Here is a 247,677-nt window from a genome sequence, read left to right as displayed (position 1 = left end):
TACAACTGCAGTGCCACCGTGTGGCCACCACATGACACAACTGCAGCGCCCCCATGTGGCCACCACGTGATACAACTGCAGCGCCCCCGTGTGACCACCACGTGATACAACTTCAACGCCCCCGTGTGGCCACCACGTGACACAACTGCAGCGCCACCGTGTGGCCACCACATGACACAACTGCAGCGCCCCCATGTGGCCACCACGTGACACAACTGCAGCGCCACCGTGTGGCCACTACGTGATACAACTGCAGCGCCCCCGTGTGACCACCATGTGATACAGCTGCAGTGCCACCGTGTGGCCACCACGTGATACAACTGCAGCGCCACTGTGTGGCCACCACGTGATACAACTGCAGCGCCACCGTGTGGCCACCACGTGATACAACTGCAGCGCCCCCGTGTGGCCACCACGTGATAAAACTGCAGCGCCACCGTGTGGCCACCACGTGATACACCTGCAGCGCCACCGTGGCCACCACGTGATACAACTGCAGCGCCCTCGCGTGGCCACCACGTGATACAACTGCAGCGCCACCGTGTGGCCACCACGTGATACAAGTGCAGCGCCACCGTGTGGCCACCACGTGACACAACTGCAGCGCCACCGTGTGGCCACCACGTGATACAACTGCAGCGCCGCCGTGTGGCCACTACGTGATACAACTGCAGTGCCACCGTGTGGCCACGTGACACAACTGCAGCGCCCCCGTGTGGCCACCACGTGATACAACTGCAGTGCCACCACACGGAGGCAGTGCCACCGCGTGGTGGCCATCATGCGTGTGGGTGTGTTAGAGAGTACCCACAACATTGACAGCAACACTGGTGTGCTGCACTCGTAAAGAAATTCCCATGTTTGGTTTAAGTGAGAAACCTTTATAATTGGCTGTGTCGGGTGGTGGCGGGTTCAACATTTATCTTTACGCAATATAACCCAAACATTTCTCTATTTACTGTAGTTGTGCATTTGTCCACAAGAGGGCAACACGTGACTTGTATAGCCCTGACCGTAATCTGTAATGCTCATATAACCACCCCAGCCCTATAGCTTTAATTTAATTGAATATTTGGCTTGCATGCCACAATGATTGTTATAATTCAGTTGCTATACTTTAATGAAGGGATTTTGGAATATAAATAAATCCCCCCTCGTGCTATCCTATGCTTACCTATGTTTTTAGTACAATTCTTGGATGTAGAAATTGAAAATCCTTTTGGCCACTAACTTCACGGTGGAAATATTTTTTTTATCAAACCCTCCGGACAATTTGTAGCCTACAAATGGTGCAGTCGGGAAATGTAAAAACTGATGCTGTCTCTTGGTTGCAGTGTTATTGACAAGCAAAATAAAGGCTTTATAGTAATATTTTGCTTCAGGTTTGACTTTTCCTAAGGGAAATTGTATTGATAAATTGTCAACAATGAACCTTAACATTTATTCTGAAATACATTTCGGGAATTTTTTTTTGGAAGGGGGGGGGTTAAGATTGACAATCACTGTCAGATTACACAAAATGAACTAAACGATTGTAGGGAAGTATATTTTTTAAAACCCTCGCAAAAAAAATCAATATTCAACTAGCATGGACTCGCCTAAATTACGCATAGGCTGCCGATAATCACCACGCAGGCTGCAATCTCAACACGTGTTGATGCACGATGTTAAACTTCATCCCTGTTGGGGATGTGTTACAGCCTCCTCCTCGCCTCATTACAATGAAAAACAATCCTGAGGATTTTGCGCTTAAAATAGCTTAAATGTTTTGCTTAAAAAAGCGACGGTCTACGAGTCTAGCTATTACTAACTATAAACACAAGACAGGCCTCGTAACTTTGTGTTGACAAAACATTCCACCGAATGAGCTGGTAACTCACCTTGATGAGCTGGTAATCCACATGGTCGAGCTGGTAATCCACAACACGAGCTGGTAATCCACAACACGAGCTGGTAATCCACATGAACGAGCTGGTAATCCACATGAGCTGGTAATCCACATGGTCGAGCTGGTAATCCACAACACGAGCTGGTAATCCACAACACGAGCTGGTAATCCACATGAACGAGCTGGTAATCCACATGAATGAGCTGGTAATCCACATGGTCGAGCTGGTAATCCACAACACGAGCTGGTAATCCACATGGACGAGCTGGTAATCCACATGAACGAGCTGGTAATCCACATGAATGAGCTGGTAATCCACATGGTCGAGCTGGTAATCCACAACACGAGCTGGTAATCCACAACACGAGCTGGTAATCCACAACACGAGCTGGTAATCCACAACACGAGCTGGTAATCCACATGAACAAGCTGGTAATCCACATGGTCGAGCTGGTAATCCACAACACGAGCTGGTAATCCTCATGAACGAGCTGGTAATCCACATGGTCGAGCTGGTAATCCACATTGTCGAGCTGGTAATCCACATTGTCGAGCTGTAATCCACAACACGAGCTGGTAATCCTCATGAACGAGCTGGTAATGCACATGAACGAGCTGGTAATCCACATGAACGAGCTGGTAATCCACATGGTCGAGCTGGTAATCTACATGAACGAGCTGGTAATCCACATGGTCGAGCTGGTAATCCACATGAACGAGCTGGTAATCCACATGAATGAGCTGGTAATCCACATGGTCGAGCTGGTAATCCACATGAACGAGCTGGTAATCCACATGGTCGAGCTGGTAATCCACATGAACAAGCTGGTAATGGAGCGTCTATTTAAGCTGGGATGGAGGGGGGAAGAGCGCCTTGACAAAATAATTTGCATATCAAGAGGAATTTAGCATATTTATGGGAAATGCAGATATGCGATTAGTACTACTTTTGAAAAGCGTAGGGGGTTTGGCGGGGGGTTTAAAGTCATATTATGTCCGTGCATTATGCAGGATTGGCAGCATCAAAGGGAGGGGATAGGGGTAGCATTAATAAAGGGAAGGAATGTTAATAGTATGTAGCTGCAGTAACTAAACAACCACGTCAACAACTAAAGTATAAACTACATAGTATCATCAGTATACTAAATATACTCTCCAATAAGCTGAGCTACTAACAGTAAGTAATACATTACAATTCTATGTTGCAAAAAATATAATATGCTTCCAGCTAAACTTTATTCTCTTACATCACACGGGTCTACCCCGTACTATATACTGCCATAGACAAACCCAACATTAAATTACATACTGTATTACTATACACCACCCTATACCTTCGAATATACATTGTAATATTACACTATGTATTATTCTACCCACCCTACTGTATATCCCACTGCTGTATATTCACTATACAATTATGATACTATATATTACCTTATACATTGTATTAAACATTACAATTTTATACTATTTATTATTATACAATCTACTATACACTATACCATTGACTATACACTATTACAATGTATAAGGTGGTGTATAGTAATACAGTATATAATTTAATGTTGGGTTTGTCTATGGCAGTATATAGTACGGTGTAGACCCGTGTGATGTAAGAGAATAAAGTTTAGCTGGAAGCATATTATATTTTTTGCGACGTAGAATTGTAATGTATTACTTACTGTTAGTAGCTCAGCTTATTGGAGAGTATATTTAGTATACTGATGATACTATGAAGTTTATACTTTAGTTGTTGACGTGGTTGTTTAGGTACTGCAGCTACATACTATTAACATTCCTTCCCATTATTAATGATACCCCTATCCCCTCCTGCATAATGCACGGGCATAATGACTTTAAACCCCCCGCCAAACCTCCTACGCATTTCACAAGTAGTACTAATCGCATATCTGCATTTCCCATAAATAAGCTAATTTCCTCTTGATATGCAAATTATTTTGTCAAGGCGCTCTTCCCCCCTCCATCCCAGCTTAAATAGACGCTCCAAGCCTGGGGTGTGTCATTCAGATTGTCTTCTCGACAGACCTGTTCTCCACCTGAGGACGGCTGCTTGCGTTGTGGCCGAAACGTTGTGAGAATTATTTTATTATGTTATATATTTTTTATTTTTTTATTTCCATTCTACATGACTTTACCGAAAGAACCAAGAAGATGAATCCCTGCAGTTACGAAAGCTTTAAATCGAAATCTTAACACCAGTTTTGTTGCCAGAAAAAAAGGAGAAAACCCTATTATCATATTTTGGTACTGGCAAAGGAGATCCCATGATGAATTGTGTTATGTTTTGAATTAGATAATTTTATTTCTTCATTAAAAGCTTATATCTTTTACATCTGGAAGACTTTATTGAAAAGGACATTTCACGTGAATTTTCTCTCGTCGTTAAGTAGAAGGCCTTACTGGAGGTTCGGTTCGATGTGATCGAGATAAGGCGACATGGAGCTGGCCGTGCGAGAAGACCGCCATCTGCATTTCATTAATCTCCATATATATAAAAGGCAAAGTTGTGATTATGTGTCTGTTCAAAATGTTTAGCGTACTTCCGGACATGCAACAAACTTGAAATTTGCCATGTGGGTACTTTCCAGACTATACACCGTGTAAATGTATTTAAAAAACACATGTGGAAGCGTCACGCAGTGTGCCTGCTCATGTCACGCACCCTCCCTCCAACCCTCCGCGGGTACAGTGCCATTCAAATGTGTTGCAGGTCTAAGGCGTTCTTCGCGCAGCATTGCTGCTTTATTATTTCAGTCGTTTACTGCCGGACGCACCCTGAACGTTGTGTGTCTGCAGCAGGCGCGTGTCTGTGCACCTATGGACGTGTGTGTGGGGGGGGAGCGGTAGTGTAGTGGTTAGTGCGCTGCGCTACGAACCCGGCGAACCGAGTTCGATTCCCGCTCACGGCCACCACCGGTGACGATTATTTGAAACGGTCCTGGGCCTCCCCTAGGTAGACTGGTGTGGTGTGTAGTAAACATCGCCACTGGGGAGACAAAGGCGGTCGGGCGTGGTGAATCCAAGTCCCGGGTAGTAAAGCTAGTTATCCATATAACATTGTTTTTTTACCCAAAGTGTTACACGTGAATGCAGCTGCGCTTATACAATATACCACTAGAAATAACAAAATGCCGATATATGCAAATCGTGTAATGAATAACATGACTCGGTTTCTTAAACGCAGTTTTCCGCACCGTTGGTTTAAAAAAAAAAGTTAAACTACATTAAATACAAAGATGTCAGATCTTGTCATCATCATAACAATCGCACAGATAATGAATGCAGCATATTAAGGTGCAGCAATGCATTATGTCAATTAATTTCTTTTTTGGTCTCGTCACTTATTTTCGTTAAAGTACGCATCTTTGTTTTTCTTAAAAGGCATGGCACGTGATGTGGGTGCCTTTCGTTTTTTCCTTTAAATTCATTTCCCGACTACTTCGTGCAAATAAAAAAATAGCGTCTGTTAATCCATCATATAATAGTGCCATTCGCAACTAGAGCCCCAACATCTATATATCGTACATATATTATACATATATTAAATAAACTCCTTAAAAAACGTTTTTTTTAAAACAACGCTTTTATTCACAACTTAGTTCAACTCACGGTCGAAAAGTACGCCAATGATGCGGCGCCTGCTCCCACATCAACGCTGACTTTAATTGTTTGATGACTTTATAACTGCGTCTTGAATGTCCAACTTCTGTGCTTGTGTGGAGCGATGGCGGCCGTAACTCGACCACGCGGCGTGTGTGCGCCTGAGGCACGCGGCGCCGGCTTCTTGTGCGAGCCGATTCCGCAGTTTAGGGACCGCGGCGTTTTTTGACCTGCACATAGATATATAATTAATAAGCCGTCCATACAAACATTGTTTGAAAGCAGGCATGCATTGTCTCCGGATCTGAGTACTTGTGCAACATTTGGAATTGATTGGAGAACAGGAAGTAGACTAACTTTTGATTACAAGATTTGATCACGACAAACACAAGTGAAGTTAAATAAACTCCTTAAAAAAAGTACAAAAAATACGGTTTTATTTACAACTTCGTTTAACTCACGCTCGAGAAGTATGTCAACGATGCGGCGTATACTCCCACATCAACGCTTACTTGAATAAATGTATCTTATTGGTTCTTTCGGTAAAGTAATGTAGAAGGGAGATAATAAAATAACAAAAATAAAACCTAATAAAATAAAAATTCTCACGACGAAATGTTATAAATGAATCTTCAATGTAAAACTTTTGTATGCGTGGAGCTAGGGTGCCCGTAACTCGTTGACACGGAGCGTGCGCGCCTGAGGCACGTGGCGCCTGCTTCTTGGGCGACGCGATTCGAGAGTTTAGGGACCGCGGAGTTTTTTTACCTATAAAAAAATATATATATAATAAGGCGTCCATACAAAATGTTAATTAATTCTAGATTTGAAGCTTTCGTGACTGCAAGGATTCATATTCTTAGGTTTTTTCGGTAAAGTCACGTAGGTAAAACATTAAAATTAATGAAAGTAAAATAAAATAAAAAATAAAAATCACGACGTTTCGGAGGCAACACAAGTCTCCGTCATCAGGTGGGACCGTCACAGCCAGATTTGCTGCATCAAGTGAGGCATTACATCTTGAATCATTGCCTCACTTGATGCAGCAAATCTGGCTGTGACGGTCCCACCTGATGACGGAAACTTGTGTTGCCTCCGAAACGTCGTGATTTTTTATTTTATTTTACTTTCATTAATTTTAATGTTTTACCTACGTGCCTTTACCGAAAAAACCTAAGAATATAAAATGTTAATTGCTTTAAAGTAGCGAATTATCTTCTTGGTTCTTTCGGTAAAGTCACGTAGAAGGGAAGTAATAAAATAATAAAAATAAAACATAATAAAACAATTCTCACGACGTTTCGGCCACAACGCAAGCAGCCATCCTCAGGCGAAGAATGAAACACCCCAAGCTTGGAGCGTATATTTAAGCTGGGTTAGAGGGGGGGGAGGTGGGAAGAAGAGCGCCTAAACAAAATAATTTGCATATCAAGAGGAATTCAGCATATGGAAAATGCGTAGGAGGTGGGCGGGGGGGGTTCCAAATCAATACTATGCCCGTGCATTATGCAGGATTAGCAGCATCAAAGGGGGGGGGGGGAAGGGGGGGGAGCATTAACAAAGGAAAGGAATGTTAATAGTATGTAGCTGTAGTTACTAAACAACCACGTAAAAAACTACAGTATAAACTGCATGACAAACTAAAGTATAAACTACATAGCATCATCAGTAAACTTACTATACTCTACAATAAGCTGAGTTACTAACAGTAAGTAGACAGAGGTTCTCTGCAAGCCATCTGGCTATCATGAGAGATTCGTACATGAGGCGATCCACATTTACAAACACAGAGACAATTTTAACCGAGAAGATGGATTCTGGCTTAGCAATCACTGGAAGGACGTAATAAACCATTTTGATACACATTAGGGTGGGTAGAATAATACATAGTGTTATATTAAAAATGTATAAGGTATAGGGTGGTTTATAGCAATACAGTATGTAATTTAATGTTGGTTTTGCCTATGGAAGTATATAGTACGGTATAGACGCGTGTGATGTAAGAGAATAAAGTTTAGATGGAAGCATATTATATAATTTTTTTACAACGTAGAATTTTTCATGTATTACTTACTGTTAGTAACTCAGCTTATTGTAGAGTATAGTAAGTTTACTGATGATGCTATGTAGTTTATACTTTAGTTTGTCATGCAGTTTATACTGTAGTTTTTTACGTGGTTGTTTAGTAACTACAGCTACATACTATTAACATTCCTTTCCTTTGTTAATGCTCCCCCCCTTCCCCCCCCCCCCTTTGATGCTGCTAATCCTGCATAATGCACGGGCATAGTATTGATTTGGAACCCCCCCCCGCCCACCTCCTACGCATTTTCCATATGCTGAATTCCTCTTGATATGCAAATTATTTTGTTTAGGCGCTCTTCTTCCCACCTCCCCCCCCTCTAACCCAGCTTAAATATACGCTCCAAGCTTGGGGTGTTTCATTCTTCGCCTGAGGATGGCTGCTTGCGTTGTGGCCGAAACGTCGTGAGAATTGTTTTATTATGTTTTATTTTTATTATTTTATTACTTCCCTTCTACGTGACTTTACCGAAAGAACCAAGAAGATGAATCCCTGCAGTCACGAAAGCTTTAAATCGAAAAGTAGCGAATTAATTTATTAATTGATGCCGATTTTGATACAGGCATGCATTGTCTCATTTGGAATTGATTGGACAACAGGAAGTAGACTAAATGTTGATTACAAGATGTGACCACGACACAGGAATCAAGTTAAGTAAAACCGTTAAAAACCCTCGACTGTGTACTTTAGTTGTGCATTTGTCCACACGAGGGAGAAACGTGACTTGTGTAGAACCTATAGCCCTGACCATAATCTGTAATTCTCATATAGCCACCTCAAACCCTATGGCCTTGGTTGAATTGAATATTTGGCTTGCATGCCACAATGATTGTTATAATTTCAGTTGCTATACTTCAATTATTTGAGGAAAGGGATTTTGAAAAAAAAATGTCCCCCTCCCCCTATGCTATCCGATGTTTGCCTCTGTTTTTCGTACAATTCGGGGATGTATAAATTGCAAATGCTTTTTGGGGGCTCATTTCACGATGGAAGTGTTTTTTTAAATCCCTCGGGACAATTTGTAGCCGACATATTTTTAAATCAGGAAATGATAAAACTTACTCTGTGGACCTTTAGATTGTTCAGTAGTCAATGCCCAACAATATTTGATCTGTCAATGAAAGCCTGTGAAAGAGAATGTCACTTTGAGCACAGAGCCCCCCTTTTTGGAAAACCATTCAACTCAGTGGCTCAAATGCAACTGTTTTTGACTCGGGGGGCTTCATTGAGACAAGGGGTGACTCAGGTAACATCAGTTGCAGTATATACAGATCTTCCAGACCATGTGTAAGTATGTTTTTCGTACAATTCTGGGACGCAGAAATTGCAAATGCTTTCGAAATGTTTTTCGTCAAACCCCTGGACAATTTGTAGCCTCCATATTCTGCAAGCAGGAAATGTAACAACTGGCTCTCCATGTCTATTGGTTGCAGTGTTATTGACAAGCAAAATTAAGGGCTTTTTAGCAATGTTTTGCAACAATTAGACTTTTTCCAATGGAAAATTGCATTGAAAAATGGTCAACTTTGCACCTTCATAACCCCTAAAGCTAAACCTACCCCTAATTCAATTGGATTAGTGCGTTGATTTTTTTCTCGAGAAACAATATATTTGTATAATCACCCAATTTTATTTTATATATTGCATAGTATGCCTCAAGGCATTGGATGAATGAACTTCTAATTGTAAAATGACATGTTAAAAATATGGCAATTTTTTTGCAAAAAAAACACGTAGTAAGTTTAATTTAACAGTTTTTGTTTCATACTTCACGTAGTAAGACTAAATTCAACGGAAGAATTCACAGTGGCAAGAATGTAACTACCTTTCCTAGTATACAGGAGGTCGTAGGTTCAGCCCCGTCCCTCACATCTGCTGTATATTTGTAGTTTGAATGTTCTCCCCACGGTCGTGTGGCTTTTGCCCTCCACATGCGTTTAGTGTATTTGACTGCTATGTCGATTTTTTCACGCAAAAATAATCGACATGTTAAATTCCCAAGTTTTTATTTTTTCTACAGCATTGTAAAACAAAATTAAATGGAGGAATTCACTTCTCATTGACACCTAACCCTAGCCGTTAACCATAACCATAACTAGCCTAACAGGGTATATGGATTATTTTGACAGTCCCTATTCCATTTCCGTGAGCCCCACAACCACTTCCTTGGTGTTCACATTCCCGGATGAGGAATCGGAACTCCAAGATTTGGAATTTGGGCTCCTGCTTTGGAATTAGGACTTCTTAGAGTTGCAAGTGAGATGCTTCAAATATGCCTTTAAACGCGTCTCAGAGAGATGAGTTGATGGCGCGACTCTGTCGAGTAGAGTCGAAGGGCATCCACCACTTGCTTGTGGGACTTGTGGAACCGGGGCGGCATTTTCCATTAAAGTCGATGATGGCTGTGATTGTTTACGATTTCAAGCGCACTGTTTGGGAATGCAGTGCATTTCACTATTTCAGCACCGATGTTCACCAAATATTCAACGGTGTAAACGTATGGGACAGCTTGGAATGTCAATGCAGTAGTTTGTTACTTGAAAATCCGTGAAGAAATAAAGAATTACAGAGCAAATCTGCCGAAAAGTTTCGTTTATTTTACCGGCGCTGGACGTGTTACGTGTGCCCTCTGGTGGACAAGTGCAATACCACAAGCATTCAATTCGTGGTTATGTCCGCTATGCGGTGGACATGTGCAGTGTAGGCCAACACAGTTCGCCAGCAGTTGCCGCTGTCAGACGTCACCCCGCGCATTCCCCGCAGTTGTGAGTCGCTGCTGCTGCGGCGTCCTGGCGTTAGTCCCACGCGGGTTGGCTGCGATGAAGCCGTGAAGACGCCGCACAGCGCCACTGCTGCTGTCACCGCGCCAGGCACTGCAGTGGTACCACGTGACCACACGGTGGCGATACAGCACCATGCTGGTTAAGTTATTTTAGCGAGTGTCCATGATGGTTAGGTTATTTAGCGAGTGTCCATGTTGGTGTGTATGTTTAACTTCTTTCACACCGTATATAGCTAACCATGCTCATCGGAGGTGCGGGGGAAGGACAACAAACCAAGCACAAAAAGCAGTTCTAAAGAAAATGTATTTTCAATCTAGATTTTAAAAAATGCGTAGCTCCAGTGACTTCCTAATATCAGAAGGAAAAACACTTCAGACGGCTCCAGAAGTGCATCTGAAAGCGTGCAATGCAGCGACCGTCTTTATTCGATGACTATACAAAAGCTGCTGCGAGGATGACCAGAATTTACGTGATGGTTTATACTATGTGTAGTGGTGATACGCGCTGGGGTAGGGATCGGGTGCCAGCGCGTAGTGATTGGCTGTGTGTGTGGTGACGCGCGCTGACTGTGAAGGATCAGGGGTCAGCGCGGGGTCGTGGGTTATGTGGTGCTGATTAGCTGTGTGCCGGTGACGCGCTTGAGAGGGAGTGATCGGGTGGCAGCGCGGCGTGATTGGTTGACGAGTGGAAACACGCGCTGGGGGAAAACGGATCGTAGAGATAGCGCGTCGTGATTGGTTAACTAAGGAGCGATGCTCACGTCGAGGTCCGCATCCGCTCCGTCTCCCGTGAGGAGGGACTATATAAGGTGATGCACACAGGCGTACGGGGAGAGTGTAACCAGCGAAGACTGAAGACGGAGAGGAAGAGATAGGGCCCTGCGGTACCCAGTCCCGCTGTCCTGTGGGGACCGGGACTCTGTGTAACCCAGAGGCGGAGTGCAGGGTGAGCATGCAGTGTGTGTAGCCAGAGGCATAGGGTCTACACGAGACGAGTGATGTGTGTGTAGCCAGAGGCATAGGGTCTACACGAGACGAGTGATGTGTGTGTAGCCAGAGGCATAGGGTCTACACGAGACGAGTGATGCGTGTGTAGCCAGAGGCATAGAGTCTACACGAGCTAAGTGAAGAGTGTAGCCAGAGGCATAGAGTCTACACGAGCTAAGTGAAGAGTGTAGCCAGAGGCAGAGAGTCTACACGAGCTAAGTGAAGTGTGCAGTCAGAAGAATAGAGACCACACGTTGTATCGTGACAAGTCAAGATTTAATAAAAAGTGTGTTACCCGTCAAGGAGTTTCCTGCCGTCATTTCCAATACTTCATATGTAATGAGTACAACCTTATAATGGGTGAGTTCGGCAACAGGAAGCCAATGCAGTTCGGCGAGCACTGGACAGACATGGTCGGATTTTGCAGTATCCGTCATGACGCCTGCCAAAGAATTGTGTACACGCTGCAGCTTAGTAATGTTTTTGCCAGACGTGCCGGAGAGTAGTATGCCAATTTGCTTTTTGGCCAAAAAAGGTATGCCGATTTTCTGTCTGCGAGGTGAAAATTTAATTGTGAACTTTTCAATTTTGAACGTAATATGTAGCATACTACAGCAAACACAATGGAGGAATGCATTTGTTGTTGAAAAATGAAGCTATGGAAATTTGTCTCATTTTGGTAAAAAAAACTGCAAAGGTGAGTATGCTGATTTCCTTTTTGAGACGTGAAAATGTTATCGTAAAATGTCTAACTTTTAATGTAAAATATAGCATACTAAGGCTAAACACAACCAAGAAATGCACATTTGTTGAAAAATAAAGCTGTGAAAATTTGGCTTATTTTGGCAAAAAGCGGCAGATGTTAGTATGCCGATTTGCTTTTTTTCCCTTGAACATTTACTCGTGAATTTTCCCACTTTTAATCTAATATATAGCATACTAACCCTAACCGATAACCCTAACATTAACTCTAACCCCTAACTCTAACCTCTAAACCTAACCTTTAACCCTAACCCCTAAACTTAACCCCTGACCCTAACCCCTAACCCTGACCCCTAACCATCACCCAATCCCTAACCCTAACCCCTAACCCTAACTCCTAACCCTAAACCATAACCTCTAACCCCTAACCCAAATCCCTAACCCTAACCCCTAGGCCTGACCATTAACCCTAACATCTAACCCTAACCCTTAACCCTAAACCCTAACCCCTAATCCTAAATATAACCCCTAATACTAACCCCTAATCCAAAACCTAACCGCTAACCATAACCCTTACCCTAACCCCTAACCATACCCCTAACCACTAACCCTAACCCCTAACACCTAACCCCTAAGCCTAAACCTAACCCAAAATCCTAACACTTAACCCCAAACCATGAACCCTAACCCTAACACCGAACCCTAACCTCTAACCCCTAACCATAACCTTAACCCTAACCCTTAACCCTAACCCTTAACCCTAACCCTATCCCCTAACCCCTAAAAGTAACCCCAACCCTAAACCCTAACCCCTAACCCAAACCCCTAACGCCTAACGCCTAACCCTAAACTCCTAACCCCTAAGCCATAACCCCTAACCCTAACCCTTAACCCCTAACCCTAACCGCTAACCCCTAATCCTGAGCCCTAACCCTAACTCTAACCCTAAACCCTAACCCCTGACCCCGAAACCCTAACCTCTACCCATAACCCTAAGCCTAACCCCTAACCCTTATCTCTTAACTCCTAACCCTAACCCCTAACCCTGAGCCCTAACCCCTAACGCGAACCCCTAACCCGAACCCCAACCCCTAAGCCCAACCCTTAACCTTAACCCCTACCCCTAATTTTAACTCTAACCCCTAAAACCCTAGCCCTAACCCCTAACCCCTAACCTTAAACCCACACCTTAACCCTAACCCCTATACCCCAACCGCTAACCCTAACCTCAAACCCTTAACCCTATCCCCTATCCCCTATCCCCTAACCCCTAACCCCTAACTCCTAACCCTAACCCCTAACATCTAACCCTAACCCCTTAACCATAACCACTAACCTTAACCCCTAACTCTATACCAACCACTAACCTAAACCCTAAACTGAAACCCTAACCTAAATCCTAACCCCTAACCCCTAACCTTAACTCCTAACCCTATCCCTAACCCCCAACCCTCTCCGGGCTATCCCTAACCCCTAACTCGAACCCAATTTTTGGCCAAAAACTGCATAGGTTAGTATGCCAATTTGCTTTTTGGCCAAAAAATTCATGCCAATTTTATTATTTAATCGTGAAATGTCTCAGTTTTAATGTAATATATAGCATACCAAAGCTAAATCCAACCGAGGAAAGCACTTTTTGTTGAAAAATGAAGCTGTGAACATTTGGCTTATTTTGGCTAAAAACGGCATAGGTTAGTAAGCTGATTTCTTTTTTGATGTGAACATTTCGTCGTGAAATTTCCCACTTTTAATGTAATATATAGCATACCAAAGTTAAACCTAACCAAGGAATGCACTTTTTGTTTAAAAATAAAGCTGTAAAAATTAGTCAAATTTTGGCCAAAAACGACATAGGTCAGTATACCGATTTTCGTTTTAGGACATGAAAATTTCATCGCGAAATTTCCCACGTTTATTTAATTTAATCTATATATATGTAATGCGGGCGAAAGCGACCTTCCGGATGTGACGTCACAAGGAGGCGGAGCCAGGTGACGTGGGTGAAAGGTTGGGGTCCTTAAGTGGGTAAACCGGAAAGAGAAGTCAGTCGGGTTGTGAATGGAAAAGGGTGAGGCCACGAGGGCGAACGAGAGGAGGGGGGCACCGCCGGCGAGCGGGAGCCGACCCCAGAGTACAGCCAGGAAGGCTGTGTGTTAGAGGCAGCGGTGTGGCTGCAGAGAGTCGCAGGAGCGACGAAGAGAGAGGAGAGTACAGCCAGGAAGGCTGTGTGTTAGAGGCAGCGGTGTGGCTGCAGAGAGTCGCAGGAGCGACGAAGAGAGAGAGAGACAGCACGAGGCTGTCAGCGCTACGGAGTGAGCAGCAGCGATTACAGCCAAGGGGGCTGAGAGTGAGTAACAGCAGCGGAGCTGCTGTGGGGGCTGCAAGAGCGACAAAGAACAGCAGCAGGGCTGCTGATGGTGACTGGAGTGACATCGGAACCAGCACTGAGAGAATAAGAGAGACAGCCGTGTGGGTAATACAGTACGGACCAAATAAAGGACACTGAGCCAGAGATCGTGGTCAAGTCTTTTATTACACTGGTGTCAGAAGTGAAACGGCTTGTCAAGACGGCTCGGAAGAAAGAATATTCCTGTGCCATCATCTGCTACATCATCCGACTTACGATTGAGACAGATGGCGCAGCTGGAGACCTGGAAAATCGTGCTGGAGAAACCGTGTGAGCTTACCACGCCGACGACGGCAGTGGGGAGAGCCGATGGTGGTCTGCAGGCCGACGCCTTGCCTGCGCTGCCAGCGCCATCTGCCACGCGGCACGATAACGCCATCTTGGGCGTGGCAGGGGAGAAACGGCGGGAAGCCGCCATCTTGTCTTCACCGCGGCGGGGAGACGCCGCCATCTTCAACATCGCGGCGGAGAGGCAGCCTTGCGCTGCCATCTGGAGGTGCCGCGGGGAGAGCAGCCTGCTGTGAGCTGTTGTTTTGCGAGGGGGAGCTGCGAGGAGAGGACGACGACGCTACAGCTGCTGGGGCGGGAGCTCTCCCGTCCTGGCTCGGGTGCGTGACAACGGAGCAGTCAAGTCGCCGAACGAGTTCTGCGAGACGACTCAAGTTGCCGCCCTGCCGTCCTCTTCTTGCTGCAGCCCCGGGCGGGTCGTAACGATACGCACCCGGCCTTTACACACACCTCACCCATCTTTCGAGGGCCGGGTGGGGGCGATTTTGTTTTCTCTCATGACTCGATTGTGCGGAGCGCGGTTCGGACTGTGGGTATGTGTGTGTAATAACGATGAACGCGCTATCTGCTTGTTGCTCGGTGTCAATTAAAGTGTGTACGTGTGTTGAGAATGGACGGAGAGTATGCTGTGCTTGCTGAGTGTTAAATTGTGTGTGTGCGCTGCGGTGTGGAGTTGTTATATTGATGGCGAAGTTGATTATTAACTCGGGAGCGTCGGGTATCTTGTGCTGTATCATCTCGTGGGTTACCTTGTGCGATGGGCTTAATTGCAAAATATATATTTTTTTTTTGGTGTATTGTGCTGCGAGGTGCTATGTGCGATGTGGTTGTTGCAAGAGAGAGAATATTTGTGTTGTTGCTGCAATGTTACGACTGGATTAATGGTGTGTTGGTTACCTGCAGATCGGCTTGCTATTGTGCTTAAAATGTGCGCGTGTGATCGCGATATGCTGACTGTATGCTGTTACACCGTCCTGTATGGTTATGGGGTGCGATGCATTGATTGACTATTGGGGTTGGGATGTTATTAATTGTGCGTACCTGTTTGGAAATTGGTAACAAATTCGAGGGGGACCCTATTATCTGGTCGTATGGATGTTATGTACACGCGATTTTGTGTATATTATGGGTAACGGCGCTTTGTGAGAGAGAGAGCGCGCTTTGAGGGTGCGTGATGACGCCGTTGTGGGTGTCTCAAAGGTTAATGCTAATGGGACCGTAAATTGGCGCCAAGTTGCGTCGCGTATTTGGTTGGTCGCATGCAGCCACGAGTTGCTTTGCGAGTTGGGTTGTGTAACCAATGTGGTTGGTAAAATATTGGTTAAAAATTCCCCGATATGACTGCTGCGCGCAGCAAGCTGGGGCTGTGCGTCTATCGTTGTTGGGATTGTTACAATAAGACGGGGGAAGCAATTTGTGACCCCCAGCAAAGGGAAGCTGGGGTGCACGAATGGAGAAAACTGGCCACGTGTTCGCACGTTGGGCCGCCATTTTGCGCACACGCGGGGTATGGCGTCGATGCGCTTTGCGGAAAGGGCCGCCATTTTGAGTGCGCGCGAGATATTGCGCGAACGTGCTGGGCGAAGGGGGCCGCCATTTTGAGCGCGCGGGAAAAACCTCGGTGGGGCAAATATTCCATCTGTTATGCCTGCCATTGTTGATTGGGTGATGCACGAGTGGTGGTCACGTCGGCCTATGGCTGATGGCTGACCTGACAGCCCGGAGGCGAAACCTCCGTGGTATGTCTTAAACTAATGGGCCGTGTGCTCATATGGCTCGGGGAGTCATGGTTCAGTTGTGCGGTGGCAGACTGAACCTGGTGTGCCGGGGGCTCACGGGTTTTGGGTTAGGGCGTTATTGTCTCTATAAGAGAACATTACCCCGTGGGGGGGGGTCGTTGATATCTGGCCTTGCCGAGGGATTGATCTTCCCTTGGCTATGAAGCGCATTTCAAAGATTGATGGAGCTCGTTGACGGGGTTGCAGTGGCAGACGTGTCTTATATATTTGGACGATATCATTGTCTTCAGCCGCACATTTGAGGAACATTTAACACGGCTGGAGACAGTGTTCACGAGGATGCGCTCTGCGAATTTAAAATTTAAACCAAAGAAATGCCACCTACTGCAACGGTCCGTCCGTTATCTGGGGCACATTGTGAGTGCTGAGGGGGTGTCCACAGATCCGGAAAAGACGGCGTGCGTCCGGGATTGGCCGACTCCGGCCACCGTGGGGGATGTTCGGCGGTTTTTGGGATTTGCCTCGTATTACCGAAGATTTGTGCCGGGTTTTGCGACGATTGCGAGGCCCTTGCATCTCCTTACGGGTAAAGGACGGAAATTTGTTTGGGGACAGCCGGAAGAGGCGGCCTTTCGGAGTCTGCGTGATCTATTGGCTACGGCTCCGACATTGGATTATCCCGATTTTGATCGCCCTTTCATTCTTGATACGGACGCGAGTGACACAGGTAATGGGGCGGTATTATCACAGTCTAAAGGGGGCGTAGAGCGCGTCGTGGCGTATGGTAGCCGAGTCTTGTCGCCTGCGGAAACACGCTACTGTGTCACTCGTAGAGAACTTTTGGCGGTTGGTTTTTCCTACGGCAATTTCGACCGTACCTTTACGGTCGTTCTTTTATTGTGCGTACGGATCATGCGGCCTTGCAATATGCACTTAAAATGGACCAGCCATCGGGACAGTGGGCACGTTGGTTGGACACGCTACAGGCATTTTCCTTCCAAATTCAACATCGGAAGGGAGTGCGCCATGCGAACGCTGACGCACTTTCCAGATTACCAGGGCGCGCCCCTTGTAAATGTGCGTCGGGGACGCATAGGTGTTCGCCGATTCTAAACCCCCCTCAGCCGCTTACGTTGGCCGTCGAGAAGTCGGATACTCCGATGGAACCGGGACCGACTGACGGGGTTTTGAATCTGCCGCGGTCTGTCTGGATTCGGGAACAAATGATGGATGAGTTGTTGTTGTCCATGCGGAAGCAGTCTATGAGGGACAATGGGAGTCCGAGTACGGCTGTGGGGCCGCGAACCGCTCTCCGAGATGGTCTGCTTATGTGGCGAGAAGGGTTCCAGGAAAGCTGGCGTGTGGTGCTACCAACGTCCTTGCGATTCGAGTTGATGAGAACTCTCCATTGTGACACACTATTGCATTTAGGGGTGCAGAAGACTTTGTTGACGTTGCAACGTCATTATTTTTGGCAAGGCTGGTGTGTGTCCATCGCTGATGGGATAGTAAGGGAGGAGCATGGCCGAGTGCTGCTCATCCCCGAAATGGCACTAGCTGAGAGTATGGTAAATGGATGTTGCCGTGGGTTGACGACCACGGTGAGGGTTACGGCGAATTAAACGTTACCGCTGGGGAGCGTGGCTCTCTCCACGCGAGGGTGTGCGATTAGGGGTTGTTGGTTTGTTGAGAGTTACTGTGGGTACATGCTGTGTACGTCTGAGGTCTGTGCTGGTCCTCAAGGGAGGACTGCTGGTGGGTAAGAGCAGAAATTTTTTTTTTTGTTGTTGTTGTTTTCACGTGTAAATAATATTGTTGTTAAAATGTAAATACTGGGGCGTCCATCGCGGTTATTTGGGTAATTATTGGGGTTTTCTTAAGCGGCCCGGAATTACATCATCTCCACTACCCTGGGGCCGGGTGGCTGTCGTGTACGACATGCGGATGTGCGTTGTTGTGCTTTGTGCTGTTGTTGTTCTTGTTGTTATATTACATGCTTAGTGTCCTTTAAGGGGGAAGGTCGGTTCACCGCATTACGCTTTGGTATTGTTCAGCCGAGGTCGGCTGGGTTTTTTCTATGGGGGAGGGTGGTGTAATGCGGGCGAAAGCGACCTTCCGGATGTGACGTCACAAGGAGGCGGAGCCAGGTGACGTGGGTGAAAGGTTGGGGTCCTTAAGTGGGTAAACCGGAAAGAGAAGTCAGTCGGGTTGTGAATGGAAAAGGGTGAGGCCACGAGGGCGAACGAGAGGAGGGGGGCACCGCCGGCGAGCGGGAGCCGACCCCAGAGTACAGCCAGGAAGGCTGTGTGTTAGAGGCAGCGGTGTGGCTGCAGAGAGTCGCAGGAGCGACGAAGAGAGAGGAGAGTACAGCCAGGAAGGCTGTGTGTTAGAGGCAGCGGTGTGGCTGCAGAGAGTCGCAGGAGTGACGAAGAGAGAGAGAGACAGCACGAGGCTGTCAGCGCTGCGGAGTGAGCAGCAGCGATTACAGCCAAGGGGGCTGAGAGTGAGTAACAGCAGCGGAGCTGCTGTGGGGGCTGCAAGAGCGACAAAGAACAGCAGCAGGGCTGCTGATGGTGACTGGAGTGACATCGGAACCAGCACTGAGAGAATAAGAGAGACAGCCGTGTGGGTAATACAGTACGGACCAAATAAAGGACACTGAGCCAGAGATCGTGGTCAAGTCTTTTATTACATATATAAAAGGGAAATTTGTGAATGTGTGTCTGTTCAAAATGTTTCGCATACTTTACGACATGCAACAAACTTGAAATTTGGCATATGGGTACTTTCCAGACTGTTACACCATGCAAAAATTATAAAAATAGACTTTTGTATTTTTTGGGGGGAGGGGGGGGCACAATAATGCATATATTTTGCACGGCAAGTGAGCTGTGACGTCACATCTGTCATGTCACCCGCATGTGGAAGTGTAACGCAGTGTGCCTGCTGATGTCATGCATCCCCCCCCAACCCTCTGTGAGTAAAGTGCCATACAAATGTGTTGCAGGTGTAATAAAGGTCACGGAGGCAACTTCTGGAATCAGTGTTGTTTATTAGCTTTCTTCCACAGCTCTCATCGTACGGGCTCCTCTGCTATCTGACTCCTTCACGCTGTTGGCAGACAGCGTGAGAGGGAGGGATAGAGAGTGAGAGAGATGACTGTCGCTGCCACGTGGGGCAGGCTCTGGACCCCGCGCTCCTGCGTGGCTTCCCCCTTCGTTCGTTCCAGCTCTGACCACGTGTTGCCCGTCTCCACCCCTTTTAATCCCTGGGTCACGTGGTGCCTCTCAACCAGTCCTGGGTAACCTCCCTGGAATCTTCCAGATCCCATCCTACGGTCCCAGGACCACGCCCCTAACTCGTCCCCCATTAGCTGTGGCTGAAGCCAGCAGGGCCAATCATCTCCTTCCAGGTGTCACCTTCGCATTACGTCAGGGCCACACCCCTACTCCTCTCCCCATTGGTTATGGGCCTGGACCGGTCGAGTCAATCATTATCAACGAGGTGTGACCACTCAATAACCCAGGTATACCCTCACATTACACAGGTCTAAGGCGTTCTGCCCGCAGCATTGCTTTATTATTTCAGTCGTTTACTGCTGTACGCACCCTAAAAGTTGTGTGTGTGTCTGCTGTAAGCGCGTGTATGTGTACCTATGGACGAGCGCACGTGTGTTTGGGGGGAGTGGTAGTGTAGTGGTTAGTGCGCTGCGCTACGAACCTGGTGATCCGAGTTCGATTCCCACTCACGGCCACCACCGGTAACGATAATTTTTTACTGGCAAATGAGGTACCAATGATGTTTGACGATGCCTGCCCGATTCTAGATTTGAAGCTTTCGTGACTGCAAGGATTCATACTCTTAGTTCTTTCGGTAAAGTCACGTAGGTAAAAAATGAAATTAAAATTAATAAAAAAGAAAGAAAGAAAAAAAGAAAAATCACGACGTTTCGGAGGCAACACAAGTCTCCGTCATCAGGTGGGACCGTCACAGCCAGATTTGCTGCATCAAGTGAGGCAGGGATTCAAGATGCAAGCTCTTAAATACAAGTTAAGGGGGAGGAGAGGGGGGGGAGCTTATCAGAATGTGGTAGCCAATGAATGGAATGTATCGGGAGGGGGGGGGCGGGGCTAAAAGAGGGCACGGGGTGCACGTGTACGTGGACATGCCTGTGCACAAGCACCTGTTGATGCACATGATAGAAAAGAACGAAAATGCCCATGTTTATACCAGTGTTGGCTGACAATAAAGAGAGTACTGTTAAACGCTGGGGATGTTAACACTCGGTAAAGTAAAATAGTACCTGTCAGATAAGATGGTCAAAAATGTGTAGTTAAATCTTTTTTGCATGGTTAATAACATCTTTCCAATGATTACTAAGTTTGTACCCATCATCACGGTTGAAATTATGTCTGTGTTTGTATATCTGAATGGCTTCGTGTACAAACCTTTGATGGTAGCCAGAGGGTTTGCAGAGCACCTTACTGACTTGCCTGACTTGCAATACCCTGGAGTCTATAAACTGAGTTGCAGCTATGGTGACTGTTACATTGGGGAAACGAAACGTCATATCTGATCGTGTCCGCGAGCACAAGTCAGATTTGAAACACGGCAAAATTGAGTCTTCCGCCGTTGCCGATCATTGCTACGACGACGATTTGTGGTAATTTTTACAAGGCTTTATTTCATCACGGTAAAGATCAAGTGGCAGATGCTATATTGGACAGACGTGACGTAACATCAGCGTAAGACTAAAAGAACACCAAATTAATATTAAATACTCTCAAACACAACTGTCGGCAGTTGCAGAACATGTTTGCCAAACAAGGACACGGAGTTGATTTTGATAACGTTGAAGTGTTGTGTACAACTAATTATTACTGACCAAGACTAATTCGAGAATCCATTGACATTGAGAGAAATACAAATAATTTTAACCACTCTGAAAGCTACAAGCTTAGTGCGGCTTGGAAGCGTATTATTCAGTAATTGTGATTATAAGATGAGATCAAGAGGAAAGAAAAGAGGCGGAGCGAGGACAGCGGACCGCACATAAGTGGGACAAACGCGTTGAAAAAGACATCTTACAATTCCTTAATAGAGGAAACACATACTAATTATTACAAATCTATTATACTAGCCTTTTGCTCGTCCAAGGAGGAGTGTATTGCAGTAAATCTGAAACTTGCAAGCGAAAAGCAGACTGTGACGTGATATTCATTGCATTAATGCGTGTGCAATTTGTCAGGGTGACACAGACCTATTTCATTCGACACAGACCTATTTAATTTTAAGGTTATAATCCCTTGTTCATCAAGACCTCCTTTTAACTTTGATGTCTCAACAGCGTTACGGAGATCGCGTGACGTGAGGGTTCTGCCTTTGTAGTGAGGGTTGTAATTTGACGTCGAGGATGGGGGAGGAGGCGCCTCGGCCCCCCATGTGGAGTGACGTCAGCCGGTAATTATCATGAATTGGGGGGGGTGTCCATTTGGAGGACGTCACCTTATAATGATTAATAATGAGGGGGGCTGTTCGATGTGGAGTTACGTCACCTGCTCATGATTATTAATGAGGGGGAAGGGTGCTCCATGTGGAGGGACGTCACATGCTCATGATTATTAATGAGGGGGGGGGGTCCATGTGGAGGACGTAACCTGTTCATGATTATTAATGAGGGGACTGCTCTACGTGGAGTGACGTTACTTGCTCATGATTATTAGTGAGGGGAGGTGTTGTATATGTTGAGTCTTGAAAAATTCAGAAAAAAAATGTAAATTAAATTTAACAGTGTAATTATGCTATTTATGTTAATATACATAATTATGCAAATTATATATTTTTATTTAAAGCTTTCGTGACTGCAGGGATTCATATTCATGGTTCTTTTGGTAAAGTCACGTAGAAGGGAAATAATAATATAAATATAAAACAAGATTTATCTAGAATTTGTATTATATTATTTTATTATTTCCCTTCTACGTGACTACCGAAAGAACCAAGAATATGCAAATTATGTTATGCTAATTGGAAGGTGTAATTATAGAGTTATGCATGTAATTATGCTAATGTTTTCAATTATGATCATTAGGCTCTGCCTCGTTGTCCAGGGTTGTATTATCAATATGGATAATACAATTAATTGTATAAAGTTATGCCAGTGTGATGTAAGTGTAATAAACCACTGCGACGACAATCTGTAACTCGTGTCTTCTTTATTATTTATTCATTCCTTCACAGCTGGACAGCTCCGCGCTCTTCGCTCTGACACGGCTACGCTCTCGTTCCCGCGCGGTTAGATGTTGTCACTCGCGCCAGCTCGCTCACAACCTCTCCCGCGCGCCACTGACAGGCGGCTCACAAGGAGGAAGCCTCCGGCCCACCACGTGGCCACTGGCGTTCCGGAGGCGAGCGCGACATGGTCCCACTCCTTGACTCCACACACTGACCCCGAGCTCTTCCCGGCTTTCCCTTATATCCCCTGACCTACATCACCAAGCCCCGCCTACAGCCACGCCCCCTCACGATCCTTCTAGATGGTTACTCCCCAGAGCCTTTAAGCTCCGCCCCTAACTTCAGCTCATCCCTCTGATTGGGTGATGGCCCAGGTGGCGGAGCCTATCCCACTGATCGGCGATCGTCGGTGAACTCTCGTATTACATAAGTGTAATATGAGGATGCACCCGATGAGGATAGGCTCTGCCGGCCTCAGTCCGCAGCCAATGGGACGTTGAGCCAAGGGCGTAGCCCTGGGGCTGTATAGCAACATCTAGAAGGTTCCAGGGGAGAAGCTTATGATTGGCTGCGTGGCATCACGTGAGCCAGGTGATATAAGGGGTGGAGAGAGACAGTTCGTGGTCAGTGTGAAGAGCTTCGAGGAGAGACCACGTCTGTGCCTCCGGCACGCCAGCGGCCACGTGGTAGGTCGGAGGCTGTCTCCCGAACGCCGCTAGCCAGCGGTGTGAGGGAGCGAGGAAAGCGAGCGAACGCCACACTCGAGTAACGGGAGCAACGGGAAAAAGGAACCCAGCGGTGTGAGAAAGCTGTGTAAAGGAAAAACGAATAAAGACAAGACAAGAGAATACGGTATCGTCCGGAGTGGGTTTATTACATAAGTATGCTGATTAAGCTCAGCTTTGTTATCTAGGGTTGTATTATCTATCAGGATAATACCATGATTCTCACTTTGACTTTTACTGATTGTCTTTAGTGTTTTTGTCAGGTCTCAGGAAGGGAGCGTGGGGTCAAGATTGTCCCATGAGGACGAGGTGGCGGATGGAGTCCGGGTAACCCAAACAACCCCGGACGAGTCAGAGCCCCACAATTCCAGTCAGCTTTTATCGTATTACAGCACGGGTTTGGCTCGTGTCCCTCACAGACGTGAGAGGGACTCGAGTAATGCCGTGTATTTGACCACCGTGTCTCATTACCCTGAACTACCAACCTAATTTCAATACGCACACAAACACCGCGTCCATGTTGGTCGGGTTATTTATCGGGCGTCCATCTTGGTTCGAATATTTAACGGGCGTCGGTGTCGGTCGATTATTTAGCAGACGTCCATGTTGGTTAGCTTATTTAGCGGACAGTCAGGCTTGAATAAATGTAAAGTTGCGTGGCACATTAGGATGGACCACTCTTTTAATAATTTCCTTGTGCAGCAAGGGAGTAAAGTGTGGTTCTGGGAGAGTCCTTATGTGCTGTACATCAATGCATGTGTGTGCAGCAGCATGTGATGACGGAGTTGGGCCTGTAGGTGGTTGGCAGGGTAATTGAATAACCGCACTTGTAAACCAGTCACATGGTTAATGGCGACTCGGTTGAAGATTGCTGCGTGTGACACACGTGCTGTTGCATCTTACAGATGGACCACAATGTTTGCCCTCGATCTGGAGCACCTGCCGCCCACGTCCTTCATTTCGAGTGTGCAACAGTTGTATCTGCCCAACTAGGGCACATCACCAATACTGGTGATATGCCCAACTAGGGCACATCACCAATACTGGTGATATGCCCAACTAGGGCACATCACCAATACTGGTGATATGCCCAACTAGGGTACATCACCAATACTGGTGATATGCCCAACTAGGGTACATCACCAATACTGGTGATATGCCCAACTAGGGCACATCACCAATACTGGTGATATGCCCAACTAGGGCACATCACCAATACTGGTGATATGCCCAACTAGGGCACATCACCAATACTGGTGATATGCCCAACTAGGGCACATCACCAATACTGGTGATATGCCCAACTAGGGCATATCACCAATACTGGTTACAGGATCTAGACTGTTGATGAGACAATGTTGAAACTGGTCCATTTTGCTTGCTACTGAATGCACTCCAAGGAGGCTCTGTGGCTGTTGGGATGTCCAAATGTTTTACTTATTTTTTATATGTAGAGGGACAGATCTATGATGGCGGTGTGCTGTTCATTGTCAGGCGTATTCTCCACGGCGACGCAAGCGCTCGTTTTGTAATTAAGGGAAGGATGATTTACTCCTGAACCAGTTGTTTTATTTCCCCAAATCAACAAAACATGATGCGACCCACTTACACCTGTCACTTTCCCCCCACACCACATAAAAATAACAATGGAATGAAAAGCTAAATGCCACAAGTAAAATGTGTAATATATACATATATTTGGTAACTTTTTCGTTCTCAAGTTATAACACTTTAACATTTTTTAGCAACTTTAAGCAAAAGGAATTCTCTACAAACATTCACGGATTGGCAGCGTTTGTGTGCAAATTAAAATCCCTTTCACTCTTTACTGGTAGAGGCATAAGCCCAGATCTGCATGAATATATACCCTGCATTTATTTAATTGCAGCTGCTATGTGAAAACAGCAAGCTGGCAAAGCCGGCTTGTTTCTCAAATGAGAGGACCTATGCCAGAGGGTCCTTTTCTAGAAACATCTGGCAATTCATTAGCATTGGTTCAAGCAAGTCCGAATGCTGAGACACCGAGTGTCTAAGCCAGTCCAGTGTGTGCATGTTGAACCAATGCAGCTACAACGGACTCCCTGCAGGCCGTGTGGCCGATGAGTCGAATAAAAATAAATTTAGGCAGTCCCCGGGTTACGAAAGGGTTAGGGGTGCTACAAACGATCCGTAACCTCCTATACCCGATGACGAGTTCTCCCTCAGGACTGTATCGCGCTGTCGTCCATTTTCTATCGCGACTTGTATCCTATCGCTGTACATAGGCTCTGCACTTCCCAAGATTTTTCCATTCCGTCGAATATCTACCCTAACACTACCCATAATTAAACTAAGGGAACATATACTGTATCCAATTGTTTATGAATACCACTAAACATGTTAATATTGTTAACAGAAAGTAGTCGCTTGTGAATGTTCATTTACCGTGCATGCGTCAAGGCCTAGACTTCTCCGATTGCTGTTGACCGAGACCTTAAGCAATCCAAGTGTGATTGTGTTAAATAAAGTAGTCATTATTGCAATGCAATTAAGGGAGATATTACACTGAAAGTTACGAGACGTTGTGGCGGGTATACGCACTGTAACGCTGAAACAGCTTGACAGAGTGCAGAGCTGCTATACACTGCCTTAGAGAAGATTCTGCCCCCCCTTGCGCCGCTGTATTCATCCGCAACCTCACCGAACTGCACGACTTGTGCTGACGTAATGCTAAGATTTCCGCATACTGATTTTTTAACATTAATTATGGGAGCATTTCCGTAAGGTCAGATTTCCGTAAGTCGGGTGTTCCACAACCCGGGGACTGCCTGTACTTGTATATATTTTTTATGTGGAGGTACAAATATGGGGAAGCCAATTGTTTGCTTATTGTTATTAAAGCGATTAAACTGCCAATTGTTAGATAAATGGCAATACATTTATTGACGAAAGAAACTATTCCGGCTAAATAATGTTCGTTCTAACGTCCAAGCCATTTCATGTAAAAAAATTGTAAAGTGTGTCAACTGAAATTTTGCTGTGTAAAAAGTAAAATTAATGTGAAATGTCACAAGCATTAATCCAGTTAAAAAACATTTTTATACAGATTGTAAAGTATAGAAGGTAACACCACTGCTTTCAAGTGCATTCCAGTCAGCATTTATAACTGCATATGAATTGCTTAAATAAGAACATGTGTGGGGAGAGATACATATGGGAAGTGATAAATGCATGTTTCGATTTAGTTACGTTCTTACGTTTTGCCGAGATGAAACCACAAGGTCATAGCCACCGTGCGAGTGTTGCTCGTGTCAGTACAAAAGTGATGATGCCTGATGCAGGCACGCTAGTCTTCGAACAGTACACCTTGGACCAAACTGCAACTAGATTATACGTGCATTTACATTCAATAAAAGCACGCTTGGCAACCATCAGAATCATGTATTGAACCTCGGCTTTGATTGAAAAACGTAATTTTCCCACCACACACACGGCAACATTTTATCATATCCCATCTTATGTTTGACAAGGGAATAAAACAATATTTTAAGCTACACATTGAAATAAAAGATTAACCAAATCCACAAAAAGTTCCTACTATTGTAGACATTACAATCGGTCGGGCCCTCATGAAGATTACTCCATAATACCAGCAGCAAAGCCGTGAGTGGAATGCACTTAACACTGTAGCCACCACACCCTCCACCTGGGACATGTTTTGTTGCTTGGCAAGAACCTTCATTTCATAAAGCTACATTGCCACCAACACAAAGCTAATTATTTATATTTATGCTAATTTACCGAGCACTCACCCAAAACTTACAACCTTTTTCAGGAGGGTTCTGCCAAGTTTTCACAGTTGGGGGTGCCGATTGCAATGTATAATCCCAATGAGCGATTCGTGATTTATTTTCGTGTCAGATTGCGGAAGTAAAGTGTATCAAAAACCCACAAACGTGCCAATTTATGACAGCTTCAGCACACAGCAATCCGCACACATTTAACAATTCAGTATGACATGTTTCTGGTAGTTACAACCAGTTTCATCAGGCAGTTGCTATACATCTGATTGACACTGCTGATGAAATAATGGATGTCATAACTGATAAAGTTTTCTGGAACGGAACCAATGCAGCTGAAATAATTTATTCCCAGAAGGCCTTGTGGCTGATGGGATGAGTAAAAAACACTTTTATTTGCATGTGGAGAGATACATGGGAAGAATTGTCTGCTTATTGACTGTTAAGAGACACATGGACTAGAGAGCTCTAGTTTCTTGTGAAAGCAATGTCTATGGGAGCACCTACATGTTGAGTTCTGTGCACTGCGGTTCACAGAACGGTCCGTAGCGTCCGTAGGAGTCTCGGCCTCGCACTGCAAAGTAGTAACGCTTGCCAAACCCAAACTGGGAGAGAGTGCACGCCATGGGCAAGCGCAATGCCTTGACCTCTCCCACACGCCGCCAGTGCATAGGTGGGCGCCCTGCCAACTCCTGATGGCACGCGTACAGGTAGAAGGCCTCTGCCGCCGCACAACGGTCGTCCGGGTTCCGTACATTCCAGCACAGCACGATCTGGGCGCTGGAGCGCGTCACCGTGAGTGTAGCCTTCTGTGGGGGCAGTGACTCCGCAGCCTCAGGGGGCAAAGGGCAAAGGGTGGACGGAGCGGGCGCTTCTGGGAGCGGCGGCAGCTGGGCGAGACACGGCGCTGGGGAAGTGGTGCGCTGGGTGGCTCCTGGAGTTTAACAACAGCAGCAAACTCCAGTTAAGTGAAGGTCGCAGAGGGTATTTAAAGAGAGGGGGCAACTTATCAGTCTCAATGTGTATACCTAGTGAATGTGTCAATCTAAATGTCTGTGTACCTAGATTTGGTTTTTAAATCGTTGCAGAGCAGACCAAAGAGCCTAAAATGTCAATTCGCTAGTAACAAACAGTACAATCAAAGCTGCAACACAGAAGTTAACAAGTTTGTTGAATTGCTAAAATAGGTGAAATGCCATGTTTGTGTTCATATATTGTGTTGCTTGCATTCTCCATGACGCTAAGGATTGATTACCTTACACAGTAAACCCTCTTCATTTGCAGATTTTTCTTTAACAAAACTCTCTTATCTGCGATTTTATATTTGCATACCAGTTTAACTTTCACGACTTTTCCTTTGATTTGCATCATGGGTGAAGCTACTGTAATTGCACGGTGCAGTAGTGTGCGGTGGCCCTCAAGCCAGCTGAAATTTTTACTCTTGAAAGAAAAAGTAAAAGGCAGAATAAAGGGATGAGCATCGCTGAAAAAGTAGAGTTGTTGGATAGACTTGCTTATGGTGAAAGTGTCTGATGTTGTCTGCCATTACATGGTAAACTAATCAAAAGTCGGATTTATGAAGAAAAACGAGAAGGCAATTTGGGAAAATGTAGAAGTGCACCGATGACCACCAAAAAAGTATCATCATTACACCCCCATCATCCAAGGTAAGTAATACTTGCAATTTTGCAGTATAATTTATGGATGTTTTGTATGATTTATTTGTAATATTGTACATTTTAATTAAGTGACTTGTCTATAGTATAAGATTAATGTTATGAAACTTACAATTTGTATCCTGTATCTTCAGTTAGATACAGAAACCTAACCACATTATTACAACATAAACAGTCTCTACATTCGCAAATTCTACTTTTGTGCAGATTTTCAAGAACCTAACCCTCCTGGATGTCGAGGCCAAACCGTTTCACCAAGCAGTGCTCACCTTGACCTTGTGACTCATCCTCTTCCGTGAGGTCAATGACTGCATCAGCTGACGATGAGACTATAGAGACGACCTGGAGGTCAACAATAATCTCAATCAATGAAATGACACCATGTATGCTTAATATCCCTGACAGTCACTAGCTCACATCACCAAGAGGAAAAAAAAAATGCAAGTGCCTTTGCCATTATTTTGAGCCTTCATTTGCAGTTCTCAAATGTATGTCAATAATTTCCTGTATCTTAATTCAGGAGCTTTCGTGACTGCAGGAATTATTCTTTGGTTCTTATCGGTTAAGTCACGTCTAAAAGTAAAATAAAATAATAAATTAAAATAATATTAAATTATTTTAATTTATTATTATTATAAAATAATATTAAATTATTTTAATTTATTATTTTATTTTACTTTTAGACGTGACTTAACCGAAAAGAACCAAAGAATAATTTCCTGTATTCCTTTCTATTCAATGTTATGTCATTCGAAAATCTGAGATGGCTAACATTTTCTCCACCCATTTATTTCCCGAACAAGAGCAATTGGGCTGAAGCAGGCCATGTCGCTCAAAGAAAACGGCCAGTGGTCGAGACTAACGATGGAGTGGCAAGCAAAGGAGTGGATGTATCCGAAAAGATGTCCACCACCATACAGAGACAGTGGTTAAATGACCTTGTGTGCAGGAGCTAGATGGATTGCTGCATTGAGACATCGTGAGAGCGACAGATCGTGGAGGTATTCAACCAGAAGTTGACTGATCATGGCTGATATCTTTAATAACTTGCAATTGCATACAACCATTGCTTGCAGGAACCACATTTCATTCAAACACCAGAATTATATAAAAACATAATATACAAATTGAAAACTCATTACCCAGATCTCTCTTGAGTCAATTGATCATCAGCTGGTCAGAAGATAATTAAAAGTTTAAGGTTTCTGCAGCCTTGACTACAATCCATAGTCTACCTCTATTTGGATAAGACTGCTTGTGTGAAAGCCTCAAGTACATCGACAGAATGTCAGACAATCCTTCATAAACCAGACTTACTGCTACACAGCCTGTTGCTGTACATGAGCTGCTGTGCAGCCTGTTGTCTGTTTTAAACAATTACTGATAATACACCCACAATCCCAAATAATCGAGCAGCCAGCATCAAACAGCACTCTAAATAGCTGTACTGTATTCAGTAATGTAGAGGGACAGGACATGGGGAATGAGGCAAATTGTCCTCTTATTTATTTTATACAATTCTCCAGTGACACTAAGGAATATTTTGTGTTCTGTATTAGTGGTGTATTTTGGAGAGAGGGTCCTTGCGTATTGTCTGCTATTTTACACACTTCTATTAACTCACTCTGTTGTTGTATCCTCAAATCTTGTAACTCAATTTTAACTCACTTCCCAATGTGGTATCGACTGCAAACTTGGTATACTTATTTCTAGATTTGAAGCTTTCATGACTGCAAGGATTCATATTCTTAGGTTTTTTCCGGTAAAGTCACGGAGGTAAAAAATTCAAATTAATAAAAGTAAAATAAAAATCACGACGTTTCGGAGGCAACACAAGCTTCCGTCTTCAGGTGGAACCGTCACAGCACGATAGCTGTATCAAGTGAGAGAAATTCCAAGAAACAGTATTTGTGTATATACTGGTTGAGGGTGGGAGGAGCCAAGGTAGGCCCTGAATATTATTTTTGTGAGGTTCAGTGCGGCTGAAGCACGCTGTTAGGAAAGAGCCTTTGTTGTGTAAACTAGGTGCGGATGATGTAAAGGTGCGTGTAAAAGGGACTGAGCGTTTTTATTATGTAGAGATGATGCGGCTGAAATCACTGCCAGGAAATGAGTCTTTGTTGTGTAGAATGGTTGACTGAGCCTATTATTATGTAGAGGTGGTGCGGCTTAAATCTCTGCCAGGAAATTAGTCTTTGTTGTGTAGAATGGTTGACTGAGCCTATTGTTATGTAGAGGTGGCGCGGCTCAAATCGCTGCCAGGAATGCTCCAAATGTGGTTAAATCTTTTTAGCATGGTTAATAACATCTTTCTACCATCAAAGGTTTGTACACGAGGCCATCCAAATATACAAACACAGACATAATTTCAACTGTGATGATGGGTACAAACTTAGTAATCATTGGAAAAATGTTATTAACCATGCAAAAAAGATTTAACTACACATTTGGAGCATTCCTGGCAGCGATTTCAGCCGCACCACCTCTACATAACAATAGGCTCAGTCAACCATTCTACACAACAAAGACTCATTTCCTGGCAGAGATTTCAGCCGCATCATCTCTACATAACAAAAACGCTCAGTCCCTTTTACACGCACCTTTACATCAGCCGCACCTAGTTTACACAAAAAAAGGCTCATTCCTAACAGCGTGCTTCAGCTGCACCGAACCTCACAAAATAATATTCAGGGCCTACCTTGGCTCCTCCCACCCTCAACCAGTATATATACAAATACTGTTTCTTGGAATTTCTATCACTTGATACAGCTATCGTGCTGTGACGGTTCCACCTGAAGACGGGAAGCTTGTGTTGCCTCCGAAACATCGTGATTTTAATTTTATTTTTATTTTACTTTTATTAATTTTAATTTTTTACCTACGTGACTTTACCGAAAAAACCTAAGAATATTGGTATACTTATGTCATACTGATGACAATACTATATTCTATCATAAAACAAAGATTTGTAAACAATCTTTTTTATATGTTATGTTTCGGCTTGGGTCTAATTGACCACGCTCAACTGACGTTGGCTGTAAATCGTTATGGCAAGCCTCGGGGCCACTTCCTGGAGTTCTTCCATGACTAGTAGGGTACATTTCATTAAAGCACGTTTAAAAAAAAGTTTTAAAAAATATTACTTATTAATGTGTTAGGTGCAAAAACACATTACGAACGAGCACCTCACCTGTTTGAGTTCCTGCAAATTGTCCTGCGGGTCATCATGTGGCATCTGCGTTTCTGCCACACTGCTGGACCCCCTGATTTGTGCAACAACTGAAGCGTCGGTCCTCTGCGAGGATGACACCGGGCAGTCCTTCACGTGGGCGGCCATGGCAATATCACGTGGGCCGGGCTGTTTCTCTGCCGTGGGAGCTCTTAACAGCCGCAGCAGCGGTGGTATTGCTAACGCAGCCCCCTCGGTTGCTTTGGAGTCGTGGCCAATCGCCAGCTTGCCTGGGGATCCCACGTGCCCAGGGACAACACGTCCAGATGTCTGGCTAGACTTTACGTCTGCACCGGTTGGCTCTTGGATCTGTGTGGATTGAGCCCCGGCTGGTGCGGAAGGGTCTGCGCCCACTGCCGTACGCCACGGTGAGCCACAGTCTGCGCTGCTGTTGGTTGCTGCGAGGTCAGGACGGGCGTCGCCCAATGTTGCGGGTTGGCTTGATTGCACGTTTTTGTCCTGCCGCGTGGGCGATAGTGCACGAGGTCTGCTTGAGCTTGGCACAACTGCAAGCCTCTGCGAGAGGTCCGAATGGCTTCCGGGGAGCTGCGAGGCCGCTGTGGTGGGGTTGGGCCGGCCTGCCAAAGCTGTTGAAGGAATCGGAATGAGAATTTAGAAATCCCACGCATAACGTAATTTACTATTCAGCATGTTGTTAGCCATCAATAGCAAAAACATGACACGAAATATGAATTTGCCTTGTTCTCAACAGAAGTCACTAATTAAATAAGTACACAATTTGCCTCCGCGTTTGTCTCTCCGCATGACATGTTTTTGTACAATTCACAAAAACAACTGATTTTCAAGGTTATAAGGTGCTGCATTATCTATTGTATCGCATATTAATTGCCAATTAATTTAACTCGTGGTGAAAAAAATACTTTGTGATGTAATACCATACTGTACGTGCATAGCACATAACACAAAAATTTCCCTCCACCACGTGAAGGGGATTTCCCCCGGTTTTTTCAGATGAAGAGGCAGGCGAACCTGCCCCATCGTCTGCATAACTCCACCACTGTTCATCCCAAGAGGCCTCGATCTGCAATCTCTTCAACCATCGCTGGTGAGTTTTATATAATTGTTTGAATTTATTATTAGTTCCGTGTAGGTCATCCGTTTTTCCGACGATATACACGTCTCTATAGAGGCTCCCACAAGGCGATGCAGGAGGGCGTGTGGCAGAGTTTGGCGCCAGTTATCATAGTGCGGTCATGTCGGTACAGTTGTCGGCGGTGAGTACAATGTCTCTAAAAACAATGGCGCTTTGCCTCTCTAAATAAAATGAACACTAACTGCTTGTGCGTTTCGAGATTCAGCAGTGAACGGGACACACCCTGCAACTTGCAGATGCTTCCGAAAGGGAAAGGGTTAAAATGTTTGTCTACTAAGACACATGCATTGTCACACATTTTTTTCCAGAAATGATGGCAAGGAATGCAACCCGATTTTAACATTGTCTACAGAAAATTAGTTTGCTTTACTTAATTTGGAGTGAAGTAGCATTTCCCAGGAACACATCCCTCATGTATTGCGGGGATTCCTATACTTATTTACTTTGTTAACAAAAGCAGGTGTTGCGTGGCTACAACGTAAAGGCATATATTAGTTTAAAAAGAGTAGTCACTTGATGCCGACCTGCTGTACCTGTGACTGCTGCAGCACGAATGACGCCAGCAGGAGAACCATGGCCAACGGTGACATTTGGACTTCCACTCCTCCTTTCAGAAGCAGCAGCACTTGCCATTCACACAGGCAACGCACACAAACAGGCAGCATTTTACTTATTAATTGTATCATTTCGATTTAAAGCTTTCGTGACTGCAGGGATTGATCTTCTTGGTTCTTTCGGTAAAGTCACGTAGAAGGGAAGTAATAAAATAATAAAAATAAAACATAATAAAATAATTCTCACGACGTTTCGGCCACAACGCAAGCAGCCGTCCTCAGGTGGAGAACAGGTCCGTCAAGTAGACAGAGTCTGAATGGCACGCTCCAGGCTTGGAGCGACTATTTATGCTGGGATGGAGGAGCGAAGAGCGTCTTGACGAAATAATTTGCATATCAAGAAGAATTTAGCATATTTATGGGAAATGCAGATATGCGATTAGCACTACTTGTGAAATGCGTAGGAGGTTTGGCGAGGGTTTAAAGTCATTATGCCCATGCATTATGCAGGATTAGCAGCATCAAAGGGAGGGAGTAAGGTCAGAATTAATAAAGGGAAGGAATGTTAATAATATGGCGTCGCAGCAACTAATATGCTTATTGACTATACCTTGTCATATTACACTATGTTTTATTCTACCCACTCAACTGTATAGCACACTGCTATATATTCACTATAAAATTACGATACTACAGTGATACCTCGGTTCACGAACACTTCTGTTCACGAACAACTCGGTTCACGAACAGAAAAGTTCATAAAAATATGCTCCGGTTCACGAACTCCACTTCGGTTCACGAACAGGAGCCGCGGCCATTTTAATGCTATTTCCAGGCTGTCACATGGTCGTGACTTCCTGTAGGAAGATCGTGGAGAGAAGAAGAGACGCAGAAAGAAGTACTGTGAGTACTGTGAAGACACTTTCAGTGACTTTTTGCTTTTTGGTGTGCTTTTTAGCACATACAGTACTGTACTACTGTACAATACTGTACTTACTGTATTGTACAGTTCACCCGTTTGAGTGCTTACTGAAGTCATCTCAAGCAAGGTTAGTGTTCTCTCTTTATACCTTACTATACTGTACAGTACTAATGTGTATTGTAATTTGTTTCATATTTGTGTGCTTCAAAAACCAAAAAAAAAGGTCAGAACGGATTAACCGGATTTACATTGAACCCTATGGGAAAATATGCCTCGGTTCACGACCAATTCGGTTCGCGACCAGAGTCAGTTCAAGAATTAAGTTCGTGAACCGAGGTATCACTGTATATATTACCTTATACATTGTATTAAACATTACACTTTAATAATATTTATTATATATGTTATACACTATACCATAAACCGTCACGTGAAAGGTACTAAGAGGAAGCAACGAAATATGTCAATGGGAGAATGGTGGTAGGAAGCTTGCAGCGGACCAACAAATCCATTCCCTGCAGAGTGCATATTTATAGTGATTATATAGCAGTGTGCTATACAGTTAAGTGGGTAGAATAAAACATAGTGTAATATGACAAGGTATAGTCAATAAGCATATTAGTTGCTGCGACGCCATATTATTAACATTCCTTCCCTTTATTAATTCTGACCTTACTCCCTCCCTTTGATGCTGCTAATCCTGCATAATGCATGGGCATAATGACTTTAAACCCCTCGCCAAACCTCCTACGCATTTCACAAGTAGTGCTAATCGCATATCTGCATTTCCCATAAATATGCTAAATCCCTCTTGATATGCAAATTATTTCATCAAGACGCTCTTCCGCTCCTCCATCCCAGCATAAATAGTCGCTCCAAGCCTGGAGCGTGCCATTCAGACTCTGTCTACTTGACGGACCTGTTCTCCACCTGAGGACGGCTGCTTGCGTTGTGGCCGAAACGTCGTGAGAATTATTTTATTATGTTTTATTTTTATTATTTTATTACTTCCCTTCTACGTGACTTTACCGAAAGAACCAAGAAGATGAATTGTATCATTATCATCCCAACTGTGGGGAGACATTTTTCTTACATTTGTGAATCACATTTGTTACCAAAAATGTTTAATAAAAATTCAAGCATTGACAGCACTTCTCAGCATTCTTGGTATGGCAGTCCTCCGATCGACGCAGAAAAGTTTACACTAAACCCTCGCGATTCAGACGTTTCGCACATTCCCGAGTTACTAAATGCATACTAATTCCCTATTCGCGACCTGACGGACTCCAGTATTCGACAGTGTACGTGCCAGACCACCGACACTGGGGAGGTACATGACGAATCTATGAAACTCTCTTCGAAGGTGAGACACACCCCCCACCTTGGCTGCTCGCTTTTTCGTCAGTCTTGCAGTAATCCCCTGTACCACAAATAGGTAGGTACAGTATAACCTTGCAGCTCCTTTGAGCTCGCTATTGTGCATTTACGTACTGTACTTGCTTGTTAAAAATCCCTTAATCATGGCTCCCAAGCATCAAATGAGAAAGGAAAGTGTGTCTTCACTTTCCTCTCTCATTGTATCTCCCAAGAAGTCGTCCTCCTTAATTCCTCACCATCACCACCACCATCATCATAAAATCATCATCAAAGGTGATTCAAACTTTGTTCTTTATCATTTATTTATTGTAGTAATTGTTATTAAACATTTACCATCTCTCCCCACTCATACCAGGAATGTAACCCCATTTTTAGCTTTGAACAAGGTTTCTGCATTCCTGAATTCTGCACTCGCGAGCATTTTCAATAACGTAACCTTCACGAATAGAGGGGTTTACTGTCTTCTCAAAGTAAAGCGGTCAAGTTGACTGATGATTTCACCACTCGCTCACTCACTTCAGTCAAGTTTACGGTTTAACCTATGATGATCATTGGCTCTTGGTGATGTTTAATATCAATCAGTTGCTGAACACAGGCCCATTGGCCCAAGATGTCAAGCAGCCAGGAACAAACAGTACCATTAATGTGGTAATAGATGAAAAACAAGTTTCTTGAACCGAGCAAGGTTATTGAGAACTTGGGGAAAGAGACGATGGAAGGGAATTCCCAAGGGCAGCAGTGCGAAGGAAGAAGCAGAAAGTATTAAGGACTGAAGAGTGATGGAGACACACAAAGGGAAAATTACACAAAATAATCACGTCATTGTGTAGAATAAGTAATAAAATAAATAAGCACACATATGCCTTCTTCCCATAGCTCTCCCTCCACATGAAAAATGTAATGTATTTGTTTCACACATCCCATCAGCGACATGGCTTTCCGGGAGCTAATGCTAAAACCGCTCAAGTTTTCCTGCAATGAACCCATGTTACCGAATGTGTGCACTCCCAGAAGGCCTTCTGGCTGAAAATGTGTAAGAATACTTTTAGTTTGTATGTAAAGGGAAAAATTAAGGAAGGAAGAAAATGGTCTGCCAAGTTATTTTGCTACTTATACATGTAATACATAAACATTAATGTATCACTACCCTCTATAACACATACAGGTTGGATGGGCCAGGCTGGGGTAGACGTAGTCGCTCCGAAACCTGAAAAACAGAATTAACTTTTGAAACATGTGTGCTGCTGTTACAGCAAGGCTGCATTCTACATCAATCTGCATGTGCACCACGTAATCACTCGTAGATATATATTTGTGTTTGCGTGTGATGTCTATTATATAGATGCGCAATGGATAAGTTAGAGATTTACCATGTATGTGCATGCCATCACTTGTTTGCTATGCATTCATCCACATCCTGGATATCAATCCAAACTAAAGTTCCATCGAGGGATGTTTTAACAGATACATTTTTTGACAGAAAACTTGAATGTTGCAATATATGCAGTGTAATCATTGCTTTCGTACCTGTGTATTTCCTGTTTGTCTTGTGCCTGTGTTGAGGGCATCTAGTGCTGCATTCAATTTCCATTGCAGACACTGCAAACTTGCCTGCAGTTTGACCACAAAATACATAGCACATACATTCTTATTCTTTGGGTCTTTCGGTAAAGCCACGTAGATGGATAAAATAAAAAAAAATGTACATACACAAGCAAAGTAACTAAATTATTTTCCTTGAAATACGACTAAGCTTACTATTCTCTTGTTGTTGAATGGCTTTAACCCTCCAAGAAAAACTATAGCAGCTTAATAATTATGGGTGCTATGTGCCAAACAGACAACAAGTCACCATGTTCATAGCTGGTTTCTGATTTCGGTACCGGTAACCGACTCAAGTGGAACGTGACAACGCATAGATTGGCTCACGCCGACGCGCTGACGCACAAACCACACGGCCGCCTAAGTCAACAAGTGGTTCATGTCCCACTCATTCCTCAGTTAAAAGGTGCAACCAAAAAATTGCTTTCTCACACCACTACTGCCAACAAAGGCCTCCACTACAGGGAGCTCGAGAAGGTATTTTCCAAAATAATGAAGAGGGTATTTGGTCTATTCTTCCAAGCTAACCAGACATCTTCGCACAGCCAATTGCCACAACAGCCTGTGTAGGCTACATAGGGACTTTTAGCTTGGTATGTGTGTGAGAGAGGGAAATCGTCTTTGGAGGGAGGGGGGGTATGTAAAGCATCAACTGTGACAAGATGGTTGGAGATGGTAACACCGTACACAAATGTTGGATTTTTCAAACGTCACATGCGCATGCAGTGGGTGTGCCCCCCCAGTCTTGCCTGTAAACTTGCAGTCAGACTCTCATGCCGTCTATTTCCTTTTTCCACAACCTCCAAACGCCGACTCAGCGCCTTCATTCTCTCGCCGATCACAGTGAAGTCTCGACCACCACCAAGCCTCGCGAGCAGCACTCTCTCCACCTCCTTTGCAGACCACATTTCCATAACAAATCATTTGCGTCTCATCAGCAACCAGGCTCGCTTGAATCAATGCTAGTGAACTGCCAAATGTTTATAGGCAAGAACCCTCTGTTAGTAACGGACCCCACATGGTTTTTTAATCCAAACCAACCTTCCGTGTAAGCTCTCACCTTTTCTACATCTAATTTGGGTACAGCCTTCCTTGTGCCCAGCAGAACGCACGACCCATTTGTCTCTGGGCGATCATCGTCACGCTTGACAATTTTCCCTTGTTTTTGTACAAGTTGCTCCTCAGCGGGTCTCTTTATCGACGGGTGACCACCTGGCAGTAGCAAAACCATTCAATCATTAAACAATTTATATATTTTTAACACAGTTGCTAAGCACACGTCCAAAGGCCCAAAAGATCAAGTGGCTAGCAACAAAAAGCATCAAAGTTGTACTAATTGAAGAGTTACACTTTTTATAAATCACCTACTCCCCACACTGTAGGTCACAACAACACTCATCCACACAGCAGGGCATTTTACTTCTCCATCTGCTGTATCCCCTACACAGCTCCACTTTGGAATTCCCTCCCCCATGGTCCCTTTTACCCACTCAAATCAACCTTGCTCAATTCATGACATGTGTTAACTCTTACCTATTACAACTTTGATCGTGCTGATTGTTGCTGGTCACTTGCTAGATTTGATCATCATCTTCAGGTGGTTTTCCCACCTGATGATGATTGCTTGTGTTGCAATCGAAACGTTGTGATTTAATTTCTTTTATTTTATACCTACGTGACTTTACCAAAAGAACCAAAGAGTATGGTCACTTGCTGTTTTGGGCCTTTAGGCCTGTGCCCAGCAATGGTATTGAAAAAATATAAAGATTACCGGTAACTAAGATAGTTAATACTGCATGCAGCTCTACCTGTGGTGCTGAAAGGAACTGAAGTAGATGTTGCATCGGGTGCACAATCTCTTGCTGCAACACCTTCCGATTTGTAATCCGCCGAAGCTGCATTAGTACTCCACGATGACACAAGTCCCGCAGAACAATTCTGGTGGGCCTTGCTCACTGCCACCACGTTGTCCTTCGTTGAAATTGCCTCTGTAGTACCGCCTAACCATTTAATCTCTGGAGGCGGATCGTTCTGTGTACTGTGTGCCACGGCTTGCGCAGATGGCCTTGTGCAGTCTGTGCCGTCACCCTGTGCATTCTTTTCTGTCAACATCGCAGTGCATTGTTTATTTGCACTACATTCCGGTGCACAGTCTTGCATCACACTGGCCACAGGCTCTGCAGCAGAACTTTGTTCAAAGCCACGTTCTAGAATCCCCAAAGCAATATCTTGGACCAAGCCATTGCATGCCGACCCTGCACCTCGTCCACAACCCTCATCTGCTCCTTCTCTTGGATATAATTTATCTTCTTGAACATCGGACCTGAGAGATGACACCAACTTTGTTGCCGAATTTGCCTTGTCCTCCAGCTTAGCAGCAATGTTATTGTTTTCCATTCTCACAGTTGACTTCTCATTTGACTCCTCACAGATATCCATACTCTCTGCATGGCTCAAATTCGGTTGCGCATTCACACCAGTATCTTTCTCTAGCATGGCTTGTATGTTTGTGTGTACTTGGTGCAAGTTTGCGTCCGACATGTGCAAATAGGTAACATCGCAAGGACCGCCAGTGCTGTTGTGTTCAGGTGAAACGGAACTAGTAGAGTCATGGGTCACTTTGGAAGGACGGTCCTGATTGGTTCTGGACATAGACAATTCATTATCATCCAAACCACAATTCTCCTTAAAATTGTCTAAATTAAGTTGAGCAAGTGGTGCTTCTTTTTCAAAAGGCAAATTTTCATTTTGGCCTCCCAATCCTGTCTCTTGTTTATTGATGGCAGATGAAACAGTGGAGTCACTACTGGTGGATTCCAGTCCAGCAGATATGGAACCAACACATTGATTTACTTTAACGTGGCGGTCATGAGCACCAAGTGACTGCTCAATCTTGAGTGCATCTCCTCTGGTAATATCCAGGCAGTCTCTGTCATGATCAGACATCACTTCAACATTGCTATCATCAAAGCTTAGGGTGCAACCATTCTTGCCGTTACCAACTTGAGGCTGAGCAATGCCTATTACATTGGCCTCTCCCCCATTCACATCACATTGCTCTGTTTTAGCTCTCAAGTCCAAGTCACCTTGTTGACGTTGGTATTTAATTTGATGGCCGAGGTCCAAGGAAGACACGGCTGCAGGTTTTTCTTCTGGGGTAAAACCAGTCAAAGATTTGCCTTCTGAATGACTTCCGTGGCAGGTAATCAAAAATGACTGTGTTTCCTCCAATCGGGTCCACTCCACTTTGGTTTTCAACTTTGTGTTCTCCGTTCCCAAATGGATTTCTATTCCACAAGAGATCACAGAAGCAAGGCATAAGCATATACACTTTAGCATACCGCAATTCAGAGGGGTGTAACAACACACCAATGAAATAACATCATACATTATGCTTATGCTACATACATCAGGTCACACAATTACATCCATGTTTTACGATTGCCATTCTGTAATTGGTTCATATTATTATTATTCTTTTTACAAGTGAAAATACCCCCCCACCCCGGCTGCCACCCCTCTCATCCCCACATTCACACCCCAAGGTGCCCCTCCTCTCACGTGCATGGGAGCACGTGGCAATATATGTTTGGGGGCACACCAAGCAATAGGAAGACCATTCAATAACCACAGCTCTCAAAAAGCCGCATAGCCGTCGTCACCATAACAAGTGCCGTTAGCAAGCACCTATGAAGGACGTTACCACACATGAGGGCGTGGGGTGGCAAACACCACGCCTGGCCACCTTTGTCTCCCCAGTGGTAATGTTTACAACCAGTACTTTGTTCTCATAATAAGGCTGAGTCGACCTAGGGAAAGCCCAGGACTGGTTCAGATATTCGTCACTGATGTTGCTCATGAGCAGGAATTGAACACGGGTTGCCAGGTTCGTTGTAATGCGCTAACCACTGCTCGCCAAAAAAATACACACATATCCAATACCCGCCATACGCCATTAAGTGACGGTGACGTCACCACGGTGCGTGTGCCATGCCAGGAGCACTTTGAGGCCACGTGAAGTCTCGAAGGCTCGCTGACAGGAGGTCTCAGGACAGACCCAGGTGCCAAGGTTTGGCTGAGATGACTGATAGATGCACCAGCTGTACCTGCCACTTTGCCAACTTGCTGCATTTTAGCTGCCCAGGGCTCCGCTCGTTGTTGCGAGCATCGCTCCTCTGCCCTCCATTGTGGCTGGAGGGCGACTGCCTCCAACTGCCCAGCAGCGTCCTTCACGAGCCTCCTCCATAGAGGCCGATCTTGACACCGCTGGTACCAGTCGTCGGCAAGTCCTCTCAGCTCCACATCCTCCCATACCGCATCAGTCCATCTCTTCTCCAGCCGATGTCGTGCCCGTTTAGCCCCCTCTATGCGGCCAAACAAAAGCTGCTTGGGCATGCGGTGGCTGGGCATGTGGGCTGCTAGTGCTGCTTGTTTTTGTGAGCGTCGCTCATCCATTGTTGGAGAGCAAATACCTGATTCACGTGCCCCATCCAGAGGCCGATCTTTACACCACCAGTAGCAGTCATCAGCAAGTCCACTACGCTTCACATCCTGCTGAATCACATCAGCCCATTTCTTCTCTAGCCCATGCCTCACCCGTTTAGCCCCCTCTCCCCTGCCAAACAGAAGCTGATTGGGCATGCAGTGGCTGGGCATGCAAGTGTAGGGACAGTGTGGAGAGAGAGAGAGACAGTGCGTGTGTGTAAACAACGCGGGTGCAGGGACAGTGCATGGCCAAGTCGTCATGATGGATATTACAGGAGGGAACCATCAGGGAAGTTTGGGATTGGCCAAGACAATTTGAGAAAGGGAGCGTGGACGGGGGCGGAGCGAGGCCACGCCGGGGGGATATAAGGCGGCAGGGCGAGGGTGCTCGGGGCTGCCGTGGGATTGGGATGGACTGCCTCCACGCTGTCGTTGTCTTCGGGCCGTCGCTGTCTCTGCATCGTCGCTGTCTTCGTGTCGTCGCTACTTGGGTGCTGTCCTAGCCGAGTGTGTTATCCTAGCCCAAGGACCTGTATGTTAATCCTAGCCCAAGTATTTTAGGATACGAGACCACGTTATCTGCGCGACATGTCTTAATAAATAAATAACAAAGACAATAAGTTGTCCGAGTTATTACAACTGTTGTCAGAAGATGTCGATAAACCACTTAACTGCGACCTCGGATGAAGTGGAGGCTCCTCCCCAGGCAGCCCCGGGAAAAGGGGCCCCGGTGTACGAGCCCCTAGGCACTGCGGGAGCGACAGCAAGGACGGAGGAGGAGGGGGCTGCGGGCCAGCAGCCTCGGGCCGCAGAGGGATGGCGAGAGGTGGCAGGGAGGCTGGACCTGCTCCTCGTGGCCGTCACGGGACTCTTCCCTGCTGCTGGGCTTGACGGCGGCGCCAACGGGAGCCGCGGAGGCCACGCGACGGGGATCCGTCAAGGAGACGGGGCGGACGGCGGCTGCCGTTGTTGCCGCGGCCCAGCCTGCGCATGGTCTGCCGCCATTGGACACGTGGCGGGGTCCGCGTAGGGGTGGCCGTCATCGGCCCCGCGGCCGAGGCCATGCAAGCGCCGGCCGCCGCCTTCCATGCGGCGGAGCCCGCGTAGCCACCAGCCAATAACCCCAATGCAGCGGAGCCGGCACAGTTGCTGGTCACCATATTCCACGCCGCAGAGCCCGCGCGAGCGGGGGCGGCCATCACCCACGCGGCAGAGATCGCGTGGTCACTGGCCGCCATTTTCCCGGCGGGGGAGGTGGTGCGATCAGAGGCTGCCATTTCGTTGCCAACCGCCATTTCGCTGTCAACCCAAGGGGCCGTGGCTTCGGCTCCGTCCCCGATGGTGCAGGCAGGAGCAATGAGTCGATCAAGGATTGGTGCCTCCCATCAGGGAGTTTGAGGCAGCGGGGGCCGACTGGGCCACCTTCATCCGGCGTTTTGAGGCGGCGTTCTCCTCGGTCGAGTGGACGGAAGACGAGGCCTTGCGGGCCTTACCCACAGCCCTCCATGACGATGCTCCTGCAGCATTCCGAGCCATCCTTCAAAAGCGGGCCACTCTTTGTCAGGAATACGGGGAGATGGCAGCTGTCTTCGATCCTCCATTCAACGCGCGGATGAAATTCCTGCAATGGAGGCGAGGGGAGGCCGAGACGTCCCTCGCTTACCGTAGTGCACCGATGGTGCTGGGGCAGGTGACACACCTGCGTATGAATCCGGCGGCGATTGACTAACGATGGAGAAGTTGTTGGGGCTGGCACAAGAGAAGGGGATTGTGCGGCCCGTCGTCGAAGAGGAGACACAGACGTCCCTGTGGGTGGCCAGATGCCTGCAGGCCCACGAAAATATGACCCGGCGGACCCCGGTGGTCGCGTGATCTGATTCCATCTGTGAAGGATGTCGTTCCTAACTTACAGTATCCTGGAGTCTAAAAATTGAGTTGCATTTGTGGTGATTGCTACATTGGAGAAACGAAACGTCATGTTTCTGATCGTGTCCGCGAGCACAAGTCAGATCTGAAACACGGCAGAACTGATTCTTCGGCCGTTGCCGATCATTGCTACAACTCGGTGGGCTCTCATGAAATTGTCTTTTCTGAGACCAAGGTTCTCTGCAAACCTCCTGGCTACCATCAAATGTTTGTACACGAAGCCATACAAATATACAAACACAGACATAATTTCAACCGTGATGATGGGTACAAACTTAGTAATCATTGGAAAGATGTTATCAACCACGCAAAAAAGACTTAATTACACATTTTTGGACCATCTTATCTGACAGGCACTATTTTACTTTACTTTACCGAGTGTTAACATCCCCAGTGTTTAACAGTACTCTCTTCATTGTTCAGCCAGCACTGGTATAAACATGGGCATTTTCGTTCTTTTCTATCATGTGTATCAACAGGTGCTTGTACACACACATGTCCACGTACACTTGCACCACACTCTCTTTTGGCCTCCCCCTCTCTGTCCAATGCGTTGGCGTGTGCAGCAGTAGTTGCTTGCGCACAACCACGTCCACGCAGTCGACGTGTACCACGTCGTGCATTCTTTTGGCCCCGCCCCCCCTCCCCCTCCCGATGCGTTCTACGTGGCACGTCGTGCCGTCTTTGAGCCCCGCCCCCCTCCCTCCCGATACGTTCCATTCATTGGCTACCACATTCTGATGAGCTCCGCCCCCCTCTCCTCCCCCCTCAACTTGCTTTTAAGGGATTACATCTTGAATCATTGCCTCACTTGATGCAGTAAATCTGGCTGTGACGGTCCCACCTGATGACGGAGACTTGTGTTGCCTCCGAAACGTCGTGATTTTTATTTTATTTTACTTTCATTAATTTTAATGTTTTACCTACGTGACTTTACCGAAAAAAGAATAGTCATCTATAATTTGTTGCCCTTAAGGGATCCTCGTATTTCACCGGTGGAAAATGCGTGTTGCGGCTAACGGGGGGAGTATGGGCATCGGATAGAGGCACGTGTAAGAAAAGGGGAATTAGAGGTGTCAGGGCCCGTGTTGATTTCAAAAAGGCGGTGCCTTGCCTCTTCGGAACAGCCTTTTTGGGTAGGATGCCCTTGAAAATCTTCACGGATCAACTTAAAGCTTTGGTGACTGCAGGAATCCATACTCTTAAAACAATGATCAGCCACGGCAGAGGTGTTGGTTGTACCGTGTTTCAGATCCGCCTTGTGTTTGCGAACACAGTCTGAATGTCTCAGACCGTGTTCGCAGGAACCGTCTCACATTGACATGCTAATCTATAATCTCTAGTCTCACATTGACATGCAAAATCTCTAATCTCGAGCAATACAATGGCTTCTTCAGCACCATAACTGTGGGGTTACATTAACAGTTTGACATGCTAATCTCTAGCAATACAATGGCCGAGGTATACCTAGTTCAGCGATCTTACATTTACTTGCAAATTCCATCTCTAACCCCGCCCACTTACCCTTGGGTTGTACCCATCTCAAAGCTTTATAACCTTTGGCTGCAGTAGCTCTCTCACTATATTTCTTCTTGCCTCAGCAGTCCGCCTGCTGTATTTTTTCACCTAAAGACGATTGCTTGTGTTGCGATCGAAACGTCGTGATTTTTTCTTATTTTTCTATCTACGTGACTTTACCGAAAAACCCAAAGAGTATGATAAACTGGAAACAAACTTTTCAAAACCATTTTTAATCGATTGATCAGTGTCCAGTTAAAGTGGTTTTCGGTGCACCTGAACAGCACCCGAAACCAACTGGTTCAACACCATGACGTTCACTGTATCTAAATTTTTTTTAACTGTTATTGTATTTGTAATAGCTGCAACTTCAGAAATATTACACCTCTTAAAAAGGGTATGGGATCAGGGGGGCGTAGAGTAGGTTTGTACCATTGCCATGCTTGTCCAGCAGGCGGTGCAGGGACGAAAGTTGAATGCGGTTACTGCTCTGAGTGCTCTTCCTTGCTCGAAACACGCGAGGGGCTGAAGATTGCATCTGCCCAGGAGTGGAGGAGAGTGCCGTTCCGCAGCACGAATCCGTCATCTCGAGAAGCTGCTGAAAAGCAACAGGCAACACCAGAAACAAGTACTGGCAATCAGTCAGGGATCCATCAAAGTCAAGAGCAGCGATTCCCAAACTGTATAGATCGGCACACCACTGTCAACCTTCAACAACATTCACAGGCCACACACAGTGCAGTCACAAAATATGGCGTTTTGGTAAAAAATAAATAAAATGCTATCTGCAACAGTCCCACGGACCACACCTAAACAGGCACTCCCTCGTTCAACCACACCCAAATAATAACCGCCTTTCACCACCAGTGGTGGTGACGTCACCACGGCGCCTGTACCAGGCCAGCTGCAGCCCAAGGCCACGTGAAGTGTCTCTAGGCTCACTTGCATGTGACGGGACAGACGCAGGTGCGATTGGTTGACTGTGCTCCCCACAGTGCCAACTTGCTGCATTTTAGCCACCCGGCGCTCCGTTCATTGTTGTAAGCCTCTGCCCTCTGCCCTCTGCTGTGGTTGCATCCAACTGCCCAGTAGCGTCCTTAACAAACCTCCTCCTACAGAGGCCAATCTTGACATCGCCGATACCAGTCATCAGGAAGTCCAACCAGGTCCACATACTTTTGTACTGCATCAGTCCAGGTCTTCTCTAGCCCGTGCTGTGCCCGTTTAGCCCCCTCTATCCAGCCAGACAAAAGCTGCTTCAACATGAAGTGGCTGGGCATGTGGGCTAGATGACCCTGCCAATGCAACCCCCCCAGCCAGAGCTCAGATATCTTCAGGATATGTGAGCGCCTTGCACAATCCAGTCTGGTTAGACCCAGGATGGATCGTAGGCAAGCCAGCCTGAATGTTTCAAAACGGCACAGATGTTTCTTCAAAGGGATGCACGTTTTTTCAAGCATAAAGAAGGGAGGACATAAATGTGGCTGAGGAGACCCCGAGCTCCTTATGGAGCAATAAGCCAGGTAGCTTCGACACAGTATTAACCTCACCTAGGCATCGATCAGCCTCCCAATGTATCAATACCAGATGTGAATTCCTCCGGTGTACCCATCTCGAACAAGAGCAGATGCTAAATAGTGTAGGGGCCAAAGGATATCCCTGTCCCACAGCCTTGGTGACCACAGGTCGGGAACCACTATTCTCTAACAGTTTAAACACATTTGAAACCTTCTTTGGCCAAACGTAGACCTTTATTTATTTGAATGTAACTCTTATCCATGACCCTATTATCAAAGACTCCTATTATACACAGTAGCAGGAGGGTCCACTTGAACTCCTATTATCTGGAGGCCTTATTCTTCCTATTAGCCAGGCGTACCCGAGTCACATAGAAAATAAATCCTCTTTTCCCGTAAAAAAAATGGTTAAGAAAAAATGCAGTGAATAGAGCAAGTTCACTGTACTTATTTTGTTCATGAGACAACACAAATACACTCAAAGAGACACACAAAGATAGAAAGACACACAGATATGGACAAAAGGACAGATATACACTCCCGATTAAAACGTTTTATTACAAGCTTTTATTTAACTCACTCTGTCTGTTATATCCTCAACTCTGTCTGTTGTCGTATCCTCAAATCTTGTAACTCAATTTTAACCCACTTCCCAATGTCATATCGACTGCAAACTTGGTATACGTATGTCATACCGATGACAAAACTATATTCTATCGTTAAAAATTCAAAATACATATTTTTAAACGATCTTTTTTATATGTTATGTTTCAGCTTGAGTCTAATTGTCCACGCTCAACTCACGTTGGCTGTAAATCACCATGGTCCCTTGAGTTATGGCAAGCTTCGGGGCCACTTCCTGGAGTCGTGGAGTTCTGCCATTACTCGTACGGTACATTTCATTAAAGCGTGTTTTAAAAAAAGTATTTTTAAATATTACTTATTTTACCAGGTAAGGCCCACTGAGCTATATAGCTTTTTCAGAAGCAACATGCTCACAAATGATCGCTCAACAAATTGGCTATCATATGGAAATGTATAGCAGCCAAATACTCGGTTTAGTTTGTTGTTCTTCCCCCACAACTCCGATTCACACAGCGACTACGAACGGTGCGAAAGAAATGTGTTTTTCAAGTTTGAGGAAAAAAACGGAGGACCCAGGGAAAAATCTACACGACCACGAGGAGACCATGCAAACTCCAAATATACAGGTACCAGGATCAGGATCGAACCCACGACCTCCTGTAAACCAGGCAAGGTAGCACAGACACTGAGACACACAAAGACTGGGGGACACATACAAGGAGGCAGTCACGGAGACAGACACACAGAGACAAAGTCAGAGAGACAGAAACATACCTTTCCTGTAAGAGGGCTTCGACAGGACATGAATACGTACAGTACACTCATGTACTGTAACACCCACCACACCTTTGTCTCTATCGGTGGCTCTGTACCTGTTGCTCAAATGGAGACTTGGTGCTTTCAACGACCCCCATTGCATTTTAAAAACTTGCGTTTAATTATCTGTGGTTTTTTCGCAGATAGTCGTCGTCATGATTGTTTACCCCGCAGATTAAGGTTAAAATGGCGATTTTAACCTTAATCCACAAGAGGTGTTTTTGGGTTAGATTACGTAAATGTGTCGTTAAACCCACCACCACCCGACACAGCCAATTAGTAAGGTTTCTTACGTAAACAAAACATGCCATTTAGTTACTTCAGCATACCGGTCGTCAGCAAACAAGTTTCTTGCAAAAATAAGGTTATAAAAAAAGCTTAGGAAAAGACCTGACTGGAGGGAAATACAAACGGAGTATGAAAAAAGCAGAAAGAGAAGTGGATTATATATGTATATGTTGAACTTCTTTTGCACCATACGGAGCTAACCTTGTTAATCGGTGGGGGGGGGGGGGATGACAAACTAAACACAAAAAGCAGTTCTAAAGAAGTTAGTTTCAATCTAGGCGGTGACCTGCAGTGAGGTGACGACGACATTGATAACGGATACTCAACCCCCGGCCATAGGAACGTGTCATGTTCATCACTGGTCCTGCTGGGCTGTAAACAGGGATCACCGATGCCTCGATTATCGTCATCATTCTGCCTCGAGCGAAACGCAGCACGTGACCGTCGAGGAGCAGACCAAGTGGAGGGTTTTAACACTGCACGTGGGTGGAGGCGTTCCCCCCACGCCCACGTGGTGGTGGTGCAGCGGGCCTGGTCTCCCGCCAGCCGCCGTCTCCAGGCGCACTTTCTATTTTAAGCCACTCGCACACAACATGTCGGCACCACCGCCATCTTGGTCCAGAGGCAGTTCACTGAAGGAATCAATGAGATCGGCTGCTGATGCTCACACGTTGCCTTACCAAGGGGACTCATTATAAAAAATGTAAACAATGAAATGTACAACAGATTTTCTTTCTAATAAAATCAAATATGGTGCTGCCATGGTGTTGGTTGCTGGTTCGATCTCCCGGCGCGGCAGTGGGAATAACGGTGCAAGTTTTTGACCCCCCCCCCCCGTCATCCTTCACAGTCTAAACGAGTATAGTCGATCGGGCAGGTCGCTTGTCAAGATATCTGGTCAGCATTGCAAAGTCGACACCGTCTTGAGATCCCCCCCCCCCTGTAGTGGAGTGGCCGCTGCTGCTGCACCTTGTCATTGAGGAACGAGGGAAAACGAACCACGCGGTGACTTTGGCCGCCATGCCGTTTGTACGTTCGTGCAGTGCGACCATCAACACTAAACTGTGGCCGCTTCGAGAACGGCGGCGGCGATTCTTCTTTTTCTTCTTCTTCTCTGGGTGACCACCTCCACCACGCGGTCGGCTGCAAGCGAAGGCGGCCGCCCTGGTGCTGCTGCTGGTACAACTTGCCCCTACGGCACGGAATGTGGAGTTCCCTGCCATAATCGTCTCTTCTCAAGCTATCATCATAACCCCTGCTCAGTTCAAGTGTTCACGCTTACCCGATTGCAGCATTGGTGGTGCTGTTTGTTACTGGCCGCTTAACATTTTCTACTCTTGGGCCTGTGCTCAGCAGCTGTCTACAGCAGACAACGCGCCGCGTATTGTACTCGCGGACACGAAGAGGACGCCTGAGGCAGCGATAACTCACAACAGCGATGATGGCCAGGCCGCCACGGGCCGCTGTGTAACGCCACGAGCAGCAGCAGCAGCCCCTGGCTCTGAGGGGTCGCGCTGCACGGGAAGAGGAACGAGGAGGAGGTGAGGGGGGTGATCTCACCCGAAGAGCGGCGCCGCGGCCTCCTCGCTACGCCCACAGACGACCCGCGGGGACCATTGCGCCGTCTCCTCCTCCTCCACTCGCCACTCCGTCTCCGGCTCCACGCCTAGTCCCCTCCCCCGGCGCCTCCTCGCCCCGCGGCGGCCGAGGGGAAGAAGACGCCGTGCGCCTTGCGGCTACGCACGGCGCGGCGGCCCAGGAGCCAGGGCCGATGAGCACGAAGAGTGGCGAGGAGTGATTCGTGGCCACGGCCCCGCGACACACAAAGACCTCCAAAATGGCGTCGCGAGGGAAGAAGAAGAGCGGGGAGAGAGACTCCCCCTACAGGGAGACAGCGGAGGCAGCGAAGAGGACGGAGGCCGAGGCAAGGAAGAGCGGCAGACTGAGCGGGAGGACTGCGGAGAGACGGAGAGAAGAAGCCGGCGGCGCCCTGCAGGCAGGCAGAGTGGGGGGGGGGCTCAGTCGGTGTCTCCCCCGACTGCCCACGAGCCACCGACTACAGCATCAACGTCGTTATCATTCCGCTCGTTTACCCAGCAAAGCCCGAGTCTCACTGCTTTTTTCAGGAGGGTGATGCCAAGTGTTCGCAGAAAGAGGCTACGAATGCTACGCGTTTTCAAATAAGAAATGTGTAATATTCGAATAGAGTGAATATTTACCTTAACGCTGGCGCACAATGGTCCACTCTTCTTTGAAAGACATCACGGGATATTTAACATCCACTCTGCGTGAAGTAGGCGACGCATGGTGGTGAAGTTGTGGTGAGTACACAGCAGAGATGATCAGGGCGGCCTGCGGGAGTCGAACCGCGAGGCTCCGCAACAAGCGGCTTGGGCCAGGTCCCCGCCCCTAACGATCCGATCCAGGAACCACTTAACTGAACATAACGATCCGATCCAGGAACCACTTAACTGAACATAACAATCCGATCCAAGAACCACTTAAACTGAACATAACGATCCGATCCAGGAACCACTAAACTGAACATAACGATCCGATTCACGACTTACGCTGTGGCAGCGGTGAGACGCGAGAGAATCGATTCGTGAATCTGCTTATGAGGAATCGTTACATTAATGTAAATAAACTACCTTGAAAGGACAAACTAGTACGTGACGTTTCGGGCGATGATCCTGTCCAGTGGACGAGGCGACTCGTCAGACCCTCAGCGAGGGACTATTGTAAATGGTATACTTGATAAGCATCGCCGAGCCGATGAGCCAAATAAGCGCGTCGTAAGGCCCCCCCACCCCCCGCAGAATTTCTATATCTTTCGTAGACACAATATCATAAGCGTCCAGAAGGACAATTTAAAGAAAACGATGGAGTTCGTGAGATAACGATATGAGCGTAGCAAATTACTAAGGGATAACGTCATCACCCACTTTAATCTGCCAGGAAGATAACCCCGCCGTGACGTCATCACTACCGCTGCCAGGAAACCATCAACGCGACATGACGTCATCGCTTTGTGCAGTTCAGCCAGGATTTGTTATACTGTGTCGTTTTACATAATATTTCGATACTTTGCTAGGTTATTTAATTTTAGTGTGTTTCTTTCTCCCTCTAAGCCTGCGTACTTCTCTACGCGTCTCCTCGTACTCATTGACATGTAAATTTTGTCTCTAACCCCTCCCTCTCGCTGCCTCCGCCCCCTGTCTATTTAAGGCCACCCCACAGAGACAATCACCCCTCTCTGTACCTGTGTTGCTCGCTCTATGTATCTTGGTGATATCTGTCTGCTTATATGTCTGTCTATATTCTCAGGTTTTTTCGGTAAAGTCACGTAGGTAAAAACATTAAAAGTAATGAAAGTAAAATAAAACAAAAATAAAATTCACGACGTTTCGGAGGCAACACAAGTCTCCGTCATCAGGTGGGACCGTCACAGCCGGATTAGCTGCATCAAGTGAGGCAATGATTCAAGATGTAATCCCTTAAAAGCAAGTTGAGGGGGGGAGGAGAGGGTGGGGGGAGCTCATCAGAATGTGGTAGCCAATGAATGGAACGTATCGGGAGGGAGGGGGGCAGGGCTCAAAGACGGCCCTGCCCCCCTCCCGATACGTTCCATTCATTGGCTACCACATTCTGATGAGCTCCCCCCCCCCTCTCCTCCCCCCCTCAACTTGCTTTTAAGGGATTACATCTTGAATCATAGCCTCACTTGATGCAGCTAATCCGGCTGTGACAGTCCCACCTGATGACGGAGACTTGTGTTGCCTCCGAAACGTCGTGATTTTTTATTTTATTTTTTATTAATTTTGATGTTTTACCTACGTGACTTTACCGAAAAAAACCTAAGAATATGAATCCTTGCAGTCACGAAAGCTTCAAATCTAGAATTAAAGTTTAACCTACTCACGCCGGCTTGTGCCCGCCCTCACAGTCGGGCATATTTGCGGAATATACCACGCCGCTGTTGACCCTGGCCATTGACCGAGAAACCCAACGTTCCAACCAGCTCCCTCCGCAGGAATGTGTTACTATACTGTCGTGGATGATGTTATAACTGTTGTCAAACCATTACAGGGTCAATATCAATGCAGTTGGTTGATGTTATTATCAGCTGGATTTCGTGTAACTTGGATCTTGACAATGTATTGATGTTTATTTCTATAAATCGCCGGTTCATTTCCATCTCTCAGCGAGGCATTTGAAACAATTGTCGTGGGTTCCACGGAGGCACACACTTGAACTTGTAGGCAACACGTTTATTACACGGCCCCAACAGGGCTACTACTTACACCTTACAATGGGATAACTACATAACTGGGTGAGGTAAGAGACACACCGTCTGACCCACAATGCCGAACGGGACGACCGACGATCGAGGAGATGTAGTCCGGCGGGTTGATTCCAGCAGACAGCCGCGATTGCTCTCGGGACTTCCCTTTTATGCTCCCGAGAGGCGTGGCCTCGCTCCGCCTTCGGCCACGCCCCCTTCTGGATCTTACCCGAAGGTTCTCGACCAAGCATCACGTGTCCCTCAAGCCACCCTTTGGGCCCCCTCACTACCCTGTCCCGGTCACGTGCGCTCTCGGGTTCCTCCAGACCAGGGTTCCCCAACCCCCGGGCCACGGACCGGTACCGGTCCGCGGCCTGGTAGGAACCGGGCCTCACAGCAGCAGGAGGTGAGCGGTGAGTCCGCGCGTGGCCCGCCCCCATTGTTTTATTATTCACCACTTCCGTCTGCGCCTCTTTCCCGCACTGCGCACTCGTCTCAATCACAGTGTTGGTGAGCCCACAAGCTCTAGCCCCTAGTAGCCACAGTGAGTAAAAAACAAGCATTGCTGGCGAGCTTCTTTGAAAAGGGGGAAAGACCCAATGATGAACCCCCCCCCCCCACCCCCCGGTCCGTGAAAATATTGTCTTCCACGAAACCGGTCCCTGGTGCCAAAAAGGTTGGGGACCGCTGATCCAGACTGTCAAGTCCCTACTTGCCCTCTCTCCGACCGTCACCAGAACCATGCCCCCCCGGGTCCGCTTCTATGCCATACCGACTGGTGCCAGAGAGAGCCTCAAGACGCCCAGTTCCACTCCTGTGGCAGTAGCTGGCGTGAACCCCCATTAATGTCACTACACAATGACTAAATTACTTAGATGTCCCCGTTTTTGTTCACGTCACGTGGGTGCTCAAAATAGACCGAGATGTCGCACCTGTGGTGGGGTAAAGTGTGGTTACATCATCCAGCGCGTCTGCTCAGTGTTTATGAAAGAGTAGACCAAATACCGTATCTTGTAGATTCGCTCTAGCAGAGGCCATTTCGCTGGCAGTGGCGTGAGCACGTACCTGCAGGACTGCACCCTCACCTTGTGTACTGTGTATTGTTCTACCTGCCACCGTGCCGCTTGTACCTTTCGCTTGTGCCAATACGTGTTGTTGTTTAACTTATGCTTGTTTTCCAGTCGGTACTATTAATGGGTTTTCTCGTCATATCCGGATTTGAATCAGTGGACGTGAACGATCCTGGCGTGACATACGAATAGGCCAACATAGCAACATCGGCCCCTCCTGTGAAAACGGGGCAGGATGGTCCTGATAGCGTCTCAGTCCGCACCGAAGTGACGCTTTGTTGAACACACAAGAAGATAAAAAAAATTGCTATGAGAGCGAAATTCGTCAGGTAATGGGCAAATGTTATATTTATTTTGTATTGTTCAATGCATTGGTTTGTATCTGCTATCAGACATACACGGGTAAATATGATTACAATGTGAAGTAGATGCAACCGATAACGCTCGACTATTAAGCGTTTCAGCAATTAACACCTCTGACAAAACAAGTCACATTGGATAAATAAATATTAGTCAAGTGTATATATTAAAATATATAAACAGACACTTCACCTTCTTGACATATCCGTCTCTCCACGTAAAAAGTATTCTTACACTTCTCATTTGCCACATCGTCTCATGTGAGTGCATCATTTCAGCAGCATTGCTTCACCACAAGCACACTTCAGGCCGGTTTAGACAGACAGTGTCTCATCACAGCAGTCAGGCTTGCTGAAATGAGGCAATGCATTTTGAGACGGGTCTGGTGTATTATGATATTAAACCAATGCCGCTGAAGTTATCCACTTCCAGGTGGCTGGTGGGTTGTGTAATAATTTATGTGGATGGACAGATGTGGGAAGGGGGCAAATAGTCTGCTTGTGAGTATGATGTAGAGTTGCGCGTTAGAGCCGGGTCTCGCACTGCAGGCGGACTCGGCTGTCAATCTGCCAGTATTCCGTCTCCACGTCGCTGCCCGCGGCTCCTCCGTCCGGTGGGCAGAGTCTCTCTCCCACCCCTCGCCGCTTCACATCCACAATCATCCTTTCAAACTCCTCGCGCAGCCCATGCGCGCTCGCCCTGTCGGCACACACGACGCATCACACATACCTTGCGTTTTCATTTAAAAATCCGATGTTATGCTTTCCACCATAAACAAAAGTTAAAGTGATTTACTGCTCAAATGACATGCTCATATCCTGTTTATAGCCCTAAACAAGTACTGTATTGGAAATTCCACATTCAACAGCAGGGGCAAGTCAATCATAAGACAACCACAGAAGACTTTCCCAAAACAAACTGGTACTAATTGTATTTACCGAATGAGAGCTTTCTAGATTTGGAGTTTTCGTGACTGCAAGGATCCATACTCTTTGGTTCTTTCGGTAAAGTCACGTAGAAGGGAAATAATAAAACAATAAAGATATAAAACAATATTATTTATTATTTTTATATTTATTATTAATATTTTTTTATTATTTCCCTTCTACGTGACTTTACCGAAAGAACCAAGAATATGAGAGCTGCTAGATTTATCACTGAGCCACCTGGCTGGATACATCCTGCACAAACATCTGTGCTACACTGGGTGCGTCTAATGTCGCATACGTCTACGGTAAATGTGTTTATCTGGTACTCAAGAGATCTATCTACAACAGCGCGGTAGGAGTGACAACATAATTTACAGGGTGTACTGTAGAAACCATAACAGACGTATTCTATTTAACACAGCACATGACCCATAGCTCAGAGGGCCCCTTGCCTCTAAAAATCTGGCAGTTCACCAGCATTGGTTCAAGCAAGCCTGACTGTTGATGAGACACTGAGTTTGAAACCAGTCCAAGGTTTTGATTGCACTTAACCAATGCTGTTGAAAAAATCACTCCCAGAATATGTTGTGGCTGTTGAGATGAGTTCCTTTGTTTCATTTAGTGTTGAAAAAGCCACAGGAATTTATATACTTTAGCGATTTTTTAAAAATTTAGATTCAGTGATTTGCACGCCTGTCCTATATTTTGCACTCCTATCGGTTTTTGTATCGTAGTAACGTTCTGACCTGCCCCTCCTAGACATGAGTGAAAAAGAGCTCCATAGCTCATTGGATTCCTCCAGTCTAAATAAAGATTTTTATTCTGAATAATGTTATGATTTTTTGTGTGGAGGGATTGATATGGAAAGGAGGCGATTTGCCGTATTTTTTTTTCTACCTGTCCCAAGCCAGGATAAAGGAGAAGAGTTAGCGTCTGGTGGCAACTGGCCATAAAACCCTGAAGCCAAAACATGGAAAGTGCTTGCAAACAAATGGCCCTCAGTCCCCCGCAGCCCTTGAGTGGGCAGAGGGTGCGACGAATCTCGGGACCCAATGACTGTGCCGCTGCAGGGAGCTGGCGGTGGTAGTATGTTGTTTGCGCATATCAAGATGGAGAAAACAAAATGGAAAGAGCAGAATGTTGTTCGGGAAGAAGATAAGGTTGGCCACATGGAATATTTGAACAATGACAGGAAAAGGTCAGGAATTAGTGGACTGCTTGAGGAGGAGGAAAGTCAACATCGCATACATCCAGGAAACAAAATGGAAAGGCAGCAAAGCGAGAGAGATTGGCTGTGGGTTTAAAGTGTTATACCATGGAACAACAGCAATGAGAAATGGGGTTGGAGTTGTGTTGAGTACGGAGATGAAGACAAAGGTGGTGGTAATCATACGAGTGAATGACACTGATGATAGTCAGACTGGTACTGGACAGTGGGATTGTAATTGTAGTGTGTATGCCCCGCAGATGGGCTGCAGTTGGTAAGAGAAGGATGCACTTTGGGAGAGCTTAGACCAGGAGTTTCAGAGCTTACTGGTAGATGAAGCAGTGGTGATTGGTGCAAAATTAAATGGAAGAGTGGTAAGAAATAAGGATGGATAGAAGATACGGATATAACAGTAGGAATGAGGGAGGAGTGGACATTCTTTGAATGGCCTAGACAAATGATCTTGCAGTGGTGAATACCTACTTCCAGAAGCAGGAGGGACATCTGATGACCGACCAAAGTGGAGAGGTAAAGAGCCAGATAGATTTTATTCCGATGAGCAGGAAGCACCTGAAAGGAGTGAATAACTGCAAAGTGATCTCTGGAGAGTGTGTGACTGGCCAACATAGACTACTGGTGGCAGACTGTGTAGTGAAAGGAGTTAGGAAGAGGAAGGTGAGAAAAAATAACTGTAGCAGGGTGAAGTTGTGGTGACTAAATAATGACAAAGAAAATGTCTGCAGGCAAGCTATGGAGACCTTACAAAGCACAAGGCCTAGTGGGAGAGTGAATGAAATATGGCAACATCTGGCGAGTGGAAGGAATACTGAAAGCAGCAGTACAGTGGGAGTGAGCAAAGGAAGACCGATGCAACAGAAGGAAACATGGTGGTGGAGTGATAAATTGCAAAAGGCAACAAGAGAAAAAAAGGCCAAGTTTAAGAAGTGGCAGAACACGAGAGAGAAGGGCCATCTAGATGAATAGCTGGCAGCGAGAAGAGCGGCAAAGCGAGTGGTAGCAATGGCAAAAACAACGGCATTTGCACAACTCTACCAGACGCTTTACAGCAAAGAAGGCAAGAAGATGGTCTACCGTTTGGCAACAGCCAGAGAAAGAGAGATGGAAAGAGTACTTTGAGAAGTTGCTGAATGTGGAAAACTCAAGACGCAAAATGGTCGAGGAACATGAAAGAATTGAAGTAGTTGCAGAGACTATAGCCAGAGAAAAGGTGGTGGAGGCTCTGGTGAGCATGAAACATCAAAAGGCAGCGTAGCCAGATGAGATTCAAATTGATGTTTAAATTAATGAGAAAGAAGAGTGTTGAAATAATGATGGGGCTATTTGGGAAAATCTGGATGGAGAAGAAAATGCTGGATGCGTGGAGAGAGAGTACATTGGTTCCCATCTCTAAAGGGAAAGGTGATGTACAAGAGTGTGGGAACTACAGATGAATAACAATGATGAGTGTCACACCATGAAGCTATGGGAAAGGATCATAAAAAAGGAGACTGAGGAAGCTGGTGGATATTGGCGAGAGTCAGTTTGGATTCAGACAGGGAAGGTGAACAATGGATGTAGCCTTTGCACTGAGAGTTTTTTGGTGTTTATTGATCTAGAGAAAGCGTATGACAGGGTGCCTCGAGGGCTCATTTGATGGTGTATGAGAAGAAGAGGTATTCCTGAGGTATATGTCCTGCTGATCCAGGATATGTATGAAGGAAAGAAAGTGCACGTGCGGAGCAACTGTGGGGTGTCGGAGAGCTTTCAAGTAAAAGCAGGAGTGAGGCAAGGTTCCGACCTGAGTCCCTTTCCTTGTCATCCTGGTGCTGGACACAGTGACGAGAGATATTCAGAGGGAGCCCCCTGGTGTATGCTGTTTGCAGACGATATTGTGCTATGCGGTAAAAGCAGAGGGGTAGTGGACGACGATTTGAAGATTTGGGTCCAAAAGATTGAAGAGAATGGGTTGAGGATCAGTCGGACAAAGATGGAGTACATGGTGGCACATTTCAGTAGAAATAATGCAGGAGGATTGTAAATTGGAAGTGACCAGTGAATGAAGACGAATGAGTTGAAGTACCTGGGTGTAACGATGTGGTGCTGATGAATCACTAGAGGGAGAGATGAGAACAAGAACAAGGGCTGGATGGCTGAAATGGCGAGAGATGACCGGTATGGTGTGCGATAAGACGGTCCCAGTCTGGTTGAAGAGAAAAGTGTGCAAGCCGGTGGTGAGGCAAGTGCTGTTGCATGGGGCCGAGTGCTGCTTGGGCACACGAAAAAGGGAGGTCCAAGCTATGGCAGTCACAGAGATGAGGATGTTGAGGTGGATGTTGGGTTTAATAAGGAAAGACAGGGTGAGAAATGAAGAAGTGAGAGGAAGACTCAAGGTGGTAGAAATCACTGAGAAGATGAGAGAAAAAAGGCTGGCGTGGTTTGGCCATGTGGAGAGACAACAGGAAAATTATGTGGGTCAGAAGGTGCAAGTGATGCAAGTGGAAGTAAAGAGATCAAGTAAAAGGCAGAAGTAGAGGTGGGGGGCGATGTGGAGCAATCGGACATGGTGGCCCGAGGAGCTGAAAGAGAGATGGCACAGGACAGGACAGCATGCAGAAGGTTGGCAAGGACAGCATGAGAGGGACAAACGCGTGGAAGAAGAATAGTTCATATGTGGTCTAGACGTTCGTGCACACGAGGCTTTGAAAGTGAAGTACTGCGTATGCTCCCATAGGCAATGGATAAAAGGTCAAGCAGAGGGTCGCCAGATTTCACACAGACCAAACCCAGACATGTTTCTCAGTCGGGCTAGATCGATCGATTTTGTCTGCAGGAATTCATATTCTTGGGTCTTTCAGTAAAGTCACGTGGATAGCAATCTTGATTTGAAGCTTTCGTGACTAAAGGAATCCATACTCTTTGGTTATTTCGGTAAAGTCACGTAGATAGTAATCTTGATTTGAAGCTTTCGTGACTAAAGGAATCCATACTCTGGTTATTTCGGTAAAGTCACGTGGGTAGAAATAAAATAAATCACGACGTTTCGAACGCAACACAAGCGATCGAAACGTCGTAGTTTTTAGTTATTCTTTTGTTATTTTCTTTGAACCTATCTACATGACTTTGCCGAAAGACCCAAGAATATAGATCTATCGATATTGTGCAGTTCACGGAATGAAGTTCAACACAATGGGGCTCCATGGTGGCGAGATGTTAACTTCCTCGCCATGTATGGAGAAATCCTTGGGTTCGATCCCAACCTGTGGTTGTGTGGATGTTTTTCTGGGTCCTCCAATTTTCCCTCCACATTTAGAAATATGCGTTTTCAGTATTTGACTGCTATAAATTTACACTTGATAAGCCGCTTCATACGTGTGGCAAATTCGCTTCTAAAAAAGAGCTATGTAGCTCAGTGGGCCTTACCTGATGAAATAAAAAGCATTCATAGTTTTAGTTTAATGCCACCACCAGATCTTAGTAAACATCTATTCATGCCACCCTAACACAGCAGGTGCCAAATCCCAGACCGTCTGGGTCAAACATAGACAGGCAGCAATCCCCATGCATCATGACGTGCCCGCGTCCAGTAGAATGACTGCTGCGGGTGTTGAGGAGTGCGGTACACACGCTTTGGGAGGCTCGGGCAGCTTCTTGAAGAAACCCTTTCGTCCAACCAGCCAGTAAGTGACCTCTAGCCCCCGACCCTGAAAACACAGACTCAGAACACTTTACAAAGTTGATCATGACCATGAACAGCCGTTATCTATTCATTGCTGCATAAAGGCCCGTCCCACTTTCTCATCATCCTTTGCGGTTTTGCGACGCATCTGCGCATGAGCTGACGGCTGCGTCTCCACAGTGGTCATTCTCAGGCACATGCCCTCCTTTGGCTGTCATTGCTGAATAACCACTTTCTCGAATAATAAACACAAGTATTTCCGGCACGAGTTGTTCATATTAATGCATTTATTTAGCAATCTAATTTGAAAATAATGTATAAGCTGTCAAAACACAATTAAAATAAATATCATTGCAAATGTATGTAAAGAATGTTGAACTTCTATGGCACTGTATGTAGCCAATCGTGCACTAATCGGAAGTTACGTGTCAATCATGTGTCAATCCTATAATCTCCACAACAATAGCAGTGCGGCTGCATTTTTCATTTCCTGTGCGTATAAAAAGAGTCGCCGTGTTAATGGAGCCACCGTATTAATAGGGGAGCTGTAGCACTAGTTTAACACGTAGGCTTTCGCTACCAATATCATTCATAATATATATTTTTGGGGGGTTAGATAGCGTCAATATAAATGTGTTTGTTAAACCCACCACTACCCAACAAAGCCAATTAGTAAGGTTTGTCACGGAGACAGAAGATGCCAATTCGTTACAAGTACAGCACACCGGTGTGTTGGAGAGCAAATCCACAACATTTACAATCTGAGTACGATATTTTGTCAGTAATTACAACTAGCTTCATCAGGCGACAGGCAGATTTGTGGAGAAATCCTCCTGTTTTGTTCCTTAAATAGAGGGAGAGCTGTGATGAAGTCACTAGTGAGCCCTACTTGTGGGAATGGGGGAGGGATTATAATGCATATAAATGACTATGGGTTGAGCTTAACACGTAGTAGGCTTTCGCGACCAATATCATCCATATTAGAGGTTTTTTACGGTTAGATCACGTAAATATATAAATGTGTTGTTAAACCCGCCACCACCCGACACAGCCAACTAGTAAGGGTTGTCACGTAAACAGAACGTGGCCAATTCGTCACTAGTACAGCACTAACCAGTGTGTTGGAGAGCCAAGCCACAATATTTACAATCTGAGTACGACGTTTCGCCAGGAATTACAACTAGCTCCATCAGGCGACAGCCAGATTTGTGGAGAAGTCTCACTGTTTCGTTCCTTTTATAGAGGCGTAGATGTAGTGACCACGCTTCTGCACTCTTGCGCAAAGTGGGGGGTGGGGGGGAGATTGCTGAGGCAACGTACATTGTGCATTATGCGAGTATTTTGATCTTGTGTATTATAGCCGTACCAACGGTAATCCCTATTGAAGTATGGTGGCCTTTGTAGGCATGCATTTAAACAATGTATTGTTTGATGATTTGCTTCCACGCAGCACTAAGGCGGCAGCTATAGGAACGGTTAAAATTATTTTTTATTTCTTTCAATTTTGATTGGAGATGTTTTAGATTTTCTCTCCAACACACCGGTGTGCTGTACTAGTAACGAATTTGCATGTTCTGTCTACGTGACAAACCTTACTAATTGGCTGTGTCGGGTGGTGGTGGGTTTAACGACACATTTATATTCACGCGATCTAACCCAAAGCAACCTCCATTGTGGATGTAGCACTCGTGTCACGCACAGGTCGTGTGCCACATCACCTTCAACTCGACGATGCCGCGGCACGTGAACTGATGTCCTGACTGCTGTGCGTTGAGGGTGTCCACAGTGGACTGGCTTACGTGGATCCTGTAAGCTTCACACACACACAGTCCAGGGTGCCCTTATCACTGAGCGTGGCAGCTGGGCAGAGATTGGCCGTGTTGCACGTGTCCTGTAACCAGGGACTGGAGGCAGCGAGAGTTGGTCGCCATCTCCTGGCTTGCCAGAATATTGCAGCGCAGCATGCGGATTAATTTCCACTGTTAGGAGAATTGTTACCCTCCTCGCATGAGTAGGCTTTCTCTTGCTACTCCGGCTTCATCCCACATCTAACAGAGCCGGCCAAACACCCCGAAATAGGACCACAAAGCTTGGGCATTGCCGGTGTGGATTCTCGCTGCCCTCCCGCTCTTCTGTGGGACGCTTCGTGGAGGCGTTACACTTTCTCCCATTGCGTCTTGAGGTGCAGTTCACATGTACAACGACATGAGACTGAACACAATTTTATCATGACAATATTACAACTTTAATCATGGCGTGCGTAGTTTACTGGTGGTGATTCACCCAGGTAGTTTGGGAATAATAGCAGCTCCTCTGCGTTTGCTCTCTGATTTATTTGCATGTCACCGCAATGGCTATAGTACATTTAACAAAGAAGTTTAATTATTTGAGTGTGACACATGTGACTTTGTATTGCTGGGTTTATTGTAAAACCATTCTGGCGCAAACTCCTGATGCTCAGACAGATTAAACGTGAACGCAAATATCAATTATCTCCACATTCACCGAGAGCGTCATTTACAACAGAAAGATAACGACGAGTTGATAATGCAGGAACTGGGCCCGGTCAGAGTTTGTGTTACCAGGTGAAAACTTCAGCCTACCAGGGTATTATGTACAAGGCCAACCTTGGCATGACAGCAATACAAATCAAGTGGCGAGAGAGCACAAGCAAGTACAGGCGTTCCAAGCTCTCAGAAACGCAGATGTAAGGTGCAATCAGGTGTTTATAATAAACTAGAGATGCTCGTTTTAACCATCGGAATCATGAACATATTCTAACCAGTAAAACAGGCACCGCATTGCACAGAATGTCCGTTTACAGCGGCAGCCGGGGAAGTGATTAACGGAGCTCAATAGGGAGCCACCATTGGCACGTACGGTAGCCCGTCGACTCCATGCGAGACGCAGTGTTGACAGTGTCCCCGAAGAGGCAGTACCGGGGCATCTTGTTCCCCACCACCCCCGCCGCACACTTTCCTGGCAAAGAGTCACGTAGCAGCGCCCAGCAAGAGTGAGTGATGTCCACCCATCCCCACTAAGCACGTCAGGCTGGGCCAACGCTGGCATGTGTTTGGACCAAGGTTGGTCCAACGTTCCATGTTTACTGGGTCATCCACGCACCTCCACTTACAACAGCGCGTACTGTAAGGCATAGTTGGCTACATATGGTGCGAAAGAAGTTCAACATACGTACATACTCCACCTACTGCAGCATAGGCCGGCATGGGTGTGCGTGTGCTGGCTGAGAGTGTGATGCATGGGAGGGAGCGGTTTGTATCCTGCCGAAGTGTGTGAGTGGTAGTATAGTGGGGAGTGGTGGCACAGCGGTTAGTGCTCTGCGCTACAAACCCGGCGACCTGAGTTCAATTCCCTCTCATGGTCAACACCAATGATGATTATCTGAACCAGTCCGGGGCCTCCCCTAGGTCAACTCAGCCTCAAATGAGTATCTGGTGGAGTGTGTAAACATCGCTGCTCGGGAGACAAAGGCGGTCGGGCGTGGTACTGGCCACCCACCTCCTCGTATGCCATGCCGGCCTTCATAGGTGATCGCTAACAGCAATTGCCCCAACAGTCTGTTAAGTCTATGCAGTGGATCTTTGTATTTTCGGCAGGTGCGATGGCAACACAAATGGATGTGTGTGCTGACTCAGTGTGTGCATGTGCATGTGTCCTGCCTGAGTGTATGCCGATGCGGACCCAGACGGGCAGGCCCGGCAGGTGCTGGATGTGGAACGAGCCCATGAAGGCGAGGATGTCCAGGGCCACGTTGGCGATTTCCATGGCGTGGTGGCAGCCGTTGCGCTTGGGCAGCCCCGACACCAGCATATAAGCGTCACCTATTGTTTCCACCTGCGCAATAAAATCTAATTTGGCATCAAAGGGCAGCGAGTCCTGTCCTACATTAGCCAACCGGCCTGCATTGTGCGAGCGCATTATTTCATAGCGTTAGTTCCACGGGTTTCAACGATATTCTGTCTCAATAGCAGTCAGGCTTGCTGTCCCAATGTTTATAGGCAAGGACGCCTCAGCTGTTCTATGCGACTGCACAGTTGTGAGGCTTGGACACTAAAAAATTAACCCGTAAAAACAAAGTTTTTCACTATAAATCCTTTATATGCGTGGCGGCTAGAGTCCTCTCGTCCTCTGACTTGAGATGGCTGCCACCTATGGGTCAGATGATTGCCTGCCACCATTAAGCAATTGGTAATTAAATATAATTTATTTTTTCCTAAAAAGTGTAAAATTTGTGAAATTTTTTTTCAGGAAAATAGATTGTCACGCACAACGAGTCTGTGTGCAAAATGTCAGCTCGATGGGATCACGGGAAGTGGGTTAAAAAACGACCGAAATATTTGCACGGTCGTAAGCGCGCAAGCAAGCAAGCAAATGAACTTAATATAAAGGATTTAAAAAGGGAACCATGCGAAGGATGGAGGTGCTTGTGTTTCAGAGTTTCAAGCGGATGTTTGGAACAGGATGGATAAGGCAGGCAGTGACTTGACCCAGCAGTTGCGCATTTACTGCTTGCTGCAGAGGCTCATGGTTCCAATCCGGCAGGCGTCTCTGGTTAACACTATGGGAATAATAACAATAAAATATAGAATTTGAAGGATAGGCCATTATGTGCCTGCGTCATGATCCAAATTGATCAATTTACAAAAATGAGACTGAAAATGATTTAATTGGAAAAAGCATAGCAAGTGTCGCTCCCGAATGCAATAACCTAGTAGGACCCTGCTGAAAAAGAGTCTTGAGGCTCAGTGAGGCTTTCCTGGGTAAATAAACTGGTATATTGCCATAGCACGATGCTGGCTTCACACAGGGGAAGACGGAAGAGTGTGTACTTGCTGTGCAAATCTCACAGGGAGCCCCATCGTCACCCCTCAAAGGCAGAAGGGTACAAGAGGAAGAAAATGATGGACGTGGTGGTGGGAGTTGGGGGGGAATGACATCAAGGAGTGGACCCATACCTGGCATACATTGCACGTCGACCACCAAACCCAGAGCTGACACCGATGGACGATTCCTGACTGATTTTTGGGTTTGGTCACGTGATGATCTGACCAAAGTTGTGTCATTAAGACTCTCTACCACCTGACACAGCCATGCAACTTTTCACGTGATGTACAAGCGTTGTAATGGTGGTGAGCTCGGGAACCATTCTCACAGCCAACCTTGGGTGTGAGAACACTTGTACACCACGTGATAATTTCATGTTGTCTGGCTGTGTCGGATAACGGAGGGTTTTAACGGCAAATCTTGACCGGATCAATTACGTGGCTGAATTTAAAACTCCTCTGTGAGTGGCAACATCGGCTCGAGGCCTCCGCGTCTGCAGAGAAGCGATTGCGGCAGCAATGCAGGGCCAGCGTGGCTTCTCGAGCACTCGCCTTGTAGACATCGTGCGAGTCAACGATGGAGTCGAACTCCTTGTACAGGTCATTGAGCAGGCACACGACCTCCATGGGCTCGCAGTGCTTGCAGATGGTTGTGAAGCCCACGATGTCACTGAAGTAGATGGTGACCTCCTCGAACAGCTCCGGCTGCACTGAGCCGACGCTCTTGAGTGCCTGCACCACTGTCCTGTGCGGGGGACACCGCGCACCGAGGTCACGCTCCGGGGCTGCATCGCTCTGAGACTGCGTCATACCGGCAATTAACAAATGTAGAACAAAAACTTAAAAGTGTGCAAAGAGGCACGGAGAGATGCACGCTTGGAATTGCACAGAGAGACAGAAAGAGGATCAAGCGGATCAGAGAACGCATGCAGGTTAATGGGAGATGGAGCGATGAAATCATCTCGCGTGCAAGTGCGGGATGGATCGTCAGAATGTTGAAATTGTTGGAAATGTGCCAGGTGGTGGTGGGAATGGGAGACCTTCATCCAGTAGCGGATCAACCATGGCTGATGGTTAATGCGGTCTGTAGCCGCGATTCTGGTGAAAGATGAACGCCTGGCATGGCTGGCGACGCTTACTTGGGCAGTAGCTGGTAGTTGAGGTGGTCAGCGCGGTCGCGTTCGCGCTTGTACAGCTCTGTGCGCTCCTCCACCAGGCGTTCCAGGTTCTTGGAATACTGCTCGAGCCGGCGGATCAGGCTGTCCACGTAGCTCTCCGCCTTGCCCTTATGGATGCACCTGGAGCGGTGCACTCGAGTTACGGGTGGCAGTGCAGTGGTAAGACTCGTGCCTTGTATGTTGAACTTCTTTTCTTTTGCACTTTACGTAGCCAACCGTTCTAATCGGAGGTTTTGCACAGTGTGAGAGTGAGTGAGTGTGTCTGTAATGTGTGAGTAGATGCGAATGAGTGTGTATGTTCTCCCCCTGTTTTGCATGGGTTTATTCTGGCTTCTCCGCTTTCCTCACATAGCTAAATAAAAACCACACAATGCAACTGGTATTGGCCAAACATCTCGAATTAACTGAAAATTACTAAATTCGGATGACACATAGGAACATCACCCTCTCGTGCGAAAACCTGCCAGACCTTCCTGAGTCTCGAGACTCGGTGAGGTTTTGCTGGGTAAACAAGCGGAGTCATAACAGTAACACATTCCTGCGGAGGGAGCTGGTAGGAACGCTGGGTTGCTCGGTCAATGGCCAGGGTCAATGGCGGCGTGGTGTATTCCGTAAATATTCCCGACTGTGCGGGCGAGCACGAGCCGGCGTGAGTAGGTTAAACGTTGAGTTTTATAAGGGCACCGCGTGGTGACCAGCCCCTCTCCACCCAGCCCCTCCCTCCCCACCCTCCCCTCCCCACCCAGCCCGACCCTCCCCACCCAGCCCCTCCCCACCCTCCCCTCCCCACCCAGCCCCACCCCTCCCCACCCAGCCCCTCCCCACCCTCCCCTCCTCACCCAGCCCTTCCCTCCCCACCCAGCCCCTCCCCACCCTCCCCTCCCCACCCAGCCCCACCCTTCCCACCCAGCCCCTCCCCACCCTCCCCACCCCACCCAGCCCCTCCCTCCCCACCCAGCCCCTCCCCACCCTACCCTCCCCACCCAGCCCCTCCCTCCCCACCCAGCCCCTCCCTGCACGACGGACGGACACACTAATCCCCTATGGGCTGGTGTAACCAGGAGGTTCCTACCAGTATAATAGGAATACTACGCCACAGCTCCACACAGCTACAGCCAGACCATCGAGGCAGCCGTGCCGGCAGCGTGGCGTCGTGCGTAGAGCAGGCCATTCACACGTCAAGGGCGATGGCGCCCAGTGACACCCCCACATCTATGATCCCTGCATCCACAAACCCCTCCTGCACAGCGCTGGGAAGTATGGTCAAATAGCCTCCGGGACCGATACAGCATGGGGAGGCCCTCATCCAGCAGTGGATCGACTAAAAGGCCATACATGCAACGTTACATTCAGCATTTTACTGTTCCAACGTTCAGCACTGTTATGTTTACTACTATAGGCTGTTTATACGTCACCATTACCAAAGCCAAGGAGAAATGCTTTGTTCCCAGGCACGGCGCCTGCATGACACATCTGAATCACAAAACCTAATTCGCGAGTTCTTAACACGGACACTGGAGCAGTCTCCACGAGTCTAGACACCAACTTAATCTTAACCCTAAGAGAAGACCTCAGAGCGAATGGTGGTGGGAGACTGTGGGTCTTTGTGTGTGGGTCTCTGTATGAGTCTATGAGTCTCTGTCTATAGATTCGTGTGTATGTATGATGAACTTCTCTCGCACCATATGTAGCCAACCATGCTAATTGGAGGTGGATAGCTTCAGTGGTTGCCTAAAATGTGCAAGGAGCATTCCAGGTGGCCGCAGAAGCGCATCTGAAAGTGTGACCCAGTGACTGTCTTTGCTCGATGGCTAACCAAAATCCACTGTGAGGATGACAGAAGTTTGCGTGATGGTTTATGCTCCATGATGACATCGAAAAGATATTAGTGATTAATTTCTAGCAAGCACATTGTGTGTAATAAGTGCGACCTTATAAGCCAATAGAGCTCAGCGAGCACTGGGCAGATATGGTCGGGTCTTGCAGTACTCATCACGATAGGTGCCACATAATGTTGTACATGTTGCAGCTTGGTAATGTTGTTGCCAGACGTCCCGTAGAGTAAAGAGTTGCAATAATCAAGTCTTGTCAATACAAAGCTACACGTCACTATATTGGCTATATGAGTCTATGGCTCTCTGTGTGAGTCTATAGGTTCCAATATTAGTCTATATGTCTCTATGTGAGTCTATGGCTCCTTGTGTGAGTCTCAGAGCAGATGGTGGGATGACACTGTCACGGCAGGTTTTGGAGGCCGCTGCGTGCCTCATGCGCAGCACTTGCGGAATCTGCAGAGGAGGATGGAGCATGTTGGTTGCGATGAGGTGCAGTGGTGGTGGTAGCATCAGCGGATTAGGCTGCGATGACGTCTCGACCTTGAGAGGAGAGCTTTGTCCCCCCTAACTCACAAAACAGGTTGAGAGCCACCTGGAAACTTACATTGAGATCCGACGCAAAATGCCCTCAATTTTACGAAAGTCCGGTCTCTTATCGGGAACCTCCTCCCAACAGTCGGTGATCATTGCGCAGAGCTGTGGAGAGGGACGGTCGTCAGTCAGCACGTTCTGTTTTGGTGTCCGATGCTCTAGTACAGACAGAACGTTGTCAAGATGTCCTGGGCTCACACCCAACTCATTGATCAACTCTTTAAGGAAGCAACACAAGTTTTCCATCCAACTTTCTCTACCCAAATACCATGGTTTTTGGAAAACTGGAAGCTCTGTGTGACGTGGAGCTCAACTCCAACATGAACATGGGCCCCGGTGACTAAGCCGTGGAGCAAGCAGCTCAACATTGCAAGATCGCAAGTTAAAAGCATGGTTGCGTGGTTGACTCAGCCCAAAATCCCTCCCTCCAGGGTCAATAACATTAGCTACCAGTTTGTAGGAAAGTCAACAGTGGTTGTCCTATGGAGATACATGCCCCCACCATAGCAATGTGGAATTTCCACCAATGACTCAGGGCTGTGAACAGGAGATGAGCACCAATGCCTCAATGCTTATTTCAGCCAGAACTCTGACATTTGAAACACAAGAGAGAAGTGGAAACATCATGAAATCACTTTATAAAACCACGGCACGCAAAATAACTCACCTCTTCACCTCCACCTTTATGGATGAAGTAATTCATGTCCAGTGTAGGCCGCAAGACCTTCCCACCGAGCAGCTGCTCCACAATATCTGGAACGTACACCCGGTGACGTTTCTGAGATTCCATGGTCATCTCAAAATAAATAAGCAGACAAGTCGCCTCCTTTCCATATCTGTCTGGTGAACTCCTAGATTTTTATAGGCAGCGACTATCTCGATTAAATATGTATCCTGGTTCAATTCAAAGCTCTAAAATACACAACACAGAATATGAATGAGCATTGTCGAGATTATAAATAACAAAATAACCAAACAGACAATGTGCCTCCTGTAGAAGGTGTGAGTTGTCTGCTCTTATGGTGTGAACCCACCCGGCCTGTCCGTGGTGTGAACGCGGCCCTACCCTTATCGGTGAGGGAGCTGCCCTGGATGTAGAAGACCTGTCTGCGGTAGAGGATCTCCTGCAGCACGATCCCAAAGCTGTACACGTCGCCCCGCTGCGAGGCCCCCGCCCGCAGGGGCAGCAGCTCCGGGGCCGTCCACAGCCTCGGGGTGCCGGGGGGCAGCGCGTGCACTGTGCTGGGCTGGGGTGCGGGGCAGACACGAGTCCAGTTGCAACGGAGGTGTTAGGTACGGGCAAAGCCACGTGGCTGGGGTGGTTGCGGCGGTGCGGTTGGGGTGGTTGTAGCTGTGTGGCTGCGTGTTACCTTTGCCTGAGTCTCTATGATGGGCTCGTCCTTGCCGATGGACACCATCGAAACCTTGTTCTTAGGAGCTGAGAACACAAATCCCACTATGACCCGAACCCTCAGCAAATCACAATATCATAACCAAAAAAAGGGAACTCGCCCTTATCTCTCCCTCGACATAAGGAATTAGTGTTTTTTACAGATCCCATCAGCCATATGGCGTTATGGGAGTGAATTTTCTCAACAGCATTGGATTTGTGCAAGCAAAACTCAAAATCAGTTTTTCACATTAAGTGTCTCACTAGCAGTCAGGCTTCCTTGAACCAATGCTGGGGAACTGGCTGATGTATATAGGCAAGGGCCCTCTCTCGGTTAGCCATGCGTCCTCGTTCGACACAAACCTCGACAATACACAGCACAGAGTCATCATGAGCATTGTCATCAAGAACATTCTCTTCTTGATATTCTCCACGGTGCGAGCAGTCGTCGAGGTTCCGTCCACTTCACGGAAACGTACGGGCGCGCTCGCTGAACGAATCTCATCGCGCTCACCACGAATGTCATCGCGCAGGGAGACCAGGCCGAAGTCCGTGATCTTGACGACCATCCGCCCGTCCACCACGCAGTTGGTAGACTTGAGTCGCCCATGCACGGTGATCTTGCTCGAGTGCAGGTAGGCCATGCCCTGCCCCCGCGCCGTCCGGATGTGGGGAGATGGGGCACGAGGGGCGGCGTTAACGGCTGGTGGGGCGAATGTTTCGAGTCTGGGTAACATAATACGTAGGTGGTTTCTAAAACAAGATACACAAGCAGACAGTAAGCACCTGCTCCTTTCGATATCCGTCCCTCCACATAAAATATTAATGTATTTCTTACACATCCCATCAGCCACACGGCCTTATGGGACCAGCATTTGTTCACAAGCAAAACTCTGGACTGGTTTCAACACTCAGTGCCTTATCAGCAGTCAAGTTTTCTGAAGTCAATGCTGGTGAACTGCTAGGTGGTATAGGCATGGACCCTGTCTGTATGGGTCCTGGTTCGACACAAATACACAACACAGAATATTCACCAGTGTTATTGTGGAGGATATAAACAAAATGACTGAGTAGACAATTCACATTTAAATCAGCGTCAAAGAAAGCCGGTATAATGTGCGGCAACACCAAACTCCCCAGACGTCGGGAAACTCGGAGTATTAAGACTCTATAATAAAGCTTTTTTGGGTTAGATCGCGACACATTCATATATGTGCGTGATCTAACCCAAAACAACCTCTATTGTGGATGATATTGGTCACGAAAGCCTACTACGTGTTAAACTATTATGACTCTGCTAACGAGACATTGAATGTCGAAACCAGTCCGTAGTTTGCTTGTGCTGAACCAATGCTGCTGAAATTATGTGCTTCCAGAATTCCATGTGGCTGATGGTATCTTTAAATAAAGCTTTATGTGGAGCTACAGCTATGGGAGGGACGAGGCGCAGGGTCTGCTCGTGATTATTTTGCTGCCTGTGTTCTCCGTGGCGACACGCGTGATTGTTTCCGCAATGCAGAGCGGAGCGCAGCGTTGTCAATTTGGTGGTGAACGAAGGCGGGTTTGGCACGAGGTGCCCGCGGGCCCCGCCGCGCCTTACCTTGGCGATGTCCTGCATGAGCGAAACCTTGAAATCCCAGTCCATCAGTGTCTCCTCAGGGTACGCAACATCGTCGTCCAGGATGTCCTGCTCCCCACACAAGCCACACGCACCGCCACGGTGCATAGCAGTGCCAAGGAGGAGGCCGAGTGAGATGCGTGTGTAGCAGATTGGCTTCCGTGGACAGACGCCACTCATCTTGGGTTATGCCCCCCTTGGTTCAGTAGTCGTGGCCTCTGTATAACATGTGGTGGTCTGCTTGGTGGTCACCGGCCAGCGGCTGCTCAGCGGTGGAGCGAGCGGCTCGCAATCGGGAGGCCATGAGTTCGAAACCTGGTGGGGGGGGTTGACTCAACCCATTATCATCATCATCATCATCCCTCTGGGGTGGAGGAAATGAGCAGCACTTTGTGAGGAAGCCAAGAGTGGTTGTCTTATGGATAGACTCGCCCCTACCATAGGAACGTGGAATAACCACCACTGTCCCAGGGCTGTAAAAAAAATATGGGCGCCAATGCCTCAATGCTTATTTGAGCGATAACTCACTCTTGACTGTTTGGGTATAGCCGGTAGTAGTCCTCTTCCTGCAAGTGCACACGCTGCGTGCTCCCAGCATCTGCCAGGGGTGTTCTCTGGAGTTTTGGATTGACCCGAAAATATGGCCAAGATAGAAAAGTATTTGGGATAATACTGAACGGGGAAGTAATGTTACTAACATGACATCACTTTCACTGTCTCGCTGCCAAGAACTGGTGACACGCTTCGTCACATGTCTAGAAACACACAAACATATAACCTCAATCGCACACATACAACGAAAACCCAACACGTTTCTTACAATCACAAAAACTTCTCAACCGAGACCCATGCCTACTCAATCCCGAGTGCACGTGCAGAGCATCGCTCACACTGTGCACACCGCTCACTTTAAGCCATTTGCCAATCACGCCTTGTGCTCAGCGCTGCCACTGTTGCTTGCGTTCAGAAGTCCGCCCAGGCGGAGGACTCAGCAGGGCGAGAGGGGCGGGGCAGCCCCACTCACCCGCAGAGCGGCGCGGCTGCAGAACTCCACCACCGCGTACGTCGCGCCCACGTCCGTTGTCGTCCCATAGAATTTGACCAGGTTCTCAAAGTCCAGAGCCACCAACTGCACCATGCGTCAACAAAATCAGACGCCCGCAAATCAATCCACATTTCGTGTCGCACGAGAATACGACTCTGTTGGTGTTATGCGATGTAACGTGTGCACCTTCATGGCCTGCTGTTTGCCTGATTCCACGACCTTTTGCACGGCACCCACCTTCTGGAATGTCCTCATAACCGATCTCAATATTCCACATTTCCCTTGTCTAGCAATGTGTGTGTAAAGGCCATGCTGCAGTGTTACCTCTGCCAATATAAACTATTTTTTATTATACCAGGTAAGGCCCACTGAGCTATATAGTTATTTTTCAGAAGCGACCTGGCCACAAATGATATCTCACTGAAGTAACTTATCATGTGGAATCCTAGAATCTCACCCAGATCAAGAAAAACGATGGAGAACAGAGTGGAACAATGCAGATGTCCGTAATGAACGCCTCAACATCACACCTCTTGGCTTGAACATTCCTCATCACTTAGCACAGTTGGCTACGTACAGTGCTAAAGAAGGTCAACATATATACGTACCATCGACCGTATCACGATATCAACAGGCCGATGTGCACATCTCCTTCATAAATGGAAAATTAAAAACACAAGCCACGGTAATGTGACTGTGGCCATGCAACCAAAACTATGGACCACACTGTCAACCACCTTAGCCTGTGCTCCTTCGACAGAGGAAGAACAACAAAACTAAACCAACTCTCTCTCTCCTGAAGCACTCTCTTGGACAGCGGGCCACGACATTGGTATCTAGCTCCTGAACGTATTCCTATGTTCAAGACTAGAAACCTCTGCCACTATTGCAATGAATGCTATAGCTAAGCTCCGTTATATCTGAGGCTGTATACACGACACATTTACACATCTGTTACACTGTTGTTTTTAATGTAAGTAGTTTATTTATTGTTTGTACTGTTTGCAGTAAGTTCTAGCGTGGGTTTCATGTAAGTAATGTATCATTGTGTTTGCTCTTGTGTGCACATTTCCACTCTACAATGTTCTGAAACTACAATGCCCTGAAACTTCCGTCATTGCCAGCAGTCTTGAGTTGTATTCATCCTCGTGACGTGAGTCTCCTCATGCATTGTGTGAATGAGGGACAGTAACTTGCATTGTTAAGCTCCAGCTTTTGTGGTCGTGAGAAGTCCTTCTCAGCCAGGCAGAGCGGCTTCAGAGCAACCACCTGAGTCGGATGCACAGGCACACACCCCGCCATCAACAGCAGCAGCAGCCGTCAGTCGCCACTACGTGGCCACGTCACCACGATGCCTGTGGCAGGCCACGTGGTGACTCCATGTGAAGTGTGGAAGGCTCGCTGCTGGCAGGTCACGGGACAAACCCAGGTGTTATGGGTTTAACTGACCCAAGTGAATGGCAGATGCGCAAGTCACTCGGGTACAAAACGCAGCGACTGCACAGTCAGATAGAGACGCAACACGAAGTTAGATTGCCCCTGTGCAGGCCTAGACAGAACCTCCATGCAAGCAGAGGATGTTGTACCCTGAGCAGAATTTCCATCCGTTTTTCATTGAGTGACAACTCTGGGCCGCCACGTTATCCACACAGCAGGTGCCAATTCGCGGACAGGTGGTGACCCCAGTGACGATACCGGGCTCTCACTCCCTACGATGCAATCCCTGTGAACGCACCCGATCTCACTGGATCTCAGAAGCCAAGCAGCCTTGAGCCTGGCGAGCGCCTGCATGGGTGCCCTGCGCCGGGACATGCAGCTGGCACACACACGCGGCTGTGGTATCGCCAGGGGGCACCATGGCAACTTGTTCAATCCACAGATGTATTCAATGGCGTGGATCTTTCCATGGATTGACATCATCTGTGAACTGGCCACGGCTGATGATGGTGATGATGATGGTTATGACGATGATAACTGCTAGTGTTGATTCGCAGCAGAGACGCTGTGTGGCGCCGTACCGTGCCGGCGGAGCTCACTTTGTTATCGTACTTGCGCTTGAGGAAGCACGGCGCACACGGAGGCACCGGGCCGTGGCTCCCATCCACGCTCAGCTTTTCTATTCGCACCTGGGCACACGCAACGGCACAATGCTCGCAATGTTGCAGAGGGAACAGCACAGCCACTCCCAGACTGGACAGGTGTGCTCCCTCTGTGAGGCTGTAATGTGGAGGTTGGAGCGGTGTGCTCCCTGTAGTGAGATTTTAGAATAAGCCCAGCGAGCCACATTAATGTATAAACCAGGGGTCGGCAACCTGCGGCTCCGGAGCCGCATGCGGCTCTTTTGAACCTTGACCGCGGCTCCGGGGCGGATGCTAGCGAGGGGAGGAGGCGCACTGTGACACCTGCTCTGGCGTTGCCGCTGCTGACAGGTCGCCGCTCCGCTCCACACTGCCCGCCCGGTGACAGGCAATAACGTTGCCGTTGCTTTGTCACATGTTTGGAAGAAGTAAAAACCTTCCTGGGCAGCAAAGAGCTCACCTTTGCTGAGCTGGAACAGCCAGAGTGGCTGGAAAAATTACATTTTATGGTAGACATGACAGCACATCTAAACACGCTAAATACAACCCTTCAGGGGAAAGGAGGCACAGCCCTGCACATGCTGGAGGAGGTTTTGGCATTCGAGCGCAAGTTGACAGTGTTTGTCAAAGATTTACAGAGAGGTACACTGTCTCACTTTCCCTCTTTGAGAGAGTTCAAACAAAGTCATGATACGATAAATTTGGAATATTTCAAGTCTGCAATCACCACAATGCAAAGTTCGTTTGGGAAACGATTCTGTGAGTTCAGAGAGGAAAAAACGACATTATCCTTCCCTGTCACTCCCCTGGCGATCGATCCATCCCTATTGAATATGACTGCATTTGCAGGTGTAAGTCAACCTGATCTTGAGATGGAACTGGCCGATATAGCCGACAAAGATATATGGGTGTCCAAGTTCAAATGCTTGACCGCTACTCTTGAGGATGTTGCCCGTCAGAAGGCCATTCTGGCTCAGAATCATAAATGGAGTGATATTGAAAACCTTCCCAAACAGGACAAACTTGTATTCGAAACATGGAATGCCATCCCCAACACTTATATAAACATGAAAAAGTATGCATTTGGAGTCCTGTCGATCTTCGGCTCCACATATGTATGTGAGCAGGTCTTCTCCAACATGAACTATATTAAAAACAAACATCGATCACGCCTCACAGATGACAGCTTGCAAGCCTGTGTGAAAATGAAGGTGACGTCTTACAGCCCTGATGTGCAGACACTGTGCACTGAGGTTCAGGAGCAAAAATCCCATTAACCAGGTAATTTAGCTATTAATTTGCAAAAATATATTTTACATTGTTAAGTGAAAAAGTCCTTTTTTAATTCAGATTGACAGCTGACTGCACGATCCTGTATATAGCAATAAGGTAAGAAACAATATATGCAGTGTTATATTTGTTTTAAATGTTGCAATGGTTTTGCGGCTCCCAGTTTATTTTTTCCTTCGGAAACGGGTCCAAGTGGCTCTTTATGTCTTAAAGGTTGCAGACCCCTGGTATAAACTCTATAAAAGTAGGGCTGGCCAAACATCAAATATAGGACCACAAAACTTAGGCAATTGTTGGTGCTGGATCTTGCTACATTCCGTGCCATTACGAATCCCGTGGCGTTTGAGCGCCACGTTCCACGAGTGCCGTGTGGCCGTCGCGATGGTGTCTACTGAGAGGCACCTCGAATGTGAGATGAGCCTCGTCGTCAGGAAGAGTCTGCAGCTCACTCCAGGGGATCACCCATCGCTGTCTGCTCAGCTGCTTCTCCACTGCATACTTCCTGAGGGTCGGGTGGCAGCGTGGTAATGGTAGTGATGAAATACGTAATCGTGGTGGTGTTTGTGGTAATTGTGATGTTCATGGTGGTGGCGGTGGTGAACGTGGTGGTGTTCTTGGTGGTGGTGTCAGTGGCAGTCACGGCAGTAATTGTGCCAGTGGTGGTGGCGATGGTGGCGGTGGTGGTGGTGTTCATGGTAGTGATGGTGGCGGTGGTGGTGGCGGTGGTGGTGGTGTTCATGGTAGTGATGGTGGCGATGGTGGCGGTGGTGGTGGTGTTCATGGTAGTGATGGTGGCGGTGGTGGTGGCGGTGGTGTTCGTGGTGGAGTCAGCATTGGCAGTGGTGATGGTGGTCAGGTGGCGGTGGTGGTGTTTGTGGTGATGGTGGAGGTGGTGGAAGTAGTCTGGAAAAAACAACCCCCTACCTCCTCGTTGGCTGCCGGACGGCAACGCTGTGGTGAGCAGTGCCGTGAGGGGAGGGCCAATTTAGATTGGCCATTCCCCTCATGGCATTTGTAACCACCACAGCAGCCAAATGGGGGCTCTGGATGCGTGCGAGGGGCTGGTAACTCCACCAACTTCAATTAGTTACCAGTTTACCACAATTTAAAACTTCAATTAAGCTTGTGCCGGAGGCCCCGGGGGGGACAGGCGTCTATGATGTCTCCTGGCCAAACCCCATTTGGTGGAGCCAGGAGACTGAAACCTTACCCTCAGGGCTCCTCCAGAAACAACAAAAAGCCACTTCGGATGGCCACGTGGAATGTTCGAACGCTCACTGCGGAGGAAAGGCTGCCACTCCTCTGTCAGAAGCTGGATCGGGTGCCACCTGGATCTCTGTGGTATTCAGGAGGTCCGGTGGACCGGTTCTGGCTTCTGCCACCATGAGGAGGAGGCTCTTGAAGGATGCTACCGGGCAGTTGGAGGCAGTCGCCCTCCAATGACAACGGAGGGAGGAGGAGTAACGCTCACAACAACGAGCGAAGCGCCAGGTGGCTAAAGCACAGCAAGTTGGCAAAGTAGGGGGCACAGGTGGTGTATCAGGCAGCCGTCTCAGTCAGTCGACCCGTGGCACCTGGGTCTGCCCCGTGACCTCCTGCCAGCGGGCATTCGACACTTCACGTGGCCTCAAGGTGCACATGGCCCGGCACAAGCATCGTGGTGACGTCACCGCCACTTAGTGGAGAATGGTGGTTGTTGTTGTTGGTGGTGGTGGATAGTGGTGTTCATGGTGGTTGTGGTGGTTTTGGAATGGCATGAGAAGTCGTCACCTCCACATGATGATGAATCCGAGAAAGAGCAGGAAAAGGAGGCTGCACACGGCCACCAGCGCGATCTTCACCACCTCCATCATCTTCGGCGCTGAATGGCAAACGCACAGCCCACGGGACCCATCCAGGAGAGGGTGGAACGAGATGACAATAAAGAATGCGGACAACATGAGGCAAATAAAGGGAAGTGGAGCAGGCAACTGAGGGGAAGGGCCACGACAACGCTGAGTGAGCAGTGCAATTGTATTGTTGTAATCACTTCCCATGAATATATTTCATCAAGAAACTACCTTGGGATGGGGTATCTCGTTCACACAGTCATTCAATCCAGTGCCTCATGATGTAGCTTCCATCACCCAACAACAACACTGGGACTAACGCATCTCGTGAAAAATAGGACATTCTGGAGTAGTGAGTTAGGGTCGCCACCTCTTCCATGCAGAGTGAGCCCGGACACGCATCTCAGTCGGCCTGGGCCTGTCAGCACCATTGTGCAGTCTCCTACGACGGAGTTGAACACAGTCACCAGCACCAGATCTTGGTACAAATCAATCCCTGCCATCCAAATACAGCAGAAGCCAATTACTGGACTGTACCGGGTCACACCCGGATGGGTGGCGACCTCAGTTGACAAGAGCAGGCTTTCACACCCTATGACCCAAGGAGCTAATTCATCAGTGGGGGGTGGCAAGGGGTGGAGGGGGGAGGGCACGTACAATTGGGGGTGTCGTCCGGCAGCTGGTTGCCCAGCCAGGGTAGTGTCACGTTCTCTGCCAGGAGGAAGGTGCCCAGGCCCGTGGAGTAGTCCCACACCTCCTCAAACTATCCCCGCACACACGGAGAGAAGCGCCGCACACGTAGTGAGGATGCAGCGTTCACTCGGCCACACACGCACGTAAATGTGCACGCCACGCGTACACATCGGCAGACAGTGGACTATATCGCTGGTGATGACCAAAGGTGGAATTGCAAACGAGTTAAACTATGTGGTGATGCTGTGTTGGCAGTGGTGCACAAGTACAAAAACAATAAAACTCAACACATTCATTAATAACGCCGTGGCCGTAAGGGAAGTACTGCGTATAAAGTAGGTGACGTTTTAGGCAATGGCCCTTCTTCATCGCACATAATGCGCTATGAGCACTTACTTAAAAGGAAGAGCACTCCACACCTTGTACACTGTATTAGATCACCCCCAGCCAACATGCGCAGATCCCTGCCCTCCCACATTTCACCCACTACCCCACCTCCTCTTACCAACCCACCACGTGTTCATTTTTGACAATAGCTTAGCCAACCCAGAACAATCCCAGCAATGAGCTCTTTAACTCGAGCACGACTTATAGCGCCGGACCGCATGTTTATCGTTGGAATGAACTGCACATCAAAAATGTTGATAAAGTAAATAAAATAAATATGCAATTGGTGACGTTTCAGGAAATGGCCCTGATTAAGCGCATATGCCATGAAGAAGGGCCGTTGTTTTCTTTTAAGGCAGTGTTTCTGATGAAAAATGAGCGATGAGGCTGGCAACTCGGCGCCAGCCTCTGGTGCTGGCATATGGAGGGGGAACCTTGTTGCCGCGGAGGCTGAGGATCTTAATATTCGTGTCCCGGTCGCCGTTCTCATCGAGATAGATTTCCTCCTCCAGGCCTGTCCCATCACACACGGCGACGTGTTACCACGTGCCCCTGTCTCGTCACATGGGGCGACGCGTCACAACGTGCCCCTGTCCCGTCACACACCAGGAGATGAAATCGAACCGGCGACCTATGGGTTCTGAGTCTGGCGCACTGCTCACAGCCGCACCGCCGCTGCGATAGCAGCAGCTGCCTTCCAATCCCAGTGAATAACCAAATGCGCGAGACGTCTCTATACAAGCGATGAAACAGGTTTAACCATTTTCTTCACGCGGTTACCGGTAACACAACTACCCTTGTCTCTACGCGGTGGCACTGCAGGATGCCGTGGGGTCGTGTGTTAGCAACGACCTTGGAAGTGCAGATTTCGAAAGCTGTGAGCGTCCGCGCTGCTGCACGAGTAGCTGCCCTGCTCAAGGCCCCTGCGCAGCACCGAGCCATACAGCAGCACGCTGTCGTAGTAGCCCACCACGAAGTGGTTGCTCTGCAGCACAGAGACGGAGCACAAAGAGTACAGCGAGCACAGAGACCAGGTTCACACCACACACAGAGGTTCAAATTACAGAAATAAGGAGTTGTGACCAGCAGTGTGGTGGTTGCGTTGTTGTTGTGACCTGCAATGCATAAAGCCCTGTGATAGCCCTGCGTTGTAAGTGTGGCATGAATATCAAGCATAGTCAATCAAACTTTGTCCACGTGTCACAGCACGAAAAGGGCAGTAAAGTGGTGGCACAAAAGGTCAACAGACAGTCCACACGAGGAGCAGGAAAGGGAAGCTATGCTGGAAGTCCTCAAGACGGACAAACAGTGCACAGCTCAAGATTAGCAGCAAGGACTAAGAAGGAGCACCGGGCAGGAGATGGAGGAGAATGAATGGCAGGGCCAAGATGTCGGGGATGAGAGGGTGGTGATGATTAGAGGGGGCGAAGAGAGAAGGAGCGGACAGCAGTGAGCTGCACGAAGGAGCCGTGTCTGTTTTCACAAGGGGTGGTGAGGAGAGGGAAGGGATTCAGAATGGGGGGGATGGTCACACAGAAGTCACGTGATTTACGGGAGCTTGAGCTGATTTAGATATGTATGTTTGTTGAACTTCTTTCACACCGTACGTAGCCAACCCCACGTAGCCAGCTGTGCTAATCGGAGATAAAGCATTATAATTGGTTACGGGGCGAGAGCCGAGGAGTGCGCAGAGTACGGTGCGACTGCCGCGCGCTGCCGCTCGCATCTCACGGTGAGGTTGAATTTCTCGCCGAAGGCTGTGGCCTGCCTCTCGGGCAGCGTCACGATGAGCGCTCGCTCCAACGCCGAGCTGTGGTTCTCGTACGTCTTATAGTAGTCCAGGCTGGATGGGGGGCAGAGAGGGGCAGAGGGACGACGCGGGGGAGAGGGGATGGGGAAGGGAGGCACCTTGGTTCAAGAGTCGACCAAATACATTCTAGAGCTCCCTCTAGTGGAGGCCCTTCTGCCAGCAGTGGATTGAGCGAGCACTTGCAGGGTGCACCTTTACCTTTTAACTGAGATTCGGGAGCAAATGAACCACGCCAGTTTGTACATCAGCACGAGCCGATCAGCGCATTCCCTACGGTTCACAGGAATCGGTTACCAGTTCCCGGCACAGTAAATGGTTTGCAGCGGCCAGTGGGTTGACGTTTTAGCAGCCCGAATTAAAACCCAGCCCCCCGAGCCAGGAGCCGACGGATCCGGCAGTGCAGAGCTTTCCCCGTATGGGGGGGCGCCTCGTGGTGACCCCCCCTCCCACCCCCCAGGGCACGCTCACCCAAACAGGTCGATCACCACGAACACCAGTTGCTCGCGCGTGTCCGCAGACAAGTGCCCGAGTCCCTTGATGACCTCCTCCGCCCGGGTCAGGCTGGCGCACATGATGATCACTGTTGGGCGGAGATCGCGGGGTCACGAGACGCGGAGAGTTCGGCGTGGTGGCACGTGCCGTGCTACGGAGTGGGCGCACGCCCGGCACCCCCGCCCCGCGGTACCGTTGCTGTGCCGCGTCCCGCTGAGCGTCGTGTTGAAGCGCGCGAACGTGTCGAGCGCCAGGACGTGGTCCTTGCCGAGCAGCCCGCGCAGCGACATGAAATTCTGACCCAGGGGCCCCTGCACGTTCTCGAGCAGGGCCTGCAGGTACCTTCACCCGCAGACACATACACAGAGTCGCGGCGGCACGGACAATCACATTTATAACGCAGGTTCCCTCGGAAACAAAGAGGATCCAGCTTCAGTGAAAGTTTATCATATTTACTGTTTACATCACGTAACTCACAATGCTGATCCCGCCAGGCGGCCGAGCGGTGGAACAAGTGGATCACAGTCGCAAGGTGGCAAATTAAAATCCCGTTTGAGGATCGACTCAGCCAATCATCACCTCTCCTTCCGGGGTCGACACAATGAGTAAACGAGCACCACTTTGCGGGAAGATCAATGGCGGTTGTCCTCTGGATAGACTCGCCCCAACCATAGAGCAGTGGAATTCCTACCACCGACTCTGAAGGGCCGTACACGGGCAGCAAGCTGCCTTGGCGGCGTGAGGCGAGCGCGGGGCCCACCAGAAGCAGACGTTGGCGTCGTTGTTGCCCTCGGTGAAGACAATGGCCGTGCGCCAGGCGAACTGCTTGCGCGCGTCCGTGTGCGCCCACAGGCGCGTGAGCATCGTCGAAATCTTGGTGGCAGGCACGAGCGTGCGGCTCAGGATGGCGCTGTAGGTGGTGGATAGCCCAAAGCTGCCTGCCGCGATCACGGGCCGGTTGAACACGCTCTGGGACCTGGCGCAGACAGCCGCACGCGTCCGGGTCACGGTCACACTTTAAATACATAAAATACGTGAGCTTGACTTAAAGCTTTCGCGACTGCACGAATTCATATTCTTTGGGTCTTTCGGTAAAGTCACGTAGATAGGTTCAAAGAAAATAACAAAAAACTACGACGTTTCGATCGCTTGTGTTGTGATCGAAACGTCGTAGTTTTTTGTTATTTTCTTTGAACCTATCTACGTGACTTTACCGAAAGACCCAAAGAATATATGTAAGCTTATTTACCCAGGAGAGCCTCACTAAGTCTGTTGGGTGGCCAACATCACGTCGGGCTTGCCTTTGTCTCGCCAGTGCTGATGTTTTACACTCTATACCAGGTTTTCGTTTAAAGCGGAGTCGCCCTTAGAGAGGCCCAGGAATTATTCAAATATTAGGCCTCGCAGTTGCCTCTGCGGCGCCAGCCTGCAGGCCGCGTGCGTGGCCGCCGCCGAGACGGAGACCGCTCGCCACGCGAGGCACGGCCAGCGTCTCGACGGCTCCTACAAAGGAAACACAAATCCCTTTCACGGCCGTCACGACGACAGATGTTCCCAAGCAAGAGCGCAGCCTCGGCTTCATTTCTGCTGCGGTGGGCCCTGCACCCACTTTAGTAAAACGCAGCTCGCTCACCTTGGTGGTGAATATCACAGTTATGGTGGCCCCCCACTAAACAGCTCTACCCCCCCACCCCAACCATAAAGGAGCTGGAGCTGGGCCTCGTTCACACAGCCCGTGGGCTCGACACACCGTCCAGCACAGTGACAGCTGCAACCCAGCCACAATCAGCACTACCACTCCCTTTCTCTCCACACACGCACGCACCTGAGAAGGGAGTAGGAGGAGTACTGGCAGGACGGGCCCACGATCACGCATCCCAGCTGATCGTTGGCCTGCGGTGAGGAGCACACAGACAGCGCTGCTGAGTGAGTGTCAAGGGGTGCTGCACCGTTTACGAATGTCACCCCGCCGCACACACGAGTTATTGTGCGACCTCAGCCCAGCAGAGCCAAGTCTGATCGCCTCTACCTGGACTATTTTCCCAAATCCGGTCGTTGGCCGAGGAAAGGCTCTAAGATATACAGTGATTACATCATGATATACAGCATAACAGACTGCCAGGCTGTCAAATTATGGGGCGATGGTTAGTGTGTGATCCTAATTGAGTAATAAGCAGGTGATTTTTCAAAATTGGGATGTTTGGCCAATACCACTTGTACGTATGTATGTTCTTATCTTAATGATATTAATATAGCACCTTCACCCAGGTGTTTTACAGCAATTATAAAATTGTACATAGCATGACAATTTGAAATAAAGAATTGTTATTGTACGTGGAGTAGTTTTGATGCAGCAAAGCAAGATGTATTGATAAAGAGTGGTCGTAGTTGGGGGCGACAGAAAAGCTGGGGGCTGAAAGGTAATCAGCCAACATTGCATTGGGAAGACAAAGGGGGGCAGCGAGGGGCTGGAGCCAGAAGGGGGCCACCGCGTTCAAGTCCCCCACTCCGCCGATGACGTCCGCAACGTCCGTGCAGTGCAGCCGCAGAGCTCCGGCCTGACCTTAATAGCACTCAACCAGAAAGCCTCCAGTTCATTCGCTGGCAAATGCGCAAGGCCCTGCGATTCACGCGTGAGGTCAGATCCTCATAAACATCCAGAGGGCACGGTGCGTGCAGGTGATCGCTGGAGCAGCAACACAGACGCAGAGTCCCGTGATCCCGTGAACTGCCTTGGGCAAAATCACAATGTTTTAATTGTGTATCGATCCAGCTCAAGCCTCCCATATATAATGCGACTTCTCTGTGGGAGGCCACTCCCACTGATTCCCTACACTCTCACCGCCGCCCCCCGGTGAAAACGGACGCTGCTCCTCCTTGCGACTCACTTCTGTTCGCTCCGTCCTCCTCTCATCACCCTCTCATCCCCGACATCTCGTCCCAGTCACTCTTTCTCCTCCTCGATTTCCTGCCTGGCACTCCTCCTTCTCTTTTTCTGATGCTCATCTTGAGACATGCCCTCTCTGTCCATCTTGGGGACTTTTATCCCGGTCTCCCATCTCTTTCCCGTTCCTGGCTCTTTTTCCATCCATTACATCCTCGTCTCTATTCGGGTACAACGTGTTAATATTGGTCATGCAGGGCCCTCTTTAAAGAGCTGGAGATGTAGGGGCATCCATGAGAGATGTCTTGCACCATCGCTGCTTCCTGCCTTGCAGTGATTGAGGCGGCCTCGTCAGACGCGCGTGCATGGGGACCGTGATTCTCTGCCGCGTGATGCCGCGGCGCTGTGTGCGTGTCGGGCCTCGAGGCGTCCTCCTCACCTTGAGCGCCTTGACCAGCTCCCTGGCCTCGCAGTCCGTGTCCTCGCAGCTCGAGGCTTTGCTCTCCAGCCACTCGGAGCTGTAGCAGTCAAACGTTGCGTTGAGCCTCACGCCCGTGCCTGGCGTGAGACGACAGCGCGCGAGAGAACTCTTTCTGCTGCGTGTGTCGATGTACATTGAGCTTCTTTCGCACCGTATGCAGCCAACCGTGCTAATTGGAGGTGCAACAGCTGGGACACTTCGGTCATAAACCGCCTCGTGTGCAGGTTAGTGTCGCTGCACATTTTCAAAACCAACGCACTTTGTATCTCACCACGAGTGGGAAGCAGCGTCGTAAGATGACGATCGGTGTTCAGTGCGATCAGTGAGAAACTGAGCGCAGGGGTGGTGCCCACCTCCCATTTCAATCCCTGCGCTCTCAGTGGCAATTCCTCGTTTCTGTTGATTGCCCCATAAATGTTGCTAATTTTATAACAATGCCTTTAATGCAGGAAATACTCACAGAGAATCAACACAATATTTTATCGAGAAGGGTTTATATCGGGAGATTCCAGGAATGCGTGCTTGGTGTATGGGAGGAAACCCATGCAAACGAATAGGGCACCACTCGGAAGTCCACACATGCAGATGTAATAATCCATTACGTTTCTGCCAGCTGATCTCTTTAGGGAATCATATCTGCTTAATTGTTTTTTTCTGTGACGTGGATCAGATACGTGGCTTCGTTTCCTTGTAGCCAGTGTTGTCTGCGCCGCTTTGTTGACCAGTTGGCTTTCATTGCCTGTGAATGCCGCAAACTCCTGGGATTTCATCGCTTCAAACATGTCTTTGCTTACTTTCCCGTCTGCATCACAGTTTGATGCGAGATTAAATATTCTGGATGAACACGTCACTTGCTGGATGCATGGTCTGGTGTGTTTATGCACGAAGTGCAGTGACCACCCGGAGTTGATGTTCCTATCGCTTCATTAAACCGTGAACGGGTTTCAAGTGCCGATTCTCTTTACTGGAAATTAAATGTTGTTTATTCTGGAATGCAGTTATTTTTGCTCTGATTTATATTTGGTTTGTTGTTATGCTTTATTTAATGTATTGTGCTTCTATTATTTTAAGACTCATCCCAGTCTCTTGAGCTCTCGCCTGAGTTAACAAATAAACTTGAATGCTGACGCGTTTGCCGTCACCGAGTTGTTTCCCTCTCGTGGTGAGACATCGGATTTGAAAGCGTGCAGTGGGCCAGGTCTTGGGGCAGGTAGCAACGCGAACCCGCACGCGAGTTGGTTTATGGCCGAAGTGCCCCTGCTGTTGCCAGTAGCGCGCCTATTACGAGCTGTTGACACGAGCCGTCGTGCGGGGCTACTGCGCGGGGGGTAATGTCGCGCAGTTTATTTGTATCCTGGCGCACGACGTGAACAGCTGCGTGAAACCCCAAGGTTAACATCGATTCGTGCAGTTTCTATTTAAATGCGAATGGTGCCACGCAGGCTAAATAAAAACACGACAAACACGACGAGACGATAAATTGCGACGATTAGTCAAAGCACCCGAGGTAGGGGAATGACTCGTTTGACCCATTACGGTTCCTGACCCACACGTGGTTGATCGGTACCAATGCTCAAAACGTGTCCCTCGCAGCGTGTAATCTCTCGATCATGAATATTGAGAGCACGGCGACCGTGGGAGCCGTGCAAAAGTAGAGTAGCTCGAGTAAGACAGGGGCGCAGTGGTGTTTGCGATAGAGACGTCGTGATGTCGAGGACGCACGGAATATGAGCACAAGCAGGAAGCGAGTCGAAAAAGCGGCGAGGGTATTCTCTCTCAGCGTGACTGCGGTGGGCACGGCCCGTGGTGGGCACTGCAGCAATTGCCACCCCATATGGTGCCGACTCAGTGAGCAAGCGTGAACCCCCGAACCCTCCCAGCCCCAGAGACAACATGGGGACGTGACCCCCCATATCGCGCTGCTCTCCCGCTGCTGGGTGGGGCAGACGTCGCCGCCTGGCGCGCGTGCCAGGCGGGGCGGGCAGCAGCTGCGGCAGGGAGCGTTGCCGCAGGGGGGGGGTCATCTCAGAGTGAGTGGCAGGACACTCGGATCCGTGTGACGCGGCGCTACGGTCGCATCTCCACGAAGCCGAATCGCGCTCGAGTTGGACTCCAGTCCGGGGACTGGAGTCTAACTCGGGGTCCCTTCTCCGGCGCACGCCCCTCTACACACACTGCGGTGTGTGTAGGTGTGCGTGCTGCCCCCAGGTGTGCCTCGCCGTGATCTCACCTGCTAACAGTCTCGTGTTCACGTCATCCATGGCGAGCTCGATGGCGGGACGAACGGTGTTCATCGACCACGCGGTGTTGTTATCCACGATGAGAATGACGTTCATGGTATAGACGGCGGGCGTCCTTCCGTCTACCCCGGCGTGCATCCACCCCAGCGTCACCCACCCCAGCGTCACCCACCCCAGCGTCGCCCACCCCAGCGTCGCCCACCCCAGCGTGGCCAGTGCCGCGGCGCCCATGGCTGCGCGCTCCGTTCCCGCGGCGCGTCCCTCGCGTGTGTGGCCCGAGGGGGGCGGCACGGGATGGGCCGCCGGATGGGGCCGTGTTGTCACGGTCCCAGTTAATGAGTAACCCAGCAAAGAACGACTGCAGATGGCGCGGAGGTGCTCGCCTTGGGAGATGAGATAACCGCGCCGAGGGCAAAGTGCTGCCGCAGGAGGGTTCCGCACGACGCCCCCCCCCCTCTCCCTCTAGCGGGGGGGGGGGGGGGCGCCGGCCTGTAAAGTGGCGGTCACGTGGAGACTCCACCACACCGCCACCCACGAGGGCACGTTGGTTTATTTTATTCCATTGAATGTTTGTGCTTTAAATTTGTTTTGTAACATGGTTGTTTTTGCGCCGATTTCTATTTGCTGCATTGTTGAACTTTGTATATTGCTGCGACTTCACGCCGGACACGCGGATGGAGTTCCCATCTGTTGCGTGCGCTCCTCTCCCAGCCACACGACCTCGTGGAACGGGGCGAGCAGTCACTCCGCCTGTCACGAGCCCCTCATCAACGTCGTCGTGGAGAATGTAAACGACACAGAAACCAAGCAGTTGATCCGCCTCCTCCACACAGCTGTCCCAACGCAATATTTTCCAAACATCCGTTAAGCAACAAGACCTTCTGGGAGTGCACACTATCAGGAGTATTGGTTCAACACAAGAACACTCTGTACCGGTTTCGACATTGAGTGTCTCGTCAGCAGAGTCCGGGTTGCTTGAACCAATGATAGTGAACCAATACACAAGTGATCTAGTGATGCTGGCAGTGGTGCACATACATCAAACTCAACACGGTCGTCAATAACACTGCCTTTTTCATGGATAATATAATCAGAACACGTTGACTCTGAGCATGTGTGACAACTTGGCACAGAAATAAGCAAAGGGGCATGATTTTGCAACTGGCGGCTTGTGAGCCAGGTGCTCTCGGAGTGGCCCATAGAGCTCAGGGTAAATAAGCGATATGGCTCGAAGGGCCATTGCCCAAAACGTCGCCTATTATATCGTTTCCCTTTCAAGACGCCAGTGTTGTTGACGATGTGGTGAAAGTAACCACGAGGGGCGGTGTGGAAAGTAACAATACAATCGTAGTGAGCCAATTCCGAGACACGTCGCGTAGAAGTCTTCCTTTCTATTCTCACACTTTGAGCACAACCTTGGGCGATACATCGATGTAACGTCTCTACGTAGCAACACAGAGCCGACCCTTCTACGCAACCCCAGCGTCGGTGTCCACCTACACAGCTGTGTGACGATGAGAGCCTTGCAGAAGATCGGCCACGTAGCCGGACGACGCAGAGGGATGACGGCGAGCAGCGACGCAGCCAGGACCTGCATGCAACAGCAGAGAACCTCGAGCTCGGTCCCCCTTATATACACCCCGGCGCGGCCAAGCCCCGCCTCCAGCCACGCCTCCGAACCTTCGAGCAGGTTCCCGGAGCCTCCCGACTGACTCAGCCTCTCACCTTTACCCCAGCAGAGACGCCCCCCTCATGATTAGACATTATTACGTAACTTGCCCATAACCGCGATTACCCCTTCAGGCCGACAGGTGGCAACCCTGTCATTACACAAATAAGCACACAACTCGCCTCCTCCACGTGTCTGTCTCTACTCGTAAAAAATACAGGGATTTTCCACACGTCCCATCAGCCATGCGGCCTTCTGAGAGTGCAGCAATGTGGCTCGTTTTATCCCGTGTGCTCATCGCCCCAACGTCCCCTACATCTTCGTTGACATTGTCATCACCACCATCATCCCCACTAACAACAGCCGCCATCGCGACTAAGTAGCGGTGACGTCTCCACGGCACTTGCTCCAGGCTAGATGCACTTTGAGGCCCCGTGAAGTGTCGAAGGATCGCTAGCAGGAGATCATGGGACTGACCCAAGTGCCACGTGTTGACTGGCAGATGCGCCACCTGTGCTGCCTACTGTGCCGCCACCATCGTCATCATCTCCACCATCACCACTAGCATCGTCTGCAGGGTCGCGTGTCAAATGAGGATTCAGGGTCCATTCAGTCACTTACAGCAGCCGTAACGTCGAGCTGCGCACGACAGGGATAAGGCTCCCGCGGATTTCTCTAAGACGACGACGCGCACCGTAGATCGATGGTGCGGAGGGCTGGGAGGCCCGCTGTCACTGCTCCGTGCGGGATTAGCCGCCCACAGCCTTCACCACAAACCCTCAGCACCGATGTACTCGGCTCAGCTCTCGTCAGAGTGCGAGCGGTTCGAGTCGACACTTACTCCACGCACTCTCCACGCACTCTCCTCGTCTCTGTATCTTTGTGCGCCACTGCGCCGCACTTGGGCCATGGTGCTAAATAGACCCGGGGCCGATATGGATCTGACGCTGCAGCTCAAGCTGGTACAGGATTCATATTATTTGGTTCTTTTGGTAAAGTCTAAAAATTATAAAAGCAAATAAAAGAAAAACTACGACGTTTCGATCACAACACAAGCGATCGTCTTTTTTCCTCCTGCAGACACTCGCTTGTGTTGTGATGGAAACGTAGTTTTTATTTGATTTTATTTTCTTTATCTACGTGACTTTACCGAAAGAACCAAAGAATATGAATTCCTGCAGTCTGAAAGTTTAAAGTCAAAATTTGGTACAGGATTATAAGGAGGTCAAGCGATCACGGCACGGGACAGATCCTGCTTTTTCCACTGGCCGAGGACCCGTGCGCCGCGTGTGCGCATGGTCGAATAGCGCGACCAGCTTGCTAAGGAAGTGCACGCACATTGAACCACTGCGCGACTTGGGGTCATGGATGTGCTTGTGTTTGGCCTTGTGGCGGATGTAGAGTCTGAAGGAAAACGTAAAGGTGCGGCCCTGCAAGTGCTCCTTCACGCCACTGCTGGCGGAAGGAGCTCCTCTTGAGCGAACTCTGGAGTGCATTTAATGTACCCTCCCACACTGTGAGCAGACGTGTTTGAAGCGGTGTGCATACCCACAATTTACCACCACACTCGACTTTGCCGATCATAAACTAATAGTGCTGAACCTAATTACTGCTGTTTGGACAGAATTGGTGGGTAGGATTTTAGAAAACTGCCTCGTTGTTTCAACTGCCGTGCCAGGAGATGGAATCGGATCGGCGACTTCTGGATTGCAAGTCCAGTACGGCATCTCATTGGAGCTGCAGTAATGCGCTGTGAGGCTGTGAGCTGTACAATCTGTGACTGTGTCGATTGCATGGACGTGTCCGAGTCTGCAATAATCACGAGGACAATCGGGTGCATTCATTGAGAGCCTCACGATCGATTTTAATCGAAGAGTCGTCCCATTCCTGTAAGCTACAGGGTGACTTGCTGTGTCAGAGTTCGGCCGCGTTCCCTGGGGACACCGGCCCGAAAGAACATGCGTCCAGTGCCAGGGTTTGAACCCAGCTCCCTCCCTCCTTCCCTGGGCTTTACAACAGCCACGCGCCCAGAGCTCGGCTCGCCACCGTCTCTACAGCGCAAACCCGGCCTGATGTCTCCGTTGGCCGAGGTGTATCGACACTGCCGTGCAATCTCCTGCGACAGAGTTCAACACGGTCACCAGAACCAGATCTCGGTAAAATCTATCCGTGCCATCCGACCACAACAGACGCTGATTTGAGGACTGGTGGCGACCTTAGAAACAATGGTGGCCCAAACAACCGTGATTCTACACTTCCATTCCCGTGCAATGCACTACCAAGCACGAGCCAGGCTCATGAGGTGGCTGTGTGGTTTCCAGGAGAAGATGGACATCAGAGAGCCAGGACAAGAGTGAGGCAAGTCATATGTTTTATACAAAATACCATTCCACCCTCCCTCCTTACCCGCGCAACGCACGCCACCTGGTAACACGCGCATCCTGATTGTTCGCTGTGATTGATATAGTTTTGCAATTCTATATCGAACAGACAGGGTCCTTGCCTCTAAACATCTGGCAGTTCACCAGCATTGGTTCAAGCAAAGCCGGACTCTGCTGATGAGACACTGCATGTCAAAACCGGTCCAGAGTTCTTGCTTGTTGTAAACCAGTGCTGCTGAAATGATGCACTCCCAGAAGACCGTGTACGGTTGATGTGTACAAAATATAATTTTATTTATGTGCAGAGACACAGATATGTGGAGGTGAATCCCCGCATATGTACGGCAGGAGCGAGAGTCACGCGTAGTGCGTTCTGCTGAACACAGCCCGCGTCCCTCGCCGTGTCGTGGAGCGGCTGCCACTCGCCATGAGAAGTGGCCACGTCACAGCAATCGGACGCGGCACGTGGCGACTGGGAAGTGGGACACGAGGCGAAGGCACATGGGCACAGGCACCATCACTACGGGGGGGGGGGGGGGGGCATGATGATTACGGGGTTGGGGGGAGGGCATGACGATTACGGGGGACGAGGTGGGGAGGGGGCAAGTTGAGTACACGTTGTAAAAGCTACAGGGCTGCGGGTGTTACAATTCAACATCTATGCTACGTTACCAAAACCCGACGAGCAAATAACATTCCAGACAATTTTCCGTCTATTATAAAATTCCCCCGTGATTTTTAAATCTGATTTCCAGGGTGAGAGTGGCGTTCCTATGTGTGGGTCCCGAGAGCCGTGTGGGCCCCGTGGATCGGGATGAGGAGCTGCCGTGCGGAGGGGGGCGCCGTGCCCTGCGCCCGTGCTGGGCGAGGGGGTGGGGCCATCACTTCTTGCGCAGGATGCAGTAGAGGACGCCGCTGATGAGCGTGAGCGGGAACGCGATCCAGGCGAGGATGAAGCAGTAGCCGTACCCGCCGCTGCTGTTGTAGTTGAACTGCGCCGCATACATCGAGGCGGCCACCATCACGCACAAACCTGCGAGCGGCGCGGAGAGCGGGGAGTGGTTAGCGAGGTGAACTGCACGCTCGTTAACGATACGGTGCAATACAGTGCAGTGACGTGTCGTGCAGGGAGCGCTTGAGGGCTATGTGTGGTGTGGTTACGTGCAGTGCGGTCACGCACAGGCGAGCAGCTGGAAAGCCCCCGTGAAGTGGAACATGCCACCCTTCTCGAGGCGGAAGAGCTGCGCCGTGAAGATGATGAGCGAAGCGGAGCAGAAGATCACGGACAGGATCATGAAGGCCTGCACGGCCTGTATCCAGTCTGCGGTGGGGACAGGCGCAAACATCACGGTCAGCTCGTGCTGGGGGTTGTAGCTCGCACCACATTGAACTGGGACCCATATCTAATGGCGAGGATCTTTGCCCAGCATTGGTTCAAGTGAGCCGGACTCTGCGGATGAGACACTAAATGTTGAAACCGATCCAGAGTTCTGCTTGCATTGAACCAATGCTACTGATAAGATTGACTCCAAGAAGGTCGTATAGCTGATGGGATGTGTAAAACAACTTTTATTTTTTATGCGAAGGGACAGATATGGGAAGGAGGTGAAGTGTCTTCTTATTTATTTTGTCACAAACATCGGCATCTCCATACATACAGCGAGACGCAGAGACACATACAGAGATACAGATCCCTCATGCAGCCTCAATAGACTGTTGGGGCAAGGGCTGCTAGCGAGTAGCACACAGACACACACACCCTCTCACGCCGCACACAAGATCACTCCTGCCACCGATCCGAGCACACGCGTTACCCATGGCAGTACTCTCGTGCGTCTGAGACCAAGCCATCGCCTGAGCATCACTAGGAATCAGTGGCGCGTCTATAGATGGATCGCCCAGTATCACGAATCTACACTCACTGTACTTACCGATAAACATTTACACACACATTACGTCCTGTCAACAAGGGCATTGCCCGAAATGTCGCCTATTAGATGTTTCCTTGGAAGACCACACAGTGTTATTATTTACACAGAATGTGTTAATGTTTTTGTAATTTCACTCTAGTGATTCCAAACCCGGGATCTTGTGGTGCCATTACGTGTCGGTATCTCTGCGAGCGATGGCCACAGCAGGGGCTCTTGCCCAGGGCAGTGGCATCCCTGGGCAAAGTTTGACGATCGCTCAAGGCATCTGAGCCCCCGGGGGGCAATGGAGATCACACGCACCGGGGAAGGAATGGCTCGGCCAAGTGGTCTGATTCTAGCCTCCAACCGCCACAAGGGGGCAGCGCGAGCCTTGGCTATGAGCCCATGACCATAGTTTGAACGGAAGAAATCGTTCGAGGATTTAGGATGTGCGTCAATTCCACAAGGCGAGCATTACGCCTTTTGGTATTGATGTTCCACAGGCGCAATCTACCGTTGTGTCGCAGGAGGGGGCGATGTTGCTTTGTACAATCACAATTGAGTGGTTTTTTTTTGAATTGGCAAATTTGGATCATAACGCAATCACACATCGCCTACTCCTTTTGAATGACGTGATCTTTTAGGTCTGCTGTGCGTGAATCGTACTAAACACCTATCGCAGTTATAACCAGGGAGAGCGTGAGTCACCTGAGAGAGGGACATCGTGTCCGTTCGATCCGCAGATCCATTGGTTTCCATCGTATTTGCACTTCTTCCACAGGTCCACACTCTGGCTCGTGACGTTCAGAACATTGCTGTTGTACCACCAGGCCTGCATGCCACACCACGACACACCACGTCAGCCACACCGCTCCAGTCGCACCACATGCCACCGCGAGTGGAACGCAGGTGTTACCAGCACAAGTCAGGACCGTCACCCAGTGCAGAGACCTCGTCACGAGCGACCACGATGAGTGTGGACAGATTTCTAGAGCCCCCCACCCACCCAGCGTGAATCCGCATAGCACGCGGAACCCCCACTGTGTTACTCAGCTCCCGCTGTGTTTCTCAGCCCTCACTGTGTTACTCAGCCGTCACTGTGTTACTCAGCTCTCACTGTGTTACTCAGCCCCCGTGGACCCCCACTGTGTTACTCAGCTCCCGCTGTGTTACTCAGCTCCCGCTGTGTTTCTCAGCTCCCGCTGTGTTACTCAGCCCCCGTGGACCCCCACTGTGTTACTCAGCTCCCGCTGTGTTTCTCAGCTCCCGCTGTGTTTCTCAGCTCCCGCTGTGTTACTCAGCCCCCGTGGACCCCCACTGTGTTACTCAGCTCCCGCTGTGTTACTCAGCTCCCGCTGTGTTACTCAGCTCCCGTGCACCCTCACTGTGTTACTCAGCTCCCATGCACCCCCACTGTGTTACTCAGCTCCTGTGCACCCCCACTGTGTTACTCAGCTCCCGTGCACCCTCAATGTGTTACTCAGCTCCCATGCACCCCCACTGTGTTACTCAGCTCCCGTGCACCCTCACTGTGTTACTCAGCTCCCATGCACCCCCACTGTGTTACTCAGCTCCCGTGCACCCTCACTGTGTTACTCAGCTCCCGTGCACCCCCACTGTGTTACTCAGCTCCCGTGCACCCCCACTGTGTTACTCAGCTCCCGTGCACCCCCACTGTGTTACTCAGCTCCCGTGCACCCTCGCTGTGTTACTCAGCTCCCATGCACCCTCACTGTGTTACTCAGCTCCCGTGCACCCTCACTGTATTACTCAGCTCCTGTGGACCCCCACTGTGTTACTCAGCTCCCGTGCACCCCCACTGTGTTACTCAGTTCCCGTACACCCCCACTGTGTTACTCAGCTCCCGTGCACCCTCGCTGTGTTACTCAGCTCCCATGCACCCTCACTGTGTTACTCAGCTCCCGTGCACCCTCACTGTATTACTCAGCTCCTGTGGACCCCCACTGTGTTACTCAGCTCCCATGGACCCCCACTGTGTTACTCAGCTCCCATGCACCCTCACTGTGTTACTCAGCTCCCGTGCACCCTCACTGTGTTACTCAGCTCCCATGCACCCTCACTGTGTTACTCAGCTCCCGTGCACCCTCACTGTGTTACTCAGCTCCTGTGGACCCCTACTGTGTTACTCAGCTCCCATGGACCCCCACTGTGTTACTCAGCTCCCATGCACCCTCACTGTGTTACTCAGCTCCCGTGCACCCTCACTGTGTTACTCAGCTCCTGTGGACCCCCACTGTGTTACTCAGCTCCCATGGACCCCCACTGTGTTACTCAGCTCCCATGCACCCTCACTGTGTTACTCAGCTCCCGTGCACCCTCACTGTGTTACTCAGCTCCCATGGACCCCCACTGTGTTACTCAGTCCCCACTGTGTTACTCAGCCCCCACTGTGTTACTCAGCCCTCACTGTGTTACTCAGCTCCCATGGACTCTCACTGTGTTACTCAGCCCCCACTGTGTTACTCAGCTCCCATGGACCCCCACTGTGTTACTCAGCCCCCACTGTGTTACTCAGCTCCCGCTGTGTTACTCAGCTCCCGCTGTGTTACTCAGCTCCCGTGGACCCCTGATAGTGCAGTGATCACCCTGACTCCGAGTTGATGTTCCTGTCGCCTCATTTCACTGCGCATGGGTTTCAAGTCATTTGTCCGAGCCGACTCTCTCTACTGGAACATGCATGTCATCTTCGTTCTGTTTGTGCACTTTTATATTTATTTTGTAACGTAGTTGTCTCTGCTGCCGTTGCTATTTGTTATGTTTATGCTCCGAGTGCTATTCGCGTCACTGCTGTATTATGTTTGTATGTTTTTGCTGTTATGTTGGTGACCCAGGTTGACTACGCTTGCGATGGAGCCTCACTGGCCACTTGAGTTCTCGCCTCGTTATGCGAAGGGTGAAACGCCGGACCGCGGAGGCACTCACGTTGTCTATGGTGGCGATGAAGAGCAGGACCAGCGCCGCCACATGGATGATGGCGATGGCGAGCAGGAGGAGCTTCATGGCGTAGAGGTAACACTCCCTGGATGATACGCTGCGCACGTGCAACCATCATCATCATCACAACAATCATCACAACCATCATCATCACAACAATCATCATAACCATCATCACAACCATCATCATCACAACAATCATCATAACCATCATCACAACCATCATCACAACAATCATCATAACCATCATCACAATTATCATCATCCCAACCATCATCACAACCATCATCATAACCATCATTACAACCATCATCATAACCATCATCATAACCATCATCACAACCATCATCATCACAACGATCATCATAACCATCATCACAACCATCATCACAACAATCATCATAACCATCATCACAACCATCATCACAACCATCATCATCACAACGATCATCCCAACCATCACAACCATCATCATCACAACAATCATCATCACAACAATCATCATAACCATCATCACAACCATCATCACAACCATCATCACAAAAATCATCATAACCATCATCACAACCATCATCACAACAATCATCAAAACCATCATCACAATTATCATCATCCCAACCATCATCACAACCATCATCATAACCACCATCGCAACCATCATCATCACAACGATCATCATAACCATCATCACAACCATCATCATCACAACGATCATCATAACCATCATCACAACCATCATCACAACAATCATCATAACCATCATCACAATTATCATCAACCCAACCATCATCACAACCATCATCATAACCATCATCACAACCATTATCATCACAACCATCATTCCAACCATCATCACAACCATCATCATCACAACAATCATCATAACCATCATCACAACCATCATCACAACAATAATCATAACCATCATCACAACCATCATCATCATCACAACCATCATCACAACCATCATCACAACAATAATCATAACCATCATCACAACCATCATCATCATCACAACAATCATCATAACCATCATCACAATCATCATCATCACAACAATCATCATAACCAACATCACAACCATTATTACTACCAGGGCGGGAAGACTTGGTATCATGCGCTGTGTCCCAAATAAATGCAGTCCTTTGTAACTCACACTGGAGTTAGGCCCAGCCCAAGACCGCTAAACTCTACCAGATATAAACACAGGGACCCAAGAGACACAGGGACTCAGGGACACAGACAGAGACACGGTGGTACAGAGACACATGGACTCAAGGACACAGACAGAGACACGGTGGTACAGAGACACAGGGACTCAGGGACACAAACAGAGACACAGTGGTACAGAGACACATGGACTCAAGGACACAGACAGAGACACGGTGGTACAGAGACACAGGGACTCAGGGACACAAACAGAGACACGGTGGTACAGAGACACAGGAGCACAGAGACGCAGGGATACACAGACAGAGGGATTCCGACACACAGGCAAACAGAAAGACAGAGACACAGGGATGTACAGACATGGGCCGATCTCCCCTCTTAGCCGTCATCAGTCGCCCACGCGTGATCTCGCTCTGGCGGGCGCGGTGCGGGTTGCCGGGGCTTGGGACGCGGTGTTATTTTGGTGACAGCAGCGAGTGGGCAGGGGGGGGTGACGGAGTGGTTTGTGATGCGCCGTGAAACTGAGCGGTGGGGGCGGTGGAGCGTCGCGGCTCCGCGGGCACCGCGCTCTGAGCGACGCCCGATCCGCGCTTCGGAGTTCGTGGCTGGGATCGGCAAATCCCTCCCGCGGTCGGGTTCGGGGAAGGGTGGCGGCTTTAGCGGTAGGTTGAGGGGTAAGGCGGGCGGGCTGTAGGGGTTGGTTTAGGGGTAGGTTTAGTAGGGCGTGGTTTTAGGGGTAGGTTTAGTAGGGCGTGGTTTTAGGGGTATATTTAGGGGTAGGGAGTGGTTTTAGGAGTAGGTTTAGTAGGGCGTGGTTTTAGGGGTAGGTTTAGTAGGGCGTGGCTTTAGGGGTAGGTTTAGTAGGGCGTGGTTTTAGGTGTAGGTTTAGGGGTAGGGAGTGGTTTTAGGGGTTGGTTTAGGGGTAAGGATTGGTTTTAGGGGTAGGTGTAATGGGTTGGTTTAGGGGTAAGGCGTGGTTTTAAGGGTTGGTTTAGGGGTAAGGAGTGATTTTAGGGGTCGGGTGTTGTTTTAGGGTTAAGTTTAAGGATAAGGTGTGGTTTTAGAGGTAGGCTATGGTTTTAGAGTTAAGTTTAAGGGTAGGGTGTGGTTTTTGGGGTCGGGTGTGGTTTTAGGGTTAAGTTTAAAGATAGGATGTGGTTTTAGGGGTAGGCTATAGTTTTAGAGTTAAGTTTAAGGGTAGGTTGTGGTTTTAGGGGTAGGCTATGGTTTTAGAGTTAAGTTTAAAGATAGGATGTGGTTTTAGGGGTAGGCTATGGTTTTAAAGTTAAGTTTAAGGGTAGGTTGTGGTTTTAGGGGTAGGCGATGGTTTTAGAGTTAAGTTTAAGAATAGGGTGTGGTTTTAGGGGTAGGCGATGGTTTTAGAGTTAAGTTTAAGGGTAGGGTGTGGTTTTAGGGGTCGGGTGTGGTTTTAGGGGTAATGTTAGTTGAGGGGTGGGGCAGTAGTATAGGGGTAGTTTATGGGTAGCACTGGATTCACGCAAAGGGCGGGACCCCGTCTCGAGAATGTTTATGAGCCCCGGGGCTTCGCGACGATAGAGTCCAGAGCCAAGCCACGCACAGAAACCGACACTTCGAGAGGGAACGACTCGGAGGGAACGACTCGGAGAGTGACTCGTGGGGCCGTGGTGAGGGATACTGAGAGAGAACCCCGTGATTCCCCAAGCAAACTACTCCTCAACCGCGGCACCCAGATGTCCGCACCTCCTATTAGCACAGTTGGCTACGTACGGTGCGAAAGAAGTTCAACATACATACAGCGAGGAGACACGGGGGAGATACGGGGAGACAGCAGGGGACACGGGGAGACGGCGAGACGCACGGGGAGGCAGCAGGAGCCACGGGAGGAGACGGGGAGACGGCGGCAGAGGCAGCGATGAGAGCAGCAGCCGAGAGCGCGACCCCCCTCCCCACCCCGAGGCAGAGACGCGCCGTTGCAGCCTTACCTCTTCAACTCTTCACTTCACCTCTTAGCTTCGCCTCTTCGCTTCACTTCGCAATGGGGGCAGCGGTGGCAGGAGGAGCTGAGCTCCGCGTGCGGAGTCGGGTTATATGCGCCCACCCCACCCCCTCCCTCCCATCGCCCCACTGGCCCCTCCTCACACAGCCGACGAGGACTCTCCCCCACTGAGAGGCCCCTCTCTTCGGGCAGCCACAGCTCCGCTAGCTCACAGAGAGTGAGCGGAGTGAGTGAGGGAATCATGGGTGTGTGTGGGGGGGGTGAGGAGAGAGTGGGGAGAGTGAGGGGAGTGAGTGAGGGAATCATGGGTGTGTGTGGGGAGGGTGAGGAGAGTGAGGGGGGGAGAGTGAGGGGAGTGTATGTGGGGAGAGTGAGGGGAGAGTGAGGGAATAATGTGTGTGTGTGGGGAGAGTGGGGGAATAATGGGTGTGTGTGGGAAGGGTGAGCAGAGAGTGGGGAGAGTGAGGGGAGTGTGTGTGTGGGGAGGGTGAGAGTGAGGGGATAGTGTGTGTGGAGATAGTGAGGAGAGAGTGTGGGGAGAGTGAGGGGAGTGAGTGAGGGAATAATGGGTGTGTGTGGGCAGGGTGAGGAGAGTGAGGGTGGGAGAGTGAGGGGAGTGTGTGTGGGGAGGGTGAGGGGAGTGTGGGGAAAGTGAGGGGAGAGTGAGGGGAGTGAGTGAGGGAATAATGGGTGTGTGTGGGGAGGGTGAGGAGAGAGTGTGTGGGGATGGTGAGGGGAGTGTGAGGGGAGAGTGAGGGGAGTGTGAGGGGAGTGTGGGAGAGTGTGTGTGGGGAGAGTGTGGGGAGAGTGTGGGAGGGTGAGGAGAGAGTGTGTGGGGAGAGTGAGGGGAGTGTGAGGGGAGTGTGGGATAGTGAGGGGAGAGTGTGTGTGGGGAGAGTGAGGGGAGGGTGAGGGGAGTGTGGGGAGAGTGAGGAGAAAGTGTGTGGGGAGAGTGAGGGGAGTGTGAAGGGAGTGTGGGGAGAGTGAGGAGAGAGTGTGTGGGGAGAGTGAGGGGAGTGTGGGGAAAGTGAGGGGAGTGTGTGTGTGGGGAGGGTGTGGGGAGGGTGAGGAGAGTGCGGGAGGATGAGGAGAGTGAGGGGAGAGTGAGGAGAGAGTGAGGGGAGTTTGTGTGGGGAGAGTGAGGAGAGAGTGTGTGGGGATTGAGGGGAGAGTGAGGGGAGTGTGTGTGTGGGGATAGTGTGGGGAGGGTGAGGAGAGTGTGGGAGGATGAGGAGAGTGAGGGGAGTTTGTGTGGGGAGAGTGAGGAGAGAGTGTGTGGTGAGAGTGTGTGTGGGGAGAGTGTGGGGAGAGTGTGGGGAGAGTGTGGGAGGGTGAGGAGAGTGAGGAGAGAGTGTGTGGGGAGAGTGAGGGATGAAGGTGGAGGAAGCGAGGCTGGATTTATTTTACCGCAGCATCACAAAGCGAGTATACAATGTCAGTGCGCCATCCTTGCCACATCTCTCCTTGCACATAGAGAATACACCAATGTCGTACACATCTCATCAGTCACGCGGCCTTAGAGGAGTGCACAATTTAAGCAGCATTGGGCTAATACAACAAAACTTTGGAAACCGGTTTTTATCGTCAATATCTCATCAGCAGTCAGGATATACTTGAAGCAATGACTGCTGATGAGACACAGATTGCTCGGATTGAACCAATTCTGCTTTTTAAAAAAAGATCACTGTCAGAAGGCCGTGTGGCTGATGGGACGTGTAGAGACATTCTTGCATGTTCCATGTGGCCACACGAATACGTGAAGAAGGAAGCGAATTGTCCGTGTTTATTTGGCTTCTGGCCACGAGTGTAGGGGGGGGGCTCGCTACGCGCCAGGCTGGGGGGCCGACGCTTCTATGGCCCTCAAACATCTTCGCGTGGGGGGGGGATACCCCCACCCGAGGCTGTGCCCCCTCCCTCCCTCCCTATCGATGACAGCTGAGGCGACACACCACCCCCCCTCAGCGCTCTGGCAGGGGGTCCGCCCAGGGCCCTCTCTTCACAGCGGGGGGGGGGGGCTGTCGTGAGAACGCGCGCTCGTAGTGATGCCCGCTGTGTAATCACAACGACCATGATTTGTTGTCGATAGAGCGCCCGACATCGCATCTCAGCTCAGAACATTTCAAAGGGCAGCAGCTGCCCATGTGTGCCGCCAGATGACTTCGCTACCTGGTCTGCAAGCCGAGTCTGCCATTAGGGGGCCGATGAATGCTGCTGCTACTGCTGCTGTGATCCATCCCGATTGAGTGATTTGCGGGGAATTATCAAATTTGGCCAAACTTAAAGTCGAATTGGTACAAACGAAACGCGTAGTGGCTGCTACTGTTGGTGGCTCGAGGGGCGTGAGGGAGGCTGCCGCCTTGCCCTGAGCCCTGGTGTGGGGAGTGTGAGGGCAGCGTGGTTATCGTTCACGGAGTGAGTGGAGTGTGAGGGTGCACGTGAGGCGTTTGAGGGAAGAGACTGAGTCGAGAGCGAGGGGAGAGCGTGGTGCAGGGCTCCAGTTACAGGGCGTGGTGCTCGTGATGGCGTTGGGCGCGAAGCCTCCGCGCGGCCGTGACTCACGGCGCCGTCACGGGGCCGGCACCACGCCTAGCGATGGCGGGGCTGTTGTTCCAAACGAGAGCGCGGAGAGACGAGAGGAAATCCCCCCCCCGCTCTCCTACGCACCACGACTCGGAGCTGCGTGAAGTCATTCCACGGAATTACCTTCACATGACCATCATCACCATCGTATCACCATAATCACCATCAGCATATTACCCTCACATCACATAGACACCTTCGGACACTAAATGTTTCATATCTAAAATCACATCACCCTCACACCATCATAACATAATCATCACGTCATCCCCCGCACGATCACGTCACCCTCACATCATCGTCATCACATCGACAGCAGTCACGTCGAGGAGTCGCTGATGGGTGCGGTTCTGGGCGCCACTCCCACAGATCACCGCACCCACTCGGCCTCGCTCGCCCGGTGGGCACAGGAGGTGGACACGTGGGGCACAGGAGGTGGACACTTGGGGCACAGGAGGTGGACACTTGGGGCACAGGAGGTGGACACTTGGGGCACAGGAGGTGGACACGTGGGGCACAGGAGGTGGACACGTGGGGCACAGGAGGTGGACACTTGGGGCACAGGAGGTGGACACTTGGGGCACAGGAGGTGGACACGTAGGGCACAGGAGGTGGACACGTGGGGCACAGGAGGTGGACACTTGGGGCACAGGAGGTGGACACGTGGGGCACAGGAGGTGGACACGTGGGGCACAGGAGGCGACACTTGGGACACATGAGGTGACACGTGGGCACAGGAGGTGGACACGTGGGGCACAGGAGGTGACACTTGGGGCACAGGAGGTGGACACGTGGGGCACAGGAGGTGGACACGTGGGGCACAGGAGGCGACACTTGGGACACAGGAGGTGACACGTGGGCACAGGAGGTAGACACGTGGGGCACAGGAGGCGACACTTGGGACACAGGAGGTGACACGTGGGCACAGGAGGTGGACACGTGGGCACAGGAGGTGGACACTTGGGGCACAGGAGGTGGACACGTGGGGCACAGGAGGTGGACACAGGAGGTGGCACGTGGGGCACAGGAGGTGACACGTGGGGCAATATGAGAAATAGCTTGAGGGTGAGAAATGGACGCGTGTGTGAACAGACAGGGACACGTGTCAAGTACAACTATGATACAGCACCATCACATCATCACATTGCCGTGTTGGCAGAGCCGTCACTAAGGGATGTCATTCTGTTGTGGGGGATGGGGGGCTCTGCTACTGAGGATGGGGTGAGGCAGGCGGCCGGGTTGGCTCAGTCACCGCGGCCGCGTGTCCGGTCGGGCGGGGCTGAGGGACCGAGGGAGTCAACTTTGGACTCGTTGCGCTCGTCCGTAAACGGTCGTGGTCGTGACTTACCGCCCCATGATATTTTCGATGTGGAACACAACTTTTTTGTGGCCCACGTCATTGCATTTTCTCTAGGGTTTATTTGTAGGCGTGCCCGGGTAAATAGCCTCTCCGTTATGTTCACGCGCCGCGGTGTTTGTATGCATATTAAACAGTCTGAGTGAATTCGATACTGGGGGCGGGTCTGTGGAGGAGGAATGCTGTCGTTGTTGTGGAATGTTCCGCCACGCGCTGCCCTGAAGTGGGGCGCGCGGCGCGAGGCTCGCGGGATGAGTCCGCGCGTGTAACCACGTGACGGGGCGGGTATACGCGCGTGAAAGCGACGTACGGCCCATACCTGTCAACCTATACGGGTTGCCCGTATTCTTGTACAGGGAAATTGCGTTTTCAGGTCCATACGACGTACAGCCGTTTCAATACGCGCAAAAAACACGCTTTGTCCATTTGTCTGTGTTTCTCCCTTGTGATGGGACTTTCTAGGATGAACGTTGAGATTGGGGGCCGTCCATAAATGACGTCATGCACCTAGGGGGGGGCGGGTCAGACATTTGTGACGATGTGTGACGAGGGGGGGGGGTGATAAATGTGACGTCACATCCAAATGCGCAACTTTAAATAAATACAGAATTGTTATAACAACACGAATTGTTATAACAACACTCCTACAACATCAGAGTGCAGCGCCACATTAAATACGCACTACAATGACAATAGTTTAAAGCGATTTGAAACATGTTTCCTTTTCAAAATGGAAATATGGTTTGGGGAGGGGGCAGAGCTTTGTGACGTCATATTTGAGGGGGGGTTTGACTCTTTGTGACGCCGTGTGACGAGTGGGGGGGGGGGTATAAAATCGTCAAAAATCGTGTGACGAGTGGGGGCGGGTATAACATCGTCAAAAATCGTGTGACGAGTGGGGGGGGTATAAAATCGTCAAAAATCGTGTGACGAGTGGGGAGGGGGGTATAAAATCGTCAAAAATCGTGTGACGAGTGGGGGGGGGGGGGGTATAAAATCGTCAAAAATCGTGTGACGCCATTTGTGGACGGTTCCTTAGGGCACGGGGTGACCAATAAGGTCTGAATTTGTGTGTAAAGAGGTAGGCACTGATAAGGTTTGTAAAGAGGTAGGCACTGATAAGGTTTGTAAAGAGGTAGGCACTGATAAGGGGATGAGAGATATGAAGGTCGCGACCATCCTTTATGGAGCCGAGCGCGGCTCCTGTATCTCGAGTCACGGCTCCTGTGTCCGGGACCGGGGCTCACGACCGAGCTGGGGATTCAGGAGCGGTTCTCGTAGAGCAGCCACACCGAGGCAGTGGCTCTTCGACATTAGCGACCAATACAATGTGAGGGGGGGGGGGCGCCCCCCAGGACGCGGGGTGGTTATGATTGCCGCGGGCGATGTCGGCAGAGAGTGTGATTGACGGGGTAATGGCGCAGCTGGGCGCGGCGTGTGACCGCCCAGGAATCCCTCGTCTCAAGCCTTGAGTGTCAATTGCAAAATCATTGACATCGTCGCTGGGTTGGAGAGACCAATGAGACAATCCTCAGGGCGGAGTTGTTTAGCGTGGGGTGAGGTCACGCGGATTGCCTCACTGATCGTGACTGGCTTTGGCGAGGCCAGTGACACAGCGATGCAGCAGCAGAAGCCGTGTGACTCCCTCGCTTTGTAAACATCGGACAGTCAAGTAACATTCATTCAGGCAAGCCTGACCTTGCTGATGAGCCATTGAAGGTCGAAACCGGTCCAGTTTTACTTGAGTCGAGTCAATTACGCTGAAATTGTTCACTCCCAAAAGGGCGTGTGATTGATGGAATGTGTAAATATATGATATGGACATTTGGGAAGGAGGGATGTGGCCTGTTTATTTTGTTATTTAATATCTTGAGTTCAAATGAGAACGCGCCTGCGCGTGTACGGGGAAGGTGTCACGTCCGACACGAGCCAGGGTTTGTGACGGGGAGAGACGCGAGGCAGAGGGAGGCAGAGGGCGTGCGCAGGGGCAGAGTTAGCGTCGAGGTGCGGGCAGGGTCAGGGTGAGGATCGGGAAAGGGTTCAGAGAAGTCAGGGGGAAGTGTTTCCACAGCACCGATGTCCCAGTGTCGCCCTCGGACTATCCCATATCTTTAGAACTGCTTTTTGTGTTTACTTGTCATTCCCCTGCGCGTCACATTAGTACGGTTGGATACGTACGGTGCCAAAGAAGTTCAACATACGTCCATACATTTCCCCGTGTCTCCGTGCCGCCTCTTCTCAGGTCCCGTGTGCTCTCCCTCTCTCTCCCTGGCGTCTATGCGCGCGGTGACGCCTCCTCTGCCTCATTCCCCGCTCTGGTAGCGTCTGCTGCCGCCGGGAGCTCCTGGCGAAACAGAGTCTCGAGCAGACACCAACCACGGCCTCGACATAAACACCTCGCCGCGTCCGTGACGACGACCCCCCACAACACCCGATTCTGCCTTCGACCTTGCCCCCATCCAGGCCTACGAGTAAACGCCAAACGCTCATCCACCCAGCCAGTCCACGCCATTTCATAGCACCAGACTATGGCTGCTAAGATCGGGTTGGTTTTTTGTTCCTGACTTTAGGAATTGACTTTAGGAACCGGTCATCGATTTTGAAAACGGTTACCGATGTGAACTCTCCACCAGAGCGGCTCCCCCCCCCATCTACCACGCGCATCCGTCCCCGTCGATTCCCGTCGGAGGTGATGCTGAGCAGTGAAGGCGATTGGAAGGGAATGCGGCCGCGGGGTTTGGGATGAGCAGTTGAATCGGTTAGCGGACTACGCAGCGTACGAGCAGAGGCACGGGGTCATACAGATATCGGAATGCCCATAGGGCATTGGCTAACGTGGGGCCGCGGAATACCCATGTCGTAATACGCGCTGCCTTTCTCTAAGTCTATATTTAATACCAATATCTTAAGAACTGCTTTTTGTGATTAGTTTGTCCTGCCTCCGCACCTCCGATTTGCACGGTTGGCTGTGTACGGTGCGAAAGAAGTCCACCATACAGTCTGCACATAGAGAGTTGTTCGCGAGCACCTCAGAAAGCCGACGCGGCGCACGGAGGTGGTGTGACTAAAACCAGTCTGGCCGCCTCTGTCTCTCCACTGCTGATTACACACCGCGCCAGGTACTCATTTAAGGCTGAGTTGACTTAGGGAAGGCACAGGGCCGGTTAATAAATCGAACGCAGACAGCCGGGCTCGTAGCACAGTGCGCTACAACCACTGCGCCCCGCTCCCCGTGCACAAAGACACACGCGCACAACAAGCGCTACCGACGCAACAGAAGTGGCGGTGATGTCACCTCGGCGCTGGTGCCAGACTAGGTGCACTCTAAAGCCTCGTGATATGCGCACACACATACACTGTGTACGTGCTGGCTGAACCCCGGGGGGCCCTCTCCCCCCTCCCCCACCAACATGTGCTTCCCATATGCGCCCCTCCCCCACCCCGCCCCCTACCCCCACTCCCGTGCCGAGCGGAAACCAGCGCCACCCTCCGCCTCCCACCCACCCCGTGCCACGGAGCCAAGAGGGGGGTGGAAGGCTGCGATGGGATTACGGAGGGAGGAAAGGGGTAGAGGGTGAGGGGAGGGTGGACGAAGGGGGAGAGAGAGGGGATAACGGGAGACGGTGATGGGAGACAGGGTGAGGGGAGAAAGGGGTGAGGGGGGAGATCGAGCGAGGAGAGATACGCTCACGGGAGAAGGTGATGGGAGAGGAGGTTCGGGTCGAGGGAGGATGAGTGGGGAGAGCGTGTCTGGTGGAGCACCCGCCGCGCCGTGTGGGTTTGTGATGACGAGGGCTCTGGAATGCCGGTGCTGGGGTCCCCCCTGCCGACGCACAATGGAAGGCGTTTGCCGCTTGTTGCAGAGGTTCGAATTCGGTAGGACGCCCAAGTTAATCAGAGCAATGCTCGCCATTTGTTCACTCACAGTGGAACTTGAAGATCCCCCAGCGTCATTCGCAAAACAGTCGGCCATTGTGTGCCGGCGTTACGATTCACATTTTTTTTTAACTTCACCGCAAATTACTCAATTGAGATGACACATAGCAGCAATCATCGCCCTGAATGGCAGACGAATGCCCACTCCTGAGCCACATGGTCCCGCGCACTGGGGGTGCCCTTCGGATGTTTGAGATGCGATGTCCGGCGCTCAGAATGTTTTGGCTGTTTAAGCGAGCGTCATGTAGTGGGTGGGTGGGTGTGTGAGTGAAAAGTGAGAAGTGTTCTCTAACTTACCAATGAGGATGCTGAAACAATCATAACTGGAGCGTAGACGGTTCTACGCCACGTAATAATTTAATTTATTTGGCTGTATCGGGTGGGCGAGGGCCTTAAAGACAAAATATAGCCAGATCAATACGATGCCTAACCGAATGTTTTCAATCATTATTACAATACTCGCATAGCCTGCGCATAATGCGTGGGAGGAGGTTGTGGAGTATGACGTCACGACACACACAGTCGGGTCGACGGTGTGAGATTCGGGTGACATTATTGCGCCGATGTGCGCGGTGGCGTCACCACCACCACGCACCCGCCCGCCCGCGCCGCCAGCCAGCCAGCCAGCAAAACTTGTATTCTGATGCGGTCTCTGATGATTCTCCAGTTTGTGAGTTCCTCGCCTGCGCCCAGTGGAGTGGAGGTGCTCTCTGCCTCTGGATTCCACCTGCAAGAAGCAGCAGAGCGCACTCACTCGGCTCGTTCCAATGTAAACGTGTTCCCTGTAAAACGAGAGAAACAGACAATCTACCCCCTTTCCTTATCTGTCTCTGCACATAAAATACATTTATTTCTACATCCCATCAGCCATACGACCTTCTGGGAATGCATATTTTCGGCAGCATTGGTGAACTTTCCACAATGACGCCGGTGAATATTCTGTGCAGTGTATTGCAGAGTTTGGCGTAGAACTACGTCCCGTTTCTAACAGAGACAGGGTCCTTGCCAACAAACATTTGTCAGTTCATCAGCATTACTGCAAGCAAGTCTGACCCTGCTGATGAGATACCGAATGTTGAAACCGGTGCAGAGTTGTAATTGTGATCACACTCCTAGAAGACAGTGTGGCTGATGGGTTGTGTAAACATATTTTATCCTTCGTGTGGGAAGGAGACGGCGTGTGTGGTACTCGGTGTCGGTTCGTGGATTGGTTTGCTGAGTACATTCCCGCTGGGATTCGCTTCCCCGTGGCGCCCAATGCTGTAGTCGTGGCGTGAGGGCGCCGATTTGAGGCCTGCCTCCCGTGCAGCCCAAGCTCACGCACACTCATCACACCCACTGGCTACTCTCTCACAAAGACAAACGCACTCTCACTGCGGAGGCCCCGCACTTCAGAGATTGGAGACGTGAACGTGGCGATTCCTGCGTGTGTGGCGGGGAGTGCCTGTTCGCGCGCGTGGTGCAGTGACGAGTGCCAGAATGCAGTGCACCGGCACATCTCCACCACTCCGTCATTATTATCGCATTCTTTATCAGAGTATGCATTCATATGGAACTCGCGTATACGCCTCAGCAATTATCGGCGCCTTGCATCGCATCTCAAACATTGGAAGGGCTCCCCAGTGGCAGCTGTCCCTGTGCGGCACAAGGTTATTCGGGACCCGGCCTGCCAGTAGGGAGCGACGGTCATCTCGAACATCCGAGCCGCAGTCATCGGACGGGATCGAGAGCGGCTAAGACCGAGTCCAAACTCGTGGCCTGCGTCCTCCTTCCACGCGAGTTGCTCTACGAGGCGAAGAAGACCCCGGCCGCGTGTCGCACGCCGACTCCAGTGATGGCCGAGGAAGCACCTCGCACGACCGTGAATCACTGCGCGGGCGAGTCCACGGGTGAGTCCACGGGTGTGCAGAGGCAGTGTAGGAGGCGGTGTGGCTGAGGTGCGGGAGGAGGGTGAGGGGTGGATGGGCGGCTGAGGATTCGGGTGGGGGTGGGTGAGCAGAACGGCAGGGGTGAGCAGAGGCGGTGAGTGAGTGGGTGAGTGTCGTGACCTGGTGTGGGGAGGGTGTGATTGAGGGGTGGCTTGAAGGGTGTGGCAGTGAAAAGAGGGTGTTGGCGGTGAGCGTACAGTCAGCGATGCTTAAGGGAGCCCTGTGACTGAGGGGAGTGTTGTGGGTGAGTGAGTGTGTGAGTGGGTGAGTGTGTGTGCGAGTGTGTGAGTGAGTGTGTGTGTGAGTGTGTATGAGTGTGGGTGAGTGTGTGGGTGAGTGTGTGTGAGTGAGTGTGAGTGTGTGTGGGTGAGTGTGTGAGTGTGTGTGTGAGTGTGTGGGTGAGTGTGTGTGAGTGAGTGTGTGTGTGAGTGTGTGGGTGAGTGAGTGTGTGAGTGTGAGTGAGTGTGTGTGAGTGAGTGTGTGGGTGAGTGTGTGTGAGTGAGTGTGTGGGTGAGTGTGTGTGAGTGAGTGTGTGTGAGTGTGTGAGTGAGTGTGTGTGTGAGTGAGTGTGTGGGTGAGTGTGTGAGTGTGTGAGTGAGTGTGTGGGTGAGTGTGTGTGTGAGTGTGTGGGTGAGTGTGTGTGTGTGAGTGTGTGGGTGAGTGTATGTGTGTGAGTGTGTGGGTGAGTGTGTGTGAGTGTGTGGGTGAGTGTGTGGGTGTGTGAGTGTGTGTGTGAGTGTGTGGGTGAGTGTGAGTGTGTGAGTATGTGTGTGTGGGTGAGTGTGTGTGTGTGTGAGTGAGTGTGTGGGTGAGTGTATGTGTGTGAGTGTGTGAGTGAGTGTGTGTGAGTGAGTGTGTGAGTATGTGTGTGTGGGTGAGTGTATGTGTGTGAGTGTGTGTGAGTGAGGGAGGTGAGGTGCCGCGGAGAGTGGGGGGTAGGGGGGGGCAGGGTGTGGCTAATGAACTCGACACTGACGAGTGCGCACTCGCCCGCGCTCGCTGGGGCACGTGGCCCCCGCGTCCTCTGTCCTGTAAGAGAACGCCCGGGGGGAGGAGGGGTGGGGGCTGGTGTGAGGAGTGGGGGTTGGTGGGAGGGGAGGGTGGGGGTTGGTGGGAGGGGAGGGGTGGGGGTTGGTGGGAAGGGAGGGGTGGGGATGTCCCCCCATCCCAGCAATGGAGCCCCGCTCTGTGGTCTAGAGAGCGCCTCCTCATGGCTGAGGATCCGTCCCCTTAAGCGCCGCTCACACACAGAGCGCATTGCCTCCCCGCTCCGTCAGCCCTGCGTTCAGCTGTCTACACCCCGACTGCACCGGGGTTGAAGGACCACACAAGGGACGGGGCCAGCTTCTACTCCAATACGCGAGGCAGTGCCGCCGGGGGCTATTGCCGACACAGACCTCCTCCTCCTGCGAGAGGGGCCCGCGGCTGTCTCGGAAACTCCCTCCACCGTGTGCGACGCGGCCATGAATACACCAAACCTCGCACACTGCAACTCGCCACTGCCCCAACCACACGGCGGTGGTGGTGTGTGAGTGGCTGCAGTTGCTTTTCACCCACTCGCAAACAAAGCAAGGAACTGCGGAGCCAGTTACAGTATGGCAGTATAATGTAGTAGCTGTGGTCTTCACAGGCCACACGAGAGCAGAAGAAGACTGGAGCCTCGCTCCGGCGGGCGGACTACAGGCATCAAAGAGGGGCAGTGTTCCCCTCGCTCTGCGGGTTGCGGGCCCGACAAAGGGGCATTGTGGTCGGCGCGTTAGGCGTCCTCTCAAGTGCAGCGTGCACACAAAGACAAATATCTCCCGTGTAGCCTTAACAAACTGTAGGGGCAAGTGCTGTTAGCGAGCACCTATGAAGGCCGGCACGGCACGCGAGGGAGTTGGTGGCCAGCACCACGCCCGGCCGCTTTTGTCCCCCTAGTGGCGATGTTTACACACCGCACCAGGTACTCATTTGAGGCTGAGTCGACCAAGGGGAGTCCCAGAACCTGTTCTGGTAATCATCACTGTTCGGGTATCAAGCTCGGCTCGCAGGGTTCGTAGCGCAGCGCGCTAACCGCGAGACGACCGCTCCCCACATGCACACATCCACTGCCGCCCTGTGGCTTTGCTCGTGAATTCCTGAAGCAGTCGGGTTGATTGGTGACCCAGAAGTCACTACTGGTCAGTCGCCTCCCTATCACTCTCCTGTCTACTACTGCTTCTTGTGAACTACATTCAATGGTTATATGATTCCTCCACCAAGTTAAAAACTCGGTTTTACCAGACAATGGCTGGTTCGTCTCATCCAAACTGTGTTCAACCACCACAACATTGCAGGTCACAGCTCATTTCTTTAAAACAGCCTTTTGTGTTTAGTTTGTTGTCCTTCCCCCGCACCTCCGATTAGCACGGTTGGCTACGTACGGTGCAAACGAAGTTCAACGTATATACGTACAACCGCCGTAAGCTATTAAGTGGCGATGACTTCACACGATGCGTGTGCCACGCTCGGTCCACTTTGAGGCTACTTGAGCTGTCGAAGGCTCGTCGGAAGGAGGTCACGAACAGACCCATACAGGTGCCGTGCGTTGACTGACTGGCAGATGTTTGGATGCTTAATTTATTTCGCGCCACACGTAACCAATCGTGCTAAGCGAAGGTGCAGATGCATAAACTATGATCCTCTCTGTGCCAACTTGTTGCATTTTATTTTCCCGGCGCGATCCGCTCGTTGTTGTGAGCGTCACTCCTCCGCACTCCGTTGTTGCTGCAGGGCGACTACCTCCAACTGCCCAGGAGCTTTTTTCACGAACCTCCTCCACATATTCTCCAGCCCGTGCCGCGCCCGTTAATCCCCCTCTATCCGATCAAAAATAAATGATTTGCGCATGCGTTAGCTGGTCATGAGGACTACATGACCCAGCCAACGCAGTCTCTCTTGCTGGAGGAGCTCACCGATGATGGAACGGTGTCCAGATCTTTCAAGGATCCGTAAGCTGTTCATACAATCCAATGTGGTTAAACCCAGGATGGATCGTAGACAGGTTAGACTGAATGTTTCAAACCGGCGCAGATGTTATTTTAAACGGCTCCACGTTCCACAAGCCTAGAGAAGAGAGGGCATAACTGCGACCGACATGACCCGGAGCTTCGTATGGAGCGACATGCCAGGTAGTATCCACACAACCTTACGCAGCTGATGAAAAGATAATACCACTCGACTGATTCGGAGTAGAATAAGACCCACTGAACTATAAAGCTCTTTTTCAGAAGCGACCTGGCCACAAATGATAGTTCAACGAAGTGGCTTATCATCATGTAGAAATGTAAAAAAGCCAAATGCTCTAAACGAGTTTTTCTAAATGTGGAGGAAAACCGAAAGGATGGAGAAAAATCCACACGACCACGTGGAGAACATGCAAATTCTAAATATATGTGTCAGGGTCGGGTTCGAACCCACGACCTCCTCCATAACAGGCGAGTTAACATCTCGCCTTCGGGCGCCCTCAATCACTCCCACCCACTAACCCACCCACTAATCCACCCACTAACCCACCCACTAACCCACCCACTAACCCACTAACCCACCCACTAACTCACCCACTAACCCACCCACTAACCCACCCACTAACCCACCCACTAACCCACTAATCCACCCACTAACCCACCCACTAACCCACCCACTAACCCACCCACTAACCCACCCATTAACTCACCCACTAACCCACCCACTAACCCACCCACTAACCCACCCACTAACCCACCCACTAACCCACCCACTAACCCACCCACTAACCCACCCACTAACCCACCCACTAACTCACCCACTAACCCACCCACTAACTCACCCACTAACCCACCCACTAACCCACCCACTAACCCACCCACTAACCCACCCACTAACCCACCCACTAACTCACCCACTAACCCACCCACTAACCCACCCACTAACCCACCCACTAACTCACCCACTAACCCACCCACTAAGCCACCCACTAACCCACCCACTAACCCACCCACTAGCCCACCCACTAACCCACCCACTAACCCACCCACTAACCCACTAACCAACCCACTAACCCACTAACCCACCCACTAACCCACCCACTAACCCACCCACTAGCCCACCCACTAACCCACCCACTAACCCACCCACTAACCCACCCACTAACCCACTAACCCACCCACTAACCCACCCACTAACCCACCCACTAACCCACCCACTAACCCACCCACTAACCCACCCATTAACTCACCCACTAACCCACCCACTAACCCACCCACTAACCCACCCACTAACCCACTAACCCACCCACTAACTCACCCACTAACCCACCCACTAACCCACCCACTAACCCACCCACTAACTCACCCACTAACCCACCCACTAACTCACCCACTAACTCACCCACTAACCCACCTACTAACCCACCCACTAACCCACCCACTAACCCACCCACTAACCCACCCACTAACCCACCCACTAACCCACCCACTAACCCACCCACTAACCCACCCACTAGCCCACCCACTAACCCACCCACTAACCCACCCACTAACCCACTAACCAACCCACTAACCCACTAACCCACCCACTAACCCACCCACTAACCCACCCACTAACCCACCCACTAACCCACTAACCAACCCACTAACCCACTAACCCACCCACTAACCCACCCACTAACCCACCCACTAACTCACCCACTAACTCACCCACGAACCCACCCACTAACCCACCCACTAACCCACTAACCAACCCACTAACCCACCCACTAACCCACCCACTAACCCACCCACTAACCCACCCACTAACCCACCCACTAACCCACCCACTAACCCACTAACCCACCCACTAACTCACCCACTAACCCACCCACTAACTCACCCACTAACTCACCCACTAACCCACCCACTAACCCACCCACTAACCCACCCACTAACCCACCCACTAACCCACCCACTAACCCACCCACTAACTCACCCACTAACCCACCCACTAACCCACCTACTAACCCACCCACTAACTCACCCACTAACTCACCCACTAATCCACCCACTAACCCACCCACTAACCCACCCACTAACCCACTAACCAACCCACTAACCCACTAACCCACCCACTAACCCACCCACTAATCCACCCACTAACCCACCCACTAACCCACCCACTAACCCACCCACTAACCCACTAACCAACCCACTAACCCACCCACTAACCCACCCACTAACCCACCCACTAACTCACCCACTAACTCACCCATTAACTCACCCACTAACCCACCCACTAACCCACCCACTAACCCACTAACCAACCCACTAACCCACTAACCCACCCACTAACCCACCCACTAATCCACGCACTAACCCACCCACTAACCCACTAACCAACCCACTAACCCACTAACCCACCCACTAACCCACCCACTAACCCACCCACTAATCCATCCACTAACCCACCCACTCACGTAACCACCACCACACCGCAGGTCACCTCACTTTTCTTCCTCCTTCTTCCCTCGCACTGCTCCACTTTGGAATTCACTCTCCCATCGTTTATTTTCCTCAGCAAACTTGTGGTAGGAGGTGATGACGGGAGTATGGTGATGGGAGAATCGTGGTAGGAGGATGATGGGAGGATTGTGGTGGGAGGTGTTGATGGGATGATGGTGGTGCGGTTCATCACACATTATTCCCGCGCCGGTAAACCTGCAGCAGTAGCAGCGACCCGGGCGTGGCGAGACGAGTGAGTTGGGGGGCAGTGTTGGCGGGGGGGCGGTTGGTGGAGGAGGGAGCGGGGGGAGTAGGGGGGTCGGTGGAGTCGCGCCAGGTGGAGCTCGGCTTGGATTGTGGGACGCGGTCTGAGGGGGGGGGGGTCTTCCCCGAGGGAGAATAAGGGCGGGGCGAGGGCAATAGGAGTGGCTCGCGTGTGGATGTGAGTTCGAGTTTCCACGTCCGTGTGTGTCTGTGTCTATACGTCTGTGCCCTAACATTCTGTTCAAGGCTATAGGGGGGATATTTGTCTATGTGTGTATGTGGACTCAAATGAGAATATGGTGCGGTGTGTAAACATCAGTACTGGGGAGACAAAGACGACCCGGCGTGATGTTGGCCATCCACCTTCTTGAATGCAGTGCCGGTCTTCAAAGGTGCTTGCTCACAGCACTAGCCCGAAAAGTCTGTAAACAACGACACCGGGGATCATTGTCTGCCCGTGGCACGGGTGGGGCTATGTCCGTCCAAGCATCGCCTCCAAGCAGCAGCAGCAGCAGAGCGCAGCGCTCGGCTCACAAAGACAGAGCGGCGCGGCAGCGCACGGGGAAGGGAGACGGCGAGGAGGGCGGCACGGGCGATGGGCCCCGTGATCCGTTTCACGGCGATCGGCGGGTGCCGGGAGACGCGTGCTCGTGTTGTAGCATGAACTCAAGCGAGCCCGACTGCTGATCAAACACTAAATGTCGAAATCGGCCCAGAATTTTATTGTGCCGAGCCAATGGTGCTGAAACTATGCGCTCGCAGGTCGTGTCGCTGATGGAATGTGCAAATAAATACTTGAATTGTATTTTGTGGGGGGACGGATGGAGGTGGAGGAGGCGAATGCTCCGCCTCGTTATTTCGGTCCCCGCGCTCACTTCGCAGGCCCCCAGCCAATCACTGCTCTTGTTATGATTCTAAACTTCTCCCCCAACCTCCCGGCGTCACGTGACTGTTCAAATATCCAAGACCCCCCCTCCCCAGCTGCCCCCCCCAACCTCCAGCTGCAGCCCCCTCCCTCCAACTGCCCCCTGCCCCGCCCTTCTCTCCCTTCCCCTGCCTCCCCCAGGGGGTCGTTCCCAAGAGCTGCCAGATCCGCGAGTTTCCTGCAGAAAACTCCGTGGCTGGGCCGCGGGGCCGCGCAGAGGCCGCTACCCAGACGAGCTCCATCGATTGCTCCCCCCCCAAACTGCCACCGCCTTCATGCAATGCGAAACGAATCGAGGGGAATTGTCACTCACTGTCACCTGGGGTCGCCATTTGTCCGGGTTTGATCCGGATGGTCCAGGAATCGGCGTCTGCTGTGTTCGGGCGGCAGGGATTGATTTGTACCGAGATCGCAGGAGACTAGACAGTGGTGGCGAGAATTCGAGGCGGACTGTCTAGACCCGTGCCCGGGCTCGCTCTGCGTGGAAAAGACGGCCACCCTAGCATCTAGCGCAGGCAGGACAAAGCTCCCCTTATAGTCTTTAACATACTCTTGGTGCAAGTGCTGTAAGCAAGCACCTATTAAGGCAGGAACGGCACACGAGGGGGTGGGATGGCCTTTACCATACACGGACGGACGCCTTTGCCTTCTAAAAGCTGATGTTTACCCACCACACCTGTTCAAATCTTCGTCACCGATGTTGGTGGTGAGCGCGTTTCGAATTCAGGTCTCCGAGTTCGTAGCGCATTGCTCTAACTATTGCGCCACCGCTCCCCAAAGGCGAGGCCCTCCAGCACTGCGCCCCCACCCATCCACCCCGGCCCCCGCCCCATGCGTGCCCCGCTGTGAATGCCATACTTGCTGACAACACATCTTGAAATGCCACCGTTGAAAATATTTGTCGGAACGACTGCGTCTCGTGGTGCTTTGAAATCGCCTCTTTCACGAGGCACCCCGAGCGCGCCCAATCTCACCACACGTCGGAAATTAAGCAGGTTGATCACGTGTTTTTGGGTTAGATCGCGTAAATATAAATGTGCCGTTAAACTCGCCACCACCGGACATAGCCAATTAGTAAGGTTTGTCATGTAAACAAAAAGTGCCAATTCGTTACTACTTCAGCACAGCGGTGCATTGGAGAGGAAACTCACAACATTTACAATTCGAGTACGACGTTTCGCTGCTGATTACAGCCAGCTTCTTCAGGTGATAGCCAGAATTGAGTCTGCTTGATGCGTGTTTGCTTGTACGGGGACTCCTTGCCAATGCCGGGTGTAGAGTTTGGGCTGCTAGGTAGCCAGAAGAAGGAAAATCCCACGCAAAACCAAACTCCTGTTAATGGACAATACAAAATAATCAGCCCATCACGACTGGTTCAAGGCTCGCGTAGCTAAGTACAAAGACAAAGACCTTTAGCAGACTGTTGTGGCACATGCTGTTATCGAGCACCAATGAAGGCCGGCATGGGACACGAGGAGGTCGGTGGCCCTGACCACGCACGGCCGCCTTTGCCTCCCCAGTGGCAATTTGTACACATCGCATCAGGCACTCATTTGAGGCTGAGTCGACTTAGGGGAGGCCTAGGACCGGTTCAGATATTCGCCACTGTTATTGATCGTGAGCGGGAATGGCACTGGTCGCCGGGTTCGTAGCACAGCGCGCTAACCGCTGCGCCACCGCTCCCCACACGTAGCTCAGTACACCGCTTGTTCACAGCCAACTGCAGCTCAGCGCTGTGAACACAACGAGGGCGAATTCTTCCTGTCGACGCGTCCACGGACAGATTTCTCGCAGAATCGTCACGCTAAGAACCTCAGGCCGATTGCAACAGTCGCGGAATCCACATCACTTGCTTCTCATTGAGGTTATGCTTCACGCAAATGCGCGGGCAGTGCTCGTGTCATATGGTGCTGCTGCCTTGGCTGTGGTGCACAAGCATCGTGATGAAACAAACTCAACACAACATTCGTCGATAACACTGTGGCCTTAAAAGGAAAACGATATAATAGGCGACGTTTCAGGCAATATCACTTCATGAACTATGAAAGGCAATAATACTGCTTTAAATGGTAAATATACGTCGTGTGTAGTGTAGTGCGAGTGATTGCAGAACGAGTGAGAGCGAAATGTACTGGGAGGCAACGTTTTGGGCAATGGCCCTTAACAATTGAGGAAAAGGCCACCGCCCGAAACGTCACCTTGGCCAGAGTGTCATTGACGACTGCATTGAGTGGTGTTGGTTAACGTGCGTGATCTCAATCGACGCGACTCGGACAGTGTCGTGGCGGTGGCGGCGGTGGTGGCGGTGAGAGAAACCGAGCTGGGCAGGGCGTGCCGGCCAGGCCGGTTTGTGAGCCGCGCCGCCCTCGTCTCCGCCGCCACGAGTTTCGCCCACGCCTCGGAGCCGCTCGCGATGTCTGCCACGGCCGCTGAGGCCGTCGCGGATCAATCACGCGGCGGCCGGCGGGCCGAGGGCTCCACTCCCAGTTCCGTGAGCCCCCCCTAGCGCCGCGTATGTTTCAGTGGCGAGCCTGGTGCCGTATGAAACCCGCCCTGCAGTAATCTGCGTGGCCGGGAAGGCAATGACTCAACCGCTGTCACCTGGCCCTGCCTCCACCACCGACACCCATTGGTGACGATGTGCACGCTACGCGGCGGTCGGTCTGCACCCACCCCGGCACTCTGCTCACCGCACCGCACACGCGCACCGCACACACGCACCGGCACGGCTCACAACGGCTCCTCCTATCCCTGCAGTGCGGGGTCTCCGCAGAGGGGAAACAGCAGTGAGAGTGAGTGTGAGACGGTTTGTGAATGTGTGATAGGGTGGGTAACGTGTGCGTGCGTGTGTGGGTGAGAGTGTGTGGATGAGAGTGTGTGGGTGAGAGTGTGTGGGTGAGAGTGTGTGGATGAGGGTGACGTGGTGTGAATGTGTGATAGGGTGAGTAACGTGTGCGTGCGTGTGTGGGTGAGGGTGTGTGGGTGAGTGTGAGACGGTTTGTGAATGTGTGATAGGGTGGGTAACGTGTGCGTGCGAGTGTGGGTGAGAGTGTGTGGATGAGGGTGACGGGGTGTGAATGTGTGATAGGGTGGGTAACGTGAGAGGGCGTGTGTGGGTGAGAGTGTGTGGATGAGGGTGACGGGGTGTGAATGTGTGATAGGGTGGGTAACGTGTGCGTGCGAGTGTGGGTGAGAGTGTGTGGATGAGGGTGACGGGGTGTGAATGTCTTTGTGGCTGTGAACTCGGCTGCAGGAGGAAGATATTTCAGTGGCAACTCTACAATACACATTTCCACCACTGCCTACATCATCTCAACACCATCACGAACGTCACTGGAGAATATAACACGATACTTTTTGTTTTTTCGGTAAAGTCACGTAGGTAAAAAATTAAACAAATTAAAATGAAAATAACTCAATTTTATTCACTACAGCAATTTTACTGTGGCGGATCCACCTGAAGACGGAGGCTTGTGTTGCTTTCGAAACGTCGTGACTTAATTTAGTTGTTTTCATTTAAATGTATTTAATGTTTCACCTACGTGACTTTACCGAAAAAAACAAAAGTATGGATCCTTGCAGTCACGAAAACTTCAAATCTAGAATGTGTTACGCAATCACTGAGCCGACACGTCGCGATCTTCCCACGTCTGTCCCTCCACATCAACGCATTCTTACACATCCCACCAGCCGCGCCGCCTCATGGGAGTGATTTTTTCAGCGCCATTGATTTTGTGTGTTTCGTTTGTTGTCCTTCCCCCGCACACAAACCACACTCGCCGATTAGCACGGTTGGCTACATACGGTGCGAAAGAAGTTCAACATACATACACCACAAGCACACCCTTGGTTTCAGCAAGCCTGACACTGCTGATGAGGCACTGAATGTTTAAAACGGTCCAGAGGTTGCTTGTAATAAACCAACACGACTGAAATCGTGCACTCCCAGAAGGCCACGTGACTGATGGGATGTGTAAGAGCAGATACGGGAGGGACTGACTTGTCTGATTCGTGATCATGTAAAGCCTCTCCCCATCGCCCAGCCAACCCCTTCACGTAACTCCACGCTCATTGTCGACAGCCCCACCTCATCACCTGACTTCACCCCGTCATCGAGCACTCACTGCACACGTACTACTCACTGCACTACTCACTACACGACTCACTTACACTGCACTACTCGCTACACGACTCACTTACACTGCACTACTCACTACACGACTCACTTACACTGCACTACTCACTACACGACTCACTTACACTGCACTACTCACTACACGACTCATTTACACTGCACTACTCACTACACGACTCACTTACACTGCACTACTCACTACACGACTCACTTACACTGCACTACTCACTACTCACTACACGACTCACTTACACTGCACTACTCACTACACGACTCATTTACACTGCACTACTCACTACACGACTCACTTACACTGCACTACTCACTACACGACTCACTTACACTGCACTACTCACTACACGACTCACTTACACTGCACTACTCACTACACGACTCACTTACACTGCACTACTCACTACACCATTCACTTACACTGCACTACTCACTACACGACTCACTTACACTACACAACTCACTTACACTGCACTACTCACTACACGACTCACTTACACTGCACTACTCACTACTCACTACACGACTCACTTACACTGCACTACTCACTACACGACTCATTTACACTGCACTACTCACTACACCACTCACTTACACTACACTACTCACTACACGACTCACTCACACTACACCACTCACTACACGACTCACTACACGACTCACTTGCACTACACTACTCACTACACCACTCACTTACACTACACTACTCACTACACGACTCACTCACACTACACCACTCACTACACGACTCACTACACGACTCACTTGCACTACACTACTCACTACACCACTCACTTACACTATACTACTCACTACATGACTCACTCACACTGCACCACTCACTACACGACTCACTACACGACTCACTTACACTGCACTACTCACGAACCTGGTTCGAGCGAGCGGCTCGTTCTCGGAAGGTTGCAAGTTCAAATCCTGATTGGAGGTTGAATCAGCTCATCATTATCCCTCTTTTTGGGTTCGATAAAATGATCACCAATTTGTGGGTAAGTCAAACGCGGTAGTCCTATGGATGGACTCGCCCTCCCTCCCTCGCACCACTGGGCGCCGCGCGGGGCCGAGTGGAGGGGGGCCGAGTGGAGGGGGTCGAGTGGAGGGGGGCCGAGTGCAGGGGGACGGGCTCATGGGGGCGGCTGGGGAGGCGCTCGCGCCCCCTGCCGGAGCCCCGCATCGAAGCCCCGTCACACCCCCCCGGGCACGTCAGCGGCGTGGTTCGCAGGGCGGCGGTGGGTTACCTGTGATCCAGCACTGTGGGGGCACTGGCGGAGCCAGTGGGGGGGGGTGGCACGTGCCCCCCCCCAATGATCCAATCGGATCATTGGGTTTTATTAGTAACAAATCGGCATTTTGCGACCCCCACTACCACTGTGTAGCATATTATTAAGTGCCAGGGACTCTATGAGATGATCGTACAATAGTCTCAGTCCATAATTGGCAATAGGTAACGGCAAATCAGTTATAAGTGACCCAGAATTGTGCGCAGTTGCGTACACAGGATATTCACCTTCAGGGAGCGCGATGCCGATCACACGACGCTGTTCGAATTCGACCCTCGATCGACGGCTGCGCCATCGCCGCACACGCGTCGAATAAAAAGCAAGGGACAAGTCCTTACTTCTTACTAACAACTCCTCTATCATGTTTCATTGCTGGAGGGGTTGCCCCCCCCCCCGCTACCTGAAAATCCTGGCTCCGCCATTGTGTGGGGGCAGCGAGAGTTGGTGGAGCACACGAATGTTGTGAACTTCTTCTCCACCACCGGCTCACTGCCGCTGCCTTCCCACTCGTCTGTGGGTCGTCCTCGCGCCACTGAGTCCTCCTCTCTCTTCCATGAATATTCTCTGCGTGAGAAGAATCAGCTCGTGCGATTCTTGGCCCGCGGCGTCTCCCGTGGCACGCGGACTCGGGCTACCGGCGCCGTGCTCGCCAGCAACGACGACGAGGAGGCGTGGCCTCGTGAGAGACATATCGAGATGTTTATTGTCGCATTTGCTGAGCACGGGTTTAAAACGCCAAGGGCCAGCAACGATATATATAATAGGTGACGTTTCGGACAATGCTCCTTTTTCATGGAACGAATGGGTAACTGTTCATGAGCCAATTGAAGACTGAATCTGATAACAAGCAGGGCCCCATGGTGCACACTCGGATGTCGTCTCCACCGATGATGCCTCACTCCGCCTCTGCGATGATAATTTCGTCTCTCGAGTTACAGACGCGACCTCTGGAAACCCCGGGGCGCCATGGCGCGGACCCCTCGTCGCGAGGGGTGTTCGGTGTCACCCAATACGCCGACAAGTGAGCTTGCACAACAATATTCATCTCGAACGCACACACACACACAAGTACGCACACACCAGTACACACACAAGTACACACACACAAGTACACGCACACACAAGTACACACACACAAGTACACACACGCACAAGTACACACACACAAGTACACACACGCACAAGTACACACACACAAGTACACACACACAAGTACACACACACAAGTACACACACACACAAGTACGCACACACCAGTACACACACAAGTACACACACACAAGTACACGCACACACAAGTACACACACACAAGTACACACACACAAGTACACACACGCACAAGTACACACACACAAGTACACACACGCACAAGTACACACACACAAGTACACACACACACAAGTACACACACACAAGTACACACACACACAAGTACACACACACAAGTACACACACACAAGTACACACACGCACAAGTACACACACACACACAAGTACACACACACAAGTACACACACACAAGTACACACACGCACAAGTACACACACACAAGTACACACACGCACAAGTACACACACACAAGTACACACACGCACAAGTACACACACACACAAGTACACACACACAAGTACACACACACACGTGCACACACACACAAGTACACACACACACAAGTACACACACGCACAAGTACACACACACAAGTACACACACGCACAAGACAACTACCACTTATCCAAAAAGTTCAACTTATTTTATCGACTCCGGCGGGAAGGATGGTGGGTTGAGTCAACCCCCAATCAGAATTCGATCTCGCGACTTTCGGATTGTTCGCTCCACCGCTGAGCCAGCGCCGAACTCGACAATGGGCGCCAAACGAGGCAGCCGAGATTCGCGCGTAGCGAGCAGAGAGAGCGAGACGGCGAGCAAAGGCGCGGCACTGCAAGTGCTCGCTCACCCCAATGCTGACGGTAGGGCCTCCACTAGAGGGAGATCGAGAGGGAATTTGGTATACTCGCTCACCAGACGTGTTTGGAGAGGTGCGCGTACCCACACGTTACCCCGCCATACGCGAGTTTAACTCAGACGATCATAATCCTCTTGGGAGCAATACAATCAGGACCGTCACAGCGAGTGGATATCGACAGTGGTTGTCCAACATATTAAAACGCCAGATTCTGCCACGGAAATGTCGAATGTCTAGCATCGGCTCAAAATCCAACTGAGATGGTCGCATGAGTGGGTGGACGCGTGGCCCAGCGGTAGCGCATTCGCCACGTGTTGCAGACGTTCAAATGCAGCGGCTGCCCTGGTTATTACTGCGGGTGTCATTCACCACAATGCCACGATGCGCTGATGATTCGCAGTGGATGTGAAAGACCCCCTGACGTCATTCGCAAGAGTAGACCATTGCGTGCCAACGTCAGGGTCCACATTTGCCAAATGTAAAAGTTACCCGCAAATTACGCGATTGGGACTCTACACCCAGCAGCAAACATTGCGCCCGACTGGCAGACTCATGTCCCGAGTCACTCCTGAAAATGAGACCCATCCTGGTATCCTAGGTTTTTACCTGACGACACAAATACACTTTGCGCTTGAAGCCACGACTCTCCGCAGTTACCGCCACGTGGGCCCGGTAGAGGGAAGCATCGGACCGCCCAGCGAGCAGGAGGAGAGCGCCGCCTCCTCCTCCTCCCGCATCCGTCCACCCGCGGCTCCACACACAGCCCTCAGTGGGAGTGCATCATTTCAACAGCAGTGGTTCAACACGAGCAAATATCTTTACCGGTTTCGATAGTCAGTATCTCATCAGCAGTGAGGCTTGCTTGAACCAACGGTCTTTAAGTGGAGATACGGAAATGTGAAGGAGGCAAATTGGCTGCGTCGTTAGTTTGTTATTTATATTCTCTACAGTGACGCGAGTGAATATTCTGCGTTGTGGATTCCAGAGTTTTGCATCGAACCAAGACCCATCTATAACAGAGGAGGCTCCTTGCTGTAACACCGCTACAGAGTTGTGCTTGCTGCTGGAAGTATCCACTCCCGGAAAACCGGGTGGCTGATGGGATGTGTAAAAAAGGATGTTTTATGTGGAGACAGCCACGGGAGGAAGCCAACTCCTGTGCACAGTCACTGTGTGAATCCGGGTCACCTGCTTCGTGCGAACTCATGAGGCACTCGGCCCTCTTCCCGAGCCGATTACCGGTGAGCTCCGTTTCTCTTGCAGCCTCAGCACGTATTTGTGTTTATCATTTATTCAACTGTTCACCTGGAGAATCCATTGCGTCTCGTTTGTAAGGGCACCCAGAGAGGCAAACGACACGTACACAGCAAACACATATCTGAACCAGTCCTGGGCCTCCCCTAGGTCGACTCAGCTTCAAATGAGTGCCAGGTGCAATGAGTAAACGTCAGAACTGGGGAGACAAAGGTAGCCAGGCGTGGTGCTGGCCACCCTCTTGTGCCGTGCCGGCCTTCATATGTGCTCGCTAACAGCACTTGTCCCAACAGTGTGTTTAGGTAAAAATGTTAGATCTTTGTCTTTGCCTGTTTGGGTGAGTGTAGCAGCTGTGTGTGTGAGTCTGCCTGTTGGTGGTGGGAGGTCGTGACAGGTGGATGTGCCCTGTACGATGAGATAACACACGGGCACGGCCGGGCGACACATGGCACCACTATCCACCACTCCGACTTTTCCAGACCATTACCTCCCTCCGCCCCCTCCGTGATCCCCGCGAGGGGTTAACGAGGGGAACAAACACGGGGGACGGAGCTCGGCAAGCCGGCGCTGGGGCGAGGGGGGTGTTGTCAATTGCGCGGCGATGCGTGTCCCGGTGTCCCCCCTCCCATCCTGTCCCCCCTCACCGGCCCCGCCGCGAGGGGCCTCACCTCGTCCCACTTGCGTGCTGGAGGCGACAGCAGCAGCAGCAGCAAGGGCCGAGATGGAGGAGGGGAACAGCAGCAGCCACCGCCCGGGGAACGAGACAGAGCCCGGGTACGGGATGGGCGCCTCATTCAGCACCGCCGACATCGTGGTGATCGCCGCCTACTTCGCGCTCAACGTCCTCGTGGGCGTGTGGGTGAGTGTGGGGCCGTGGGGTGAGCGTGGGGTGAGCGTGGGGCCGTGGGGTGAGCGTGGGTGCGTGGGGTGAGTGTGGGGGCATGGGGTGAGCGTAGGGCCGTGGGGTGAGCGTGGGTGCGTGCGGTGAGCGTGGGGGCATGGGGTGAGCGTGGGGTGAGTGTGGTGGCATGGGGTGAGCGCGGAAGGAGGAGGTGAGGGAGGGGGCAAGATGATGGAGAGTGAGGGTGAGTGAGGGTCGGTGAGGGTCAGTGAGGATGGGTGAGTATGGGCGTCGGTGAGGATGATTGAGGGTGGGCGAGTGATTGGGGCGGTCGCGGCAGGTCCAGTGATGGTGGATGAGGGTGGGTGAGGGTGGGTGAGGGTGCGCGACTGCTTGTCATTAAGGTAATGATTCTCTGTATCCAGGGAAGATGACACAAGACCCTCAACTGTTACAAAAACGCGCTGCTGCGTTCGGCTTATTGGGCCAATGAATGTTTAATTCGAGCCCCGTGTGCAGGAGAAAACCCACGCATGCGAGGAGGTAACACGTCACACTCCACACAGCTGGCTTGCTGTATTGCCATCCGATGCTCATCTCGTGGCCCGAGCCTATAACACCTGCCGCTATTCCCACGCAGTCTCCCACACACGCACTCAGCGGGTTTAACTCCTGACGAGCTGGGGCGCATGCATTCAGTCTGCTCCGTTACGCGTTAACAGGGGGCGCGCGCCTTGGACAATGAGTCACCAATTCGTGGCCGTGAGCAGCGGCTTGTGCTGTCTCGGATTTTCATTGGCTCATTGGCCCTGCCAACTTGACAGACACAGACTTTATCTCAGATGGTGAGGTGCATTGAGCTGAGCAACTCTGTCACAAGGACGATCACAATTCATTACCTTGTGCAGTGCTGGCAGTTACAGGGCATTGTAGTTACATAGAGTTACATGGAGGTGCATAGAGTTACAGATATATCTATAGACTTACAGAAAATCGTAGGGTGGTAGTGCAAACTCGCCGGAGCAAAAATAACTCATACATGTTCCAGAGGTACTATCGACATGACGTCCTGATGCCAGGAATCCATTAGGAAATCTCACAGAGCACCACCTAATCTGTGTCACAGAGTGGCCCGTGGAAGAGGGTTTCACATAACCTCTCTCGCAGCCATTCAAGTGGCTTTGTTGTCCTTTCACAGCAAGGGAGGGCACTCTCCCACACGTCATCCTCTATACGATGATCAACCCGATGCTCTGAATATTTAACTCAAGATAATCATTAGCGCCGTCGTGAATCATGTGCTATTTTCATTTTTCGTATTTTTGATATGTTTTTAATTCTCACAATTTAGTGGGAATTTATCCAAATGAAGAGTAATCATCGGTGGCCAGGGCTGAGAGCATCAACTTGCCACAGCTCCCGTGTCATATATTACGAGCCGCGTTGCCTGGGGTCGAACCCCGGGCTCAGCGGTGTCGATCGGCGCTTTCGGATCTGGGCCATCTTCAGGACGAGACCGACTATGTACCATTCCCTCCCCCCCCCCCGGGCTCCTTGTAGTCATCGTGCCGCGTGAGCCGCAACACCTTGCAGGGCTACTTCCTCGCCGGGAGGGACATGGCGTGGTGGCCGGTAAGGTGAAGGGCTGAGTGGGGGCGGTCAGGGGAGGGGCTGGTTTGGTTCATCAGGGTTGTTTCCTAACTATGCTACATACTCTATACTACAGCTTAATTTACCCATATCTCATCTACCGCAATATTGTCTGGGCTAATACATATTCTTCCTACCTACATGAATTACACCATGCAAAAGAACTGGCCACCTCATCTAACTACTTGGCACCATTTGCCCCAATGTTCAAGAAGCTCAATATCATGTCCATCTACAACATCAATATACTCAAAATATGCACGTTCATCTCTAAATGCACTTAACTCCAAGACACCGACACCGTGCAAAGTATGCTTTCAGGTTAATTCCAAATTCCATGCATACAACACAAGACACTCCGATAGAACCTTCACCCTCCCCACTGCCGCACCACACAAAGTCAATTCTGCATCAGATACAGAGGTTCACTACTCTGAAATTCTTATCTTCACATTGCCAAAATATCATCATCCCTCAATAACTTCAAGCATAGATTCCGGGTCAGCCTGATGAGCCAAACTACCCAGTAGTCTCCTCCATGTAGCCTAACTCCCACACACACACACGCATAAGCACACATGCGCACGCAAACACATCGTTTTTTGAACACTGAGTTTAACATGTTTAATTGTAATTAGTATGATTTGTTTAATCGATCGAACAATCTGTTTTGTAAAAACATTGTTATTTTTTTGGAGTGGGTTTCATATACCCCTCTTGAGTTTCCAACCTCACTTGCACACCTTTTGACCTTGTTTATTTTTATTTGCACTGTTTGTTTTTCACTAACTATTCTTGTGCGAATAATAAAATCAACATCAAGGGAAGGGGCTGGGTGGGGACCGGTAAGGGGAGGGGGGCTGGGTGCAGGCTTGCCCCAGTGGGGTGGAGGAGCAGCAGAGTGGAGGTTGAGGTGAGTCCCCATGTCCCCCCGCGTCTGCGCAGATCGGAGCGTCTCTGTTCGCCAGCAGCGAGGGCTCGGGGCTCTTCATCGGCCTCGCGGGGACCGGCGCAGCAAGCGGCATCGCGGTGGCGGGGTTCGAGTGGAACGTAGGGACCACCCCGTACTGGGCACACACCAGCGCGGGATCTGTATGGGGCGTTGGGCGGTGTTAAGAAGACGTTAAGGGAAAGGCTCGGCTGAGTTGAGGCATTTGAAGCCGGACGGTGGTGGCACTCGCCTGTGATGCAGCACTGTGGAGTCAGTGATGGTTGGTGCATCACACAAAAGTTGTGAATTTATTTTCTGTGGGCATCGAGGAGCCATACCCCGGCTCGCCAGCAGACGGCGGTCGAGCAACGTGTGGAAGACACCTATACTCTTATTCCTTTCGGTAAAGTCACGTAGGTAAAAAATGAAATTAAAATTAATAAAAATAATTTTAAGTTCATTTTTTACCTACGTGACTTTACCGAAAGAACTGAATCCTTGCAGTCACGAAAGCTTCAAATCTGGAAGACACCTGTTCTATATCAACATGGGATAGGCCGATCGAGTGTTGGCCCCTCGCACGTGTGGGATTTCTCAGGGTACTCCAGTTTCCTCCCACATGCAAACACTCATTCATTTGCCAATAGCACCTTAATACATAGAGGGCCGCAGAGCTCTGGCGCTACTGTCTCCCACTCGTCTGTGGTTCCTCTTCGCGTTACAAATTGGCATTATTGTTCTTATAGTATGTTCCCAAGTGTTTTAACGGTTTAAAACATCATTTAATTTTGAGCCGCGAGGTCTTAACGGGCAGTGAGACACGCTTCTAGAGTCGCACGGTCGATTCACACCAAACGCGGCCACCCCACCCCACTGCACCAACCCCCCGCATCTCACGGGACTCGCAGGCGCGCGCACGCACTACCCCCTCACTACCCCCTCACTACCCCCTCACTACCCCCATCACTACCCCTCACTACCCCCTCACTACCCCCTCACTACCCCCATCACTACCCCTCACTACCCCCTCACTACCCCCATCACTACCCCTCACTACCCCCTCACTACCCCCTCACTACCCCCATCACTACCCCTCCCACTACCCCTCCCACTACCCCTCCCACTACCCCCTCACTACCCCCTCACTACCCCCATCACTACCCCTCACTACCCCCTCACTACCCCCATCACTACCCCCATCACTACCCCTCCCACTACCCCTCCCACTACCCCCTCACTACCCCCATCACTACCCCCTCACTACCCCCATCACTACCCCCTCACTACCCCCATCACTACCCCCTCACTACCCCCTCACTACCCCCATCACTACCCCCTCACTACCCCCATCACTACCCCCATCACTACCCCTCACTACCCCCTCACTACCCCCATCACTACCCCTCCCACTACCCCTCCCACTACCCCCTCACTACCCCCTCACTACCCCCATCACTACCCCCTCACTACCCCCATCACTACCCCTCCCACTACCCCATCACTACCCCTCCCACTACCCCTCCCACTACCCCCTCACTACCCCTCCCACTACCCCCTCACTACCCCCTCACTACCCCCTCACTACCCCCCTCACTACCCCCTCACTACCCCCTCACTACCCCTCCCACTACCCCTCCCACTACCCCATCACTACCCCTCCCACTACCCCTCCCGCTACCCCCTCACTACCCCCTCACTACCCCCTCACTACCCCTCCCACTACCCCCCTCACTACGCCCTCACTACCCCCTCACTACCCCCCTCACTACCCCCTCACTACCCCTCCCACTACCCCCATCACTACCCCCATCACTACCCCTCCCACTACCCCTCCCACTACCCCCTCACTACCCCATCACTACCCCTCCCACTACCCCTCCCACTACCTCCTCACTACCCCTCCCACTACCCCCTCACTACCCCCTCACTACCCCCTCACTACCCCCCTCACTACCCCCTCACTACCCCCTCACTACCCCTCCCACTACCCCCCTCACTACCCCCCTCACCGAACCGCGTCTTTCCGATCCTTCCCAGGCCACCTACGTGCTCCTGGCGCTCGCCTGGGTGTTCGTGCCCGTGTACATCTCAGCAGAGGTGGGGCTCCCCCCCCACACACCCTTTCCCCTCCACCCCCTCCCACCCCCATTCCTTTAACCCGCTCGCCCCTACTCCCCCACTCGCCGCCTCGCTGTGTCGACACAGGCCCAAAACGTCAAGCAGCCAGCAACAAACAGCACTAAGTTGCGATACTGTACTCCGTTGGCAGTGGTGCACAAATAACACAACTCACCACATTCACCAATACCACTGTGGGGGGGGGGGGGGGGTTACAAACATGATGTATAACAGGCGACTTTTCGAGTAGGAAAGGCCATTGCCTAAAACGTCGCCCAGTAGATACGTTTGTTTTTAAGACCACACACAAATAGTGTCCCTGACAAATGTGTTGAGTTTTCTGGAATAGGTTCGGGGGTTCACGCGTTTCTTGCATTGAGCAAAGTGATTATTATTATTCTAAGAGCTTGGGGGAAAGGGACGACGATGGGAGGAGGGAATTCCACCGTGAAGCAGAGCGAGAGAAGCAGCAGAAGGGGAAGTGAGATGACCTGCAGTGCGGTGAATGGTTGGGTGAATGAATGAGTGGATGAGAGAGTGGGTCAGTGAGCTCGGGGCTGGGAGCTCCAAATCAGGTTCGACTCCAGGTCCCAGCGAAGGGCGCGTCGCGCTGTGTGGGGCTGCAGATCGTGACGATGCCCGAGTACCTGCAGAAGCGTTTCGGCGGGGAGCGCATCCGCATGTACCTGTCCGCGCTCTCCCTCCTGCTCTCCGTCTTCACCAAGATTTCCGTGAGAGTCGCGCCCCGCGTCTCCCCCGCGCCCCCCGCCTCTCCCACACACACTCCGCGCACATTCCGCGCCCACCCTCCCCCTCCTCACTTCATGCTCTTGTCATGTTAGTGGCCAGGTCACTCTTGCACACGAGACTCTCTTGGGCTCTCACCTGGTTACACACTCCCTGTGTCTCCACACAAATACTGCCCGTTTTAGCCTGAACGGGTTACACACTCCCTGTGTCTCCACACAAATACTGCCCGTTTTAGCCTGAACGGGTTACACACTCCCTGTGTCTCCACACAAACACTGCCCGTTTAATCCTTAACGGGTTACACACTCCCTGTGTCTCCACACAAATACTGCCGTTTTAGCCTTAACGGGCTGTTGCGGCAAGCAAGTGCTCATCTTAGCGAGCATCTATTCAGGCGAGCACGGTACGAGGTGGTGTGGCCAGGACCACGCCAGGCCGCATTTGTCTCACCAGGGCTGATGATTACACGCCAAACCAAGTACTCAATTAAGACTGAGTTGACTTGGGAGAGGACCTCGCCCCGTTCAGATTGTCGTCACCGTTGATAGCCATAAGCGGAAATTCAACTCGGGATGCCGGGTTGATAAGAGCAGTGCGCTAGCCACGTCGCAACCAACCCCTCGCCCACCCTCGCCCCGCCCGCAGACCGACCTCTACTCGGGGGCGCTGTTCATCCACGTGTGTCTCGGGTGGAACCTCTACCTCTCCACGGTGCTCATGCTGGTGGTGACAGCACTCTACACCATCGCGGGTAAAACCAACGGGCCGCATCACCGGCGCCATCAGGGCTGGTGGAGTAGGGGTGGTGGAGTAGGGGTGGTGGAGTAGGGGTGGTGGAGGAGGGGTGGTGGAGGAGGGATGGTGGAGTAGGGGTGGAGTAGGGGTGGAGTAGGGGTGGTGGAGGAGGGGTGGTGGAGGAGGGGTGGTGGAGTAGGGGTGGTGGAGGAGGGGTGGTGGAGGAGGGGTGGTGGAGGAGGGGTGGTGGAGTAGGGGTGGTGGAGTAGGGGTTGAGTAGGGGTGGTGGAGGAGGGGTGGTGGAGTAGGGGTGGTGGAGGAGGGGTGGTGGAGGAGGGGTGGTGGAGGAGGGGTGGTGGAGTAGGGGTGGTGGAGGAGGGGTGGTGGAGTAGGGGTGGTGGAGGAGGGGTGGTGGAGGAGGGGTGGTGGAGGAGGGGTGGTGGAGGAGGGGTGGTGGAGGAGGGGTGGTGGAGGAGGGGTGGTGGAGGAGGGGTGGTGGAGGAGGGGTGGTGGAGTAGGGGTCGTAGAGGAGGGGTGGTGGAGAAGGGGTTGAGTAGGGGTGGTGGAGGAGGGGTGGTGGAGTAGGGGTGGTGGAGGAGGGGTGGTGGAGGAGGGGTGGTGGAGGAGGGGTGGTTGAGTAGGGGTGGTGGAGGAGGGGTGGTGGAGGAGGGGTGGTTGAGTAGGGGTCGTAGAGGAGGGGTGGTGGAGTAGGGGTGGTGGAGGAGGGGTGGTGGAGGAGGGGTGGTGGAGTAGGGGTGGTGGAGTAGGGGTTGAGTAGGGGTTGAGTAGGGGTGGTGGAGGAGGGGTGGTGGAGGAGGGGTGGTGGAGTAGGGGTGGTGGAGTAGGGGTTGAGTAGGGGTTGAGTAGGGGTGGTGGAGGAGGGGTGGTGGAGATGGGGTGGTGGAGTAGGGGCGGTGGAGGAGGGGTGGTGGAGTAGGGGTCGTAGAGGAGGGGTTGAGTAGGGGTGGTGGAGGAGGGGTGGTGGAGTAGGGGTGGTGGAGGAGGGGTGGTGGAGTAGGGGTGGTGGAGTCGGGGCGGTGGAGTAGGGGTGGTGGAGATGGGGTGGTGGAGTAGGGGCGGTGGAGGAGGGGTGGTGGAGGAGGGGTGGTGGAGGAGGGGTGGTGGAGTAGGGGCGGTGGAGTAGGGGTGGTGGAGGAGGGGTGGTGGAGGAGGGGTGGTGGAGGAGGGGTGGTGGAGATGGGGTGGTGGAGTAGGGGTGGTGGAGGAGGGGTGGTGGAGGAGGGGTGATGGAGGAGGGGTGGTGGAGTAGGGGCGGTGGAGTAGGGGCGGTGGAGGAGGGGCGGTGGAGGAGGGGTGGTGGAGTAGGGGTGGTGGAGATGGGGTGGTGGAGTAGGGGTGGTGGAGGAGGGGTGGTGGAGGAGGGGTGGTGGAGGAGGGGTGGTGGAGTAGGGGTGGTGGAGGAGGGGTGGTGGAGTAGGGGTGGTGGAGGAGGGGTGGTGGAGGAGGGGTGGTGGAGGAGGGGTGGTGGAGTAGGGGTGGTGGAGATGGGGTGGTGGAGTAGGGGTGGTGGAGGAGGGGTGGTGGAGGAGGGGTGGTGGAGGAGGGGTGGTGGAGATGGGGTGGTGGAGTAGGGGTGGTGGAGGAGGGGTGGTGGAGGAGGGGTGGTGGAGATGGGGTGGTGGAGATGGGGTGGTGGAGTAGGGGTGGTGGAGTAGGGGTGGTGGAGGAGGGGTGGTGGAGGAGGGGTGGTGGAGATGGGGTGGTGGAGATGGGGTGGTGGAGTAGGGGTGGTGGAGTAGGGGTGGTGGAGGAGGGGTGGTGGAGGAGGGGTGGTGGAGATGGGGTGGTGGAGTAGGGGTGGTGGAGGAGGGGTGGTGGAGTAGGGGTGGTGGAGTAGGGGTGGTGGAGGAGGGGTGGTGGAGGAGGGGTGGTGGAGGAGGGGTGGTGGAGATGGGGTGGTGGAGATGGGGTGGTGGAGATGGGGTGGTGGAGGAGGGGTGGTGGAGTAGGGGTGGTGGAGTAGGGGTGGTGGAGGAGGGGTGGTGGAGGAGGGGTGGTGGAGATGGGGTGGTGGAGATGGGGTGGTGGAGATGGGGTGGTGGAGTAGGGGTGGTGGAGTAGGGGTGGTGGAGGAGGGGTGGTGGAGATGGGGTGGTGGAGATGGGGTGGTGGAGTAGGGGCGGTGGAGATGGGGTGGTGGAGATGGGGTGGTGGAGATGGGGTGGTGGAGGAGGGGTGGTGGAGGAGGGGTGGTGGAGTAGGGGTGGTGGAGTAGGGGTTGAGTAGGGGTGGTGGAGGAGGGGTGGTGGAGTAGGGGTGGTGGAGTAGGGGTGGTGGAGATGGGGTGGTGGAGTAGGGGTGGTGGAGTAGGGGTGGTGGAGTATGGGTGGAGTAGGGGCGGTGGAGTAGGGGTGGTGGAGTAGGGGTGGTGGAGTAGGGGTGGTGGAGATGGGGTGGTGGAGTAGGGGTGGTGGAGTAGGGGTTGAGTAGGGGTGGTGGAGGAGGGGTGGTGGAGGAGGGGTGGTGGAGTAGGGGTGGTGGAGTAGGGGTGGTGGAGTAGGGGTGGTGGAGTAGGGGTTGAGTAGGGGTGGTGGAGTAGGGGTGGTGGAGGAAGGGCGGTGGAGGAGGGGTGGTGGAGGAGGGGTGGTGGAGGAGGGGTGGTGGAGTAGGGGTGGTGGAGTAGGGGTGGAGTAGGGGCGGTGGAGTAGGGGCGGTGGAGTAGGGGTGGTGGAGTAGGGGCGGTGGAGTAGGGGTGGTGGAGGAGGGGTGGTGGAGATGGGGTGGTGGAGTAGGGGTGGTGGAGATGGGGTGGTGGAGTAGGGGTGGTGGAGTAGGGGTTGAGTAGGGGTGGTGGAGGAGGGGTGGTGGAGTAGGGGCGGTGGAGTAAGGGTGGTGGAGGAGGGGTGGTGGAGATGGGGTGGTGGAGTAGGGGCGGTGGAGTAGGGGTGGTGGAGTAGGGGCGGTGGAGTAGGGGTGGTGGAGGAGGGGTGGTGGAGATGGGGCGGTGGAGTAGGGGTGGTGGAGTAGGGGCGGTGGAGATGGGGTGGTGGAGTAGGGGTGGTGGAGGAGGGGTGGTGGAGTAGGGGCGGTGGAGTAGGGGCGGTGGAGTAGGGGTGGTGGAGGAGGGGTGGTGGAGTAGGGGCGGTGGAGTAGGGGTGGTGGAGTAGGGGTGGTGGAGTAGGGGCGGTGGAGTAGGGGCGGTGGAGTAGGGGCGGTGGAGATGGGGTGGTGGAGGAGGGGTGGTGGAGTAGGGGTGGTGACTGCGTCTCTCTGGCCTCACCCCATCGTGATCCTCAGGGGGCCTCGCTGCCGTCATCTACACGGATGCGCTGCAGACGGTCATCATGATCATCGGGGCCGTGATCCTCAGCGTGTCCGGTATGCGGCCTACACTCCCTGACCCCCTCTGACTCTCCCTCTGCTCCCCCCCTCCACCCCAGTCCCTTGCCCCTCCACTCAATCCCCTTGCAACCCTTTCACATGACCCCCCTTGCTCCCCACTCGCACCTTCTCGTTGGCAGCGTTCCGACAGATCGGGGGCTACGCGAGGCTGGAGGAGGTTTACCTGCGTGCGATACCAGCGCGCATCATCCCCAACGCCAGCTGCCACTTGCCGCGCGCCGACGCCATGCACATGTTCCGCGACGCGCGCTCCGGGGACCTGCCCTGGCCCGGGATGCTCTTCGGCCTCTCCATCCTAGCCACTTGGTACTGGTGCACGGACCAGGTACGCGACAGCCGCTCTCGCAGTCCTGGGACATCCATCCGAAAGCGGGCGCGAGGCCGTGGTTCCGTTGGTGGAGTGGTGATGTCGTGAATATCTGAACCGGTGCTGGGCCTCGACTCAGCAGTAAATGGGAATCCGCACTGGGGAGACAAATGCCACACTACCCCCTTCTAGGTGCAAACAGCACTTGCCCCAACGACTATGTCGGCTATACGGGTGGCCTTTGTCTGCATAGGTGATCGTGCAGCGCTCGCTGTCCGCCAAGAACCTGAGCCATGCCAAGGGTGGCTCCATTTTGGCGAGCTACCTCAAGATGCTGCCCATGGGGCTCATCATCATGCCTGGCATGATCAGCCGTGCTCTCTACCCCGGTGCGTACCCTCACTCGACTACTCACTATCTCGCTCACAATTAATTCAATATTTCACTCACCCCATCATTATCTCGCTCATTCGCTCTCACTCCACTCCCCCACTCTTAACTTGATGCACCGCCTTCCTCGTCCACTCAAATCACCCGCTCACTCACCCTCTCGCTTCCCTCGCATGCCACTTGCCCCCAGACTCTGTGGGCTGTGTGGACCCGGGCGAGTGTCGCAAGGTGTGTGGCTCGGAGGTCGGCTGCTCCAACATCGCCTACCCCAAGCTCGTCATTGAACTCATGCCCAGCGGTTAGTAGTGCGCGATGGAGGGTGGGTGGCACGGGGGGGGGGGGATGTGTGCACATACATTTAGGAATCAGAGACGCAATGAGGCGGCGCAAAGTTTCTGACAAAATCAACTCACGACGCATAGGGGATGGATGTGTGAATACACGATGTGTACATGATGTGTGTGTGCATGTGTGTGAGCGTACACACACTGCGTGTATGTTCATTTGTGTGAGATCTTGGGGAAAAGGAAATCCCTCAGATAAAAATATGGTGCAAGATTGGGTTTACCCTGCTGGGCCTGAAGTGTCTGAAATATTGAAGGCAGTATCCACCTCCTGTGAGTGATTGGCTGACGTCCCATCTGTTAAGGAAGTGTCAAGAGCAATACATAGCCTGAGATCAGGTTAAGCTCTAGGCAGAGGTGACCTCTCAAGCGAACTGTTGAGGATGGAACTTGTTGTGCAGTATGTTATATACGACATCATTACAACCATCTGGTCCGCAGGACAGATTCTGCACGATTGGAAGGTTGCCCTGTTGGTCCCCGATTTTTAAGAAGGGGGACCGCACAGATTGTAATAACTAATCAGGAATCTCCCTCCTTAGTGTGCCGGTATAGGTCTTGACAAAGATCATTCAACATCGGCTTGCTGAGAGGCTTGCGGAGCCCAATCTGGTTTCAGAACGAGGCGGTCCTGCATAGACGCCCTACTCTCTGTCCCGTCTGCGACAGGTGTAAGGAATTATAACAGGACCTACATCTCTGCTTAATTAGTGATCCAGATTTAATTGTGTGAGAAGCTCACAGACCTTCGAAAATCTGGACATGGTCCCATTAGTGAGCTCCTCTGGCAGGCAAGGCTCTCGAGAAGTGACGGGCTGATGTGGTACAGAATGTGGATTTGAGTGGACTGCCGATGACTGGTACCAACGGTATTAAGATCGGCACCTGTGGAGGAGGCTCATGAAGGATGCTACGTGGCAATTGGAGGCAGTCGCCCTCCAACAACAACAGAGGGCGGAGGAGCGACGCTCACATGGAGCGAAGCTATGGGTGGATACAACGCAGCAAGTTAGCAGTGGGTCTGTTCTGTGACCTACCAATAACAGTGATCCTTCTATACTTCATGTGATGGCCTCAAAGTGCACCTAGCCTGGCACAAGCACCGTGGTGATGTGACTGTCGCTTAGTGGCGGAGAGCGCGTGTTACTGTAAGTACACTGCGTACGTGCTCGTGTGTGTGCAGGACTGCGAGGACTTATGATCGCTGTGATGATGGCTGCCCTCATGTCCTCCCTCACCTCCATCTTCAACTCTTCCAGCACACTCTTCACCATGGACATCTGGAAGAAGTTCCGGCGCCGTGCCTCTGAGCGGGAGCTGCTGCTTGTTGGAAGGTTGTGCGTGTGCGTGTGTGCGCGGGGAGTAGTGCCGCCGGGGTCCGGTTGCCTTGAGGAAGAGCGAGACGCTGGTGGTGGGAGCGACGGTGGTGGAAAGGTGTTGGGTGCGCTGTGGAGTGTTTTGTGTGTGTGTTGCAGTGTCCGTGTGCGTGGGGAGCGGTGGCGGATCGGTTAACGCACTGCGCTTTGAAACTGGCGACCCGAGTTTGATTTCCACTCATTTCCAACATCGGTGACGAATATCTGAACCGGTCCTCGGTCGACCCAGACTTAAACTAGTACCTGGCACGGTGTAAAAAACATCAGCATTGGGGAGACAGAGGTGTTTATCAACCACCCCTTCCTACGCCGTGCTGACCTTCATAGGTGCTCGCTGACAGTACTTGCCCCGACAGCCTGTGTGGGTTACACAGGGGATCTGTGTCTCTGCGTGCTGCCCAGGCTGGTAACCGTGATACTGGTGGCCGCGAGCCTCGTGTGGATCCCCATCTTACAAAGCGCCAACAGCGGGCAGCTCTACGTCTACATCCAGTCGGTGACGAGCTACCTGGCGCCGCCCGTCACCGCCGTGTTCGTGCTCGCCGTCTTCTGGGAACGCACCAACGAAAAGGTGCACACGTCGTGCGGCGGTGGTGATGGTGGTGATGGTGGTGATGGTGTTGGTGGTGTTGGTGGTGGTGTTGGTGATGATGGTGTTGATGGTGTTGGTGGTGGTGTTGGTGTTGATGGTGGTGATGGTGTTGGTGTTGATGGTGGTGTTGGTGGTGGTGTTGGTGATGATGGTGATGATGGTGTTGATGGTGTTGATGGTGTTGATGGTGTTGATGGTGGTGATGGTGTTGGTGGTGTTGGTGTTGATGGTGTTGATGGTGGTGATGGTGTTGGTGTTGATGGTGAAGGTGGTGATGGTGGTGTTGTTGATGGTGGTGGTGGTGTTGTTGATGGTGTTGGTGGTGATGGTGTTGATGGTGTGGGTGGTGTTGATGGTGGTGATGGTGTTGGTGTTGATGGTGAAGGTGGTGATGGTGGTGTTGTTGATGGTGGTGGTGGTGTTGTTGATGGTGTTGGTGGTGATGGTGTTGATGGTGTTGGTGGTGTTGGTGGTGATGGTGGTGATGGTGTTGATGGTGTTGGTGGTGATGGTGGTGATGGTGTTGATGGTATTGGTGGTGGTGATGGTGGTGATGATGGTGTTGATGATGATGGTGTTGATGATGATGGTGTTGATGATGGTGTTGGTGGTGATGGTGGTGTTGGTGTTGATGGTGGTGATGGTGTTGGTGGTGATGGTGGTGTTGGTGTTGATGGTGGTGATGGTGTTGGTGTTGATGGTGGTGATGGTGTTGGTGGTGTTGATGGTGGTGATGTGGCAGAAGCTGATGCACGCGTGTGCTCACAGGGCGCCTTCTGGGGGATGATGGTGGTGATGGTGTTGATGGTGTTGATGGTGGTGATGGTGGTGATGGTGGTGTTGTGGCAGAAGCGGAGCTGATGCCCGCGTGTGCTCGCAGGGCGCCTTCTGGGGGATGATGGTGGTGATGGTGGTGTTGGTGTTGATGGTGGTGATGGTGTTGGTGTTGATGGTGGTGATGGTGTTGGTGGTGTTGATGGTGTTGATGGTGGTGATGGTGGTGATGGTGGTGTTGTGGCAAAAGCGGATGCCCGCGTGTGCTCACAGGGCGCCTTCTGGGGGATGATGGTGGGGCTGGTGTTGATGGTGGTGATGGTGGTGTTGTTGATGGTGTTGGTGGTGTTGATGGTGGTGATGGTGTTGATGGTGTTGATGGTGGTGTTGATGGTGGTGTTGATGGTGTTGATGGTGGTGATGGTGTTGGTGGTGATGGTGGTGATGGTGTTGATGGTGGTGATGGTGGTGATGGTGTTGATGGTGTTGATGGTGGTGATGTGGCAGAAGCTGATGCCCGCGTGTGCTCACAGGGCGCCTTCTGGGGGATGATGGTGGTGATGGTGTTGATGGTGTTGATGGTGATGATGTGGCAGAAGCGGATGCCCGCGTGTGCTCGCAGGGCGCCTTCTGGGGGATGATGGTGGGGCTGGCGCTGGGCGTGATGCGCATGGTGCTCGAGTTTGTGCACCCGCCGGGGCGGTGCGGCGAGGCCGACCTGCGCCCCACCATCGCCCGCCTGCACTACCTCTACTTCGCCATCATCCTGTGCGGCCTCAGTGCCATCGTCATCGTCGCCGTCAGCCTCCTCACCGAGCCACAGCCACGCGACCAGGTGGGTGGGTGGGAGTTGGCAGGGTGGGGGGAGGATGAATGGCGTGGATGGGTTTTGCACGCGCTGAGGGTGCTCATGTGCCTACTCACACACACATATTGCCATGTCTATTCGTGTATATCTGAATTGGGGAGGGAATGGTGGCTGGGCATGGTCCTGGCCACACCACTTCCTCACGTGCGATGCAGGCACGCATCGGTTCTCGCGAACACCACTTGCCTCAGCAGTGGGGGGCTCCACGGGGGGTCCCTTGTGGCCGTGTGCGCGCCAGGTGGTGGGGCTCACGTGGAGGACCGCGTCGCACAGGGCCGCGCGTCGGCGGCGCACTCTCCCCGCCACCACCCCCCCGCACAAAGGTGACCCTCCCAGGCCTGACCCAACGACCGCCGCCGCACACGCGCACAGGAAATACCCACAAAGTCGATCGCAGGTCACCGCGCTGGGGCGTCAGAGTCCAAGTTAGGAAATGGCACCACTGCAAGCGACTCGTTTGGGACGAAGCGCACAGCAACCGCCGCCCCCTACTGGCACACGAATGCCACAGGTCACTCTTGCAAATGACTCATTCTGGTCTCGAGTTTATACAAGACTAAATACGTCATATATATGTTTTAGAAATGCGCAAGTCCTTTTGTACCGAGCCTATAACACCTGGTATCCCAGGTGCCAACCGGCCTCAACGTTGCACTCCTCACGAGAGCCAGCAAGCAAGTCACATTGATCCCCTCACATTACACACTTTATTTTCCTCGCTTTGCGATTGTTGAATTCCCATCTTCGGGCCCGGACTTTCGACGTGGAAGAGCGCCGTGCCCCGCGTGAACTGGAGGCGAGGTAAAGGTGCAGCCCCGCAATGGTTCCCTTGTGCCACTGCCGGAGGAGCAGCTTCCGTGGCTGGTGTTTGCCACAGCGGACGGGCGCTCACGGTCCCCTCTCCCATCCCCGCCCACTGCAGGTTGCGGGGAGCCTGGCTGCTCTCGCCCCTGGGGGGGGGCCGGCAGGGGACTGTGCGCCGGTGATGCGGCCCCGCCGCCCCCCACCGTGGTGGCCCCGCGGAGCCAGGCCGCGAGGGATGAGGGCGAGCGGCCCCTGTGGGCCCGGGTCTGCTGCATCAACGCCGTCGTCCTAATCGGCGTCAACATCTACTTCTACGGCTACTTCGCTTAGAGGCGTGGCCGTCGAGGAGCAGATGCCACTCACCAGCACGCTCACCGGACTCATAATTACGCACTCACTTCGGCCAGAACGATCCGACGCCCTGCTGATCTGATTGGATGTTTATTGATTAAACTCAACTCTTGTTCAGCAGGGAGCTGCCAAGCTCACACTTGGGGGTGATATTGTTGCTGCTGTGTAATTCCAGTTGAGTAATTTGTAGGTAATTTTTCAGCATTGGGATATTTGGCCAATCCCAGACAACATGTGTGTGTTTTTGCTACAAGAGGAAATCAGAAAACCCAGAGGAAACCCACGCACAGCAGGGGAAACCATACAAACTCCACACAGAGAGGTTCCCGGGTACGGACTCCGACACGACTGCGCTGCCGTCTTGCCGTCTGGTGTGCTGGTCGAGTCTGGAATGGAATCCAACTCAAAGAAGCCACACATCGCGCCTATTCATATTTTACACATCCCATCACTCATGCTGATGAGACGCTGCACTGGTCCACAGTTTTGCTTGTAAATCTTGACTCAAAGCTTTCGTGACTCAGGAATTCATATTCCTTGGGTCTTTCGGTAAAGTCACATTATTTTCTTTGAAGTTATCTACATGGCTTTACCTAAAGACCCAAATAAAATAGATTTTGCTTGTGTTGAACCAATAATGCTCAAATGTTTTGCAGAAGGATGTGGTCAATGGAACGAATCGAGATTATCGACTGCCAATGTCCGCTCCAGCCCCACAATGCGACAGGACACATCCCCACCTCCCAGCAAAGCTCCCCATCGCACCACTCCACGCATACGAATTCTCATCGAAGTGCTCGTTAACGTTACTGCTTACGAGGACCTTAATTGGCATTGGCGATTTTATTGACATGATGCATGTGCTTGCTAAAACAATTGGTTGTGTATGAAACACACTCCAGAAATCCAGCGAATAAAGATCCTGAGGTTCTGTCAGTGAGCAGATTGCGCATGGTTCCAGAAGTCTGCAGGTACCACCTGAATCCCCAACCCTGCCCCCACCACCCAAACTCGAGCACCATTGTGATGTCAAGTCTAAAACGACCAAGTAGTGGTCCCTGGCCTTGCTGGGCAGTGGCTTGGGAGATTGGCATCACGTCCGATGGCTGGCTTGGGACACTGGCATCACTGCTGCCTGTAGGCCAGCCGAGCCACCCATTCCCACTCAGAGGGCCCCATTCATCAATTAGCGACTTGTTGCTCACTGCTCACAGTGGCTGGTCCCTCACCACTTACAGGGGCCTGTCGCGCACCACTCGCAGCAGCCTGTCGCTCAGCACTCGGTGGTCTGTGACTCGGCACTAAGTGGACTGTCATCACTAAGTGGCCTTGGGCACATCGTCAGCCATGTTCAGTTTCGCAGCGGGAGGAGAGTTAACGAGGAGCTGCTCAAAGTACCTGGCCCACACAGGCCGACAACTCTCCAGGGTCTGATACAAGAGATCCATCGGCCACTTTCAGAGGCTGCTCGAGGTTCACGTTTGGAGCACCCGATCGGCTGGCCAGGGGATCACCGGACACAGGTGACTTGTTAGGGTAGCCAGAAGTGATTTGTAATGAAATATGGTGCTGGTTATTGTGTTGAACTATATTGTAGGAAACTGCACAGTGGTTTTGACAGATCCAGGGCCCGTGTTTGCTCTATGGAAGAGGTGGCGAGTCCCCGTGCACAACCGAGAACAGACGCCTGTGGAGGGGGAGTGGGTAAAGGGAGCATCGCAAGAGGAGCCTGCAGCGTAGCCGGCACCGTGTCCCCCACCGCGGGCAGCAGGGGGCACTCACCGCACTGCGACGTCAGACGCGGCTCACAGACACGCGAGTTTCTGAGCACAAGGCAAAAAACCCCAAAACGCTAATTGGCCAGCAACGATCACCACTGTCAAAGCTGTAATAGGTATCAAGTTTCTTGAATTGAGCAACGTTGAGTTGAACAATGAGACAGAAGGGAATTCCCAAGTGCAGCAGTGCGAGGGAAGAAGCAGAAAGAGAAGCGAGGTGACCTGCAGTGTGGCTCGAGTAGGTGGGTGAGTGTGTGTGTGAGAGGGCGAGTGGGTGGGTGAGTGTGTGTGTGAGAGGGCGAGTGGGTGGGTGAGTGTGTGTGTGAGAAGGCGAGAGGGCGAGTGGGTGGGTGAGTGTGTGTGTGAGGGCGAGTGGGTGAGTGTGTGAGAGGGCGAGTGGGTGGGTGTGTGTGTGAGGGCGAGTGGGTGAGTGTGTGAGAGGGCGAGTGGGTGGGCGAGTGTGTGAGAGGGCGAGAGGGCGAGTGGGTGGGTGAGTGTGTGAGGGCGAGTGGGTGAGTGTGTGAGAGGGCGAGTGGGTGGGTGTGTGTGTGTGTGTGAGGGTGAGTGGGTGGGTATGTGGGTGAGAGGGCGAGTGGGTGGGTGAGTGTGTGTGTGAGAGAGCGAGTGGGTGGGTGAGTATGTGGGTGAGAGGGCGAGTGTGTGAGAGGGCGAGCAGGTGGGTGAGTGTGTGTGTGTGTGTGAGAGGGCGAGTGGGTGGGTGAGTGTGTGTGTAAGAGGGCGAGTGGGTGGGCGAGTGGGTGGGTGAGTGTGTGTGTGAGAGAGCGAGTGGGTGGGTGAGTGTGTGTGTGAGAGGGCGAGTGGGTGGGTGGGTGTGTGTGTGAGAGGGCGAGAGGGCGAGTGGGTGGGTGAGTGTGTGTGTGAGGGCGAGTGGGTGGGTATGTGGGTGAAAGGGCGAGTGGGTGGGTGAGTGTGTGTGTGAGAGAGCGAGTGGGTGGGTGAGTATGTGGGTGAGAGGGCGAGTGTGTGAGAGGGCGAGCAGGTGGGTGAGTGTGTGTGTGTGTGAGAGGGCGAGTGGGTGGGTGAGTGTGTGTGTGAGAGAGCGAGTGGGTGGGTGAGTATGTGGGTGAGAGGGCGAGTGTGTGAGAGGGCGAGCAGGTGGGTGAGTGTGTGTGTGTGTGTGAGAGGGCGAGTGGGTGGGTGAGTGTGTGTGTAAGAGGGCGAGTGGGTGGGCGAGTGGGTGGGTGAGTGTGTGTGTGAGAGAGCGAGTGGGTGGGTGAGTGTGTGTGTGAGAGGGCGAGTGGGTGGGTGGGTGTGTGTGTGAGAGGGTGAGTGGGTGGGTGAGTGGGTGGGTGAGTGTGTGTGTGAGGGCGAGTGGGTGAGTGTGTGAGAGGGCGAGTGGGTGGGTGTGTGTGTGTGAGGGCGAGTGGGAGGGTATGTGGGTGAAAGGGCGAGTGGGTGGGTGAGTGTGTGTGTGAGAGAGCGAGTGGGTGGGTGAGTATGTGGGTGAGAGGGCGAGTGTGTGAGAGGGCGAGCAGGTGGGTGAGTGGGTGAGTGTGTGTGTGTGTGAGAGGGCGAGTGGGTGGGTGAGTGTGTAAGAGGGCGAGTGGGTGGGCGAGTGGGTGGGTGAGTGTGTGTGTGAGAGAGCGAGTGGGTGGGTGAGTGTGTGTGTGAGAGGGCGAGTGGGTGGGTGTGTGTGTGAGAGGGCGAGTGGGTGGGTGAGTATGTGGGTGAAAGGGCGAGTGGGTGGGTGAGTGTGTGGGTGAGTGTGTGTGTGAGAGGGCGAGTGGGTGGGTGAGTATGTGGGTGAGAGGGCGAGTGGGTGGGTGAGTGAGTGTGTGAGAGGGTGAGTGGGTGGTTGAGTGAGTGGGTGGGTGAGTGTGTGTGTGTGAGAGGGTGAGTGGAAGGGTGAGTGTGGCTTGTTGTAACTTGCAGTATTGTGGTTGAACACAGTATGGATGAGACGAAACAGTCTGGTAGATATAGTCCTCAACATGTGTAGAGGAATCAATTAGAAACGTTCGCAGGAACCGTAACCATGGTAGTAGCAACAATAGAAGAGTGATAGGGAGGCGACCGACCAATGCTGAGCGAGCGAGCAACTAAATGAATCAATCACCCTGACTGCTTCACTCTGAATTCTATCCAACGCAGGGCAGTGAGGTAGTGAGTGGAGGCCCTGTACTTTATTACCAAGTCAGGCTGATGAAAGATCGGCCAATTTTCAACCAGATTGCACCATCACCGGTCGTATGTCGCAACCTCATTGGCTGCTCTGAGAAATTTTGAATGTGGTACCGACCCTGCTGATAAAACTGTTTGGCGGAACTCGCTGAAACGAGGATTTGCAAATCCAATGGGTGTGGGCGTATTGCCCACTGCATGTTGTGATACACGTACAGAAACACGCGTTACATCACGCACCACAGAGCATGGTTGTCACCACCATCAGAACTTCAACTTATGCCACAATTATCTAAAATATTACCTGATTGGATTCTCTAGGAGTAACATTGCATGATCATCATAACAGTACAGACATGACGGAAAGCAAAACAGAGGGCGGAATGTTATTATTGTCGTTATTGTTATAAAAAAATCACAGAAGAATCGTCACACCTGCTACAACAAACCAAACGATGCCAACGCAGCATTAGGCCTGAACGAAGCCAGACACGCAAACGCCCGGGCCGCGCGCCACCCGCGCCAGGATCGCCCCCCCGATGGTGGCGACGCCCTCTCGCCCAAACCCAAGGCCTCGCCCATGATGCGACCCCCACGTCATGGGCCGCCTTCGCATCTAAACCGAGTGTGTTAACGAAGCGTGGGGATTCGCTCTCGCAGGCAGAGGGAGCACGGAGTGAGGGCTCTGTGTTCCCAATGGTGACAAACCGGACCGTGCCGGGCAACGGCAGCGCCGGGCGAGCCGATGCGTGCGCAGGCACGCCATTCCACAACTGTTCCCACACAGCCCCGGGCACATTAGGCAAATTCATCGTGGGCACACGACACCACCCGACAGCTCCCGGGCACCGACAGCCTTTCTGTTGTCTCTACAAAATATCACGTTAAATACTGAGCACTCAATTGTCATTTAATTAGAAAACATGTCGGAAACAATAAACAATTAAAACGGGAGCGACGGAACCGAGACCGGAAGAGTGAGGGCGCAGAGGGGAAGTGTTGCTCGAGTCTCTGCTCCGCGAGCAGAGAGAGAGAGAAGACACGTGGGTCCGGGGAGGGCCAGGGCCGGACCTGCCAGTGTGCCGCGCCAGTTACTTTGCGAGAGTGACGTAATTACGGGGGAACATCCCCGCTCGGCCGTGACACGAGCCCTTCCACCAGTTGGGATCGGAGCTGTCCACCACCGTGATGAAGTCTCCCCGACGGAACCCAAGCTCCCCATCCTCCTGCGGCTCAAAGTCAAACAGGGCCTGCACGCGCGTCGCCGCCTGCAAACAACACAAAGACAGAGATCCCCCATGTGGTCTTAACCAACTGCTGAGGCAAGTGCTGTTGGCGAGCACCTATGAAGGCTGGCACGGCACGAGGGATGGAGCGGCCAGAAACGTGCCTGGCCGCCTTTGTCTCCCCAGTGAAGATGTTTACACACCACACAAGGTCATCATTTAAGGCTGAATCAATGTAGGGGCGGCCCACGACCGATTCAGATATCCATCCCCTATGTTGGCCGTGCACGACAATTGAACTCTGGCCATCGGGTTCGCAGTGCAGTGTGCTAACAACTAGAGACGCTGCACATATGATGGTGAAAAAAAATAACTGGAATCGTGATGTGAACCACGACCCCGCATCGTGAGGGGGCCAATTACTACAAGAAGTAACGGCACAGGCACCGTGCACAGCGCAGGAGCCGCACGGCTGGGCAGCGAGTAGCGTCCACCACCATCACGGTCTACTTCACACAAAGTCGCGATCATGTCGGAAAAACACTCGTGTGGCAGCAGCAGTGAGACACGTGGGTAAACAGTGGTGTGTTTGAACAGCGCTGAGCGGCCAATTACACACAGCTGCTGTTGCTGCCGGCGGTGGTGGCAGCAGCTGAGTGGCAGTGGCTCAACGCTAATCGCCGCCACTCGCACTGCGCACAGACGTTCACTCCCGCCAGCATCACCACCACCCCAACCCAAGCGGTGAATGGGACCACCTCCCGCCCAGTGATAGAAATACCCAGACCCAGCTCTCAATCCCAGGTTCTTAGATGTGCTGGCGTGGCGTATTGATGGCCATTATGATCCCACCGTGTAATAGACACCTAGACAAAGATCTCGAACCCATAATCTCAGTGGTACTGGTGAGATCTTGGAGCGTATCAGAGTTGCCACCACCAGCATCCGGTTAGAGGGTGGTGCGTCAAGTGTGCCTCGTGCCTCCGCCGCCACGCCCAAGCCCCACCCCTCCCCCCACCGGGGGCTCACCTGTGGTAGCTGCTCCATGTCCCGCAGGAAAATCTGCTGCGTCCTCGACACGGACGTGCTGCGGTGATACTCCACCAGCTCGTTCAGGGAGTTGAACTTGACGACCCACAGGAAGTATTTCCCTGCACCGTCCCGCAGCACCTTAAAATGCTGCACGTCGTTCCCAAACCTGGAACGCACGCAGATAGCTCCCTTGTAGCCCCCCCCCCCTTTTAAGCTGGTGGCATGTGTAAGGTAGAGGGCCTCTGTTTGTTAAAGCTAGCGGGTATTACGACCAGGAAGGTGAATAAGTGTGGTGGGATGTGGCAGGCACCATTCAGGCCAGTGTCTCCTCCAGTGCCGATACGTTCAATCCTCTCGTTCTTCACCAAGCACCCGTCGTTGCCAAAATTGCCAGAATCATAAACAAAACTTTGAAACTTTGATTATAGTGTCGTGTAGAGCTCGTCGAGAGGAATAGATTGCCACATTGTTCGCCTTCAACAGACATAAAATGACGTCGCAACGCAGTTCATGTGAGAGCCGGGGGCTTATGGGACCCCGGGGTCCCGCCATCAGGTGAATTTGCTGCTTTGCTTTACTGCACTTTACGTTCATGTTTTTGCTTCTGTTATTTTGGTGACCTAGGTTGGTCGAACAGTTGCTCTTACAAATGAGATTCTCATCCTGGTCTTTTGAGTTCCCACCTGGTTCCACAAAATCAACTTGAACCATATAAGACAACAACCGCACGCACATGAAGACAACCCTTGAGCCGCGAGAATGCGGGTGGCACAGACTGGAGCAGAAGGGGGCGGACGGCTACAACTTCCTCCTGGGTCACTCGAGCGCGCAGTAGAGGAAATGTTCGTCATAACTAAGCCGCCCTCTCGTCATCCGTTATGAGGGCTAAGAGCACTGCTCTGGGTTAGTTCACATTATTGAAATGAGTTGCGCTCCAAGAAGAGCCGAAAAACGGAAAGGTGGCAAGCAGTGGCAGCCATTTCAGGAATTGAACAGCTCTGACCCAACCTCACCAACTTCTCGAAAGCCTCAAGCAAATCGTTGCCCATTACACAATGTCCCCTGGACTCAATGTTAACCTCCAGATTAGGGGCAATCAGCCACGGAGGGCGGGGCCGGGATAAGCGACACGCCGCTTCCTTGTGGCGACGTCGGCGCAGCGACTCGCTCGGCGCCGCACACGTGGCGGCGGGAATGCCCCGTCGCTGACAGGCTGAGCAGATAAGGCAAATAACCAGGACCGTGGTGTGAAGTCCTTGTGGTCGCCGGTGGTGATGGCGCGTGGGTGAGAGGCGTGCGGGGGGTTTGAGGCCAAGTGTAAGTGCAGGATGGGGTGGGGGCCGCACGCCCACACTGCAGGAAGCGGCACCCAGGAAAACGTGGGCAAGCAGCCTGGGTCGTCACTAGAATTGGTTTGTTCTGTCTAGAAAAGTATAATTAAACTGGATAGTACTGGTTTGCCACATGTACAGAGGGCATTAAACAACCTATTTAGCTTGATTTAGCCGAGCAGCAAAGGCAGATGCCATATTGGTGCAATAGCACACTAGACTTTCAATATAGCAAGAGTAGACCAAATACCCACTGGAGCTCCCTCTAGTGGAGGCTCTTCTATCAGCATTAGCGTGAGCGAGCAATTGAAGGGCTGCATCTTTACCTTTTAATTGAGACACAATGACAAATGAACCACGCAGTGACTTAGTCAGCCAGAGATTTGACGTCAGCATGAGCCAATCAGTACATTTGTTACTCACGTTCCTGGAATTGGTTCCTGGTTTTCAGAACCGATAACCTATTTTTAACACGGTGACCAGCGTACCGGTTACGAGTTAACAAGTGCGCACGCCACACGAAGCGACGCTCCCCAGGAACGCAGGATCGTCGCTCACACTGGGCCGGCCGCTCGTGCTTTACCGCTATCCCCCCACGGCTCCAAAAGAGGAAACAATGCCGCTCGCGTAACAGAATCCACGGCATGCACCCACACCAGCATGCTCCGGATAAGACCTGGCGACAGCCAGCAGCAGCTCCCATCACAATGTCTACTTATAGAGCCCCCATATTCCTTGTCGTGGCTTGGCTCTGACTCGGCTTCGAACGTGGCCCAACTCGAGCTGGAGCTGCTCAATTGCTTTCAAAGACATCCCAACGAGAGGTTCGGCGTGGCTCGCGTAAATCCCGAGTGCGGCTGGGACCACTCTGACAGCCGGCTCAAGTCAAACGTAGGGCTTTGAGCCGGCTCATGCCAGGCTAGAGCCAAGTCAGAGCCAAGCGGTGACTGAGACTACGGGCCATAGTGTACACGGTGTACGTCGCGAAAGGCACAGTTCACGAGACATGACAAGCGACATGCAGGTGCACGCCCACACACACAACATGTGCACAGATGTACCGGTACTCGCGCATACAAAAAGACAGCAACACACACGCAGCTCGACGTTGCCAGCCATTGATCACGTGTGAGATTTATCATCCTTGGGTGCGTTTCTGCCCTTGCAATGCACGTGTCTGGGTATAAGTCTGTGTGCCTCCTTGCTTGCTATGCAGGCCTTCATAGGTGGTCACTAATAGCATTTGCCTCAAAAGCCTGGTAAGGCTTCATAGGGGATCTATCTTTGTAGTGGGGAAACGAGGTTGTTCCCCTTGACAACTCAAATCAGTGCCCCAACTGTGAACATTTGGAAGGACCCTCCTGAACGAGCCCTGAGACTAAGTGCAGCTATCCTGGGTGAACCAAGTGAAATAACCAGGACAAAAGACGTACACGCGTGCCGCACTCACTTCACCGACAGGGAGAAGTCCCCTGGAGCACTCTCACTCTCCCGCACCAGGAAAGCGCCATCAAACTTCTGCCGATTGAGCATCTCCTCTGCCTTGACGCGCGGGATTTTCCCAGTAAACCATCTGCACACACTCACACGTTCCCTGTGTTAGCAAAGCCGCACACCCGCCCATATCCACCAACACACCCATAATACCCACCACCATACCCCTCCCCACCACTCATAATACCTAAACATATCCACACAATAATACCCAACCATAATTGGTTTGGGCAAATTACGAAAAAAAATCAAGGGTTACAGAAACAGCAATATGGATGACTATTGCACGTAAATAGACGAGGGCATGTGTCCAGTATGACTGCGGGTGACGTGATCATGAAGGCTGGGGCTCGCTCACAGGTGGGGCTTCATGTCGATGTAGTTCTTGGGTATGAATCCATCGCGTCCGTTCAGCTCTGCCTTGTACCAGTTCTGGTCGCAGTCTTCGTTCAGGACCTGCCACGTGAAGCCAGGGAGACCCACGTTAGCCTCGTACGAGCATTCCTCGGGGACTCGCGAGTCCAGCAGTGCTTCACGTCTGTTCTAGAACTATTGTTATACAATTATTACCGTTGTTGACCTGGGAAAGCCTCACAAAACGACAAGACTGTTTCAGCAGAGTCCTGCCAGGCTTCCGTAGTATCGGCGATGTTGCTATGTGTCATTCCATTTTGAGTAATTTGCAAGAAATGTTTCAGCATTAGGATGTTTGGCCAATATCGATTACATTCTATGTGTTTTTCGCTATCGGAGGCAACCGGCTAACCCACAGAAAACCCACGCAGAAGAGGGGGAGAAACACACCCACTTCACATAGCACGCACCCGAGTCGGGAATCGAACCCAGGTCTGTGAGGCGCAGGTGTTACCACTGCGCTACTGGCCTGCCACCCGCCACCACAGACACGAACCTTGACTATGTACACTTCCATTTACCGCCCTTGTCAAGCCACTATTGAACGAAGGCCTCTCCACGACACGTCGGTACATGGAGGTTGTTTGACCATGTTGATGAAGATGGTAGTTCAGCATTAGTTCAAATATCTCTCGCCAACGTTGCTAGTTATGGCCGTAAGTTGAACTCGGTTCGCCAAGTTTAGAGCAAAGTCCGCAAACCAAAGTGCCACCATCCTCACAATTAATTACACGACCCTAAATGGTGGTTGCTGTTGTTTCAAATATTTGTCATATCTATTCTGAGATTCCATCTGTATGTATGTACTTGTTTTTTTACTAATGTAACCGACTGTGAATTCCACTTCTCAGTATACATTTGCTGACTTTCAATGTGTTCTACGCAGTGTACACCGACTTACTCAGTGTAAGTGTCCGTCAGTGTGTGGTGGCGATCAGTGTGTGTGGCGTATATGTTGAACTTCTTTCGCACCGTACGTAGCCAACCGTGCTAATCGGCGAGTGTGGTTTGTGTGCGAGCGTGTTGCATGTCGGAATTGTGGTTGCCTGTGGCGAGTTTGTTGTGGAGTGTTTGAATTGGGGTGTGTGTAGTTAGGGCCGTACGCGTTGGGTGGACAATATGGTACGGTGGTTGTCATGTGATGTATGTGGTGTAGCTGTAGTGTGTATGGTGTATACAGTCTTATTTGGGTACTGTGTGCGATGTGCTGTGTATAGGTCGACTCAGCCTCGAATGGTGCGGCCTGTGGTTGTGCTGGCCACCCACCCACCCAGTCGTGCAAACCCTTCACAGGTGCTCGCTAACAGCACATTCTCCTACAGTCTGTTCAAGGCTATACACGGGGGAGCTTTGTCTCTGGACGTATGGAGGTGGGAGTGCGAAGTGTTGTAGTTCGTGGTGGGACGTGGGCGGTGATGGGAGTGTCGCCTTGAGAACGTCGCTCCGCTTGAAGCTCAGCTCGTCCTCGGCTGTGGCGTTGAAGTCGTATTTGGCCACGGCTTCCATGTCCCCGAGCGAAGGCCCCGCTCGGCCTCACACGAGACCTGAGATCAGAGGGGGGGGGGGGGGCAATCACAGGGACCACTCCATCGGTTACTCAGCTCCACTCTCCCCGTCAGTCTCTCCTCGCTTTGCCCGGAGAGCGCGTACGGTGGGGTACGGGGAGAGACGGACTCACTCGCTCTCCTTGTTGTCCTGGGCCTGGTTCCTCCTGGTCCCAGTTGGTTCCGCCTGCTTCGTCTCCTTCCTCCTCCTGGCACCGGTCCCGACCCTTCCGGCTCCCTCCCGGTGCTGCTCCCTCCTGGTCCCTGTTGGTCCCTCCTCGCCGCGGACACCGTTGATCTCCGTCACCGCAGACTCTGCTGGTCCCTGTCGCTGTGGTCCCTGTCGCTGTGGTCCCCGTCACCGCGGACTCTGCCAGTCCCTTCTGGTCCCCGTTGGACCCTGGTGGTCCCCGTTGGGCCCTGCTTGGTACCCGTTGGGCCCTGGTTGGTCCCCGTTGGGCCCTGGTTGATCCCCGTTGGGCCCTGGTTGGTACCCGTTGGGCCCTGGTTGGTCCCCGTTGGGCCCTGGTTGATCCCCGTTGGGCCCTGGTTGGTCCCCGTTGGGCCCTGGTGGTCTCCGCCGATCCTCGCTCGCCGCAGGCCCCGCTGGTCCTGGTCCCTCTGAAGTCCGAGCCGAGGCTTCCGCCACTTCCGCGTGAGGCGCGCGCCGACCAAAGTCTCGCGAGAGTTTCCGCGTGAGGCGCGCGCCGACAAAGTCTCGCGAGAGTTTCCGCGTGAGGCGCGCGCCGACCAAAGTCTCGCGAGAGTTTCCGCGCGCGTTCCGGAGTCACGAACCGCAGGCCAAGTCTCACGAGATCACGGGGGATATAAGTCACGCGTTGCCAGACCGGAGGGTTTACCTCGCACCGTGGCAGGGCCGATCCGCTCACGGGCACTCAGGTGGCTGCACGATGTCTCAGGGGTTCACGGGGACGATCTGAAGTTTGAGGGAACTCGCAGCGGCTCACGGGAGTTCGAGGGGTCTCGCAGGGGGTCGAGGGGCACCGCGGGTGCTCGGGGAACTCAAAAAGGTCGGAACGCTACTTGGTCTCAGCGGGTTGGGTTCTCGGCCCCTTTCCCACTGGCACATCCGAGCCGCGCCAGCGCGGGACCCTTACGGTATATGTTGTTTTCCACTTGCTATTTGCCGTACCAAACCGTGCTACGCTGGCCTCGGATGACATCTGAGTGCTCAAGGAGAGGCGCCAGGGGGGAGGAGGAACGAGCGGGAAGGCGGAGAACTGGCCATTTATACCCCCCTCGCCACAAGCTCTGCGACCTTTGTTATACGAAGATGTTTTCGGCCAATTAATGAGTGTTTACACGTGGGAGGGAGCCCCAGTGCCCTGGGAACCCCCATGCATGACGTGCTGTAGGTAGCAGCGCTCTCCTGCGGATGGAAGCAGGTGGGGTCCACACTTCCATGCTGCACCTCGACGCCCACAGGGAAGAGGATTTCACAACATGTGTGTGATCCAACAACCCTGACTGCCTCCTCCACGGTGCTGGGCCAGAGCTGTTGTGTTCGCCACCACTGCCTGGACGAAGATGCATCGTGACATGGCCCCTTCTCGCCGTGGCGCGCTGCCCAAAGGCCACCCCGCGACTTGAATGCCGCGGTTCACCCTCCTCTGTGTGTGCGCGCTCTCGTCAACATGCCGACGCTGCTGCCGGGGTCGTTCCAAGCGTGCACCTCCTCCCCGTTGTGTGCGCACTTCTCAGGGTTTATTCCAGAGAAGTGTGGCGAGTGTGTTGTGACCTGCAGTGTGGTGGCAGTTGAGCACAGGGTGGTGGACCGAGCCCTGAACATGGGCGGATGAGTACAGCAGCGAAGTTCACGTGGATCATGGTGGTAGGGATAGAAGAGTGATAGGGAGGCGACCAACAGCTGGTGAGGTGACTGAGATTAATCAGTTCCGGATCATCATTCGCCCGGACTGATGACTTCCTCTGAATTATATCAAGTGGGTGCTCCCCCCAGATATGACAACAGGATTTAAACTTGGGACGAATGTGTCCTCTGTGTCGCAGCTCTAGCAACTGCGCTCTGTGTAGCGATGTAGTCATCATCGTTCTGAATTAGATGGCACGGAACAGAAAACCCGGCCTCTTCCATGCCTCCTTAGCTAGATAAGTATTCTTCTTGGTTCTTTCGGTAAAGTCACGTAGAATGGAAATAATAAAATAATAAAAATAAACCAATTAAAACATTCTCACGACGTTTCGGCCACAACGCAAGCAGCCGTCCTCAGGTGGAGAACAGGTCTGTCGAGAAGATGAGTATTACAGTGCAGCCATCCCATGACAGATGTTCATCAACCCTCACTACATTGCATTGCAACTCCGCCGATAAACGCACACACGCGTGGTAACGTTGGTGTCTCGGAGAAACTGACACATCGCATCTTTGTTCAATAAATCAGCTGGAGAGAACACATACAAAACCGCACTTTGTGTATATTCACGCGCGCTCGCAACTCAACGTGTGCACGTGTGTGTGTGTATAGCGTGCTCAGTTACACAGGGAAGCTATGGGTACCAACCACGTGTACACAAGAAGCCGCGGGGCTGCGTGGACACAACTTGCTCCCCTTAAATGGCCCTCTGCCTCATCGTTATGGAGGAAGAGGTGGAGGGTTGCACTGCAAGGGGCCTGGGTAGAAATGCCACGGGATCTGAGAGGTCAGGTTTTGAGGGGGCCAAGGGCTGGTACTGGGGTCGCCATCCGTCCAGGTTTGACCCGGACAGTCGAGGAATCGGCATCAGCTGTGTTCATCCAACAGGAAAGAATTTGTACCGAGATCTTGTGGTGGCAATGTGTTCAAATGCAAAGTGGTTCTGATAGACCGAAGCGGACTGAGAAAGATGTCCGGGCTTGCTCTGCGTAAAAGGGGGCGGACACTCATGGCAACACGTCCTGGGGGAGCCTGGGGACTGAGTGGTTGTTGTTGACGTTGTGGCAAGGAAGGGAAGAGGAGTTGCGGCAGCTGTGTTCCATGCGTGGCGGGTGGGCGGTGTCCAGTTGTGGTAAGCGGTTGGTGAGTTGTGGTAAGTGGTTGGTGAATTGTGGTAAGCGGTTGGTGAGTTGTGGTAAGCGGTTGGTGAGTTGTGGTAAGCGGTTGGTGAGTTGTGGTAAGCTGTTGGTGAGTTGTGGTAGGCGGTTGGTGAGTTGTGGTAAGCGGTTGGTGAGTTGTGGCAAGCGGTTGGTGAGTTGTGGTAAGCGGTTGGTGAGTTGTGGTAAGCGGTTGGTGAGTTGTGGTAAGCGGTTGGTGAGTTGTGGTAAGCGGTTGGTGAGTTGTGGTAGGCGGTTGGTGAGTTGTGGTAAGCGGTTGGTGAGTTGTGGCAAGCGGTTGGTGAGTTGTGGTAAGCGGTTGGTGAGTTGTGGTAAGCGGTTGGTGAGTTGTGGTAGGCGGTTGGTGAGTTGTGGTAAGTGGTTGGTGAGTTGTGGTAAGTGGTTGGTGAGTTGTGGTAAGCGGTTGGTGAGTTGTGGCAAGCGGTTGGTGAGTTGGCCAAGGGGCTCTGGGCCCTCCTCTCCCAGTGCGCGTCTTTGTGAAGCCGCGTGCACATCGCAACCCGCAGTCCGAGCCCCATCGAGGGCAGCACCACAGTCTCGCACACAGATCCTGCGGATGGCAGATCTTCACGATGTCTTTAAGATTGACTTCGCCATGGACTTCATTATTTAACTATCAAATCTACCATCATTTCAACCATCGCCAAATACATTTCACCATCATGTTACCAGCATTATTTTCCACGAAAGAAATACCATGAATTCTACCATTGCACCATCATCTTCATCAATTCCACCATCATCTTCACCATAACGTGTTAATTATAACATCGATAGTGTTGTTTGTTGCTGACCACTTGACATGGTGGGCCTGTGCTCAGCAACTGTTTAAGAAAACACTAAAACTATCATCATCTTTACCATCAGCGTCACCATCACCGTCATCTTCATCATCTCGGCCGCCTGGGTGCCGATAGGCATGGTGGATCTGACCCCGGCCCCACTGTCCGCTCCGTGGCGCCTGATCCCAAATGCCCCCGGGCCCTCGGGCCCCCATGCCGCTCCCTCTCCTCGCTGCCCCCCACTGCTGCCCCTCGCCGTCCGCACGATCCCCTGGTGCCGGCACGAACCGCGCCTCCATCCTCCTCCTCCCCGGGCTCCGCGTCAGCAGCTGCAGCCTCCGCTGGACCCGGCCGCGTCCCCCTGGGACCCGCGGGGCCCACGGCAGCCCCACCGGCACGGACCCTCGGTGGGAGGCAGCAGTGACGTGGGGGCAGCGGAGAGGGCGCGGTGGGGTCGCGGGAGGTGGACTGGCGTGACCCGCGTCCCCACAGATACGAAGAAAGGGACCTCATCCCCACGTTCTCCTGGGACCCCGTCTCGGCGGCCCCCTGCGGAGGGGGTGGAGGAGGGGGCGCCGAGGGCGAACAGGGGTCAGGAGTCGCACCGGAGCTGTTGAAACATTCACGACGCCAGGTAGACAGAATGGTGTGCGCCGCCTTAGAAAGAGCGCCTTCGAGTTCAGACTCGGGGGCAGTGGCCACGCTCCTGCTGTCTCACAGCAGCAAGACCTGGGTTCGATTCCCGACTCTGGTGCTTTCCGAGTGGATGTTCATGTTCTCTCCTTGTTCTACACGGGCTCCCTCGAGGTTCTCCGGTTTCTTCCCGGGGCTAAAGCACACACACAGTGTGACTGGTGTTGACCAAACATCCCAATACTGAGAAAAACATTTGGGATTACACACGGCAACATGGCCCCCGACTACAGCGGACCTTCCTTAAAATGAGTCTTGAGACTCGGTGAGGTTTTCCTGGGTAAACTCGTGGAATTATAACATCGTGACAACAAAGCCTTGTAAATTTAGGAAAGAACCGATGAGACGCCAGGACATTTGGTCGTCAGCTGTCCAAGAGCCAAAATAATCAACGGACAGGAGCATCATGAACGGCAAAAGCATTGAGTAACATTGATAGATGATCATTTGTATGATTATTTATATAATTATTCCCAACTTCACTGAGTGTCATGACTCCTTTCGAAGGGCCTTTCTAAGTTGTCGGAGGAGGAGGGCAATGCTGCTCGTGTGTGTTCCTATTTTAATCATTTGCTTTATAATAATTGTTTTGGTAATTTTATACCAGGACGCCGGCAAACAGTGGCGTGCTCTTTTAGAATGACGTCAGGGTAACTTAAACGTCCACTGTGAGTGAAGCAGACGCGGCGAGTTGTAGTTTACGATGACGCACACCGCAGCAATCGCCAAGGGCGGCTGCCGGCTTCGAACGGCGAACGCAACAGCAGCAACGCGCGGTGAGCCTCGATCCCACTGAGCCGCCGCGTCGCCGCCGCCGCCGCCGCCGCCTCAAAGTGGCGATGCAATCGCACAGCAAACAGCTGGGGGTCGGCCCGCCTGGGGTTCCACTACGATGGTTGAACTGGTTCAAATCTGCTTCGGAAGGTTCGGTTCTGCTCAACCGCTTGTCAAAAACTGGTATAAACCGATAAAAAAATGTCACATTCTCTCGAATGCAACAAAACTAAGCGGTAACGATGTTGGTGTCAAGTTTACCTCTCTGTTGCTGTGACTCAGTGGCGAGGTGGACGCCGCTGAGTGTGGGTGACTCAGTGGCGAGGTGGACACCGCTGAGTGTGGGTGACTCGGTGGCGAGGTGGACACCGCTGAGTGTGGGTGACTCAGTGTGGAGGTGGACACCGCTGAGTGTGGGTGACTCGGTGGGGAGGTGGACACCGCTGAGTGTGGGTGACTCAGTGGCGAGGTGGACACTGCTGAGTGTGGGTGACTCGGTGGCGAGGTGGACACCGCTGAGTGTGGGTGACTCAGTGTGGAGGTGGACACCGCTGAGTGTGGGTGACTCGGTGGGGAGGTGGACACTGCTGAGTGTGGGTGACTCGGTGGCGAGGTGGACACCGCTGAGTGTGGGTGACTCGGTGGGGAGGTGGACACCGCTGAGTGTGGGTGACTCGGTGGGGAGGTGGACACCGCTGAGTGTGGGTGACTCGGTGGGGAGGTCACCATGGGGTCTGGCCTCTCTGATGCACGTGGGGGGCACGTCCCCTCCGGGCTTGGCTCAGACACAGGAAATGCGGCAGGGCCTGCACAGAATGGGCAGATGTCAAAATCACTGCGGTGGTGACCCCCGTGCCTGACAGCAGCAAACACCTGGGGAGCGATAGTGTAGCGGTTAGCACGCTGCGCTATGAATCCGGTGACACGAGTTCGATTCCCGCTCACGGCCAACACCAGTGACGATTATCTGAACCGGTCCCGGGCCCCCCCTAGGTCGACTCAGCCTCAAATGAGTACCTGGTGCGGTGTGTAAACATTGCCACTAGGGAGACAAAGGCGGTCGGGCGTGGTGCTGGCCACCCACCCCCTCGTGTACCGTTCCGGCCTTCATAGGTGCTCGCTAACAGCACTTGCCCCTACAGTCTGTTAAGGCTATATGGGGGATCTGTGTGAGTGATGGAGTGTGCGTGAGTGTGAGTGAGTGTGAGTGTGTGTGCGTATTGGAAGCACCGAGTGTAGTGGTCAGTGCACTGTGCTTTGAACCCGCCGACTTCAGTTTGATTTCAACTCTCGACGAATATCAGTGACAAATATTTGAACTGCTTCTGGGCCTCCCCTAGGTCAGTGTTTTAACTTGCTGACTCGTTCCTACTGGACATCTGTGAAAAATAGCCTCATAGCTCATCGGATTCCTCCAGGATATCTAAAGATTCCAGAAAAATAAAGATTCTGAGCTTAAAATGAGTACCTGGTTTGGTGTGTAAACATCAGCACTGGGGAGACAAAGGTGTCCAGGGGTGGTGTCAGTCACCCACCTCGTGTGCTATGGACACCTTCAAAGGTCACTAGCGGAGCCAGAAATCCCTCATTTTGATCGGATCATTGGGGTTTATTAGTAATAAATCGGCATTTTGCGACCCTCACTGCCACTGTGTAGCATAGTATTAAGTGCCAGGGACTCTATGAGATGATCGGACAATAGTCTGAGTCCTTAATTGGCAATAAGTAACGACAAAGCGGTTATTAGTGATTCAGAATTGTGCGTAGTTGCGTCTACAGAGTCCACGACTTCCCTGAAGGCATTCACCTTCAGCGAGAGCGATGCCGATCACACGACGCGGTTCGAATTCGACCCTCGATCGATGGCTGCGCTATCGCCGCACACGCGTCGAACAAGTCCTTACTGACCACGCCTCCGTCATGTTTCATTGCTGGAGGGGTTGCCCTCCCTACTTGAAAATTCTGGCTCCGCCATTGTCAAAGGTGCTCCCTAATAGCACTTGCCGCAAGTCTGTTAAGGCTATGAGGGGGATAGTTGTCTTTGTGTGTGGAGTTTGCCCCCCTGTTCTGCATGGGTTTCATCTGGGGTTTCCGATTCCGTGCCATAGCTTAAACACACGCTACGCCCTCTAACTGACATTATATATGTCTTTGGGTTCGGTCACGCGGTGGTTTATTGCCAAAATTCGCGTCGTTTATCCTCCACGACGTTTACAATAATACACACGTGCCAGATTATGCCTGGTAAAGCTCCTCCGCCTCGTGACCGGTGTCTCGAGACTTCCCACGACTCAACTCGACGTGCGCCGACGTTTCGCTCAGATTGCTGTGAGCGAGGGCTGGTGGATCGCGCGCGAGACTCCCTGCCGACTCGTGGGTGGAGGTCGCCCTCTGCTGTCTCACAAAGGAAGATCAGTCCCCTTTGTACGTAGATTGTTACTCTCCCCGCCTCCGGCACTGCGGCTTCCTCCCACGTGTAGAAACGCTCGTTAATGGAGTTGGTCAAACATCCCGATATAGAACCGCAGAGCTTGGGCAATTACCGGCGCGGGTTCTGGCTGCCCTTGCGCCCTTCTCTGGGTTCCTCCCGCGGCTCAGTGCGGACGCCACCGTCGAGCGCTACAAGCTCTTTGGCGGCGGCGACGCCGTGAGACTCAACATCGCCATCGTCATTATTATTGTTACGAGTGACACTGCTGAGACGTGGATGACTTCACTGGCCTGTGGCCGTGGCTGGGCAGGGGGCCCCGTGTCGCGTTCGCCGATGTGAGTCGCCGTGACTCGCGGGCCGACTCTCCCCTTGCCCAGCGTTGGGCACAGGGACCAAGTCACCTCCCCGTGCCACCGGGCTCTCTCCAGCCTACAGAGGGTGCAGGGGACACGTCTGGTCAGTGTGGAAGAGGAGAGGAGACCAAATACCGCCTTGAGCTCCCACGAGTGGAGGCCCTTTTGCCAGCAGTGGCGGTGGTAGACACTTGCAGGGCTGCACCGTTACCTTTTGACTGAGAAACGATGACAAGTAAACCACTGAGTGACATCGCCCGCCCTGCGGTTTGCATATCAGCGCGAGCCCAGCAGTTCGCTCGCTGCTCACGAGTTACCAGTAGCGAATCGCAAACCGATTCTTGTGACCGGAGCAGAACGCGACACACGCGGCGACCGCGGGCCCCGGGGCTGCCGATGCTTACGCCGAGAGGCCGCCGTGCGGGCCCCCGGGGAAGCAGCGGCGAGGGGGCAGGGGGCGGCGAGGACGCGGAGGGCGACGACGATGACGATGGAGGGGACGGCGCCGAGCGGCGGCGCTGCGGCTCCGGGGACCACGATCGCTCCGACAGGTCGGAGGTCACGGACAGCGCCTCCATCTCGGCCAATGGGATCTGCACGAGGCCCGGACACGCGCACACTCGCCACCATCAACCCTCACCAACATCGACCTCACTACCACCATGATCCTCAACACCATCACCAAGTTGACCCTCATCGCCTTCACGCTCACCATCACCACGCTCGGCACAATCACCACCACCATCACCTTCATCACCCTCATCATTACTACCCTTACCAACATCACCACCCTCACCCTCACCACGCTCACCCTCACCACGCTCACCCTCACCACGCTCACCATCACCACGCTCACCCTCACCACATTCACCCTCACCACGCTCAGCACAATCACCACAACCATCACCTTCATCACCCTCATCATTACTACCCTTACCAAAATCACCACCCTCACCCTCACCACGCTCACCCTCACCACGCTCACCCTTACCACGCTCACCATCACCACGCTCACCCTCACCACACTCACACTCACCACGCTCAGCACAATCACCACTACCATCACCTTCATCACCCTCATCATTACTACCCTTACCAACATCACCACCCTCACCACCATCATCATCATCATCGATGTCTATGTAGTCCCCGTGCCCCTGTGCGTGGAACCTTCGGGGAGCCGGGCGGTCCCTGGGTGGAGCTCAGGCCGTAGGAGCGGCACACGGAGCCCGACAGGTTGTCCATGAGCAGCAACTCGGCATCCACTGCGTCCACCATCACCAGCGACAGGTCCGACGAGAACCGCAGCTACACACAGCCGCACGGTCACCATGACTACCGCAAAGCCGCACCGTGACTACCGCACAGCCGCACAATCACCATGACGAACGCACAGTCCACGTCATCATGACTCCCACACAGCCGCACGGTCACCGTGACTACCGCACAGCCGCACGGTCACCGTGACTACCGCACAGTCGCACCGTCACCATGACTACCGCACAGCCGCATGGTCACCGTGACTACCGCACAGCCGCACCGTCACCGTGACTACTGCACAGTCCACGTCGCCGTGATGACCACCTCCTGCACTCACCCGGGTCCCCGGCCGCCACGAGGGGGACCCGCCCAGGGAGACGCGCTCCCCCTCGGCCCCCTGCCCCCACTGGGACCACCCGGTGTCAGCGCTGTGCCGCCGGGGGGACCGGCTTCCCGTTCCCCGCGGCGTCGGGGAGGGGGCCTCCCTGCGCGGGTCCCTTTCGGGCCCGAGGGGGCCCCCCTCGCCCTCCGTGGTGTCTCCATCCACATCGTCATCGTCGTCGTCCTGGATCCACACACAGCGCGCGTGAGAGTGGGGCGCTGTCAGTCGACCCACGGCACCTGGGCCTGTCCCGTGACCTCCTGCCAGCGAGCCATCCACACCTCGCGGGGCCTCGACGTGCACCTAGCCTGGCACAAGCACCGTGGTGACGTCGCCGGAACTTCGTGGCGAATGAGGGCTGTTGTTGGTGCGGTGGTGTCGGTGGTGTGGGTGGTGTGATTAACGTGGTGTGCTGGTGCTCGTGGGTTTGTTGATGTTCGTCTGCTGTTCGATGTAATCACTGATGGTGGCGGCTGGCCGCGGCTCTTGTGGGTCGTTGTGGTGGCACTTGTGAGGGCAGCAAGTTGTAGTGATTGTTGCAGGTTTTGTTCGATGTTGCATCTTGTTTTACGCTATTCTTCCGCTGTTTGTTGTGGTGGCTGTGGTTATTGATTGCGGTGGTTGTGGTGGTTTTCCATGGTAATTGTGGTGGTTGTTGTGGTGGTGATGGTGGTGGTTGCGGCGGACCGTGCCTGGTTGCTCTCCTCCAGGTGCTTCATGAGCACGGCCACCACCACGTTCACGAGCACGAACTGCGCCGTGAGCACGAACGTCACGAAGTAGACGGGCGAGATGAGCGGGAGGTGCGCCACGCAGCCCGGGGGCTCCGCGGGGAGCCCGGCCCCGCACTCTCGCAGCGTGTCCTGCGCTCCCCACACACACAGACCCACGCTCCACCACCACACTCTACACACACACAGACACACTCTATACACACACACAGACCCACGCTCCACCACCACACTCTACACACACACAGACACACTTTATACACACACACAGACACGCTCCACCACCACACTCTCCACACACATAGAGACACGCTCTACCACCACACTCTACACACACAGAGACACGCTCTACCACCACACTCTCCACACACGCGATCCACACTCTGCCCTCACTCTCTCCCGGGACACAGCAACACCGCGACCCCCTCTGCTGCTGCCGCCGCGCTCCCCCCACGACTCCCCGAGTCGGGGCTCCTCTCATCTCCCCGTGTGCGTCTCTGTGTCTCCGCCTCGGCGAGGCTCTCCTGGAAACACAGCGCGCGAAGGACACCCCCCATGCGCTACCTTCATGATGCCATTCCAGTTGTCGCCCGTGGACACGCGGAACAGCGTGAGGAAGGCCATGCCGAAGTTTTCGAAGGTCGCGTGACGGGTAAGGCCCTCGCAGGGGGTCTCGTCGTCACAGACTGCGTGGGCAACCACAGCAATCCACAGGCGCCCGTAAGCAACGACAGAAATCCTGGGACAACCACAGGCGACTATGACCTCACATCACAAAAGGCAATCACGACAAGTGAGCATAGGATGAGGAGTGAATGAGAAGCGAGAGAGAAGTGAATGAGACGGTGATGGGGTGAAAGAGAGGCGTGAGTGGCGGAGAGTTGAGTGGGCAGGGAGTGACTCACTCAGGCGGCCAAACAGCTCGACCCCCAGGGCCGCGTAGATGAAGAAGAGCAACAGGAAGAGGAGGCCAAGGTTCCCCACCTGCACCGCGCACACACGAGCACAGCCTCCGATACCGGCTTCGTCACAGGAACGTGGAATTACCTCGCGTGGAAAGGAAGCCCGCGGCTCCACGCGCGATCCCGGCCACGAGAGGGGTCGCGACATCACGGACCACTCACAGCCGCATCCCCTTCCTCGCCATGTTCCTCCTCCATTCACTAATCTTCACACATCCCATCACTCGCGCCTCGAAACAACAAGGGCTTGGACTCGATTCTTGACTCGGACACCTTTCTGTGAAGAGTTTCTATTCCCCCCCCCTCTTCTGCAAGTGTTTCCTCCGGATATTCCGGTTACCTCCCATAGAAAAAGAATAATGTTACTGGGATTGGCCAAACCACACACCCCAATGTTGAACAATTACTTGCAAATTATTCAATCGAGACCTCACTCAACAGCAACATCACTCACTCCTTCGAAAACATGGCAGGACCCTCCTGAAAAGGTAACTTGAGACTCAGTGACGCTTTCTTGGGTTAACAAGCAGAATGATGATGATGATCTCTGAGTGTAGAGCGATGGCCGGAGCCGGAGCTCGCCTCACACCTGTGGCAGCGCCTGCACCACGGTGTCGATGAGGGAGCGCATCCCTGTGGCTGTCTTCAAGAGCTTGAGCACTGGGGACACGGGCACATCGGGGCACGGGGGCACGGGGTCATAGAGACACGGGGTCACGGAGACACAGGAACACAGGGTCACGGGGACATCGAGGCACGGGGCACGGGGACATCGAGGCACGGGGTCACGGGAACACGGGGACACAGGGACACGGGGACATGGGGACATAGAGGCAGGGGTCATAGAGGCACGGGGTCACGGGGACATGGGGTCACAGGGACATGGGGTCACGGGGACATGGGGACATCGAGGCACGTGGTGACAGGGACACGGAGGCACGGGGTCACGGGGGCGCGGCGACTCGCAGGGCTGAGGCCGCTTTGCGGGCACGGAGGCGTGCCGTGCGACTGGCTCAGGGTAGCTTCGGCCCAGCAGCCACCCCACACCCTGGTTACCATAGTACCAGTTACCCTGGTTACCCCACGCCCTTGTTACCATAGTACCAGTTACCCTGGTTACCCCACGCCCTTGTTACCATAGTACCAGTTACCCTGTTTACCCCACACCCTCGTTACTTTGGTACCAGTTACCCTGGTTACCCCACACACCAGTTACCCTGGACACTGGTTATCCCGGTTACCACGGTGACCCGGACGCGCATCACCCCGGGTGGGGGGGGGCGGTGGGTACCGCGGGCGATGCGCAGTACGCGCATGATGCGCATGATGGTCGGGTTGATGGGCAGCGATGCATTCATCTCGATCTCCTCCAGCGTGATGCCCATGATGGACAGCAGCACGATGCCGAGATCCAGCTGGTTCCACCTACACGCACGCGGCCACAAGACAAAGATCACTCGCGTAGCCTTCACAGACGGTAGGAGCAAGTGCTGTTAGCGAGCTCCTATTAAGGCCGACACGGCACACGAGGGGTTGAGTGGCCAGAAACCCCGCCCGACCGCCTTTGTCTCCCTCGTGGCGATGTTTACACACCGCACCAGGTACTCATTTTATGCTGAGTCAACCTAGGGGAGGTTCAAGACCGGTTCAGATAATCGTCACTGGTGTTGACCGTGAGCCTCAATTCGAAACCGGGTCGCCGGATTCGTAGCGCAGCACGCTAACCGCTGTACTGTCGCTCCCCACGCACGGCCACACCGACACATACATCACATACATATACACTCACCACACACTATATACATGCCCTTAATACACAATTCGCAACATGCGGTCAAAGAACGCGTTGTTTATTTTACGACTATAATTATTATCACCACGCTTGATTACTCACGAAAGCGTCACCGAGTCCCAAGACTATTTTCAGGAGAATCCTATCAAGTGTTCACGGTAGAGGGCGATGCTACTGCTGTGTGTGTGTGAGATCCCAACGGAGTAATTTGCAGATAATCTTGTTGTGATTGGGATACTTTGGCCAATACCAGTGGCATTTTGTGTGTGTGTGTTTAGCTGTGGCGGAAAACTGGGGAACAATGACGAAATCCATGCAGAGCAGATGGAGAAAATACAAAACTCCAAACAGAAAAGCACCCGAGTCAGGAATCAAACCCAGGCTCTTTTTGTGAGGCAGCACGAGTGTTACCACTGCACCATCCTACCACTCAAATCTGAAATATACATATATTGAAAAATGGCGTTGTGATTAGATGGAAATTATGAGGTCCGTGGTGAATGGCCGGAGGAATGGTGAGGGAGGGAGGCGAGTGGGCCCTGCACCTGTCCTTGAAGTATCTTCGTATGCCAAACGCCACGAGCTTGAAGGCCGCCTCCAGCACGAACACCGTCGTGAAGAAATAGTTGCAGTACTTGAGCGCCTCCTCCAGCGACTGCGAGACACGAGCGAGTGTCACCACCCCCACTCTCCCCATGGCCCTGATCCCATAGGCTAACATGTGAACACGGAATGGCCATGGGTTAACAATGGGAAACAGAATTAGTCTGTCTAACACATAGGCTTAACACGTATACTTAGTCTGGGCATTGTTTCTCCTGCCATTCGTTTTAGTCTATCCCCCCCTGAGCGTCACTACCGCCCTCCCCCCGCCCCCCCCCCTCCCCCCGCCCCCCCCCCCCCCACCACGACTGTGGGCCACACCCTGGGCTGGTCGTAGTGCTCCATGGCCATGGTGACGACGTTGAGGCCGATGACCACGGTGATGAAGAGGTCCAGGTAGCTGGACGTGCACGCGCCGTGAACGAGCATGCGAGTGCGCGAGTAGTCAGCGTAGTACGGCTTCTGCTGCGCTTCTGCACGCGCGCACACGCAGGGAACACGCGCACACAGACAAAGGTCTCCGTGTAGCCTTTAACAGACTGTTGGGAAAGTGCTGTTCGCGAGTAGCATCTATTAAGGCCGGCACGGCACACGAAGGGGTTGTGTAGCCAGTACCATGCCTGTTTACACACCGTACCATGTACTAATTTAAGGTTGATTCGACCTAGGGGAGGCCCAGGACCGGTTCAGATATTTACCACCAATGTTGGCCATGAGCGGGAATCGTAACTCGAGTAACTGGGTTCACGCATTGCGCTAACCACTGTGCTGCTGCTCCCCACACTCGCCACAATGTACACACAGCGATAAGCAGACATCCAGGCGCACACGAATGCACACGGCCACACACACGTGTACACGCTGATGTACGCCGCACACCCAGGTGGACAGACGAGAGCTGTCAAAGTCGGGTTCGCACCCCCCGGCCGCTCCCCCCGACCGAACGCTCCCCCACTTCCATCTACCCACGGACGCCGCGCTGCGTTCACGCGTCGATCAGGTACCGCACGGAAGGGGACACTCAGGGGGGGCGCCATGGGAATGCCAACGAACGATGACAAATAAAAAATAAATGAGATGCGATGATGACATTTCATAGAAACTGATCGCCTAGCAAATTATATTTACCCTGGCGTAATTGGCCCGAGCCCCGCATGTTTCATTGAGATTCGAGACATGTCCCACGGCGAAGGTCCCGTCGACCCCACGTTTAAATTATTCACACGGTAAGGGGGCGGGGGGGGCTGCATGGGAGCGGACCTGACTTCACTCGCCCACAGTCACTACCACTCTTTCCCTACTCACCCTACTCACTACCCAGAGAGAACGGACCACCGCTAATCAAAGGAATATGTCCACACATAGCTACGCATGCCACGTAACACGTGCCTCTAAGAATCTACTTTGCTCACACTCTCAAACGACAACACACTACTCACTCACCACACCCACACACCACACAGCAGGTCACAACAACACTCACCACACTGCAAGTCAAATCACACCCACTCATCAGCACACTCCAGGTCACTGCTCCCTCCCACTGTCTCTGTTCCCAAGTATTACATATTCGATATTACAACCTGGATGGTACTGTATGTCGTTGGCAGTTGACGCTATCGACCTTTAGGCTTGTGCTCATAAACTGTGTTTAAAGAAACTGAAAGACATGACCAAAGAGCCGAAAGTATTATAATGCGCAATAAATACAACACATAGCACCTGTGCAAAATAATTCTATTGCGAGTCTATAGGTCTCTTGATTTTCTCACCTAGTTGAACTCAACTTGAAAATCATAGTTAGTGTGAACAATACATTGTAATTGCTGCTTACGGATTGCATTAACTTTAATAAGATCAGCACCATGGACAGCGCCTCTACCTCTAAGAGGGATCAGCGCCATGGACAGCGCCTCTACCTCTAAGAGGGATCAGCACCATGGACAGCGCCTCAACCTCTAAGAGGGATCAGCGCCATGGACAGCGCCTCAACCTCTAAGAGGGATCAGCACCATGGACAGCGCCTCTACCTCTAAGAGGGATCAGCACCATGGACAGCGCCACTACCTCTAAGAGAGATCAGCACCATGGACAGCGCCTCTACTTCTGAGAGGGATCAGCGCCATGGACAGCGCCTCTACCTCTAAGAGGGATCAGCACCATGGACAGCGCCTCTACCTCTAAGAGGGATCAGCACCATGGACAGCGCCTCAACCTCTAAGAGGGATCAGCACCATGGACAGCGCCTCTACCTCTAAGAGGGATCAGCGCCATGGACAGCGCCTCTACCTCTAAGAGGGATCAGCACTATGGACAGCGCCTCAACCTCTAAGAGGGATCAGCGCCATGGACAGCGCCTCTACCTCTAAGAGGGATCAGCGCCATGGACAGCGCCTCTACCTCTAAGAGGGATCAGCACCATGGACAGCGCCTCTACCTCTAAGAGGGATCAGCACCATGGACAGCGCCTCAACCTCTAAGAGAGATCAGCACCATGGACAGCGCCTCTACCTCTAAGAGAGATCAGCACCATGGACAGCGCCTCTACCTCTAAGAGAGATCAGCACCATGGACAGCGCCTCTACCTCTAAGAGGGATCAGCACCATGGACAGCTCTTCAACATATCATTTGTGGCCAGGTCGCTTCTGAAAAATAAGTTAATACCTCAGTGGGATTTGCCTGGTAGGATGCGGATGGTTTAGTTGTATTTGTGTTTGTTTGGGTCATGTATTTGTGTTTGTGTGATTTGTGTTTACCTTCTTGTAATTTGCATTACTATCATATCGTTGTACTGTTTGTTGTTGTAACGTTCTTACCCGCCTCGACTATATATCTGTGAAAAACAGCTTTGTAGCTCATCGGATTCCTCCAGTATGAATAAATATTCTGATTCTGAACCTCTGAGAGAGATCAGCACCATGGGCAGCGCCTCTACCTCACGCACAACTCGGCAGAGCTTCGGGTGCAACTGTCAGGGACCGTGAGCTGCTATTACATCGAACACAATGCTAAGCACTCGGATGCTGTCACACGCAACATGAATTACCACTGCATTATGACAGGGCGTAAAAGAAACACTCAAGGGGCCATCCAAGCGTTGGTAAAGGCGATGGCTTTCAGGATAGCAATAACTGACGTCATTCTTCATGACACCCGACATGGCCCGATCGTTACGCGCCCTAACGCAAAAATCAATTATGAATCATCACAATGGCTGCGAGAACCCGCGAGTTGACTTCACATTGACCCCGCCATGGCCTCCTGGTCCTGCTATGACCGCGTGACAGGGCCCACGTGCTCCACCCTGATTCCACGAAGCTCCGCCTGAGCGCATTCCACTCCGCGTCCCGCAGGCGCTGGCCTCAGGCCTCATCATCCCAGGGGCAGAATGAAGCGAAAGTCGCTCGATTCCTCTCACGCCCCCCCCCCAGCCCCCCATCATCGCCTCGGGCCACCATCTGCAGGTTACAACACTTCTCTCCATGCCCCCCCCCCCCTGCTGCACTTTTGAACTCCTTCCTTCCATCGTCTCTTCCCCTGCCCCTCCCCACGCTCTTACGATGATAATAATGATAACCTCGCACACTCTGGGACGTATTAGAATGTTGATATCAGTGTTGTTTGTTGCTGGCTGATTGGAAGTTTTGGGCCTTTGTTCAGTGTCGCACAGCGGACGGAAGAGATTGGCATACGTGATAGCTCCGTGACTAGGCTCGAACCTATGCACACCAGCAGAACTATCGCCGTGAGGCCGGGAGAGGTGGCGTAAGGGTTGGGTACAGGGAGGTGGGGAGGGGGGTGGCCTTCCCTTGCCGGGGGGAGGGGGCCGCGGGATCGCTGTGGGGTGGAGTGGCGCCCGTGGTGGTATGCATGATACCTTTAGGGTTTTTGTGAGCGCCCTGCTTAGCGCGTCTCCCCCCCGCGTCCTTTCCGTCTGGAGGCAGACACGGAGAGCAGCCAGGGGTTAGGCGCCGCGCACACCGCCGCTCTCGGCGTCTCCCCGCCGTGCGTGCGGTACAAGCATGCTGCTCCCCCAACACGCTGCTGCCTCCCATTGTCGCGCCCCCAATGAACCCACCCACCGCCAATTAAGCCGTGCGCTCGCAGCGGCGCGGAGAGACGAATGGCCGAGGGGGGAGAGGGCGTGGAGGTGGGGTCGCAGCGGGAACCGAAATCGATCGGTTCCGCACTCGCGAAGCCAGAGCTCGAACCAGGAGGGCACTTGGTCGGGTTCAGATTGGCGCGCGGTTCCGGATTGGTCACGCAGGCCCCCGGGCGGCCAGGCCGGCGACCCGAAGCTGTGACCGCGGCGACCCCCGGGCGCGACCGAGCGAGGATAGAGGTCGCAGAGAGAATCCACGGCTATCGCCGCCCGCGGCCCGGCGACGCGGCGGCATCGGGGGGACGCGAAGCGCGGGGTGCAACGTCGGGGATTCTACCCCCCACCCCACCCCACCCCTCACACGCGGCTACCACCGACCCCGCCCCCACGCGCGTGCAGAGCAGAGCGGAGCGTGCGTCATGAATGGCAGCGTGGGGATGCGTGGGGCGATGTGGATGGGTCTCAGCAGCGAGCGGTGCCATGCGGGTGGAGCGACCATGCGCTGCGCGGGGACGGTGGACGGGGTGCGCGGAGACCCGCGGCGCCGCCGCGCATTCATCCCGGACCGCGACGGAGCCCGAGTCGAGCCGAGCGCCTCGTCGCTCGCCCGCCCTCATTCCCCTCTCGCGTGAACCAGGCCCCGCACCCTGCACGCAGTCCGTGCCTCGCGTCTCCCAGTCTCTCTCCCGACCCTGTCGCAGCTCCCCGATGTCTCCGCCCCGCCTCTCCCCCCACCTCCCCCCCTTCCCTATCTCGAGTCCCCATGCATCCTCCCCCCCACCCTTCTTACTGCGCCTCCGTTTCTCTGCCCGGCGGAGTCGCTTCTCCTCGCGGAGCCGCGTCTCCTCGGCCTCCTGGTGCTGCCGGCACTTGTGGAAGTTCTCCACCACGACGCCCACGAACATGTTGAGCACGAAGAAGCTGACGAGCAGTAGGAAGGAGATGAAGTAGAGCAGCATCCACGGGTTGTGGTTCCGCACGGGCTGCACGCGGGCACAACACCCAGCAGTGCAACTCGCTACCAGCAGCAGCAACCACCATTTAACAACAACAACAACAACAAGTGGGGATAGCGACGCCAGGCCCGGTGCACTGTCTCCTGTTAAAGCACCACGAGATGTACTGCTCATGTCGGGGATTATTCGCAGTGAGGGGCAACGCTCGCAATGCGTTTCCCAAGCGAGTAATTTGCGGTCTAATTTCTCTAATTTGGAGCATTACACCGGGACACAATATGACCTACTCCTCTTCTGATGATGTCCGGGGATCTTTAACGTCCACTGTGAGTGAAGCAGATGGTGCAGGGTTAATGCCACGCATCCCAGTGTGATGATGCATACAGTGCGTGATGCTGTGTGTGAGGATGCTGTGTGTGAGTGATGTCACTGTGCTTGATGCTGTAACTGGTTTCTATGAGCGATGATAATGACACCTGCAGTATTTACCAGGGCGGCCCGCCGAATTCAAACTGCGGACCTCCGCAGTTTGAAGCAAATCCGCAGTAGCATGAGAGAGGCTGTGCACCGGCATCTCCCCCCTCCTTCCTCCCGTCACCCCCAGCCCTCTCCCCGCGTTCAAACAACAAACACCACTGAGCCCCCAGCCCCGAGCCACGGGTTTGTTCCGGGTTCCTCACCTGCAAATCCTCACCCACGGCGTCCAGGCCGTCGTACATGATGTTCACCCAGCCGTCCTTCGATGCCAGCACGAACAGGGACATGAGCGCCTGCGGGACACGGGACATCAGACACAGCCACGGGCACGCATCCCACGGGTCACGGGTCACAGGAGAGGTCTGTGGGGGGGGGGGGGGGTCGCCACCTCTTCCATACACAGCGAGCCCGGACACGGGTCTAGACATTCGGCCGAAGCCTCTTGGCACCACTGCGCAATCACCAGCACCAGATCTCGGTACACATCAATCCTTGCCGTTCGAATACAGCAGACGCCGATTCTTGGTCAAACACGGCGGTAACCTTAGTGGCTGGGTGAGTGGGTGGGCAGGTGGGTGAGTTATTAAGTGATTTTTGGACGACGGATAAATGAGTGTTTTCGGTAAAGTCACGTAGGTGAAAATAAAAATAATAATAATAAAAAAAATAGAATAAAAATGGAAATAACTAAATTAAATCACGACGTTTCGGGCGCAACACAAGTGTCCGCCATCAGGTGGAGACAACCACCGCGAAGGCATGGCTGTAGCCATCCCTTCGGCAAACTCCAGCGATTGCTTTGTCGCTGTGGTTGTCCCCACCTGATGGCGGACACTTGTGTTGCGCCCGAAACGTCGTGATTTAATTTAGTTATTTTTATTATTATTTTTATTTTCACCTACGTGACTTTACCGAAAGAACCAAAGAGTATGGATCATTGCAGTCACGAAAACTTCTAATCTAGAATAAATGAGTGAGTGGGTAAGTAGCAACCTTAGGTTTGAGGGGGGGGAGGTCAGGGGAAGGCTCGAGAGTAGGGAGGAGGACAGCATGGGGAGGGATGAGGGAGGGAGGTAGGAGATAGAGAGAACAAGGGGGAGGGATCAGGGGGAGGATGGAGGGCGGCCTCACCTGCCCCAGGTTGTCAAAGTTGTACTTGCGGCGCACCCAACGGTAGTGCGCACGCGCGCAGTCAGCACGGCTCGTGATGTTCCGGGTGTCCGTCCCCTCGCAGAAGTAGAACTTCCCCTTGAAGAGCTGCGGGGGGCATGGGGGCACGAGGGGTGACGATCGATTTTCGCCGCACCGCACTCCGCATGAACGGTGACACAACGCTCCACCCGCTCGCTTGCCACGAACGCCGCGGCCCCACGAGGAAGGACCGGTAGTGGCCCTTCCTCAGAGCACAAGCCACGTGCTATGAAGAAGGGCTAAAGTCTTCCAACGCGTCCCCTCAACATGGACGTGTGGAGGAAGAGAAAGCCAGATTTCCTCTAGAGCTTGCTCTTCAGCCAGCAGAGGAAGGTGGTGGTGGCGATGGCGGGTGAGGAGTTGAGGGTGAGGTGGAGGTGGGGGCTTTCGGCACCTGTACCCCCAGGATGCCGAAGATGATGAAAAAGGCGCAGCAGATGAGGACGATGTTCCCAATCGGCTTCAATGACGTGATCAGCGTCTCCACCACGAGCTTCAGGCCCGGCGCGCGGCTGATCACTCTGGAGGAGGTGTGGGGGGGGGCATCGATTATCAAGGTTGGCTATGTACAATGCGAAACAAGTTCAACATACATACATACCGGACGAGAGGGGCTGCAGCGTGATGCCACCAGCATTGGGTTCAGTCAGTCTGACTTTGCTGATGAGGCACCGAATGTTGAAGCCGGTCCAGAGCCTTGATGGCATTAAACCAGCCGAGTGGCTGAAGGGATGCGTGGTATAGCTGTTGCATGTGGAGGGACAGATGTGTGAAGGAGGCGCAATGCCTGCTCAGGTATTGTGCGACTGACCACGTGGGTCACTGACCCCCTCCCCCGACCGCTTCCCCCTCACCGCAGGGGCCGCAGGGTGCGCAGGAGCCGGAGCACGCGCAGGATACCCAGGATGCGCGCGCCTCCCGACGAGGCGAGGGACACGACAATGTCCACGGCGGAGACGAGGACCAGGAGCCCGTCCAGCAGGTTCCACGAGCTGCGCAGGTACGCGCCATCCCCCAGCGCCAGGCCCAGCGCCGTCACCTGCACACCGGAGCAGGCGGGGCCAGGGAGGGGGAGGGGGGAGGGGGGGAGTAGCGGGCCAGAGGCTCCGGTCATCCCGGCCGTGACCCCCGCCGCAAGGCATCACCGAGCGAACGACCAGGGTCTCGATGCGATGGACGATTTTGTTTTGACGCAGGTATTGAACACAAGCCCAAATCCCCAAAACGTCTAGCGGTCAGCAACAAACAGCACTTTCAAAGTTGTAACAGGTTTACTTATGTGAATGCTAGAGCGCAAGTTTGTGTGAGTGTGTGCGTGCTTGAAGAGAGGCTACATTTCAGCCACGTCCCCGAGGAGCGATGCCGCCGCACCTTAATAGCCATCTCAGTGACGAAGGCGGCGGTGAAGATGTAGTTGGAGACAGTGAGGAAGACGCGCTCCTGCGCACCACGGCAGCGGGGGGGGGGGGGGGGGGGGTACGGTGATTGTGAGCGCACACCGGGGGGCTCGGAGCGTGGGTTGGGGGGTAACGGGAAGGGAGCGGGAGAGGCTCACGGCGCTGTAGCTGGGGATGTCGGGCCGCTCCAGCGCAATGGTGATGCAGTTGAGGAAGATGAAGAGCAGCACCACGTGGTCAAACACCTTGTGCGCGATGATCTTGCGGCACACCCAGCGGAACCTGCACTCCGCGGGGGGTGGGGGGGGGCAGCGCAGGGGGGTGGGTGTGTGTGAATGTGTCTGTGTGTTCCCGACCTCAGGCTGTGTGTGTGAGACTGTATGTGTGTGGGTATGTGTTGGGTACCCGGGGGATCTTTGTCTGCGTGTCTGTGCGAGTGCGGTGCAGCGCCCTACCGGTTGTGCGGGTGGAACACGTAGAGCGACCAATCCGCGCGCACCACGCAGCAGCGCGGCCGGTAGCGCTGGAGGCGGCGGCCCAGCCGGAACCACCAGCGCTGAGGACACGCACAGACACACGCACATCATGCACACCATCAGCATACACACCATCAGCATACACACCATTATCGCTTTCATAATCCTGAGGGGACACTTTAGCCAGCATCTAGGACAGGAGGTTATAGAAGGCACCTGACTCATCAACCTTGTCTGCGTTCTTCTACGGATATATTCATTTTCGGTGGAGGTGGAAACCATATCACCATTCCTCCCCTCCGGTTCATGGGGCAAGCTAACAGTAGCATGGAACTCACAGATTCCCACACCTCGACTCCACATTTTGTTCAAAAGAGCCACTCCCTGTTGTTCCCTGCCTCGAGTGGAGGACTGTCCACCCTTCGTAGTGAACGGAACCGAAACCGGCCCACCAGACCTTCAGTAAACCACGGAGGCCTATGTGGTACCAGTCGAGATCCCGACAGAAGACTGGCAGCCTCTCATCCAAGGTGAGTGTTCAAACACCCGATGTGGCCATGCGCAGTGCTTTCCTGCTGTTTCTGGAGGAACCCGGAGCTCTGCCAAATGGGGTTTGGCCAGGAGACGTTATAGACGCCTGTCACCCCGGGGCCTCTGGCACAAGCGTTGTTTTCACCATCCTAAGTGTTATTTTTTGTAGTTTAAATTAATGTGGTTAGCAGTGCCGCGTACCCATTCAGAGCCCCCGTTGGCCACCACAGCGCCTGCTAGCATCCCATGAGGGTAAAGGGCTAATTAGCATAATCTTTCTCTCCAATGATATTGCACACGATACATCATCGAGGTTACCGAATGGCAACCGCCAAGGAGGTAGGGGTCATTTGCCAGGTGTCACAAACAGCACAACACACACGGCACGCAGAGTTCACACTCATGTGGTAGACGTGGCAGAGAATGTAGTTTCACTCTGGGGAATACGAGATTGATGATGATGATTCTGCTGCAGATTCCGATTCCGATGAGGCTCACATCGTCAATATCATCCAGGGGGTCTGGCGGCGCATGTTTGGCCGAGCCATGGGGGGGTGTCTTCCCATTGCAGTCGGGCAGAGACAGGTGCAGCGCCACGGGCATGAGCAGGGGCAGCGGCAGTGCGGGCCGGTGCAGGGCCACGCGCACCGCCGCGACGTCGTGGGGCGCCGCTCCGGGCGCCGCGGGGGGCGAGGCGAGAGGCAGCAGCAGCGTGGGCGGGGGGGGGAGGGGGCGGGGGAGGGGGCCGTGCCCCCTCCCGCGCCCCCTCCCTCGCCCCCTCCCTCGCCCCCTCCCTCGCCCCCTCCCTCGCCCCCTCCCTCGCCCCCTCCCTCGCCCCCTCCCTCGCCCCCTCCCTCGCCCCCGCGCCCTCGTCCCCGCCGCTCGCCGCCCCCGGCGCGTCGATGAACTCGTGGTCGTCGCCGTCGTCCGGCGAGAGCAGCGAGCGGCGCTCCCCCTGGCGGCGGGGGGACCCGGCCCCGCCTCGCGACCCACTCGACCTGCGGGCTGCTCGGGGCCCCGGGCCTGCGACGAGGACAGCCGCCCCCACGAGAACCCCGGGGCCCCCCGAGATTCCTTCGCCGACAATGCACGCGGAAGCGTCGAGGACGACCTGCTCACCGGCGTGAAGGAGAGAGGCAGGGGGGAGAGGTAGGGAGAGGCAGGGAGAGTTCGGGAGAGCGCGGAGAGTTCGAGAGTGCCAGAGAGGGGCAAGGAGAGCCAGGGAGAGAGACATGGAGCTAGCAATTCCAGGGTTGCACATTCACATTTTAACAGATCTTTATTTGGTTGTTTTTGCTCAAAATTAATTTTGCTTCAGTGCTGTGCTGTTTTCTTTTGTTTCCCTTTTGTCATTTTGGTGACCCAAGTAATGCTTGCAAATGAGCATCATCCTGGTCTCTAGAATTCTTACCTCTTGCCATAAAATAGACTTGAATCTTAACTTAAGACACAAGGGGAAATTAACCACGCGGTGATTTAGGCCTGCCGCCGTGCGATTTGTACGTCAGCGTGAGCCAATTGGTTCGTTCGTTACTCATAGGGCGCTGTTAAATACCTCGTGATGTTAAATACCTCGTTTGGTATGCAGGCGGTCGTGGTTTCGATCCCGACCCCGACCCCGGCTGTATATTTGGAGTTTGTATGTCTCCCCATGGTCGTGTGGATTTTTCTCCGGGTCCTTTTTTTTCCATTCACATTTAGAATCATGCGCTTAGAGTATTTGGCTACTATATATTCACACGTGATAAGCCACTTCGTTGGGCTACCATTTGTGGTCAGGCCGCTTCTGAAAAAGAGCTGTACAGCTCAGTGGGCCTTGCCTGGTAGAATAAAAATAGTAAAATGTTCCGCTGGAATATGTTTTATGTTGAACTTCTTCCAACACAGTACGGAGCCAACCATGCTAATCAGTGGCACGGGAAATATGTTCCTGGTTCCCGGCTTCCGGATTTGGTAAACGGTTTTCAAAAATACCGGTAAGCGGTTCTCGTGTGGGAACTTTGCAGTGGTACCCACGTGGTGCCATGGCTCCCCCACGGGAGAGGAGGCGGCGTCCGTGGGGGCCGGCCCCCCCACCCCTTTGGGGTCCGCGTGACCATTTGAGGCCAACACTGCAGGAAGAAACATCATCATCAACATCATCATCACTGTAAATAATCATTCAAAACATCATCATCGTTAATTGTCTGTGGAGGTGATGTGATTCGTGCGCTGTTCCACGACCCTGCCCCTCTGCTGCCCCCTAATTTGGGAATCGAGTGGAAGGTGGGAAGGGGGCGGGTAGGGAGGGGGCAGAGGGCGGTGTGGGGGGGGAGCACCTGGGAGCCCTTTAGCTGGGTCCCCCTCCTCGTCCAACGCCGAGCCGCCCACGTCGTCGTCCGAGTCGGAGCGACTCGCGTCTCCCTGGGGGGGGGGGGGGGGGGGGAGACCCCACGTGAGGCGTTGGGACGACGTAAACAACCACAAAGCTCCCCTGTGTAGCCCACTCAGGCTGTATGGGCAAGTGCTGTTAGCGAGTACCTATGAAGGCCGGTATGACTCACGAGGGGATTGATGACCAGCACCACACCCCACCGCCTTTGTCTCACCAGTTGAAGTACCACACCAGGTACTTATTTTAGGCTGAGTCGACATAGAGAAGGCCCAGGAGCGGTTCATATTTTCGCGACTGTTATCGGTGGTGAGCTGGAATCTAACTCGGGTCTTCAAGTTTGTAACGCAGTGCTCCATTGCTCCCGACGCACACAGACACACAAACAGACAGACGGGCAGACCTATGGCGAGACGGACCAGTGGATAGACTTCCACTCACACTCACAGGCAGACTCACACCGAGACAGAGAGACGTGTAGACAGACGCGCGCACAGTGAGGCAGACCTCGGCCTGAAAGCCCTCCACCAGGATGGCCACGAGGAGGTTGAAGAGGACGTAGTTTCCGAATGTCATGAGCGCGATGAAGTAGAGCGCGGCCCAGGGTGAGGAGGAGGCCATGCCGTGGTAGAGCACCACGTTCCAGTCCTCCTGCGTCAGGATCTGCACCGCCGCCCGCACGCGGGTGAGGAACGACACGCGCAGCTCCACACGGGAGCCATCAGAGCCACAAGGGAGCACGCAGAGCCACGGCAAAGGCCGATCGTCTCCTCCACACGGCAGGTCACAACAATACACTCACTCACCCACTGGACCACCCATTCACTCACTCACCCACTCACCCACCCACTCACCCACCCACTCACACACCCACTCACTCACCCACCCACCCACCCAATCACGCACCCGCACGCACCTGGAAGACGGTCACGATGGCCCAAAGGAGCGAGTCGAAGTTCTTGCGGTCGGGGACCGTGTCCCCACTCTCCGTCTTCACGCTGAACTTGCAACCGAAGAGATGCATCCCGAGGATGCTGCGACGCCACGCACACAACGCACATAGTTGTACTATATTATGCTCCAACGCGTCTCCCCGCCTGCCTTCAACAGCCAGCACGGACCCGCGCGGTGAAGTATGGTCAAATTACGCCGATGACCCGCACTGCGTTAGCAGGTGATCATCCATCAGTGGGTCGATTGATGGGCCCTACGTGAGTTTCTACTCAAACGAGCACTGAGGCATTGGTGCTCATCTCCTGTATACAGCCCTCCGGAGCCGGTGGTGAGTCAGCCCAACCCCGGCCGGGATTTGAACTCGCGACCACGTGAGCGTGAGGGGCGTGCGGGGAGGAGGGGCCCCAAAATGTTGACATTTTAATACAGGCCACTGCATTGCTTATAATTAGATATTTCCTCTGGTCAATAAATATCAATATCTGAGTCTCAAGGGGTGGGAGGAGAGGGAGGGAGATCGCCCCTTCCCCCCTCCCCCATTGGATCCGCCCCCAGCCGCCTGCTTCACCGTTGAGTTCCCAGGCCGTCTAGTGCAGAGCGACCCTCGGCGTCATGAGCGTGATGGCTGTCACTGGCAGCTGTGTAGCCGTGACGATAGAGCAGCACCACGCGGGAATGGGAGCAGAGTCAGGGATGAGATGCATGGGAAACAGCAGTGGGAAAGCGAAGAGAGAAGAGAATGAATGGGGAATAAGGATGTAGGAGGAGAGGGTGGAGGAGGCGACACCAGGGCTCGACGCTACTGCTGCTGCACGGAGAAGCCGCGTCCACTCTCACAGGAGGCGGTGGGGGGAGGGGCTCCGAGTGGAAGTGGTAAAACACCAGTCACGTGGTTTACGAGAGGCTTGAGCTGATTTAAATCGAGAGGTGTCGACATGTAGCTGAGAGAGGATGGATGCAGAGTGTGGGTGGTCACACAAGAGTCACGCGATTCCCGGGGGTGCTGTGGCTGATGTAGAGATGTCCCCGCACGCACCGCACCTGAATATGAAGATGAAGAGCATGAGCAGCATGCAGAAGGTGGCGACGTTGTCCATGGTTCTCATGAGCACCACGAGCTGGCGCCGCAGCGCGGGCATGAAGCGCACCAGCTTGAGCACGCGCAGCAGCCGGAACGTGCGCAGCACCGACAGCCCCCCACCCGACTGCCCCACGATCTCGCACACGCTGCGGTGGGAGGGGGGGCACGGCGAGACACGCGCGGACAAAGGGGGCGTTGGTGTGCCGCCCCACCAAGCAGCTGGAGTTGAGAAATGATTGTTCTAATAAAAAATACTTTTCTATCAATTGTTTAGTTATGTTTGCTTTTTTTTTATATCTAATGATTATTTCAACACAGTCTGATTTGTGCCTCGGGGAGGTCTCTGGGCGGCTGTGAAGGCGTCCGACTGACAGATACCCCATCAGTCATCGCGATTAGCTTCGCATTGTAGCCACGCCGTTAGAGACACACTCAGGGCGGTGAAGAAGTCGCCCGTGGCTGTGATGAGAGACGATGTCACGACGCGAGGGTACACTGTGCAGATACAGCAGGTCACGGCCTACACGCTCGAGGAGGAAACAACAGCAATGGCGATGGTAGCAATAACACGACGAGGTTTTCCTTAATTAGAACACCACTCACAACAGCCCCACCTAGTGAAAATGTCACGAGCCGCGACTGAATGTGACCATGATATCTCGGCAAACGGTGATGCTGCTGCCTACCACGTGGTTGACGTGAGAGCGTGGTTGTGATGTGGTTGATGTGAGAGCGTGGATGTGATGTGGTTGATGTGAGAGCGTGGTTGATGTGGTTGATGTGAGAGTGTGGTTGTGATGTGGTTGATGTGCGAGCGTGGTTGTGATGTGGTTGATGTGAGAGCGTGGTTGTGATGTGGTTGATGTGAGAGCGTGGTTGTGATGTGGTTGATGTGAGAGCGTGGTTGTGGTGTGGTTGACGTGAGAGCGTGGATGTGATGTGGTTGATGTGAGAGCGTGGTTGTGATTTGGTTGATGTGAGAGCGTGGTTGTGATGTGGTTGATGTGAGAGCGTGGGTGTGATGTGGTTGATGTGAGAGTGTGGTTGTGATTTGGTTGATGTGAGAGCGTGGATGTGATGTGGTTGATGTGAGAGCGTGGTTGTGATGTGGTTGATGTGAGAGTGTGGTTGTGATGTGGTTGATGTGCGAGCGTGGTTGTGATGTGGTTGATGTGAGAGCGTGGTTGTGGTGTGGTTGACGTGAGAGCGTGGATGTGATGTGGTTGATGTGAGAGCGTGGTTGTGATGTGGTTGATGTGAGAGTGTGGTTGTGATGTGGTTGATGTGAGAGTGTGGTTGTGATGTGGTTGATGTGAGAGCGTGGGTGTGATGTGGTTGATGTGAGAGCGTGGTTGTGATGTGGTTGATGTGAGAGTGTGGTTGTGATGTGGTTGATGTGAGAGCGTGGGTGTGATGTGGTTGATGTGAGAGCGTGGTTGTGATGTGGTTGATGTGAGAGTGTGGTTGTGATGTGGTTGATGTGAGAGCGTGGTTGTGGTGTGGTTGACGTGAGAGCGTGGATGTGATGTGGTTGATGTGAGAGCGTGGTTGTGATTTGGTTGATGTGAGAGCGTGGTTGTGATGTGGTTGATGTGAGAGCATGGTTGTGATGTGGTTGATGTGAGAGCGTGGTTGTGGTGTGGCTGATGTGAGAGCGTGGTTGATGTGGTTGATGTGAGAGCGTGGATGTGGTGTGGTTGATGTGAGAGCGTGGTTGTGATGTGGTTGATGTGAGAGCGTGGTTGTGATGTGGTTGATGTGAGAGCGTGGTTGTGATGTGGTTAATGTGAGAGCGTGGTTGTGATGTGGTTAATGTGAGAGCGTGGTTGTGATGTGGTTGATGTGAGAGCGTGGTTGTGATGTGGTTGACGTGAGAGCGTGGTTGTGATGTGGTTGATGTGAGAGCGTGGATGTGATGTGGTTGATGTGAGAGTGTGGTTGTGATGTGGTTGATGTGAGAGCGTGGTTGTGATGTGGTTGACGTGAGAGCGTGGTTGTGATGTGGTTGATGTGAGAGCGTGGTTGTGATGTGGTTGATGTGAGAGCGTGGTTGTGGTGTGGTTGACGTGAGAGCGTGGTTGTGATGTGGTTGATGTGAGAGCGTGGTTGTGATGTGGTTGATGTGAGAGCGTGGTTGTGATGTGGTTGATGTGAGAGCGTGGTTGTGGTGTGGTTGACGTGAGAGCGTGGTTGTGGTGTGGTTGACGTGAGAGCGTGGTTGTGGTGTGGTTGATGTGAGAGCGTGGTTGTGGTGTGGTTGACGTGAGAGCGTGGTTGTGATGTGGTTGATGTGAGAGCGTGGATGTGATGTGGTTGATGTGAGAGCGTGGTTGTGATGTGGTTGATGTGAGAGCGTGGTTGTGATGTGGTTGACGTGAGAGCGTGGTTGTGATGTGGTTGATGTGAGAGCGTGGTTGTGATGTGGTTGACGTGCGAGCGTGGTTGTGATGTGGTTGATGTGAGAGCGTGGATGTGATGTGGTTGACGTGAGAGCGTGGTTGTGATGTGGTTGATGTGAGAGCGTGGTTGTGATGTGGTTGATGTGAGAGCGTGGATGTGATGTGGTTGATGTGAGAGCGTGGTTGTGATGTGGTTGATGTGAGAGCGTGGATGTGATGTGGTTGACGTGAGAGCGTGGTTGTGATGTGGTTGATGTGAGAGCGTGGATGTGATGTGGTTGACGTGAGAGCGTGGATGTGATGTGGTTGATGTGAGAGCGTGGTTGTGATGTGGTTGATGTGAGAGCGTGGTTGTGATGTGGTTGATGTGAGAGCGTGGATGTGATGTGGTTGACGTGAGAGCGTGGATGTGATGTGGTTGATGTGAGAGCGTGGTTGTGATGTGGTTGATGTGAGAGCGTGGATGTGATGTGGTTGACGTGAGAGCGTGGTTGTGATGTGGTTGACGTGAGAGCGTGGATGTGATGTGGTTGATGTGAGAGCGTGGTTGTGATGTGGTTGACGTGAGAGCGTGGTTTTGGTTGGAATACACAAGGACACGCTCCAACCACTACCCTGGAATCCAGTTTCCGTACGGCAGAGGCCTTGCTTAGAAACATCTGGCAGTTCATCAGAATTGTTCAAGAAAGCCTGACTCTGCTGATCAGACATTGCATGTCGAAACCGTTCCAGAGTTTTCTTGTATTACACAAAGGCTGATAAAAGTATGCACTGCCAAAAGGTTATGTGGCTGATGTGATGTGTCAAAAGAATGGTATTTTGTATGTGGAGAGACAGATATGGAAAGGTGGCCAATTGTCTGCTTATTTATTGTCTCGAATTCTCCACAGTGATGCTCGTGATGGTTTTGTGTTAGAGTTTTCAATGGCGGTGGCGGTGATGTTGTGGTACTGGATGGTGGTTGTGGTTTTTATGGTGATTTTTTTGATGGTGGTGGTGGTGACGCACCTAATAATGACGATGATGCCGTCAAAGATGTTGTACTGGTTGCGGATGTAGCCCAGCAGCCCGGACGCCAGCAGCTTGATGAGCATCTCCAGCGCAAAGATGCTGGTGAACACCATGTTGCTGATCTCCAGCAGATTAGTGAGCTCCTCGGGCTGCAGTGGAGGTGGAGGGAGGAAGTGCAGGAGCTGAAACACTCATCTTGCCATTCATTTGAGCGGTGACATGGCCCAGCTCTAGCGCGTTCACCACTTGTTGCAAAGTTTCACGGTTTAAATCCGACAGGCCACCCTGGTAAACACTTCGGTATTAACCAAAAAAACGCACCGGGCGTTTCCACAGTGAGCGTGAAAGATCCTGTCACGTCATTCGAAATAAGTAGGCCATTGTATGCCGACATCATGGTCCAAATTTCACAAATTCGCAAAAATTACACCGCAAATTAGTCAAGTGTATTCACACACTGCTGAAGCCAAATACTGCAGCACCTGAATCTTCAAGATTTACTCGACAGCGCATGGCAGCAGAGAGTGGAGGTGGTGGTGGTGGGGTTGGTGCACCTGTTCGTGGTATTCGATGCCCATGCTCAGGCTGTTGATGAGGATGGCCACCATGATGCCGCGGGTGAAATACTTGCTCTCCACGATCGCGCGGAACCAGCGGCTCACGCGCGCCCATCGAGGGCCCGCGGTTCCCCACGTGCGCGCCCAGCGGGGCCTTACGGCCCCCCATCTGCGCGCTCGCGCGGGGAGCCGGGCCACCTGGCAGAGGAGGGGAGGGCGGCTGGTTAGGGCGCGGCCGAAGCGACTCTGCGGGTTCATGCCGCTGATCCGAGCGGTGCTGTTGCTGGAGGAGGCGATGACGGTGGCACGGGTCAGGGGCAGAGGGACCCACCCGACGAGGTGGCCCCTCCTCGGGCCGATCCTGGTCCCGACGGCCGCTCGGACGCCGGAGGTCCCGGGGGTCCCGGAGGTCCCGGGGGTCCCGGGGGTCCCGGGGGTGCGGGGGTCCCTCTGCCCCGAGCCCCGACCCCGCGTCACTCCCACTATCGCTGTCACTGCAATCGCAGCTGACGGGAGGGGCGGTAGAGGGTTGCGGGGGGCACGGGATATAATTCGAGTCGCGCGCCGCCGCGTCTCTCGCTCAACGCTCAGCATGGTGACCTTTATTAACCGTGACGTGATACAGCGCTTTGAAGGAAATGGGGTTGGTGGATTACACAGAGATTCATAAAATTACCAAACCAGCTGATATGCCAGGTGACCAGATGGTAGTAGGGCAAGAGGGTTTGTGAACCCGTTTGTGCAGACCTTTGAGTGTTCTCCAGTTTCCTCCGACACGAAGCAAACATCACTCCTTAAAAACAGGATTGGCCAAAGTGATGGATGGATCATGACCATGATCCTGACAATCAGTCCTGAGACCCCATACGGCTTTCCTGTTGTAATTGGCCACGTGATCTGGCGATGATGCTGCTGCATTGGCAGCGGTGTACTACCAAAAATAACAAAGCAACTCAACACACTCGTCTATAACACGGTATATAGTATTCGACGTTTCGGGCAATGCCCCTCTGCATAGCATATAGATGGTGCTACGAAGAAGGGTCATTGCCCGAAACTCCGCCTGTTTGATCTGTTTTAAGGCCACAGTGTAATACACGGCCAAGACGTCATCGCGGCCGAGGCTACGGATGTCACCACGACCGCCCGTTATCGCCACCGAGGGCCCTCCGCCGGACCTCGCAGATGCTGCGCAGGAGACGCGCAGGGGCCTCCAAAACACTGCCCGACAGCCTCCTCCCACAACCTGCTCCGAGACTCACACGAACCCATGGACTCGCACAGAGAACCATAGACTCACTCAGACACCCATAGATTTGCCCTGACAGTATCCCACGTCTGCCCTTAGGTATTGTCTTCTCCTTGGCGGCCGGACACGTGGAGACCGCGTCACGAAGGTGACCCCCGCACGCCTGGAGGGCTGCTGTGCATGCGTCGCCGCCGTGGCGAAACGCGGCGAGGTCTAGAAAGTCCACGCGGGCCAGGTCGAGGCAGTAAAATATCACTGCATTCATCCCTGATCCAGTGACCCGTGCCCGCCTGGTGAAGGCGGGGGTTGTCCCCCCCGGCCCCGGAGGGGGCGGGGGGGTGCGGAGGAGGCGGGGGGGGTGCGGGGGGGTGCGGAGGGGGGGTGCGGAGGGGGCGGGGTGAGGAGGGGGCGGGGTGAGGAGGGGGCGTGGCTCCCTCACTCGGAGCTGTCGGACGGGCAGTGCGGGCAGCGCTGCAGCTCCCGCTCCAGAAGCAGCGAGGGAGACCCGCGGGAGGAGCGGCCCGAGTCGCGGCGCGAACCTGCAGCGCGGACCCACGGGTCACTTACAGTGGTGGTGGTAGTGGTGGTGGTGATTGTGATAATTGTGATGATGGTGGTGGTGTTGGTAGTGGTGATTGTGATGATGGTGGAGTTGGTAGTGGTGACTGGTTAGTGGTCGTGATTGTGATGATTGTGATTGTGATGATGATGGTGGTTAGTGGTCGCTGTTGGACCTGGCAATGGTTGTGTAGGGGATCTAAACAACAGCGGTCAGCCTGGCACACGCACGGACTCGCTACATACAAATACAACGACCCCCGTATCGCACTCAACAGACTGCTGGGGCAAGGGATGTTAACGAGTACCTATTGAGGCCAACACGGCAGACGTTCGCCTTTGTATCCCCAATGCTGATGTGTACATATCATCATGGGACCTTTCTTGACCAGTATCAACATTTTAGGATTGGTTTGACTCTTTCTGGCAATGAAACAGGTGTGTGTGGTTAATGCCGATACGATTCCTTGCAACGGGTTTCTGTTTGGTGTTTGAACATCTTAGCACCTGTTTTATTGCCAGAAAGGGTGAACCCAATTCTTGTATGTGTGCAGTGACATCGCCGGAGGCCACCAGGCGGTTGGTGCCATGCCAGCCCCATGGGACACGGGGTGTGTGGGTGCCGCCCGAAGGGTGAGGGTCGTGTGAGGCCACGGCACTCTGGTTGACCCGGGAGGACACGTGACCGGTTAAGTGGACAGAGGGGCCCCAAGAGGGGGGGGCTAGGGGGGGTCACGTGATTGGGACCCAGATCCTTCCAAAGGATTCTGGAAGGTGGGCGTGGCCAAGGGCGGAGCCGGCCACGCCGCAGAGAATAGAAGCCGGGTCCCGAGAGGGACCAGGGTGGTTATTGTTCATCCTGGAAGAAACCCTGAGTCTACGATCTCCGTTCAACGAGTCTCCAACACGTGGACCGGGGCCGAAGCTGTTTCTTCCGGTCCGTAGTAGCAGTTACGTTGTAACTAGTGTAGTAGTGTAGTAACTAGTGTAGTAACTAGTGTAGTAACTAGTATAGTTAGCCTGGTGGTCACCACCTTAGGTTGTTATTCTGTTCAGGGGAAGTTACTCCGTGTGTTGCAACTGAATAAACGTGTTGCCTCCAAAGTCGACGTCTGCGACTCAGTGGAACCCATTGCATGTGTCGAGATCAGTTACTCTTATAACCCCGAGTCGACCCAGGGGAGGCCCATGACCAATTTAGATGTTAGTCACCGATGTTGGTTGGCTGTGAGCGGGGAATCGAACTCGTGTCGCCGGATTCGTAGCGCAGTGCGCTAACCACCGCGCCAGCGCACACACGCACACATACGGACACGCGTACTGCTGTAGGTGCGTGAGAAGCGCCGCAGCCCCCTGTAGGGAGCAATGGAGCCCCCCCTCCCTGGCGCCGCCTTTGCTTTCGCCGCATCCTCGTTCTGTGGGGGGCCCGACGCGATGATGGTCGGGTAGCTGATGGGGGGCGTGACACGTGGCGTGGGGGGAGACAGCGGCTGCTTGACCCCCGTGGGGGGGCAGTCGAGGCGCACGCAGTCGGCGTGGAAGACGCTGTGCACGGAGGCGGTACGCCCCCCGCGCCCACGCACCACCAGGGCCCCGCTCGACCCGCCGGGACCCAGAGGTGCCCCCGCCTCTCCCGCCTCCAGCTGCGGAATCCCGGGCGCCGCCGCCGCCGACTGCTGCTGCTGCTGGCCGCTGCCGTTGCCGATGTGATAGTGGTGGTGGTGATGGTGGTGGTGGTGGACCATGTGGCGGTGGACCGACTTGCACGTTCTCCTCCTCCTGCTGCCGCCGCCGCCAGCGAGGGTGCCCCGGGCCGCGCCGCCGTCCCGCCGGTGGTGGTGGTTGTGGTGATGGTGGTGGTGGTGGCGGTGATGGTGGTGGTGGTGGCTGACGTGCCGCCGGCGGTGGCTCTGCTGCTGGTAGTGGTGGCGGAGGAGGGAGGACGAGCGGTGCCGCCGGCAGGAGCAGCGCGGGCGCCGCTTGGCCACGTGGAGGCAGCCGCCGCGCTCCAGGCAGGAGCCGCGCATGGCGGAGCGCGGCTGCGACGAGGAGGCGGAGTTGCGGGCCGAGGAGCGGGCGGAGGAGCAGGCGGAGGAGCAGGCGCCCCACAGGTGCAGCGCGCGTCGCCGCAGCCTCCGGCAGGCGCGCGCGCTGTAGCGCAGCAGCTCCTGGTAGCAGCTGCCCGGCTCCTGGGCGCGCGGGAGGGGTGCAGTGGGGGAGTGCAGGAGGAGCAGCAGCAGAACGGGGGGGGGGGGCAGGAGTGGGGGCGGTCATGAGGAGGAATTGCAAGAGTCGCCTGGGGGGATCCGCGCGACACTCGATTCACAGAGTAAATTACGCGTTAAATTGACGGCGACGTCTACCCCCACGTGTCACGCACCGCGTGCGTAGTAACGCACGCGGTGCGTGTTTATTACAGTTACTGAGCACACACACAAAACGCCAAACGACCAGCGACGGACAGCACCATGAAAGTCGTAATAGATAAAGATTAGCACGTTTCTTGAATTGAGCAAGGTTATTCTTATGAGAGCTTGGAGGAAAGAGATGACGATGGGAGGATGAACTGTCCCACCTGCAGTGTGATGAGTGGGTGCGTGAACGGGTGACTGAGTCGACTATAATGCATCACAGGGTGTAGACTGGACGTGTGCGAGTGGGTTGGGTGCGTCGACCGGAGCCCCCCCCCCACCACACCTGGTCGCCCCCCGCGCTGTCGATGGAGCTACCGCGCGATCCGAGGCGCGCCCGCTGCTCGTACATCAGCTGGTTCTCACGCTGCTTGGTTTCGGAGAACTGCGTGGCGATGACCACGAGGCACAGGTTGATCATGAAGAACGACCCGACCTGCGCACACACAATGACATCGACCCCCCGTCATCATTAGCATCGTACTGGGGCAAGTGCTGGGCGAGCAACTGTGAAGACCATCACGACACACGAGGGGGTAGGTGGCCAGCACCACACTCAGCCGTACACTTACACGCTGCACCAGGTACTCATTTAAGGCTGAACCGGCCTAGGCGAGGCCCAGAACTGGCTCAGATATTTGTCACTCTTGTTGGCCATGCGTGGGAATCAAACAAACTCCAGATGCTTACCCCCACCCCACGCCCGATCTGCGGACTCACAATGATGAGGAGGATGAAGTAGATGAAGTTGTAGAAGGAGTGCGCGTCCATGACGTAATACATGATGTCCACCCACCCCTCCAGCGTGATCACCTGTCAACAGCACCACCACCACAATCTCCATCATCAACACCACCAGCACCACCACACAAGCATCGTCTAGCGGGTCGCGTCTGGGACGAGAATTAGGGAATTATTCAGTCACTCTCAGTTTGTTGTCCTTCCCCCGAACCTCCGATGAACACGGTTGGCTACGTACGGTGCGAAAGAAGTTCAACATAAAAACATCAAAGATAGCGCAGAGCTTCCGCGGCCCCTGCGGTAATCACCCCCCAACCCCAACTCTCCCCCCCCCCTCCCCACCTTCATCGTCTCCCTCCCCTCGTCTCACCTGGAAGATGGCGATCCACGCGTAGCCGATGTTGTCAAAGTTCACGGAGCCTCCGTGCGGATTCCTCTTCCCGGGGCGGCACTCGCTGGGTGGGAGTGGGGGGGCCAAGAGAAGCGGGCCAGCACCGTGGGATCAAAACTGGGGGATCACGATAGGGGATCGATCCGGGGTGGGGGGGGGGTCGAGATTTGGGTGTCTCGGCAAGGGGATCACGATAGGGGATCAATCCTGGGTGGGGGGGGGGGTCAAGCAAAGAGGATGAAGGCAAGGGGATCAATGCCGAGGGGTATAAAGATCCTGTATAGGGGTCCCTTCTCCCTGACGTTCCCTCTCACTCCCCCCCTCTCTCCACCCCTCCCCTCACTCTCCCGTGACTTCTATCAATCTCCATGAGAAACTCGCGAGCGGCTCCAGTTTCATGATTGCTGCTCCCCCACGTGGGGGTAAAGTGTGGTGCGGGGGGGGGGGGGGCGAGAGGGTGGGAGGTAATGGAGGGGAAGGGTAGCAAGGTGAGAGCCCGTGGTGGGAGAGGGGGGGGGCGGGGAGCTGAGAGGTGGGGGTTGGGGGGGGGTAGCACCTGTAGTAGCGGCTCCAGTCCACGCACACGGCGCGCCCCGCCGCGCTCTGGTTCTCAGGAATGGACACCATGGCTTGCGCGCCGAGGCCTCCGTGCGGACTGTAGGGGCTGTAGTGACTGTGTGGGCCGTGTGAGCCGTGTGGGCCGTAGGGGCCCGCGGGGCCCGAACCGTTGTGCGGCGCCCCGCCGCTCCGCCGCGCCCCACCGAGGGCGGCCCCCGAGGCGCAGGGCCCCCCCGCGAGGCGCGACCTCGGCAGGTCGCGGCAGCTGCGTACGCCGTTGTCGCGGGGCAGCGAGCAGATGAAGGGCCGGTCGCTCTCGTCCTCGGTGCGGAACACGGGCGAGAGCGGCAGCGAGGAGCCGTCCACGTCCCTGCGGGCACGGAGACCGCGGCTCAGGTCGTTGCCGCTTCCGCAGAAAACCCGGACCTGTTCCGCGGTCGGCCTGGGTTCCTCAGAACCACTGTGCAGGTAACTCTGATAGAGTTCAACAAAGGTCACCAGCACCACATCTCGGTACAAATCACTTCCTGCCACCCAAACAAAACAGACGCAAATTCCCGGACAGTCCGGGTTAAACCCGGTAAGTTGGTGACCCCATCCACACTTGGTGGTGGTGGTTGCAGAATACACGTGTGGTACTCCTGCTGTAGGTTTGGTTCCGAAGAACTGCACAGGGTCACTCACTCACAGGGACCTCACTCACAGGGTGGCGTTCGCCTCGCGCAGGAAGCAGCGGTTGCGCAGCAGGCCGGCCCACAGCTGAACCCCGACGATGCCGAAGATGAAGAAGACGAAGAAGCAGAGGAGCAGCACGTTTCCCAGCATGGGCAGCGTGTCGAGCAGCAGCGTCACCAGGATGCGCATGCCTGGAGGCAGCGCTCACCCTTTCACCCGCTCACCCGCTTACTCCGGCCTCGCGGGCACGGCTCACCCACTCACTTCACTCTCACCTGCCCAGTGAGCAGCCACACACCTGGCATCACTCACACCTGCCTTGAGGGTGAATGAGTGCGCGAGTGAGTGGGTTATTTGGTGAGTGGGTGGGTTAGTGAGTGGGTGAGTAAGTGAGTGTAAGTGGGTGAGTGAGTGAGTGAGTGGGTTATTTGGTGAGTGGCTGGGTGAGTGAGTGGGTGAGTAAGTGAGTGTAAGTGGGTGAGTGAGTGAGTGGGTTATTTGGTGAGTGGCTGGGTTAGTGAGTGGGTGAGTAAGTGAGTGTAAGTGGGTGAGTGAGTGGGTTATTTGGTGAGTGGCTGGGTGAGTGAGTGGGTGAGTAAGTGAGTGTAAGTGGGTGAGTGAGTGAGTGTACGTGGGTGAGTGAGTGGGTGAGTAAGTGAGTGTAAGTGGGTGAGTGAGTGAGTGTACGTGGGTGAGTGAGTGGGTTATTTCGTGAGTGGCTGGGTGAGTGGCTGGGTGAGTGAGTGGGTGAGTGAGTGAGTGAGTGTAAGTGGGTGAGTGAGTGAGTGAGTGAGTGGGTTATTTGGTGAGTGGCTGGGTGAGTGAGTGGGTGAGTGAGTGAGTGTAAGTGGGTGAGTGAGTGAGTGGGTTATTTGGTGAGTGGCTGGGTGAGTGAGTGGGTGAGTAAGTGAGTGTAAGTGGGTGAGTGAGTGGGTTATTTGGTGAGTGGCTGGGTGAGTGAGTGGGTGAGTGAGTGAGTGTAAGTGGGTGAGTGAGTGAGTGGGTTATTTGGTGAGTGGCTGGGTGAGTGAGTGGGTGAGTAAGTGAGTGTAAGTGGGTGAGTGAGTGAGTGTAAGTGGGTGAGTGAGTGAGTGGGTTATTTGGTGAGTGGCTGGGTGAGTGAGTGGGTGAGTGAGTGAGTGTAAGTGGGTGAGTGAGTGAGTGGGTTATTTGGTGAATGGCTGGGTGAGTGAGTGGGTGAGTAAGTGAGTGTAAGTGGGTGAGTGAGTGAGTGGGTTATTTGGTGAGTGGCTGGGTGAGTGAGTGGGTGGGTGAGTGTAAGTGGGTGAGTGAGTGAGTGGGTTATTTGGTGAGTGGCTGGGTGAGTGAGTGGGTGAGTGTAAGTGGGTGGGTGAGTGAGTGAGTGGGTTATTTGGTGAGTGGCTGGGTGAGTGAGTGGGTGAGTGTAAGTGGGTGGGTGAGTGAGTGAGTGGGTTATGTGGTGAGTGGCTGGGTGAGTGAGTGGGTGAGTGTAAGTGGGTGGGTGAGTGAGTGAGTGGGTTATGTGGTGAGTGGCTGGGTGAGTGGGCGAGTGAGTCTCACTGGGGACGCGGTTGATCGCTCGCAGTGGGCGCAGCACGCGGATCGTGCGGATAGCGGAGAGGCTGACGCTCTCCATGTCCAGCGAGTACTCCAGCATGCTGACGAGGTGGGGAGGACGAGGTGAGGAAGGACGACGTGGAAGGGGGACGAGGAGGGGAGGACGAGGTGAGGGAGGGCGATGTGAGAGAACAAAGAGGGGAGGACGAGGTGGAAGCAGGTGGAGAGGACAAGAAGAGGATGATATGGAGGAGGAGAAAAGGGAGGTTGACGAGAAAGACGACGATGTGGGATGAGAACGGCGAGGGGAGCATGGGGATGAGAGGATGAAGAGCGGGAAAACGAGGTGGGGAGGACGATGGGTGGACGAGGTGGGGAGGACGAGGACAGGGTGCAGAGACTGAGTGAGAGGTTGATGAGCTGTGAGTGAGGGGTAAGCAAGAGGTGAGCAAGGGGTCAGTGGAGGGTGAGTGAGAGGTGAGCTAAGGGGGTGACAACAGTTTTAGAGTTGAGTGTGTGGGGTGAGCGAGGAATGGAAGCGTGTGGTGAGGAATGAGAGTGATGATGAGTGCGGGGTGAGGGTAGAGTGAGCGAGGGGTGAGTGTAGGTGAGTTTAGTGAGCGAGGGGTGAGTGAAGGGTTAGTCATTGCGCGGGGGGAGTACGGGGTGTGTAAGAAGTGAAATGAGAGGTGAGCGCTGTATGAGCGAGGGGTGAGCGAAGGGTGCGTGAGCGGTGAGGGGTGGATGAGGGGTAAGTGATGGTGAGCGTGAGGTGAACTAGGGGTGAGGGATCAATGAAGTTGAGCGCGGGGTGAGCGTAAGGTGAGTGAGGAGTAATGGCGGGGTGAGCGAGGGGTGAGCGAGGGGTGAGCGAGGGGTGAGCGCGCTACCCCGCCAGCACGATGAAGAAGTCGAGGCGGTTCCACGTGTCCCCCAGATACCCCGCGCGGCCCCAGATCCCCAGCGCCATCATCTTGAGGATCATCTCCACCGCGAAGAACGTGAAGATGAAGTCATCGAATGCCTGGAGTGACCACCATTGCCACCAAGATTACCACCACCATAACCACCACCATTAACACCATAACCATAAACACCACCATCACCACGATAACCACGACCACCATCATCACCATCACTACCACCCCATCATCATCATCATCACCACCACTATCATCATTGTCATCATTACCATCATAAACGAGTCATTTCTATCCATCAACATAGCCGAACTGAATTCATCATCACACACTCGCACATATCAGAGAAATATCACCCAGAGGATGAGCGTGAACACCACCTGGCAAGGCAGCCGCTGACTTCTTGCCTCCCCTGGAGGCTCCACTTGCAGGACCTGGGGGCTTCACCCGTCGGCCTTACCTGGATGCCTTACCTGGATGCCTTACCTGGATGCCTTACCTGGATGCCTTACCTGGATGCCTTACCTGGAGCAAGTGGGGCCTCACCTGTCGGCCTTACCTGGATGCCTTACCTGGATGCCTTACCTGGAGCAAGTGGGGCATCACCTGTCGGCCTTACCTGGATGCCTTACCTGGAGCAAGTGGGGCCTCACCTGTCGGCCTTACCTGGATGCCTTACCTGGATGCCTTACCTGGAGCAAGTGGGGCCTCACCTGTCGGCCTTACCTGGATGCCTTACCTGGAGCAAGTGCGGGCTCACCTGCAGCACGCTGCAGCGCTGGGCGCGGCACTGCCCCTCGGCGCACGGCTGGAACATGCCGAGCGTGGCGCAGTTGAGCAGGATCACGAGCATGCTGGCGCGCTCGAACCACGTGCAGTCCGCGGGCGCCGGCGAGTCAAGGAAGGGGGTGTCGGCTCTCGGGCGCGGGTGAATGTGGAGTCTTGGATATGGGGAGACTCGGGTGAGGAGAAACGCACTAATGGGCAGACGCGAGTGTGGTGGAGTTGTGTGGAGGTGGACTTTATGGCGGGAGGGTGAACACGAGGGTCCCCACCTCTTTCACCACCGGGCGAGCCCGGACACGACTCTCGGTCGGCACAGGCCTCTCGGCACCACGGTGCAGTCTCCTGCTGCACGGAGCTGAACACGGTCACCAGCACCAGGTCGCGGTGAAAATCAATCCCCGCGCGCGAGTCGTGGATGTGGCACGGCGGGGAGGCACAGGAGGTGGATCTGACAGTCGTCTCAGTGAACTCGTAACACCTGCGGTCTGTCACGTGACCTTCTGCCAGCGAGCCTTCCACACTCCACGTGATAGCCAGCCTCCGAGTGCACCTAGCCTGGCACAAGCGCCGTGGTAACGTCACCGTCGCTCAGCGGCGAGTGGCGACTGCTGCTGTTGTTGTTGTTGGTGAGCAGCAAAACGCGTGGGTGTGAGGTGGGGTGAGGGCTCGGTGTGTGCTCTTCCGCGTGTCAGCGTGAGATGTGTGCTACGTGAGTGCGTGTGTGTGCGTCAATATGTTCATGCGTCAGCGTGTGTGGCGTGTGTCACTGCTCATCAAGTTTGATTTTGTGCAAGCAGGTGTGAACTGAACACACCAGATTGAGTCGCATTTGCAAGAGTGACCTGGGGAATCCAAATTAACAACAAGAGCCGAATGGCTCACAGGGCTTTACCGAATAAATGAACTGAACTGAATTAAGCAAAGATAAATCATCGCAAAAACAACTGCTTTGTCACGTGAGAATTTTTTTTTATATTAAATTACCTGAAACGTGAGGCAGCTTGGGCAGATTATATTTAAACCCATCACGACACAATCACAAAACGAAGTTACAGAAACATTCAACAGATGTAGGGTGACTATTGTACTGATATGTAAACAGACACAAGGATAGACGAGTCAAATGGACAATGCAAGTCTATGGGTAATGTAAGTGGGTGGGCAGAGGTAGTCGATGGGCAATGGAAATCTATGATGATTGTTAGACTAACATATAAACAGAACCGATATACGGGTGAATAATAACTGCTACGTACGGTGCGAAAGAAGTTATATACAGTGCATACAAGTGAAGCTATTATAACGAATCAATAGATCAGCATCGAACTGTGATTGAGATGGCAGAGGAACCAAGGCTATTTATAAAGCGATGGAATTCCAGGCGGGTGACGCATGAACAGAGAAACCTGCCCAATGTGTCTCCACCGAATCTATGGGCCTCTGTGTGAGTCTGAGGGTCGCTGTGCAAGTCGATGGGTCTCCGTGTTGGTCACAGAGACTGCATGTGGAGCGTCTAGGAGTTTGAGGGTTTTGGTTCTGAATAAACAAACACTGTGGGTAGGTGAGTGACCGAGTAACGCGTGTCAGTGTGTGTCGACTCGAGATGTGGGGAGCGGTGGTGTAGTGGTTAGCGCGCCGCACTATGAACCTGGCGGGCCGAGTTCGATTTCCGCTCACGGCGACCAGCACCAGTAACGATTCTCGGAATTGGTCCGAGGCCTCCCCTCGGTTGATTCAGCCTTAAATGAGTACCTGGTGCGGTGAAGAAACAAAGGCGGTCGTGCGTGGTGCTGGCCACACACCCCCTCGGGTGCCGTTGCGGAATTTGTAGGTGCTCGCTAACAACATTTGCCCCGACAGTATATTAAGGCTTGGCTAGAGATATTTGTCTTTGCATCAGAAATGGACTTGGCCCAATGAGTCACCCTCCGAGTTGAAAGCAGAGGTGATAACCGGTATTGGTGTAAAGATGCCAGTGATGAGTGGAGACGTTGGTTTGTAAGATAAAGTGTGAGTACGAATGAAAGGCGGGATTTAGCGAAGCCAAAGTGGTATTGGAAGTTGATTTGTATCTAATGTCAGTAAAGTCTAGGATAGGCACAGATGCAGCAGCTACCCGATGTTTCCGTGTAGGAGATGAGACGCGGGATTTTCTTGTGTACAAAGTCACCATCCTCATTCTTCATTTGTTATTCAGAATGTCGATCGTGAGGTTTTAAAGTTGAGATGGGAATCGAGCCAGATAATGCAAAGAGACTTGTGTGCGTGATGTGTGTGTATATATTACGTGTGTGCGATGTGTGTGTATATATTTTTGACCCAGTGCCGTGTCGCTGGATGTGTAAATTCCGCTCTCGCGAGGCGCGCAGAATCGGGGCGTTTGGCCATGCGCCGCGATCAGGGTCACGGGAGGCGCGCGCCACGCGCCTGCGTGCGTGTGTGTGTGAGCGTGTGTGTGAGCGTGTGTGCGTGCGTGTATGAGCGTGTATGTGTGAGCGTGTATGTGTGAGCGTGTGTGTGTGTGCGTGCGTGTGTGTGTGAGCGTGCGTGTGTGTGCGTGCGTGTGTGCGTGTGTGTGAGCGTGTGTTCATGATGCTGGCACTTGGTCTGGAGTGATTGGAAGGCATGGGCCAGATCAGCTCAATAAAAACGGTAGGAGGCTGCTAGATTTTTGTGCAGCCCATGGACTTGTAATTACCAACACGCTCTTCCAGCATTGGCGCATCCACACAACATCATGGATGTATGCCGGGTCCAAGCAAGAACATCTGCTGGACTACATAGTGACGGACCAGCGGATGCGAGCCCATGTCATTGACACCAGGACCTACTGTGGAGCTGATCTGCCCTCTGACCATCGACTAGTCATCTGTAAGATGCGCCTGCCATTCTTTCACTCCGGTGGTGGGTGTACACCCAGGACCCCATTCCAACCTAAAGTGGCCTGGTCTCAGTTAGCTGATGAAAGTTGCAAGTGAGAATTTCATCATCGCTTGCAACTGGGGTTGGCATCGTCCCCCACTCCTCCTGATGTCGAGGATAAATGGGCGAGGTTTAGGACTGTGACTCATGCAGCTGCAATGGCTGCTTTGGGTACGCGGTCCAGACCTCCCCAGAGACCCTGGCTGACAGAGGAGGTGTTCAGGATAGTTGAGAAAAAGCGACAGGCCCACTCTAATCGGCTACAGCATCCCACGTCAGAGAATGAGGAGGCTTACCGCAGCCTTCGCTCGGAGGTGCGGAGAGCCGTAAGGCGCTGCAAGGATGGGTGGTGGTCGCGGGCTGCTGAGGAGATGGAGTCTGCCTCAGTGGCCCGCGATCACAAATCACTATTTAACTCCATCAAAAAAGTAACCTGCAGCGCCACACATATTACCATCATTAGGGAAAAAAACGGTGATCCAATCTCCGAGCCCCAGGAACAAGTTTGCAGATTTGCTGAGCATTTCTGTGAGGTCCTGGGGGAGGGGAAATCCCTCAGCCAGGAAAACATCATGGCACAAAGTGGGGATAACCCTGCTGAGGCTGCGGTGCCTCAAATATTGGAAGAAGTCACCCCCTTTGAGTGGCTGGCTGAAGTGCCATCTGTTGAGGAAGTACTGAAGGCGATCCCGAGTCTTAGACCAGGAAAGGCACCGGGCAGATATGATCTCCCAAGCGAAATGCTGAGGGAGGGTGGCGTTTGTGCACAGACTGCCCTACATGACATCATAACAACAGTCTGGACCACTGGACGGGTTCCGCAGGATTGGAAGGATACCCTGGTGGTCCCCCTCTTTAAGAAGGGGGAACGCACAGACTGTAACAACTACAGGGGCATCTCACTCCTCAGTGTGCCAGGAAAGGTCCTGGCAAGGATTATTCAACATTGCCTTGCTAAGCACGCTAGGAGAGGCTTGCGGAGCCCCAATGCGATTTCAGGAAAGGGCGGTCCTGCACAGATGCCATATTTTCTGTCCGTCTGCTACAGCAGAGGTGTAGGGAATTCCAACAAGACCTACATCTCTGCTTTGTTGACCTGGTCAAGGCCTATGATACCATCAGTAGGCCTGGGCTCTGGGTTGTTCTTCGTGTTTTCGGAGTCCCTGACCCTCTGCTCACGATCATTAAGGACCTTCATGATGGTGAGCGGGCCCGGGTAAAACTACCTGTACACCTTGGAGTGCGACAGGGATGTCCTTTGGCTTCCACATTATTTAACATCTATTTTGACCACGTAGTTCGTGAAGCCTTCAATAGCTGTACCGGAGGAATTTCCATTTGGTACAGATATAATGGGAGGCTGATCGATGCCCAGGTGCGATCAAGGGATGGCTCCCTATTGGTCAACCACGTTATGTACGCCGATGATTTGGTAATAGCTGCTCATTCAGAGGAGGAGTTGGAGACGCTAAGAGGTGGGGCCTTACCATCAGACCCACCAAAACTAAGCACCTGCCTGGGTATTTTGTGCCATCGAACACTCCACCTTCACAACTCCAAATCGGTGATGGGGCAATAGTGGAGAGAGTGGAAAGTTTCCTATACCTGGGCAGTGTGCTTATGACCGGCTCCAGTTTAACAGCAGAGGTCTCACTCCGAATCAGTCGATGGGAAATATATTTTCATCGGTTGTGTAACGCTGTGTGGAAGCTACCTGGTCTGTCGCTCCGCACGAAGCTTCAGGTCTTCTCGGCCACAGTCATTCCCTCCCTTCTCTACGCTTGCGAAACGTGGACCCCCCTAATGGAGCATCTTCGCCGGTTGGAAACATTTAGGCTGACCTGTCTACGATCCATCCTGGGTTTAACCAGGCTGGATTGTGTGAGGAGCTCACAAATCCTTGAAAGATCTGGGCAAAGTCCCATCGGTGAGCTCCTCCGGCAGGCAAGGCTGCGTTGGCTGGGTCATGTAGCCCGCATGCCCAGCCACCGCATGCCTAAACAGCTTTTGTTCGGTCGGATCGAGGGGGCTAAACAGGGGCGGCACGGGCTCGAGAAGAGATGGAGTGATGTGGTACAGGAGGACGTGGAGCTGAGTGAACTTGCCGATGACTGGTACCAGCGGTGTCAAGATCGGCCTCTGTGGAGGAGGCTCGTGAAGGACGCTACTGGGCAGTTGGAGGCAGTCGCCCTCCAGCAACAACGGAGGGCGGAGGAGCGACGCTTACAACAACGAGCGGAACGCCGGGTGGCTAAAGCACAGCAAGTTGGCACAGTAGGGGGCACAGGTGGTGCATCAGCCAGTCATCTCAGGCAGTCGACCCGTGGCACCTGGGTCTGCCCCGTGACCTCCTGCCAGCGGGCGTTCGACACTTCACGTGGCCTCAAGGTGCACATGGCCTGGCACAAGCGTCATGGTGACGTCACCGCCACTTCATGGCGAATGGCGGTTGTTGTTGTGAGCGTGTGTGGGTGTGCGTGCGTGTGTGTGCATGTGTGTGTTTATGACCAGTTCCAGTTTGACTCACTCCAAATCAGGCGAGAAGTGTTATATTTTCATTGGCTGCGTAACGCTGTGTGGAAGCTACCTTCCCTGTCGCTCCATACTATAAGCTTGCGAAACCTGGAACCCTCTGAAGGAACATCGGCGCCAGTTGTAAACATTCAAGCTGGCCTGCCCACGACCCATGCTGGGTCTAACCAGACTGGATTATACGAGGAGCTCACGGATCTTTGCAAGATCTGGACACAGTCCCATCGGTGAGCTCCTCTGGTAGGCGAGGCTGCGTTGGCTGGTTCATAGAGCCTGCATGCCCGAAACGTTGCCTATTAGATATCCACCGTGTTCACACGAAACGTGTTGTTCGATTCAAGCAACGGGTCACCTTGTATCCACAATAACTTGAAAGTGCTGTTAGTTGCTGGTCATTTGACGTTTTGGACCTTTGAGTCTGCACTCAGTGTGTTAAATCATGTCAAGGTGCCACCAGCATCAACATCCCACACCACAACCACCATAAGCACAACCGCAATCGACTCGGCGTGTCACCCCGTCCCTCTTCCTGACGACACGAACCACACGGGACCGCGATAATTGACCGCAAATTAGCCCCACCCAGGTGACGTCAGTAGGGTGGGAGGCAGGGTTAATAGGACATAATTGGTCACGTGTCGCCTTAATATGTCACGTGCGCAACGCCTGCCGCCCCCCACAAGGACACTAATTGCAGCGACTTGATGTAAATTCTATTCATTATCGGCGGGCAATTACCTCATTAGGCACGCCCCCCCTCTCCCCCCTCGAGCCATTGCTGCCTTCACACGGACCACCGCGAGCTGTACGCTTCACCCCAATCAGCGTCACCACCACCCTGATCACCCTCAGCAACATCCTTGTAGGTATCAGCAGCAGCATCAGCAGCAGCATCAGCAGCATCGTCATACTCAGCATCAGCAGCAGCAGCAATACTGCTCTGAGCTCTCCGCTGGGGGCAGTGGGTGCCGGGCCCGCGTCTCGTATTGAACCGCGTGAGACCCCCCCACCACCCTCCCCACCGCCCTCGCGCAGCCCCGACCCCCCCCCCCCCCCGGGCAATCTAAAAACAGATCAGCAGACAATTCGCATCCTCCACGTATTTCTCTCAACATCAAACATTTAGAACATCTACACGCGCGATCTTTCTCACGCCGCCCCACGGCCTTCTGGGAGTGCCCTTTTCAGCAGAACACCCTGGATCGGTTTCGACTTTCAGTGACTCATCAGCAGTCGGGTTCGCTTGAACCATTGCTGATGAAATGCCCGATGTTCGTTTTGTGTTGCCTGCAAATCGACCCCTCACGGCGCGAGAGTGAAGCCGCGAGAGTGTCGCGTGGCGAGTGAGTGTGGTGAGCAGCTGTCTGTGGGGAGCGTGGTGACGGGGTGAGTGAGTGTGGTAAGTCTGGGTAATGTGGTGAGTGGGGTGAGTGTGGTGGATATTGTGTTGTGCATTCTGGTGATTTCACTGTTTGTTGTGGTGAGCGCGGTGAGTCTGGTGAATATTGCGGTGAGCGCGGTGGTTGTGGTTAAGTGTGAGAGCGCGCGTTTAATCTCTGAGGAGCGCAAGGCGATCGATGTTTCCCACAAAAACAACTTCCACATCGACCCGCGCCGAGGATGAGTGAGGGGCAAGCGAGACAGCTCACTCCCGATTCCTCCACCTTGTACGATCCCTTGAAACTGACGAGGAACGCGATTCTCGAAAAAACGCAACCCTTTAAAGATGTGTGGTCTATGGCTCCGACCCTCTCTCTCCCCTCTCTCCCCTTCCACTCGCTCGCCTGTTCAGTCTTTATCCGACCCTCTCTCTCTTCCCCATATCTCCCCCTTCCCCACCTCTATCCCCCTCCCGCCCCCATCTCTTTCTTCTTCTCATTTTTTACGATCAGAGGAAACAAGGAGATGCTCGGTGTAGTCGGCACTTTGCTTCGTTCATCATTTCGTGTTTTTTTCCAATGCTTTGCTTTATGTGCCCCCCCCCCCCCACCTTTTTTTAAATGAAATATTTCACAAAAGATGTCACGCTCTTCTCTCCCCCTTCTTACCCCTTCCCTCTCTCTCTACCCCCTCTCTCTACCCCCACCCCCCTCTCTCTCTACCCCCTCTCTCCCTACACGATGTCTATGTTCCCCCTGTTCTCTATGCAATCTTAGTAATTCTCTCTTCTGTCTCCCTCTCCCGCCGCCGCGCCTGTGAGCGCGGCTCCCATCGTCCCCGTCCGCTTATCGCGCCCAGCGCCGTCTGCTTCCCTCACTCACCCCTCAATTTCTCCCCCCCCCAACTCACACCTCCTCCCCCGTCTCCTCTACCCCAGGAGACCCCGGGCGAGACTCAGCGATTAATCAGGGACGCGTCGTGGTTCTCGGTGTCAATTTGTGGCGGGGGGTGGGGGCTCGTGTCCGGAAACAATTAACAGCGGGGGAAGCCCCCCGCCCCCACTCCCCGCTACAACTCCCCGCCCCAGGGGACCCTCTCATTCCGCAGCTTTGATTAATGGCGCGGGGATGACCCAGAAAGGGAATGTCGGGACACAACTACCGGGGAGGGTGGCGGGGGCACAGCACAACCCACGACACAACGCGCGACACACCCTACCGCTGTCACCACCACAACAATTACCACCACTATAGTCACCACTACCACCACCACAACAATCACCACCACTATAGTCACCACTACCACCAACACCACCACTACAACCACCACCACAACTACCACCACCACTACGATCACTGCCACTACAACCACCACCACTATAGTCACCACTACCACCACCACTACAATCACCACCACTATAGTCACCACTACCACCAACACCACCACTACAACCACCACCACTATAGTCACCACTACCACCACCACCACAACAATCACCACCACTACGATCACTGCCACTACAACCACCACCACTATAGTCACCACCACCAACACCACCACTACAACCACCACCACTATAGTCACCACTACCACCAACACCACCACTACAACCACCACCAATATACGATCACCACCACTACCATCACCACCACTGCGATCACTGCCACTACAACCACCACCACTATAGTCACCACTACCACCACCACTACAATCACCACCACTATAGTCACCACTACCACCAACACCACCACTACAACCACCACCACTATAGTCACCACTACCACCACCACCACAACAATCACCACCACTACGATCACTGCCACTACAACCACCACCACTATAGTCACCACCACCAACACCACCACTACAACCACCACCACTATAGTCACCACTACCACCAACACCACCACTACAACCACCACCAATATACGATCACCACCACTACAATCACCACCACTGCGATCACTGCCACTACAACCACCACCACTATAGTCACCACTACCACCACCACTACAATCACCACCACTATAGTCACCACTACCACCAACACCACCACTACAACCACCACCACTATAGTCACCACTACCACCACCACAACAATCACCACCACTACGATCACTGCCACTACAACCACCACCACTATAGTCACCACCACCAACACCACCACTACAACCACCACCACCATAGTCACCACTACCACCAACACCACCACTACAACCACCACCACTATAGTCACCACTACCACCAACACCACCACTACAACCACCACCACTATAGTCACCACTACCACCACCACAACAACCACCACTATAGTCACCACTACCACCAACACCACCACTACAACCACCACCAAAATAGATCACCACCACTACAATCACCACCACTGCGATCACTGCCACTACAACCACCACCACTATAGTCACCACTACCACCACCACTACAATCACCACCACTATAGTCACCACTACCACCAACACCACCACTACAACCACCACCAGTATAGTCACCACTACCACCACCACAACAACCACCACCACTATAGTCACCACTACCACCAACACCACCACTACAATCACCACCACTACAATCACCACCACTACAATCACCACCACTACAATCACCACCACTACAATCACCACCACTACAATCACCACCACTACAATCACCACCACTACAATCACCACCACTACAATCACCACCACTACAATCACCACCACTACAATCACCACCACTACAATCACCAGCACTACAATCACCACCACTACAATCACCACCACTATAGTCACCACTACCACCAACACCACCACTACAATCACCACCACTATAGTCACCACTACCACCACCACTACAACCACAACCACCACCACTATAGTCACCACTACCACCAAAACCACCACTACCAACACCACCACTACAACCATCACCACGATAGTCACCACTACCAACAACACCACCACAACAACCACCACCACTATAGTCACCACTACCACCAACACCACCACTACAACCACCACCACTATAGTCACCACTACCACCAACACCACCACTACAATCACTACCACTATAGTCACCACTACCACCACCACTACAACCACAACCACCACCACTATAGTCACCACTACCACCAAAACCACCACTACCAACACCACCACTACAACCATCACCACTATAGTCACCACTACCACCAACACCACCACAACAACCACCACCACTATAGTCACCACTACCACCAACACCACCACTACAATCACTACCACTATAGTCACCACTACCACCACCACTACAACCACAACCACCACCACTATAGTCACCACTACCACCAAAACCACCACTACCAACACCACCACTACAACCATCACCACTATAGTCACCACTACCACCAACACCACCACAACAACCACCACCACTATAGTCACCACTACCACCAACACCACCACTACAACCACCACCACTATAGTCACCACTACCACCAACACCACCACTACAACCACCACCACTATAGTCACCACTACAACCACCACCATCGCCATCACGGCGCCGTCGACCCGGTTGAGCGCCATTCGTGGTGGGTCCCGCGCGTCACGTGTGCGCACACACAGACCCAGCTCGCCCTACAACCACGCACACGGTCTGGGCAAGTTCTGTTTGCGAGCATCTACTCGGGTCGCCACAGCACACGAGGGGGTGGAGTGGTCAGTTTCACGCCCGATCGCCTTCGTCTCCCCCATGCCTCCGCCACACACACACCGATCTTGACAACGCCGGTTCCCGTGATCACACCGACTCGGGGAATTCCTGGCAGCTCCACATTCTCCCATCTCCAGCCTGTGCTAGTCACGCGCGCTCACTCATCAGCCCATCTCGTAGCCAGCTCGCTTAATTATCTCTATCTGGCCAAACCCTTCTTGGGCATGTCGGTGCTGGGCATGCGGGCTACATTACCCAGCCAACGGCAGCCTCGCCTGCTGCTGAAAGAGCTCCACTGTTGCGACTATTTCTCGATTTTTCAACGATTTGTAAGCTGCTCACGCTGCATTTCAGTCGGGTTAACTCCAGAATGGATCAAATGTCTCAAGCGGCACAGATGTTATTTTAAAGGACGCCACGTTTCGCAAGCATAGATACTCATTTGAGGCTGAGTCGACCTTGCGGAGACCCAGGACCGGTTCAAATAATCATCACTGGGGTTGGTGGCCGTGAGCGGGAATCGAAGTCTGGTCGCCGGGTTTTTAGCGCAACGCTAACCGTTGCCCTACCGCTCCTCATACACACACACACGCGTGCACACACACACACCTGAACACACACGCGTGTACACACACACACCTGAACACACACGCGTGTACACACACACACCTGAACACACACGCGTGTATACACACACACACCTGAACACACACGCGTGTACACACACACACCTGAACACACGCGTGCACACACATACCTGAACACACACGCGTGCACACACACCTGAACACACACGCGTGTACACACACACCTGAACACACACGCGTGCACACACACATTCACCTGAACACACACGCGTGTACACACACACCTGAACACACACGCGTGTATACACACACACCTGAACACACACGCGTGCACACACACACACACACACACCTGAACACACACGCGTGCACACACACCTGAACACACACGCGTGTACACACACACCTGAACACACACGCGTGCACACACACACACCTGAACACACACGCGTGCACACACCCCTGAACACACATGCGTGTACACACACACACGCACCTGAACACACACGCGTGCACACACACACACCTGAACACACACGTGTATACACACACACACCTGAACACACACGCGTGTACACACACACATACCTGAACACACACGCGTGCACACACACACATACACCTGAACACACACGCGTGCACACACACACCTGAACACACACGCGTGTACACACACACACCTTAACACACACGCGTGTACACACACACACAACTGAACACACACGCGTGTACACACACACACACCTGAACACACACGCGTGTACACACACACCTGAACACACACGCGTGTACACACACACACACCTGAACACACACGCGTGTACACACACATACCTGAACACACACGCGTGCACACACACACACCTGAACACACACGCGTGTATACACACATACACCTGAACACACACGCGTGTACACACACACACCTGAACACACGCGTGCACACGCACACATACCTGAACACACACGCGTGCACACACACCTGAACACACACGCGTGTACACACACACCTGAACACACACGCGTGCACACACACATTCACCTGAACACACACGCGTGTACACACACACCTGAACACACACGCGTGTATACACACACACCTGAACACACACGCGTGCACACACACACACACACACACCTGAACACACACGCGTGCACACACACCTGAACACACACGCGTGTACACACACACCTGAACACACACGCGTGCACACACACACACCTGAACACACACGCGTGCACACACCCCTGAACACACATGCGTGTACACACACACACGCACCTGAACACACACGCGTGCACACACACACACACCTGAACACACACGTGTATACACACACACACCTGAACACACACGCGTGTACACACACACATACCTGAACACACACGCGTGCACACACACACATACACCTGAACACACACGCGTGCACACACACACCTGAACACACACGCGTGTACACACACACACCTTAACACACACGCGTGTACACACACACACAACTGAACACACACGCGTGTACACACACACACACCTGAACACACACGCGTGTACACACACACCTGAACACACACGCGTGTACACACACACACACCTGAACACACACGCGTGTATACACACACACCTGAACACACACGCGTGTACACACACACCTGAACACACACGCGTGTACACACACACACCTTAACACACACGCGTGTACACACACGCGTGCACACACACACACACCTGAACACACACGCGTGTACACACACAAACCTGAACACATACGCGTGTACACACACACACACCTGAACACACACGCGTGTACACACACACAGACCTGAACACACACGCGTGTACACACACACCTGAACACATACGCGTGTACACACACACACCTGAACACACACGCGTGTACACACACACAGACCTGAACACACACGCGTGTACACACATACACCTGAACACACACGCGTGTACACACACACACCTGAACACACACGCGTGTACACACACATACCTGAACACACGCGCGTGTACACACACACACACCTGAACACACACGCGTGTATACACACACACCTGAACACACACGCGTGCACACACACACACCTGAACACACACGCGTGCACACACACCTGAACACACACGCGTGTACACACACACCTGAACACACACGCGTGCACACACACACACACCTGAACACACACGCGTGCACACACACCTGAACACACATGCGTGTACACACACACACGCACCTGAACACACACGCGTGCACACACACACACCTGAACACACACGTGTATACACAGACACACCTGAACACACACGCGTGTACACACACACATACCTGAACACACACGCGTGCACACACACACATACACCTGAACACACACGTGTGCACACACACACCTGAACACACACGCGTGTACACACACACACACCTTAACACACACGCGTGTACACACACACACAACTGAACACACACGCGTGTACACACACACACACACACCTGAACACACACGCGTGTACATACACACACACCTGAACACACACGCGTGTATACACACACACACCTGAACACACACGCGTGTACACACACACCTGAACACACACGCGTGTACACACACACACACCTTAACACACACGCGTGTACACACACGCGTGCACACACAACACCTGAACACACACACACACAAACCTGAACACATACGCGTGTACACACACACATACCTGAACACACACGCGTGTACACACACACAGACCTGAACACACACGCGTGTACACACATACACCTGAACACACACGCGTGTACACACACACACACCTGAACACACACGCGTGTACACACACACACCTGAACACACACGCGTGTACACACACACACCTGAACACACACGCGTGTACACACACACACCTGAACACACACGCGTGTACACACACACACCTGAACACACACGCGTGTACACACACACACACCTGAACACACACGCGTGTACACACACACACCTGAACACACACGCGTGTACACACACACACCTGAACACACACGCGTGTACACACACACACCTGAACACACACGCGTGTAAGCCGCGCGCCGCCGCATTAATATTCATGAGCACGCGCGATCCCATTCGCGCGGAGACCCCGCGCACAAAGACGCGGCGAGATTAAATAAATAAACACGGGGGTGGGGGGCAGGTGTTTCCATGGCGACAGTGACCCCCACAAAACACAACCCCGAGACCTGAAGCGAACCCATGTTACCTACATGCGAGGACAGTCCCCCCCTCCCACCTTTATAGACCACCCCCCCCCCCCAACCTCCAAGTCTCCCTCCACACCGGACCTAACAAACCCATTCCCCAAGTTCCTCCATCATCAGAACCCCAATGACGACCACCCCACTAGACCCCCACAATACCCCCCCCCTCCCCGGAATGAGCACCGTGGTCGCTTGGCAACCGCACGTCTCGCGGGAGGCGTTAATTGCCGCCGGCTCCGTCTCGAAGCGAAATTAAACTCACGAAACGGCAGACGCAAGCCGCGGTGGCGGCGGCGAGGGGCGTTTGCAGGCCGGGTACATGTACATCCGCAATGGACAGTATGAACACGGCAGGTCTAGCGCGGAGGGCGACGCAACACCTGGAGCACGTGACCCCCTCTCAACACCTGGAGCACGTGACCTCCTCACAACACCTGGAGCACGTGACCCCCTCTCAACATCTGGAGCACGTGACCCCCTCACAACACCTGGAGCACGTGACCCCCTCTCAACACCTGGAGCACGTGACCTCCTCACAACACCTGGAGCACGTGACCCCCTCTCAACACCTGGAGCACGTGACCTCCTCACAACACCTGGAGCTTGTGACCCCCTCTCAACACCTGGAGCACGTGACCCCCTCTCAACACCTGGAGCACGTGACCCCCTCTCAACACCTGGAGCACGTGACCTCCTCACAACACCTGGAGCACGTGACCCCCTCTCAACACCTGGAGCACGTGACCCCCTCTCAACACCTGGAGCACGTGACCCCCTCTCAACACCTGGAGCACGTGACCCCCTCTCAACACCTGGAGCACGTGACCCCCTCTCAACACCTGGAGCACGTGACCCCCTCTCAACACCTGGAGCACGTGACCCCCTCTCAACACCTGGAGCACGTGACCCCCTCTCAACACCTGGAGCACGTGACCTCCTCACAACACCTGGAGCACGTGACCCCCTCTCAACACCTGGAGCACGTGACTCCCTCTCAACACCTGGAGCACGTGACCTCCTCACAACACCTGGAGCACGTGACCCCCTCTCAACACTTGGAGCACGTGACCCCCTCTCAACACCTGGAGCACGTGACCCCCTCTCAACACCTAGAGCACGTGACCTCCTCACAACACCTGGAGCACGTGACCCCCTCTCAACACCTGGAGCACGTGACCCCCTCTCAACACCTGGAGCACGTGACCCCATCTCAACACCTGGAGCACGTGACCCCCTCTCAACACCTAGAGCACGTGACCTCCTCACAACACATATATGAAAGTGTTTTCACACATCCCATCAGCCACACGACGATCTGGAAGTGCATATCAACGGCACTGGTTGAACACAACCAGTTTTTATTGTTTGCGTAGGGGGACCGACATGTGAAGGAGGCGAATCGTGTGCGTCGTTATTTATATTCTCCACAACGAAGCGAGTCATGGTCATGTGTTGTCTATGACAGAGTTCTTCAGCATTGGTTAAAAAAACCGTGACTTTTGACGAAACACTGGATGTCCAAACCCGGCGCAGAGTGTTGCTGCTATGAAGCTAATGCTGCTGCTAAAATGACGCACTCCCAGAAGGCCGTGTGGCTGATGGGATGCGTACAAATATCACTGTGACGTCGGGGACGTGGAGGGACGGATACGGCAAGGAGGCGCGCTGTCTGCTTGTGTATCTCGTTACACTAACCTCGGGGGTCGCGACCTCATCGCTCGGCTCTTCCTCCGCACCCAAACCAACCCCCTACCCCCAAGTCACCCCCTGCGAGAGATCCGCCCCCCCCCCCCCATGTTACCCCCTCGCCGTGAAACAATCGCGATCGAGCCGAGGAGTGGGGCTGCCCCCCGGCCGTCCAGCCGAGCCACGAGTTCATCTCCCTCGCGCTGAGGGCGATCGAACGGGAAGCGGAGCGCGCATCGACTCCCGCCTCACGGCTCCGTGTAACGCAACGCCGCCCCTCACCTGTCCCACAAAGAGGGCTCGGGTCACGTTGCGAGGCGCGCTAATGGGTACGGAGGATCGCGCGGGTCGGCGGGAACCCGGCGTGAGGATGAGAAACTTGGATAATGGGGGGGGAGGGGCAGCAGAGGAAGCTGAGTGAGGGGGGGGGCAGGGCTCGAACCGGAGCACGATCGTGATGATGCAGACACTTGGGTGGAGTAGCACAAACAAAGATCTCCCGTGTAGCCTCGACAGACTATTGGGGCTCGTGTAGTTAGCGAACACTCGTGAAGGCCAACACGGCATACGAGAGGCTGGATGGCCAGCGCCACGCTCAGCGGCCTTTGTCTCCCCAGTGTAGATATTTACACACCGCACCGGGTACTCGTTTAAGGCTGAGTCGAGCTACGTGAGGCCCCAGGACCGGTGCAGATATTCGTCCCTAAAGTGCAGCGCGCTAACCAATGTGCCACCGCTCCTCACAAAAACACAGACACACAGGCGGCGTCCGCACGGAGTACATAGCCGACAAGAAGACAACGCCGCGCGACTCACTCCGAACGAGACACACACAGCGAGCGCGGGGGCTCCTCCCTTCAGCGCCGCACTCCTCGTAAATCAGGAATCGTCGTCGGGTTCAACTGCGGAACCTGCGCGCGGCGGGGAGGGGAGGGGCGGCTTGGGGCCAGGCCGCCCGCCTCCCTGCGCAGGGAAGAAGGGGATATTTTTAGATTTCGGGAGAATAGAAAAATCAAAGGACAGAGCTGCGCCAGCCGCGCCACCCACCGCACCGCGCCACCCGCGGTGGGGGCCGCGGACCGAGGGGTGGGGTTGGTGCGTGTGGCCGCGGTGTGGGAAGTGAAGCGTGGGGGGCTATCTCCCGCGGGGGTGGTTGTGGGGGGGTCCCCCCCGTCACGTTGCACGTCTCGGACGCTATCGCCGCGCCACCGTGAGCTGCTGACAGGAGTCGCGATCTGGACGCGACCGCGAGTCCAGCAGAAGCAGCAGCAGCAGCAGCCAGACGGAGCTTCTGTCTTAGCAACGTCCAAGCGGCGCCAAGGGGAACGAGTCGAGTGAGATGAGCGGGAGAGGTGGGCGAGGGCGAGGCCGGTGTGGGAGCCGGGAGAGGCGGCCGCGCCGCGCCGCTTCTCCGTGAAGGCGCCGACTGATTCCGCTAACGATGGCGCTAATTGGTAATTACCGGGCCGGCGCCCGGCTGCGGTTACAGCAGCAGGGACCCCCGCTCCACCCCGACCCCTCGCGGCGACGCGGAACCAGAGCCGCGTAACGAGGGGGCGCCGCTCCTCGGAGAGGAGGGGGAGGCGTCCTCGTTGGCGCTGCAGCACCACATCACCAGCAACACTCACCGCGCGATCATCACCACCGCCATCGCCCTCCCACCAGAACCCCCACATTGCCCATCAGCCTCCCATCTCACAGTGTCCGCCTGCCACGGTCGCCACGTGAGTGAAGGGAGATAGCGGGACAGGAGCGGGAGGGGCGCCTCGGGGTATCAAAGCCCCACGTGACGGGAGTCCAATGATTGACAGCTGCTACCAGCGCAAGGAGCCCCGAGGAGCCAATCAGCGCTCGCGTCTCTGTGGCAACGGCGGCACTTGCGCTGCCGACAAATTGGAGGAACGCAAATCTCAGACGCGGCGGCGGCGGCGCTGCCTGAACAACGGGGGCGGGGTGCCCCCATGGCCCCCTCCCCATGGGGCCAAACCGCCGCGGGGAAACACTCGACATCCGTGCTCCCGACTATGCACGCCGCACTCACGAGGCGCGCTCTCCGCCTGGCACCACTGCTCAGGAATAATGGTCAACAAAGACCACTTTTATTTGTGGTGTGGAGAGACGGTAAGGAGACGGCGAATTCTCTGCTTGGTTATGTATATAACTAGGACTAACAAAGAGAGGGTGCTTGCCTAAGTTCGCCAGCATTGGCTCAACCAAAGCTTGACTCTGCTGATGAGACACTGAACGACGAAACCGGTCCGGAGTTTTGCTCGTGTGAAACCAAATGCTGATGAAAAACAATCACTCAGAAAGCCGCGTGGATGATGGGATGTGTTAAGAAGATTTGTATTGTTTTATGTGGACAGACAAATGTGAGAAGGATGCGAATTGTCTGCTTGTTTATTTGCTCAATAGAAGGTCGCCTCGCTCCCTCTCCGCTGCCGTCGCTGCAGCGTGGAATTCTCCCCCCGCTCGCCCCCACCGCCCTCCACTTCAGACCATCCATTGTGTTTGAGCAATTTCATGCCCACAACCTCTCTCTCTCTCTGCTCTTCTCCGCGGGCTATTGCCCGTGACCATCTCCGCTCTGATATCTGTCTCCCACACAGAGACGCGCGCGTCTCCCTCCATGATGGGCGCCGCGTGTCCCGCTTGGAAGAGTCTACCCCCCACCACCACCACGGTTCTCTGGTGAGTATAGCGGGGGAGGGGGGGTCATTCAAAGTTTGCCTCCAGCCTCAGCTCCCTTCACGACCCAGGAGTCGCGCCGAGCCCCTGGGTAATTTGGTTGGCGCAGGGACCCCCGCGGGCAGAGGGGGTCTCGGATCGCCGCCGCCTCCTGCAGCTGTTTATCCATCGACCCCCCTCCCACCCCCCGACCCCCCCACCCCCCGAACCCCAACGCGCCACCCCCGCCGCGGTCATTCTAGCTCAGTTACATGGACCAATCACGTGGCGCCGAGAGTCAAGGGTAAAATACACTACGGGGGCCTCACCTGTCAGCGCTCGTGGGGGTCAGTGCTAGGGGCAAAGGTCAATGTGCGGGGGGGGGGGGGTCAGTGTGCGGAGGAAGAGATCAGTATGTGGGTGACAGGGTTAGTATGTGTGTGTGTGGAGGGGGGGGGCTCAATGTCTGTGTGTGTGTGGAGTTCAGGTGTCCCTGTTCCTTGCGTGTTAGTGAGCGGCCACCGCCAGCGAGTGGCCGCGCAACGAGCATTGCCACCATCACCACGAACATCAACCACCACCGCCTCGTCGCGTGTCTACCCGCCCTCCGGCACGCGGGGGAGGGAGCAGCAGGAGGAGGAGGAGGATATGGGTCGCACACGAGGCGGAGACACCACCTGCGCGGGCCGCTCGTCTGCCGCATGCAGAAGAAGGCGACGGGGGCCAACCCGGGGTACGGCAGCGGGGAGGACCCCGAGACATCGCCGGGAACATCCTCCTCCTGGGGTCCCTCGGGGCCCGGGACCTGTTCCGAGGTAGCCGCCTCTTCGGCCATGACCGCGCCGGGCCCTGGGGGACGAGACCGGAGAGCGCGGTGAGGGGGACCTGGTTGATGCTGCAATTTCAGCAACAAAGGAAACGCAGTGCCTAGGCTGGCAGGAGCCCGCGATAGAAATCTGGGGATGCCAGAGACCTAGGGCAGCCTCTCGTTGCGAATGCGGGTGTTGTAAATGGTTCGTGTGAACACGAGTCGCTCGTGACGCGTCTGCTGCTGCTTCTGCTGCTGCTGTTCGCGACGAGCCCGTGTCGCGAACAGCAGCAGCAGCAACGGTGGAGGCACTGGGGTAACGCGGTCACGGGGAAGCGAGTGGCCCTGATGAAGGGGGCCCAGCATCAACGGGGTCCAGGGTCTTGAGCCTCGAACACGCCAGGGTTCACAATCAGACTGCTGCTGCTGCTGCTACAGCGGTAGCGAATGGATCAACACGGCAGATACCACACACACCACACCACACACACCACACGCACTGCAAACACCACACACACCACACGCGCTGCAAACACCACACACACCACACGCCGCAAACACCACACACACCACACACTCACCACACCACACACACCACACACACTGCAAACACCACACACACCACACACACCCCGTACACACCACACACACCCCGTACACACCACACACATACAGACCACACACCCCGCAAACACCACACACCCCGCAAACACGGCACACACAACACACCCCGCACACCACGCACACCACACACACCACACACCGCACACACACACCGCACACACACAACACACACACACAACACACACCACGCACACCACACACACCACACACACACCCCGCAAACACGGCACACACACCACACCCCGCACACCACGCACGCTCCCCACAACACACACACACACCGCACACACACCGCACACACAAACCGCACACCACGCGCACCACACACACCACACACACCACACACACCACACACACCGCACACACACCCCGCAAACACGGCACACACAACACACCCCGCACATCACGCACGCTCCCCACACCACACACACACACCGCACACACACACCGCACACACACACCGCACACACACACCGCACACACACACCGCACACACACACCGCACACACGGCACACACAACACACCACGCACGCTCCCCACACCACACACACACACCGCACACACACACCGCACACACACACCGCACACACACCCCACAAACACGGCACACACAACACACCCCGCACACCACGCACGCTCCCCACACCACACACACACACCGCACACACACACCGCACACACACACCGCACACACACACACACCGCACACACACTCCACACACCACGCGCACCACGCGCACCACACACCCCACACACACACAGGCCACACACCCCGCGCACACCGCATATAGACAAAGATCCCCCGTATAGCCCACACAGACTGCTGGCGCTGATGTTATTAACAAGCCCCTATGAAGACCGATACAGCACACGAGGGGGTGGTGTGGCGAGAACCACGCTCGGCCACCTTTGTCTCCACAGTGATGATGTTTCCACACTGCACCAAATACTCATTTAAGGCCGAGTTGACCTAAGGGAGGACCGACGACCGGTTCAGATATTCGTCAGGAATTTCGACTGAGTGAGAATCGAACTCGGGTCGTCGGGTTAACAGCGCAATGCGATCACCACTGCACCACTGCTCCCCACTACTTGCGCAAACACAGGAGCACACATTCACACCGACACTCACCCACCGCTACGCTCACCCGCATCAGCGCTCATCACCAACCGCGCTCGCCCGCAGCTTCGCTCATCTGCACCAGCGCTCACCACCCCGGCGCTCACCAACGTCACCCTTAGCTGAGCTCACCCGTAGCCGAGCTCACCCGTGCTCCCCAGGACCCGTGCTCACCGTCACATGGAATGCGCGATCCGGGAAGGCTCCTCACGGAAACGCGCCGCTCCCCCTCCTCGTCCTCGCTCCCCGTTCTCCCCTCTCCACAGCCCCCCCCCCCTCTTCTTCCCTCCGCGCGCCGCTCGGCGCGTGGGCGGTCGCGCGCGCCGTGCTTTGTGGCGCGCGGAGCACGTGACCAGACCGCGCGCCTCCGAGCCACCAAATTCACTCTCTCCTCTCTCTCCTCTCTCTCTCTCTCTCCTCCACTCCCGGCGACACTCCCGCCCTCGCTCCACTCTCACTTTCCGCCCCCCTCATGCCCTTTACCCTTTCGTACCAATGATCCTCTCACTTTACACAGCCTCACTCCTCTGTCCTTGATTCTCCTCCACTGCCTTCATCCGCGACGTCCTCTTTCCCATTGCCTCCTCTCTCCATCCATCCCCACGCTCACTCCTTCGCTCCCTCCACTCTCCCCACCCACAACCCCCCTCCCACCTCCGACTCCCCCAACCCCTAATACGAACCCTATTCACCACCTCAACCCGATCTCTAATCCCATCGCCAAGCATATCCCTCACCCCAACCCTAACCCTAATCCTGACCATGGTTAAGTCATAACTCAAAACCTACCCTCGTCCCGAACCCCTAGCCCTGGACACCATCTCTCCTCCTCGCAACCTTTCGCGCTGTGGCCACGCGAAATGCGACCCCCAAGACGCGCGCGCGCCTCTGATTGGCTGCTGCGTTGTTTTTCAGGGCGGCTGTCTGCAGCGCGTGGTTGGGGCGGAGTTGGGGGGCGCTGCTGGGGAAATGACTCGGCCCGTCTGCGTGGAGTCGCCCGTTGTGGGCACGTGGAGTCGCCGTTGTGGGCACGTGGAGTCGCCGTTGTGGGCACGACTCACCTGGCTGGAACTCCTCTGGGGCTCACCTGGGGCTGAGCACGAGGCACGCGGAACAGCCCCTGGCAACAGCAGCGGCTCGCGACGCGTGACCCGCCGCGACCCCCCCGGTGGCCGTGCACCTGGACAGTGCAGACCACGCCTCTCTCGCTCATCATCATCATCGACGTCATCATCGTCGTCTTCACCATCGTCGTCGTCATCATCGTCGTCGTCATAATCGTCTTCATTATCATCGTCATCGTCGTCTTCATCATTATCGTCATCATCATCATCGTCTTGATTATCATCGTCATCTTCGGTGCGCCACGACTGCCTCGTGTAACATGACACGAGACTCGGGGCACGCGGGGTAAGGTGATTCTCGTGGCAAACAGCGACAGTAGCAGCAGCAACAGCAGCAACAGCAGCAGCAGCGACGCGGGGTAGAGGAGAGACAGCCCCGGCCTCGCTCCACCTCGTCGGCTCTCAGAAGCTCGGCCGGGTTGAGTTTGGTTTCTACTCGAGTTGTTAAATAATAACCTCGTCACACATAACCAGTCCTGAGTGTGAGGATCCGGTAACCGTTTACAGTTTGATGTTAGTCATGAATGCACCGATTGGCTTGTGCGAACGTACAAACGGCACGGCGGCCCAAGTCACCGCGTGGTTCAATTGCTCTCGTTCCTCAGGGGAAAAGGTACAGGCGCAGCCCTGCAAGCTCCCGCTCACGCCACTGCAGGCAGACTGGGCCTCCACTAGGGTTGGGGGTTATTTCGCCTACTCTTCCTCTACTCTTCCACGTTGACGAAACGTGCTGGAAGAGGTGGGAATACCCACACTTTACCCCACTAAATGCGTCCTGCCGTTCATACACCATCTGTGCTGAACGCATTCACACTGCGGCTGCAGCTGCTGTGTGGACGGGGGGGGGGCGGTGGGGAGAGGGGCTATGAGAAACGTTCCGCCGTTGTCTCCACTGCCGCGCCCGGAGATAGAATCTCGAACTGGCGACTTCTGCATTCCCAGCCCAGTGCACTGCTGGCCACTACACCACGGCAGCTCCCTTCGGCTTTCGATGTACGACAGGCGACGTTTCGGGCAATGGCCTTTCAGAGTGCGCTGCGCTCACACGCACGGGCAACGTGGCTTCACAACAGCCACGTGACAATGGTCGACGGCCGCTTGATTTAAATACCCATCACTGCGGCCTGGGAGTCATCACTAGCGCGGAGAAGAGCTCGTCATGAGGAGGTGGAGGAGGAGGAGGAGGAGGATGAATCCGCGCCGGAGTGTGGGACACCCCTCTGCTGCCTCTCATTGCCAAGTCCCGTGACTCCTGGAGGGCTCTTCTACCCTGGTCCCATCCGCCTCTTTATTTCATCCGTTTGATCCCGGCCCGTAGTCAATCGCTGTCCCGGGTTCACGGGGTACACAGCTGTCGTCTCCGTCTGTGTCCCTGTGAAATACAATCACAACATGGCCCAGGGTAGCGCACTCGCCACGTGTGGTTATTCATGCGGGGTGTCTATCAAGCATTGTCAGACTCCGCACCGTTTGATTCACGGCGAACTTCGATATCCAGTGACGTCATTCCCTCGTGTGACGGCGTCAAATTTGCAAAAATAACCCCTGCGAATGACTCAATTCGGATAACAGAGAGCAACATCGGCCACTCCGCGAGAACACCGCGACGCCTTCCTAAGTGGTGACGGTCCTGTGCCATGAGAACGGCGCGAACGCCACGTGCGCTCACGGCAACCCACTCGCACGGAGAGGGTCGCCGACTTGCACATCGCTGGTGGTTGGCGCTCAAAAGAGGGAGTCGGGGCTTCGGGAATCGAGTCAGGGCTCAGAGCGGGATTTGTCTCGACAGGAGTCAGGGTATGGGAGGTGGGGATTGTGGTTCCTACGAGGGCGGGGGGGGGTGTTAATTAAAGGTCGTGTGGCGAGGAGGGGACCCGTGCCGCTATTTTCCTCCGAGATGATATCGGACATTGCGCATTCACAGCGAGCCGTGTTGAGACTCGGCGAGACGGGCGGGGTCACGGCCCGCTGGGAAATTCACCCCTCCCCTCACCCCCCTCCTCCTCTCTCACCGTATCACTCCGGGTCTCTGGATGCGCTGGCAATGAGACCGGGAGAGAACGTGAGAGAGGGTGGCTCAGAGGCTCAAGAGAGCAAGATGCAGTCACCAGACGCATCCCCGAAACCCCAAACGCCCGAACCCCACAAAACCGGGCAGCCCGAACCACGTGGGACAGATCCGGCCCGCGACGCCGCGACCACAAGGGAAGAGCCTGCACGTGACATGTATCTGTCACTGCAAGCCAGCTTCTGAGCCGCACTAATCGAGAACTGGAGGGGGATACTTTCTCCTTCGGTAACAGCGGCTCGTGAGCTGCCCGCTCGGTCACGTGGCGTGTTTTCTGAGCGCAAGGTCGAGCTCAGAGTCGCAGCGTGGTGAGGGTCGGGGTTGGCAACCCGTGTCTGGTGGCTGCTGCCCGCGCTTCATCCACACGGAGGGAGGAGAAGGAATCAGGAAGCGGCGGCCGCCAAAGGAATTTGAAAGTCCGACGCGACCCCCGTGAAGGACGCGGTCCCGCGGCCTGACGCCGCACCTTCACACCCGCGGCCTCAATGCTTTCAGGACCACCAGACCCCCACATTCGACAAATCCACAGACAAATTTGGGCCCCCTAGGTCCACGCAGACCCCCAGAAACACGGGACCCCTCACACATACACTCGAAACTGCTCAATCAGGATCCTAAGCCATCCTGCTCCCCATTCAAAACCACCGCGACCCCGTGATTGTAATGCCGGTGCCGAGGTGAGGGAGCAATGTCCCCCGGTAGGTAGACAGAGGTCGGGTGGCGGTTGGTAGAAGTCGGGGGAAGAGACGACGGCTCGGGATTCCAACCTGTAGCTTCCACCTGTAGCTTCCACCTGTAGCTTCCACCTCCAGCTTCCACCTGCAGCTTCCACCTGTAGCTTCCACCTGCAGCTTCCACCTGTAGCTTCCACCTGTAGCTTCCACCTCCAGCTTCCACCTGCAGCTTCCACTTGTAGCTTCCACCTGTAGCTTCCACCTGTAGCTTCCACCTGCAGCTTCCACTTGTAGCTTCCACCTGTAGCTTCCACCTGTAGCTTCCACCTGCAGCTTCCACCTGCAGCTTCCACCTGCAGCTTCCACCTGTAGCTTCCACCTGCAGCTTCCACCTGCAGCTTCCACCTGTAGCTTCCACCTGTAGCTTCCACCTGCAGCTTCCACCTGCAGCTTCCACCTGTAGCTTCCACCTGCAGCTTCCACCTGCAGCTTCCACCTGCAGCTTCCACCTGTAGCTTCCACCTGTAGCTTCCACCTGCAGCTTCCACCTGCAGCTTCCACCTGTAGCTTCCACTTGTAGCTTCCACCTGCAGCTTCCACCTGTAGCTTCCACCTGTAGCTTCCACTTGTAGCTTCCACCTGTAGCTTCCACCTGTAGCTTCCACCTGCAGCTTCCACCTGTAGCTTCCACCTGTAGCTTCCACATGTAGCTTCCACCTGCAGCTTCCACCTGTAGCTTCCACTTGTAGCTTCCACTTGTAGCTTCCACCTGTAGCTTCCACCTGTAGCTTCCACATGTAGCTTCCACCTGCAGCTTCCACCTGTAGCTTCCACCTGCAGCTTCCACCTGTAGCTTCCACCTGCAGCTTCCACCTGTAGCTTCCACCTGCAACTTTCACCTGTAGCTTCCACATGTAGCTTCCACCTGCAGCTTCCACCTGTAGCTTCCACCTGTAGCTTCCACCTGCAGCTTCCACCTGCAACTTCCACCTGCAGCTTCCACCTGTAGCTTCCACCTGTAGCTTCCACCTGTAGCTTCCACCTGTAGCTTCCTCCTGCAGCTTCCACTTGTAGCTTCCACCTGTAGCTTCCTCCGTAGCTTCCACCTGTAGCTTCCACCTGTAGCTTCCTCCTGCAGCTTCCACCTGTAGCTTCCACCTGTAGCTTCCACCTGCAGCTTCCACCTGTAGCTTCCACCTGTAGCTTCCACCTGTAGCTTTCACTTGCAGCTTCCACCTGTAGCTCCCACCTGCAGCTTCCTCCTGTAGCTTCCACCTGTAGCTTCCTCCTGCAGCTTCCACCTGTAGCTTCCACCTGTAGCTTCCACCTGTAGCTTCCTCCTGTAGCTTCCACCTGTAGCTTCCACCTGCAGCTTCCACCTGTAGCTTCCACCTGCAGCTTCCACCTGTAGCTTCCACCTGTAGCTTCCACCTGCAGCTTCCACCTGTAGCTTCCACCTGTAGCTTCCACCTGTAGCTTTGACCTGTAGCGTTGCGAGCAGTTCCGTGTGACAGATCGGGCTGGGTGGGTGGCTGGGTGGCTGGGTGGGTGTAGAGGCAGGGGAAGGGTTAGGACACAGCGGCTCCTCGTGAGCGGGTGGGTGGACCGTGGTTGGTATTTAGGGCGGGGTGGAACTGTACTCGAGTTGGGGGGTATGGGGCGGATAGTGGCAGCAATAGAGGTAGGGTAGGGAGAGGCAGGGAGAGGTAGGGTAGGGAGAGGCAGGGAGAGGAAGGGAGTGAGAGGGAGAGGCGGGGAGAGGTAGAAAGACGTAGAGAGAGGCAGGCGGAGGGAGGGAGAGGTAGGTAGAGGTTAGGGTGTTTGGGTAGAAATAGGGGGTAATGTTGAAGCTATGGTTCTCGTAGGAATACTGAGTATGGTTATGGGTAGATGTAGGGATAGGGGGCAGTGTTAGAGGAAGTATTAAAAGGCGAGGGTAGGTTTAGGGCAGTGTTAGGGTAGGGGAGTAGGAACAGGGGGTGTGTGTAGGGGCAATGTTGGATATCTGGGTCGGGGTATAGGGATCGTTTGCTCGGGATATGGGGTAGGAATAGCAGGTAAGGGGTAGCTGTGGCTTGGAGATCGGTCCCCCTCATCCCGTGCTCGACGCCTCCCCCCACACCTCGTCACATTCCTTCGCTGCTACCGCAATCCTCCTGGACATGAGGAGGAGCAGCAGCAGCAGCTTGGCCTGCATTGTGATGAAGGAACCCGCCACACAACCGGGGCAAGGCGTGGAGCGAGCGGGGGGCGCTCCCCCTGGAGGCGCGGAATTCATTATGCATAATTAATCATCCATGATTGATTATCAGTAATTAATGAGGGCAACTCACCATAACCATGAGTCGTCATCGCGAACCGACGAATCAACCCCCGCGTCCCCGTGCCGAGGAGCCGGCAGCGGATACCCGCGGCAGCTCTCCTGCTTGATCCCACACGACTCTCCTTTAGTGGCGCTCATTCGGGTTGTGGGCTGGGGGGCTGCTGCTGCTGCTGTCCCCCGGGGTCAATAGCCCCCCCCCCCACACACACACAACCACGCGCCGCTGCTCGGAAAGTGATATACACCTCCTCCTCCTCCTCTCCCCCTAACGAGGTGTGGATTGCCACACCTCATCATCTGATTTTGATTCATATCTCATCGGGGCACAAGGTGGGACGACACTCAATGATCGAGCCGGACAGCGCGACAGGCACGCGGGCGGTTTGACGGGGCGGTGGCGGTGCGCGTCAGCGGCAGCGCGTCCGCCGCTTGGCAGGCCGCCCTGGTTATCACTGCGGGGGTATGAACCGTACGAATACTGCTGCTACGCGCCGTCTGCTTCACTCGCAGTGGATGTTAAGCATTCTGCGACGGCTTTTGAAAAAAGTAGGCCATTGTGTGTGTGTCGGCATCTGGGTCCGCATTTGCAAACTGCCACCGCCAATGACTCAATTGGCATTGCACGCAGAGACATCGCAATAGCGCCAATAGCAAGTGCAGAAAATGACCACGAATTACCATGAATGATTAGACGGACAGGACGCTCAAGCCGCTCTCACGGGCACGCGTGGAGAGACACGGAGCGCGCAGAGAGAGCGAGAGGGGGGGACTGCTGCTGCTGCCATCACCCTCGCAGCCGCGCGTGCACAGCGCCAAAGCGCAGAGCCATGCGCCCTCCTCCCCTTCCGCACGCTGCTTGCCACCACCACCACCATCTATTATTGTTGTTGATGTTGCTGATGTTGTTGTTGTTGATGCTGGAGGCTGGGGTCTCGGCGGGAGCCCGCCACTCCTATAATCTGCCTAGAGCCAATTAAGCGACTCGCTGATAAGACGGCGCGGACACGCGGAACGGATCCGTTTGGGGAGGGGCCTGGGGGGAGAGGGGGGGGGATAGAGATGAGCGCGAGAGGAGGGAGAATGGGGGAGGGTGGAGGAGGTGGAGGGAGAGAGATATGAGCGAGAGGGGGCAGGGAAGGAGGAGATGGAGCAGAGAAGGAAAGGGAGAGATGTGAGAGAAGAGGGGGAGGGGACTACGAGGTGGGGGGAGCGAGAGGGGGGGTGAAGATGAGGATGGGGGGGGGATGGGGGTGGGGGGTGAGCACCGGATGTGAGGCGCGTGCCACGCGTATCAATATTAATCACGGCATTAACACGACTCTCCACACTCGCCACGCCGAGGAGTCGTCACCACCATACTCCCTCACATCATTATCATCGCCATTCACAATGAGGAATGTAAAGTCGACCCCGAAGCGGTGCCACACTGGGCCGGCGCAGAGGATGTAAGCCCTAATTGGGGCCACTGCGAGCCCACAGCCGTGATCACTCGTGGATCCAAGTGCGCCCAATGATGCGATTTGGTCCTAGAGGGTTGCTACGGGTGGACCCTAAGAGGGCGACGATGGGCCCTAGCGGGGGCAACGAATATATCCTGACGGGGCCACGGATGGGCCCTGGGAAAGAAAGGGCACTGGTGGACCCTTGAGAAATGTAAGAATTGACTCTAAAATTGTATTATAGTGCGCCAATGGTCCCAAAAAGAGGGTAAATTATTGACCATGGTGGAAGCTCCAAATGGGCCCCAGTGGTATAAGAGGAATGGGCCCTGATAGGGCCACTGATAACGACTAGGGGGGGCACCAAAGAGACATAGACGTTAATTTATATGGGTTCTAATTGGGCCACATGTGGGCCCTTTCGGGGTCCGTGTGAGGGCCCTAGCGTGGGGGGGGGCTGCTGGGCCCCGGTCCCCGCTATTCTTGGGCCAAACTGAGAGGCGCGCGCATCGCGCGGCTCAGAGCGCGCGCGCGTCGCCATGGCGACCGCGCACATCGCGCTAAATATAGCGACGTACGGAGCCTAGTTACCTGGTTACCATGGGTCTAGTTATCTGGTTACCGCGATCCAAGTTACCTGGTTACCCTGGGCCTCGTTACCTGTTACCCCGGGCCTAGTTACCTGGTTACCCCGAGAAAAGTTACCCGGTTAGCCCAATCCTAATTGTCTGGTTACTCCGGGCCTCGTTATCTGGTAACCTCTGGTCTAGTTCCTGGTTACCATGGGATTGGTTACCTTGTTACCCCGGGACTCGTTATCTGGATACCCCGGACCTAGTTACATGTTTAGCCCGGGTGTAGTTACCTCGTTAACCCGGGTATAGTTACCTTGTTACCCCGGGTATCATTACCTGATTACCCCGGATATTTATATATATTTGCATCGTTACCCCTGCTCTAATTACTCCATTACCGCGGTATATTTATGAATTAACGCAACTCGGATGTTGTAGTTTATCGTACGGAGCGTGTGGGTTGGAGGTGTCTTGACGAGATGGGTTCGTGTGTTGCTGAAGTCCGCTCGTGACGAATGTTTGAGCCGACCCTAGGCCTCCCCTCGGTCAGTGAGAAAACATCGCCACTGGGAAGACAACGGCGGTCGGACGTGGTGCTGGCCGCCCAGCCCCTCGGATGACGTCCCGGCCTTCATCGGTGCTCGCAGACAGCACTTGCCCCATCAGTGTTCCAATGCAATAGAGGAGATCTTCGGTGTGATGAGGTGTGATGAGGTGTGCGTAGAGATGACGCTCCCTGATGAGGTGGGGTAATAATGTGTCCTCATCACCATCATAGACATCATAACAACCATCTTTATCATCACAACCATCGTCGTCACGACTAACATCGTGACATCCACATCAGTGGCGCGGGGTAATGAACTGAGGCACCCCTCTACCCAGACCCGTGAAACTCCTTGTAGCCCCCGAGCGCAAACCCTCTGGGGTCCCGCGGCCCCAGTGCAGCTCGATAGAGCCACCCCGCGTTCGGACGGGAACTGCACCGCTAACATGTTCTTAGCACTATGGGAACCTCATTTGCCAGTAAAAATATGATAATTGGTTCTTTACCCTTCTATCTGGCAACAAAACTGACACCTTTTTACAAGGAGTCATGTTTGCATAGACCGCAATACCTGCAGTCATAATACTGCAGGTATTGCGGTCTATGCAAACATGACTCCTTGTAAAAAGGTGTCAGTTTTGTTGCCAGATAGAAGGGTAAAGAACCAATTATCATGTTCTTAGCATGTTACACCACACACGTGCTGCAACCCAAACCCACACACTGCCGTGACAACTTCAACCCGAGCCGAAACACCGACATCTCCTCGGGTCCCTCGCTGCGGCTACACCCAGCGGAGGTCGTGTGACCAGGTGACGGTTGCCATAGTGAGCATGCGTTGGTTGTCGTGACCTGCTATTGGCTGCCGTGGTGACCAGGTGTTGGTTTCCATGGTGAGCTACTATTGGTTACCGTAGTGACCAGGCGTAATGGGCCAAGTGCCCCTCTCGTCGCACGCGTCACTCCCGCGCGTGGCCGCCAGGGGTCGCACGCGCGCCGCGCTCGCGCTCCCCAAGGCGCCCGCGGGGCCGTGCTGGAGCGAAGGTGCCACTCGACCAGTCAGCAATGTCGGCCGTGGCGGGGAATCATGTGGCCGGGTTCGCAATGCAGCGGGCCAACCACTGCGCATGGCAGGGCGTGGATTGAGGGGACGATGGTCATGTGGGGATGTGATGTCCACTGAAGAACGTTACAACAACAAACAATCCAAATACATGATAGGAGTGCGAAGTACAAGGAAGGTAAACGAATCATTCAAACACAAACAGATCAACTTAACCATCCCCATCCAACCGGACGAAGCCCACTGAAGTATTAATTACTTTTCAAACGCGACCTGGCCACAAAAAGTGGCTTATTTTGACATGTATGTCAGTAAAATAATATAAATAGTCTCAATGCATGTTTTTAAACGTGATGGGAAAAACCGGAGGACCTGGAGAAAAAATTCACGTGACTACGGGAAGAATATGCAAACTCCAAATATACAAACTCCAAATATACAGCAGCAGGCGTCAGGGTCGGGATCGAACCCCCGAACCTGCGGCATTGCAGGTGAGGACGAAAACATCTCACCACGTGGCACTCCTTAAATTAATGAAGAATATAAATTCAAATTGCATCAACTCCCAAACCTTCGAAAGGCAGTAAAACAACAGCAAAAACAATCACAGACCACACCAAGACAACACACAGTCCCTTAATAAAAAATGTACAAAAAATGTAACTCTCAATACATTCTTATGGACGCTTGTGTTGCGCCCGAGACGTCGTGATTTATTTTATTTTGTACCTACGTGACTTTACCGAAAGAACCTAAGAGTATCTCAATGCATTGTTAAGGATTACATTTACAAAACAAATTGGCAAATGTGGCTGCATCCAACACTAATCTTCTGCTTCAGAATATTTATTAAAGAAAGATTTATGATATTAAGTGAGGAAACAAGGTTGTTCCAAAACGTTGGTGCTGCAGTGGCAAAGGCTTTGTCACAAAGGCTTCGTGTCACCTATTACAATTCCTGTTTATGGGATAGCTAAAAGGCAATTAGGTTTCTTGAATTTGACAATGGGGTTAATTAATTAGCTAATTATAGCGCAGATTTGCCAACAAGAATATTATGGATGAACAGGGCCCAATTTAGATGTACACTAGTTGAGTCAGTAACCGATAGCAGGCGGTTTAGATATTCGTCACCGATGCTGGCCGTGGGTTTTCTACCCAGCACGTGTAGCCTGAACAGACTGTTGGGGCAAGTGCTGTTAGCGAGCACTTGTGAAGGCCGGCACGGTACACGAAGGAGTGGGTGGCCAGTACCACGCGCGGCCGCCTTTGTCTCCCTCATGCGATGTTCACACACCGAACCAGGTACTCATTTGAGACCTTTGGGGAGACCCAGGACCTGTTCAGATTCGAACTCGAGTAGCCGGTTTCGTAGCGCATGCAGTGCGCTACCTGCTGCGCGACCACTCCACACACACGGGCACTGGCGGAGCAAGTGGGGGGTGGGATCATTGGGGTTTATTAGTAATAAATCGGCATTTTACGACCCCCACTGCCACTGTGTAGCATATTATTATGTACCACGGACTCTGAGATGATCGGACAATAGTCTGAGTCCATAATTGGCAATAAGTAACGGCAAAGCAGTTATAAGTGACTCAGAATTGTGCGTAGTTGCGTCTACAGAGTCCACGACTTCCCTGAAGGCATTCACCTTCAGCGAGCGCGATGCCGATCACACGACGCGGTTCGAATTCGACCCTCGATCGACGGCTGCGCCATCGCCGCACACGCGTCGAATAAAAAGCAAGGGACAAGTCCTTACTTCTTACTAACAACTCCTCTATCATGTTTCATTGCTGGAGGGGTTGCCCCCCCTACCTGGAAATCATTGCACACGAGCACACACTATTACTCCGACACGCCTCCACGCGGACACAACACACAGCGCGTAATAAGCAATGATGTTAGCGAGCACCTGTTAATGCCTGCGTGTCGTCACACAACGCCGCACATCAACAGGCTTGCTGTTGAAAGTGTGCACTCCCACAAGTGTGCGAGGCTGATGGGGTGTGTAAACACAGCGGCATTTAACTTCACTTGGAGGAGGGCCATCATGTGTGAGGTGGGGATGCGAATCGTTCGCTCATTGTCTCCGTTGATGTCCGCTGAGCGTCCGTGCCCGCGCGCTCCCTCCGCGTCCCTCGCTGGGGAGTCGGGAGTCCGATGCGCGCACTCGCCCCCTCGGCCCCTCCCTTCTTCGTCCTCTCTGCCCCGCCCCCGCCCCTTGTCGCCTCTAAAGGCCGAGTCGTGACCGCTTTGATGACCCCGAGAGAGGAGAGGGGGGGGTCGAGGACGCGTGGAGCCAGGGGCTTTGGTGCCACGCGGGGGGCGAGGACCGCGAGTGCGAGGAGGCCCTGCAGTGCCACCGGGCCCGGGATGATTGTTCCTTCTGACCGCCGTGAAAATTACCATCCTCGCCGTGCCTACAGAGAGACAGGAAGATATGGAACGAGACGCAGTGTAGAGCAGTAGCGGCGATGGCTGTGTTGCCCATGCATGGGCCGGGGGGGGGGGGGCAGAGCGTGGGTACCGGGAGCCTGGACGTGAACGTGGTCAGTGGAGTGGCTGGAGCGCAGATGAACACATCAGTGCTGCTGAATGAATGCACTCCGAAAAGGCCGGGCTGATGGGATGTGTTATACTGTTCTTGTGAAATTGAGGGAAATTTAAATTATTTAACCGTTCTGAAAGCCGCAGGCGTAGTGCTCCTTGTAAGGGTATTATCAAGTAAGTATTATCAAGTAAGACACGGTTGAACTGCGTGCCTATACAGTCGATGGGAATTCACTGTGAGCAGCCAATACTAGGTACTGTATTGCGATTTTTGCACCCAAAACGGCAGAATGTACATACATGTACATACATAATGTATATGCATAATTTGCATACTTGATGTACATACATTATCTATATTGATTTACTGTGAATGTTGTAGGTTTAGTTTCCAACACACCGGTGTGCTGAACTAGTAACTATTGGCACGTTTTGTTATCTTGACAAACCTTACTAATTGGCCGTGTCAGATGGTGGCGGGATTAACGACACATTTATATTTATGTGATCGAACACGATTGTTTCAAATTATGGACTGTACTTGTATTTATTTATGTGGAGAGAGAGATATTGTAAAGAAGCGAATTACGTCTTAATTTCGTAAATTATTCCCCATAACGAGGCGAGTGATGATTCTGTGCTGTCTCATTAAGTTTCGTGTTGAACCAAGACCCATATCTAATAGAGAAGGTCCTTGCTTATAAACATCTGGCAGTTCATCAATATTGGTTTAAGCAAACCTGACTGCTGATGAGACATTGAATGTTAAAACCGGTCGAGTGTTGATTGTGTTGAACCAATACTGCTGAAAAGGGCACTCCCAGAAGGCCGCGTGGCTGATGGGATGTGTCAACAAATGGGTACGTGAAACATGTGCACGTGTGTGACGTGTATGTGCGCTGTGCACGGTGTGTTGTGAAGAGTGTGTTGTGCATCGCGGGGTGTGTATCGTGTTGTGTTTAGTGTGCTGTTTGGTGACGGGACTGGTGATGTATCCGTTGATGAGGATGGGACTGGTGATTAATAATTCGCCCTAATTGAGCGCGATCGGGAGCACGTGGCGCTCCACGGGGGGTGCCGGGGTGGGGGCGAGGCGGTGGGGGTCTCCAGATCGAGTCACGCGAGTGGGGGGTGATTGAGGGCCAATGAGCGGCACTGGGGCGACCCCCGCCTACGACTTCTCACGCATTTTAATGGCGAATTAAGACACCAGCGACAGCAGCCCCATCACCACCATCGTCAACACACCACCCCTCACACGGGCTCCTCTCTCAGCTCAGATGTTTAGCAGCCATGCATGTCACGAGGGAGAGCTAGCCTTCGTGTGGGAGAAACCCCATCACGCATTACCGGGGTAACACTCAAATATCCACACAGATAGATTCAATAATCCATTATTAACCCCAACACGCACCTCCGATTAGCGCGGTTTGTTACATACGGTGCGAAAGAAGTTCAACGTACATAGACAAACCAACCCATAACCTTAATCCTAACCCCAACCCAACCCCTACCCTGATTGCAGCTCGCGCCCCTCCCCTCCGAGTCCCCGGCTCCACTCGCTCGCCCCGGATTCTTCTCCCAGCGCCGAGACCCGCGAACCAAACCGTCACGACCTGCAGGGTCTGTGGGTGTCAGGGTGTGAGGGTCTGTGGGTGTCAGGGTGTGAGGGTCTGTGGGTGTCAGGGTGTGAGGGTCTGTGGGTGTCAGGGTGTGAGGGTCTGTGGGTGTCAGGGTGTGAGGGTCTGTGGGTGTCAGGGTGTGAGGGTCTGTGGGTGTCAGGGTGTGAGGGTCTGTGGGTGTCAGGGTGTGAGGGTCTGTGGGTGTCAGGGTGTGAGGGTCTGTGGGTGTCAGGGTGAGAGGGTCTGTGGGTGTCAGGGTGTGAGGGTCTGTGGGTGTCAGGGTGTGAGGGTCTGTGGGTGTCAGGGTGTGGAGGTGTCAGGGTGTGAAGGTGTGGAGGTGTGGGTGTGAGGGTCTGTGGGTGTCATGGTGTGGAGGTGTGGGTGTGAGGGTCTGTGGGTGTCAGGGTGTGTGTAGAGGTGTGAGGGTCTGTGGGTGTCAGGGTGTGAAGGTGTCGAGGTGTGGGTGTGAGGGTCTGTGGGTGTCATGGTGTGGAGGTGTGGGTGTAAGGGTCTGTGGGTGTCAGGGTGTGTGTAGAGGTGTGAGGGTCTGTGGGTGTCAGGGTGTAGAGGTGTGGGTGTGAGGGTCTGTGAGTGTCAGGGAGTGGAGGTGTGGGTCTGAGGGTCTGTGGGTGTCAGGGTGTGGAGGTGTGGGTGTGAGGGTCTGTGGGTGTCAGGGTGTGGAGGTGTGGGTGTAAGGGTCTGTGGGTGTCAGGGTGTAGAGGTGTGGGTGTGAGGGTCTGTGAGTGTCAGGGAGTGGAGGTGTGGGTCTGAGGGTCTGTGGGTGTCAAGGTGTGGAGGTGTGGGTGTAAGGGTCTGTGGGTGTCAGGGTGTGGAGGTGTGGGTGTGAGGGTCTGTGGGTGTCAGGGTGTGGAGGTGTGGGTGTAAGGGTCTGTGGGTGTCAGGGTGTAGAGGTGTGGGTGTGAGGGTCTGTGGGTGTCAGGGTGTAGAGGTGTGGGTGTAAGGGTCTGTGGGTGTCAGGGTGTGGAGGTGTGGGTGTAAGGGTCTGTGGGTGTCAGGGTGTGGAGGTGTGGGTGTAAGGGTCTGTGGGTGTCAGGGTGTGGAGGTGTGGGTGTGAGGGTCTGTGGGTGTCAGGGTGTAGAGGTGTGGGTGTAAGGGTCTGTGGGTGTCAGGGTGTGGAGGTGTGGGTGTGAGGGTCTGTGGGTGTCAGGGTGTGGAGGTGTGGGTGTAAGGGTCTGTGAGTGTCAGGGAGTGGAGGTGTGGGTCTGAGGGTCTGTGGGTGTCAAGGTGTGGAGGTGTGGGTGTAAGGGTCTGTGGGTGTCAGGGTGTGGAGGTGTGGGTGTGAGGGTCTGTGGGTGTCAGGGTGTGGAGGTGTGGGTGTAAGGGTCTGTGGGTGTCAGGGTGTGGAGGTGTGGGTGTAAGGGTCTGTGGGTGTCAGGGTGTGGAGGTGTGGGTGTAAGGGTCTGTGGGTGTCAGGGTGTGGAGGTGTGGGTGTGAGGGTCTGTGGGTGTCAGGGTGTGGAGGTGTGGGTGTAAGGGTCTGTGGGTGTCAGGGTGTGGAGGTGTGGGTGTGAGGGTCTGTGGGTGTCAGGGTGTGGAGGTGTGGGTGTGAGGGTCTGTGGGTGTCAGGGTGTGGAGGTGTGGGTGTAAGGGTCTGTGGGTGTCAGGGTGTAGAGGTGTGGGTGTGAGGGTCTGTGGGTGTCAGGGTGTAGAGGTGTGGGTGTAAGGATCTGTGGGTGTCAGGGTGTGGAGGTGTGGGTGTAAGGGTCTGTGGGTGTCAGGGGATGGAGGTGTGGGTGTGAGGGTCTGTGGGTGTCAGGGTGTGGAGGTGTGGGTGTAAGGGTCTGTGGGTGTCAGGGTGTGGAGGTGTGGGTGTAAGGGTCTGTGGGTGTCAGGGTGTGGAGGTGTGGGTGTGAGGGTCTGTGGGTGTCAGGGTGTGGAGGTGTGGGTGTAAGGGTCTGTGGGTGTCAGGGTGTGGAGGTGTGGGTGTGAGGGTCTGTGGGTGTCAGGGTGTGGAGGTGTGGGTGTAAGGGTCTGTGGGTGTCAGGGTGTGGAGGTGTGGGTGTGAGGGTCTGTGGGTGTCAGGGTGTAGAGGTGTGGGTGTAAGGGTCTGTGGGTGTCAGGGTGTGGAGGTGTGGGTGTGAGGGTCTGTGGTTGTCAGGGTGTGGAGGTGTGGGTGTGAGGGTCTGTGGGTGTCAGGGTGTGGAGGTGTGGGTGTAAGGGTCTGTGGGTGTCAGGGTGTGGAGGTGTGGGTGTAAGGGTCTGTGGGTGTCAGGGTGTGGAGGTGTGGGTGTGAGGGTCTGTGGGTGTCAGGGTGTGGAGGTGTGGGTGTAAGGGTCTGTGGGTGTCAGGGTGTGTGTAGAGGTGTGAGGGTCTGTGGGTGTCAGGGTGTGGAGCTGTGGGTGTAAGGGTCTGTGGGTGTCAGGGTATTGTCGTGGTTAGCGCGCTGCGCTCCAAACTTGGCGAGATCAGTTCGATTCCCGTTCACGGCCACCATCGGTGATGATGATCTGAACCAGTGCTGGACCTCCCTTAGGCCGACTCAACCTCAAATGTGTACCTGGTGCTGTGTGAAACCGTCGCTACCGGGGAGACAAAGGCGTCCGGGCGTGGTTCTGGCTTCCCACCTCATAGTATGCCGTGCCGCCTTCATAGGTGCTCGCTAAGAGAACTTGCCCCAACATTCTGTTTAGGCTATACGGTGGATCTTTGTCTTCGTGTAGTTGTGACTGGTAAAACGAACCCCCGCCTCGGTGGTTGCCAGTGGGTACCGCTGTGGAGTGCGGTGACCGGTGCCATTGGGGGAGGCCGATACCCTTTAGCTGTTACCCCCATGGCGCTCGCGGCCGCTGCAGTGGCCAGCGGGGCTCTGGACGGATGCACGCAGAGCGACAAAACAAGCTGGTGCCGTGCCGTGCCGTGCCGAGCCGTGCCGAGCCGTGCCGAGCCGTGCCGTGCCGTGCCGGCCGCCCGGCGGGCAGTGGTGGATGTCGTCTCCTGGCCAAACCCCATTCGGCGGAGCCAGGAGAGTTCATTCCTCCCCCGCCCCTCGGGGTTCCTCCAGAAACACCAGGAAGCCAATGCGCCTGGTTATGTGGAATGTTCGAATCCTCACTGCGGAGATGAGGCTGCCATTCCACTGTCGGGAGCTGGACCGGTACCCGTATTGACCTCTGAAATACAATAGGCTGGTTCTGGCGCCAGTCATTGCGAGGGGCAGGAAACTGCCAAACAACGGGGAAGTGGTTCTTCGTCTGCACAATGAATGAAGGGCACGTGGGAGCGTGGAGGCAGGCGAGGTGTAGGAAGCTGCGAGACTCGAAGCTCCTGTGGGCTCGCCACCCCAATAACGCCATTCATCGGCCTCCAGTGTTCGCGCTGTCGCGCTCAACCGCGGTGCCACGAGGAGGAGAAGGCGGGAGGGAGGAGCGGGGTTTTGGGAGGGAAGGGGGAAAGAAAGAGAGGGGAGGGGGGAGGGGAGAGGGGAGGGGGCGTTTATAAGCGCTGTGGTGAAGGCGTTGAGCGCGCAGAAGCTCCGTCCGCTCCGCTCTCAATCTGCAACAGCTGACACAGGTGACACGCTCAGGTGAGACACTCAGGTGACACACACAGGTGCCACAGGTGCGACAGCGCACATTAAACACGCGCGTGTCAGGGGCCGTGAGCACCGCGTGTGGATTTTTCAAATGATGGTCGGGTTACCGACACGCGTGCACGCGTGCACTGTGCACGCGTGTGTGTGTCCGTGTGTGTCCCGTGTGTGTGCGCGTGTGTGTTCGCGTGTGTGTGTCCGTGTGTGTATCCGTGTGTGTGCGCGTGTGTCCCAGTGACACGAGTTAAATTCCCGCTCACGATCAACAACTGTGGCGAAATGTCTAAACCGATCCTGTGCTTCCCCAAGATGAACTCAGCCTCAAATGAGTACCGGGTGCGGTGTGAAAACATCGCCACTCGGGAGACAAAGGCGGCCGGGCGTGGTGCTGGCCACCCGCCTCCTTGTGTGTCATGCCGGCCTTCATGCCTGCTAACGGCACTTGCCCCAGCAGTCTGTTAAGGCTACACGGGGGATCTTTGTCTTTGTGTGTGCAGACAGCGGCCGTCATGACGGGCTCCCCGCTGCCCCCCCTCGCCGCGTCGCTGCCCGAGAGGGACTCCCCGCGGTCGCCCCTCCCGGCCCTGCTCGCCTCCCCCCCCACCGCGGAGAACGGCACCTGGGAGGGGGGCCCGGCCCCCCCCGCGTGGTGGGGCGGCGGCACGGGGGGGCTCGGGGTCCTACCCCTCGTCTACTACAGCGGCCTCCTCTCCCTGGGCCTGCCCGGTACGGACACCAGCGCACGCCGGTTTCCACATTCAGCGCCTCATCAGCAGGGTTGGTCTCGGGAGGGGCCGGTGGGGGTGAGGCACGGCCCAGGGTGGGACCCGATCTGGAGATGTGGGGGGCCACGGAAAGATCGCGCACTGGATCGCTCGCTCACCCGTTCATTCTTCCCGTGAGCTTCACTCATTGATTCCTTGTTGAAGACTCGCTCTCTAGCAGACGCTGCCTGTTTCGCCTCGCCCACTCCACTATATTCAATAACCGCCACACTGCAAGTCACAACAGACTCATCCCATCACAAACCCACTCACCCACTCGTCAACCCACTCAGCGCGCTGCAGGTCACCTCGCTTCTCTTCCCGCGCACTGCTCCGCTCTGGAACTCCCCCCTCCTCCCATCGCCTCTTCTCCCCGAGGTCTCACAGTCGTCACCTCGCTCAATTCAACAAACGCATTACCCCTCATCTATTATACAAACAAGAGGTGCTGCTTGTTGCTGGCCATTCTTGGAGTTTTGGGTGGCCTTTGGGCTCGCGCTCCGCAACCGCGATTGATGACCTCCCCCCTCCCCCCCCCTGCCTCCCTCCCTCCCCAGCCAACGCGCTCACGCTGCTGGTGCTGCTGCGGCTGCTGCGCCGCCGCCACAAGTCGTGCTACAGCTACCTGCTGGCGCTGGCCGCTGCCGACACCATCACGCTGCTGCTCGTGGTGCTGCTCGACCTTCTGCTCCTGGGCGGCTGCGGCGGCGCGGCCGGTCTCGGGCCCCCTCCCTCCGCGGCCGCGGTGTCGTCCGCGGGGCCTCCGGGGGCCCTGCTGCGCCTGCTGGGGGTGCTGCAGTTCGGCGCGAACCACGCGTGCGTGTGGACCGCGGTGCCGCTCACGGCCGACCGCTACGTGGCCGTGTGCCGCCCGCTGCGCTACTGCTCCGTGTCGTTCCCGGCGCGCGCGCGGCGCGTCATCGTGTCCGTGTACGCCGCCAGCCTCGCCTCGGCCGTGCCCTTCTACTGGTGGCCCGACGCGTGGGGCCGCGGCGGCGGCGCGGGCGGCTCCCGCGCCGCCGCCGCCGCGCCGCTCCACCGCGCGCTGCTCTGGTTCCACTGCCTGGCCGCCTACTTCGTGCCCTGCGCGCTGCTCCTGGCGCTCAACGGCGCCATCGTGAGACGCCTGCGGAGGCGGAGGGGGCGACGCGGAGTGGCGGGGGGAGGAGAAGGGGGGGGGCGCACGGGGCTGGGCGCGTCGCGGCCGCGCCACGGGAAGCCCACGGCCGTGCTGCTGGCCGTGAGCGCGGCCTTCGTGCTGCTGTGGGCCCCGCGCGTGGCCGTGGCGCTGTACCGCGCGTACGCGCCCCCGGGACGCGACGCGGCGCGCCTGGCGCAGCTGGCGCAGCTGGCGCACATGGTCGCGCTGCTCAACGCCGCCCTCGACTTCTGGCTCTACTGCTTCGTCTCGCGTCGCTTCCGCCGCGCCGCCGCGCTCACGCTGCGCGCCATGGCGCCCTGCGCCGCGCTGCGCGGGGGGCCGCGGCGGCAACGGGGGGCGGCGTGCGGCGCGGACGCCGCCGGGATGAGATCCGGGCGCGCGGCGCGGGGCGCGGGGGGCGCCGGGCCGGGCGGCCCCACTCCCTCGTCGTACAGCGCGGCGATCACCGTGTCCAGCAGCAGCAGCCTCAGGGTCTCGCCGTCGGACGCGCCCGTCGGCTCCACGACGCGCAAACTGCCCCTGCTGCCCGACACCGCGGAACCGGGGCCCTGAGCCGGAGAGACGCGTCTCTGGTTTGCAGCCCCATTGCCTCCGCGCCACAGGTGCCAACGTCTTCTGCTCACGGGGACGCCGCGTGCCGGCAGGAGCCGAGTGCAGCTGACGGGACGCGAGGGCCCTCGTGCGGATCGAGGTGACCTCCTGGGACTTCATGAGGCCACCGTCTCCGCCGTGGCAGACCTGGCCCGCAAGGATCATCCTCGAGTGGTCGCGAGGAGGGCCCGCGTCACCCGGGGGCTGAGGGAGGTGGAGATCGGGCGGAGCGTCTGGAGGAGGAAACGCGGGGACGATGATGACGATGATGATGATGATGACAGCGAAGAAAGTGACATACGCGATGATAGAAGCACGCTAGTGAAGATTTGTGATCGTCATTGTGATGATGATGGTGGTGGTGGTGGTGGTGTTGGTGGTGATGATGGTAGCGGTGGTATGGACAGCAGTGTTCGCTGCGCCCTTCACTCGCGCTCGTACACGAACCTCTCCCAGGGAGGCTCACATGCTGTTGGGCCAAGTGTTGTTGGCGAGCACCTATGGCAATCGGAACAGCACACAAGCGGGTGGGTGGCTAGCGCCATGTCCGGCCGCCTTTGTCTCCCAGGTGATGATGTTTACAGACAAGGCACCAGGTACTCATTGCACGCTGAGTCGACCTAGGGGAGGCCCAGTGTTGGTTTGAATATCACTCGCCACCGATGTTAGCCTTCAACAGAAGCTCAAGTCGCTGGGTTTGTAGCGCAGTGGACCAACTGCTGCGCCACCGCTCCCCACACAACAACAGCCGCCATTCACCAGAGGTGGAGACGTCACCAGAGTGTTTGTCCCAGGCTTGGTGCACTTTGAAGCCGTCACGTCAAGTAAGGCTCGATGCAGGAGGTCATGAGACAGACCCTGGTGTTATGAGTTCACTGACCGAGATGACTGGGACACACACAAAACACAAATTCCCCATGTAGCCTTCAAGAGACTGTTGGGGCAAGGACTGTTAGCGAGCACATATTAAGGTGAATACAGCATATTGGGGGCTGGCTTCGTCTCCCCAGTGCTGATGTTTACACACCGCACCAAGTACTCATTTAAGGTTCGGTCGACCTTGGAGAGGGCCCAGAACCGATTCAGATAATTCGTTACTGATTTTGGCCGCCCGTGAGCGGGAATGGAACTCGGGTGGCCCGGTTTGTAGCACAGTGCGACAACCACTGCGCCACCGCTCCATCTGGTGCTAAACCCGGACTGGGTTCGAGGAGCGAGGGTCCCATGTGGAGGAGGTAGCAGCCAATCACAGCGCGGGGTGGGCCGGTCGGAGGTGCCGGAGGGCCACCGCCACGGGGCACGTGAGCCGGCATCGTCGCACACGGCCTCGGTGACGAACTCATCGCTCGCGTCTCCGCGGAGACCATATCAGTTAAAACATCATCAGACGTTCTGCCTCCTTCCCACATTGTTTTCTCCACGTAAATAATGAGGCGGGTTTTTTTACACATCCCATCAGCCACACGGCCTTCTGGGAGGGTGATAATTTCAGCAACATTTGTTCAATACAAGCACAAACTCTGCACCGGTTTCGATACGCGGTGTCTCATCGGCAGAGTCAGGCTCGCCTGAACGACTGCTGTGTGTAGACAATGACCCTTTCTCTGTTAGACATGGGTCCTGGTTCAACACATATCTCTGTAATACACAACATTGGGTCATCACTCGCTTCGTTTTGGAGAGCATAAGTGACACGGATGTGGGAAGGGGGCCGATGAACTATCTGCGCATGTGGAGAGTCATCGAGCTCAGGGACGTAGCGTATGGCACTGCTGGTTCCCTGGGTTCGAGTTCTGGTGTCAACCGCCCACTGCGATCGAACCGGGTTCTCAAGGGTGGCGAGTCGGCGGTCTCAGCCCGATGTCACCAATGACCGCACAGAACGCGTAATCAAATTCGCCTATCTACAAAGTCGCAATGCGAGAGCCATTGCGACTTTGGGGAATACAAACCTTGACTCTGAGCGTCATACAGCCAACGTCTCTCGCTGTCCCAAGCGGGCAACAGCGCCACTTGTGGTGTTTGGACCAGAGGTCACTTGTATGTATGCATGTTGAACTTCTTTCGCACTTGATATTTCAGAGCCAGCTCCATGCTTTTCAATTCCGCGGGCCGTTCTGTAATACCGGCGGGGGGGGAGGGTCTCGCATTGCTGTGCGAGGGTTCCGAATTGATTCTCTGTCCACAAGCTCTGCCGGCTGTTGCCATGTTGTCGGCGGTGGTGGCCGCGCTGCGCGTCGTCTCCCATCCAGGCAGCAGCGAGGGTTGGTGGATCACGCACTTGTTGTGAAACTCCCTTCTTCCCGTGGCCGTCAAGGTGCCAGAAGGCGGTACAGCAGAGTGTGGACTCCATCTGTCCCATCTGCATGAGATATAGTGTCTCCTCCCAGCACGCGTGGGATTCCTCAAAGTATTCTTTGGGTCTTTCGGTAAAGTCACGTGGATAGGTTCAAAGAAAATAACCCTAAAGTTGTGATGAATTCCTGCAGTCACGAAAGCTTTAAGTCAAGATTTCTCAAGTACTCGTGTGTCCTCCCACACCTATGAACACCCACCCATCAATTGGCTGAAAACATCTCAGAGCCTGGCCAACTAGTCGCGCCAGCTCACGCGAAATGAAACTCTACATTCATATCATGCATAGTATATGCTAATTATATGCTAATTATATTATGAGATGTGTTGGCCAATGGGGCGAACATCACGTCACCGCCGGGTGCCGGACACTCCCTCGGGAGTGTTGGGGGTCATGGTCGGGTCACTGTGTGGTGGGATCAGCGCTAGAACTGGAATCTAAAGTCAAGAGTTTCTATTCAAACCAGTATTGAGGCATTGACGCAGAGCCAGCGGTATAAATTCCACGTTCCTCTGGCGTGGGCGAGTCTATCCATATGACTAATCATTTCTGACCTTCCCCATAAAGTGGTGCTAATTTTATCGACCCGGAGGGAGCGATGATGAATCAGCCCCCACCCAACCAGGGATTGAACTCGCGATCTTCCGATTGTGAGCTGCTAGCTCTAACGCTGAGCCACCCAGCCGGACAAAAACAGGATTATGGACAGGGTTAGAGGTGTAGTCACAGGTAGGGTGTGTATGTATTCACATGTATTTTGGCTCTTGAAATATTCGTTTTTTACCGAATTCGGGAAAAAAATATTTTCTTGTTACTTTGATTGCGAACCCCAGGGTTAGAGACAGAGGGCTAGGGTTATGGGTATAGGTTTACGGGTAGGGTAGGGTTCGATGTGATGGTAGGGTTTTGTGTAGCGTTAGAGATAGAGGGTTAGGGGTATAGGTTTACGGGTAGGGTAGGGTTCGATATCGGGGGACGACTGCTGCCCTGCTTTGTCTACTGTGGTGCAGTTCTCACGGCAGTATATAATTGTGTAATGGGTTCCGGAGACACTTGTAGAGGTAACTTCTTTATTACAATCCAACACTCCAACAGTCCTGATACTCTGTTACATCCTAGGTACACAGCCTAGGTCCACAGCCTAGATACACTACTCTGGCTATGCTCTGGAACTCGCCCTCACAATGACGTAGAGCCGGGAGTTCCAGAGTCCCACCACTGGTCCTCACAGCGTCCTAGGGTCCTGAGATGGCTGGTCTTGGGTCTTGGGTCTTGAGCTACAACTGGCCCTGATCGTCCAGGGAGCTGCCCTTTTGTGCCTCGTCCCCAACGAGGGGTGAGGTTGTGTGCGCCCCCAGATATCCCACAGAGCACACACAGCCCCCCCCGTTGGTGGCGCCAAGGGGCTTAAGCGTCTGGGTTGCCTGGGAACCTAGCGCCTGGCGCCAAGGGGCTTAAGCGTCTGGATTGCCTAGGGTCCCAGAGCCCCCAGCAGCCCCTCCCCTCTTATGTCACTACAATTGTACAGGAGAGCCGACACAAGGTTGCAGGGGGTTCGTCTTTTAATCCTTTTCTCCCATCCACACCTGTCCCCAGCCGTCCCAATCTCATTCCCGCCAAAAGCCCTTTCTTCCAGCCCGTTCTCCCCTCATATCTCCTCGATTACCCCTCCTCTTCTCCTGTCATCGTCCCACTAACCCTCCCATTGGTGGGAGTCCTTCCCCTGACACCCCTACATCACCCCCCCCCCCCCCCTGGAAAAAAAAAGTTCTCGGTTCTGCCTCTGCTGAGGCGCGTAGCGCTCGCAGGGGGGCTTCCTCCAGCTGTAGACGTCTCCAATCGTCCAAGGTCAGCCCCAGGTCGTGGTCGGTCAGCTGGACCTCACCCTGCGTGCCCTCCGCCGTGTGTACGGGAGCGATGACCGTCCCCTCCGGCCTCGCCTCTTTGCAGCATGCCCCGCCTATGGTGCATGCACAAGGGCCCTGGGGTGCCAGCCGGGACAATGAGTCCGTGTTGGCGTGTCTGGTCCCCTTGCGATGCACCACTCGGTACCTTTACTCCTGCAGGCGCTCTATCCACCTGGCCAGCTGGCCCGAAGGCTGGTTGATGCGGAGCGAATACTGTAAGGCCGCGTGGTCAGTGCGGACCGTAAATTTGCGACTGCCACGAGTTCCCTACGTGTGACGCAGTAGCGCTGCTCCGCTGATGAAAGCACGCGACTACCGTAGGCGATAACCACCTCTCGACCCTGCTGGACTTGCGACAAGACACTGCCAATGCCCACATTGCCGGCGACCATGTCCAGGATAAAGGGGAGGCCAAAATCCGGAAAGGCCAATGGTGGTGCATCTGTCAGACGCGAGCACAGCTGCTGGAATGCCTCTTACTCCAGAGGGCCCCAATAAAACCTCTGGTTCTTCGCCGTCAACACGTGCAAGGGCTTCGCAATGGTTGCGAAGTTTGGTACAAACCGGCGGTAGTAAGACACGAAACCCACAAACCGGCGTACCTCTGGAACCGTTGTGGGAACAGCCCAGGCCCTCACGCAGGCCGTCTTTTCCGGGTCTGTAGCTACTCCAGACTCACTGACGACGTGGCCCAAGTAGCGTACCGACGACTACATAAGGTGGCACTTCGACGGCTTGAGCTTCAAGTTCGCGTTCCGGAACCGCAGGAATACCTGACGTAATCGGTCAATGTGTTCCTCGAATGATCGGCTGAAGACAATGACGTCATCCAGGTAGATGAGGCACGTTTCCCATTGCAGGCCTGCTAAGGCCAACTCCATTAAGCGTTGGAACGTCGCCGGCGCAGTCTGGAAGCCCATAGGCAGGCAGTTGAACTCGAACAGGCCCTGTGGTGTCCGGAACGCTGTTTTAGGCCGGGAGTCCACGTCTTGTGTGACCTGCCAGAACCCGGACAATAAATCCAGTGTACTGAAAAATGTTGCTCCCGCCAGTGCATCCAGTGAGTCGTCGATACGTAGTAGGGAATATGCGTCGGCCAGCGTGACGGCATTGAGGCGTCGTAAGTCCACACAATCTCAGTGACCCGTCTGACTTCTTGACTAAGGCCACCGGTGCCCCCCAGGGACTCGAGGATGGATAAATTATGTCGGCCCGTAGCATCTCCTGCACTGCTTGTTGAATGTGCCCTTTTTCCATCGGGCTCATTCTATATGTGTTTTGGCGCAAGGATGCGGCGTCTCTCGTGTTGATGTGGTGCTGCAACAGATTTGTGCGTCCTAGGTCGAACGGTCCCCGGCTGAACACGTCCGAGAACTCATGCAATAATGAGTGCAGCTGGTGTTTCTGGTCGGGTGGAAATCCCGGCTCAGGCCCCGCCAGCTGGTCCATCCACGAGTCGGCCCTTCTGTCCTCAGACTGGCTGATGCTGCCTACAAGCTCGGGCTCCATCCCGGGGGCTCCTAGTGACAAGGGACTAACGTGGGCCAGAACCGTTCCCGCCTGCACCGTCGCTGTTCTGTTGGAGGTGTTCAGCACCTAAATGAACAGATGCTGGTTCCTCTGGACAATAGTTTCGGCTCTCACAAGTGCATGGCGATCCGTGGTGGCTGACGCCGGAGACACCAGGATGGGTGAGTCCGGCCAGGCTGTCACGAGGGAGGACCGATATCGCAGCGGAATCAACATCTGGGCTGCCGGGGGAATGGAGACAGACTTACTGACCAGAGCCTGCACGTAGGGTACACCCCGGCCCCCTCCGCCTTTACGAAATGGAGATGAGTTCCCTGGACTTCCACCCGCCCATTGGCCAGATCGATTTTCATTGCCATCCACCTCAGAAAGTCCGTCTCCAACAGGCTCGGCGCGGTGTTGTAGAGGCGGCTGCCAGCGGCGCGGCGGCTGGTCACGCCCCTGGCCTCTCTGCTCCGCCAGCCCCCGGATCGCCGCGTAGACCTCCCGCAGCGATGGCTCCGGCTCAGACGTCGGGGGTTCGTTCCCAGCTGTTTCACAGGCAGCCTGCGGCGACGGTGCAGGTTCCAGTAGCGCCGCGGCAACCGCTCGGCAGTCCCCCCCGCCGCGCCAGCCACCTGGCCCATGGGTAGCGCCCAGCCCATGACCTGTTCATGGGCTTGGAGGGTCCGGGCAGCCCACAGCGAGGTGCGCTCCCCCGGCGTCACCACGGGCATTACAACGCCAGCGCGGCAAGCGTAGGCGATGAGGTGCTCGACCACGAGGTCCTCTAGCGCTTCTTCAGCCAGGCGAGAGAAAGCCCTCCTCGCCAACACGAGCAGTGCACCCCTGTAGGCTAAAGGGGATTCTCCAGTCCCTCGCTGGCGGTCCTGGAACCGTTTAAAGGCGCCTTCAGCTGGGCAGCAGATCTCCCCCAAAGCCTCGTAGGCCGCCTGTAGCGTGGTCTTGCTGTGCGAGGGAAGGGAGGTGTAAGAGGCGAGCGCATCGTCGTCCAGAACGGATGGCAACGCTCGTAGTGCCTCTTCGTTTGACCACTCGAGAGCGTGGAAGGCAGCCTCGAATCGACGGACAAACGCCTTCCAATCTCCTCCCTCGGCCACGAATTTCTCGACGGGCCACAGCCGACGCGTCCGTCCTACCACCTGCTCCCAGTGTTGGGTGGTTAGCCCTGGGGGTTTTGGCAGGAGCGGCGGCGGCTGGCATGACGAGGTTGGTTGCAGCTCCTGCCTGGCCGGCTGGTCGGCCTACGGGTCCCGTGGCCCCTCCTCTCGTAGTACGCGTGGGGGTGGGGGTCCCGGTGCCGGCGGGCCCCCCATAGGGAGCCTCCGCAGTAGCTCCTGGAGTGCCCTCTCCACGCGGTCCTCCATGCGGTCCTCCATAGGGTCCTCCAGGCGATCCAGGCCCCCTGCTGCTGCTCCTGGTAGCAGACCCCCGTGTTGCCCGGGATGGGAAGGATCCCCTGCCCCTGCTTCCTCTTCCCTTGGCTCTTTTCCGTGGGGATTCTTCTTCGTAGCCATTGTGAATCCCACCGCTGCCACCAGATGTAAAGGAGAGCCGACACAAGATTGCTGCAGGGGGTTCGTCTTTTAATCCTTTTCTCCCATCCACACCTGTCCCCAGCCATCCCAATCTCGTTCCTGCCAAAATCCCCTTCTTCCCGCCCATTCTCCCCTTTTATCTCCTCGATTACCCCTCCCCCGTCTCCTGTCATCGTCCCACTAACCCTGCTATTGGTGGGGAGTTTTTCCCCTAACACCATTACATAATCATCATCGCAGACGTGGTACGGACTGAGACCCTGTGTCCATCTGCCATGACTGGATCGGCAAACTTTCTATTCCAGAACAATGGCCCGTGACCGATAGTTATGTGTTTATGAGGATGTCCCCTCCCTAGACGGTGCTGGGGCGCGCTCCGACTTGGCGTTCAGAACGACCAAGGTGGCGACCCTCGTGGCCGTAACCACCACGAGAGTATTCACAGGTTGGTGGATCACGGCAACGTGGCGAGGCTCCTTCCCCGTGAGTGGGGAGGAGTCGTATCCTGGCTCGCCAAAAGGCGGCATAGCGAATGTGGACTCCGTCATCTGTTCCGTCTTCATGGGATAGAGTGCTGCCCCCTCGCGGGCGTGGCGTTTCTCAGGGTGCTCCGATTTCCTCCCACTTGTAAACACTCATCAATTGGCTGATGAAACCGTAATATGTAGAGGACCGCAGAGCTTGGGAAATTGTTGGCCCCGGCTCACCGCGCGGCTGCTGCTGCCTTGCTGCTTGTCTATGCTTCCTCCTCGCGATTCTGAATCGTCCACCCGCTACGTGACCGAGTAAATGCCTGTGTAGCGGCGGCGCGTTGTAAGTTGAGATGATTAAACTATCATTGTGTACGGTACGGCGCCATCTTCACCGCACCACTCCTGATCCCCATCACGATCATCATGACGTCAGTGGCAATCTCAGTCGAGTTCTTTCGTCTCGATCTCCATCTCATGCGTGATCTCCTGCTGCTGTGTTGGCGGTAGTGCACAAGCTCACGCAATAACAACGCCACTCGACACGTGCCGTGCCAACAACAACGCCGCGTGTGCTGCACCGATGATCATTGCCACCGCGCTCGGCACAGTGGCAACAGGCGGCTGCCGGGGGTTACGTTGTGGCCAGGGCAGGGCAGCTCACCTCTATTATTGCACTGCAATATACTCCAGCGCCTATGCTCATCGCTTGCACAAACACGCACTGACCAGCGCGGTGAAGTATGGTCAGTCTATTGAGAAAGGGCGGGAAGGCTGCTAACGAGGGGTTTCATGAAAAGGCGTGGAAGCGTTTTTAATAAATTTAGACGAGAACGAATGCTTCTCCTGACTCCGACTCGCTCTGTGTGCTGCTCACCCACCCACTCACTCTCCTACTCACTCACCAAGCGCTAGCGTCAGGGCTAGGGTTGGGCTAGGGTTAGGGCTAGAGTTAAGATCAGGTTAGGGCTCGGGTCAGGATAGGGTTGCGGCGAGGGCTAAGCTAAGGTTAGGGCTAGGCTAGGGTCAGGCTCGGGTTAGGGATAGGCTAGCGTCAGGGCTAAGTTCAGGGCTAGGGTTAGGCTAGTTTAAGGGTTAGACTACTGTTAGGGCTAGGGTTGGGCTAGGGTTAGACTAAGGTTAGGGCTAGGGTTAAGCTCAGTTTAGGCTTTAGCTATGGTATGGTTCAGGTTAGGACTAGGGTTAAGCTAGGTATAGAGTTAAGAGTAGGGTTAGACTAAGGTTAGGAGTAGGGTTAGGCTAGGGTTAGACTCGGGTTAGACTAGGGTTGGGGTTAGGCTAGCTTTAGAATTAGGAGTAGGGTTAGGCTAGGGTTAGGCTAGGGTTAGGGTTAGACTAAGGTTAGGAGTATGGTTAGACTAAGGTTAGGAGTAGTGTTAGGCTAGGGTTAGGAGTAGGGTTAGACTAGGGTTAAGAGTAGGGTTAGGCTAGGGTTAGGAGTAGGGTTAGACTAGGGTTAGGAGTAGGGTTAGACTAGGGTTAGGAGTAGGGTTAGACTAGGGTTAGGAGTATGGTTAGACTAAGGTTAGGAGTAGGGTTAGGCTAGGGTTAGGAGTAGGGTTAGGCTAGGGTTAGGAGAAGGGTTAGGTTAGGGTTAGGAGTATGGTTAGGCTAGGGTTAGGAGTAGGGTTAGACTAGGGTTAGGCGTAGGGTTAGGCTAGGGTTAGGAGTAGGGTTAGGCTAGGGTTAGGAGTAGGGTTAGGCTAGGGTTAGGAGTAGGGTTAGGCTAGGGTTAGGAGTAGGGTTAGGCTAGGGTTAGGAGTAGGGTTAGACTAGGGTTAGGAGTAGGGTTAGACTAGGGTTAGGAGTAGGGTTAGACTAAGGTTAGGAGAAGGGTTAGACTAGGGTTAGGAGTAGGGTTAGGCTAGGGTTAGGAGTAGGGTTAGGCTAAGGTTAGGAGTAGGGTTAGGCTAGGGTTAGGAGTATGGTTAGGCTAGGGTTAGGAGTAGGGTTAGGCTAGGGTTAGGAGTAGGGTTAGACTAGGGTTAGGAGTAGGGTTAGACTAGGGTTATGAGTAGGGTTAGACTAAGGTTAGGAGTAGGGTTAGGCTAGGGTTAGGAGTAGGGTTAGGCTAGGGTTAGGAGTAGGGTTAGGCTAAGGTTAGGAGTAGGGTTAGACTAGGGTTAGGAGTAGGGTTAGACTAGGGTTAGGAGTAGGGTTAGGCTAGGGTTAGGAGTAGGGTTAGACTAGGGTTAGGAGTAGGGTTAGGCTAAGGTTAGGAATAGGGTTAGGCTAGGGTTAGGAGTATGGTTAGGCTAGGGTTAGGAGTAGGGTTAGACTAGGGTTAGGAGTAGGGTTAGGCTAGGGTTAGGAGTAGGGTTAGGCTAGGGTTAGGAGTAGGGTTAGACTAGGGTTAGGAGTAGGGTTAGACTAGGGTTAGGAGTAGGGTTAGACTAGGGTTAGGAGTAGGGTTAGGCTAGGGTTAGGAGTAGGGTTAGACTAGGGTTAGGAGTAGGGTTAGGCTAGGGTTGGGGTCTTGTTAACCGTTGACGGGCGGATGAGGAGCGATGAGGGGGGGGGGTGAAGGGTGCGAGAGATGAAGGAAGAATATTAACGACGCGCCGCGTCCTCGCGAGTGAATGTCGGCGCGAGGTCATTAACAATTAACAGGGGCACGGCGCGGGGGATGGGGGAGCGGTTTGATTTTAATGAGCGGTCCTTTTGAAGCCGCGAGCTTTGCTTTGAAGAGAGAAAGCGCCGAGGCGCCATTGATTCCGTGGCGGTGGGGTGGGGGTCGTAGGGGGGGGGGGGGCTGCTCCCGGTCCCCATTGCAGCAGCAGCGGCCACTGGGGGGCCTCATGGGCGAACAAAGCCCGCGACTCGCGCGGCAAGGGGTTGAGGTGAGGTAATTTAGAGGGCAGTTGCGGGGGGGGGCTCTTAGCCCCCCCTCAGTGTGATAGCTCCGGGATAGGGGGACTGCCCCCCGCCCTCTCCGCGTTGCGTCACCGCGCGGTCACGTGACGCTCTCGCTGTGCTGCGTGACTTGCCACGTGCGAGGCGTGCTACGTCACGTGCGCTTCTATGACGCGTCCTATTTGATGCGTGCTACGTGCAGTAATATGTGATGCATGCTGAGTGCGATGTGATGCGTGTTGTGTGCTTTGTGCCATGGGCTGTATGCAGGCTGTGTTCTGTATGCGTGCTATGTGCTGTGTGTGCGCCATGTGCAGTGTGCGAGCTGCATGCATGATGTGTGCTACGTGTTGCGTGCTGTATATGCTTTGTGTGTTATACGTCGTGTGTTGTGTACTGGGATCCGTGAGAGACGACTGCGGAGCGAGACAATGGGGGGAGGTGGAAGAGAACTGAGAGACAGCAGCAGAGAGCGGTGGGGGGGGCTGTTGATGACCCCCCCTGCCCCGAGTTCCTCTCCCTTGCTTGCCCCCCCACGCGTCCCTCTCCCAGCGAGATGAAGGGGGCCACGGGGCCCCGGGAGGGAGAGGGACCTCAAAAGGCGATGCGCACTCCCTCCAGCCAATGTGGCGATGTTCTGTGGGTCTCTCGGTAAAGTCACGGAGATAGATTGAAAGAAAATAACAAAAAACTCGAGTTTTTTGTTATTTCTCTAGTTTATTGTTATGAAAATGATTGCCTGCAGCCACGAAAGCTTGAGGTCAATGTGGTGATGATGATGATGTTGTGTTTGGGATGGTGAAATGGTTGTGGTGATGATGTGGCTGTGATGATGTAATGGTTGTGGTGAGAATGTGGTTGTGATGATGCAATTACTCTAATGTCGATGCCAAGGGTTATGATACAGAAGACGGTGGTTACTGGAGGTGATGGTGATTATGGCGATGGTCACGGTTACGATGATGTTCATGATGATGGTGATGACGTCGATGGTGATTCGCTGGATGCGATGTTTGATGTTCACGGTGGTGGTGACGACGATGGTGGTGCAAAGAGTTGTTTTACAGCCAGTGGGCTGCCCCCCCGTCACGTGATGATGAATGAGGCTGTGATGAGTCCAATTACCGCGGCCTCCCCCCGTGGCCCGGGAGGGGGGGGGGCTGCGGTCACCACCGCGTGGACTGCAGCCGCCGCTCGGTGCCCGGCCCGAGCCCCACTCGCTCGCCCCACTCACCCGCCCACTCACCCGCCCACTCACCCGCCCACTCACCCGCCCCACTCACCCGCCCACTCACCCGCCCCACTCACCCGCCCACTCACCCGCCCCACTCACCCGCCCACTCACTCGCCCCTGCCTCTCAACCAGCGCCACGGCTCGTCGCAGGGGGGAGACCTTCCTCCAGGAGCGGATTGACCATGGCTCATGATGATGTCGATCTTCTCATCTCTCTCCGCCGCGCACGTTCTCTAAATCCACGTGCCCCTCTTCCTGGAGCTCGGTGCAGTCCGACAGTCGCCATCTCTCCACGCCTGGGTGTGCGCTTCACAGATTGTGCTCCACATTCGTGGGTTTCTGCTGTGACCGCGTCTCCGATCCGTGGCGCAGCAAATGCTCCGCGCAGAACTGCGTTTTGTGTTTAGTTTTCTGTCTTTACCCCGCCCCACCGATTAGCACGGGTGGCTAGTACGACGCGAAAGAAGTTCAACATACTTATTAACCGCGGTTTTCACCGTCAAATAAAATAATAACAATTCCCCAAAACACATCTCTTTTCTCCAAGCTCTTGAAATAACCTTGAGCAATTCAAGAAACATGTTTCCTCATCTGCAACATATCTGATGGTGCTGTTTGTTGCTGGTCGCTTCACGTTTTGGGTCTCTGGGCCCTGCGTCAATCCTGGGGCGCCCCCTGGCGGTTAACGTTGGGACCACACGTGCGTCTCTTCCCAGAAGACTCTACCATCACTGGAAGACTCTACCATCACAGGAAGACTCTACCATCACTGGAAGACTCTACCATCACAGGAAGATCTACCATCACAGGAAGACTCTACCATAACAGGAAGAGTCTACTATCACAGGAAGACTCTACCATCACAGGAAGACTCTACCATCACAGGAAGACTCTACCATAACAGGAAGAGTCTACCATCACTGGAAGACTCTACCATAACAGGAAGAGTCTACCATCACAGGAAGACTCTACCATAACTGGAAGAATCTACCATCACAGGAAGAATCTACCATCACAGGAAGACTCTACCATCACTGGAAGACTCTACCATCACAGGAAGACTCTACCATCACTGGAAGACTCTACCATAACTGGAAGACTCTACCATCACAGGAAGACTCTACCATCACTGGAAGACTCTACCATCACAGGAAGACTCTACCATCACAGGAAGACTCTACCATCACAGGAAGAATCTACCATCACAGGAAGACTCTACCATCACAGGAAGACTCTACCATCACAGGAAGACTCTACCATCACTGGAAGACTCCACCATCACAGGAAGATCTACCATCACAGGAAGAATCTACCATCACAGGAAGACTCTACCATCACAGGAAGACTCTACCATCACAGGAAGACTCTACCATCACAGGAAGAATCTACCATCACAGGAAGACTCTACCATCACAGGAAGACTCTACCATCACAGGAAGACTCTACCATCACAGGAAGAATCTACCATCACAGGAAGACTCTACCATCACAGGAAGAATCTACCATCACAGGAAGACTCTACCATCACAGGAAGACTCTACCATCACAGGAAGACTCTACCATCACTGGAAGACTCTACCATCACAGGAAGACTCTACCATCACAGGAAGACTCTACCATCACAGGAAGACTCTACCATCACTGGAAGACTCTACCATCACAGGAAGACTCTACCATCACAGGAAGACTCTACCATCACTGGAAGACTCTACCATAACTGGAAGACTCTACCATCACAGGAAGACTCTACCATCACAGGAATAATCTACCATCACAGGAAGACTCTACCATCACAGGAAGACTCTACCATCACTGGAAGACTCTACCATCACAGGAAGACTATACCATCACAGGAAGACTCTACCATGACTGGAAGA

General features: G+C 53.4%; 7 protein-coding genes across 19 annotated transcripts; 2 read left to right on the top strand and 5 right to left on the bottom strand.

Moving 5' to 3' along the window:
* Positions 1-26,518: 26,518 nt before the first annotated feature.
* LOC144940845 (uncharacterized) lies at positions 26,519-51,259 on the bottom strand. Of its 8 annotated transcripts, none has more exons than XM_078867328.1 (12): positions 51,067-51,259; positions 50,408-50,837; positions 46,074-46,236; positions 39,521-40,999; positions 38,773-38,924; positions 38,462-38,605; positions 37,638-37,721; positions 37,274-37,317; positions 33,782-33,882; positions 32,105-32,730; positions 29,184-29,256; positions 26,519-28,172 (listed from the first exon to the last, which is right to left on the bottom strand). In XM_078867328.1, exons 3-12 carry the CDS (start codon positions 46,225-46,227, stop codon positions 27,742-27,744), a joined length of 3,288 nt encoding a protein of 1,095 aa, XP_078723454.1. In that variant the 5' UTR covers positions 46,228-46,236; positions 50,408-50,837; positions 51,067-51,259; the 3' UTR covers positions 26,519-27,741. The 8 variants fall into 8 exon arrangements, with proteins under 8 accessions (XP_078723454.1, XP_078723455.1, XP_078723458.1 ...); XM_078867329.1 differs by having other exon boundaries at positions 50,408-50,802; XM_078867332.1 differs by lacking the exon at positions 50,408-50,837 and having other exon boundaries at positions 46,074-46,239.
* A 3,793-nt stretch (positions 51,260-55,052) lies between these two features.
* LOC144940879 (guanylyl cyclase C-like) lies at positions 55,053-87,290 on the bottom strand. The gene is made up of 28 exons (XM_078867373.1): positions 87,050-87,290; positions 84,778-84,896; positions 83,280-83,347; positions 82,215-82,430; positions 81,648-81,796; positions 81,431-81,542; positions 80,884-80,995; positions 80,005-80,137; positions 79,587-79,666; positions 78,730-78,835; positions 78,014-78,104; positions 76,646-76,745; positions 74,912-75,001; positions 74,073-74,144; positions 72,855-72,959; positions 71,813-71,899; positions 70,727-70,859; positions 70,193-70,260; positions 69,889-70,069; positions 69,490-69,575; positions 68,836-68,927; positions 66,358-66,516; positions 65,771-65,963; positions 64,055-64,229; positions 63,255-63,353; positions 62,093-62,187; positions 60,323-60,399; positions 55,053-55,261 (listed from the first exon to the last, which is right to left on the bottom strand). The coding sequence occupies exons 1-28, from the start codon at positions 87,288-87,290 to the stop codon at positions 55,087-55,089; spliced, it is 3,414 nt and encodes a 1,137-aa protein (XP_078723499.1). The 3' UTR covers positions 55,053-55,086.
* A 3,796-nt stretch (positions 87,291-91,086) lies between these two features.
* LOC144940844 (peripheral myelin protein 22-like) lies at positions 91,087-99,210 on the bottom strand. 2 transcript variants are annotated; one of them, XM_078867326.1, is made up of 5 exons: positions 99,109-99,210; positions 95,963-96,071; positions 93,728-93,851; positions 92,290-92,430; positions 91,087-92,142 (listed from the first exon to the last, which is right to left on the bottom strand). In XM_078867326.1, exons 2-5 carry the CDS (start codon positions 96,038-96,040, stop codon positions 91,991-91,993), a joined length of 495 nt encoding a protein of 164 aa, XP_078723452.1. In that variant the 5' UTR covers positions 96,041-96,071; positions 99,109-99,210; the 3' UTR covers positions 91,087-91,990. The 2 variants fall into 2 exon arrangements, with proteins under 2 accessions (XP_078723452.1, XP_078723450.1); XM_078867324.1 differs by lacking the exon at positions 99,109-99,210 and adding an exon at positions 97,505-97,524.
* Positions 99,211-125,030: 25,820 nt separating this feature from the next.
* On the top strand, positions 125,031-140,425 carry LOC144940942 (sodium/mannose cotransporter SLC5A10-like). The gene is made up of 15 exons (XM_078867453.1): positions 125,031-125,111; positions 126,654-126,725; positions 127,689-127,793; positions 129,712-129,771; positions 130,419-130,523; positions 131,188-131,293; positions 134,536-134,616; positions 134,760-134,965; positions 135,201-135,336; positions 135,528-135,635; positions 136,865-137,015; positions 137,460-137,628; positions 139,046-139,258; positions 139,530-139,614; positions 140,214-140,425. Exons 1-15 carry the CDS (start codon positions 125,034-125,036, stop codon positions 140,423-140,425), a joined length of 1,887 nt encoding a protein of 628 aa, XP_078723579.1. The 5' UTR covers positions 125,031-125,033.
* Positions 140,426-144,738: 4,313 nt separating this feature from the next.
* On the bottom strand, positions 144,739-152,276 carry LOC144940842 (growth factor receptor-bound protein 2). Its single transcript, XM_078867322.1, has 6 exons — positions 151,542-152,276; positions 151,292-151,407; positions 149,808-149,905; positions 149,406-149,528; positions 146,622-146,790; positions 144,739-145,634 (listed from the first exon to the last, which is right to left on the bottom strand). Exons 2-6 carry the CDS (start codon positions 151,367-151,369, stop codon positions 145,458-145,460), a joined length of 645 nt encoding a protein of 214 aa, XP_078723448.1. The 5' UTR covers positions 151,370-151,407; positions 151,542-152,276; the 3' UTR covers positions 144,739-145,457.
* Positions 152,277-155,178: 2,902 nt separating this feature from the next.
* On the bottom strand, positions 155,179-213,960 carry LOC144940841 (voltage-dependent T-type calcium channel subunit alpha-1I-like). The gene is given in 44 exon segments (XM_078867321.1): positions 155,179-155,811; positions 156,991-157,535; positions 159,451-159,589; positions 159,918-160,106; positions 160,684-160,821; positions 161,111-161,338; positions 161,848-162,018; positions 162,451-162,572; positions 162,792-162,870; positions 163,438-163,508; positions 164,140-164,273; positions 165,186-165,295; positions 165,565-165,716; positions 169,122-169,178; positions 170,137-170,329; positions 170,983-171,072; positions 171,911-172,036; positions 172,365-172,491; positions 172,825-173,009; positions 173,342-173,410; positions 173,526-173,649; positions 173,823-173,923; positions 174,873-175,100; positions 175,102-175,485; positions 176,391-176,485; positions 176,693-176,777; positions 177,253-177,408; positions 177,662-177,779; positions 178,741-178,926; positions 182,188-182,339; positions 182,745-182,945; positions 183,079-183,253; positions 184,436-184,535; positions 185,876-186,743; positions 187,252-187,401; positions 187,686-187,778; positions 188,077-188,161; positions 188,654-189,025; positions 189,359-189,521; positions 190,873-190,970; positions 191,760-191,893; positions 192,550-192,662; positions 211,933-212,130; positions 213,863-213,960. Coding segments are annotated over 44 exon segments (7,761 nt in total). The 5' UTR covers positions 213,879-213,960; the 3' UTR covers positions 155,179-155,370.
* A 12,007-nt stretch (positions 213,961-225,967) lies between these two features.
* LOC144940840 (putative G-protein coupled receptor 139) lies at positions 225,968-233,941 on the top strand. 5 transcript variants are annotated; one of them, XM_078867315.1, is made up of 3 exons: positions 225,968-226,202; positions 231,872-232,100; positions 232,696-233,941. In XM_078867315.1, the coding sequence occupies exons 1-3, from the start codon at positions 226,128-226,130 to the stop codon at positions 233,850-233,852; spliced, it is 1,461 nt and encodes a 486-aa protein (XP_078723441.1). In that variant the 5' UTR covers positions 225,968-226,127; the 3' UTR covers positions 233,853-233,941. The 5 variants fall into 5 exon arrangements, with proteins under 5 accessions (XP_078723441.1, XP_078723445.1, XP_078723446.1 ...); XM_078867319.1 differs by lacking the exon at positions 225,968-226,202 and adding an exon at positions 226,212-226,377; XM_078867320.1 differs by lacking the exon at positions 225,968-226,202 and adding an exon at positions 226,398-226,457.
* Positions 233,942-247,677: the final 13,736 nt, after the last annotated feature.

This window comes from Lampetra fluviatilis, chromosome 23 (assembly GCF_964198595.1).
Source record: "Lampetra fluviatilis chromosome 23, kcLamFluv1.1, whole genome shotgun sequence".
Lineage (NCBI taxonomy): Eukaryota > Metazoa > Chordata > Hyperoartia > Petromyzontiformes > Petromyzontidae > Lampetra > Lampetra fluviatilis.
Note: the sequence above shows the minus strand (reverse complement) of the source record. Positions and strands in the feature narration are given on the sequence as shown.

Bases quoted from the DNA above. Each gene is read 5' to 3' on its own strand.
- LOC144940845 (XM_078867328.1), bottom strand. From the start codon at position 46,227: ATGACGGATTCGTGCTGCGGAACGGCACTCTCCTCCACTCCTGGGCAG. The intron at 41,000-46,073 runs GTACAAACCTAC...CTTGTGGAATAG, and splicing joins GCTGGACAAGCATGGCAATG to AAATCCATTTGGGAACGGAG. The intron at 38,606-38,772 runs GTGAGAGCTTAC...TGGTCTGCAAAG, and splicing joins CCAAATTAGATGTAGAAAAG to GAGGTGGAGAGAGTGCTGCT.
- LOC144940879 (XM_078867373.1), bottom strand. From the start codon at position 87,290: ATGGGCGCCGCGGCACTGGCCACGCTGGGGTGGGCGACGCTGGGGTGG. The intron at 84,897-87,049 runs GTGAGATCACGG...GTCTCACGCCAG, and splicing joins GAACACGAGACTGTTAGCAG to GCACGGGCGTGAGGCTCAAC. The intron at 78,105-78,729 runs GTACGTGCCCTC...TTTGCCATTCAG, and splicing joins GCCGGACGACACCCCCAATT to CGCCGAAGATGATGGAGGTG.
- LOC144940844 (XM_078867326.1), bottom strand. From the start codon at position 96,040: ATGAAGCTCCTCCTGCTCGCCATCGCCATCATCCATGTGGCGGCGCTG. The intron at 93,852-95,962 runs GTGAGTGCCTCC...TGTGGCATGCAG, and splicing joins TCATCGCCACCATAGACAAC to GCCTGGTGGTACAACAGCAA. The intron at 92,431-93,727 runs GTGACTCACGCT...TCCCCACCGCAG, and splicing joins ACACGATGTCCCTCTCTCAG to ACTGGATACAGGCCGTGCAG.
- LOC144940942 (XM_078867453.1), top strand. From the start codon at position 125,034: ATGGGCGCCTCATTCAGCACCGCCGACATCGTGGTGATCGCCGCCTAC. The intron at 134,966-135,200 runs GTACGCGACAGC...TTGTCTGCATAG, and splicing joins GGTACTGGTGCACGGACCAG to GTGATCGTGCAGCGCTCGCT. The intron at 135,636-136,864 runs GTTAGTAGTGCG...GTGTGTGTGCAG, and splicing joins CATTGAACTCATGCCCAGCG to GACTGCGAGGACTTATGATC.
- LOC144940842 (XM_078867322.1), bottom strand. From the start codon at position 151,369: ATGGAAGCCGTGGCCAAATACGACTTCAACGCCACAGCCGAGGACGAG. The intron at 149,906-151,291 runs GCGACACTCCCA...TTCACGTGGCAG, and splicing joins AGCGGAGCGACGTTCTCAAG to GTCCTGAACGAAGACTGCGA. The intron at 149,529-149,807 runs GTGAGCGAGCCC...GAGTGTGTGCAG, and splicing joins ATCGACATGAAGCCCCACCT to ATGGTTTACTGGGAAAATCC.
- LOC144940840 (XM_078867315.1), top strand. From the start codon at position 226,128: ATGGCTGTGTTGCCCATGCATGGGCCGGGGGGGGGGGGGCAGAGCGTG. The intron at 226,203-231,871 runs GTCAGTGGAGTG...TTGTGTGTGCAG, and splicing joins GGAGCCTGGACGTGAACGTG to ACAGCGGCCGTCATGACGGG. The intron at 232,101-232,695 runs GTACGGACACCA...CTCCCTCCCCAG, and splicing joins CCTCTCCCTGGGCCTGCCCG to CCAACGCGCTCACGCTGCTG.